We start from the raw sequence: 285,583 nt of genomic DNA on the forward strand, positions 1-285,583 counted from the left end.
TCCTCTAGGAGTTTTATGATTTCCGATTTTACATTTAGATCTTTAATCCATTTTGAGTTTATTTTTGTGCATGGTATTAGAGAATGTTCTAATTTCATTTTTTTATGCATAGCCGTCCAGTTTTCCCAACAGCACTTATTGAAGAGACCGTCTTTTCTTCATTGTATAGTCTTGCCTCCTTTGAAAAGATATTTGTTTTTAATTGCTCTAAAAGATAACTATCTAAAGCAAAAATAGTAGCAATGAATTGTAGAATTTTAGTATTATGGTATATATAAAGAAAAAATATATGCCAACAACAGCACAAAAGGTAGAAGCAGGGAATTGGAAATATACTCTCATAACATTCTTGTATTATATGAGAAGCAGTATATTATTTGAAGATAGCCTGTGATTAACTAAAGATTAGAGCAACCTGAAGTAAGTCAGACAAAGACAAGTACTATATGATATCACTTATATGTGGAATCTAAAAAATAACACAAATGAATCTATATACAAAATAGAAGCAGACTCATAGGCATAGAGAACAAACTTATGGTTACCAAAGGGGAGAGGGAGGGAGGGAGGGACAAATTAGGAGTATGGGATTAACAGATGCAAACTAGTATACATAAAACAGATAAGTAACAAGGATTTACTATATAGCACAGGGACTTATATTCAATATCTTGTAATAACCGATAATGGAATATAATTTTTTTCAAGATAACTGGATATCATTATGCTGTACACCTGAAACTAACACAGTACTGAAAATCAACTATACTTCAACAACAACAAAAAAAAAAATTAGGGAAACCTAAGTATATAAAAGATCTAACTTGCCTTAGCTGACACTGAGTGAAACCAACATTCTACCCAACAACAGAATGCACATCCTTTTTAAGCACACATGGAAATTTACCAAGATAGGACATAATCTGGGCTCAATGAATAGATTCATATTATGAAATGCTTCCACAAATTTAAATGAATTGAAACCATACAAAGCGTGTTTTCAAACTTTAACGGAATTAAACTATAAATCCATAACAAAGGGATATCTGGAAAAACCCCAAATCTTTGGAAATAAAAAATTACTAAATAACACATGGGTAAAAGAGGAAATCATGGGGAGAGTAGAAAATATTTTGAATTGAATAAAAGTGAAATCACAACATATCAAGTTATGTGGGATGTAGTTAAAGCAATGCTTAGAGGAAAAATTACAGCATTATATGTTTACATGAGAGAAGAAGAAAATCTTAAGTCAATAATCTAAGTTTGGGACTTCCCTGGTGGTGCAGTGGTTAAGAATCTGCCTGCCAAGGCAGGGGACATGGGTTCGATCCCTGGTCCAGGAAGATCCCACATGCCATGGAGCAACTAAGCCCGGGCGCCACAACTACTGAGCCTGCACTCTAGAGCCCGCAAGCCACAACTACTGAGCCGATGAGTCACAACTAACAAAGCCTGTGCACCTAGAGCCCGTGCTGCACAACAAGAGAAGCCACCACAATGATAAGCCCACGCACTGCAACGAAGAGTAGCGCCCACTCACTGCAACTAGAGAAAGCCCGTGCACAGCAACGAAGACCCAACGCAGCCAAAAGTAAATAAATAAAATAAATAAATTAAAAAAAAATAATCTAAGTTTCTACCTTAAGAAATTGGAGAAAGGAAAGTAAACTGACCCAAAACAAGTGAAGAAGGGAGATAACAAAGGAAGAGCAGGAATCAATGGAACTGAAAACCGAAAAACAAACAATGAAACCAAAGCTGATTCTTTGAAAAGGGCAGTAAAACTGATAAACCTCCATCCAGGCTGACCATGGATATAAGAGAGGACTCAAATTACCAATATTAGGAATGAAAGAGGGAACATCACTATAGATCCTGCAGGCATTTAAAGTACAATAAGGAAATAGGACGTACAAGGTTATGCCACAGATTTGACAATTTACACAAAATGGACCAGTTCTTTGAAAGAAAAAAATTACCAAAGCTCACTCAAGATGAAATTTATAACCTGAATGATCTTACATCTATTAAAGAAATTGAATTCATATTTTAAATTTTTCTAAGAAAGAAAGCTTCTGGTTCAGAAGAGTTCAATGGTATGTACTACAAAACATTTTAAAGAATAAATGGTACCAGCTCTACACAAACTTCTCCATTATACAGAAGAGGAGGGAGGACTTCCTAACTCATGTATTGAGGCCTGCTTTGTCCTGATGCCAAAAGCAGACAAAGACATTATAAGAAAACAGAACAATAACTCTCAAGATCACAGAAGCAAAAAAAAAAAAAAAGAATGATAATATATCATGACCAAGTGAGCTTTATACAGGAAATGAAATGTTAATTCAACATTCAAAGCTAAGTCAATGAAATTTACCATATCAATGGACTAAAGAAGAAAAAACATATGATTAGCTCAGTAAATATGGCAAAAACATCTTACCAAATTTAACATTTTATTTGTTTATTAAAAATAAAAACTCACAGCAAATTAGGAAAAGAGAAAATTCGCTCAACCTGATAAAGGACATCTACCAAAAAACTCTACAACAATCATCGTACTTAATAGTGAAAGACTGAAAGTTTTACCCCTGATTTCAGGAACAAGGAACAGATGTCTGCTCTCATACCCCTATTCAATATCATATTGGAGATCCTGGTCAGTATAATGAATACAAAAAAGAAAATAAAAGGCACACCGATGCGAAAGGAAGAAATACAACTGTCCCTATTCACAGATGACATGATAATATACATAGAAAATCTCAAAGAATGTACAAAAGAAGCTTCTAGAATGAATAAATAAGTTTGGCAAGGTCACAAGATATAATGTCAATGTACACAAATCAATGATAATTCTATATACTAGCAACAAACAACCATAAACTGAAATTTTAAAAAAATCATTTACAATCACACCAAAAACATTAAATACTTAGGTATAAATCTAATGAAATCTATACAAGATGTACTTAAGACTACAAAACAGTGATGAAAGAAGTCAAAGAAGATCTAAACACATGGAAAGGAATAGTAGTTTATGGATTGGAAAACTCAATATCATTAAGATGCCAATTCTCAAATTTTTTTTTTGGCTGTGTTGGGTCTTTGTTGCTGCACGCGGACTTGCTCTAGTTGTGGTGAGTGGCGGCTACTCTTTGTTGCGGTGCGCGGGCTTCTCCTTGCGGTGGCTTCTCTTGTTGCGGAGCACGGGCTTCAGCTGTTGCAGCGTGCAGTCTCAGTAGTTGTAGCTCGTGGGCTCTAGAGCACAGGCTCAGTAGTTGTGGCGCATGGGCTTAGTTGCTCTGTGGCATGTGGGATCTTCCCAGGCCAAGGATCGAACCCGTGTCCGTTGCGTTGGCAGGAGGATTCTCAACCACTGCACCACCAGGGAAGCCCCTCCCAAAATTGATCTATAGATTCAACACAATCCCAATCAAACTTTCTGCAAGAATTTTTTTTGTGGAACGTTGATAAGCTAATCCTAAAATTTATATGGGAAAGCAAAGGATCTGGAATAGTGAAAACAATTTTGAAAAAGAGAATGGAAAACTTATAAAACCTGATTTCAAGACTTACTCTAAAGAATCGGTATTCAAGACAGCCTGGTATTGCTGAAAAGATAGGCACATACGTCAATGGAACAGAATAGAAAGCCCAGAAATAGATCCACACATATATGGTCAGTTGATTTTTGACAAAGGTGCAAAGGCAATTCAAAAGAAAAGAGTATTTTCAACAAATGGTGCTGGAACAATTGGACATCTATATGCCAAAAAAAAAAAAAAAAAGGAATTTTGACTCATCCCTTACACCAAATACAAAAACTAACTGAAAATCACATAGACCTAAATGCAAAACATAACACTACAAAATTTCTAGAAGAAAACATAGGGAGAAATCTTTGTGATCTTAGAAAGACAACGTTTCTTAGATACAACACCAAAAGCACAATTCATTAAAAAAAAAAAAAAAAGGAAAAGGAAAACTTGGACTTCATTAAAATTAAGACCTCTTTGAAAGGCATTGTTAAGAAAAAAAAAAGCCATAGACTACAAGAAAATATTTGCACCATGCACATCTGATAAAGGACTTACAGTATATCCAGAATATATGAAGAACTCTCAAAACTTGATAATAAGAAAACAAACAACCCAATAAAAGAAAATGGGTAGACTCTTTACCCAAGAAGGCATACTGGTGGCAAATGCACATGAGAAGTGCTCAGAAAAACCTGTTGAATGGATGAATGAATGAGTGAATGAGGTTTGGCCTTCCCAAAGTTATCTGCTACTTGATTAACTCTTTCGAATTTATTATGATGATTATTCTAGCAACTAGAACCCTTGAAAGTTATTCTAGTACAAACATCCATACTAAAGCCAGAGAAAAATAAGTTTTAAGTATCTCTATCTCAGGTCCCTTCTAGCAGGGAGAATAATATTTTTAAAAGTTAGCTACGTTGAGATAAACACAAAATATTTCATAGGGCTGCTTCTCACAGTATTTAATAAAATGATGGTATCGTGCAGAGTTCATTTGAGTCAAACAATTTAGTGGGGGCCAATTGGATTCAGTCCACGTCCTCAGCTTTCTAAAGATCTAGCTTAATGCAGGGGTGGATTTAGACTATTCAGATAACACTACAAAAATGAAAAATTCCCGTAAAAATTTCCTCTCTCAGTTAGGCTTTGGATAGATACTCAGTGTCAGTAAATTCAAGATATACCACTAGATAAAAAGAGTGCAGATAGACATCCACCAATGATGCTAACAAGGCCACGTGTCTGAGACGACCGCCCCCCCCACCACAGCTGGGCTGCAGCAAGAGTTTCTGCTTTGTTTCAAAGCTAACAGTTTATTTCCTCAGCTCTCCTCATTTGCAGACAGTAGAATTCAAAGTTGCTATTGCCTTCTTTTCTTGAAGACTTTATTCGATGGTTAAGAGGCCTCTGAGATTATGTCTTCTCCCTTGGTCTCTATTTCACACTTAAAATTTTGATTCACAACCTATCTTCTGGCAGAGTAAAGTATCTTAGTCTCGTGAAAACATGTGTTTGTGTGTGCTTTCTATTTGTTTTTTCTCTGTTCCAGAAATGGAGTAAAGGTTATTGACCTATTCCCCAGACATCAGTTTGTTTTAAATTGTTTAAGGGATTCGAAAGGTGGTCAGGCCTTTGTACTTATTAGTATGCTCTGAGGACTGTCACAAGACAGCATGCTAAGGTTCTAAGAGACAGTCTGGCTGCTGGATGCAGCTGAGTCTGGATGATAAAATTGTGTACAGTCAACAGCAGCAATTTATTTAGCAAGGTCCAAACTATGCACTATTTGCTAGAGAGTTTGGAGGTGAGGCAAGGATTGGGGCAGCAGGGTGAGTCCAAAGTTGCACGATGAAAGAGGCCATCCACCATGACCACTACGTATTAAAGTGCTGGCGCAGTGTAGGCTTTGAAATGGTAATGGCCACATCTTTTCACAATATTGTTTCTATAAATGATATCATTAAATTAGTGTTTGTTCAGGGACTACACTTCCATTAGCCAATGATAATATACTTTCCAAAGACCTTTGAATCTAATGAGATACTCATTAGAATGTCACAGAAACCTTAGGTGGCATGGGGTTAAAAAAAAAGATGGGGGGCAAGTCTGCCTTAAATATTGATTGAATGTCTACTATGTGACACAAGCTGTAAAGATAGTCTGAATTAACATTTTTAAAATAAATTTATTTGTTTTATTTATTTATTTTTGGCTGCATTGGGTCTTCATTGCTGTGTACGGGCTTTCTCTAGTTGTGGTGAGCGGGGGCTACTCTGTTCTGGTGCGCGGGCTTCTCATTGCAGCAGCTTCTCTTGTTGTGGAGCACGGGCTCTAGGCATGCAGGCTTCAGTAGTTGTGGCACACAGGCTCAGTAGTTGTGGCACATGGGTTTAGTTGCTCCGTGGCATGTGGGATCTTCCCGGACCAGGGCTCGAACCCATGTCCCCTGCATTGGCAGGCGGATTCTTAACCACTGTACCACCAGGGAAGTCCATGAATTAACATGTTAAGTCAAATTCTGACATAAGCTGAAGTAGTTGTAGAACTAAATTAATTACAAATTACCTTTAATGGAACTAGTTATGGAGTGGTGGACAGACTATAACAAGATTACTGTCATGTACTATTCTATCTAGTTTAGTGAAAGAACCAAAATATTTCATTCAAAAAATTCTTCATGATCCATTCTCCTTCTGAGTTCTGACCTATTTCCTTGAAAAGGACCAATCACATTAAAGCCTTCTGTTAATTTTTTTTTCCTTTTCAGTGCTTAGATAAATACAGTCAAATGGCTGTAAGAGTACAAAGTAATGACCCCAGTAGGGTTTCTTGAACTGACCAGTACACATCACTTGAGACCATTCTGCCAGGGCCAGGATCCCTAGGGACCTAGGTCCTCAAAGGTAGGGCCCAAGTTTTCCTGTCTCAGAGCATTTTCATTTGCTGTTTTCCTCATCTAGAAGGATTTCCCCTAGATTTTCTCACGGCTTCATAACTGGCTTGTTCTGCCACTGAGATCTCAACTCAGACATCATTGGCTTAGAGGTACCTTTCCTACCATCCAATCTAAAGTGTCTCCTCCTCCACGTCACACTCTCATAATAATGTTTCTTCACAGCACTTCTCTAAAATTATTTTATTGTCTTCTTCCTTCCCATTAAAATAGAAGCTTCATGAAAGAAAAGGACCTATCATGTTCAAGGCCTTATTTATAACATCTAGAGTCAACAGGAATTGGCACACTTTTTTTTGTTAAGGGCCACATAGTAGATACTTGAGGATTTGTAGGCCATGGTCTTCCTGTCACAACTACTCAACTCTGCCATTGTAGCATGAAAGCCACCACAGACAATATGTACATGTATGGACATAGTTGTGTTCTAATAAAACTTTATTTACAAAGAACAGTCAGCTAGCCAGATTTGGCCTGTGGCTGTAGTTTGCCAACCCTTGCTCTAGAATATTGTACTGGAACACAGTACTCAGTAAATATTTTTAAATGAATGAACATAAATCTCTTTTTACCTGGATTGATATGAAGAAATGACTGTCCACTTGTTACTCTACAACAACCAAACGAGCAGTATATACATATATCGTTGTCATAAATCCTTAGCCCTGATAATACTGAGTAAAAGATGTCCTAAATTTGTTGGAGGTAATTGAATTGCACCAGTGTGGCTTCGTCTGGCGTTACTCTTCTTATTTTTCATTTCTAAATTGGTAGTGTTGGGCTGCACCCCGCAGGCCTGCATGCCTCGTAGTTGCCCAGCCTGGAGACCAAAGAAAGAGCCCAGAAACAGCAACAGAGACATCAAGGTCTTAACAGATAGGGGATCTTACAAATCTGAAACAAAAGGTCCTGGAGAAACTGTACCCTACCATGTACAGCAGATGGCAGGCAGGACACAGCAACAACCTTCACTACCCAGGGGAGAAAGAGGCTACCATTTATAGGGGGAATTGATATCAGGTTGCCTCATCAGTTACCAGGGAAATGGGCAACTGGGGCAGGGGGCAAGCATGTAGGCAGTTACTGATTAAGTTTTATAATTAAGAGGACTGGTTAGTCATGTGAGTGAAGCTGGACTGGTGGAGCAGGGGATGTACAGAGAGCAAGGGAACAGCCATCTTGAATGGCCTGACCATACACATAGGTACAGAGCTTTCTTTACACAAAGGCAGAGTATATGGCCAGGGAAAGAATGTGATTTCCAGAGGCTGTTTCTATCATTAGTCTAAAAATACAAATCCTCTGAAGAAAAGCATTGATTTAAAGTCACAATAAATTATAAGTGAGTAATCCACATAAGAGAATAATAAAAGGAAGAAAAATCTTGTAAAAGCATCTTGAAGGCACATTAAGATATTTTTATTGATAAATAAGTGGGGATTAATTTTATTTCTGGTCATAATATTAAGGTATGATCCCAGTTCTGTGTTTATAGAGGTAGAACCACTTCGTTTTTCTATTTAATGAATTAATTGGTGGGAAAAAATACCCTCTGGCATTTGCATCTCCTATGTTCCTTTATTGTAGTGACAAGAAAAGCCATAAAATAATATTTTAAGTAATAGATAATATATTGGTGACTTTTTAGACCTCCTTCTGGACCTGTGGGTTGATATGTGTTTTTAAATAATAAACGTAAAATAATGATTATCAAGCTACATGGTAGTGGGAAGTACAGGAATAATTCAAAATTTAAGGGTTCCTTCCATATGTGAACCTGGTGATCTTTGCCAGGTATAGATGGCATCAGTAGTATAATTCCTACAAGCAAACAGCAGAATGCTTAGAGGCTGGTTATCACACTTTTTGCCTCTTAATGTTGTTAGAAAAATAGACTAAAGCCTTTCCTAGATGATGGACTTGTGTTCTCAAAACGTGGTCCATGGCCTACCTGCCTGCATCAGCATCATTTGTGATGCTTGTTAAAAATTTGTATTCCTGGTCTTCACCTGAGACCACCTTAATGCTTCCAGGTCTCTGTAGTTGATTAAGTCCTCAGGTGCAATTTATACACAATAATGTCTGAGGGTACTTTGAGAATTCACATTCTACTACATCAGATTAATCACACAGTGAAATTGAGATCCAGTATTTTTCTAGTTCAGTATCCAAAGAATGTGGAAGCTACTTTTGTGGATTTAAAAAATAAAATAATGCATGTAAAAGACCTGGTAAATGAGGAGAAAAATATAAAGAAAAATCATTTCATAATATGGCTACAGGGTGGGGGGGAAACACTTAATATCAATATTTGGTACCTGGGTGAATTTCCTTCCAGCACACATTCTTAATGCTTAAAATAGGAAAGTCTACCTTTTCACATCTTTCACTTGGGCGAGAAAAATATTTTTTTAAATTAAAAGCCTAGTATCTAAGATAAGATCCCTTACTTTCTGTTCACAATTAAGTGTTGAGTTAACCATTAGTGGCCTCAGCTGAGAAGCCCATAGACTAAGATCATCCTCTGTAGGTAGATTCACGTGAGACAAGGAATCTCCTGCTGAGACTGATCCGCCACTGACCTCATCCCAAAAAGAACCCGATTGACCCCTACATCTGAAACACCACATCCTGCAAACCTACGTGAGTAGCAGCTAGTCTCTCTTTAACCTATGCTTGAAAACCACGGAGCCAGCTAAGAGAAGGACGATGCCCTGGCCCTCTGCAGCCCCACTCCCCCAGCTCCGCGGCCGTCACAGCCTCCGGGGGCGGGGGACAGTGGCGGGGGACGAATGGGTCCTCGCCCAGGCTCCGCGAACGTTCAGCGGCCGAGCGCCGCGGGCGCCAGCTGGGCCTGCAAATCGCCGCCCGGCCGGCAGAGGGCGCGCGAAGCGGCGCTGGAGAACCCGGGCTCTCGGGGGCCGCGTGCGAAGCCGTTCGGGGCCGCCGTCTCGTCTGCCCGCCCCTCTCCCGCCGCCCTGCTAGCGCAGCGGCCGGCGGAGCCCGTGCGAGGGGAGGGGGCAGGGAGCGGCGGGCTCCCAAAACGGCCCTGCGGCTCGGAGCGCCGAGCGGGAGTGGCGCGAGCCCGAAGGGGCGGGGAAGCGCGGGCTGGCGTGCGCGCGCCGGGCGTGGGTTGGGGTAAGAAGAGCGGGCGCGGCGGCAGCGCGAGGCAGAGGGACGCCGGCTACCCTGGACAGCGCATCGCCAGACGCTGGGGTCGCCGCGCCGCGGATCATGGTGAGTGGGGGCAGTGCGCCGCCGCCTGCCTCTTTCTTTCTTTCTTTCTTTCCGCGACCGGGCGGGAAGGGGCCGAGGAAGCGGCGGTGCGGGAGCTGCGGGTTCGACCGCTGGAACCCGTCGCTGTCTGCGGGCCGGGCCGGGCCTGTGGAGGGGGCGGTGAACGTTTGGGTGCGGTGGGGGGAAGGGGGACCGCGGGTCTCGGGCGCTTGGTCCGGGTCCGCGGCCCCGACCGGCCCCTCAGCCGCCCGCCGCGTCCAGCCCCCTGTTGCATGCATGCGGCCGGCTGGAGCTGGGATGCCCGCCAAACCGCCCCCTCCTTCCGCGGCGGCTGTTCTCGCGCGGCCCCGGCCGCCCCCTGCTCCCGGCGCGGGGAATGGCGTCCCCCACGCGCGGGACCGATCCCTCCGCGGGAAGTTCAGGCTTTGGGGCGCTAACGGTTGAATTTCTGCCCGCGCGGTGCCTACAGTCCCTGGAGTGTGTCTGTGCGCCGGCCCGTACCTCCCCGGGTTTGCACGGTGGGGTCGGGGGATGGGTTTCCACGTGTGAACCGGGATGGAGGGACCGCTACTGTGTTCTTTACGATAGTTCGTCTCTCCCCCAGCTTGCCAGGCTCCGACTCCACCCCGAATTCATAACGCTTTCTGATGGGCATTAAGGTCTGTTCCTGGAGAGAGGGGGTGGGGTGTCCCCGAGTGCCCGTGCCCCAGGAACTGCCCGAGAGTGTTGGCGGCAGAGCCTGGTTGTGCGACTGCAAAAAAGGAAAGTGTGTGCCAGGCTCTAAGTCCGAGCAAAATGTGAAGCCTCGTTTGTCCTCAGTGGTCCCTATTCTATCTTTGCTTTCTCTGCTCCTTCCCATATGGTCTCCTCTCCACTTCAGGGCTTGTTCGTATGCGAATCTCCTTCTCCCCCCCCCCCCCCCACCGCTTCAGCGGACACCAATCAACCCTAGATTTTGTCTTTTCTGCGGTTTCAGGTACACGCTATTTTCCCTGATTACAGGGGAAGCGTTCTCTGACTACTCTTAAAATTCCGGTCTTTCCCATCCAACCCACCACAGTTCATATTACCCTGGTCTGCTTCGTTTTGTTTTCTTTAGCAACTATTATTTAACATACTATCTATTTAGTCTGTGGGGTTTATTGAACACGTTCCCCACCAGAATGTGAGTTTCAGTAGGGCAGAGATTTTTGGGTCATGTTGTTCACGGCTCTGTTACTAGTACCTACAACAGTGCCTGACACATAGCAGGTGTTCAGTAAATTAAAAGAATTAGCCCAGTAAAGCAGCATGCTGATGCTAACGTTATAATGTACAAATGAGAAACAGTAGTGCCACTACGGGATTATCTATCCAGTGAACAGTTGTAATGATGAGAATCACAGGTGAAGTTGAGAGGAGGGATGCTCTTGGAGAAGACGGACTCAGTTTGGTGGCCCTCAGTGATAAGAGTATAGCTGACCATGCTCTTGACACCTTGGCATCTGGGTGGACAAAGCATTTTTAGGGCTAACTGGCTGTGTTCTTCAGATCCTGCACCTTTGTTCCAAATTATTATGAATTGTAACGAGTGAGGGAACAAGTCCAAGAATATCTCCTTAACTGTATGGAAGAGTCATGGGAATTAACCTAAAAGAGCCAAAATAAAGGGCAAGCTCTTATAAACTGCTCTATGCAGTCATGATACTACCTTCAGAAAAGGCATTTTTCAGAAACTTCAGGTCTTCAGAGGAGATTTTTTTTTTTAATGTCCAAATCCAAGGCTTCTCACTTAAAAAAAAAATGACGGAGAGAGTGTGATGTAGGGGTTATAATCCATAAATAAAGTAGTGGTTCAGTTCAGAGCCACCCCTCAGGGTCCTAGTGCAACATGAACAGCCTCTCACGATGTTTCTGCTAGTCCTATTCCAAAACATATTTTTCAAATTCCCTTTTGTTTTTCCACTTCCAGAGTGTAAATTTATGGCAGTCCTTTGTTTTAAGCCTGGGGAAGTGTGCTTTTATAATCTGAGCCAAACTGCTTAATAAAATCTACCTGGGAAAGTTTCTGAAAATGATGTAATTGTAGCCATCGCTGTACAAGTTCTGCGGTTCTATGATTACTGTCTTGTCCAGATAGGTAGTGAAATTAAAGGTAAAAAGGAAAGAAAAGTAAGTTTGTCTTTGAAATTAAAACCAACCAACCACACACAAATGAAAGACACCTCATTCTTAACCAAGTTTATATTTGTAGGAGGTTTTGCTGTGTTATGACTCCAGTCAAAATGTCAAGCCGTTTTTTTCCCTTCAAAAGCAAAGCATTATCAAGGAGTACAAAATCCATTTTTAACGTACCCAGCTGGGTAAGCTTACCTTTTGGTTCTTCAACAAAAGGCTGCAATTTAATCTAGCTGCCTTCAAGACATGTTTTTTTAGTTGAGGTATAATTGATTCCTTCAAAATATTTCAATCACAGTTGGGGAGGTCCAGGTGCTTTCATAGTCTGAGAGTGTTGACAATTAGTTAACTGGATAAACGATGTGATTCACTTATCTTCAGGAGGCGGGGCCCTGCTGGTCAGGGTTGCACCCAGGATCACCTCGCTTCGGCAATCGGATGTGTACCGTCCAACTTGTCGGGTTTGGGTATTAGGAGTAGATGGTGACCGAAGGCAAGAAGTTGCCCTGGAAGCTCTTACTTAGGCTCAACATGGCCAAAGTATGTCAACATCAGTAGTTCGTGATAATTCTGAAGTTACAAATTTGCTCACTTGTGCTTTTTCTTAATCGAATTAGGACATGGCTAGTGTTTCACTGACTCTGACAATGAACCATTAAAATAAATTGCTAGTTTAAATGTAGCCATTTAAAATTTAACAATTTCATAATTGCGGAGTGTAAATTGTTCTGGGGTTGATGTGGCAATTTGGAGTTTGGAGTTCCAGGTGTGGAGTCAACCCTGGGTTTGAATCCCAGCACCAGCACTTAACTATGACCTTGGGCAGCTTAACTTCTTTAGGCCTCAGTTTTTTCTTCTGTGAAAGGAATCAGTATTGTTATTTCATAAGATGGTTTGAGGAACAAATAAGATACTGCACTTAATGTGGCTAGTTTAGTGCTGCGAGTGTTCAGTAAATATTAACTATTGTAATGACATGTGTTGTTCTGTCTCCCGTATCTGTTTGCAGTCGAGACACCTCTAAATGATGTCTGTGATTCTGCTCAGAATTCTCTTCCCCATATGTGATACTAACACATACCTAGCATTGCTCTGTATCAGCACTTATCCAGGATAAATATAATGCGAGCCACATAATGTAGTTTAAAATTTTCTAGTACTTACATGAAAAAGGACAGGGACAGGTGAAATTAATTTTAACATTTTTAACCCAGTTCATGCAAATATTATTTCAACATGTAATAAATGTTAAAAATTAGGTATTTTATATATTTTTTTCCGTATGAAATCTTCAAAATCTGGTGTGTGTTATGCTTACGGCATGTTCAATTCAGGCTAGCCACAGTTTCTCAACAGCCACTTGATTTGAGGCTACTGTATTGAGACAAAACAGCTCTAGATGTACACGTCTTCCAAATGTACCTCTTATCTGCTAGACCCTTTCCACTCGTGACAACCTCACTGCCACCTTAAACCCAGCACGACTGAAAGAAAGCTACTCACCTTTCAGACTCGCCCCTGTTCCCTCTTGCTGTTAGTAATTCCACCAGCTCTGGAGGCTACTGTGTCAGAAATCTGATTCTTACTCTCTTTTTTCTTTATATTGTTTATTGTCTAATATTCTTATATTTTTACTTGAAAATATCTTTCAATCTCTTCTCTCCAGCCCCTTTTCCATTATTGCTTTTTCTACAGGTTTCCTCTTTTGCGGTCTGTTTGTTTTTTTACTTGAAGCTTGTTATTTCATCATCATTTTCACTTCGTAGCTTATTGCTGGGACTCTGGTCCTCTGGTGTTCGGAGGTCTCACCCCTCCCTTTGCTCCTGCCCGCTTCTCTCCTCCGGGTCACTGGCCTCCACATTCTCTCCATTCTTTCATCAGCTCTTTTTCATGTTAAGTCACAAAAGCTTTCTATTTTATCGCTTATTTCCATGTTGAACACCTTTCCTTTATCAAATGTCCAAAGAAATAACACTTACTTTCACTGATACTCTGCTATTAAGATGACTCACCCAAGGGGTGGGGGATGACCCTCCCTTTACCTGAAAAACTTAGGTAAATGGAGGAGAAAAATAAACCATAGGAAGGGAAGATGAAATTATTTTTGAGCTTTATCTACCTTTCAAGAAATATCTACGGACCTGATTAATGAGAGTAACAGCAACCTCCTAAACAGTGATGACACCCTACGTTACTCAGTGCCTTAGAGGAACAGGGTGCTTTCCTTTGTGCCTGGTGAGCAAAGCTACAAAACAGAAGAAAGGCACTGGACCAAGGGCAAGAAACCTGGCTTCCTGTCCTGGCTTTATTGTGGACCAGCTCTGTGCCCTTGATCAAGCCACTCTGGGGCACTGTTTACTCATCAGCAAAATGTGTTACTCTCTGTTTCAAAAGACTGTTTTGTCAGTATCAAATTCTGGGGCCTTTACACTGGCTGTTCCCTGAGGCTGAGTCTTTCTCCTGAGAGCTGTGTGGCGGCTTCCTGCTACGTTTTTAATTAGACTTACCCTAACCTCTCTACTTAAAACTGGAAACTGCCGGGTTGTGTTCACGCCCTTCTCCTTACGCTGCCCTCTTTTTTCATAACACTGTGAGCTTAGAATTTCCTCGTTTACATAAAGCTCAGAACTTTCTAATAATTTACTTATTACGTTGTGTGATTTGTCGTCCTTCCTACCTCAATCCAAGCTTCACGAGGGCAGATTTTTGTTTGCGTTGCTCAGTGATGTATCTCAGGCACCGAGACTAATCCCTGTGATGTACAGTAAATGCTAAATGATTGTGGATAGAGTGAAGGCCAGATCTGCTGCTTCCCAGGGCGGTGCTCCTTTCTCTTCACGTCCTGTTTCCCACATGCCAAGGATGAATTGGGAAATGAACATTTGCTTTGCAGACATATCCACAGCACAATCCCTTCAAAGAACAATCTCTCTTAATGCATTTAAAGTCGTTTATCACAATTCAGTTTAGGTGTGTTTCAGTAACACAGATGTTTCACCAATGCATATACGCCCAAGTAACCTCTTAGTAAATGATAATGTGTGTGTATTCCTACAACTATATTTACACTGCACAATCGTTATGTTTGTGGAAGGGGCCAGGTTAGGTCATTATTTCTAAATAATGAAACGTATGGTTTCGTAAGTTCTTAGTGAAATCAAAACGTGTATGCATTTCTATTTGCATTTCGTAATTTGTAGACTGGGCCAGGTTATATTGTTTTTACATAATGAAATCTATAATTATAGCATTAAGTTCTTACTGAAATGAAAAATGAATATTTCTTTTAATAGTAATATAAACAAAGCTATGATTCATGAATTTACTGAATAATTATTTTTACTTTACATATGGTGCATTCTTTGGCTTTGAGTTACCACTTCAGTACAGGGATAGTAGTATTTGACATTAATCAGTAAAATGTTTTTTAATGCATTTTTACACACATTATCTCTTGAAGCCTCACAAAAGACTTGGGAGAGACTAAGTCCTGTGTCACTATACTAGTTCACGGGTGAGAAAATTGAGTTTCAAAGAAGATAAATGATTTTACCCAAGGTCACATACTAGAGGTAACAAAACCAGGTATAAACCTTCTGACTCCAAAAATATCACCTCTTCTGCTAATCCATATAGCCTTATCCTAGAACCAGTGCAAATGTGTCTTCTCATACAAATACGATGAAAGAAGAGCACTTTCTCATTCCTATAGATAAGAATGGAAAAATCAGAATGATTTCCCCATGTAATTTCTTTCTCATGAATTATAAGAATAGGGATAGAGGTGTATATACACACAGATACATTCAAAAGTATTAAATATATATAAAACCTAAAGATCTGTTTCGTATACATGGAAAATGGAGCATATGAGGGAAAGTGTTATTTTTTTTTTAGATATTTATTTGGTTGTGCCGGGTCTTACTTGCAGTACGAGAGCTCCTTAGTCTTGGCATGCAAACTCTTAGTTGCAGCCTGCATGTGGGATCTAGTTCTCTGACCAGGGATGGAACCCGGCCCCCATGCATTGGGAGTGTGGAGTCTTCTTAACCCTAACCCTAACCACTGCGCCACCAGGGAAGTCCCAGGAAAGTGTTATTTTAAATGGGGTGATATGAACAACATGTGTACATATCAAACTTTATCTACTTACCAGTATAATGAGTAGGGGAACACCCATACAGTAGACAATTAAGTAATTTACAAAGGAAGTAAAGTTAGTCTGTTTTTTGAGTAGAATGACTGCAGTATTAAGACATTGATCAGAGAGACCAGTGTTAGCTTTGCACATAAATTTTTGTTTCATAATGAGAGTTCATCATTTGGGTTTATTTCCAGTACTTTAAAAATTTAAAGTATTGATTTTTCTGTAAGGCTAAGTAGGATTTGGTTTACTAGAAACTTTGAGTTTAACAGGTACTGTGGCAACTTGGGAGACGCTTTTTTTTTTTTGGAAGGGTCAAAAAGTTTATTGACCATCACACTGAACAGTTGGATTAAAAATTAACTCAAGCCTTTAAAGAAATCGGAAGGTATCCATAATGCAAAAATCAATTAGGCCATTTTCAGTTTCCAGAGGGATCAGACCTGATCAGCTGACTTTCTTCTTGGCCTCTGGGAGGTCTCTGCAGAGTTCTCCAAGGCACAGTGGGAAGAAAGGACGGCTATTCTTTGACCTTCTCTGCTCCCATGCCAGAGGCTTTCCTTAAATTCTTACAGGGAAGAGCAGCTTCCTTGGCTTTTGGAAATGCAGATTTCATGACTGTTTTAATGTCTGTGGTGAAGTTATTCCTAAGAGGAAGGGTGTTTTGGGTTGTCAGAAAAATATTCAGTTGTCAGAAATGCACTTGGAGGCTGTTTCACATCCCTTTTCTCCATAGGCTGGGGAGTTGTTAGTTCTTTGTATTTTTAAGGAAAGCATTACCTTTCCTTTGGCCTCTTATCTATTCAGATTCCTAAAAAGAAAAGGCACGTGTCACAAGTTGTTTTGGGATTTACTACCTGAAGTCTGCTACAAACTCAAAGCACACTAGCTTCACTGTTATGTAAGCCGTGTTTCTTCACTCAGCAATAATGTGATTATTACATTGACCCCTTAAAGGTCCTGCCGCTACTACTAAGATGCTGCCGTGTTTTCTTTTTTTTTTGTAAATTAGGTTTACTATACTGTAAATCTTTTTCTTTTCACAATTTAAAAAGTAAGTGGAAACATCCCTGTTGTAACAGATTTCTGAAAAGAACATTAATCTTTTTTGGGGGGGTGGAGTATAGAATTACAAAAGCGTGACATGAATGCAACTTTTCACAAATGCATAACTTATAAAACAGGGTGCATGATGTTTTTCTCTGTGTCGTGGGGCTTTTAGAGGAAAGGTTTCTAAGGACCAGAGTGGTGGTTGGAGGGTGGACCCGGAGAGGGTTGGTTAGAATCAATTTAGGAGCTGGAAGGGATGGGGGATGATAAAGATTTCCTAGTTCAAATCTGTCCTCAACCCATGAAGGGACTGACATGAAGAAAGTAGGATGCACTGGGGTGGGGAATGGAGGGCAGGCTCCAGCCCCTGACCCCACCCTGAGGGGAGGAAGCACAGTCACAAATGTTCCCATTTTAGAAGTAAGAAAACTGAGGCAGGGACTTGTCCAGGGTCACACAGCTGAGAAGTGGCCGACTAATCTGAGTTCACACAGCTGCTTGTTGGTAGAACTTCAGTCATTTCCTTTTCTTGGGAAAAATGAGCTATTTCCTTTGGAATCTGGGTTCCCATTACTCTCTCTGTCACTCATAGTAGTATATTTATTAAACGTGGTAATAACATCTTGCATTTGTGAGGTGCTTATGATTTTCAAAGCACTTTGGTATCAATGATCACATTCAATCTCACAGCCACTCCTCAGAGTAGATGTGACAGGGGGATGGAAACCTCAACAGCAGCAGTGCCAGGAGTTACAGTTGAACCAGGGGCCCATGATAGCACATCAAACTACACCTGCGCACAGAATTTTCCAAAAGAGACTGCCTTGTCCCCAGCCCTGGCAGAAGAGTCAGACCTTGGGCAGCCATATTTCATACCATGTGACCTCCCTCCCTGACGCCTGATTTGTCTAAGGATGGACACTGGATCCCAGGGCAACCAGCCACAGGCAGGCCTGTAGCCGATCACAGCAGGTAGAGTGCTGCCTGAGGGGCAGTGCTCATGAGTTGGGCCACAAGATCCTGAAGAACGCTAACCTTGTCGGTGTTTGCTTTATGTAAGATAGAACAAGTGTCTGTAATAGTCTTAAGTCCTTGGTGTAAACTGTGGAATTGATAGTTTACATTAATCCTTTTTTTGAAGGAAAGAGAAACGTTCTCTACGTTGAGTACCGTGTTGTTTAAAAGCCGATACTAAGGGGACATGGAAATTCATTGCCTTAGTAAACTTTTGATTAAGTATACCCATTGGTTCCTTCATTCAGCCACATGATCAGTAATAGGCAGTGTGCTCGGCACTGTCAACCTAAATGGAAAAGACAGTTACTGCTTCAAGAAGTCAGCAGTGCAGGGGAGAACCTTGTGTCCTCTAGTGTGAGCATATGAACAGGTCAGTAGCTGAGGTTTCGAGTCACTCAGGCCAGTAAATGTGCTTTATGCCTGTGTTACATTTTTATCCATTAAGAAGATTTAGTATAATAAGGTGACTAGTTGTGTTATTACTTAAAAAAAAAGAAATCTAAACCCTGCATCATGGGTAGCTTTTGCCTCTTTATCAGGCCAAAAATGTGGTCAAGACCAGGAGGTGTGACTGGTCATTGAAGAGGCAAAATCGTCAGGATTGATAAAGCTGAGATCGAGGTTGAGTCTGTGACACCAGAGTACTCAGAGGACGAGGCAATTCCGTGACAGGAGAAAACATCAAACCAGCTGTCTGAGAGCGAGGGTGGGTAGAAGGAGCATGAACTTAGGAATCAGACGTGTATTTAAATGTACATTCCCAGACTCAGTGAAGCCACATGTACTGACTCAGAATCTGAGTGAGGGGCTTTGGAATCTGTACGCCAGGAATCGGGTGCACACGAATTTGGAATCCAGTGCTCTAGGGGCTCAAAGGAATGAGTGACCACTTTCTAGCAAAAATGTTTAGTGTATGATCATGAAGGAGTTGGGATCAATGCTGGATCTTGAACAGGTTGGATTTTGATGTGTAGGAAAAAGGAGAAAGGTAGAATCGAGCAGAACATTCCATTTAGGGAAATAGGTTGGTAAGGAACCAGAAAGCAATAACATATTTGAGAAGAAGCTATACTATGAGCAGCTTATGGACAAGGCCACGTCTGCAGAGGCTAGCACAGAATAAAGAGGTGCTCAATAAAGAGTTGAGTTTGAAGCTTAGGGACAAATGAGATTATGGGACAGATCAAGTCAGATTTTGAAGAGTCTTGAATCTGAGGCTGGGAAGTTTCTTCTAGATTTTGTGAACCAGGTTTTGAAATGCAGAGTCAAATGATGAAAGCATTATTTAGGAAGATTTAATCTGGTTTCCATAATATCTGGGGCTGGGAGAGCCTGGATAAGGAGGTTATAAAGGGGCTGAACTAATATGTTAATTCTCTTATTTTCATGTTGTCAACTTTTGAAAACTTATCTCTGGGTTTTCACCACACATTCCTGGGTTCAATTTATCTCATCTATAAAATATGTATAATAACACATGGTGAAGATTGGGTCAAATAAGCTAGTATATAAAGCCCCTCATGATATACAAGCTAGCTGAGAGTAGGTGCTCAAAACTGGTGGCTGTTACCCATAGAAACTTAATCATATTATCTTTACAAACCTAACTTTTCTCTCTATGCCTGGAATAGAGATCTTTAAAAATCTAACTTGATTAATCTACATATATTTACATTAAAAGGTTTTTCATATTCCTGAGATTTTAGGGGTTTTTTTTGTTTGTTTGTTTTTGCGGTACGCGGACCTCTCACTGCTGTGGCCTCTCTCATTGCGGAGCACAGGCTCCGGACGCGCAGGCTCAGTGGCCGTGGCTCACGGGCCCAGCCGCTCCGCGGCATGTGGGATCTTCCCAGACCGGGGCACGAACCCATGTCCCCCGCATCGGCAGGCAGAATCTCAACCACTGTGCCACCAGGGAAGCCCCTGAGATTTTAGTTTTAACATTCAGGACTTTTTCTGGAGAGAATGAAAACGTGATAAAAACTTAATTCTCTGATTTTTGGGTCCTTTTCTTTAGGCTGCATGAGTTCTGTTAATTAATGAAAAATGAAAAGCTAAACTGTGTGCTCGTTTCAGAACAGTTTTTCTTTTTGAAAAGTTCTCACCTATAGATGCAATCACAAAACAGTGTATTTTGAAAACTGGTTCATGGATTTGAATCACAACTTTAGAAAATCCTAAGAGCTCCACATAATCAGATTAAACTTTAGCTGTTTGCCCAACCGCCCACATCAAATTGCCTATGTCTTGAGCTTCTTAATTGTGCTTAATCGAATGCTTTAACCCCGAAAAATGTACAAGAAAACAGATCTTCCAGGCTCTGCCTTTGCCACTGGATCATCATTACTTCAGGTACTAAAACCCTAAAAATAGCAGATTTTTGGATTTGTGTGTTGTATTGGAAATAATGAGGAAAGAGAATATATATGTACACTGCTTCTTTTCCGAATTTTTCCCTGTCCGTTTGGAAGTAGTGGAAATTGATTAGAAATTTAAGCGTTATGTGTAAAACCGGAATAGGTGGACAATATGGGGCTTACTTTTCATGACCTAGGAGAAGACAGTGTTAGAAGAGGCAAAGATTAGGTGGGAAAAGTGGAAGACTCGTTGGACGTGTTGCGGGCAGTGAATAGACCCGCCTGGCTGGCGTGAAGCTGTTGCTAAGAGGACTGGTCCAGTCAAGGGTGGAGGAGGGCTTTGAACCAGATGGAACGAAGTCCCCAGGTTTCTGGTCAAAGTCCATGATGCCCTCCAGTGTAAAACCCTTTCCTCCCTGGTAGAGTTATTTTGTATGGCTTGATTCCCTATCAGTTCATTTTCCCCCCAAAATAGGATAATTACACCTTCAATTTGCTACCAACTTCAGAAGAACTTTCCACAATGTTCCTCATGGTAATGACGATTATACCATATGTTTGTATAATGCTTTTCAATTTATAGAACACTTTCACAGCATCTCATTTTTTTTTTTTTTTCTGTGGTACGCGGGCCTCTCACTGTTGTGGCCTCTCCTGTTGCGGAGCACAGGCTCCAGACGCGCAGGCCCAGTGGCCATGGCTCACAGGCCCACCCGCTCCGCGGCATGTGGGATCTTCCCGGACTGGGGCACAAACCCTTGTCCCCTGCATCAGCAGGCGGACTCTCAGCCACTGCGCCACCAGGGAAGCCCAGTTGTATGTTTTTTAGTTAATTATTTAGTTCATTATCTATCTCCCCCACTGCAGTATAAGGCTGTAAGGGCAAGAACTTGGTATGTCTTGTTTACCACTGCAATTTCCACACTAGAATGGTGGCAGCGTGTAATAGACACCCAAAGAACACTTGTTGGATAAATGGACAGATGTGTAAATTAAGAAGAAACGGAGGGCTTCCCTGGTGGCACAGTGGTTAAGAATCTGCCTGCCAAATGCAAGGGACATGGGTTTGAGCCCTGGCCCGGGAAGATCCTACATGCTGCTGAGCAACAAAGCCCGTGCACCACAATTACTGAGCCTGAGCTCTAGAGCCTGTGAGCCACAACTACTGAGCCCACGTGCCACAACTACTGAAGCCTGCGCACCTAGAGCCCGTGCTCCGCAACAAGAGAAGCCATGACAATGAGAAGCTCGCACACCGCAACGAAGAGTAGCCCCTGCTCGCCGCAATTAAAAGCCCGTGCGCAGCAACAAAGACCCAACACAGCCAAAAATAAACAAATTAATTAAAAAAAGAAGAAGAAACGGAGACTCAGATTGTTCCGAGTCCAATAGCTAGTAAATGGTGCATTGGGGATTCAAACCCACTTTATACCTGTGTCTCATATTTTCTACCCCACTGCTTGTTTCATTATAGTAATTGACTTTCCTGATACCCATGTTAATTTCAGCAAGACTGAGAAAACACAAACCATAAAAAGTGACAGGTTTGACTGTATCAAAATGTTAAATTTTGAGATGACAGAAGACACCATAGGCAGAGATTAAAAAAACAAGCAACAGACTAGAAGGTATTTGCCATCTATATAACAATATAGATTGTTATATATACAAATGACTTTTTATAAGTCAATAAACAGACAAGCAACCCATTAGAAACATGGATGAGGCTTATTAAATGACAGCTCACTGCAGAGGAAACCACAGTCAATAAACATTGAGAGACATGCACAACCTCAGTAGTAATAAGGAAATGCAAATTAGAACCATGCAACATCCACGAACTTGGCAAAAATTTAAAATGCTGACAGTAGCAAGTCCTATAACTTCTTAGAGCATATGGTAGTTTTTACTAAAATTATAAATGTTAATAAGCAACATAGCAATTCCACAACTAGATTTATTCCCAGAGAAATTTTTAGTTATTAACACAAGGAAATTTGTATAAAGCATCATTGTTTGTAAAAGCAGAAAACTGGAAACAACCTAAAATATCCATTAGTAAAGAAATGGATAAATAACACTATAGAATATTCATATGATGGGATACTATACAGCAGTTACGGTGAATGAACTAGATCTTCATGTATCAACATGAATAGATCAAGCTGCCGAAATCAAGTATGATATAATTTATATACATCCTTAAAGTCGTATTGTTACATTTTTGTTTGAATATCTGTATATAAATGTATAAAAACAGGAACAAGAAGGCTTGACCTCAAATTTATTGCAGTAGTTATATCTGAGGAAGGAACAAGGGACACGAGATTAGAGAGAGATACAAGGGAAGGACAGCTTTAGCAATTTTATTTCTCAGTTCCCAGCACCTGCTAGGTATATTCAGTAAATATTTATCAAATTAATAAATTTTAAAAGATTTGAAACAAATGATAGTTTTAACATGTGATATATTTATTTTACTGTTCTTTACATTTTTATGCTTTTTCCTAAGTTAAAAGTGGATTTGGATTTGGGATCTGTGTTAGAGATCTGGTATGAATAGCACACGTGGGACAGATTAGCCACAAGGCAGGAGGATGGGCTGTTGTTTTCTTAGACCCTAGTCCGTCCTTCTTGGCTGACTGAACCAACTCTGAAAGACCATTCAAGGTCAGGCTCGGCAGCCATGCACTTTTAGAGAACTAAAGGACAAATTGTAGAAGGGCATGTTTGTCATTCTCAATGTTAATTAAAGGAATAAGTGTATCTTCCCATGTGCGAAAGAGAGGAATAGCCAAATACAACAATAGCAACTGATCACATTTACTGAGTTCTTGATAGTAAGACAGAGTTCCAGGTACTGTTACAGGAACCTTTCCTGTATTTCCTCATCCTCACAGCAAACCTGGGAGTTGGTGCTGTCGCTTCCCTTCTGCAGATAGGGAAACTGAGACAGTCTGGGGAAAGAAGCGTAAAGAGAGCATTTTTACTCAGATTATACTCTGTACTTGTGTGTCCTAATAGGAAGGCAGTTGTGGAGGGCGTTGAACCACCGACATAGCATCCTTTCACTTTCCCTTCTCTAACAGCTGACTTACCCAGTGTTGTCTTTGAGAGTATTTACCTTGAATATCCCTCGGGTCTTTTTCCAGTGTTAAAACTCAAACTGGAGTTTTGTTACTCTCCTTTTTAGACTACTGCATTTCTTCGAACTTTTAAAAAAGATATTAAGAAATTTTTGTAAAGATATCACTGTTTAGACAAGCCCTAATTAAAGAAGGTACATTTCTCCTATGTGATGTCACTCCCTCTAGATTATCCAAGGGTGATGGCAGTAGGAGATAGAAGGATGTGACAGTGTGCAGCTCAATCGGGATCTGAAAGTGCAGGACAATGAATGAAGGTCTGTCAAGCGACTACATAGTGTACAGGCCCATCTCAGATGCTTTTACAAATATGAAGTCATCTAAGCTTCACTGTGAAGTTAGAATGACTTTTCTCATTTTATAAATAACGAAGATGATACTCAGACAATATTTTGCCCAAGGTTATGCAGCTACTTAGTGTCAGAACCAAGACTAGACTGGTAAGACTCTCATTCTTTGCAAGGAACCACCCTGACTGCCATGCTACCTCTTGTAACCCTAACCCCACACACACCAGACCCAGGATTGGCTACAAATGATCACCGCGTGAGTGAGTGGCAAGAAGACACAGCATTCCTCTAAGCGGTGGTGGGTCATCGCTCGCTAGCTCTAGTTAGGCAAGTTGCTGTACTTCTCTAAGCCTCACTTTCCTGATGTGTCAAGGGAGGTGAAAAAACCTATTTTATAGACTAGCTGAGAGAATTAAGATAATAATATGTAATATGCCTAATAAATACAATGGCTGATACCTAATAAACACATTCTGTTTTCATTTATTCTTGCTATTATTATCACCTGTAATTTCTATAATGAAGAAATAAGTGACATTGGGGGTAATTCTGAAATTAGGAATTCCTTGACATATTGTTTTAAAACAAAAAAAAACATTAAAAGCATGCTTCATGACAGCTGTAGGTAACTAATGAAGGGAGAGTGTAATGCTTTTCTTTATGAACCAATCAGTAAGTAAAAAAGAAAGGAAAAGGGAGCCTACAACCATTATTACAATTTGTAGGCATCCTCTGCTGGTGGAAATAGTTACTCTGGACTGAAGCCATCCACAGATCAGCCTGTTTGTCCCTACCTGCTTCTAGCCAAGAATAAAATCTCTTTATAAAAGGTGGCCAAACTGAAGAGTCAGATAAGCTACTGCTTGATTTAACTTTATATTTATCAGGGCAGCCACAACAAGGGAGGCATACAGTGTTCTAGGACAAGGACCTGTTTTAAGCTATTATGGAGTTTAAATGCCACATCCAAATTTAAAGCAGAACCAAATCCCCAAAGAGAAAAAGACATGCTATCAACAAAGCAACTTACGCATTGCCATAAAGAAGCTCTGTAAGCTATCATTTGGTTGATAGAGAAATCTATGTGTCTGTAGATTCCCCACAACAAAAGTCCAAATTAGGCCCGTTTGGAGGAATGGTATTGGAGACACTTCTAAACTAGGCACAGGCAGAAGGAATCGGTTATATCAATGGAAATATGGCTTTCACAGTAAGAGAGGTAATAAGTTCTACCACATTCTGACATTGTTCACATCTGAAGGCTCTGTTTGTTTTTTTTTAAATATTGACTAACTAGAATAAATGCAGAAGAGAATGCTGAAGAAGGTGAGGGTCTAGAGTGCATGTCACGTATGTGGACATGTGTGTAATGGTATATTCAATTAACACTTGTGGAAGGAGGAAGAAAGGGAAGCAGGAAAGGCCAGATGACAAAGTTGGGGAGGGAGAGGAGAGTGGGAGGAGGTGAATTTACTGAGGCTGTTTAGGAAAAGTGAAGGCTTGGTGTGAAATGTCAAATATCTAAAGGGCTCTCAGGACTTCCCTGGTGGCAGAGTGGTTAAGAATCCGCCTGCCAATGCAGGGGACACTGGTTCCACCCCTGGTTCGGGAAAATCCCACATGCCGCAGAGCAGCTAAGCCCATGCGCCACAACTGATGAGCCTCTGCGCTCCACAACTACTGAGCCCGTGCACCTAGAGTCCGTGCTCCACAACAAGAGAAGCCACTGCAATGAAAAGCCTGTGTACCGCAACGAAGAGTAACCCCTGCTCGCCCCAACTAGAGAAAGCCTGCACACAGCAATGAAGACCCAACGCAGCCAAAAATAAATAAAATAAATTTATTTTTTAAAATGTTAATTTCTATAAAAGGCCCTCATGCAAAAAAAAAAAAATGGTACTACTTGTATGTGATTTTAGAGGAAAGAACTAGGATTGATGGGTAACCACTGAATGGAGAAAGATTTTTAGCCCCAAATAAGGACTGGTTTCCTAAAAATGAGAAACATTTAAAAAATAGACTGTGCTACCTTGCAAATAGTGAGAAGTCTTTCTCTAGAGTTTTTCCAGTAAGGTGTGTGGATTTCTATCAGAGTTATTGTGGGAAGCAATTATTTCCAGCTTTGGGTGGGAAGCTGAATTAGATGTCTGTGACTCTCTGATACTATGAGAGCCAATAAAGTGCTCCTTGATTCATCTGAGGTTTAAAAAAATCATTCTGTGTGTTTCCTTTCTGTGTTTCTGTTCATAAAGTCTGGACCATGCAGAGCTAATTATAGTGCTAATTATAGTGCTGTGTGGTAGGAAAGGAATCCTTACAAAGAAACGTGTTAACCTTTAATATGTTTTTAAAGTTATTTTTCATAAAACATAGAAGGCTAAGCTTAAGAAATGGAGAAGTACTTACATCAAAACTTTTCAAATATTTTCAAATATTATTTAACCTAAAGATATTGCATCTCTGTATAAGGAAAGATGGTTACTCCGTAGAGTCAGATAGTTACTCTGTTAGATATAATAATACTAATATTCCATATAGTTATGTTAGAGTTCCTATGAAGAAATCAGGCTACAGTTTATGAACTGGCAGTAAATCCTGTTATTTCTGGGTTGCGTGTAGCCAAAGACAAAATTTCGTATCATTCACCCAGTGATCATATTGGACTTACTGCAAAGGTATATGTACTTTACTGATTCTGAAATGTAATTGGACGTTTTAGGCTTATTCATGTTCCGTGACTCCTTGTCTTATAAAATCTTTGTTTCCGGGTGGATGATACTCAACAGCAGCTAGTTCAGTCATCATAAGAAGGGATTTTTTTCCCTGTGTTATGTAAGTGAGGTTCAAGGCCACAATACCTGTTGGTGCCAGAGTCAAAGCAAGAGCCTGGGTCTCTTAATTCGTCTTTAGTGTTTTCTGCCTCATTATGACAATTACTGACTTTAGAGTGAAGCAATAATGTTTACTACGTGAGTAAATGTATGGGCATCTCCTTTAGGAGATTCCATGGAATAGGGAAAGCCCATTTTTGTTAAATAGGACCTTTAATTAATACATATATAACATTGGGTTCATCCTACGTTCTGGCATCCTGCTAAGTGCATGCAAGTTACCCACATGGGTTTAACATGAGTATGTTTTATTCGAAAAGATTTTATCCTAAGCTAAAATAACCGTTGCTGTCATGGAGTTAAATAGCTTTCTCTGTGAACATATTTAGGTGACTCTTCTATTAGGAAATTCTAGAGATTGAAGGAATAGCAAACTAGAATGAACAATTAGGTGAAAATCAGACTACTCCTCGCTTGAGTCCTTCAAAGGGAAGAGAGAAAGTGGCGAATGAATGTGTGTGTGTGTGTGTGTTGTAAGGTTTTCCCTTCGATTGTTATCAGCTGCTACTTCATGATAGTGTCTTGGTGGACTTGGGTTCTATAGCAATGAGACAGTGGACATGAAGAAAATAAACGGCTTCCATTTCCCCACCATTTCTAGTTTGTCTGGTGAAACCAAGGAGACTCGTTATTTAAGAATCAGCTTCTTGGACTTCCCTGGTGGTCCAGTGGTACAACTCCACGCTCCCAATGCAGGGGGCTGGGGTTCGATCCCTGGTCAGGGGACTAGATCCCACATGCATGCCACAACTAAGACCCGGCACAGCCTAAATAAATATTTTTTTAAAAATCAGCTTCTTGGTGGCTGTCCCAGAGATCTGTAATATAACACTTAACCCAAGTCCAGGATTAATGTAGAAGAGTTGGCTGGTCCCTCCAGTCACAGCTGAGAAGGATCACAAAAGATTTCCTACCATGTGCTGCCCAGCCGAGCCGGCATTATCCGACCTCTTTGCCCTGCTTGCTACTGGCTACATTTTCAGTCCTTGGGCTTTTTAAAAGTACGCAAGCTAGTTGGCCAGACTTTCTTTTTTAAAAAAACAAACAAAATTCATAGTCTAACATCTCCTTCTTTAACTTTTCTAATTTATCTAAATCCAACACACATTTTCACACAATCAGACCTAACGGTCTCTAGAGACTAACTTGGGCCACAACTTGAGAAACAACTAGAACTACTAATCAAGTGAGGTCACTAGTGAAGTGCAAGTGCTCACATAATCTTCCTGAAAACAGCGTTGCATCAAATACCTTCCTAAATAAAACTCCGGAATGTTTCTGACCCACCCTTTCCACTGCCCAGAGGTACTACCCATTGGTGTTACTGAATTTATCTTTTCTCGTTTAGAGACTGGGAGGGAAAAACACTGTAAACCTTCTATAGCTGCATTAGCTGTAGTAGTTAACGTTCTCTATAATGATACAAGCCTAGCTGTATCTAAAAAGAAAAATCAAATAACCTTTGAGTGCTGAAAGGCAAAAACTAGGTGAAGACTTCTGCCAAGAAAATACTTTTAAAATCATAAGATCATGAAGATAACCATTAGTATGCTTTGTGTGTGTTGCTTTATCTTGTAGAAGTCAACCAGTTTCTAATAGACAAAGGAATAGATTGGTGCACTCACTTTTAAAAGAAAATTTGGTAACATTCTCATTATTCATGACTTAAATGGTTGTGCTTCTTTGACTCATTTTCATGATACATTTATAATTGTTTCAAATAGGCATTTATTCACTTTAAAACATTTCTTCTACCCTATTAAAAGTTACACTGCAGATAAGCATTCGAAAGACCTTGCTTGCGTGAAGTTAAACTAAAAAATTGTTGAATGAAAATGAGTGAAGTAACCCAACTTACCAAACTATTCAGTGTTAATATGAAAGGCTGCAAATTTCACCTTCACTGATTTCAGTCCCATCTGTCCAGTTCATTCCCAAATTACCCATTGGACCGACATACTTCAGACACTGGCACCATATATGAAGCTAAAAATATATTAATTTAGTTATATAATAAAGTAAATTAGTATGTTTTATGTTTATCTCCAGTAGTAGCTTCAAAATTCTTATATAGGCAAAGAATGGGATGGGATGACTGTCTGGTTGGGAGCAGATGGAGGGTAGGGACCTCGGGGGAGGGCTTGAAGCATCTGTCATTTAGAAAATTGAGAAAACACGCTACATAATGCTCTCTATTCTCTGTCGAATAGAAATTGATTCATCAATAAAATTAAGGATAGTAATATATCATAAAAGTGCTCATCTAGCAGTATTCAAGACAGTAGCTCAGGAAGAACTAGGTGAGAAGATGTGTGATGCAATGCTAATTTTCAAAAAATGGGGGTCAGAGGCTTAGATATACATAACTTTCTTTATTTTGACACAGTATCTTGGCAAAAGCAGTGGGCTTTGCCACACACGGGGTATAATTGTAACAAATCATTTTGTCTTCTGCTTTATATCACCTGTCAAATAGCTAATACTTGTCACAGCTCTCTTTTTTCCACCCCCCCCCATAGAGTTGTCTGTCTTTATCATCAGCCCAGTGTTTTGGGACACGGTGTTGGGCTGATGACTGAATGTTGATTAATTAATTGAGGTGAGACCCCAGAAGGTGCTCAAAATAACATGAGATATCTAAAATTATTTGTAAAACTCCCTAACCATCATAGATGTCAGGTAGCCGTTAAAAAGGCCTTTTTTTTTTTTTCACACAGTGTTCAGGCTGCATTTTGCCTTCCTGTGACTTGTTTTCCTCTTAGAGCCTCTGCTAACGATGCTCAGTTTGATTTGACATCTGGATTAAAATGTTAAGGAAAAGGTATGATTTTCCTTTACTTCTTAGAAAAGGCTTTATACAGTGAAGTGTGGAGCAACTAACTGTCACGATAATATACTTCAACCAAAGAAGGATGTGATAAGGATTTCATTCAGCAGGGAAAGAGTCTGGATGGCTCAGTAACTCCCAGTATCGGCTGGTTCCATAGCTTGAAAGAAGGAAAATATAACACAGTCTATCCGTGTGACACAGATTGTCTCTTAGTATTTAGCAGTAAAAGAACACATCTTTTGACATTACCATGAATATCCGGAAATACTGTAGATATTTTTAGAACATATAGAAATAGATTAGAATATAGATATATAAATAGGTAGAATAGGTAGGTATGATTATTGCTTAAAATTTAGAAATAAAATCTGGCCCATGTCTTTTCCAAGAAACCATTAAAAGCTTTCCTTTGTTTTCACATTCAAAAGGATAGCACTTGTACATGCAGAAAAGCCAAGCTGCTTCCCCTCTGCTCAGTACTTGATAACCAGAGCACATACAAACAAAATCTCCTTTCACTGCTGCTGGTAATTGTGAAAGAGCTGTATTCTTCCCCATGTCCCCAAATTCAGAAGCTGGTACAGTTCCAAGGTGTCCTGAATACAACTATCTGGCCTGGGGTTAAATCTCCAAGGAGTTTGGTATTCACTCACAACTTCACGGGGAAATAGAAGTTGTAATAATCACTACAAATATCTTGCGTCGCCATCGTAGCAGCTTTTTTGGTTCCTCACATATCCAGTATTGAACCACCGAATTTTCTAACTGTGAAATTGCCTCTGTTTTTCTGTATGGCAGATTTCATTTTATTCCCTTGAAATTAAGGCAAGTTATTTAATATCTTTTAATGAGGCCAGAATATTATAAAAGAAATAATGTGTTTGGATTTTGTGTCCATTTTCTTGGAGAGAAGGCCATAACTTGCAAAATGACTGGCAGCAGGGTAACTAATACAATTATATTCATGATTAAAAATTTGTATTTGTTTAGTCAGATTTCAGTTTCCTTAAACTTGGTGAACTTCTGTGTAACCAACAAATTAATTCACAAATTAAGCTTTGTGAATTTATTTTTAAAGTGTTTAAAATCTATTTTCATGACTTAACAAATCCGGTATACTTACGTCATGTCTGTTAACCAGGGACTGTTCTGCGCTCGCGAGATACATCTGTGAGCGGTAGCTCACAGTACTTCGTGTTTACACACTTACGTCTCACCCGTTCTTTCCCCAACTCCCCGCAGTTCCCCGCACTTCGTCTGCCCTCGCCATACGCCCATAACCAAGTGTTGTTTTCTGTCTCTTCTTTTCTGTTCCTTTGGGAGAGATCACAAAGCGTTCCTCTCTTGCGACCCCAGTACTGTATGTAGATTTAAGTACATCCTGTACCTTTTTCATCACTGCGTTCTCTCTCCCTGGGTCCCACAGGGAACTGAGCCATGAAGAATCCCAAGTAACAGATTCTTTACTCAGCATTACTCCTCATGTCCAGAGCTTTGTTATTGAGATGCCTTGTCTGTATCTGACCATTTCCCGATGCACCTCATAGGGGTGAGTGCCCTCCCATGATACGCTGCCCAGGCTCTTGTGCAAAGAGGACTGACTGCCCCACCCGTCCGCAGAGAGTTCTGAGCCAAGAGGTGAGCCGGCAGCACCGCCTTACAGTGTATCAGCATAGCAGGTGACTAAACGCGTATACGCCCTAGAGATACTAGAAGACTATTTAAGATGTGTTACAGGCAGACCTGGATTTATTGTACTTCACAGATCCTGCATTTTTACTTATTGAGGGTTTGTAGCAATGCTGCATCGAGCAAGTCTATCCGCACCATTTTTTCCAACAGTATTTGCTCATTTCGTGTCTCTGTGTCACATTTTGGCAATTCTCACAATATTTCAGACTTTTTCATTATTCATTATGGTGATGTGTGATCAGTGATCTTTGATATTACTACTATGACTTGCTGAAGTCTCAGATGATGGTTAGCATTTTTTACCATAGAATATTTTATAATTAAGGAATATACATTATTTAGGCATAATGCTGTTGCGTACTTAATAAACTACAGTATAGCATAAATACCTTTTTTTTTTTTTTTTTTTTGCGGTACGCGGGCCTCTCACTGTTGTGGCCTCGCCCGTTGCGGAGCACAGGCTCCGGACGCGCAGGCTCAACGGCCATGGCTCACGGGCCCAGCCGCTCCGCGGCATGTAGGATCTTCCCAGACAAGGGCACGAACCCGCGTCCCCTGCATCGGCAGGTGGACTTTCAACCACTACACCACCAGGGAGGCCTCAGCATAAACAACTTTCATGTGCACTGGGAAACCAAAAAATTCACATGACTTGCTTTGTTGTGATACTCCCTTTATTGCGGTGGTCTGGAGCTGAACCCACAATGTCTCCAAGGTATGCCTGCACTGAAATTAGTAATTTTTAAACATTGGTATTTATCTCTTAAAAATCTAGAACGAAGAAGATATTTAAGAGTCCTTCTAGGTGGTTTTCACTGAGTCATGGGTCTGTACAATTTTGGAGTTACTGCTGTCTCAGTATCCTTCTGCTTTAAAATACAGGGATACGTTGTCAAATGTCTTTCAGTCTCTCTTCTCTCTTCCTAATCCCTAAAGCTCTTTTTTTTTTTTTAAACGTAGATTTTATTTATTTTTGGCTGTATTGGGTCTTTGTTGCTGTGCGCGGGGGCTACTCTTCGTTGCCGTGCGCGGGCTTCTCGTTGTGGTGGCTTTTCTTGTTGCAGAGCACGGGCTCTAGGCACGCGGGCTTCCGTAGTTGTGGCTCGAGGGCTTCAGTAGTTGTGGCTCGTGGGCTCTAGAGCGCAGGCTCAGTAGTTGTGGCACACAGGCTTAGTTGCTCCATGGCATGTGGGATCTTCCTGGACCAGGGCTCGAACCCACATCCCCTTCATTGGCAGGTGGATTCTTAACCACTGCGCCACCAGGGAAGTCCAACACTGTTTTTTTAATTATTATTTATTTTTTGGCTGCGTTGGGTCTTCCTTGCTGCACGCGGACTTTCTGTTTAGTTGCAGTGAGCGGGGGCTACTCTTCATTGCGGCGTACGGGCATCTCATTGCGGTGGCTTCTCTTGTTGCAGAGCACAGGCTCTAGGCACGCAGGCTTCGGTAGTTGTGGCACGTGGGCTCTAGAGTGCAGGCTCAGTAGTTGCGGCGCACAGGCTTAGTTGCTCTGCGGTATGTGAGATCTTCCCGGACCAGGGGTCGAACCCATGTCCCCTGCAGTGGCAGGCAGATTCTTAACCACTGCACCACCAGGGAAGTCCAGTCCCCAACACTCTTTACTTGCCATGTACATATTCACACATAATAATCCTGATAACTCTCTAAACCTGTCAAAGAAGAATGTTGCCAAAGGAAAAAGAGGTCAGAAGTGGACCCCTGAAGTTTGCAAGCCCATTTCTGGTATGATACTGGCAAACTCATTCATTTTTATATATATATATACATATATATATATATACACACACACACACATATATATATATATGATAAATACATTCCACAAATGCTTATTGAGTGCCTAGTGTATGCCAGACATAGGATCTTGACCAGTTTGGGAGAAGGTGAGTGGTCAGGAAAAACCAAAAGACAATTAGGCGTCATCCAGGCAAAAGGAAGAACACCTACGTGCAGGGAGGTGAGGACGGGGAAGGATGGATGGAGAGATACTCATTGGGGGAACTTCAGATAATTAAATGTGCCTGGGGCGGAGAGTGCACATAGGCATCTGGAAGGAGAGGAAGCTTAGGTGAATTTTGGCCAAGTTGGCTAAAGAACTTTATAACAGTTATTTGATTTTTTAAAAAATTCCTCACATTTTGCCCCTATGCAGAACAGTATGGAGGTTCCTTAAAAAACTGAAAATAGAATTACCATATGACCCAGCAATCCCACTACTGGGCATATACACAGAGAAAACCATAATTCAAAAAGACACATGCACCCCAATGTTCATTGCAGCTCTATTTACAATAGCCAGGTCATGGAAGCAACCTAAATGCCCATTGACAGACGAATGGATAAAGAAGATGTGGTGCATATATACAATGGAATGTTACTCAGCAATAAAAAGGAATGAAATTGGGTCATTTGTTGAGACGTGGATGGATCTAGAGACTGTCATACAGAGTGAAGTTAAGTCAGAAAAAGAAAAATATCGTATATTAACGCATATATGTGGAACCTAGAAAAGTGGTACAGATGAACCGGTTTGCAAGGCAGAAATAGACACACAGATGTAGAGAAGAAATGTATGGACACCAAGGTGGGGAAGCGGCGGGAGGTGGGGGTGGTGGGGGGGGGTGGTGGTGTGATGAACTGGGCGATTGGGATTGACATGTATACACTGATGTGTATAAAATGGATGACTAATAAGAACCTGCTGTATAAAAAAAGATTAAATTTTAAAAAAATCCTCAGATTTTATGGCAAACAATGCAGATTCTTCCTGTAACATCCAATTGGATGTCAAGGAATCAGGGTTAAAATGCAGGTGTATATGTCTGGGCTATCTTAGTGCAGATCACTAATAGAGTGGACTTTCCTTCCTGAGTTCTGTACTGTGTTATTTGCACTGTATTGAAATAATAATAACACTGGTAATGATAAAAAATAATGAGGTTAGGGCTTCCCTGGTGGAGCAGTGGTTGAGAGTCCGCCTGCCGATGCAGGGGACACGGGTTCGTGCCCCGGTCCGGGAAGATCCCACATGCCGCGGAGCGGCTAGGCCCGTGAGCCATGGCCGCTGAGCCTGCGCGTCCGGAGCCTGCGCTCCGCAACGGGAGGGGCCGCAGCGGTGAGGGGCCCGCTTACCGCAAAAAAAAAAAAAAAAATGAGGTTGTCACTGGACTTCGCTTGGTTTGGGGCTTTGATTTTTTTTGTATAATTTTAACCTACTAGGGAAAAAGAAATTCTGTTTTTACTTCTAACAAAATGGTAAACCGACCGGTGTTTTGAGAACAGACGGCTACAAACGCATTAAAGAAAGCCCTAAATGGGTTTCTTTTGATCAAAGAAAAATTCTTCTCTTAGCGTGGGAATCGGCCACTCTTCACGCAGACACCTCTTGCTGTGGTGTATGTTAGGGGATGAAGCGGAGGGGAGTAACTGAAGAGTTGAAGGACCCTCTGGTACCCTTCTCTGAAGGCATCTCTGAAAGACCTGTCGCAAAATACTGAACAGCTACCGATCTTTTGAAGATAGTTGAGTTTTGTTAGCTTAGAGTATGTAATATAAGACTCAAAGATTTAACCAAACACTGCCAATTACTCTTGAGAGTTGTGCTGATTACTATTTTTTCCAGCTTTATTGAGATATAACTGACATGTAACATTGTGTAAGTTTAAGGTGTATAATATGATTTGACACATTTATTGCAAAAACAAATTATCACTGTAGCATTAGCTAACACTATCTCATCACATAATTACCATTTCTTTTCTGTGGTGAAAACATTTAAGATCCACACTCTTAGCAACTTTCAGGGACTATAAAATACAGTATTGTTAACAGTATTCACGATGCTGTGTATTAGATCCTCAGAACTTAATAATCTTATAACCGGAAGTTTGTACCCTTTAATCAGTGTCTCCCAATTTCCCCCACCTCCCAGCCCCTGGTGCTACCACTCTGCTCTGTTTCTATGATTCAGCTTTTTTATATTCAATGTATTTGTCTTTCTCTGCCTATTTCACTTAGCTTAACATCCTCAAGGTTCATCTGAGTTGCTGTAACAGTAGGATTTTCTTTTCTCTCACGGCTGATATTCATGTGTGTGTGTGTGTGTGTGTGTGTGTTGTTACATCTTTATCTGTTCACCCATTGATGAATGCTTAGATTGTTTCCATATATTGGCCTTTGTAAATAATGCTGCAGTGAACATGGGGGCACAGATTTCTTTGAGATCTTGTTTTCATTTCCTTTGGATATATATCTAGAAGTAGGATTCCGGGATCATATGGTAGTTCTATTTTGAATATTTTGAGGACCCTCCATACTCTTTTCCACAGTGGCTGCACCAATTTACATTCCCACCAACAGTGAACAAGGGTGTTCTTTCTTCATATCTTTGTCAACACTTTCAACTCTTGTCTTGTTGACAACAGCCATTCTAACAGGTGTGAGATGATAGTTCATTATGGTTTCACATTTCTGATTAGTGATGTTGATCATCTTTTCATATACATGTTGGCCATGTGTATGTTGTCTTTGGAAAAATGCCTGTTCAGTTCCTCTGCCCATTTTTTTATCAGGTTGTTGTTTTTGGGGGTTTTTTTAGGTTTTTTTTTACTATTGAGTTGTATGAGTTCTTTTTAATATTTGTTTATGGCTGCATCCAGTCTTAGTTGTGGCATGTAGGATCTTTCATTGCAGTGCGCGGGTTTCTCTCTAGTTGCGGTGCATGGGCTCTGTAGTTGCTGTGGTGCATGGGCTTAGCTGCCCGGTAGCATGTGGGATCTTCGTTCCCCGACCAGGGATCAAACCCACGTCCCCTGCATTGGAAGGCGGATTCTTAACCTCTGGACCACCAGGGAAGTCCCTGAGTTGTATGAGTTCTTTATATATTTTGGATATTAACCCCTTACCAGATATATGATTTGCAAATATTTTCTTCCTTTCTGTAAGTTGCCTTTTTATTTTGTTGATTGTTTCTTTTGTGGTGCAGAAGCTTTTTAGTTTGATGTAGTCCCACTTATTTTTGCTTTTCTTGCTTGTGCTTTTGGCATCATATCCAAAAAATCACTGCTAAGATAAATGTCAAGGAGCTTTTTCCCTGTGTTTTCTTTCAGGAATTTTGTGGTTTTGGGTCTTATATTTAAATCTTTATTCCATTTTGAGTTAATTTTTGTGATTTGTGTAAGAAAGGGGTCCAATTTCACTCTCCTGCATGTGGTTATTCAGTTTTCCCAACACCATTTATTGAAGAGACTGTCTTTTCCCCATTGAGTATTCTTGGCTCCCTTGTCAGATGTTGGTTGACCACATATCTGAAAGTTTATTTCTGGGTTCTCAGTTCTGCTCCATTGGTCTATGTGTCTGTTTCTGTGCTGGTATCTTACTGTTTTGATTACTATAGCTTTGTAGCTATATTTTTGTTTGAAATCAGGACATGTGATGCCTCTAGTTTTCATCTTCTTTCTCAGGATTGCTGTAGCCATTGAGGATCTTTTGTCATTCTATACAAATTGTAGGCTTTTTTTCTACTTCTGTGAAAAAAATGTCATTGGAATTTTGATATGGATTGCATTGGATCTGTAAATGGCTTTGGGGGAAGCATGGACATTTTAACAATATTAATTCTTATCCATGAACGTGGGGTATCTTTATTTGTGTCTTCAGTTTCTCTCATCAGAGTCTTGTGGTTTTCAGTGTACAGATCTTTCATCTCTTTGGTTAAATTTATTCATAGGTATGTTATTGTTTTTGATGCTAAAATGAATGGAATTATTTTATTTCTTTTTCAGATGTTTAGATGTTAATGTAGAGAAAGGCAGCTGTTTTCCATATGTTGATTTTTCTATTCCGCAACTTTACTGAATTCATCAGTTCTAGAGTTTTTTGGTGGGTCTTTAGGATTTTCTATATATAAGATCAGATCATCTGAAAACAAAGACTTCTTCCTTTTCAATTTGGATGCCTTTTTATTTCATTTTTCTTGCCTTACTGCTCTTATGCTCAATAAGAGTGGTGAGTGTGGGTACCCTTGTCGTGTTCCTGATTTTAGAGGAAAAGCTTTCAACCCTTCACCATTGAGTATGATGTTGGCTGTGGGTTTGTCATATATAGCCTTTAAATTATGTTGAGGTATGTTTCTCCTATACCCAATTTGTTGAGTGTTTTTATTATAAAAGTATGTTGTATTTTGTCAAATGCTTTTTGTGCATCTATTGGGATGGTTATATGATTTTTTTTTTTTTTTTTTTTGCTGTATGCGGACCTCTCACTGTTGGGACCTCTCCCGTTACGGAGCAGAGGCTCCGGACGCGCAGGCTCAGCGGCCATGGCTCACAGGCCCAGCCACTCCGCAGCATGTGGGATCTTCCCAGACTGGGGCACGAACCCGTGTCCCCTGCATTGGCAGGCAGACTCTCAACCACTGCGCCACTAGGGAAGCCCCTGGTTATATGATTTTTATCTTTCATTCTAATGTTAATGTGGTGTACCACATTTATTGACTTGCATATGTTGAATCATCCTTGCATCTCAGGGACAATTCCCACTTGATCGTGATGTATGATTATTTTGTGCTGTTGTGTTCGGTTTGCTAACATTTTATAGAGAATTTTTACATCTATATTCATCATGGGTATTGGTCTGTGATCTTCTTTTAGTGTCTTTATCTGGCTTTGGTATCAGGACAATGCTGGCCTCATAAAATGAGCTTGGAAGTATTTTCTCCATTTTTTGGAAAAGTTTGAGAGCAATTGGCCTTAATTATTCTCTAAATGTTTGGCAGTATTCACCGGTGAAACCATCTGGTCCTGGGCTTCTCTGTATTTTGGGGGTTTTGATTACTGATTCAAGCTCTTCACTCATAACTAGTCTGTTCAGATTTCTGTTATTCAGTATTGGTTGTTTCTAGGAATGTGTCCATTTCTTTCAGGTTATTCAGTTTCTTGGTGTAAATTGTTCATAGTAGTCTTGCATGATTCTTTGTTATTTCTGTGATAGCAGTTGTAATGTCTGTCTTTCATTTCTGATTTTGAGTTCTCTTTTTTTTTTTTTTCCTGAGTTAGCCTAGCTAAAGGTTTGTCAATTTTTTCTTTTCAAAAACTGGCCTTGAGCTGATTACAGTAATGACTAATCTGTTTGTATCAATACAAAATAATAAAATACATATTTGATGAAAATTTAAGTTACTTGTCATGTACTTAGACAAGAATTTCACAGAGTAACATTTCTAGTCATTTAATGTCATGATATCATCTATTTCATCTTTTGTTTCAGATGAATAGGAAGAGAACGACCTATTAAGAATTTTGATTGTTTTTTTGTTAGTTTGTTTAGACTTACGGAGGAACTTATACAACTTTCCTCTGTAATCATTCCGTTAACGTTTCCCTTAGTTTTTAATTGTAATATTTTAATTACACAACTAATATACTGTTAATGATTCCTTATTAAAAACTAAGACATAAGACATATACAGAGTAAAGACAGTCTGTCCTGGCCTTCTCCCACTACCCTTGTCATTCTCCTTTCCTCCCCAGCGATAATCATTCTTAAGTTTGTGTGCCCTTCCAAAATTTTTCCTATATTTACATTATATATACTTGTACCTATACATGCATAGGCAGATTGCTGTTTGTTAAAGTATTTATTTATCTAAACCAAATCAGCTAATGTGAAGCTCATACTTTACATTAGATGATTTCAAGCCATGATTTTTTTTCTTGTAAAAAGTCATTCTTTAAGGCTTACAGAAAGGCATTCTTCAAGGCTATTGGACTGGGTGGCTTCAACAGTAGAAATTTATTTTCTCAGTTCTGTCACCTGAAGTTGGAAGTCAGGTGCCAGTGTGGCTGGTTTCTGGTGAAGGCCCTCTTCCTGGCTTGCAGACAGCCACCTTCTCCTTGTGCCCTCACCGGGCTGGGGGAGAGAAAGAAGAAATTCTCTGGGGTCTCTTTCTCATAAGGGCACTAATCCTATCATAAAGACCCACCTTCATGAGGTCATCAAAATCTAATTATCTCTCAAAGGCCCTGTCGACAAATACCATCACATTGGGGGTAAAGGCTTTAACATATAAATATGAGAGACACAAACATTCAGTCCATAACACCCAGACTATGCCACTTCTTTTAATTAGTAATGTGAATAAAGGTGCCGACTCTTTTTTTTTTAAACATCTTTATTGGTAGGTGCCGACATTTTAAAAATGACTAAACCAAAGGGAAAATAAATATTTAGGAGTTTAGATAATCTTATCAGTACAAAGGTGGGGATGAAAATGAAGATAAATTCAAAAGGGATAAAGGTCTAAAATTCCATTAAGTAAAAAAAAAAAAATTCAGTTGTATGAATATAGGATGGGTAAAGCTTGAATTTGACAGCAATTAACATGAGAAGTGTCTGGTGATGTTGACAGTGACTAACTGATGTGATGTGTGAATGCAGTTTTCTGATACTTTAATAGAAATACAATATCCTGATCAAGAGAGGTCATCAGTCTCTCTGCATTCTTCCCTTAGTAGGCTACTTTCAGAATACTGTATTCAGATATAGCAGATATAAGGAAGAATACAACCAAACCAGTGATTGTTTCTGTTTGTGCAATGTGGATACTGTCTAATGGGCTTGTGGAGACAGTTAATTACTAAGGTACCTGTGAAATGCATAGTGACATAACTAGTATACAGCAAGTTTGAATTTCACAGAGTAGAATATGCAATAAAATACTTGGTACCTTTGTAGAAAGTAAGCAAGAACTTGGTTTTTTTATAAGGTATTTTTTATGTGCCTTTGCTTATAATTGAAACAAATTTCAAGAGACAGTGGTCTAGATCATTCCAATCCAAGCGTGGTCGCATGCACACCTGGGAGCTTAGTAGGAATGCAGACTCTCAGGCCCCATCCTGGGCCAGCTGAATGAAAACCAGCACCTTCACAAGATCCCCAGGTGATCCACGTGATCGTTAGAGCTTAAGAGCATGAAAACTTTCAGTTGTGTCCAATGAAAGCTTTAAAAAGCTGTGAAAATGTCTCCAAACTTCTTTTTATACCCTCTTAAAGAGTGATGCAATACTTCAGGTAGAGTGAAAATGAAGGATGATATAATAGTGATGGCTTATGTGACTGTTGCATTGTCCTTCTAGGCAATTCTATCATTCTTACATTTTCATATTTTTTTTAGCACAGATTGAAATGGTTGCGTATTTGTGAGCTAATTCCTAGGATGATTAAATAGCAAATGTTTTAAGATACAGAAAAAATAAGATCACTAAGATCTCACAGTGTACATTAGATTTATAGGAGTCCATTGAACTCGTATTTTAATTGCAAAATAGAATGAGTTTTATTCTACTTTAAAAATATACAAATTTTTTGGTTTGTATAAAAAAAAAACCTCAGAGAATAAAATTCGGTCCAGTAGACCCTGATGATATACCAAGTGTTAAGGATCTTTCAAAATATACTGGAAACCAGATTGTATATACAAAAATGTAGCTAAGAATGCGAAGTGATATGAAATAAGTATCAGGTGAGTACTGTGACGGTTTAGAAGAATGAGAGTTTTGCCAACACATTCATTAAGCATTAAGTGCCCATGAGGTGCCAGACATTGTTCTTGGAATTGGGATAAAATGGCCTGTTGGAGCTTATGTTTTGGTGGAGGGCCCAGACAGTAACCAGCCAGTGAATGTTTGTGTAATGCTAAGTGTCATAAAGAAAACACAGAGCCGGTGAGGGGATGGAGACAGATCAGGACGCCACAAAGCAGGGGCTTTCCTCCTCTTCAGTAATTAGGGGAACATGGAAGGAGTCGCCATTCGACCGGACACTGAATGAAATGAGAGAGCCGTGTGGGGTGAAATGGCCCAGAAACAAAACTGCAGCAAGATTTTCTGCTCTAAAGCCCTTTCATCTCCTTAATTGAGTGAAACTGCCTACAGCCTCAGGGTTATTACCTAGGATGCAAATACTATCAAGCCCTGCTTTCTTCATCAGCTTGGTGTCCTGAAATATGTCCCAGCACAAGAAGCAGCGTGAGCTCCACAAGGAGCCCATCGGTCCCAGTTCGGACACCTTTCCCCACAATGGTGTGAAAACACTGATCAGTTGTTACCAAACTTACTTCAAGTTAAACACAACAGATCCACTTTTTTTTTAATATTTTATTTATTTAGGCTGCGTTGGGTCTTGGTTGCTGCGCGCGGGCTTTCTCTAGTCGCGGCGAGCGGGGGCTACTCTTCGTTGCGGTGTGCGGGCTTCTCATTGAGGTGGCTTCTTCTCTTGTTGCGGAGCACGGGCTCTAGGTGTGTGGGTTTCAGTAGCTGTGGCTCTCAGGCTCTAGAGCGCAGGCTCAGTAGTTGTGGTACACGGGCTTAGTTGCTCTGCAGCATGTGGGATCTTCCCGGACCAGGCCTCGAACCCGTGTCCCCTGCATTGGCAGGCGGAGTGGAGCCTTAACCACTGTGCCACCAGGGAAGTCCCCAGGTCCACTCTTGAGCTCAGTCTGTTTTCACCTCTGTAAATGGGGGGAAATACCTAACTTGCATGGCTATTGTGAAAATTTTAGCTAATATGCATCAAATACCTGGCATATATTAAGTGTTTGAAAAACAGGAGCTACTATTATTACTCACCATTGTGGTTATTAGTTCATTTATATCTACCTTTATATGTGGCAATCAAATTACAAATGTTCCCCCAGATTCCTCATCACCTGACTTAGTTTCAGTCTCATTATTTGTTCTATGGAGTAATTTTTTTTTTTTGGATCATCAGGTCTTTATTCAAAATTAGCTGTCCAAAATGATTTGACCTTTACCGAATAAACAAATTTAAGTTTATGCAGCAGCCGCCTTTTCCTCTGTGGTGGGTTTCTTTTCTGTGGGCTTCTTTTTAGCAGGCTTCTTTTTAGCTGCTGGTTTCTTGGTCACTGCAGCCTATTTTCCCACCAAAGCCTTCTTTGGCTTCTTCGGCGTCTTCAGCTTCTTAACGCAAACAGCCTCCTTTCCCTTCTTTCCCATCACAGCCTTCTTGCCTGGAATCCCCTTCTCATCTGATTTGGCTTCTAGTGCTGCTACTGCTCTATCCATCCGGATTTTGTGAGAATCCCAGTTGCCCAAGGTAATGTGAGAAAGCATTCCTGGCCTGGCGAAGAATGGTGTTCTGGCGCATGGTCTTTGCATATGGGTTTAGCTTCAACATGATTCTCAGGTTTTTCAGTGGATTCTTCTTCAAGACTCTGCAATGAATCTTCTTGCGTGGTGCTCGGAGGGCTCTTTGGATCTCTGGGCTTTTCAAGATTCTGCTAAGGTCTGTATTGAGCATCTTGTGCGTGGGGAGGTTGTAGTTACTCTTGAGGGAGGCAGATTTACGCCAAGTGCCATGCAGCTCCTCTAACTTGTGGAAAAGCACTTTCAGTCCAAATGCAGGAACGTCCCACATGCCCCACCAGGAGCCAGTTTCAAAATGTTCAGTTTGCTTACATTAAGCAGAGTAATTCCAGGGATGTTTCTGAAGGCCTTGATGATACCATTGTCCTCATTATAAATGATGCAGGGTCCTCTGCGCTGGATACGGCAACGATTTCTTATTTTGCCTTTGCCAGCTCTCATCCGCTGCGAGGCGTAGACCTTTTTGATATCATTCCAAGCCTTAAATTTCTTCAGGAGCAAAACAGCCTCCTTGGTCTTCTTGTAGCCTTCAACTTTATCTTCAACCACCAAAGGAGGTTCAGGAACTTCCTCTGTACGATGACCTTTAGACATGACTGGCGCTGGTAACGCCGAGGCAGCCAACGCAGAGCAGATGGCATGTCGCTTCTGCGTTGTATTCACTCTGCGGTGCCAGTGTCGCCAGGTCTTGGTTGGTGCAAGCATGCAGCCCCCACGACACATATTTCCAAAAGCACCCTGGCCAGAACGGTGAGTGCCGCCACCTCGAACCCTGGGAGTTCGAGCCACAGCTCTGCCGGTTCCCCAAGACTCAGCACTGGTTTGGTGACCTGCTAATTCACTGACAGCATAGGGCTGTCTGTTGTTTTTGCGCAAGTTGGTGTGAACAAAGTTCACAATATCTGGTCGAATGGGAGCCTTGAACACAGCAGGCAAAGTGACATTTTTGCCAGATGACTCCCCCTTTTCAGAGTACACTAATATCAGTGGACGAGCACACGCCATGGCGGGGAGAGGAGAAGGCCACACTCCTCCCAACCCGGCGGCTCCCACAGGAAAAGCTATGGAGTAATTTTTATAACGATTTAGAGTTCCCATAAGCGAATTAGAGTTCCCTACCTCGTGCCTCCCCTCAGCCTACCATAGTCAGCTGCTCCCTCCAGGGTATGGTAGTGGAAAGTAGGTGTTGAGTGGGTGGACCTCTGCAGGGCAGTTTGGGGGGATCAGTGTAAAATGCGTGAGTGACATCGTGGGAACTCAGCTGCATGAAAGGCGAAGATTTTATCACATCTGCTTTTAGCCGTCCTCCAAACCTCCCAGAATCGTTCACAAATGTGAACGCGTTTCCATTCTTCAAACACATGGGCAGCTGGCTGGGAGCAATCCCTCAGGGGCCTGCAAGAGGGGTTTCAGTGTTTGACAGCCATCCCGAGCCTGGGGAACAGGAGAGAGGCCTCACTGTGGGATGGGGCTCTCGTCTGTCCCTTGCCCCTGAGATTTTCAGAGTCATGTCTGGTTAACCTGAGCTGTCAGATCCCATTTCCTCACCTGCTGTCATCGAACACTTCAGATTTAGTTTTCTCTGAAATATTAAAAAAAAACAATGTAAAGGTTTGGATACTGTGTCTTCTTCCAACTTAAGAGTCTGTTTCATAATCTTAATGGCTTTTGCTCATTTTAAAAAGCAGTGAGGAAGGGGGTTGGTCATGGAAAAATAGGTAACTATTCTGACTGAATAAGTTTTCTTAAAATGTCATGTAAAACTACATCAACAGGGCTTCCCTGGTGGTGCAGTGGTTGAGAGTCCACCTGCCGATGCAGGGGACATGGGTTCGTGCCCCGGTCCGGGAAGATCCCACATGCCGCGGAGCGGCTGGGCCCGTGAGCCATGGCCACTGAGCCTGTGTGTCCGGAAAAAAACTACATCAACAAAATAGGACCAATCCAAGAGCTAGAATCATTGGATTTTTATACAACATAATGCCCGTGATAAATACTAAAAACCGTAACTGCCTAAAACAACACTGAAGGAATGTGAAGAAGGAATGAGTGAAGGAGGGAGGAAAGAGGAAGAAGGGGAGGGGATGTGAGAAGAGGAACAAGGAACATGATGAAGGAAAGGACGGGGGAGAAGGAAAGGAAGAGAGAAACCGGCATCTGGTTTAGAGAGCGCTTAGAGACCAGAGGACGCACCAGCGGAGCTCTGGTGGCAGGTTTATTTCTGCCTTGCTTCCTGGCTCGGCTTCCGTAGAACGGCCCTGCTTCATGGTGATAGCTATTCTCATCCGATCGCAAGACGGCCTTTGCAGAGGAAAGTCTGAGCCGTCCAGGTGTTGAGGCTGAGGCAGTCCCCGCAGCAATCAGAGTTCACACCTTCAAGAACAGACCAGGAAGTGGCCTCCTGTTTGAGATGCCCCTGATTTATGTTGAGTCTCAGTCATCACCGTGGTGGCCAAAACTTAGGTGTGCCCCTCACGGCTCTCCTGTGTCCCAGGTACTCTCAGAACATGGGAGCAGAGGCAGGAGTGCATGGTGATCCAGTCCACCTGTGCTGAGAGATGCATGTCACGTGGCCGGGAAGACCATCTCACCTTTCCATAAGAAGTCAGCCCGGTGGGTCTGCCTCTGATGGGTCCCCGCTACCTCCAAGTGGTGTTCCTTCTGGCAGTAGAACAAGGGGCAGATGCAGGGCAGCACTGGGTGGTGCACAGCACTGCTCCTGGGGTGGGATACGCAGGGTGTGGGGGGTGATGATGGCCGTTGCAGTGGACGTGATGAGGTAGGTGGAGGTTAGCTTGCTCTGGTCTAGGGCTCTTTGATCAGAAAGATACATTTCTTTTTTTTTTTTCTAATTTATTTATTTTTGGCTGCGTTGGGTCTTTGTTGCTGTGTGTGGGCTTTCTCTAGTTGTGGCGAGCAGGGGCTACTCTTCGTTGCGGTGCACGGGCTCTAGGCGCCTGGGGCTTCAGTAGTTGTGGCACGTGGGCTCAGTAGTTGTGGCTCGCGGGCTCTAGAGTGCAGGCTCAGTAGCTGTGGCGCACGGGCTTAGTTGCTTCGTGGCATGTGGGATCTTCCCGGACCAGGGCTCGAACCTGTGTCCCCTGCATTGGCAGGCACATTCCTAACCACTGTGCCACCAGGGAAGCCTGGAAAGATACATTTCTGATGCTCTTTATGCCTTTCCATAAATGCTACTTTCCATATGGAACCATTTCCCTCTAGATTGTTCCTTAAAGAACATCTTGAGCATACATTGCGGTGCAGTTCTGATGCTACAAATTCTCTCACCTACGTGTGTATGAAAATGTCCTTATTTCACCCACATATTTGAAGGATATTCTGCTCCTCTCCTTTGCAGTCCCCAGGCAACCACTGATTTTCTATCACATAGATAACTTTTTACATGAAAGGCCAGAAAATAAATGGAAACAGAGAGTGTGTATTCTTTTTTTTTGGTCTAGTTTTAATGCAACATCATAATTTTGAGATTCATCCATGTTGTGTGTGCATCAGTAGTTCATGCCTTTATGTCGCTGAGTAGTGTTTCATTGTGTGGTTATATCACAGTTTGTTTACCCATTCACCTGCCCTGAGTACTTGTATATGAGTCTCTGCACGGATATGTGCTTTATTTTCTTTTGGGTGGCCTAGAAGTGGCATGCTGGATCATATGGTAGGTGAATATTTGTGTTTTTGCCAAACTGCTAAACCGTTTTCCAGTGTGGTTGTACCATCTTACATTCTCATCATCTGTGGTCGGCAGTCAGGGATACACCTTTAAATAAGGCCCTACCTGCTCCCAGCCTTCCCATGCTTCAGCTGTAGCTATACACAGGCACAAACTGAATTCAAAGTCATGGAACGTGGGCTTTATTACACGGGCAAGGGGATACAGCTAAAGTTGTTTTGGATGTGAGCTCAGAATTATTCTTTGGCAGAGAATTCTGTGGCCTGGGGAACTTGGAACGCAGTCCGGAGGGGGAAGCTATGGCCACGGACAGGCGTTTCCCCGGCTGAGAGGATTCTTTTCCTGTGTGGAGGGGAATAGCCAAAAGATGCCCAGAGTGGTGCCCTCTGAAGTGTGGGGTGCAGGGCGGCAGCCGTCTTGCCCAGGTCTAAGGGCGGAACTATTCCCCTCTCCTAATCCAAGCTCTCACCATCTTTAAAAACCCACGTTAGGTCTTCACTCGCGTGGCGTCTTCGTCAGTGTGGCCGCTCTGTGTATCTCCGCCTCCTCAGCTGCTGGGTGTCTGCCCTTCTCCGCGTCTCACTTACCAGTTTGTCTGTAAGCTCTTGAGGCAAGCACTCTATCCCTTTTCTCTTCATGTGTCTGAAAAGTATTATGTACATAATAGCTGTTCAGAAATGTGGGTTGAATGAACGAAGTGCTGCTGGTAGTCGGTTTTTCTCAGCTCCTAGGGGTCACCTGAGAGAGTGTCCAGCACACTTCAGCGTTTACCATACGTAGGACCCAGGGTACAGCTGGGAGCTCGTTACCCACGCTCTGATCTCATCCCTTGCTAACAGTTCGTCCTTAGTTGGCTGACGCTACCCCTTCTCTGTACTTTCTCTTACCTTATACTGACCCAGGGTGAACTCTGATTTGTTCTTCTGATGTCCTCTCATCATTGTCTTTTTGGACTACATCCTCACTAACTGTATTAAATAACCCAGAACCAAAGAGGTGATTGTTTTCAGGTTTCTGACTTTCCCAGCCTTGGCTTTATTTCTGTCAGATAGGTCCCTAGAGACCCTGGCCATAAGCATTTCCCAGGTGAGTCATGTCTCCGTGTGTTTGCTGATCTCTTCCCTCCTTCTCCATCTAGACGACATCCTGGAGTCTTTCAAAACTCAGCAAAGCAGCAGCTCTTCCTGGAAGGCTTCTCTTTTTATAAGAGATTTGCATGAAATCTCCTGGCTTTTCTTTTGTTTCAGGTGTACAGTATAATTATTTGGTATTTGTATATGTTGCAAAATGAGCACCGCAGTAAGTCTAGTTAGTATCCGTCACCTCACAGTTACAGTTTGTTTCTTGTGATGAGAACTTTTAAGATCTACTCTCTTAGCAACTTTCAAATATGCGATACAGTGTTGTCATTTCTAGTCACCATGCTGCACACTGCACCCCCTGACTTAATTTTTTTCATAACTGAATTTGTACCTTTTGACCCCCTTCACCCGTTTCTCCTATCCCCCAGCCCCTACCTCTGGCAACCACCAATCTGTTCTCTGTATCTGTGAGTTTGGTTTTTTTGTTTTGTTTCTTTTAAAGTCCGTACATAAGTGAGACCATACAGTATTTGTTTTTCTCTTACTTATTTATTCACTTAGCGTAATGCCCTCAAGGTCCATCCGCATTGTCGCAAATAGCAGGATTTCCTTCTTTTTATGGCTGAATAATACTTCCTTTCTCTCCCTTCTTACAGCACGTCGCGTAAACCCCTCTCATCCTCCTTAAAAAACTGGTCCGTAATTACTGATTACTTGCTTGTTACCCTATCTGAAGATAAGGACCATGCCTCGTTTGACTTCATGTTTCAGCATCTAACACGGTGCTGGTGCATAGTAATGTCCAGAAAATCAGTTAATGAATCAGTAAATTAATGACTGAAAGAATTCGCTCGTATTCATCTTTCATTCTCTTATTTTCTGTTCATGTCTTCCCCTCTTTTGTTTCTGTTTTTCTCCACTGTGACTAAATTTCTGCAAGATAATAGAAATAATACGAGCTTTGTGACCTTTAGAGTTTTCTTAGCTCGACAGATGGAAGATGGATTTTGAACCCAGCAAACAAATTGGAAAAGTTTAAATGTTGTGGGTAGATGTGGCAATGAAGATTTTATTGGTGTCTGTCATGAGGGTGGGAACATCATTGAGGTTAACATTCTTTGCTCAGGAATGAGAGGCCTCTGGACAGATCTGCCCTATTCTAACGGCAACACAAAGTTCTGTCACACTGAGATGTTAGATAGTTGACCTTTCTCCAATCTGGAGGTCTCCCAAGATGACCATTATGGAAACCAAAAGTAAAGACACTGTTTAAAACCTTCCAAAGTTGGTTTAGCCCAGATACTTTTCATAGAGATATGATAAAATAATAAAGGTCCTAATACACTGGTCAGCAAGTCGCGGGTGCTAATAAGTGCTAGGCTTTCATCGTTACCCTTCTTCCCAAGCTTCCTAAGGTTCCCAGAGACCTAAGTTTCCTTGACATTTCTCTTCGGATCAATGACACGAATAAGGGACAGATGCAAACTGTACGTGCCAGTCACCAACGTGCACGTCTTCTTTACAGATGGCAGGAACTTAATTCTCCTCTTCTGCACCTATGTTTTCTTTGAGAATAAGATGCTTTTGACTGCACTCCAGCTATTGATTATGGAGAACGTTCTGTACAAACTTCCTGAGGGCCGTCCAGGAAACTCACGCAGTCAGGGACCGGTCCACTCGCCCAAAATCCCCCTCACAGATCCCTTTCCTAGGAGCACTGTTCAGTGATCCAGCTTTTCCTACCTTCGCTTGAGGGAGGTGCTCTAGACCTTAGCAGCAGGGGTAGGGAACACCTGAGCAGGTATTTTGAGAGGTATAATGTCAGAGCAGCGTGAAGGGAGCCAAGTCAAGAGCCAGCAACCGGTTCATCAACATTAAGATTCTTAGCAGAAACTCTCCAATCTCAACCTGAATCCAGTTAAAGTGGTGGTAGTTAATCTGGGATACCCTAGTGATGCTGTCTACTGTACTGTTAAATAGATGCTAATGTACTGAAAATGTTTTGAAAACAAACAAAACATAAAGGTAGTGGGGAAAATAGCTATAGTGCTTCATTTCCTTACTTGAAAAACGTCGTCTTTATGGCTTTACATTCAGCTTTGTGAAATACAATTCAGCTGAATTTTCATTTAATAATTATGTAATGCAGGTGTAGACTTCCCCCGTTGCTTGCACACAACCCCTGTTAATTGCAGCAATAGAAGTTGCTTCTGGAAAAGTACGCCTCTAAAAGCATTGTCCGGGGAAATGGGATGGTCAGTAACCCTTCAGTGTCTAAAGGTACCAAACCTGTCTTCCAGGACTCCTCTTGCCTAAGAAAATGAAAGAGGAATTGTTTCCTTCCAAATCCTTACAGGCTTGTGAAGGTGAGGCTGCATTCACTGGTTCACTTTCCTTAAGTCTCTGCAGTCAAAGTCCTCAAGGCCAGGACCCTTGGAGAGTCTGTCAGCCTCATGTTGTTGGCAGTGGTTCATTTTGAGAGATTCCAAAAACACCCACTTAAATCATTTTTTCTTTGTCTTTTCAGGAGCATCTAAAGGCCTTTGATGGTGAAATCAATGCCTTTTTGGACAATATGTTTGGACCTCGGGGTGAGTGAGCTGCTTGAGAACTCAATGTGGAAGGCACATGGTTTAGTTAGAGGGGAGGATGGTGTCCCTTCTGGTGTCTTGACAGTGGTACTTGGCATGGAGGGACTTACCCGCCCTCACCTTCGATGTCCTTCTCCCAGAACGTGCGGAGGCGCCCCTCCCTCCTGCTCAGCCTCTCCCGGGATTCTGGCTCCGGCAGCGGGAACAGCGCGCGGTGCGCTCCTTGCCTCCGGCCGCCAGGTGGCGGTGCCTTTCCTTCCAGGTCTGCTGCATCCTCTCCGCCGCGCCGCCCACCCTCCTCCCACTTCCTCACCCGCACAGTCACACGCAGCCCTTCTGCCCTTACCTGCCCTGGGCAACTCCCTCTAAGGCAGTGTGGGCTTCATCGGCCCAGGGCCGCGAGGTCGGGCTCCGCAGCTCAGCCGTCTGAGTGTCCCGATGTTTCCTCCACCACCGGTCACTCGGACCGCTGCGGGGCATCCAGATGCGTCTGCCCCTTTCTCATCATCTGTTAAGTGTCAGCTGCAATAATACTTAAGAAGCCTAAATCACAGAATGTGGTACTCTGGCTTAACACTCACCAGCATCTTCCGGCGTCCTCAGGATGAAAACCCAGTTCCTCACCGCGGACCACGCAGTCGTGTACTGTGCAGCCGCAGCTGCCTCTCCGACGCCACTGCTGCTCTAGACATCTTACTTCCTCGACATGTAGCAGTCGTTCATTTGCTGTTCCTCCCGCTAAGACCTCCGGCTCCCCAGTGTAGTCAGCTCCTCCTCATAGGTCAGGTGCCGGCCTGTGAACGTTACCTTCCCCGACAGGCTTTCCCTGACCAGGATGGCAGAGATTTGCCCTCGAGAGTGGCAAATCGAAAGCCTCTCATCACGCTGTATTTCAGCCTCTGTTTATTTCCTTCATACGCTTTATTAATAGCTCTTTCTCCCACGAGGGCAGGATCCGTGACTGTTATCTCCAGGGTGTATTACAGTCCTAGGAACCTGTGAGACACTGTATTTTGCAAATCAGTGAATAAGTTTTCCACAGCACGTTTTGTTTCCCTTGAGCCTTGCTGGTTCACAAAGCTGGAAAATCTACAAGTTCTGTCCTCAGCATTATTGGGTGGGAGGGGGAGGGAAATGAGGTTCTCCTGTTTCTCAAAATCTTTAAACAGAATCACACCGAGATGATTTAGACCACTCTCCAGTTTCCATACAGGCTCCATAAATTATCCTGTGTGAATGACTATTTATATAGTTTTAGTGAAATGGTACTGATTGTACAGAGCTTTAACATATATGTATATTTTTTCACATTGCCTTTGGTTTTCGTTTTGTCTCGTTTTCCGTTTTATCCTTGTGATGATCCTACAGGCAGGGTGGGACCTGTAGCTCGTAACCTGCTTTATGTGATGTGTTCTCTGCTGTACCGCTGTAGCAGGCAGCGTGATACTCTAACAGGCATGCGGGGCTTCTGGGTGACCGGCTTTCTACGTGACATTTGCACTAGAGCCATCAGTGTCTCTGAGCCAAGGTCATGCTGAACTTTGCCACTGGTAAGGTCACTGTGACCTGGGATGATTTCTTATTACTGTGGATGGGGATTAATTAAGGCTAGGATTGCAGTTGTCTGCTCAGCAGTGGTCATTTTTGTGGGAGTTTCCTTTGTAGCAAGGAGGTTGTGAGATTGACAGTTGACAGCTGGATCAGGTGACCTCCACAGTGACAGGGAGTCTAGCCTCCAGGCCATCTAGTGCCCACTTCCCCTTTGAGGGGTGGCCCAAACTTAAATTGTCTGGCAGGCCCCCTGCTAAACCCACAGGTGTCCCCAAGCCTTTTCTGACTTTACCTACGCCACGTTGGTACCATCAAGGGAGATGGTTCTAGGCAAATACGTGACCCAGATGCAGAGCTAACATCTCAAGCCCCAAAGATAATAAATGATATAAGTATCTGGTCCCATCTTTTGGTCGGAACAGTTATGGTCTTCCCCAACAACGGCGGCAAACATTCACAGGGCTGGGACAAAAGAAAACGCCAGCCTCGGGCGCTGTATTAGCTAAACGCGCTTGACTCAGTGTGTCGATCGATACGCATTTGATGACTGTTCCCGTCAACTCTGCACTGAGTGGCGATAAGTTACGAGAGAGACAGAGTAGAAATATAAGACGTAGTCGGGTCTCACGGAGCGTGCACTGTGGCTGGGAGGTAGAACTGTCACCTCTGAGGCAGTCGAAAAGCAAGGAAGTAAACCACGTGTGCTCGTTTCTGGGGCTGTCGTAGCAAAACCCCACAGACTGTATGGCTGGAAACACAGCAGTTTATTCTCCCACGGCTCTGGAAGTCGGGGTGTCGGCAGGGCCCTGCTCCCTCCGCGCTTCAGGGAAGCCTGTTCCTGCCTCGGCCCTCGCTGCTTTCTACTGTTGCCTTGCAGCTGCGTGGCTCCGTCTCTACCTCTGTCTCCATGGGGCCTTCTCCTCCTTGAGAGCCAGTCTGCCCTCCTTGTCAGGACGGACACTGGTCACTGAGCAGCGCCCACCATAATCCAGTACGACCTCATCTTAACCGGTTTACGTCTGCAAAGACCCTATTTCCAAATAAGGTTATATTCACAGATACCAGGAGTTAGGACTTGAACACAGCTTTCTGGGGGACACAGTTCAACCCATAATACCATTAACAAGAGGCAGGGTAGCAGTTTAGCTCAAGTTAGTTAACTTCTTTTACCCAATTTTTCTCAATCATAAAGTGGAGATCGTACCACCTGTGTGATGGATTTATCTGTCACCTCGCCTGTGGTGATGGCATCACAGGGGTTGGCAGATGTCCAGACTCCGCAAATTGTCCACAGTAGATATGTGCAGGACTTTATCAACCACACCTCCATGAAGCTGTTAAAAATGTCACCTGTATCGTTAGCTTGTCCTGAGGATTTTCAGGAAGTTAATGTATATCCAAGGCTTTAGGACTGTGTGGGGCACAGAATCAGTGCTCCGTAAATGTTAATTATAGTAACAGCGTTATAGCCATGATAACTTGTAAATTGTAAAATAACTATTTTGTCATGCAGATGAGTAGCTGTAGTTATGGAAGAGCAGTGGGGAATGGCTTCCTTCAGAGGCCAGGACCTTGATCCTGGGGGTCGAAGGACACGTAGGCTTTAGGCCGCGTGGCACGTAGGATGTGGAGGTGGATGTTAGGAAGTGGCCCAGTGCGCGAAATTTATGACGGATTATTGTGAGCCAGTTGTGCCGAAGGTAATATCTGTTAGTTGCGTGAATGCTCCTCTCTCACCTTTTTATCTCTGTCAGAATAAGGAGAAGTCTTTACAGAGTAAGCGGTGGGACAGAGCTTGAGAAGGCACTTTGCTCACAGAAATGGTGCTCTGTAGGATGGGGGGTGTAGAGAAGCTGGGGGTAGATGGGGTGGCAGGGAGCAGAAAGGGGAACTGGGACCGCGGGGACCAGAGGAATCAGGAAAAGGGAGAAACCAGTTCCTACAGCTCTATTTACAGAGATCAAAAACAGCACACAGGGGCTTCCCTGGTGGCGCAGTGGTTGAGAGTCCGCCTGCCGTTGCAGGGGACACGGGTTCGTGCCCCGGTCCGGGAAGATCCCACATGCCGTGGAGCGGCTGGGCCCGTGAGCCGTGGCCGCTGAGCCTGCGCGTCCAGAGCCTGTGCTCCGCAGCGGGAGAGGCCACAACAGTGAGAGGCCCGCATACCACAGGAAAAAAAAAAAAAAAAAACAGCATGCGGTTTTCATAATTCTGGGCCAAATCATTTTCTCTGTTTAAGCAACAGAAAGGAGCAGAGAACAAAAATCGTTTTGTGCCTACAGTTATTTTCTAATTACTATGTTATAGATCTACAATGTGTGTTTTACTTAGGTTTTAAAATTTTAAAGCTAAATAAACAGAGGGACACCTCTGTCCAGGTTCTTGCCTCCTGGCTGCTTGTACTTTTGGTCCACGATCAGGTTTGGGTCCCCGGTTTGATTTTCTGCTCTCGCCTCTGAATCCGAGGCTCCGCCTTTGCCGTCTGCAGCTCCTCGTGCTTGCCCTTCTGTAATCCCACTGCTCTATTTGGATCAGCTGAACGCTCAGCCGTTCCTGGTTTATGCACAGTGATCCTAAGCAAATTCCAGGGAGTGTGGGTTCCAGGAATTAGGACACGCTATCATTGTGTCTGCTCTCCTGTCGACCCAAAGCTTCTCCACGGGAGGCAGCAGAAAGGTGAAATGGACGGGAGGCGGGCGTGAATTCCCAGCCACCGGAGCGCCTTCTGCAAATGCTGACGCTTTCGGAGCTGTTTTTACATCCATAAAATGGCATAATACTTCATATTTACTGAGAGTAACTACGGTAACTGTTCCAAAGTTAGACATTCAAGAACTGTGACTTCCCACCTTTATTACTTGTCCTTGTCACTCAGCGTTCAGCTGAAGCCCTGTTTGCTCCACGGGCCCCTCCTTAACTATTCCAGCCCCCACTCGTTTCTTCTTCCGAACTATAACTCAGACCCAGCTTGCTCACGCTGTGGCCTGCAGTTCCCTGTCGAACTTGGGTGAGCAAATACAGCACACGTGACCGTGTCTCCCAACTGAGCGCGTGGGGTGCCCGCGGGATTCTCACTGTGTGTTTCTTTGCAGATTCTCGAGTCAGAGGGTGGTTCCTGTTGGACTCCTACCTTCCCACCTTTTCTCTCACTGTCTTATACCTGCTTTCCATATGGCTGGGCAACAGATACATGAGGAGCAGACCTGCTCTTTCCCTCAGGGGCGTCCTCACCTTGTACAATCTTGGAATCACACTTCTCTCCGCGTACATGCTGGCAGAGGTAAGTATTTGTGTAGCCGACGCTGGGGAACAGTGACCGAGTGATTTTTAGAAGCAGTTACATCTGGCGTTCTAGAACTATCCACGGTTGCTATCAGTACTGTTCTTTAACATCTCAAGGTTCCGGTATCTGATGTTATTCCTTCCAAAAGTCCTAGAAGTCTTTGTTTCTAACTTGAATGTTTTTTAGCCCAATTTAGACCTATTTCTTTAGTCCTTAGTCTTTCATTGTAATTTAAAATCACAATTTAGGTCTGAATGGGCCTTTAAAGATCATATATAGTTTTCTTCTTTTATAGATTATGATACGGACGCTTAGAAAAGTTAACCTGATTTGCCTGAGAACAGACAGCTGTTGAGTAACTTTTTTAAGTTAAATATCAAATGCAGTTAGCTTGACCGAAATGCAAATATACGTTCCCTTAAAGGATACTCCTCCCATCTCTGGGTCACTGTGTATCCTCAGGACTGGCTTCCAGAGGCCTGGGGTGACATTCCAGCTCGGCTGTGGCTCCCCACATTACATCATGTCTTCCCTGCTCCTTTATAACGTGCCAAACCTAAGTAATTTCACAAGAAAAAGAACAAGTAATGATTGCCCTGCCTATTACAACCAAAGGTTATTTTACTATAATACAAGAGAAAATCGAAAAGTGTTAAATAAATGTGCTTGAGAGAGAGAACTAAAACAGAACAGACTTTTTGGGGAAAAGTTAGGATAAACTCATTCATATAAGTTATAAATGGCTGACAGTGGCACAGGTATAGCTGGCTTCCTGGTGTCCTTGGCTTCTAAACGAAAATAAACTCTTGCCTAGAATACAGGCCATCTCACCCATAGAGTTTAATCTGCACATTAGTCTAATATGCACCATTCTAATAATGCTTAATAACCAGTATCTACAAATGACTGTCATGAAACTCTAATTATGGAATTTGAGGCATCAGAGTGCAGGAGACAGAATTTGGGGTCAGGAAAGCCATGCTGATAGCTCTAAGGTTATGTCACATAGGTGCTCCCTGATTTCCCTGACTCTAAAAGGGGAATTTCTATTTTAGGTTTCTCTGGGTAGGCTTTTTAGTTCACTAGATGAGCTTGCAAGATAGTAATTTACGGAGTTAGTTTCTCCCTGTATGACAGAGGGAGAGTTACTCTTCCTTGGGTGGTTCCCAGAAGTGGCAGCTGCATCAGGGGAGCCGGCCTGACCATCTATCTGCGCTGGAAGCTCTAATCCCTGCTGGAAGCAACGGTGCAGTGGAGGCAGAAGATCCGAATTCAAGTGTCAGCCTTTCGCTTTCTCTGCAACTTTGGAGGAGTTACTTAGGCTCCCTGAACCTCAGGCAGCTTAGCTTTCAAATGGAGATACGATGTCTGTCCTACTTCACTCCCTCACGAGTGTAAGGACGAATCCGTTCTGTTCAGCCTGCATTCAACGAGCACCTGCTCGGTGCAGCCCAAGGGCCACAAAGATGTTTAGACGTGGTTTCTGTGCTTGAAGAGTTCACAGGCTAGTGCAAGTAGCAGTTAGTCACTGCGGAAGGGCCTCGTTGGTCTTCAGGTGAGCCTCAGGCACCGTCAGCAGGCACAGCAGTGCAGCGTTTGGACAGCCAGGTACATGGTTTGTATTTTTTAGGGAGAAGGTCTGCGTGGAGCTCATTCTCCACCACAGGTTTCAGCTCTGGCTTGTCCAGTGGTTCTCTTTTCACACTCTTCCATCTCTGCTGTTGGTTGATTGCCTCCTAGTCCCCCAACGGCAACCTCTTTTAGGGCACAAGGTCTTCTCTTTGACGCTATGGGGAATGTTTGGTTAGACTCTGGTCAAAGGATAGCTTACCTTAACCTTGCTCACTTGTTACGTCCAGGCCAGATGTCTGCTTAGGCCAGAAAGCTGCACTAAAATTACTAACACTCTTGCAGCAAATGTGTCGAGTCCCTGCACTGTGTCAGATTGTGTTCTAGGCTCTGGAGCACAGCCTCTGCGTGTGCGAGGGAGCGATGGCCGGGGCGGGGCAGGGCAGGGCGCGGCGGCCTCTCTGAGGAGGTGATGTTTGAGCTGAGGCTGGGTGATGAGAGCAAGCCGGGCGTGCGGAGCTCTGGGGAGGCGCCGGCACAGGAGGATCGGCAAGTGTGGAGGCCTTGAGGTGCTCGAGGACCGTGGGTAGGGGCCGTGCGGCTAGGAGCTAGGACAGCGGACGGAGGGCCGCTTCAAGGCGGTAGGTTGGGGGCAGGTTACATCCGGCCTTGTCAGGAGTTTGGCCGTTGTTCTAAGCGTGATGAAAAGCCCCTGGAGGACTTTAACGGGGGAGTGACAGGATCTCCCTTTTTAAACAGGTTATTCTGGCTGCTACGTGGAAAGTGGACTCAGTGAGTTGGGGGCAGAGGGTCCGTTTAGGAGATGACTGCAGGGCTACAGTCAGCGGGCGCCAGTGGCGTGGATTCAGGTGGTGGACGTGGGGAGCGGACCCTCATCCTGTTTCGGAGCGAGTCAGTCCACACCTCCTGAAGGCTAACCCTGCTTGCCAGCCTGCTTCCCTTCTCTTCAACACGTAGGCTGGGTGGTTTCTGCCAGCCCACCCAGCTAGGGCGTTGGGAAGGGTCCAAGGTGAGCAGATAGAGCCTCGCGCAGCCTGATGCTGACTTCTGCCGTTTAGTTTGTCAGATAGTCCTGCAGAGGTGCCGTGGGGATGGGGACGGCCTGGATAGAGCTGGCTAAAGCAGAGTACAGCCTGTCCTTCCCCGCCTCTGTATCGTTACTACACAGAGTTGATACTAGAGCCCCTGACTGCAAAACGACAGCCTGACCATAGAGGTTTTTAATCTTTCTACAAAGTTAGGAAACTTTATTTTTGAAAAAGACACACAAAAACTTACATGCACTTCTAGGTATTCCCAGATTCCCTGTGGCCCGTCACGGGTTCCCCTTTGAGAACCAGCATGTAAAGTTGTGGGGTACCTGGGGGGTGACTTGATCTGTAATAGACCCCATCAGGAAAGGTCAGTCTCCTTCACTTTCACCAGATTCACTTACCCTGATAGTCTGTACTTGTCATGACATTAACTGAAAGGTGTTTTTGTTAGAAGGATAGAGAAGTCGATAAGGATAGTAGAGCAAAGACTTGCACAGGTTCTAGAACATTCCCAGTGTTCTTAGTAGTTCCTCTCTTCTTACTGTTCAGTTCATGAACATCTGTCCCTCCCTGCTCTGTTTGTGTATTGTAACAGTGCTGTACCTTTACACAGTTCTGATAAAGCAACAGAAAACTGTAGGCTTTCACGTATAATATCTCATGTAAATCAAAGCCAAAGGCCTTATATTATATTCTAGAATTTTAAGTTTCTTAGTAATAGTGGGAAAGAATGGAGAAAACTTCTTCTGTAGAATTTTCCACAAAGTTCATTTTCTTATGATGTTGTAAAAAGAATACTAGACAAGGAATTAGAAGACCTGAATCCAGTCATTTTTCTACCACTACCTAGCCATGTGATTGTGAGCAAATAATCCATTCATCATATAGCGGTTGAGCACCTTCTCCGTGCCAGTCACTGGGCAAGGAACTGTAGATGCGGAGATGAGCAAAGAAGGAGGCGTGGACTTTGTGGAGCTCTTTGTTTCTTGAGCGTAATGGGGAAAACAGACATTAATCAGTCATAATCGCACAAATGTCTGGTTACCGCATCGCATCGATAAAACGGAGAAAGTGATTTAAGAACATTTCTGAGCCCTGGTTTTCACATCTGTAAAATGGTAATAAATACATAACTCATAAAATTACTGAGATGATCAAGTAACTATTTCTATATAAGCCAATGTAACGTTTTAACATGTTAGTGTAGTTTCCTCACATTTGCTTACATTTTACTTCTACATTTTATTTGTAGAACATATGATTAGATAAATTCCTTACATAAAATAGTTTGGTGCTCAAAATGATAGCTAAATTCTGTTTTTGATGGATGTGGAGGTTAGAAGTAAATTACATTAACTAAGGATTGTAACCACTGATACATCAGTTCAACAGCAGGAATTAGATCCTTTGATATCATGTGTTTGGGGACAGGATCGAGTCAAACTCGTTCTGGGAAGAACTCAGTCTTGAATAGATGCCAATCAGAAACATGAATGGGAAATTCAGTTTTCGTCCAAATTCTCACACTGACTTTTTTTTCTCCTCTTGTTTCTTTGACAGCTTATTCTCTCCAGTTGGGAAGGAGGCTACAACTTACAGTGTCAGGATCTTACCAGTGCAGGGGAAGCCGACATCCGGGTGAGTCAACCATCTGTAACCGTTTCTCCTTCGAGATACGACGATGGAAGCTGGAGTTAGATAAGAAACGGTCTCCCGTCCTAATAGAAATGCTTACTTGGGGGACAGACTGAATGAACCATGGTGCATCCGTGCAATGGGTCCCTTTGCAAAGTGGAATGAGGATGACCGCTGTCCTGTTACAACATAATCTCCAGGATGTAGCTCAGTGGTAAAGAGCAACCTGCAGACCGTGCTTACAGTACAGTGCCTTGTGTGCAAGAAATGATAGGAATATGTGTATATTTGCTTATGTTTTTAAAAAGAAACAATGGCAGAATAAACCAAAAGCTAACAAAATGGTTTCCTTTTGGGGGAGGGAACAGGTCAGAGGGGATAGGGATGGAAGCTAGACTTCTCTGAATGTACCTTGTCTTATATTTCAGAACCAGTTGGTGTTTTTACATAATTATAAAACAAATTTTAAAAGATTACAAGGCAGCCTCCCCCCAGATATCTCGGAAATAAACTAAATTAATATACCCATATATTGAGTTGTTGACATAACCACCCAAAGAAGAATTATTTCAGGCGCCTTTAAGACAGTGTTTTGACTGCATATCCCAAGTGAGATGCATCTTAACAGCATTCAGTAACGTGGGGGGCTGCTATTACTAATAAAAATATTGGTATTGCTTGTTGTTATAGGTACACTTAGGGTAAGCTATATAATAATGCTATTGTTACAACTAGTATTTGAAACATAGAAGAAAAGAAACTAAAACTCACTAATTACAGATTCAAATTGGAAATAGCAGAATTAACTTTATTCTTTCTAAAAACAAATGTGTTTTTTAGCTCTGTGTACAGGAAAGGCCTAGTTAGTCTCTGACAACCCAGCAATGATACCAAGATTGTGCTCTCTAAATGTAGTCCACCAAAAGGGTTTAGGATTCTTAGAGAGTTGGCCAGTTCCTGATTGGGGTGGGAAATGTAGATGAGAAGAATCCAGGACATCTTGTGACAGAGCAAGGAAGCTACCCAAGACCACTAGGGTCATGACAAGAAGATGTAGGAGCCACCTTGAAGGGACTCCCACGGCTAAAGGTGGGACAGTTGGAGTGTCAAAAGGAATACTGACATACTAAATTTATGAAAAACCGAGTTTAAAATGATACTAAAAAAAACCCTCATTGTTACCTTTTGAAGGTTGCTAGAACACCAAGAAGTTCTAGACGAAAAAATTAAAGGACGATAATCAAACATTTATCTTGCCTTTCATATGTAAGTCTCCAAATAGCTAAAGAGGAAGAGCTCTTCTCTATAAAGAGAAAAATGCATAAGTAGGAAGAGAATTTGAAAATCACCATTTTGCAACTTCTAGTGAAGTAATGGATCCTAGACAGTGGTCATCTGTAAGTGATGAAAGTAATGGGCCAAAGTTGAATGGAAACTTCATAATTATTAGATTAGGCTGTTAACACCCAAACTCACTGTTGATTTTAATATCAGAAGTTAGGTACCTCTTGATGTGATTCCATAGGAAGTACCCAGAACCACGTCTGAAGTACGGTTGACCATTGAACTACGTGGGTTTGAATCACGCTGGTCCACTTATACGCAGACTTTTTTCAGTACTAAATACTACAGTACTGTACAGCCCGCAGACGCGGAGGAACCACGCTACAGACGGCTGGCTGTAAGTTGTACACAGATTTTCGATGTGCAGAGGGTCAGCGCCCTAACCCCTGTGTTGTTCAAGGGTCAACTGTATTCTTGCCCAAACCTTAAACCTGAATCCAGTTAAGCTTCTAACCCTTATTGCTGTTTACAGAAAATGGCGGGGGGGGGGGTGCTGCGGGTAGAGAAACAAGTTAAACCACACGAGGAAGAAACAGTCATCCAAATCCATATTAGGAGTTCTGTACAACTGATCTAGTTTAAGAAAGAAAAGACACGAAACGAAACGAGGGAGCAGGGAAAGGGAACTGTTACTGATTAGAAGAAACTTAAGAACCACGTCAAATAAATGCAAGCTGGACCCTGATCCTGATTTAAACAAACCAATAAAAAGACACTTTTGAGAAAATCAGGTGGATTTGAAGGTGGACGGACTATTAGAAGATATTAAAGATTCATTAATTTTATTAAATATTAGATAAGATAGTGTCTCACCTAATGAAACTTAAAAGCTTTTGCACAGCAAAGGAAACTGTAAACAAGAGGAAAAGACACCCCTCAGAATGGGCGAACATATTTGCAAAGGAATCAATGGACGAAGGATTAATCTTCAAAATATATAAACAGCTCATGCAGCTCAATATTAAAGAAACAACCCAATCCAAAAATGGGCAGAAGACCTAAACAGACGTCTCTCCAAAGAAGACATACAGATGGCCAAGAAGCACATGAAAGGATGCTCAACATCACTAATCATTAGAGAAATGCAAATCAAAACTACAGTGAGGTATCGCCTCACACCAGTCAGAATGGGCATCATCAGAAAATCTACAGACAACAAATGCTGGAGAGGGTGTGGAGAAAAGGGAACTCTCTTGCACTGTTGGTGGGAATGTAAATTGATACAGCTACTATGGAGAACAGTATGGAGGGTCCTTAAAAAACTAAAAATAGAATTACCATATGACCCAGCAATCCCACTACTGGGCATATACCCAGAGAAAACCATAATTCAAAAAGACACATGCACCCCAGTGTTCATTGCAGCACTATTTACAATAGCCAGGTCATGGAAGCAACCTAAATGCCCATCGACAGACGAATGGATAAAGAAGATGTGGTGCATATATACAATGGAATATTACTCAGCCATAAAAAGGAATGAAATAGGGTCATTTGTTGAGACGTGGATGGATCTAGAGACTGTAATACAGAGTGAAGTTAAGTCAGAAAAAAAAATATCATATATTGACACATATATGTGGAACCTAGAAAAATGGTACAGATGAACAGGTTTGCAGGGCAGAACTAGACACAGATGTAGAGAATGAACGTATGGACACCAAGTGGGGGGGAAGGGGGTGGTAGTGGTGGTGGGATGAATTGGGAGACTGGGATTGACATATATACACTAATATGTATAAAATAGAAAACTAATAAGAACCTGCTGTATAAAAAAATAATAAAAATTTTTTAAAAAGATAGTGTCTCAGTGGTTATATTCAAGTCTCCCCATCTATTAGAAGGTGTTATAGATAAACTGATACACTTTATATTTGCTTATGTTACATTCCCCTCTGCCCAAAAAAAAGTGGTAGGAAACAAAATTAATTCCACAAATTGGAATCATACTGAAAATTTTGAAGTTCAGGGATAGATACCAGAGGGTTTGCATTCCTTACTCTTCCTGCATTTGTGAATATTTGAAAATTTCCATAATACAAACATAGGTTATTAATAAGAGGTGGTAGAAACCTTTTAATTAAAATTTTATGAGCATTTTTAAACATCTTCAAAAGCTATAATACAAAAAGTAAGATGTGTAGATTTCTCTGCACCCGTTTCATCTGTTATCACAGACTAGTACACTTTGGGGTACCATACAGTTCTCTAAAAGCCACTGTTGTATGTATGTGTTTACTTATGATTTATTTTTTTTTTTTTTTTCGCGGTACGCGGGCCTCTCACTGTTGTGGCCTCTCCCGTTGCGGAGCACAGGCTCCGGACGTGCAGGCTCGGCGGCCATGGCTCACGGGCCCAGCCGCTCCGCGGCATGTGGGATATTCCCGGACCGGGGCACGAACCCGTGTCCCCTGCATCGGCAGGCGGACTCTCAACCACTGCGCCACCAGGGAAGCCCTGGTTTAATATTTTTGAAGGTTAATGATTCCCTCAAACATTTACAATGGTGCCAGCACACCTTATGAGTGTCTTCATGGGAAGTAAATAGTAGAGCATTAAATTCTAATTTCGAAGCTCCTCTTACAGTGTCTCCTCTTCTGTTTAACCGTGAGTGCTGAGAGCCCAGTGCCTTTAATGAAAGCGCCTCCCTGCGATGGGGACTGTGTGAGGGACTTGGGAGGGAAGCAAGCCCTCGCTGTGACCTGCTGGGGGTTGAAGGGCAGAGAAGCACCTGGAGTTTTCATCTTCTGAGGAAAAGACATGAAAGGCTTCGTCCTAGACTGCTCTCGGGGAGCATGATGTTTAAGGGACAAAATATGAACAATAAAGGAGCAGAGAAGAATCAAAATCAGTGGAACAACGGTAGTGACCTGCCAAGCCCTGAGCGGAGGTGAAGGAGACCATCTCCGCCTCGGAGTGACTTAGAGCCTAGTGGGAAGGAGACTTGTTCGTGACTGTGGTTATTGATAATAGAGGCATAAAGTAATTTGGGACCACAGATGAAGAAGGGGATGATTCAGCCTGAGACAGGAGGCTGCGGTCACGTTCCAGAGCAAGGTGGCATTTGAGAGGAGTGCTAATAGGATGACAGGACCACGCCAGACGTGGGGTAGGGGAGGCGTGCTGGACGCATGAGAATGGGGCGTATGGGGGCAGCAGGGCTCCAGGGAGAGGAAACGACCACTTGAACAGCACACAGGATGCCCGGGGTGTGTGCTCGGAGGAGGACAGTGGACACAGCAGCCCCGCGGGCCCGCGGAGAAACTGTATGAACCGAAGAATCACAGACTTGGTTCTGTAGGTGCAGAGGAGCCGCTTGATCAGTTAATGTATTTTGGAAAGAGAATTCCTTTCACCAGAGGGGCTGGATTGTTGGGAATAAGGAAAAGCTGGAGGCAAAGACGCCAGCTGAGATGCTTTCTCGATAGTCTGGGAGCCGGGCGCGCTGGTGAAGCTCAAACGGGGGCAATGCAGAGGCGGGCAGCACTGCGGCGGCAGCACGCCTCACCTTGTCTTTTCCCCGTTTTACATTTCGTACAGGTAGCCGAAGTGTTATGGTGGTACTACTTCTCCAAATTAATAGAGTTCCTGGACACGATCTTTTTTGTGTTGCGGAAAAAAACCAGTCAGATTACCTTTCTTCACGTATACCATCATGCCTCTATGTTTAACATCTGGTGGTGCGTTTTGAACTGGATACCTTGTGGGCAAAGTAAGTGACGTCAGTTTTTCAGTTCTGTGTGATGGGTCTCCTATACTGAGCATCGCACACCTTCAGGAGAGAGAACTGGGCCCGGCCCAGCCTGCTTGTCACACGGGGAAGCACACCTTTGCCAGTGGCCGTTTCGTTTCTTGTCTTTTTTTTTTTTTTTCTTGCGGTACGTGGGCCTCTCACTGTTGTGACCTCTCCCGTTGGGGAGCGCAGGCTCCGGACGCGCAGGCTTAGCGGCCATGGCTCACGGGCCCAGCCGCTCCGCGGCATGTGGGATCTTCCCGGACCGGGGCACGAACCCGTGTCCCCTGCATCAGCAGGCGGACTCTCAACCACTGCGCCACCAGGGAAGCCCCGTTTCTTGTCTTTGATCCTGGCAAAATCTTTGAGTATTACGATAAATTTTAAAAATGTTTCCTTTTCCATGCACCAAATGCCCGATGGCCGGAAACCCATACCCCAGCTGGAGCAGTTTTACTTCATTAACTGCAGCTGTAAATAAATACAGCACCTTCCACAGTCACTACTTAGCTGTGGTACAGGTTGAGTCACGTCAACTTTGGGGGCTTGTTTTTTCCGTTCTGAAAAATTAAAGTCACGTCACTGTGACCCACCAGAACAGTGGCTTTCAATTTTTTTTTTAACTGAGAGCTCAATAATTAATACGTTTTATATCACAACCCAATGCCCTCATTCATATGTATACATTTTGTATGAAACAAATTTCATGAAACAGTATTTAGCCCAGCTCTGTGTGATGCACTTTATTTCTCACTGTGTTGGGTCTTCGCTGCTGCGCACAGGCTTTCTCTAGTTGTGGCGAGCGGGGGCTGCTCTTCATTGTGGTGTGTGTGCTTCTCATTGTGGTGGCTTCTCTCGCAGAGCATGGGCTCTAGGCGCGCGGGCTTCAGTAGTTGTGGCTCTCGGGCTCTAGAGCGCAGGCTCAGTAGTTGTGGTGCACGGGCTTCATTGCTCCGTGGCATGTGGGGTCTTCCCGGACCAGGGCTCGAACCCGTGTCCCCTGTGTTGGCAGGCCACCAGGGAAGGCCTGTGATGCACTTAAAAAAAAAAATTGATCCCACTTTTTCAGAAAGCTAATGACAACTCTCACTATATTGATTTCACAATTGACTGATGTGTCGGTTATATGACCTGCAGTTTGAGAAACACTGAGCTCGAGAGAACAGTACTTTTCTATTTGATATTTATTGTCTTGTACCCAAGAATTTAAAAGTATTCTGTGAAAAATCAGAACACGTAAAACTTAAAATAATTTTGTCCTAGGATTTAGAAGCTTGTGGAGATGGTATTTTTAAAAACCCCAAGGGTATTTGCAATACATCATTGACTGTGAAGATGCAAATTTAAACTCCAGTGTGAAGAAAAATTGTTGGGGGTGCAGCAGAGAGAAAAGAGACGCTTTCACATGCCTCCTAGACCGACACACTCCAGTCTTGGTTATTAGGATTACAACAGACTTGCACTGTAATCAAAATATAGGCTGAAATCAATACCGCAGGACTGTTGTCAAGGTTAAGTATGTTTTACGATGATCAAGTTTCATTTATAACTAACTAAAGCATCTAAAAGTTGGTCGTGAATAATCACTTTGTAAAGACATCGTATTTCATTCACAGGAATTCTGTGTGATGATTTCTATTCAAGCTAGAATATTATAAAAATTAGCAACTACTCTTTTATTAATTGATGGAAATGAAAACTCAGGTTGGTAAAGAAACATCACTAATATTGTGCCGCCTGGTACTCTGAAACTATATTTATGTTTTCATATAAATTCACTGCCCTGACAAGCTATTCCAGCCCGTGTATGAGGACCTGGTAGATTCCTGGTGTTCCTCTTGTTTCTTATTCATTGACTTGATCTGTCTAGATCGCTAATCCAGGATTGGGAAAGCAGGCAGGAGAATTTAAATTGATTAGTTAACCACCAACATATGTGCACTGCCTTTTAGTTTATATAGTATTATCTCATTTAACCACATCTCACTCTTAAGAGATAATTACTCTATACCTATTTTCCAGATGAGAAACAAAATTTACAAACTAGTATGTCCAAGGGGACAGAACTATTAGGAGGTCCCCTGGCTCCACAGCCTGTCTCCTCTCCCACAGGGTTGACAGCTCATAGAGGCATAGCACTCATTTTGTGCTGGGCACCATTCCAAGCCCTTTGCCTGCATTGACTGATGTCATCCTTACAACGAGTTCCCTGTTTCCGTCTCCGGCACCTTACCTCTTGCAGCTCAGTCCTTTTGACCCTTGGTTGACCCAACCTAGAACTTAGCCCTCGCTCCTTGGTTTCCTGAAACACGATTCACCCACGTTGATGTCAGATTTCATGAAGGTGATGGCAGGGGAAGGGGAGTTCCACGGCACAGCTCAGCACAGGCGATATCCTAAAACTGGATTTTAGACATTCTTTGTTCCAGAAGTCCAGGAGGTGGCTTGGCTACTGGGAAAGTCCCATAGGCCCGCCTCTCCCCTGCCCCAGCCTCTCATCCTGCTGGGCCTTTTCTCTCCCCTGTATTCTCTTACCTTCTGCAGCATCTTCTGGTTCTAGGTTCCTGCCAGGTAGATCTTATTTACTGAACTACGAAGAGCAATACATTTTCCTGACGCTTTAGCACCCTGTCCAGCCATGAACGAAGAAGGCTCTTTCTACAATCAAAATGGCTCATCAAAGGTTTAGCTAAAGCAAAGACACTTCCTCAGATTCTGCCACCTGATTGGATGGTGGTAATGACAGAAGCAGCAAAGCCTTTGCAAATCAGGCGTTACCTGTTTGGTTGGCACTGACTGAAAACCTACCCCAGGTTAGTCCCTCTGTCTAGGTGACCTTGGGTGAATCCCCGGATAATGGCACAGGAATCAGGGTGAATTTTGTTAGTGCCATATTGTTATTTGTCTTCAATTGTGATGCACAGGAAGAGTATTACTTGACAACGAACGATCGTACTTTCTAGAAGAACAGTAATTTATACTGTACTTTTCTAGGTTTCTTTGGACCCACCCTGAACAGCTTCATCCACATCCTCATGTACACTTACTATGGCCTTTCCGTGTTTCCATCTATGCGCAAGTATCTTTGGTGGAAGAAGTATCTCACGCAGGCTCAGCTGGTATGTCATCCCTCTGTCGGCTTTTCTCCATGTGAAGCATCTGCATGTCCTCAGTCCCAGCCCTGGAGGTCAGAGGCTTTTCTGTGTGCGATGAGGCTGCCTATTTTCCTCTAAAAATGGACTTCTAAGAGCGAAACCTTGTGTGTTAAAACGTCTGTGTGAATATTTTTGAAATTAATGTCTGTTAAAGCATTTTTACCTAAATGATTTCAACTGTGATTTTTCCAGGAGAAAATTAATCATGGCCAATTTTATACACTTCCTAATTTCAAACAAGATTTCTGGATAGGACGGTGGGCTGCTTCAGCGTTGTCTTGTTTGTTTTACCCCTGCACGAGGTAGGGAGTACGAGTAGTCGATTGCTAACTGCCTGAATGCAGAGTGGTTCCACCCTTGCCGCCCCTGCAGGTGCAGTTCGTGCTCACCGTCACCCACACCATGAGCGCTGTCGTGAGGCCCTGCGGCTTCCCCTTCGGCTGTCTCATCTTCCAGTCTTCTTATATGCTGACGCTGGTCATCCTGTTCTTAAACTTCTATGTTCAGGTAAGTTAAATATAAATATTCAACTGTAAAACACTAGACTGTGCACTTTTGCATTATGTATTTAATTTTACCGATTATTATGGTAGCACAGGCTTGTTGATAAATTCAAATAACAGAGGTGCACACAGTACAGAGTGAGACCTGCATTCTCAACTCCTCTCCCTGTGTCCTCCTCACAGGATAACCACTGTTCGTGGTCTGGTGGGCATTTTTGTTAGACCTTTTTCAATGCATGCATGTAGTTTTATCAAAAATGTGCATTCGAGGGCTTCCCTGGTGGCGCAGTGGTTGAGAGTCCGCCTGCCGATGCAGGGGACACGGGTTCGTGCCCCGGTCCGGGAAGATCCCACATGCCGCAGAGCGGCTGGGCCCATGAGCCATGGCCACTGAGCCTGCACGTCCGGAGCCTGTGCTCCGCAACGGGAGAGGCCGCGACAGTGAGAGGCCTGCGTACCGCAAAAAAAAAAATGCATTCGAATCATGTATTTGCACCATGCTACCGAAGTCTGCCCTCTGAAAGTTAAACACTGTGTACAGTAACACAGATCCAGGAATTCTGTATGAACGGAGGAACACATGGACTAAATGAACTTAATATTAAAAAACTGTTTCCGTGTCATCTACTGTTACACTGTAGACTCAGTTTATTTGGGGGGAAAAAATTATTTTAAGGCGAACCAGTATGGAAAGGTCACACTGACTTTTTCTCGTGTCATTTTCTTTTTAACTAACAGTTTCAGTGGAAGAGATTTTCAAAATGCAATTTCAAAGAGACTGTTTTAAGAGAACCGATGGCAGTGATAACAGCACAGGCCTCACGTGGCTGTAGATTTTAAATTGCTCTCCTTTGTGGGCTGCGGAAATAGAAAGCTTCATAAGAAAAATGAGAACATACAGTTTATTCAAAACAGTACTTTTGAAATTGTATTCAACTGTGTTTTCTCTTGCTTTGCTGATTTTTCAGTCTGGGTTGACCTTCAGCAAATGCATAGTGGTTTTACACAGAGGACAACTGTGGGAACTGAACTTTTGACAGCTTTTCAGCTCTTGTGTTTCTGAAACTGGACTGGCAATGCTTTGTCTTTTGTAAGAGATAAAAGTTTCCTTTGAGAATATCCAAAGAAATAACCATTGAGAGAACCAAACAAAGCCACCACCCAGCCCTGCTGCCCCCCATCCCCCCCAAAAAATGGCTCAATGTTGCAGGAAGGCTAAGGGAATCAGGCATCTTGGTGTTGAAACGTGAAGGGAATCCATAGCCCGGCAGGGGGCAGTGGCGCTTGGAGCTGTGGCTCCATCTGCTGGTTGACACGGAGTCATAGTCCTTTAAAATTGAGTGTATGCTTTTCAGTGTTGACCCTTGTTGATGCCATTGCTTTAAAAAAAAAAGTGGGAGGAATATGAGAGAACGCACATCAAGGCAAAATCCCAGGTTCTAGTACTTTTATTTTTTTTTATTTTTTTTTCATTTTAACATCTTTATTGGAGTATAATTGCTTTACAATGGTATGTTAGTTTCAGCTTCACAACAAAATGAATCAGTTATATATATACATATGTTCCCATATCTCTTCCCGCTTGCGTCTCCCTCCCTCCCCCCCCCATCCTACCCCTCCAGGTGGTCACAAAGCACCGAGCTGATCTCCCTGTGCTATGCGGCTGCTTCCCACTAGCTATCTACCTTACGTTTGGTAGTGTATATATGTCCATGCCTCTCTCTCGCTTTGTCACCGTTTACCCTTCCCCCTCCCCATAGCCTCAAGTCCATTCTCTAGTAAGTCTGTGTCTTTATTCCTGTTTCACCCCTAGGTTTTTCATGACATTTTTTTCCTTAAATTCCATATATATGTGTTAGCATACGGTATTTGTCTCTCTCTTTCTGACTTACTTCACTCTGTATGACAGACTCTAGGTCTATCCACCTCATTACAAATAGCTCAATTTCATTTCTTTTTATGGCTGAGTAATATTGCATTGTATATATGTGCCACATCTTCTTTATCCATTCATCTGATGATGGACACTTAGGTTGTTTCCATCTCTGGGCTATTGTAAATAGAGCTGCAATGAACATTTTGGTACATGACTCTTTTTGAATTATGGTTTTCTCAGGGTATATGCCCAGTAGTGGGATTGCTGGGTCATATGGTAGTTCTATTTGTAGTTTTTTAAGGAACCTCCATACTGTTCTCCACAGTGGCTGTATCAATTTACATTCCCACCAACAGTGTAAGAGGGTTCCATTTTCTCCACACCCTCTCCAGCATTTATTGTTTCTAGATTTTTTGATGATGGCCATTCTGACTGGTGTGAGATGATATCTCATTGTAGTTTTGATTTGCATTTCTCTAATGATTAGTGATGTTGAGCATTCTTTCATGTGTTTGTTGGCACTCTGTATATCTTCTTTGGAGAAATGTCTATTTAGGTCTTCAACCCATTTTTGGATTGGGTTGTTTGTTTTTTTTGTTATTAAGCTGCATGAGCTGCTTATAAATTTTGGAGATTAATCCTTTGTCAGTTGCTTCATTTGCAAATACTTTCTCCCATTCTGAGGGTTGTCTTTTGGTCTTGTTTATGTTTTCCTTTGCTGCGCAAAAGCTTTTAAGTTTCATTAGGTCCCATTTGTTTACTTTTGTTTTTATTTCCATTTCTCTAGGAGGTGGGTCAAAAAGGACCTTGCTGTGATTTATGTCATAGAGTGTCCTGCCTATGTTTTCCTCTAAGAGTTTGATAGTTTCTGGCCTTACATTTAGGTCTTTAATCCATTTTGAGCTTATTTTTGTGTATGGTGTTAGGGAGTGATCTAATCTCATACTTTTACATGTAGCTGTCCAGTTTTCCCAGCACCACTTACGGAAGAGGCTGTCCTTTCTCCACTCTACATTCCTGCCTCCTTTGTCAAAGATAAGGTGACCATATGTGCGTGGGTTTATCTCTGGGCTTTCTATCCTGTTCCATTGATCTATATTTCTGTTTTTGTGCCAGTACCATACTGTCTTGATTACTGTAGCTTTGTAGTATAGTCTGAAGTCAGGAAGCCTGATTCCTCCAGCTCCGTTTTTCGTTCTCAAGATTGCTTTGGCTATTCGGGGTCTTTTGTGTTTCCATACAAATTGCAAAATTTTTTGTTCTAGTTCTGTGAAAAATCCCAGTGGTAGTTTGATAGGGATTGCATTGAATCTGTAGATTGCTTTGGGTAGTAGAGTCATTTTCACAATGTTGATTCTGCCAATCCAAGAACATGGTATCTCTCTCCATCTATTTGTATCATCTTTAATTTCTTTCATCAGTGTCTTATAATTTTCTGCATACAGATCTTTTGTCTCCTTAGGTAGGTTTATTCCTAGATATTTTATTCTTTTTGTTGCAATGGTAAATGGGAGTGTTTTCTTGATTTCACTTTCAGATTTTTCATCCTTAGTGTATAGGAATGCCAGAGATTTCTGTGCATTAATTTTGTATCCTGCTACTTTACCAAATTCATTGATTAGCTCTAGTAGTTTTCTGGTAGCATCTTTAGGATTCTCTATGTAGAGTATCATGTCATCTGCAAAGAGTGACAGCTTTACTTCTTCTTTTCCGATTTGGATTCCTTTTATTTCCTTTTATTCTCTGATTGCTGTGGCTAAAACTTCCAAAACTATGTTGAATAAGAGTGGTGAGAGTGGGCAACCTTGTCTTGTTCCTGATCTTAGTGGAAATGCTTTCAGTTTTTCACCATTGAGGATGATGTTGGCTGTGGGTTTGTCATATATGGCCTTTATTATGTTGAGGAAAGTTCCCTCTATGCCTACTTCCTGCAGGGTTTTTATCATAAATGGGTGTTGAATTTTGTCAAAAGCTTTCTCTGCATCTATTGAGATGATCATATGGTTTTTCTCCTTCAATTTGTTAATATGGTGTATCACGTTGATTGATTTGCGTATATTGAAGAATCCTTGCATTCCTGGAATAAACCCCACTTGATCGTGGTGTGTGATCCGTTTAATGTGCTGTTGGATTCTGTTTGCTAGTATTTTGTTGAGGATGTTTGCATCTAGGTTCATCAGTGATATTGGCCTGTAGTTTTCTTTCTTTGTGACATCCTTGTCTGGTTTTGGTATCAGGGTGATGGTGGCCTCGTAGAATGAGTTGGGGAGTGTTCCTCCCTCTGCTATATTTTGGAAGAGTCTGAGAAGGATAGGTGATAGCTCTTCTCTAAATGTTTGATAGAATTCGCCTGTGAAGCCATCTGGTCCTGGGCTTTTGCTTGTTGGAAGATTTTTAATCACAGTTTCAATTTCAGTGCTTGTGATTGGTCTGTTCATATTTTCTATTTCTTCCTGATTCATTCTTGGCAGGTTGTGCCTTTCTAAGAATTTGTCCATTTCTTCAGGTTGTCCATTTTATTGGCACAGAGTTGCTTGTAGTAATCTCTCAATATCTTTTGTATTTCTGCAGTGTCAGTTGTTACTTCTCCTTTTTCATTTCTAATTCTATTGATTTGAGTCTTCTCCCTTATTTTCTTGATGAGTATGGCCAATGGTTTATCAATTTTGTTTATCCTTTCAAAGAACCAGCTTTTAGTTTTATTGATCTTTGCTATCGTTTCCTTCATTTCTTTTTCATTTATTTCTGGTCTGATTTTTATGATTTCTTTCCTTCTGCTAATTTTGGGGTTTTTTTGTTCTTCTTTCTCTAATTGCTTTAGGTGCAAGGTTAGGTTGTTTATTCGAGATGTTTTCTGTTTCTTAAGGTAGGATTGTATTGCTATAAACTTCCCTCTTAGAACTGCTTTTGCTGCATCCCATAGATTTTTGAGTCGTCGTGTCTCCATTGTCATTTGTTTCTAGGTATTTTTTGATTTCCTCTTTGATTTCTTCAGTGATCACTTCGTTATTAAGTAGTGTATTGTTTAGCCTCCATGTGTTTGTATTTTTTACAGATCTTTTCCTGTAATTGATATCTAGTCTCATAGCGTTGTGGTCGGAAAAGTTACTTGATACCATTTCAGTTTTCTTAAATTTACCAAGGCTTGATTTGTGACCCAAGATATGATCTATCCTGGAGAATGTTCCATGAGCACTTGAGAAAAATGTGTATTCTGTTGTTTTTGGATGGAGTGTCCTATAAATATCAATTAAGTCCATCTTGTTTAATATATCATTTAAAGCTTGTGTTTCCTTATTTATTTTCACTTTGGATGATCTGTCCATTGGTGAAAGTGGGGTGTTCAAGTCCCCTACTATGAATGTGTTACTGTCGATTTCCCCTTTTATGGCTGTCAGTATTTGCCTTATGTATTGAGGTGCTCCTATGTTGGGTGCATAAATATTTACAATTGTTATATCTTCTAATTGGATCGATCCCTTGATCATTATGTAGTGTCCTTCTTTGTCTCTTCTAATAGTCTTTATTTTAAAGTCTATTTTGTCTGATATGAGAATTGCTACTCCAGCTTTCTTTTGGTTTCCATTTGCATGGAATCCCTTTTTCCATCCCCTTACTTTCAGTCTGTATGTGTCTCTAGGTCTGAAGTGGGTCTCTTGTAGACAGCATATATATGGGTCTTGTTTTTGTATCCATTCAGCCAATCTGTGTCTTTTGGTGGGAGCATTTAGTCCATTTACATTTAAGGTAATTATCGATATGTGTGTTCCCATTCCCATTTTCTTAATTGTTTTGGGTTCGTTATTATAGGTCTTTTCCTTCTTTTGTGTTTCTTGCCTAGAGAAGTTCCTTTAGCAGTTGTTGTAGAGCCACTCCCTTCTGGCTTGCAGAGTTTCTGCTGAAAGATCAGCTGTTAACCTTATGGGGATTCCGTTGTGTGTTATTTGTTGCCTTTCCCTTGCTGCTTTTAATATGTTTTCTTTGTATTTAGTTTTTGACAGTTTGATTAATATGTGTCTTGGCGTATTTCTCCTTGGATTTATCCTGTATGGGACTCTCTGTGCTTCCTGGACTTGATTAACTATTTCCTTTCCCATATTAGGGAAGTTTTCAACTATAATCTGTTCAAATATTTTCTCAGTCCCTTTCTTTTTCTCCTCTTCTTCTGGAACCCCTATAATTTGAATGTTGGTGCGTTTAATGTTGTCCCAGAGGTCTCTGAGACTGTCCTCAGTTCTTTTCATTCTTTTTTCTTTATTCTGCTCTGCAGTAGTTATTTCCACTATTTTATCTTCCAGGTCACTTATCCGTTCTTCTGCCTCAGTTATTCTGCTATTGATCCCATCTAGAGTACTTTTAATTTCATTTATTGTGGTGTTCATCATTGTTTCATCTTTAGTTCTTCTAGGTCCTTGTTAACTGATTCTTGCATTTTGTCTATTCTATTTCCAAGATTTTGGATCATCTTTACTATCATTATCCTGAATTCTTTTTCAGGTAGACTGCCTATCTCCTCTTCATTTGTTAGGTCTGGTGGGTTTTTATCTTGCTCCTTCATCTGCTGTGTGTTTTTCTGTCTTTTCATTTTGCTTATCTTACTGTGTTAGGGGTCTCCTTTTTGCAGGCTGAAGGTTCGTAGTTCCTGTTGTTTTTTGTGTCTGTCCCCAGTGGCTAAGGTTGGTTCAGTGGGTTGTGTAGGCTTCCTGGTGGAGGGGACTAGTGCCTGTGTTCTGGTGGATGAGGCTGGATCTTGTCTCTCTGGTGGGCAGGTCCACGTCTGGTGGTGTGTTTTGGTGTGTCTGTAGACTTATGATTTTGGGCTGCCTCCCTGCTAATGGGTGGGGTTGTGTTCCTGTTTTGCTAGTTGTTTGGCATAGGATGTCCAGCACTGTAGCTTGCTGGTCGTTGAGTGAAGCTGGGTGCTGGTGTTGAGATGGAGATCTCTGGGAGATTTTCGCCGTTTGATATTATGTGCAGCTGGGAGGCCTCTTGTGGACCAGTGTCCTGAAGTTGGCTCTCCCACCTCAGAGGCACAGCACTAACTCCTGGCTGCAGCACCAAGAGCCTTTCATCCACACGGCTCCTTCATTTGGGATGATTCGTTGTCTATTCATGTATTCCACAGATGCAGGTACATCAAGTTGATTGTGGAGCTTTAATCCGCTGCTCCTGAGGCTGCTGGGAGAGATTTCCCTTTCTCTTCTTTGTTCTCACAGCTCCCAGGGGCTCGGCTTTGGATTTGGCCCCGCCTGTGCGTGTAGGTTGCTGGAGGGCGTCTGTTCTTTGCTCAGACAGGACGGGGTTAAAGGAGCTGCTGATTCGGAGGCTCTGGCTCACTCAGGCCGGGGGGGGGGGGGGGGGGGGGAGTATCACAGAGTGCGGGGGCGGGCCTGCGGCGGCAGAGGCCGGCGTGACGTTGCTCGCCTGAAGTGTGCTGTGCGTTCTCCCGGGGGAGTTACTGTCCCTGGATCCCGGGACCCTGGCAGTGGCGGGCTGCCCAGGCTCCCCGGAAGGGGGTGTGGTAGTGACCTGTGTTCGCACACAGGCTTCGTGGTGGCGGCAGTAGCGGCCTTAGCGTCTCATGTCTGTCTCTGGGCTCCGCACTTTTAGCCGTGGCTCGCGCCCGTCTCTGGAGCGCTCTTAAGCAGCGTTCTTAAGCCACTCTCCTCGCGCACTTGGAAACAAAGAGGGAAGAAAAAGTCTCTTGCCTCTTCGGCAGGTCCAGACTTTTCCCTGTACTCCCTCCCGGCTAGCCGCGGTGAACTAACGCCCTGCAGTCTGTGTTCACGCTGCCAACCTCAGTCCTCTCCCGGTGCCGCGACCGAAGCCCGAGCCTCAGCTCCCAGCCCCTCCTGCCCCGTCGGGCGAGCAGACAAGCCTCTCGGCTGGTGAGTGCCGGTCGGCCCCGATCCTCTGTGCTGGAATCTCTCCGCTTTGCCCTCCGCACCCCTGTTGCTGTGCTCTCCTCTGCAGCTCCGAAGCTCCCCCACTTCGCCACCCGCCGTCTCCGCCCGCGAAGGGGCTTCCTAGTGTGTGGACACTTTTCCTCCTTCACAGCTCCCTCCCGCTGGTGCAGGACCCGTCCCTATCCTTTTGTCTCTGTTTATTTTTTTCTTTTGCCCTACCCAGGTACGTGGGGGGTTCCTTGCCTTTTGGGAGGTCTGAGGTCTTCTGCCAGCGTTCAGTAGGTGTTCTGTAGGAGTTGTTCCACGCGAAAGTTCTCATCTCAAACAAAAGTTCTGTACCTATATGTGGTGATGGTAAACTAGACTTTGTGATCATTTCACAACATATACTGTGATCATTTCACAACATATACAAATCAAATCATGTTGTACACCTGAACTAACAATGTTGTATGTCACCTGTACCTTGATTTTTTAAAAAGTTCAAGAAAATCATATTCTTTCCAAGTAAGCAACTAATGCAAAATAATTTGAATGCTAATCCCATAAAACTTAATACATAAATACTAACCTGAGGTGGATAAGGCGAAAGAAACAACTTTTCATTGTTGGAATTCATGCATCCCTCTTGTTTTTTACCCTATTATTTTTAACCCAAAGCTTAAATGTCATGTTACAAACAAGAATTCTTACTAGAAAGTTCAGTACCCAGTGAAGATCATGCACTGTTTTAGACCATATGTCACATTATAGACAAGGTCTTATTAAAAGATCCTTTTCTCTTTCTCTCTTCACCATGGACACAACCAACAGACATACCGGAAAAAGCCAATGAAGAAAGATGGGGAAGACCCACATGCAGGGCAAGAAGTTAAGAATGGCTTTTCCAAAGCCTACTTCACTGCGACAAATGGAATAACAAACAAGAAAGCACAATAAATGCTGAGTAAGACAAAGCATATATAATAGCCTAACAGATTCGCTTGTTTTAAAGCAGAGACTGAATTGAAAGTTATATATGTTTTAGCATAAACTAATTTCTTTTGAGTTTATAAATCATTTGTACCGGGAATGTATTAATATATTGCTAATAGGTTAATCTGTTGAAATGCTTCCATCAGCAGTGAGGTGACAACTCTGCAGACCTCAGAACTGGTGCGACTTCTCTCCTTCCCGCACTGACCTAACCCCTCACCAGACACTGTCTTGATAAAGCCTTCTGCACCTACAAAGCCAGGACCCAGGGAGCACTGTTTCTCACAGCAAGTCTGCAAATAAGAAGTTAGAGTTTTGTTCAGATTTAAAATGTTTAAAACAAAGTGTTAATTGTCTTCTAAATACAGGGTATGCTCTAATATATCTTCAGCAATAACTCTCAGTACATAAAGTAATCAGGTCCATTTGTTCCTTTACGAATCAACCCCAGAAAATACTCAAATGGTCACATAAATGGAAAACCCAGCAAAACTTTTCTCTCTCGTCGGTCTCTGGAGTGTCAAATTCCCACAACTACTCCTAATTCTCAACTTAGTGACATGGTAATAAAGTTTGTATTTTTTTTTTTTTTTTTTTTACTTTGAAGAAAAATCTTCTACCAAACCTTCACAGCTCAGGGGCTTGGGTAGGAGTAGTTCCTCAGTTTTAATTGGGTTTCCTTAATTATTCATATATTCACATCTACCTCCGATGTTAAGGTGCCCCAGGTTAGGATACAGATGCAATACTCAGTTTTAAAAGCAGGAACTGACTTGCCCATTTCCTTTCTGACAAGGACTCGAGTCCAGTGGGCCCTTTTTCTTAGAATATGTCACTGGACTATCAACAAGTCAGAATTAATGAGCATTGGGGGCAAAATAGACATTGAACTTGCCGATGATTTCTTATGCGCCTCCTTGTGAGTATTATCCCCAAATACTTTGCTGTCACTCTTTGCAGGTTACGTTATTGAAAATAGGAAAAGAGGGCTATGGGAAGGTTCTGGCACCGAGCCACGGGCTGGGAACGAGCCACAACGGAAAGCACCAGTTTGGCAAGCTCGGCGCTTCCTTTCCCTGCTCCAAGTAACACGAGCTCCACTGGGAAGCACGGGAGCAGAGGAAGGTCAGCAGGACCCTCTCCCTTCTCCCAGCGGTGGGGCTATTACTTACTATTAAATTGTCCCAAGAATGGAAACTGAGGATGTTTTCTGAAGATCTGATGAAGATTGATATACTGTAACATTTTTATACCCTATAAAAAAGATTTGCCAACTTTGACACTTTATCTTCTTTCCTACCTTATTTTAAGAAGTTTTTAGGTCATAACGTGGATATCAGAGGCTTAAGTGCCAGAAAGGCATTTTCACCATTGCCCCCAACACATTACAGTCTGTTTGGGAACGACTTTGTCCTTTGTCCTTTTGGGGGCATTTCTTTTTTTTTATGAGTATTTGGGAAAAAAAAATTTTTTAAACTACAGGAAAACAAAACAACACACTTCGGTACTGACACACACACTGAGGAAACCAACTCTTCTGTTTCCTGTAAAAGCCCCTTGGGATTCTGCTGCACTGAAAGGTGACTGACCTTAGTCCAGTCTTCACGGTGAGGGCGTCGTGCCCTGTAGCCCCTTCTCTGCCAGTTGACCCATTTCTACCGAACAGACATCTTCTGTCTGATGCCCCCTTACTCTTGGATCTTTCGAAATAGCTTTTTAAAACTGACTTGCTTTAGGGTGCTTAATCTCCTCTTCCATCACATCATACCTGCACGGTTATACGTCTCGTTCTCTCCCAGAAACTCCCTTTAAAACAAGGGCTCGCTTCGAGCATGGCTCAGCACTCCTCTGTGACAGAACCCGCGACAGACTGAGGACGAAGCACCCTGGAGCAGCTGGGCTCTAGTTCAGTTTTACGTCTCAGACATGAGCTAAAATCTGTTACCAAAGTGCACTCACCGCAGGTAAAAATGAGACTCAGAAGACAGACATCACTGGTCAGTCACTGGCTCCAGCGTATGTTTAATCGTCAGTGAGGCCCTGGGCTCACCACTTGGCCTCATGCCTGCAGTTCTGGATGCTTTGATGGGCTTCATATCTGCACAACACGGAGGGCAGCATCCTTCAGCCGAAGGAGAAAGCGCAGGAAACCTCTCTGATCAAAGGAAAAAACTTGGTTTACACTTTCAAGCTCAAATTTGGCTAGAGGTTTCAGGATGCTTATTTCCAACTTGGTCTTTAATTCTAGAGAAGCTTAATGAAACACTTATTGCCTTAAACCATTCAAGGGCTGGTAAAAAAAAAAATACAGAGCTATATAAAGTCGTAGTCACAAAAATTGAGTCAGGTAAATGTCTTCACCTGTTTCGAAGTGTTACAATTTTAAACGTTTACTTTTAATATGATTTTCCTAAAGCACAGCTTTAAAAAAAATCTGTATAATTTGTTAAAAAAAGAAATGTTTTTTCCCCAAATGTCCTCTTACTCATAGGTATGAAAACATTTAAATGAATATTGTAAGCATATATGTTGCTAATTCCAATTTTTTTAAGTAACAAAATGGAATGTTATTTAATGGAGTTAAATATAGAAATTTCAACCCATTGAAATTATATACTGAACTATTTAGGCACACTGTGCAGCGGGGAAGTCCTCCCCATTAGAGAAGTATTTTTAAGGCAAAATGCTGTTTCCTGTGATGGAGAACTAGCTCTTTGTGTAAGAGACCAGTCTAGTTCTTTCTAGTATTTCCATATCATTTTATGTTTCTGGGGACTTCCTTATTTGGAAAATAAGGATATCACTTTTTTGGTTTTCCTTTGAAAATACTTATATGTTAAGAACGTATCATGATTGGGGCAGCCGAGGAGGCAAGAGAAGCCATTTTTCTTTGTAGATAAAAAGCATTCTGTATAATTGTTGTATAATAAATTGATTTGTACACTAAAGTATGTTCTGATTCTTTTTGTTTGGTTCACAGAAGTTTAAAATGTGTTCTACGTGCTGTTGCAAGTGACCTATTACTCAGGAATTTTTTAAAGTGACATTTTAGCAGTTAATTTTAGATGTTGAATTCAGTAAGCAGTGGGCTTTTATTGTAACATTGTTACCTTTACATAGTATTCATACACCAAGTTAAACTGTTTCAGAAAATGGTCATTCATAAGGAAAAGTTAAGACCAGTTAGCTAAGCAGAGGATATAAGGGTTACCACAAAAACCGCTTTACAGGGTAACCCAGGCAGGAAAACTGGATTGGCTGGAGAGAGAAGATTAGGCACAAACAGCATGGTACCATGCTCTGCAGCCCTGGCCTCTCCCGTCGCAGAGACGGGCAGACGGGAGGCCACCGCAGCTCAGGAGTAGAGGCATGTGAGCTGAGGCTTGACCTTGGTGAAGCCTGGCAGAGACTTAAGGGCGTGGAGCCCTCTCTGCATGGGGCTAAAGAGCCTCCCCTTAATCTGCTGGGATTTCATTATTTTAAACAACGGGTGGAACCAATTCATTAAAGCACAGTAACTGTCGTTGCAAACTAGCAGCTGCTTATACATGATAAAGGTTCACCTAAGTTTTAGTGTCTCCGAATAAGGGAAAGTTAAGTGTGTTTTTATTATTAAATTTATTATTACTACTTAAGTTCATTATTTAGGTTTTCTTCAAAATCAAATTACATTCACATTAAAGAAGAGTTCTACTCCAGGGCAGGTAAAGAAATAATCACTCTCATGACACCTAAACTACACTCCACCTAAAATATCCCTTGACCTTCAGTAAGTAACACATGACTTTCAGTCATGGGGGGGGGGGGAAAGCTACTGATTTGTAGGTCATTTTTCTGTCTTGAGAAGCTGCGTTGAGGGAACCCTGGGATGACACTAAGGACACGTAAGTCTGAAAGTCCTACCCTCATTGAGCGCTCTGTAAATGCAGTCAGTATGGCTCTTACGGGCAACCCACTGGGAGCCCATTATGACGCCATCTGAGGCCAAATCCCCTGTGGCAGCCCAGCTGGGGTGAGACAGCACAGCCCTCGTGGGCGCTCTCCAAGCTCCGGCACGTACCATGGCATTTGCACGCACCAGTCTGTTCCCTTGAGATGGGGCGGTACTCTTGGGCTTGCCAATTACCACCACGCAGCCTTTTACACTTGGCCTGTGAACCTAGCTGACCCCGGGAGGCACCTCAATTCGTGAGATCTGAGCACTGAAAAAAAATTCTGCACAGTTTTGCCTGGACTGATGTCATGTACTTCGAGGGAAATGAACTCTCCTGTTGACTGTGACCCCAATGATAAATATTACAAGTGGCAAATTTCTCTGAAAGATTTAAGCCGTCTACCAAAGACAGTCCATGTAGAACTAGGCTTTTTTTTTTTTTTTTAAGGCTAGTTTAATCCTATGGGCTTTGATAGACTCTACTAGAAATAGTAATGTTCAATTGCAAAGCTCATCAACCCTTACCTTCCCGTGCTGTATATTACACTCGGGATACAGAAGTGACCCAGATGAAATACGTGCCCTTAGAGCTCGTAGTCTGGGAATGTAGATGGAGAAACGTTTAATTATACAATAACGGAAGTACTGAAAACAGCTTACCTCGAAAACTTTCCCAAAGGAGACAGTGCCTGAGCTGTCTTGATGGGTGAGGAATTCTCCAAACAGACAAGGAGGAAACTTTGTCCAAGGAAACTCCAGAGGTTAAACACCCAGGACTCTAATGGGAGTCACGATCCCCTCCGCAATGCTGAGGCACTTCCTCCAGTGCCCCCCACGTGCCAGGCATCGCACTAGGGTTTGGAATAAAATGGTGAAGAGATCAGACAAGGTCTCTGCTCAAAGAGCTCTCGTCCAGTGGGCACCCCCTAGAGGGAAAACGGGGCTTATCACAAAATGGTAAGAATGTGCTGTTTATGCTGTTAAACATGTCAGGATTCAGTCTCCCCTCATTCACGTGGGGAACCAAAGATGAATGCCGAGGCCACTGTTTATTCCGGATTCAGCTCACAACACCGTGCTACGACTCCTGGCTCGAGAAAAATGACCAAGACAACTGAGACACCACCACCGAGTGAGAATAATCACGCTTTTGAAGTCTATTTGAAGTTGTTTCTTCTTTTGATAACCAAAAAAGACAAACGATTGCACTGTTTATTAGTGTCCAAGCTGAGAAGCAGAACCACTAGGTGATACCCACATATGTCCCTACAGAACTTGACCTTACACAGCTGTGCGAGTGATTAAGCAGCCTCTGTAAGGCTGTTGTCGTCAGGTCTGATGTTGGAGCTTGAAGTCTACACAGCAGACAGGAAGAGGGGATAGATATGGAGTGGGGAAGACCCGAGAGCAAGCCCAGAGCTGGAGCTCCCGAGGACAGACTGCCAGCCCAGCTGCCTCTGACCTTGGGGATGAGGGTGACCTGCAAAAGCCAGGGCCTGTGTCACAGAGCTATGCACACACCTGGCCCAGAGGAGGAGCTGACAGAGGATCATGGGAAGGCGGAGTAGCTGCAGGCCCAGCATCTGCCTCAGGGCACTGAGGGGAGTCAGCAGACAGGCCACAGGGCATGTGCACACAAAATGGCAAACCTGCTACTCTGCCCTGCAAGCTTCCCACTGGACTCTCTCTGTGGTCCACTCTCACCAGAAAGGTACAAGAGCAGGGATTCTGGGAAATTCAGGTCAGCCTAGCCGACACATTACACAGCCACCATGTCCCGTTATAAACAATTAAAAATGCCTGTGCCACATAAAGAAATCCAGTGACCCAATGGAAAAGGCAAGCACCTAGCTTACCTGAATTCCCGGTAAGAGGAGTTCAGCCAGTAGTGACCAGTGCTCTGGAACGCAGATGGCATTTGTTTCTCTGTTATCAGGTCAGTAATAATGACCATATCATAAATGGGAGAATCAAACGGTTAAATGACCAGAAACATAAGAACCTGACCAGGTACAGCGGGGCCTCCGCTCAACAGATCCTAACCCACGTGGCAACAAGTTTTTCCAGCTCTCCTTGACCAAAGGCAAAGCTGGGTTTTTTTTCCTGTTGGAGTTTTATTGCTTTACTTAACATACTAGTTTTCTAGCACCAAGATTCCGAACTGACACTGTCCACATATTCTAACCACTCCGACCCCTGCCCACCTTGCTCACACACACACACACACACACACACACTTCATTCCTTAGGCTCCTTGGAGAGGTCTCAGCTACACTGGTTTTGAGACACCCTGTATCAGTCAGGATTCTCCAGAGAAAGAGAACCAATAGGATATACATGTAGATATCCTGACTTACAAAATATATGTATAAGTAACTTACAGATGGGGGAGAGATATTTTCCAGCAATTGGCTCCCAAAATTGTGGGAGTTGGCACGTGTGAAATCTGCAGGGCTGGCCAATAGGCTGGAACTCAGGCAGAATTTCTATGCTGCAATCTTGAAACAGAAACTGCTTCTTCCAGCAACCTCAGGCTTTGCTCTTAAGGCCTTCAACTGATTGAACGAGGCCCACCCACTTTAATGGAGGGTAATCTGCTTTACTCAAAGTCCACTGAGTTAAATGTTAATCACATCTAAAAATGAAGTTAATTAAACACTTTTATACTCTATAAAGCTTAAAACAATATACTATAACATAGCTCATTAAAAAATTTCAAGAAAGATGATGACAAATTGGGGTTGTAAAGATTGCTTTAGGCTGATTAAACTATAAATAAGCTATATTATGTAACTTAATTATATAAGGTATAAGCTGGTTTTCAGTCTACAGTCTTTAATTGTACTTATCCAATCATGAGCAAAGTTACTTTGCAGATGGCCTGAACTTATGTAGGTTTCATTTTCCTAAAATAAATTCACTCAACTGTATATACAACTTCATGCACCAGACTTTATTAGAGCATTTAGTAATTACTGAAAGATGAATATTTCTCCTCTTCTAAAGCTGGCAGTTTTGTTAAAGTTCTACAGAAACTAGAACATTTGCAGATCAAATGAAAGAGTAACTATTTCAAAATACAACACCATTTTCATCTGAGCTATGAAAATAAAAGTAAACCCTCCCTTAAAGAGATATACTAAGTAGTATATATACAGATGCTGAGGTTTCCCTGCCCCCAAATAACTTGAAGACACTTCTCAAAAATCAATTTTCCTTTAAAAAATCATTAAAAAAAAAAAAAAAAAAAGCAAATCACTCCAAGTTGCTAAACATCCTGAATTTCCTATTTTCTGACGAAATTTTAATACAAAAGCTTAACCTTTGTAAACAAATGGACAAACTACCAACATATTACAGACTATTCCAACTTGACTGGTCTCAGGAATTCCGTTTGGAGTGAATGAGCACAGAGCATTAAGGCACCGCTTCTGTGGCTTGAGGTAGATTTATCTCCTTCCCATGGCTCAGACTGGTGGAAAAGGAACAGGAGAACAGTAGTTAGTGGAGCCTGAACTAGCCCCTTCCTGGTCTCTAGAACTCAGCACGCCAAAATGAATGTCACTCCTTTTCATCCACTCCATCCCTAACTCAGATATTCACTGAAGTTGCATCTTACACGGCCACTGGAAGCTAAGGTCAGTCAGTGCAATGGGGGAAACTGCCCGCGGTCAAAATTGCTCTCAAAATTCTCTTAAACGTGTGCTGCTTTCAAAACACACATGCCATCTCCTGACAGTCTAATGCACTAGGTTATTTTTCCCTCTGGTGTTGGGGAAAAGACAGCTATTTCTTGGGTGAAGGACCAGATAAAGTGACTGGGCTGGCTTTCGGGGCCACCTTGTATGAAAAAAAATGCATGTTGTTAATAACCAGGTTGTCATTGAGCCCAGCTGGATGCTCACACAAGAGGTAGGTAGGAGCTGATGTCAACTGAGGCAACACAGTCTCCCATCCTCATGCAAACACTAGGGCGCATGCTCGTTGAGAAGAATGGCAGACAGAATCACCTGTGCAATTTATTTCTCCATTGTTTCCTGTGTTCAGCACATATAATTTAATTTAGGCATGACTGACATTACTGGTTCCCTATCCAACATCTGTTCTCCCCTTCTTCCTTATTAACAGAACCCCACTTTGCGGGAGGACAGTAATATGCTCAGTTAGATTCTTGCCACTCCAGATTCCCTTGTGACTAGGGAGGTTTACATGACTCAACAAGATGGAGACAAAAGTCTATTGGTTTGGCTTCCGTGAAAACTGTTTCCCTAATTTTAAAAATAAGGGGAGGGCTTCCCTGGTGGTGCAGTGGTTGAGAGTCCGCCTGCCGATGCAGGGGACGCGGGTTCGTGCCCCGGTCCGGGAAGATCCCACATGCCGCGGAGCGGCTGGGCCCGTGAGCCATGGCCACTAAGCCTGCGCGTCCGGAGCCTGTGCTCCGCAACGGGAGAGGCCGCAACAGTGAGAGGCCCGCGTACCGCAAAAAAAAAAAAAAAAAGGGAGAAGGACTTCCCTGGCGGTCCAGTGGTTAAGACTCCACACTTCCACTGCAGGGGGCATGGCTTTGATCCCTTCTTGGGGAACGAGGATCCCACGTGCCACGTGGCATAGCCAAAAAAAAAGGGGGGGGAGAATAGATTCTAGTGGCACACATCTTTTACCAAATCCTTCACCCATCGCCATCCCCTTCTCCCTGCCTGGAGTATAGGAAGACATGCTTAGAAGCAGAGCTGCCATCCTGTGACCAAGAAGCCCAAAGCCACACGAAGGATGGCAAAGCAGAAAGCTAAAAGAACCTGGGTCCCTAACGACCACTTAGAGCTGCTGTTTCAGCCCTCCGGGCTGCTGCTTACAGGGCTAAAATTAAATCCCCATTTGGTTTAGCCGCTGGAGTCTGAGTTCTCTTACATATGACCAACTGTAACACGTACATTTAATTCGCATTTGATCCAATTCCCTGCTAGGGCTGGGAATTCTAACATTCTTAGCCCGGATTAGTCTTTACCCAGATCCTCTTTTAGTACTATTCTGATTTGAAGATTTGTTATTTTTGTTTCCCCCAAATAAAATAGTAATGTCTTCCTGATAATGAAAGTCATTCAAGATATAGGTACAAGGGTATTCACTACAGATTTATTTGAAATAATAATTTAAAATAATCTAAATGTTCATCGATAGGAAATCACATGTGTAAGTTATAGTAGGCCCATAAGCTAGAATACTTTACAGTTATTTTAAAAATGAGCAGATCCTTACTACTGACTTGGAAAGGAATCCTACTTCTGTTACTGAGAGAACAAACAAAGAACAATACTCATAATATTTAGTATATCATTTGTCACTTAAAATATACATAATTAAACTTATAAAGAGATTTGTATATATACTTACATAAACATAAAGAAAATATCTAGAAGAACATATACTAAACAGTAAGGAGATAGTTCTCTCTGGATCATAGAGAAGAGGGAGGGTTAGGGAGAGGGGAAAAAGTTCACTCTTACTTTATAAATGTTATGCTGTTTGAGTTTATTACACAAAAGTAACTTGTATCTTGCACTAAATTCTAAAAATATAGAACAGCCTATATAGAAAGTAAAGTCACCTAAAATGTCACCACACAGAAATAACCACAGATGACATTTTGATGAATATCTTCGAGAATCTAGACCTCTTATTACATATGCATGTACTCACACGCTCTCATCTTCTGCAACACCACCCCATCCTTGGAAAATTCTTTCTCGCCCTCTTCTTTTTTTTTCCTTTTTATAAATTTATTTATTTTATTTATTTATTTTTGGCTGAGTTGTGTCTTCGTTGCTGCACACGGGCTTTCTCTAGTTGCGGTGCGTGGGCTTCTCATTGCGGTGGCTTCTCTTGTTGTGGAGCACACGCTCTTGGCACACGAGCTTCAGTAGTTGTGGCTCATGGGCTCTAGAGAGCAGGCTCAGTAGTTGTGGCACACCGTCTCAGTAGTTGTGGCCCGCAGGCTCAGTAGCTGTGGCGCACGGGCTTCGTTGCTCCGCGGCACATGGGATCTTCCCGGACCAGGGCTCAAACCCATGTCCCCTGCACTGACAGGTGGATTCGTAACCACTGCGCCACCGGGGAAGCCCTCTCGCCCTCTTCTGCTGGCTTCCTCTCCCTTATCAAACTTCAACACACTGGAGCAGCCCGAGAATTCTGTCCTGGAACAACTGCTCTCTATCACTGGTCCCTAAGTCAACTCATCCAGTCTCGTGCTCAAGCCCCTCTGCCGTGAGTTTCAGTCCTGAACATCCAGTTGCCCACCCAACAACTCCATCCAGACATTGAAGTCACAAATCAGATGTATGTGTCAAATCAAGTCTTCAATATCTATCCATATCCTACTCCCCCTACCCATAAAACCAGACCTTTCCTAGTCTTCACTATTTCCTCACACGACACCGATTGCCACCTCGCTGCTCAAGACCCGAGCTGGAAGTTGTCCTTAATCCTGCTGTTTCCCCACCCACCACATCAAACCCACCAGCAACCCTTCCAGCTCCATGTGCCCCGGCACCTTGATCTGACTCCCCACACCAACACACACACGCCCTTGAGAACAGACAGTCCTTTACTTTTATCCCTTTCATTGCAATTAGAATCGAATCCGGTGTCCTTACTGTGGCCTGCAGGGCCCTAGGTGACCACCAGCACCACACACCCGCCTTCTGACCTCATCTTATACCGCTATACCCTCACTCCTTTTGTTTGGCCCTCACTGAATTCCTAGAACATACGAAGCTGCTTACGGCCTCAGACGTCCTGTCCATTTCCTCCCAATTGCCCTTGCCTCGCTCTCCCACCATCTCACCCATCAAGTTTGAACTCAAATTTCACTTCCTTCGGAAGGTTTGACTTGACTCTCCTCTTTCCATAGTATCAGATTCTCTCACCTCACACTTTTTTCCTTCTTAGCTTTACCACTATCGTGAATGCTTATCTGTTTAATTGTTTACCATCTACCTTCCTACTAGAATGTACTCCCTATGAGGTCGAGGACCTCTTGCCTACTGTTCTACCCCCAGGATCTAAGACAGTACCTGGTACCTAAAAGACTCAACAGTTCACTGAGTGAGTGAACATATGAACATATGCACCCCCATCTAACATTAAAAACAGATGGGGGGCTTCCCTGGTGGCACAGTGGTTAAGAATCTGCCCGCCAATGCGAGGGACATGGGTTCGAGCCCTGGTCTGGGAAGATCCCATGTGCTGTGGAGCAACTAAGCCTGTGCGCCACAGCTACTGAGCCTGCTCTCTGGAGCCCGTGAGCCACAACTACTGAGCCCACGCACCACAAGTACTGAAGCCTGCACGCCTAGAGCCTGTGGTCCACAACAAGAAAAGCCACCACAATGAGAAGCCCGCGCACCGCAGTGATGAGTAGCCCCCGCTCACCACAACTAGAGAAAGCCCACACGCAGCAACAAAGACCCAATGCAGCCAAAAATAAAATAAATTTATTTTTAAAAAGTGTAAATTGGTACAACCTTTAAAAGAAAAAGTGGGCTTTTGTTATAGAAGCTGCTTTGCAACAAGCTTTTACTTTTTACTCATGTTGAACACCTTTCAAGTCAATATAATCTAAGTCATTCTTTTTGATGGCAACATGGTATATCACATGAATGTATCAATCTACTTAACCAAACACTAGCTGGGCATCTAGATACCTTCCAATATCTCCCTATTAGAGTAGTTTGTAATACATGTTGGTCTACATGTCTTTGCACAGTCCGATTTCATCTTTAAGGTCATTTCCTAGAAGTGGAATGACTGCTGTGTCAGAAATCTCAAATCACAACTTTGGACACTGAAGGAGTTTTTAGAAAACCACCCACTTCATTTACTCTCAAATAAAATGAAACGGAACACGCGTTTTCAAAAGAGAAATACTAAATTCTTTAAGATAAATGAAATTGCATTCTTATTAAAATGTATTTGGATATGGTCCACTTAGGGAATCTAATTCCAACCTCTAGCTTGAAGAAAATCTCAAAGTTGATATCTGCTCAACAAGCCCCGTTATTAAATGCTGTAGGAATGAACAAGATAGTATTCGAAGAATCTAGCTGGGTGGGAGGGTGGCTGTCCTTAAAGTGACTGTGTCCAAAAACAGAAGAGGTGGCAGTTGCTCTACACAGTCCATATTTATTTACTCGGTGGGCCTGACAACACTGCCAGAAAGCTCTTGGAGTGGTAGCCCCATGAGCTACTGGCCGATCTGGGAAGCATTAGGGATCACAGTGGCAATTCTATAAACTCTCTCCTTTAAAAGTCTCTCAGAGTCAATCCTGTCTGGTTTCAAATCCCTCTTTCCCTTCGTAACTGCCAAAAGACAGCCGTTGTCACCCACACTGTCATCCGTTCTCACCAGCTGCTGGTTGTACATCTCCTCCTTTGTCCCAATCTACCCTTCTCCACCCTCCTGAGCTCTTCCTCTCTAGCCCCTACAACTCAATCTCTTGGCAACAAATTCCCCCAAATCCTCAGCCTCTTCCTGGAAGAAAATATCTCCTTGCCTCCTTCTTTTAACTAAAATGTGACTGACTTCTGATGGTACCACCCGTGATCATAAGTGAGGTTATTCCATGGGTCTCTCTGCAATTTTTCTTGTTTCGGTATTGCAATGCAAGACTCATTTTTTAAAAATTGAGAATTTTTATTCTCCTAGGTGCTAGAATACTTTCCGCAGCACTAAAGTGATCCCTCTTTAAAGGGCCAGTAGAATTCCTCTGTGATGCAATCTGGACCATATACATGTTTGTAGGGAAGTTCTTTAACAACTTTATTTCTTCTATGAATATTTGCCTATGTTTTCACATCTGTTTAGAAGTCTGTTTTATTAAATTGTATTTTTCTGGAAAACTGTCCATTTTTCCAGGTTCTCATCAAAACTTGGAGGTGTGTGGACAACTGAAAGTTAAAATGTTAGCAAATGAACTCTAGGTTCTGCTCCAACCACACAACCCTCCCCAGTCTTCCTTCTCTAAGTGGCAGCACGATCTGGTTGCTAGAAGACAGCAACCTAGGAGGCATATCCCTAACTCTCCTTCCTTTACCTACTGCTTCCATCTGTCAGTAATTTACTAATTCCAGCTCCCAAACGTATCTGGAATCTCTCCATTTCTCACCCTCTCCAAAGGCCTCCAGTCAAGCTTTCCTCCTTTACTCTTCCCTCTTCCAATCGATTTCCAACATAGCAACTAGAAAGATTTTCTTAAAATATAAATCAGATTATATCACCATCACACCCAATGCCTTTGCTCAAACCCATCCATATTTTCCTCCACCCTTAGTATAAAGTTCAAACTCCTCAGCATGGTCACAGAGGGCTTCCCTGGTGGCCCAGTGGTTAAGACTCCACTCCGCCTGCCAATGCAGGGGACACGGGTTCGAGCCCTGGTCCGGAAAGATCCCACATGCCGCAGAGCAACGAAGCCCATGTGCCACAACTACCAAGCCTGCGCTCTAGAGCCCGCGAGCCACAACTACTGAAATCTGCATGCCTAGAGCCCGTGAGCCACAACTGCTGAGCCCATGTGCCTAGAGCCCGTGCTCTGCAACAAGAGAAGTCACCACAATACGAAGCCTGCGCACCACAACGAAGACCCAATACAGCCATAAACAAACAAACAAACAAACAAACATGGTCACAGAGAGTCGGTCATGCTCCCAGCTTCATTTCAAGTAACTGTCCCCCTTATACTACTATGATCCAAGAACTTTCAGTTTCTCAAAGATGTCAAAGTTCTAGTGTGAACCTTTGGGACCCCGAAGGAGACTATGTTTCCAAAGATTCTGTGAGGTCAAAACTATTTTGGTAATAATGTTACTAGTACTAAGACATTATTTGCTTTCTTCATTCTTCCCCCCTCACAAATGTTCAGTGGTGTTTTCTAGGGGCCACGTGTTGTGTGGTGTCACAACGGATTGAATCCAGAGCATATATAAAGTCTTCTATTAAGCCAGACATTAAAGAGATTGCAAAAACATAAAACAATGCTACTCTTCTCAAATTTCTTGTTTTGAAAAGTCTGATTATTTTTCATAAAACTCTGTTATTTACATCAGTATGTAATGATTTATTACTGTTATTTTTAAATAAATACATTAAAAAACTCAGTCTCAATTTTTAATGTGGAAAATATTCACAGATATAACCCACAAAGCAAAAGCTCTCTGGGGATCCTCAATAAATTTTAAAAGTGTTAGGAGATCTTATTCCAACGAGTTTGAGAACCATTCATAACCAACCAAGGGCATTCAGTGAAGAGATTTTAAATGGATATCCACTTTCATCATGTATAATGGTACATGGAAGACGATGTGTGTATGAAAGAACTTTGAAAATCTATAGACTATGCTGCCATTATTATTCATTATGTTAACTGGAGTAAATAGCAGAATGGATAACTCAAATTTTGACAGTTTTTGTTGTTCTGGTTTGAAATACATGATGTGATCAGAATTATACCCTTTTGGGGACTTCCCTGGCGGACCAGTGATTAAGACTCTGAGCTTCCAATGCAGAGGGCGAGGGTTCGATCCCTGGTCATATATAATAAATATATGAATATAAATAAATAAATATAAATTTATCAAATATAAATAAATATTTTAAAAGGAAAAAAATAATATCCTTTTTAAAACCACGTGACTTACATTTCTGTGATAAAAGCGGATGCTCAACTGGTAGAGAAAGCTTTACCCATTATAACTTTATATAGGGATCCCTTTTGATTCAAGCAGGAAGAAAACACTAGAATTTCTCCCAGGGCACAGGCAGTGGAGTGAAGGGCTCCACTCTCCATTCCCCGACTCCCTACACTCTAGAAAGAGGAACAGTGGTCCAAACGGATAGAAACAGCAGCCTCAGATTATAACTGACTAATCACAGTGAAAACATGCAGCAAGATAAACCCATGTGTTGTTTGAAAATACATATATATGTTTAAAATATTTACATACATATAAGGTGTATAGAATATGTTCTTTCAAGAACACAATTCAGTTTAAATGAAAATCAACTGTTCACACAGAAACCTCTATATTTTTCTTAAAATCTATTTTAATTTTTTAAAATATTGCTTAAAAAGAAAACACTTTGTATCAAAAAACACTGAAATTCGGATGGTCCTGTTTATGCTTTTCAAAATGTATACTTCCTGAGCGACATCCCAGGGCACGCCCTGTGCCCAGAGAGAACCACGGAAGTGGCTGGTTAGTATCAACTAAGATACTTCTAGAAAGAATGCTTGTTAAAAAAATAAATAAATAAATACCTCAGCAGCTGCAGTTCACAGAATGATTTCAGATCATCAGACTGTTTCCCCCAAAATTCCTAAAATTGAACAAAAGGTTGGTTGGTTGAAGCGGTTGACAGTTACCCTACCCGGGAACAGACCCTCTTAAGTCAAAGAGAATGTTCCAAACGAAAAGAACTTACCAGAACATCCTCCTCAAGGCGTTGCAGACCCCCAATATCCTTCTCAAGATTGCTCAGCTCTTGAAGAACTAAAGTGTGAAACTGTTCTAGTTTATTCAGTCTGAAAAAAACAAAAGCAACGAATTTCACTGGGACCACTTGGATGTGACACAAGACCTTTTTACTCTTATTGCAAAGATAACTTCATATTTTTCTCTAGACGGTTCTTGTCTTAAAAATATACGTCTCCTTTCTCTTCTTTCCCCTTGGAAATATTGTTTGTGAGGGATCCCAAATCCATAAATTTGTTTTGAACCCAACACTTACCTGCACAGATGTATCTGGTTTAAAAGTTTTGTTAGGCAGTCTGGTGCTTGCTTTGCAGTTTCTGAATAAAGTGGGCTCCTTCTGTACCTAAGCTAAACCACACAATAACAAAATGAGCATGTTTGGCTTAAACATAACTACCCAAATTGGGTGTGGGCTTTGTATTAAAAAGATGTTGCCTGCACATAACATTCACAGCAAACATTATCACTGAAGAACTGTAATAAGACACCATGCCACACGCTTCGTGCATTACCTCAGGTTTGATACCCATAAAGGACAATAAGCTAAAAATAGTAAAATTTATATTCAAGCTACTGATACACATATTGAATATCATGAACCAATTTCCATGATAAATTAGCTTACACTGGTACCGCAGAGAATAAGATTGGAGATCTTCCAAGTTAGTTCAATGAATCTATGTTAGGGTAAGATACTCTTCTCAAATGTGCTAATAAATAACTCAGTAGGGATTTATAAATAGTAGGACAAAATGGAGGGGATGGAAGTGGTTTCAAAGTTCACCTTGCAGGCAAGGTTTTGTGACAGCCTGTATGTGCGGTGTCTCAACTGGCCACCACTCAGCTGACCACCTGCCCACGGTCACCTCCTTCTTTCTCCCAGACACCTCTCTCATCCACATGGCCCCCCCGCCTTGCCTTCTCTTGTCTATCACTGTGACCAAATCACTGCTTCCTGGTTGTCCAGTTTTCTGAGAATGCAATCAACAAAACCAAACCTTTCCATATCGGTCCATCTGGTCCCATGGCAGCAAATGGACATGGAATAGCTGTCTTATTTCCACAATTCACAAAGGCACTAAAGTCAGTGACCACAGCTAAGACAAACCTACCTCCCCAGAGACTCAGGGACACCTTCACACAGGAAGGACAACAATGGTATTAATGAATATGAACCTGTTACTTTAAACACATAGCGAGCTAGCTTTTCATTTTTAGTGGACCGTTACCTCGTATTTTCTTTTCAGTTCTCTAGTGAAGTTTTCAAAGGTGGTGATCATTGCAGAACCTTTCAAGTTCTCTGGAATAACTTTTAAGGATGAGGTAGAAATGCCTTCTGAACAAGAAGAATAGAACATGAAATAAAACTAACACAGGTCTCACAATAGGTGTGCTCGGTCCCCCCGCTGCCCAGAGTGTGGACAGTCATCTGGAAGCACAGATGCGATCCACAGCCGCCCCACTGGCTGCCCGGCTGTGACTGCAGCGGGGCTGACTCTGGCCGTGACCCACCAGCCCAGCTTGAGGCAAGAGTCCTCAGAGGATGCTTCCTGCTGCTCCCACGAAAACTCACTCTCTGGCAAGTGCTCATTTCATCCAAACTTTCCCAGCACTTTAAATCAGAGCAACTGAGAGTACGGCTAAGAAGCAGGCTGAGGTGTGGTAAGAGGATTTTAGGAGGATGTGACGGGTAGGGCATTTCTAGGGGCAATGCTGGCATAACAGCTTCTGGGAGCCAAGGAGTTTTACGAGGGCTCATGAGGGGTCTGGCACTGTTCTAAGGGATTTGTATGTATCAACTCATTTAATTCTCACAAAATCCAAGTGAGACAGGCACTGTTAATGCCCACTTTTAACACGGATATCACGTAGCCGGTGCAAGCTCACACCGACAGCGCCAGGATTGGAACCCGGGCTGCCTGGCTCTAAGCCACAGCCCTCTAGTACCTTAGGGCTTCCAAATCTGCCTTCTCGGAGCCTTTTGTTTCAAAGTATCATAGTGTCACTCATCCTGAAGGCCACCGCCACATATGCAGCCTTTTCAGATCAGTCTCCTTCATTTGTACAGAGTGCATATTTTTAACTCAAAAATTTAGCTAATAATCATCACCTAAAGCAGAGACCTAGGCCCTGAAAATCGCCACTAAGAATTAAGAGGCAGAAATCAAATTGCCAGGAGGAGATAGTGCTTGCTTTTATCTACAATTTGTGCAGCAATGCACTTGTCTCTGAAAGGACAAAGTGCTTAGTTTTCAGGGTCCTGCAGCTACTACGATCTTAAAACTGGAACTGCCTCGTAATTCACGTTGGGACATTCAGGGCTTACACATTTGCCACATTCTTTCTTGACCGGCTGGCTGGGTGCACAACGTTACCTGCCAAGTCCGTTTCTTCTGCCACTGAGGAAAGGCATCCTGGAGCATCACCTTCTTCCAATCGCGACTGTTTCCCCTTAGCGAAATGACCATCTGTTCTGTCTGAAGGCAAGCGCAGTTCACTGATAACCACACACACACGTGTCTTGGGTCCTAAATTTATCTCGCTCTCTTTCTGCCAGTTAGTATCTAGCCTTGATGAGCAGCAAGCGAAACTCATTCCCTGCTTGTTACAAATTGCTTATCATGTGGCATGTTGACTAAGAACAACGCAAGTATCAAAGCACTCAGTCTACCGGTGCCTGAAAGAGGACCCACGGGAACGTGCCTCCCTTTGACGAGCTCAGTAACGTTCAGGAACACTCCCCTGAGCAGGATACAGCCTGCGTCAAACAAAAAGCAGTAATGGTTGGCATCAAACCCACTTCCAGGGCTCTGGGCTAAAGAGCAAGGGGGCAAGGTTTCCAGGCCGACTGGCCCTTGGAAGCTCATCGGATCACCCCGCGGAGGGCGCCACCTGCTGGTGACACAGGAGCTTCGGCACCGAACTGACAGCTGCCTCATAAGGAGCTCATCTTGGGTCCTCGCGAGCTCAAGTGACTGAGAGCCTCCGCGGATGAGATTTAAATACAGATTCTGTTTTCAGTTCAGCATTTACTAAACATTTTCTTTTTTAAAAAAATTGAAGTATAGCTGCTGTACAAGGTGAGATAAGCTACAGGTGTACAATACAATGATTCACAATTTTTAAACGTTATCCTCCATTTATAGTTATTATAAAATATTGGCTATATCCCCATGTTGTACAATATATCCTTGTAGCTTATTTTATACCTCATAGTTTGTACGTCTTACAGACTCACAGATGTGGAGAAGAAACTGGTTCCAGTGGGGAGAGGGGGGCAAGGAGGGGAAAGATAGGGGTAGGGAAATAAAAAGTACAATATCTTTTATTTTGATGTTCAGTTCACACCAAACATGTCCTCACCCCATCCGGGCCCTCTGTCTCATCAGTGGCATCTTATCCCTGTCAATAGTGCACTAGCACCAGGCCCGACTGCTGCTTTTTACCATCCTCTTCTCTCCCACCGTCAAGGCCTGAGGCTCTGCCTACAGAAAGCATCCATACCTCTCTGCATCCCCACACCGAGACTGTCCAAGGCCAGCTCCCGGGAGGAGCTCGTCAGTCCCATCCCTTCAACTGGCATCCCCCAAATGCCTCTCTTGCCCGAGCTCTCTCGAGCAGCAAACCTGTGTTTCCAACTGCCCACCCAACATCTCCGCTCAAAACCCACTCTTGGGGCTTCCCTGGTGGCGCAGTGGTTGAGAGTCCACCTGCCGATGCAGGGGACACGGGTTCGTGCCCCGGTCCGGGAGGATCCCACATGCCGCGGAGCGGCTGGGCCCGTGAGCCATGGCCGCTGAGCCTGCGCGTCCGGAGGCTGTGCTCCGCAACGGGAGAGGCCACAACAGTGAGAGGCCTGCGTACCGCAAAAAAAAAAAAAAAAAAAAAAAAACCACTCTTTTCCATTCCTCCCCACCCCAGCTGCTCTTTCTTCCCCACCATACACTCAGCCCCGCCACACACACTTAACTGGGAAGACATCTGCTCTCCCTCTCTCCTCCCACATCTAGCTAGTCACTACAGATTTCCCCCCTGAAAGTTCTGGAATTTAATTTCATGAATTTGCTCAATGAATATTTGAGTGTTACTATGTGCAGGGAGCTGGGCAAAATGGTGGGCAGATGGTAGGAAAGCAAAGAGGCAAGTTTCCCCTTCTGCATTCCACTGCTCTACCCTGGTCTCCTTCCAGCTCCTCAGACCCTGGGCCACTCTCACGTCAGGGCCTTTGCACCTGCCGATCTTCTGACTTGCATCCTCCCCCCACCCCCCCATAACTACACTAAGGTTTCCCCCTGGCCATCCAAACTAAAATTTCAACCCAACCCTCTAGCTCTTAAATCCCCTTCCCTGCTTAATTTTGACTTAGCCTCTATCACAATATAATATACTACATATTTCACTTTTCTTGGGTATTATGTCTCCCCCACTAGAAGGTAAGGTCCAGTGAGGGCCCGTATGCTGTCTGTTTTGTTCACTAGAATATCTAACACGTAGGAAAGCGGCTGGTGCATAGCAGACATCAGTAGACATTCACTGAATGAAAGAATGAATAAGTGAGTAAATGCTGCAGAAATCCAAGATTCTACAAAATAAGATGTATCTTATATCCTAAAAAAGGATCTTAGTAAAACAAGAATGTATTCTAATTATCTTATACTAGCAGTGAGGGTAGAGATACAGGAATATCAAAAACCTTAGAGACCCAAATACCTGCTACATAAATAACAAACTGAAATTAATAAAATTTAGTATTTTAAGATCTGCTAAAACTACCTTTTGGGAGGAACTGTAAAATACTAATTTTTAGAAATAGCACCATAGTAGGAAATACCAGTCATAAACATCAAAGTGACAGAAGGAAAAGAAAAAGAAATTTGCTATTAAAATTATGCAAAACAGAGAATAGTCAATGTTAAAATAGTTCATGCCCTGTGGTAAAACAGAAGATACATTTTTAAGAAAAATGAGTAACTTAGGTTTAAATGTCAACTTAGATTATTTTCTATTAAAGAAACAAAAAGGAAATAGCAAAATGAGAGGTAAAACAAGAGAGATAATAAATATCTAATTGAGAGAAAAGGATGACCAAATGCAGAAAGAACTAAATTAATAATACCAGATATATAGATAAAATGATCATACATGAATGATGACCTTCATGGGACACCTTAGTTGCTTTGCTATAATAGAGTTTTCATAAACTGAAAACTTCGGTAGAGGTCACATTCTCACTTGGAAAAGAAAGAGCCCACAATCAGCCCCTCTAATAAAAAGTAAAATAAAATAAAATGAAAAGCATAAGAAAAGCTCTCAGCTTTGAGAGGTGCCACTCTCTCTTCTCACTGCTCTTAGATTAGGTGTGTTATTTGTTTGAAAGTATGGGTGGATATTTTCTAGAGAGTTGCACTGTGTCAAGGCTAAATGATTTTTAAAAATCAAAGAAAGAATCCAGACACAGCACTGTCCTCTTCCAGCCTCAAAATAAATGGAGCTCATGCTTGAATCTCACATGGTGTCCATATCCCAGTCAGGGCCCAAAGAAACCACTTAGAAAAGATCCCAGCCAGGCCCCAACGAAGCACCGATGAACAACTACTACGTTTTACATTTCTTTCCTTGCTGCCTGTTCTGTCCCTTCCGGATTTTTTTTTTTTTTTTTCTCTTCTGACAACATATTTGTAGCAAGCGCTCAAAGCATGGCCTTGAATTTCGATGTATCATGCTAATGCACCACCCGTGGAAAAGCAGGGCATCTGCTGGAACAGACAATGTTTACCTTCAATGGAGAGACGAATCCAGGAACACTGTGTAAATAAGCTGGTTGCCCCCTGAATGAGCTGCTTGGAATCTGTGAACCTACTAAACAGGGATCATCCCTATGGACCACTTCAGGGACATGGAAATAATTTGGCATAGAAAACCCTTTCTGAAGAGGCAATCTTGTTAAGTACTTTACCTGAAACAAAGGAATGGCTCTCCAGAGAGAACAGGCTCCCCTAGGGAAATCAGTGCACTCGTTAAAGGATGCAGGTCCTAAGTGATGCAGTTGGCTCAGCTTTGTTTCCATGGTAACGGCATGCCTCTTATAACCAGGACTTTTTGACATTCTCATAAAGGGGTTAAAACTATGTACACACAGCACTTCAGAAATGAACACAAGCAGTAAACACACCGTGGCTGAAACTAGAGTGATCTCAAATGAATGCTAACTCGTTTGTGGGTGGCTGGTAGAAGGAGTGCGTGCTTGCTTTTGAACACAGCTGTCTTCATTGCCAGGAGAATTGAAGACTTTTGCCATCTGAGGAGCTTCTGAACTTATTTTGGGCACAGGCTGTAGAGAATAATGTGGTGTCTATATTACATTTATTTACTCATACTTCTGATAAAACGGTTTTTAGCGCTACACAGAATCAACCCTAGGATTAATACCCAAGCTCTCCTAAATTACGGCATTTAAAAAAATCTTACTCTGAGGTGACACCCTGTGGCTTAAAATGATAAAAGGCCAACAACCTTCACCGGAGCGAGAATAGTCTTCTTTACCAAAATATCCTTCCTGTGGAGGCACTTTCCTAGCGCCAATTCCTTTGTTTTTTCTACCAATGCGTACTATGCCGAGAATATGAAAAATTAAAGACAATCTTTATCGCTGAATTCCTCAGTCTGACGGGGAGTACTGAAATAACTTCTGCCTGGATTAATGCATTTTAAAAATCAGTAAATCAATTCATAATACTTAGTTGTGACTATGTATAAATGATTATTCAATATGGAATTATGCAGAGGTTCGTCACTAAATGACAGCATTTTCTAAGTTTCTTATTCTGGTTCCTTGGCAAATATTCACTGAATGCCTCTATGTGCCAGGCACCAAACTAGGCAATCATAGCACCATTGGAACAAAGAAGCCATCCTCCTGACTCCTTCCCAACTCTGGAGGCCTCTCCAAGAAGGTACATGAGGGCAAAATGCAAAATCATGAGTAATCATCCCGTTTGCTTGCAGTTCTGGGAGCACGGCATATCCAAAGTTCCAGGGTAAACATTAAAACAACAGTCTATGAGCAAAATAGCAGAATAGGAGTTTTCTACTGTTTTCCCCCAAAGGACACCAATTTTGAAAATCACCTACTGACAGAGTGGCCTTTGTGGAAGTCTGAGAGTCCAGTGGGGAAGATGTAGCACACTCTCTGAGGAAGAAAAAAATGCAAGATTGGCTGCACTGAAGAGGGTAACAAGGACACTTTCGCTTGAGCCACATCACCACTTGCTCAAAGGCAGCACAGCTCAGGGCCAAGAGAGACCCTCTTAGCTCATGACTTCTCCACTGGGGAAGGTGAGAGGGTTTGAGGGAGCGCTCGTTTTCCCCAGCTGTGAGGGACCCTGCCAAAGAAGACCGTTTCTTGCTTGCCCCATCCAGAATACTGAGGGACACTACATGGCTCGGGGGTGGAGAGTGGCTGGGAGAACAGAATCCAGGGTTCTCACGGAGCATCAAACGGATGCAGATCCTACTGTTTCAGGGACTCCATTAGGAAGCCTACTCATGAGCTGCTGGGGAGGCCTCAGCTACGGATGCCCCCGCAACTGGACCATGGACAGCGCAACCAATCCATGTGCCTCACCCATACACAGCCCCAGCCTGTGCTTGGCTCACTTTGCACACACACCCCAGGGGCAATGACTGTGAGTGTTTGTAGACAGCCAGCCCTATTCAGCAGGATGGGGATTAAGCACACATGCTTGAGCGTCCACCACTGCCCTAGGGAAAGCAGCAGGAGGCTGGGAGCACCTGGCCTGGCCATGCAGATTCCTGAGAAAGCGAGAGGTCTGCAGAGGTACCCCGGAGAAAGCAAAGTGTGGAGCAGGCAGAGCCATAGGAAAGGTCTGAGAAAGCTTCAGAATCCGTAGTAGACAAAAGGTATTTCTCTCCTGAAGCCAGTCAGCAAAGACTAAAGGAGGTGACTGCTTCTTCAAATATGAAGACAGCAATGCAAAGCTTCAAGGAACGTGAGAACTCAAGGAAACGTGACACCTCCCCCAAACCACAATAATTATATCGTCATGGACCGCCACAGAAAATGGAGCTCTGCAATTTGCCTAGTAAAGACTGCAAAATAGTTGCTTTCAGGAAGCTCAGTTGGCTACAAGAACACACACAGACAATTCAATAAAATCAGGTAAACAATAAGCAAACAAAATGAAAAGTTTAGGGGCTTCCCTGGTGGCGCAGTGGTTGAGAGTCCGCCTGCCGATGCAGGGGACACGGGTTCGTGCCCCGGTCCGGGAAGATCCCACATGCCGCGGAGCGGCTGGGCCCGTGAGCCATGGCCGCTGAGCCTGCACGTCGGGAGGCTGTGCTCCGCAACAGGAGAGGCCACAACAGTGAGAGGCCCACATACCGAAAAAAAAAAAAAAAAAAGAAAAGTGTAATAGAGAAATAGAAATAATAGAAAAAGAACCAAACAGAAACTCTGGAGCGAAAGAATACAAAAGTGAAATGAAAAATGCAATAATAGAGAATATGAGCAGCAGACCTGATCCAGAAGAAGAAGAATCTGTGTCAAAGGCAGATCATTTATCCAAATTATCCAGTCAGAGGAGAACAAAGGAAAAAGAATAAAAGAGAGTAAGAAAGCCTATATGGACTATGTGATAGCACTAATATAAACAAACTATACCATTAATAGAAACAATTCACAGAAACACAACAAACAATCCTAAAATTTCTATGGAACAACAAAAGACCTCGAATAGCCAAAGCAATCTTGAGAGAGAAGAACAAAGCTGGAGGCATCATGTTTCCTGATGTCAAACTACGTTACAAAGATGTAATAAAACAGTAGGGTACTGGCATAAAAAAGAGACCGGGAAATCAATGGAATAGAATAGACAGCCAAGAAATAAACCCAGGCATATACAATCAAATTAATTGACAACAAAGAAGCCAAGAGTATACAATGGAAAAAAAGAACTCTCTTCAATAGATGGTGTTAGGAAAACATGACAGGCACGTGTAAAAGAATGAAACTGGACCACGATCTCACACCATACACAAAAGTTAACTCAAAATCGATTAAAGACTTATATGTAAGACTTGAAATCGTAAAATTCCTAGAAGAAAATACAGGCTGTAAGCTCCTTGACATACATCTTGATGATCATTTTTTGGATTTGACACCAAAAGCAAAGGCAACAAAAATGAAAATAAACAAGTGGGACTACATCAAACTAAAAAGCTTCTGTATAGAAAAGAAAACCATTAACAAAATGAAAAATCAAACTACAAAAGGGAAGAAAATGTTTTCAAATCGTACATCTGACAAGGGGTTACTATCCAAAATATATAAAGAACTCATATAATTCAATAGCCAAAAAAACAAATAATCGATTAAAATGAGAGCAGAGAATCTGAACAGACATTTTTCCAAAGACATACAGACAGCCAACAGGTGCACCGATGACTGGAGCAAACCAAAACCACAACGAGATAAACTCACACCTATTAGAATTCCTATTATCAAAAAGACAAGAGATAACAAGTGTTGGTGAAAATGTGGAGAAAAGAGAACCCTTGTGCACTGTTAGTTGGAATGTAAATTGGTGCAGCTACTCTGGAAAACAGTATGGAGGTTCTTCCAAAAATTAAAAATGAAACTACCATATAATCTAGCAATTCCACTTCTTTGTATTTAACAGAAGAAAATGAAAACACTAACTTGAAAATATATATGTACCCACCATGTTCACTGCAGTATTATTTATAGTAGCCAAGACATGGAAGGAATATGTGTCCAATGATGGATAAAGAAAATGTGGTATATACACAACAGGATAATATTCAGTCGTAAAAAAGAATAAAATCTTGCCATTTGTGTCAACATGGATGGACCTTGAGGGCAAAATGCTAAGTGAAATAAATCAGACAGAAAGACAAATACTGTATGACCTCACTTATATGTGGAATCGAAAAGGAAAACAAAATACAAAACCAAACTCATAGGTACAGAGAACAGACTGGTGGTTGCCAGAGGTGGGTGAAGGGGTGCAAATGGGTGAAGGGGGTGAAAAGGTACAAACCTCCAATTACAAAATAAGTCCTAGGGCTGTAATGTACAGACAGGATGGCGACTGTAGTTAATACTTTATTGTGTATTTGAAAGTTTCTGAGACAGTGGATCTTAAAAGCTATCATCTCAAGAAAAAAAAAATGTAACTACCTGTGGGGATAGATGTTACTCGACTTATTGTTGTAATCATTTTACAATATGTACAAATATCAAATCATTGTTATACACCTGAAATTAATATGCTACCTGAAATTAATATGCTACATGTCAATGATATCCCAATTTTAATAAAAGGAAACAATCTACACATTATTGGAGTCCCAGAAGGATAAAAGAGGGAAAGGGGGCAGAAAGCTATTTTAAAAAATAATGGCCGATGGGGGAGAATGGATGCATGTATACGTATGGCTGAGTGGCTTTGCTGTGCACCTGAAATTATCACAACACTGTTAATCGGCTATACCCCAATATAAAATTTAAAAATTAAAAAAAATAGGGACTTCTCTCATGGCGCAGTGGTTAAGAAACTGCCTGCCAATGCAGGGGGACATGGGTTCGAGCCCTGGTCCGGGAAGATCCCACATGCCGTGGAGCAACTAAGCCCGTGAGCCACAACTACTGAGCCTGCGCTGTACAGCCCGTGAGCCACAAATACTGAGCCTGCGCTCTAGAGCCCACGAGCCACAGCTACTGAGTGAGCCCTTGTGCCTAGAGCCCATGCTCCGCAACAAGAGAAGCCACCGCAATGAGAAGCCCGCACACAGCAACGAAGAGTAGCCCCCGCTCGCCGCAGCTAGAGAAAGCCCACGCGCAGCAGTGAAGACCCATCGCAGCCAAAAATTAATCAATTAGTTATTTTTTTAATAATAATAATGGCTGAAAACTTCCAAAATCTGGGGAGAAATTTGGACATCCAAGTTCATGAAGCTCTCAAACCCCCAAAAGATTCACCCACAAAGATCTTTTGCAAGACACATTATAACGAAACTGTGTAAAATCAAACACACAGAGAGAATTTTAAAAGGAGCAAAAGAAAAAAATTTTCTCACATACAAGGGGACACCCATAACGCTATTAGCAGATTTCTCTGCAGAAACCTTACAGGCAAAAAAAGAGTGGGATAATGTATACATGTAAAGTGCTGAAAGAAAAAACTGCCAACCAACAATACTTTACCTAGAAAAGCTGTCCTTCATAAATGAAGGAAAGATTAAAACTTTCCCAGAAAAATAAAAGCTTAGGGAGTCATCACCACTAGATCTGCCTTACAAATAGTGTGGAAAGCAGTTTATCAAAAGAAATGAAAAAACACTAATTAGTAATATGAAAATATATTAAAAAATATAAAACACACTGGTAAAGTATATATTCAAATTTGGAATACTGTAATATTGTAATACAGTGGTGTGTTAATGAACTCTAGAATAAAGGTCAAAGGGTGAAAATATTTAAAATAATTATAGCTATAATTTCTAATAGATACACAATATAAAAAGAGATAAATTATAACATCTAAAACATAAAATGTGGGTGGGGAGAGAAAAACGGTAGAGTTTTGTATGCAATAGAAGTTATCAGCTTAAACTGTATCTCGAAAATGTTTTATGTGAGCCTCATGGTAAACACAAAGCAGAAATCTATAGTAGATACATAAAAAATAAAGAAAAGGGAATCAAGGCATACCACTATAGAAAATCATCAACCACAAAAGAAAACAGCAAGAGAGGAAGAAATTAAAAGAAACAACAAAACAGCCAGAAAACAATTAATACAAAGGCATTAGTAAGTCCTTACAAATCAATGATTACTTTAAATGTAAATGGAGAGTGGAAGCTAACGCAACATTATAAAGCAACCATACTCCAATAAAAATTCATTTAAAAAAAGAAAAGAAATGTAAATGGATTAAATTCTCCAATCAAATGGCACAGAGTGGCTATATGGATAAACTATGACCCAACTATATGCTGCCTACTGGAGACTCAACTCAGCTTTAAGGATGCACACAGGCTCATAGTGAAAGAATGGAAAAAGATATTCCATGCAAGTGGAAATCAAAAGAAAGCAGGAATAGCTATGCTTATATCATTCAAAACAGACTTTAAAGTCAAAAAATTTAACAAGAGACAAAGAAGTTCATTACATAATGATAAAGGGGTCACCCCCCATCAAGAGAACGTAACAACTGTAAATATAGGCACCCAATGTCACAGCACCTAAGCATTTTAAGCAAACGCTAACAGATCTAAAGGGAGAAAGCGACAACACTATAATAGTAGGCGACTGCCTTCTGTGGGGTGGGAGAGGAGGCATGCCGGTTGATGGGACTTGTGTCCCAGGCTATATGCTTCTTGACACAGACGTTCTTGTTCCTGAGTGAAAACCTCTGCTCCTCCCCTTGACCTTCAGGCACATTTGGAGCTGGTTAAGCAGATGGCACTGCCCTCTCCAAGGCCTGGCAACTGTCACTCTGTATAGTGATTGTATCTGCCTCAATTTGAATAACAGCCCAGTCTGCCAAAATCAGATTAATTTTGCTTTATTCTGCAGAAAGAAGTTCAGAATTCTCTCACCTCTGTCTTCCAAGTTTTGCAGTTTATGTTTGAAGCCAGTACTTTTCACCAATGACTCTTGGGTCACAGTCTTTAAAAAAAAAAAAAAAAAAAAAAGGCCACAAATACATGTATTCATGTCGAAATAAGAAAGACATGGTGCTACATTATCCCTTAAGAAGGAATAAGCTAGTACATTAAGCAAATATAATATTAATTCTGGAAAACCCGATGAATAACCAACAATTAAATAGTACAATACCTCAGATACATTTTCCTCAACATCTGAGTGCTCCAAGGAAGAGAGATCGCTCGGTGCGGGGGGACTTTGAAGTTCTGAGCATTAGAGAGAATGAATAGTTTTAAGGGAATAAACACACTGAGAGGCAATAACATTTCACTATCAGTCTATAAATTAAATTTCAACATCCACTGCCCTACCTCCCGCAAAAGGACACAGTTCTAAAAAAAAAAAAAAAAAAAAAAACCCAAACCAAAAACCACTTTGTATCTTGCAGGGCATGCCTGGGTATTAGGGGTTACAGGTCTGTAGATAAAATGAATAGCCAGTTACCTACTAGGGCAGCACCTTTAGTACCTGCCCATCTGGCCCCAAACACACAGCAAGGACTCTGCCACCTCAACGTGGTCCTTCTCTTTCCTCTCTTAGATGCACTCCCTTACTCCTCTTCCTCTCTGTTATATTTCCCTCTCTCCTGCTATATTTCCCTCTCTCCTGTTTTCCTTTCCCCACTTCTTTTCTTCCAGTGGCAGCCAAATTAAGAGGCTGGCAGTCACGTGCTTGCTAATGCCATCATGTGCCTGCCAACGTGCAATGCTCTAAAATGATAGGTGAAGAAAACAAAATCCCTACTCTTACCAACTTAAAAAAGATGTGAATTGTTTTCATAAAATACAGCGGGGGCTGAGATAAACCTTACAGGTCAAGGGTTGGCACACTCTGGCCCCTCAGGCCATATCCAGTCTGCCACCTGGTTTTATAAATAAAGTTTTATGGAAACACAGCCATGCCCATTGGTTTACATCTTGTCTGTGGCTCATTTGGAGGTACAAATGCAGAGCTTAATAGATGCAACAGAAACTCTAGGGGCCAAAAAGCAAAAAGCAATTACTCTGGTCCTCTACAGAAAAAGTTTACCAACCCTTGCAATAAATCATCATTTGAGCTTCTTGTTATTTTTAAAGTGGAAGAATACCAGCAATTCTTATGCACAAGCTGATCTCAAATGTTAAAACAGAATTAAAACAATGTCCTCTGTCTTTTGTTAATGAGGGCATAAAAGAGAAGATCAATCATACTTTCACACTTTCTTCAACAGATATTAAAATACATTTTTCTTTTTCAAACTACCTTTCCCAAAATATAATTTTTTCTACGTAGATTGACAGAAAATCACATACCTATCTTCTGGGCAGAATCTTCAGGAGTTAAAAAGGCAGAACTACTCTGAAATTCCGTTCCAGAAATTTTTGGAGGTGTGACATTATTTTGCCTAGAGGTATCTTTCCGTAATGGTGTTAGAATTTTAGCCTGAAATATAGTATTTTTTATAAAGTGTTAACTTGTTTTGAGTGGTTGTGAATGTTATCGAAACATTCCAAGACATTTCCAACATCCTTTTTAAATGATTAAGTATTGGATATGCTCCATTTGAAAAAACCAGTAAGACCATAAGATCGCAGGGTTGGAAGCACATTAGGTCAGGCATCAACTGATGACTGCAAGTCAAAGTTCTCAAAGTGTGCTCCCAAACCACAGGCTCGGCAACACCTGAGAACTTGACAGAAGGGCAAATTCTCAAGCCCCAGTGACAATGTGCTCAATCAAAACCTCTGGGGACAGGACCCAGCAATCTGCATTTCCGCAAGCCATCCCGGTCATTCTGAACACTAAAGTCTGAGAACCACTGCTCTAATTCAGGAGTCAGCAAACTACAGCTCACTGTAAATAAAGTTCTTGTAAATATAAGTGTTACTGGAACACAACACATCCTCTCATCTGAGTATCGTCCATGGCTGCCTTCACGCTACAATGGCAGAGTTGAATGGCTGCTACAGGAACCATATGCCCGAAAAGACTGAAATATTTAGTATCTGGCCCTTCACAGAAAACGTTTGCCAAGCCCTGCTTCTAAGTTATTCTCTTAAACTCCAGCACAGAGAAGTGAGTTCTAGATACCAATGTCTGTATAAAGTCAGCAGTGCCCTCACTGAAAATCAGCACAGACTTCTTGTCAGTTGCACACCTTAAATTGATGGATTCTCAAAGCTTTCCTGTTTCTTCTTTGGTACCTATTTTTCTAAAAAGCTGTATATCGCTAAAAACTGTTCTTTTGGCCTATTTCTAACTGATAACTCCTTGTCTCAGGTTGAACTATTCAACAAATATTTAGGTAGTTGCTCTGGCTCACAGGTTTGAGCTATAAACTCTCTCGGTCACCTCAGAACATGAGTGTCCCTTAGCCTCACAGAAGGCGGCACCCCGCGCCCCCAGGTTGATGGCAGAAGGCAGGTCGGGCAGGGAGGGCAGATGACGAGCTACTGTTAGGGCACTAACAACATTCTATTTCTGTACACGCAAGCAGGGCGCTGCTCATGCCCTGAGAATCCCAGCAGCTGCCCTTCGAAAACTCTTAAAGACTTCGCACTATATTCTGCAGTTTGTGTGTATGTGTGTGTGTGTGTGTAGATACATATATATAAAATATATGTACATACATGTATGTACATATATTAGATATGTAATATGTACATATATGTATTTTTAATATAAGTATATAGTTTGTACATATAAAGTATATGTGCACAATTATATATAATACATATCATACATACATGATTATATGTTACATGTTTTATATAAAATATCATATATACAGTATATATATACACACACTATACTATATATACTATCTATCTAATTTCATTTGACAAAGGACAAAAGCCAACTGCTTAGAGAGGTAATTCAGCTAAAAGCATGATAAATTAAGCTCTGAATTGGCCCGGAGGACACTCGTGTCCATGTTCTTAACTACTTTGATATAAAACAAGGATAAGTGAGAGGAATTAAGAAACTTTCAAGGCTTATTCAGTATTTGAAATGGCTGAAGGCATTTCAACTGCTTGCAAAATAAAGACTTAAATGTTTAAATCATTAAAATCTTTGGGAGTAACATGTCAACAAACTGAGAACTAATGGAAGAATTAAACCAGGAAGTTTATTTTAAAATATAAATTCAAAAAAGCATACATTTGCAGGAAGTCAGAAGAGCCCAGATTTCAAGCTTAGTTCATAATAAACATCTTGCAACAAATTTGCAACCGATGAAAAAAGATCCTAAATTTTTACCCAAGATTCATATAAAATGTTTAGAAGTCCTTGAAATTTTTATTGAAAGTGGTTCACATACTAGTAAACCACTGGTTTATTCTTCTCATATTTCAGAAAGGAGTTTTTTGAGAAATAAAGGCGGTTGAAAGAGATCAGCTTGTTTCAAGCTTACACCATGAGGGCACACGGCAGCCCAGACAAAATTTACTTACTTCATCTTTCTCAAGGTCACTGCCACTACTGAGGGGGAAAAGTGGCAAGGCTAGAATGGAAGGGAATAAGAGTACAGTGGGTAAGTTTGCTTATAAGAAATACCCAAATACACACTAGAAGCAATTCCCACTTCCCACAGCTTGCTGAAATGTCTAGCTCTTATGATCTAATTACCCACCTTTGTTCCTTACTACCCAGCATGAGTTCTCTGCTCCAGATCCTGTTCTGAATGCTGTTCTCACGTCTTTCTAGTTTTACCTAATTAGAATGCTTCCCCTTCTCCACACCTCTTCAAATCCTACTCTTCTCCCAAGGATTAGCTGAGGTCCCACCCAGCTCTTCCTTGAAGCTTTTCCTGATTTCAGCTTACGCCAGATTCCTCTTATCTGAACTCCTTACTCCATTTATCCACGGCTCAAATTTAACAATTATTGGTCAATTCCATATTCTTTCATACCGTTTTACATATGTACATTTTCCCTTTCCCATCTACAAGGGAAGGAGGACCACATGATCACATCTCTTTGGCACCCACTGCTCCCATCACGTATTGAAAAATTAATACCTGATAATTTATTTGAAAAGTGACTAGAAAGAAAACACACACCAAACTTACTTTTTTTTTTTTTTTTTTGTGGTACGCGGGCCTCCCACTGCCGTGGCCTCTTCTGTTGCGGACCACAGGCTCCGGACGCGCAGGCTCAGCGGCCATGGCTCACGGGCCCAGCCGCTCCGCGGCATGTGGGATCCTCCCTCCTGGGCAGGGGCACGAACCCGTGTTCCCCGCATCGGCAGGCGGACTCCCAACCACTGTGCCATCAGGGAAGCCCCAAACTTACTTTTTATGTTACTTCTGGTTCTTATCTTTTTTCTATTAGTATATGACTTTAGGGATTTCCTTTTTTGGTTACTGGTCCAAGACAGTTCACTGGCACTAGTACTTGAGTCTTCGTTACTCTCCGAGAAGAGGTGTTTCCTATAATTAGACTTTTACAAACACAGTGATAAATGAGAACTATTAAAAGGACGTTAGTACCATTTATGTGCAATTAAACATATGACTATGAAGTTAGACAAAAGAGAAATAACTCCTTCTTCTAGAAGACTGGGCTTTCTTCCATAATGAAAGGGCACAGAAGTAAGGAGAAGGGAGAAAAAGAGGATGATTATTTCATTAGTTCTCCACCAAGCGGCTATAGTAAAAGAGACACAATCCTCTCTAATCAAATACTTGTAGCTGTAGAGATGGTAGATAACTTTCCAAAAGCTGATGCACCTGACTACTGGGCCAACACTAACTTCAAAACACTAACCCATAGGACTGAGAACCACCGCTAAAAGAAAGTCAGAAAGAGCTTTAATTTGTTTGAAGCCCATGATCTCTTATTTTAGAAAAATTAATTTCATTTACTGTCTATACATTTTTTTTTTAACGTACTGACAATAGACTTAAACTCTGCTTCCCAAAGCAAGAACAACAACGGAGAGATGGAAACAGGCACACACAGGAACAAAACCACGTCACTGACTCAGAGCAAAAAATTTCTTTTCAATTCATTAACACTTCTGATTCTATTCAGAGTAAATCTCAGCTGCTAGTAGGTCTTTAATATTTCTCTTCTACTTCATAATCTTTTTTTTTTGTTTAACGAAGCAAGAACAGACTTTTGGCTCAAGGCCTAATACAAGGAAAAGTACGATTCAATATGACTTTGTTATTCTCCGTCATATTTATTTGGGGGCTTACCAACGATTTGTTGCAACTAATGCTGACTTTCCATTTCAAAGTGAAATGCTTTATGCATGTGGCTGATTCACTTTGGTGTACAACAGAAACTAACACAGTACTGTGAAGCAATTATACTCCAATAAAGATCTATTAAAAAATAAAAATAGAAGTGAGGAAAGAAAAATAAATAAATAAAACAAGCTTAAGATCAATTTAACTGAGAAACAAAGAGCAGAGTAATGGTAAAGTTTGAAGACGGTATGAAAATAACTAAAACATGGGAAGGACTGCCCCAAAACAATGAAAGTGATTCCATTACCGACATCCTTGTTTCTTGCTTTCTGTCACCCTCCAAAGCAGACTCTTCCCTAAAAGCAAAATACATTGAATTAATGGAACTGTTTCACCAACATCTTCTCCTTTCCCAACTTCACAGCACTTTTTCTTTCCCTTTACACGTCCTTTGATTGTGAGCCCAACTCATGGGAAGTACCCCATTCTGAGACAAACTTTCTACTTTGCAATCCATCTCCATACATCTTCTGCCTGCCAACAACTGGCTATTTAACACAAAACAAAACTTTATTGAGCCCTTCTCTGTCAGGCATCCAAAGAAGAGGCTGGCAGGGTAACGTCAGCAAGTAAGCAGTGAGTGTGACGATGATACAGAGCCGTGTTTCCCGCCTGGCTCTGCCTTAGAATCAGCTGGGTGCTAAAAAGGCAAGCTTTTCTTGATGATTAGTGATGTTGAGCATCTTTTCATATACTTATTGGCCATTTGTATATCTTCTTTGGAGAAATGTCTATTCAAGTCCTTTCCCCATTTTTTTAATCAGGTGGTTTTTTTTTGCTACTGAATTGTAGGAGTTCCTTATATATTATACTTCAGATATTTACCCCTTATCAAATACAGTTTGCTATTGTCATAAAACCAAAAGACAAGTCTTTCTATTTGCTACCATATAGAAAGAAACTTGATTTTTTTACGTTAATCTTATATCCTTTGATTTTGTTAAAGGGGAGTTGTTTAATGGGGACCAAGTTTCAGAAAGATGAAGATGAAAAAGCTCAGGAGATGGATGGTGGTGATGGCTGCACAACAACGTGAAGGTACTTAATGCCACTGAACGGTACACTTGAAAACGGTTAAGATGGTAAATTTTACATTATGCCTATTTTATCACAATTTTTTAAAAGTTATGCTAACACATATATATGGAATTTAAGAAAAAAAAATGTCATGAAGAACCTAGGGGTAAGACAGGAATAAAGACACAGACCTACTAGAGAACGGACTTGAGGATATGGGGAGGGGGAAGGGTGAGCTGTGACGAAGCGAGAGAGAGGCATGGACATATATACACTACCAAACGTAAGGTAGATAGCTAGTGGGAAGCAGCCGCATAGCACAGGGAGATCAGCTCGGTGCTTTGTGACCGCCTGGAGGGGTGGGATAGGGAGGGTGGGAGGGAGGGAGACGCAAGAGGGAAGAGATATGGGAACATATGTATATGTATAACTGATTCACTTTGTTATAAAGCAGAAACCAACATGCCATTGTAAAGCAATTATACTCCAACAAAGATGTAAAAAAATAAAATGCCTATAAAAAAAAAGTTAGTCTTACACTGTTAGTTTGTGTGTGTTTAGTCTTGATAGAGATACAGTAGGAAAATCAAATAGCTAGTTAAAAATCCCACTAGGGGATTATAGATAGACAGGGAACTTCAGGGAGCTTTGGGAAACCATTGTAAGTTAATGATCACTCAAGAAAGCAATGGAAAATCATGAAACAAAGCAGGCTTGCTTAACAACGAAACTAACAACAAAAATATACATCAAGTCAATGATGTCTGCATCCTGCTGGTTGAGGTAAGTTAATGATCCCTAGGACATGCTCCTCTGCACATGCTAAAAACAAAAATATAAGGGAAAGGTGACATTCCAAAGTAGAAGACCCTCATTACACTGAAACCTGAGATGACTTACCATATTTTAGCATACATTATCATCCTTCTGCTGATTTCAATAGCGCCATGACCGTCCTGGTTTGACCACTAGGGACAAGAAAACTCCCCTGTCCGACATGGAGGAGGAGGTGATGAGGGAAGCTTGATGTCTACTCAAGAATGAGGAAGAAAGTGGATTTCTCCCCCCTCCCCACTTTTCCTTTGTTTATAAAAATGTAACCCATTAAGTGCTAGGAGCAGAGCCCTCTCGCACCTCTTGTACCCCTCACAAGCCTCCTATACTAATAAACTCTTTCTTTACCTGTCACTCTGCCTCTTGCTGCATTCTTTCTGTGCTGAGACAGAAGAACCTGTGCTCTACTGAGTCCCGAAATGCGTTCTGCGGTTTCAGTCTGAATTTATAAGCAGCTACAGGTGCTGTTTTATTCCAACATGAAAGAGCTAAAAAGCTCTGAGCAGTACCCAAGATTTCTTTGCAATACTGGCATCTGAACGTCCCTTTTAATTGAAGTACTCATTTGCAGAACAAAAAAACAGAGACCCGGAGATGAACAGATTACTCCAGTCAGGAATCTTTAACTCAGAGTCTGTGGTGTTACTGTTAGACGCTCTAGGGGAATTATGTACCCTCCATAAGTCCAAGACCTACCCTTCTGCTCTATGTGGAAATATTCCGTAGGACCAAGCATGCAGCCCCTTCCCAAAGCCGAATCTGGACCTCCAGGAGCAAGAGCAACAATGTTCCATGCCTCTCAGAATGAGAAAAAGGATTCTCAGATTCAAGTGGGGCTGAAGAATTCTCTCACTGCCGAACGGAGGATCAGACAGGCACAGAGAGTGGCAGCAGGTTACTGGGAAGGCACAGCCCCGGCAGGGTTGCTTTACACAGCACACTTCCAAACCATGCTGGAAGCCCCTGCCAGCGCCCCACTCCTCCTGAGGCAGATGTGAGAGGAAGAGGTGAAGTCGGAAGAAACCTGGATTGCTCCAAGGATCTTAAAGAATGAGACACTGGGGCTTCCCTGGTGGCGCAGTGGTTGAGAGTCCGCCTGCCAATGCAGGGGACACGGGTTCGTGCCCCGGTCTGGGAGGATCCCACATGCCATGAAGCGGCTGAGCCCGTGAGCCACGGCCGCTGAGCCTGTGTGTCCGGAGCCTGTGCTCCCCAACGGGAGAGGCCACAACAGCGAGAGGCCTGCATACTGCAAAAAAAAAAAAAAAAGCCTGGACAAGAAAGTGTGATGGGAAGGAAGTGTAGGGGTAGGGCAGGTTTCTACCCTCTTCTCGTTGAAAGAGATCCTTGAACAATGAATGGCTAGCTATAGAGATGGTATAAAAACACTACTTTTTCTTTCCTGGCTCATGGCCTGACAGAAATGTAGGCTCTATTCCTGGCTTAGAACTCTCTCTTCTTTTTTTTTTTTTTTAGAAGGACATCAGCTCAGCTTTTATTTATTTATTTATTTCTGGCTCTGTTGGGTCTTCGTTTCTGTGCGAGGGCTTTCTCTAGTTTTGGCAAGCGGTGGCCACTCTTCATCGCGGTGCACGGGCCTCTCACTGTCACGGCCTCTCCTGTTGCAGAGCACAGGCTCCAGACGCACAGGCTCAGTAGTTGTGGCTCACGGGCCCAGTCGCTCTGCATCATGTGGGATCCCCCCAGACCAGGGCTCGAACCCGTGTCCCCCGCACCGGCAGGCAGACCCTCAACCACTGCGCCACCAGGGAAGCCCCAGAACTCTCATTTTTTAAGGTCAAGAAAGAACAAATTTCACAGTATGACAGAGTGCTTTAAACTAACATCATAAAAGGAGAAACAGCACTGTTCATATATAAATTGTAAACCCTTAAAGCCCAAAACCAATATAGGCTGACACAGAAAAACAATAGGAGAGATATCTAGTAACTCACAGAAGAAGAATGGTATTGGGGAGGTGGAGCCACAATAATATATAAAAATTAATGAAGTAAATAAAGGAAATTATAACACACTGAGGACCCTCTGGGGGACTGTGTGGTTCTGGAAGAGGAATGCAGAAATAGCCCACATCAGTATTGGATCTGTTCATTCATTCATCAGTCCATCCATCAGTGAAATTGTATTACTGAACCTATTGACAAGAATGTCTAGCAACTAGAACCCTCAAAGATTGGGACTTGGCTGCAGTCCAGTGGTTAAGACTCTGCACTTCCAATGCAGGGGAGTGTGGGTTCGATCCCTCGTTGGGGAACCAAGATCCCACATGCTGCATGGCACAGCCAAAAAGAAAAATAAATCAAATAGAACCCTCAGAGACTGCTGGGAGGAATGTAAAATGCTGCAAAGACTTTGGAAAACATTTTGGCACTTTTTAAAAAAGTTAAACATATACCAATCATGATCCAGCTATCCCATTCCTATATATTTACCCAAGAGAAAAGAAAACACATCTCCATACAAAGACTTACACATGAATCCTCAGGGCTTTACTTGTAACAACAAAAACCTGGAAACTCAAATGTCCATCAGCAGGAGAATGGATAAACAAAATGTGGTACATCCATACAGTGGATACACTATTCTCCATACTACTCAATAATATAAAAGGATAAACTGTTGATACATGATGAATCTCAAAATAATTACACTGAATGAAAGAAGCTAGAAAAAAAGTACTTATTGTTTGGTTCCATTTAAATAGATTTTTAAAACTACAAACTCATCTATAGTGACAGAAAGCAGACCAGTGATTGCTAAGGGTCGGGGTGGGAATGCAGAAAGACAGGAGGGAGGGGTTTCAAAGGGGCAGGAAGAAACTCTCGGAGATGACGGATACGGTCCTTATCTTGATTGTGGTGATGGTTCCTGGGTGTAGACATATGTCAAAAACTGTATGTCACAGATGGAAAAATCTTCAACAAAATACTAGCAAACAGAATCCAACAGCACATTAACAGGATCATACACCATGATCAAGTGGGGTTTATCCCAGGGATGCAAGGATTCTTCAATATACACAAATCAATCAATGTGATAAACCATATTAACAAACTGAAGGAGAGAAACCATATGATCATCTCTACAGATGCAGAAACAGCTTTTGACAAAATCCAACACCCATTTAGTAGGCATAGTGGGAACGTACCTTAAGATAATAAAGGCCATATATGAAAAACCCACAGCTAACATTGTTCTCAGTGGTGAAAAACTGAAACCATTTCCTCTAAGATCAGGAACAAGACAAGGCTGTCCACTTTCACCACTATTATTCACATAGTTTTGGAAGTTTTAGCCACAGCAATCAGAGACAAAAAAGAAATAAAAGGAATCCAAATCAGAAAAGAGGAAGTAAAGCTGTCACTGTTTGCAGATGACATGATACTATACATAGAGAATCCTAAAGATGCTACCAGAAAACTACTATAGCTAATCAATGAATCTGGTAAAGTAGCAGGATACAAAATTAATGCGCAGAAATCTCTGGCATTCCTATACACTAAGGATGAAAAATCTGAAAGAGAAATTAAGGAAACACTCCCATTTACCATTGCAACAAAAAGAATAAAATACCTAGGAACAGACCTACCTAAGGAAACAAAAGACCTGTATGCAGAAAACTATAAGACACTGATGAAAGAAATTAAAGATGATAAAAACAGATGGAGAGCTATACCATGTTCTTGGATTGGAAGAATCAACACTGTGAAAATGACTATACTACCCAAAGCAATCGACAGATTCAATGCAATCCCTATCAAACTACCAATGGCATTTTTCACAGAACTAGAACAAAAAATTTCACAACTTGTATGGAAACACAAAAGACCCTGAATAGCCAAAACATTCTTGAGAAAGAAAAATGGAGCTGGAGGAATAAGGCTCCCTGACTTCAGACTATACTACAAAGCTACAGTAATCAAGACAGTATGGCACTGGCACAAGAACAGAAATATAAATCAATGGAACAAGATAGAAAGCCCAGAGATAAACCCACGCACATATGGTCACCTTATTTTTAATAAAGGAGGCAAGAGTATACAGTGGAGAGAAGAGAGCCTCTTCAATAAGTGGTGCTGGGAAAACTGGACAGCTACATGTAAAAGAATGAAATTAGAACACTCCCTAACACCATACACAAAAATAAACTCAAAATGGATTAAAGACCTAAATGTAAGGCCGGATACTATAAAACCCTTAGAGGAAAACATAGGCAGAACACTCTATGGCATAAATCACAGCAAGATCCTTTTTGACCCACCTCCTAGATTAAGGGAAATAAAAATAAACAAATGGGACCTAATGAAACTTCAAAGCTTTTACACAGCAAAGGAAACCATAAATAAGACGAAAAGACAACCCTCAGAATGGGAGAAAATATTTGCAAATGATGCAACTGACAAAGGATTAATCTCAAAATATACAAGCAGCTCATGCAGCTCAACATCACAAAAACAAACAACCCAATCCAAAAATGGGCAGAAGACCTAAACAGACAGTCCTCCAAAGAAGATATACAGATTGCCAACAAACACAGGAAAGGATGCTCAACATCACTAATCATTAAAGAAATGCAAATCAAAACTACAATGAGGTATCACCTCACACTGTTCAGAATGGCCATCATCAAAAAATCTACAAACAATAAATGTGGGAGAGGGTGTGGAGAAAAGGGAACACTCTTGCACTGCTGGTGGGAATGTACATTGATACAGCCACTACGGAGAACAGTATGGAGGTTCCTTAAAAAACTAAAAATAGAACTACCATACAACCCAGAAATCCCACTACTGGGCATATACCCTGAGAAAACCATTATTAAAAAAAAGTCATGTACCACAATGTTCATTGCAGCACTATTTACAATAGCCAGGACATGGAAGCAACCTAAGTGTCCATCGACAGATGAATGGATAAAGAAGATGTGGTGCATATATACAATGGAATATTACTCAGCCATAAAAAGAAACGAAATTGAGTTATTTGTAGTGAGGTGGATGGACCTAGAGTCTGTCATACAGAGTTAAGTAAGTCAGAAAGAGAAAAACAAACACAGTATGCTAACACATATATATGGAATCTAAAAAAAAAAAATGGTTATGACGAACCTAGGGGCAGGACAGGAATAAAGATGCAGATGTAGAGAATGGACTTGAGGACACTGGGAGGGGGAAGGGTAAGCTGGGATGAAGTGAGAGAGTGGCATGGACATATATATACTACCAAAGGTAAAATAGATAGCTAGTGGGAAGCAGCCACACAGCACAGGGAGACCAGCTCGGTGCTTTGGGACCACCTAGAGGGGTGGGATAGGGAGGGTGGGAGGGAGACACAAGAGGGAGGCGATATGGGGATATATGTATATGTATAGCTGATTCACTTTGTTATAAAGCAGAACCTACACACCATTGTAAAGCAATTATACTCCAATAAAGATGTTAAAAAAAAACTGTGTCAAAAATTTGATGTTAAAGTATACATCCAATTGTACACTTTAAATATGTACACTTTATTTTATTTCAGTTATATCTCAATAAAGCTGTAAAAAAAAAATCACAGGTATGACCCATTCTTCAGAGGCCTACATGGAAAGTGGCAATAAAACAATGCCAAGTAATACATGTTTTCTGGCGAGGGATATTCAGTGTTCTGCTACAGAAAACTACATCACCAAAGATAACATTGGGACTATAATGGTAGAGACGCATAGGTCAAGAGAACTTTCCAGCCCTGCTCAAATCGTTCTGCAGAAAACTGCACACAATGTTCTCTCCTTGTGTGGAGCACAACCAGATGCAAAAAAGGGGGAAAAACCTAGACAGTTGAATTGTAATTAATGAGTCACATTAACAGCAATCTACACGCTTTATGAGTTTTGAAAATCACGTACCTAGATGTATCATTTAATTCAGGAACCTGCATTTTTGCTGGTGGTTCTTGTAAATCTAAAGAATATTCGAGTTTTGAAGTAACTTCCAAGAGTGAAAATGAAAAACAAAAATTATTAAGCATCTCAAGTAAACATTTAAATATACCATTCAAGTCTTATGACAGAAAAAAAATCTGACCTTTTTGTGTATCATCCAGTTTCGATTTTTCAGGTGAGTTATCAGCTGTATTTGTTTGCTGCAGGAAAAACATATATACCTAAGTTTAACTATGTTGTCTTTGAAATTTTTTACAATTCCAAAGAAAAGCATTTAAAGAGTAGGGTATCAGGCTCTTTGTTCATTAGATTTAGCTCCAAATGACTGTTGGCTGTTCCAGAAACGTCAATATCTACCCTCAGAAGATTTGCCACCATCAAAGACAATCACAGAGTGTCTCAGAGTTACTAAGGGAAACATCAAAGGAAGACTTACAAAAATGTCTTCAACAGCATCATAACTGTCGAGATATGTACGAGTTCCCAAAAAGACAATCTATCTGGAGGAATAATCTTTGGTGTATTTGTTTTTAAAAAAAATCATAACACTGTCACATTTCTGTATAATGTGTGCATGTAATCAAACATAAGAAAATGGACTGAACACCAATACAGGCCAAGCAGTGTGTTAGGTGCTTTATGTATTTATGCTTTTAATCCTAAGACGGCCACACTGTAAACCAGCTATTACCTTTGCTTTACAGATGAGAAACCTCAGGCTCAATGATGTTAAGTAATTTTCCCAAGTTCCCATAATCAGTAAGTGAAAACCAGGTCTGATTCCAAACATTAAGCTGCTTTTCCCAAACTCAGTCTCCAGATCCCAAATGAAGGAATGAGGCAAAGCCAGCCAAGTGACACATTCCGCGGGAGAGCCAAGATGAGTGAAAGTCGAGAAAAAACAAACACGGCAGGCAAAAGTAATTTAAAGGAGGGGATAGTGAAAAAAGAGAGAGATGGTTGACCAGGAGAAAATGGACAACAAGCCAGAGAGTCAGCCTCCACCTGCCAGCATCCTGGTGGATACAGTTCAGAATCTTGTCCCCAGTTCCCTGTACTCACAGTAGGCTCAGACGGGTTATTTAAGGGGAGAGTTGTTGGGCAATTGTTATCTTCAGCACTGGTTAACTCTGCCAGCTCGGTAGATTCCTTTGCTTGGTCTATACACATTAAGAAAAGAGCAATAAAGAATGGTAACAATAACCATACACAATGCTGCGTACACCCTCCAAATGCTCTTCATGAGATTCATACTGCAAGTACATCACCATCTTTTGGTAAGAGCTGGTAATTAGGACCTGCTATGGGCACCTTGGAAAACTGCTTTTGGGTCTAAATCATAAGAGATATGTAACCTGTGCAGGGCCAGCTTCATGGGTAGACAGGGCCCTACACACTTGCCTCCTGCCACCCCATCATAATTTCTCTTTTGTCATTTCCAATTGACCCAAGACAAACTGTATCAGGTGGAGAAAATAATTCAAGGTTTAATCAGCAACTTTTCTTTCTCCAAAGGTATAATAACACATTAATTACTCCTATATGACCAAAGGTTTTCAGTGACCTCTTTCAAGTAATATATATATTTTATCATTGCTTCTCTATGCAATCTAGGTAAGAAATTTTGTTATTTCCCAATATACCTGTCTCTCTTTCGTGGCTGCTAGGAATCTCAGTGTCTTCTTTCTCAAACTCACCAGAACGGTCTGAGGAGATTTTCGTCTGGTCAGGCCTCACCTGAAATGAAAACCAAAAATCACATGATTTTTAAAAGCAGTAATCCTTTTAAAAATTTATTATTAACAGACCTAAAGAGACATAGACAGCAATACAATAACAGGAAGGGACTTTAATACCCCACTTACATCAATGGATACATCACTCAGATGGAAAATCAATATGGAAACATCAGCCTTAAATGACATGTTAGATCCAATGGACTTGACATATACATAACATTCTACCCGAAAGCAACAGATTACACATTCTTCTCAAGCACATATGGAATCCAGGATAGATCATATATTAGGTCACGAAACAAGTCTTAATAAATTTAAGAAGACTGAAATCATATCAAGCATCTTTACCAACTACAGTGGTATGAAACCAGAAATCAATTACAAGAAGAAAAGTGGAAAACTCATGAATACATGGAGATTAAATAACACGCTTCTGAAAAACCAACAAGTCAATGAAGAAATCAAAAGAGATTAAAAAAAACTTTTGGCAAATGAAAATGGAAATGCAACATACCAAAACTTATGAGGTGCAGCAAAAGCATTTCTAAGAGGGAAGTTCATAGTGATAAATGCCCACATCAGAAAAGAAAAGAAGGACTTCCCTGGTGGTCCAGTGGTTAAGATTCTGTGCTTCCAATACAGGGGGCACAAGTTCGATCCCTGGTTGGGGAACTAAGATCCCGCATGCTGTGCAGAGTGACCAAAATAATAATAATAATAAAGAAAAGAAATAACTCAAATAAACAACATATCTTTACACCTCAAGGAACTAGAAAGAAAAATAAATGAACCCAAAGTTAGTAGAAGGAAGCAAATGAAGAACAGAACGGAAATAAACAAAAGACACTGAAAAAACAATAGAAAAGATCAATGAAACTAAGAGCTGGTTCTTTGAAAATATAAACAAAATTGACAAACATTTAGCTGGATTCACATATATATGTGTGTGTATCTATCCATCTATATTTAAAACAGCATATTATTCAGCCATAAAAAAGAAGCAAATCCTGCCATTTGCAACAACATGGGTGGACCTTGGGGGCATTATGAAAAGTGAAATAAGTCAGACAGAGACAGACAAATACCGTATGATCTCACTTGTATGTGGAATCTCAAAACCAACAACAAAAACAAGCTCATAGATACAGAGAGCAGATTGGTGGTTCCAGAGGAAGGGGTTGAGGGTAGGCGAAATGGGTGAAGGGGGTCAAAAGGTACAAACTTCCTGTTATAAAATGAATATGTCACGGGGATGTAAGGTACAACATGGTGACTATAGTTAATACTATATTGCATTTTTGAAAGTTGCTCAGAGACTAAATTCTCTAAATTTTTTTGGTTCAAAAAAAGACTTCTAACAATGATGATAGTTGTCAACTAGTCTCATTGTGGCGATTTTTTCACAATATATACAAAAATGGAATCATCATGATTTACACCTGAAACTAATATGTTTTAGGTCAATTATATCTCAATTTTTAAAACCCCAACATGGAAATGTAAGAGACAGGAAATCATACTAAAACATATTTACTGATAAATAATCAAGAAGAATTAAACATGCCACCTGTTTGTCATCTCCTAAAGCTTTAATGGAAGCTTGTGCTATGTTGAATTGCAATTCAAAATGAATTTCTATTTTCATCACTTCTTTGTTTCTGATATTAATAGGCTTCTTCAGGTAAATTTTGAGCATCTTCATCTCAGTTTCTAGCAAAAATAAAGTATACCAATATAGATCAACATACTGAAAGGTTATATTTTTAAATTTTATAATTTTAAATAACTGCACTGGGATATTTGTTCACTGTCCAGATTCTTCCACAATGAGAAGTTGAAAAGAAATTATTTGAATAAAGTTACTCTGAAATTATTTTTATTAGATGCACATGTGTGTTTTTACACACACACACACACACAAAAATATGTTTAAGCAGTTAATCTAGCAGAGATAGAAGTAACTTAGTAGCATAGCAAATGAGATATTTTGTCTTCTAAAATTCAATCCATTTTTTAAAGAACATTTGTGAATACAAAGCTATCATCTGTAACAGGTATTTTACTTCTCAATATATTAAGCACAACACTCATTCTCATTCTATCTGTCTCTCTCAGATCCCACTCCTTTCTAAAATTCAAAATAAAATCCACTGTTCTCAATATACAAACTGGAATAATCCACACTCATCTCAACAGATTCCACTTAAAGAAGAGAAATGGAAACATTCTCCAGAGAGGCCTAATTCTCAGACAACAGTCTCCTTGAGGGCCTCCTACCAGGACATCAGCCCTTTACTGACAAATAGTAATTGGTTTTAGAAGAGAAAATAGTTTAGACCACAGTTCATAGCGAGCCCAAGAATAAGCCACAGGAAGTACAAGCTGTGTTGGAAGCAGCAGGGGTGAAAAGAGTAAAACCCATGAAAGAGCAGGCAAAGCTCAGGGTCCCAAACTGATGAGCATGAAAAGAGGAAAAAAGAGACACACCTGGGTCTAGATCTGTGGCCAGTGGTACTCGAAATGTGGCTAGTACAACCTGAATTGCATTATAAGCATAAAATACACACTAGTTTGTGAAGACACAGTACCAAAACAGAGAAGGTAAAACATCTCATTAATTGTTCATATTGATTACATGTTAAACTGTTAATATTTTGGACATACTGAGTGAAATAAATATATATTATTAAAATTAGTCCACTTGAAAAAAACTTTTTAATGAGGCCACTAGAAATTTTTTTATATATGGTTCAGATCCTATTTCTATACAACAGTGCTGGCCTCTAGTAAAGTTCAACAATCCCCCAAATGCTGATCTTACTGGACGTTCAGTCACTGCAGAGAAAGTCTCTAAATCCCTGTAGCAAAAGTAATTCTAAACAAGGTCTGAAAATGTAAATAGCTAGTTGGGCTGTGGGGCTTGGTACAAGGGCAGGAAGAAATAGCCCGAGGGCTGCCCTCAACAGGCTCCTAAAACACTGTCAACCCCTTAGCAGGAAGGGCTCGGCACGCAAAAGGCAAGTCTTGCTTGTAGTGTTTGCTACACAAGCTTCAGTTGCCTCGGCTATAAAACTAAAACATCACACCTACTTCCTCCTGCTACTGTGAGGCACTTTATGAATTTTAAAGTCTCCCCAAAATGTGATATATTTATGAAGTGTAGAATATTAAGTTTGGCAAGTTGGTTGCTGAAAATCACCTCAACAGCAAAGTTCAGGTTCAGAAACTTAAAATATGTAATGTTAGGGGTACCACAGTCAGAAAATCCATGGAAGTCTATAAAAATATTAACTTCAGAATAAACACCAATGATATTTTGCATACCTTAAGTGAACAGTAACAGGTAATGACTATATAAACTAAGTTACTCTTAACTTATGATTATATTGAATTTACATTTCTAGTAAGATGTTTATAAATCCCTTTCCTTTACTACAGATAGGAGACACCTCCAACTCAACGTATACTATCTTTCCAATGTTGTGACTGTAAAACTGCTCGTTTGTGCTTCTTCCCATCTGTGACACCATAAGAAATATATATTTGATCTTGGCCTTTGTACCTGACACAGAGCTTCTGAAACTCATTTTAAGTGATGGGGTGCTGGGAGCATCTTTTGTTCTAATATTTGGTCTTTGACCCTGGTTCCTGACACCAGAGCTTCTAAGACCCTTGGAATGCCCGGGGTGATGAGTATTTTATAAGTTAATGAGGTGACTGGGGGTTAGAGGACTGGGGGTTGGAGGAGTTAAGGATGGGGACTGGTCAAAAACTTGCACAAACCTCTTAGATAGCCTCATCCACCAGAGGGCAGACAGCAGAAGCAAGGAGAACTACAATCCTGCACCCTGTGGAACAATAACCACATTCACAGAAAGACAGACAAGATGAAAAGGCAGAGGGCTATGTACCAGATGAAGGAACGAACTAAAACAGAAAAACAACTAAATGAAGTGGAGAAGGGCAACCTTCCAGAAAAAGAATTCAGAATAATGATAGTGAAGATGATCCAGGACCTCAAAAAAAGAATGGAGGCAAAGATCGAGAAGATGCAAGAAATGTTTAACAAAGACCTAGAAGAATTAAAGAACAAACAGAGATGAACAATACAATAAATGAAATGAAAAATATACTAGAAGGAATCAATAGCAGAATAACTGAGGCAGAAGAACGGATAAGTGACCTTGAAGACAGAATGGTGGAATTCACTGCTGCGGAACAGAATAAAGAAAAAGAATGAAATGAAGTCAGCCTAAGAGACCTCTGGGACAACATTAAATGCAACAACATTCGCATTATAGGGGTCCTAGAAGGAGACGAGAGAGAAAGGACCCGAGAAAATATTTGAAGAGATTATAGTCAAAAACTTCCCTAACATGGGAAAGGAAATAGCCACCCAAGTCCAGCAAGCGCAGCGAGTCCCATACAGGATAAACCTAAGGAGAAACACTCCGAGACACATAGTAATCAAATTGGCAAAAATTAAAGACAAAGAAAAATGATTGAAAGCAGCAAGGGAAAAATGAAAAATAACATACAAGGGAACTCCCATAAGGTTAACAGCTGATTTCTCAGCAGAAACTCTACAAGCCAGAAGGGAGTGACATGATATACTTAAATTGCTGAAAGGGAAGAACCTACAACCAAGATTACTCTACCCAGCAAGGATCTCATTCATATTCGATGGAGAAATCAAAAGCTTTACAGACAAGCAAAAGCTAAGAGAATTCAGCACCACCAAACCAGCTCTAAAACAAATGCTAAAGGAACTTCTCTAAGTGGGAAACACAAGAGAAGAAAAGGATGTACAAAAACAAACCCAAAACAATTAAGAAAATGGTAATAGGAACATACATATCGATAATTACTTAAACATGAATGGATTAAATGCTCCTACCAAAAGACACAGGCTTGCTGAATGGATACAAAAACAAGACTCATATATATGCTGTCTACAAGAGACCCACTTCAGACCTAGGGACACTTACAGACTGAAAGTGAGGGGATGGAAAAAGATATTCCATGCAAATGGAAATTAAAAGAAAGCTGGAGTAGCAATACTCATATCAGATAAAATAGACTTTAAAATAAAGAATGTTACATGAGACAAGGAAGGACACTACAAAATGATCAAGGGATCAATCCAAGAAGAAGATATAACAATTATAAATATATATGCACCCAACAAAGGAGCACCTCAATGCATAAGGCAACTGCTAAGAGCTATAAAAGAGGAAATCGACAGTAACACAATAACACTGGGGGACTTTAACACCTCACACCAATGGACAGATCATCCAAACAGAAAATTAATAAGGAAACACAAGCTTTAAATGACATAATAGACCAGATAGATTTAATTGATATTTATAGGACATTCCATCCCAAAACAGATTACACTTTCTTCTCAAGTGCACACGGAACATTCTCCAGGATAGATCACATCTTGGGTCACAAATCAAGCCTCAGTAAATTTAAGAAGACTGAAATCATATCAAGCATCTTTTCTGACCACAACGCTATGAGATTAGAAATCAATTACAGGGAAAAAAACGTAAAAAACACAAACACATGGAGGCTAAACAATACGTTACTAAGTAACCAAGAGATCACTAACAAACTCAAAGAGAAAATCAAAAAATACCTAGAGACAAATGACAACAAAAACACGACGATCCAAAACCTATGGGATGCAGCAAAAGCAGTTCTAAGAGGGAAGTTTATACAAGCCTACCTCAAGAAACAAGAAAAAATCTCAAATAAACAATCTAACCTTACACCTAAAGGAACTAGAAAAGAACAAAAAAACCCCAAAGTTTGCAGAAGGAAAGAAATCATAAAGATCAGAGCAGAAATAAATGATATAGAAACAAAGAAAACAATAGCAAACATCAATAAAACTAAAAACTGGTTCTTTGAGAAGACAAACAAATTGAGAAACCTTTAGCCAGACTCAGCAAGAGGGAGAGGACCCAAATCAATAAAATTAGAAATGAAAAAGGAGAAGTAACAACTGACACTGCAGAAATACAAAGCATCCTAAGAGACTACTACAAGCAACTCTATGCCAATAAAATGGACAACCTGGAAGAAATGGACAAATTCTTAGAAAGGTATAACCTTCCAAGACTGAACCAGGGAGAAATAGAAAATATGAACAGACCAATCACAAGTAATGAAATTGAAACTGTGACTAAAAATCTTCCAACAAACAAAAGCCCAGGACCAGACGGCTTCACAGATGAATTCTACCGAACATTTAGAGAAGAGCTAACAGCCATCCTTCTCAAATGCTTCCAAAAAGTTGCAGAGGAAGGAACACTCCCAAACTCATTCTATGAGGCCACCATCACCCTGATACCAAAACCAGACAAAGATACTACAAAAAAAGAAAATTACAGACCAATATCACTGACGAATATAGATGCAAAAATCCTCAACAGGGCTTCCCTGGTGGCACAGTGGTTGGGAGTCCGCCTGCCAATGCAGGGGACATAGGTTCATGCCCCGGTCTGGGAAGATCCCACATGCCGCGGAGCGGCTGGGCTCGTGAGCCATGGCCGCTGAGCCTGCGCGTCTGGAGCCTGTGCTCCGCAACGGGAGAGGCCACAACAGTGAGAAGCCCACGTACCGCAAAAAAAAAAAAAAAAAAAAAAATCCTCAACAAATTACTAGCACATAGAATCCAACAACACATTAAAAGGATCATACACCATAATCAAGTGGGATTTATCCCAGGGCAAGGATTCCTCAATATATGCACATCAATCAATGTGATACACCATATTAACAAACTGAAAAAGAAAAACCATATGATCATCTCAATAGATGCAGAAAAAGCTTTTGACAAAATTCAACACCCATTTATGATTAAAAAAACTCTCCAGAAAGTGGGCATAGAGGGAACCTACCTCAACATAATAAAGGCCATATATGACAAACCCACAGCAAACATCATTCTCAATAGTGAAAAACTGAAAGCATTTCCTCTAAGATCAGGAACAAGACAAGGATGTCCACTCTCACCACTATTATTCAACATAGCTTTGGAAGTCCTAGCCACGGCAATCAGAGAAGGAAAAGAAATAAAAGGAATACAAATTGGAAAAGAAGAAGTAAAATTGTCACTGTTCGCAGATGACATGATACTATACATAGAGAATCCTAAAGATGCTACCAGAAAACTACTAGAGCTAATCAATGAATTTGGTAAAGTAGCAGGATACAAAATTAATGAACAGAAATCTCTGGCATTCCTATACACTAATGATGAAAAATGTGAAGCGAAATTAAGGAAACACTCCCATTTACCAGTGTAACAAAAAGAATAAAATACCTAGGAATAAACCTACCAAGGGAGACAAAAGACCTGTATGCAGAAAACTATAAGACACTGATGAAAGAAATTAAAGATGATACCAACAGATGGAGAGATATGCCATGTTCTTGGATTGGAAGAATCAATATTGTGAAAATGACTATACTACCCAAAGCAATCTACAGATTCAACGCAATCCCTTTCAAATTACCAATGGCATTTTTTACAGAACTAGAACAAAACATCTTAAAATTTGTATGGAGACAAAAAAGACCCCAAATAGCCAAAGCAGTCTTGAGAGAAAAAATCGGAGCTGGAGGAATCAGACTCCCTGACTTCAGACTATACTACAAAGCTACAGTAATCAAGACAACACAGTACTGGCACAAAAACAGAAATACAGAACAAGTCAGAAAGCCCAGAGATAAACCCACACACCTATGGTCAACTAATCTATGACAAAGGAGGCAAGGATATACAATGGAGAAAAGACAGTCTCTTCAATAAGTGGTGCTGGGAAAACTGGACAGCTACATGTAAAAAATGAAATTAGAACATTCCCTAACACCATACACAAAAATAAACTCAAAATGGATAAGAGACCTAAATGTAAGACTGGATACTATAAAACTCTTAGAGGAAAACATAAGAACACTCATTGACATAAATCACAGCAAGATCTTTCTTGATCCACATCCTAGAGTAATGGAAATAAAAACAAATATAAACAAATGGGACCTAAACAAACTTAAAAGCTTTTGCATAGCAAAGGAAACCATGAACAAGACGAAAAGACAACCCTCAAAATGGGAGAAAATATTTGCAAACGAATCAACGGACAAAGGATTAATCTCTAAAATATATAAATAGCTCATGCAACTCAATATTAAAAAAATAAACAACCCAATCCAAAAAATGGGCAGAAGACCTAAATATTTCTCCAAAGAAGATATACAGATTGCCAACAAACACATGAAAGAATGCTCTATATCACTAATCATTAGAGAAATGCAAATCAAAACTACAATGAGGTATCACCTCACACCAGTTAGAATGGGCATCATCAGAAAATCTACAAACAACAAATGCTGGCGAGGGTGTGGAGAAAAGGGAACACTCTTACACTGTTGGTGGGAATGTAAATTGATACAGCCACTATGGAAAACAGTATGGAAGTTCCTTAAAAAAGTAAAAATAGAATTACCATATGACCCAGCAATCCCACTACTGGGAATATACCCAGAGAAAACCATAATTCAAAAAGACACATGCACCCCAGTGTTCACTGCAGCACTATTTACAATAGCCAGTTCATGGAAGCAACCTGAATGCCCATCAACAGACTAATGGATAAAGAAGATGTGGTACATATATACAAGGGAATAATACTCAGCCATAAAAAAGAATGAAATTGGGTCATCTGTAGAGTTGTGGATGGATCTAGAGACTGTCATACAGAGTGAAGTTAAGTCAGAAAAAGAAAAACAAATATCGTATATTAACGCATATATGTGGAACCTAGAAAAGTGGTACAGATGAACCGGTTTGTAGGGCAGAAATCAAGACACAGATGTAGAGAACACACACATGGACACCAAGGGGGGAAAGTGGCGGGGGGGTGGGGGTGGGATGAATTGGGTGATTGGGATTGACATGTACACACTGATGTGCATAAAACTGATTACTGATAAGAACCTATTGTATAAAAAATAAATTAAATTAAATTTTAAAAAAAGGTTTTGCTTACATATCAATGATATTTCTTGAAAAGAAAAAAAAAAGGATGGGGACTGGTCGCCAGAAAGACCAAGGTATGGTTAGAGGGTTGGAACTTCCAGCTCCCCAACCTTCAGGGAGGGCAGAAGGGCCAGCGATTGAGTTAATATTCCATAATGCCTACGTGATAAAGCTTCCGTAAAAACCCCCAAGCTACGGGGTTCAGAGAGCTTCTGGGTTGGTGAACACAAACGTTCCAGGAGGGCGATGCACCCCAACTCCTCAGAAACAAAAGCCCTTGCACTTGGGATCCTTCTGGATCTTGCCCTGGGTATTCTCTTCATCTAGCTGTTCATCTGTATCCTTTATTATATCCTTTATAATAAAATGGTAAATGTAAATGCATGCTTCCCAGAGTTCTGTGAACCATTATAGCAAGTTTCAAACCCGAGAAGGAGCTTGTAAAACCTCTGATTGGTAGCCAGTTGGTCAGAAGTACAGGGGTCAACCTGAGACTTGCAATTAGCATCTGAAGTGTGGGCAGTCTTCACTGTCCCTTCATTCTCCCAGTTTCACGGTGAAAGGCTCTCCTCCTCTTCTGCCACTTCCTTTACTGCCTAATCTAGCCCAAACTTCCCTTTCTCTAGTATGTAACAGGGGAAATTAAAAATAATAACGCAAGTGATTCTTGTTCATATAAATTCAAATTAATTGTGTCTGCGAAATGCAACAGTCTAGTCGTACATCTGTTTGTAAATTAATTTCAGCATTGCTTGTATCTGTGATTCTTTGGATTCTCCTGGTTATTACATCTTATTAATTTGCTCACTAATTAATGAAATCTTTTACCCACATTTATTTTATATTTGTAGGCGGGTCATGATTTTACCTTTTCAAAAATTACCCTTTAACAAAACACCAAAGTTAACTTACGTACACAGGAAATTCCAGCAAGGAACGCTCAGGGCTGAGGAAGGATTACCTTATCCTAAGTAGTCCCATGGGAGAACCTTCAAGTTAAGAGTTCAAGGCCAGGAAAGATGGATTTGTTCTTTCCAGGACTTGTATGATGAGAATCATGTTATCCATTATACTTTTCACCCTGGCTTTCAGGAAGCTAAGCACCAAATTTGTTTTTTTTTAATTGTACAACTTTATTTTATTTAAATTTATTTATTTTCTTCTTGGCTGCATGCGCCTTCATTGCTACACACGGGCTTTCTCTAGTTGCGGAGAGGGGAGCTACTCTTCGTTGCAGTGGGTGGGCTTCTCATTGTGGAGCACAGGCTCTAGGTGTGTGGGCTTCAGTAGTTGTGGCAGGTGGGCTCAGCAGTTGTGGCTCGCGGGCTCCAGAGTGCAGGCTCAGTAGTTGTGGCACACGGGCTTAGTTGCTCTGTGGCATGTGGGATCTTCCCGGACCAGGGCACAAACCCATGTCCCCTGCACTGGCAGGCGGATTCTTAACCACTGAGCCACCAGGGAAGCGCTAAGCACCAAATTTGAATCTCCATGGTGGCCAGATCAACCTTCTTGACAGACATTTTTATTCTTGTTTGTGGTTCCAATTTTCTATTTCTATTATTTTGTTATAAATATGCAAGCTGCCCTAAATCCTTTGTGAAAAGAACTATAAAATCCACATAATTGCATAGTATTTAGTTTTAACTCTTTAGTAAAGCAAATTACTTAAAAAATGATTATGTGTATTGAGTTACTTTCAAAACATCCATTTTTTAAGAGACCCAATTCAGGAATCCTGGTCAAGTGTGACTATATCTGAAATACTGAACTGGACCAATACCTTTCTTCTACCCACCCAGAAAAAGATCACTCCTGACTCCATGCCCCTCAACTCTACCTACCGAGAGGAGAAGAAAGGTGACGGAGATTTAAGAAGGGGGAGTCAGGGTTTCCCTGGTGGTGCAGTGGTTAAGAATCCGCCTGCCAATGCAGGCGACACAGATTCGATCCCTTGTCCGGGAAGATCCCACATGCCGCGGAGCAACTAAGCCCATGCACCAAAACTACTGAGCCTGTGCTCTAGAGCCCACGAGCCACAATTACTGAAGCCAGTGAGCCACAACTACTGAAGTCCGCGTGCCTAGAGCCCATGCTCTGCAACGAGAAGCCACCATGAGAAGCCTGCGTGCAGCAACGAAGACCCAATACAGCCAAAAATAAAAATTAATTGATTTTTAAAAAAAGAACGGGGAGTCAGGGCTGATATTTAAATAGTTTGTACATACCCAATTATTAGTATAAATATGTGGGAAAGGGAGGGCAGGTACTATAACCATTTTTAAAAATGGTGGTACAGGACTTCCCTGGTGGCACAGTGGTTAAAAATCCTCCTGCCAGGGCTTCCCTGGTGGTGCAGTGGTTGAGAGTCCGCCTGCCGATGCAGAGGACAAGGGTTCGTGCCCCGGTCCGGGAAGATCCCACATGCCGCAGAGCGGCTGGCCCGTGAGCCGTGGCCGCTGAGCCTGCGCATCCAGAGTCTGTGCTCCGCAACGGGAGAGGCCACAACAGTGAGAGGCCCGTGTACGGCAAAAAAAAAAAAAAAAAAAGAATACTCCTGCCAATGCAGGGGACACGGGTATGAGCCCTGGTCCAGGCCACAACTACTGAAGCCCTCGTGCCTAGAGCCCGTGCTCCGCAACAAGAGAAGCTACCACAATGAGAAGCCCGCTCACCGCAACGAAGAGCAGCCCCTGCTTGCCAAAACTAGAGAAAGCCGGCACACAGCAACAAAGACCCAATGCAGCCAAAAATAAATAAATTAATAATTTTAAATAAAATAAAAAAATAAAATTACAAAAAATAAAAAATTGTGGTACAAAACATAAAAATGGTTGACAAGGTAAATGTTAAGTGTGCGGTTCAGTAGTGCTAAGTATATTCACATTGCTGTAGAAGAGATCTCCAGAACCTTTTCATCTTGCAAATCTGAGACTCTGTACCCATTAAACAACTCCCCATTCCCCCTTCCCTGCAGCCCCTGGTAACTAACCACCATTCTACTTTCTGTCTCTATCAATTTGACTGCTTTAGATACCTCATGTAAGTGGAATCATACAGTATTTGTCTTTTTGTGATTAGCTTTTTCCACTTAGCGTGATGTCCTCAAAGTTCATCTATGTTGTAGCAAGTGTCAGAATGCCCTTCCTTTTTAAAGCTAAATAATAGTCCATTGTAGGTACAGATCACATTTGCTTTATCCATTCAACCGCCGATGGACACTTGGGGTGCTTCTACCCTTTTTTTTTTTTTTTGGTTGCACCGGGTCTTAGTTGCAGCAGGCAGGCTCCTTAGTTGCAGCATGCGAACTCTTAGTTGTGGCATGCATGTGGGATCTAGTTCCCTGACCAGACATGGAACCCAGGCCCCCTCCACTGGGAGTGCGGAGTCTTAACCACCGTGCCACCAGGCAAGTCCCTGCTTCTACCTCTTGACTCTTGTGAATAGGCTGCAATGAACGTTCATATGCAAATCTCTTCGAGTCCTGCTTTCGATTCTTCTGGATATATATCCAGAAGTGAAACTGCTGGATCACATGGTGATGCTATTTTCAGTTTGTTGAGGAACCATAATCATTTTTACAACGAGAAAACCAGGCAAGTCATGGAACCTCAAAGTTACAGAGTGGAGGACTCACTAATCTTTTGCCCTGAGCACAGCCTTCTGTCCACAGCACTCACCACCTCCCCTCCACGTCAAGTGCAAGCAAAGTCTGCTCAGGAATTAACTAAACATACACTGCAAGTGTAAACAGAAACAATACTCAGGACTAAATGCGGGGTAGTTTAGAATTAACATCTTACCTATTATGCTGAAATTAATCGCTGCTTCCTTCAAAAGTCTTACTGAGTCCCATAAAGCGCTCTTGGAAAAAATAAGTGAAATTCATGAACACATAACACATACTTGGATATGAACACTCTCTACGCACTTAGGTCTAAACCGGAATCGAACATGATTACCTCAGGATTGTTTATATAAAAAGTTACACTCTGAGTTCCTAGGTTGAAATCAATCCAAAATTTCTCTAATTTTTCATCTGCAGGTTTTCTCATCTGTAAGATATAATTTCAGTATTAATATCATAGGAAAGGGTCAAGTGAAAATTACTCCATTAAAAACAGAACTGCTTTTCTGAGAACAGCCCTACTTTAAGATTATAGGGTCACCGTTTATTGCCTTACTCATTTCTGCAAAATAGGAGGAAGGTTTCAATTTTATATAACCAATCTATTTCTGGAAAAACCCTACTATACTTAGCAATTTAATAGATGTTTAAATGTGTCAGATAACTCTAACCACACAAATTTTTTCTGGTGCCAATCACAGAGAAAACTCTTCTATGTTAAAGCAGTAACAATCCACACTGCCTATGGATAGAAACTTCTAGCAAAGGAGGTACTGTGATCAAACATAAATGGTGACTTGCCATCTAACTTACCATGTGTTAGAATAAGGCTAAGACCTGAAGATTTCAAATTATCTTTATTTTAATTGATTAGTCAGCCCTCTGTATCCACGGGTTCCAAATCCAAAGATTCAACCAAATGTGGATTGAAAATATTTAGGAAAAAGAATTCCAGAAAGTTCTAAAAAGCAAATCTTGATTTTGCCATGTACTGACAACTATTTGCACAGCATTTACACTGTGTTAGGTATCAGATGTAACCTAGAGACGATTTAAAGTACACGGGAGGATGTGTGTACATGCTATGCAAATACTAAGCCGTTTTATATATGGGACTTGAATATACACAGATTTTGGTATCCACGAGGGGTCCTGGAACCAGTCCCCCATGGGTACCAACAAATGACTGCATTATAAAATAAACATATTCTCTTAAAGAAAGAAAGAAGGAAAGAAAGAAAGACGGAAAGAAAAAAAGGAAAGACAGATTCAAACAATATGATGCTAATAGAATAAATATCTCCTCCTCTGTCCCTCAAATTCCCGTAGGTACTTTTCCATGGGAACCATTAACAATGCCTTTGCTTCCTCCCAGATGTGTTCTAGACATACTCAGGAAGTATATACCAAGTTTTTATTCCTCAACAATAGAACAAACACTAGACTTAACTATTCTTCCACTTGTTTTCCAGTAAATAGCATTTCTTGGCCATTGTTCCAGCATACATGTCTACTCTTTAACAGCTATAGAGTTGAACAAAGGGTTTTTTAAATTTTATTATATTTTTTATACAGCAGGTTCTTATCAGTTATCTGTTTTATCCATATTAGTGTATACATGTCAATCCCAATCGCCCTATTCATCACACCACCACCACCCACCCCCTTCTCCCCTTGGCGTCTATAGGAACAAAGGTTTTAACACAAGTCTATATCACGGGAAGCCACTGTAAGGACCCCTACTGAAGCTGATGGAAATTTAAATTCCAAGCAGAGATTGGAATCCTCAGACAACCAGAAAGAAAAACAGACTCGAAATATAGGAATCAGCCTTCCAAAATTAGTTCTAGAGAGAAAGAATGTACAATGTAGTTGTGAGCTAACGGCTCAGCTCACAGAGGCCAAGAAGGAGGCCCTCAACCCAAAACAATGAAATGGCTAACTAGAACATTCTAGAGACATGATCCAGGAAACGTCAGCACAGTCCACGTTCAGAGACCTATGAAAAGTTTACCCAGAAACCGAGATGCTGCACGTTGGGGCACTTTTACAGGAAGGACCTTGTGCCTCTAGAAACCAAAGAAGGGGGTGAAAAGAGACTGTTCCATTTTGGACTATAAAGTACAAGGCAGAATGATCTAGAGAAAGGAGAGTGACCCTAATTGCTGGGGATAGAGTGGGAAGCGTCTACCGGGTGGAAAGAAGCAATGGACTTGCCCTATTCCCTCCAATCCAGGCGTGAATAATGCTGCTCGTCAAGAGGATAAAATAAGGCAAGGTTCCTGTAACCGACCTCATGAACGCAGTATAAACCTAAAATTCCTTTACGTAGAAGTAACACTAGGGCTCTTCAACAATAAGCTTCAGAGTTGAGGCCTAAGAGGAGAGGCAAGTTTCCTTTTTTAAAAAAGCCCTTCTGTGTCGCAAGAGCCGTTTGGCCTGATGTAAACCTACCTATGGGTTTCACTATACACCCCCCACCCTCACAGCCCCTGAAAGAGAGACAAACATACCTCAAAATCATCAGCAAAAGCAGCAATGCATGGAAATGAATAGACCCTGCAAAACACCTCACAATTAAAAAGTAAAATAAAATATGGACCGCACACACGACCTACGGATGTCCTATAAACAAGCACGTATAACTAGGTACGCCATTATGTCCCTTGGTACGAAGTATGAAAGGGGCTCTCAAACCTACAAATGGAGATCTACCATGGGCAGAATTCAAATCTCCGTCTGGCAGTCCACAAGCCAGGTTTTCCGGTACCATATATACCTCAGCCCAGCGGCTTGGCAAGAGTCCTAATGAAAGGAGTGAATTCAGCCAATATTTTCTCATCAAGGACTTAACTGTCCATAATACGGCTTTCCCTAGTAACCTCAGATCTATAGGAAATCATTCTTCATAAAATCTCCCTGGAGGATATAAAGTTACAACTGTTCCAAATCACAAATAAGTATGTTAAAGACTGATAGAAATCACTTTTAAACACACACGAATGAATCACTAGGCAGAATGTGTCTAATCTTCTGAGGTTTCTACTCAATGGATAACTTAGTAATGCTCAGTAAATTCTGTATCCTACATTCTCTCCTAAAACAGATCCTAGATTTCTTTTTTTTTTCTTTTTTTTTTGCAGTATGCTGGCCTCTCACCGCTGTGGCCCCTCCCGCTGCGGAGCACAGGCTCAGGACGCGCAGGCTCAGCAGCCATGGCTCACGGGCCCAGCCGCTCCGCTGCATGTGGAATCTTCCCGGACCGGGGCACAAACCCGTGTCCCCTGCATCGGCAGGCAGACTCCCAACCACTGCGCCACCAGGGAAGCCGCCTAGATTTTTTTTTTTTACTATTAGACATTTTCAGAATAGAATTAGTCAATAAAGTAAAGCTCAGAGAAACGTCTTACCTTCTTTGGTCACCAAGTCTGTCATTTAGGTGATTGAGAAACCGTCTACAATCCTTCAAAGTAAATAATGCAAACTTTTTTGTTAAAAAAAAAAAATCAAGATATTTAATTTAAATACTACCCTTTGCAGCATGTAGAGGCCAGTGTTTGCTACTACATTTCCAGGATCCAGTAACATCACAAGGCTTCACAGGATTCATTATTAATCACGATAACTAAAATAATACTTTGTGTCACAAAGGGGAGGTTCCAGACTCATGTTCTGAACCCCCAGCCATGAGACTTGCAGCTGAGGAATGCTTAGGTCTCCAACAGTTTTTTTTTTGTTTTTTTTTTTTTTGCGGTACACGGGCCTCTCACTGTTGTGGCCTCTCCCGTTGCAGAGCACAGGCTCTGGACGCACAGGCTCAACGGCCATGGCTCATGGGCTCTCCAACAGTTTTACGTACAGGAACAAGCAAGAGAAATACCTCTTACTGATGACCTGGATTGTAATATTCGACTAACCCACAGGGCATCCATCTCCCTACCATCTCCCCAGCACAGGCCAACCACAAACCCATGAAACTTATCAATTTGGGGTTTATCCTGGTGTACTTAACCACTGTAGGTTTTCCTTATCAGGAGTTCTCTAACCTGCTCCTTCCTGGAATCTCTCTCCCGCTAAAGGTTCTAAGAATAAAGAATACATTTATAGTTCTCCCAACCAACAGCGACCAGGGAGGCAGACTGTTACCCCCAAATTTCTAAAACCAAAGAGATACCGATCCAGACTTTTATCCCTTTTGTTAGCAAGGACTGTCTGTTGTAGTCAAACAGTCCTCACACTCCGTGTCTAGATTCAGCACTAAATGGACATTAATGTGAACTTCCATCTAAAAGTAGTTCTACTAAGAAGCTGATGGCTCTAGGGGGAAAGTGATTTGAGAAAGGGGATAATTACTTTTGTCTTATGTTCCCCTCATTTCCCTGCAGATGAGAGAATCACACAGAGGGGAAAGGAAACTAATACTGGAGTGTCTACAACATCTCAGGCACTTTTAGTTTCTCTCATTTAATTCCCACAATTCTGAAGTTGGTCTTATTCCCATTTTACAGATAAGAACACTCAGGCTTCATGAGTCAACTATCAGCTCCAAGGACATATTGCACAACACAGGGAATATATACCCAGTATTTTATAATAACTATAAATGGAGCTGTAACCTCTAAAAATTGTGAATCACTATAACATATAACATTGTACATGAACTATATTTCAATTAAATTTTTTTAAAAAAAAAAAAGTCAACTACTTTGCCAAAATGTATACATCACATCAGTCGGGGAGGTGGGACCCAAACCCAGCTCATGGTATTCCCACTTAGATCAAACTGCATCCTGGCTAAACAACTACTGCAGATCTGGCAACGGGCTTAAAGTCAAATTTAACGTATTTCATAATATATTTGAAGGTTCGGATTTAATAAAATCCCAAGTGCTCAGCAGTTTTGACCAGAAAGGCTTTGTTCAACATGAGCACTGTTACTAATAATTTTAGCTTTTCCTACAGAATCACCCTCACCTTAAGAACTTTTTTTAAAGGAGAGGGAAAACATTTTAGTTATTTTAGGATAAAGGTGAGTATATGGCAAAGCCATAAACTACGTCTTGCTACCTGAGGACACAATCACAGTGAGGCCGGGTTGCATGGAAGACACCGAAAATTATTGTTCTTCCAAACTGTGAAGGCTGGAGGGCTCACAACACAAGCACCCCATAATACTCCTCTGCTACCAGAGCACCCATTGCAGTTTCAGCCTCCTGTCATCATGCCAGCTACTCTCTGCAAGGCCCAAATGCACATTCTTTTCTTCTCCAACTCTCCCTACCCTTCAAGGTTTGTTGAAAACCACTTCCCGCTCCATGACCACTGTCTCTGACTGGATCCATCAAACTCACACAGCTCTGGCTCCAGGCTAAGTTTCCTGTAAAGATGTCCTAATTGTATGCTGGTATCTGGTCCACAAATATTCTGTTTCTATTACCCTCAAGTTATTTCACATAAGTGGGAAACAGGAAGTTTAAGAATGGCGACCTAATCACATTTAAGAAAAAAATCCTCCCCTGAGCCCAACATACAGGAAGGCGCTGAAAGGATGCTTCATAAATATTGATTAAATGGAATTTTCATGACCAAGAATCTCACCGTCTCAAATTCTCGATCTTTAATTTCTTTGAAAGCCTCAGCAATGGTATCATCTTCAAACCACTGATGGACAAAGTCTTCCCTTGATTTTTTCATGGTCAGTCTACACAATGCTTCACAAAGAGCCACCTGCTGGTCATAATCTAGAGATTAAACATACGGCAGACATGAATAATTCTGGGCACAGAGCAAAAGAAAAACTGAGTTCCACAGGTCAGCATTTGCTCTAAGAAGGTCCATCTTAGAAGACTAGATTGTGTCTTATAGTTATAAGCAGAAAGACATATCCTGGAGCAATTACAAACATTTAAATTCATCTGTAAGAAATAGTAGGGGGAAATCCAAATGATAGGTCAGTATACAACAAATTTTTAAAAAATGATATTTCTGCAATTTATATTTTAGATATATTAAAACATTCATCAAAAGCAACTTTGTCCAAGACTCACTGATAGAACAAACTAGTGGTTACCCCTAGCGGGGAGGGGCAAGATAGAAGTAGGGGAGTAAGAGGCACAAAGTATTAGGCATAAAATAAGCTACAAGGATATATTGTACAACATGGGGAATACAGCAAACATTTTATAATAACTGTAAACTGAGTATAACCTTTAAAAATTGTGAATCACTATATTGTACACCTGTAACTTATATAACAGTATACATCAACTATACCTCAATTGTTTAAAAAGCAGCTTTATCCAGCCTTAAATACATCTATAAAAATAAAATCCTAAGAAACTGTAGTATTTCACAGCAGATAAACAAAACTACACATATCGACATGTTTAGATTTCAAACAATTTTAAAGGTAAAAAGCAGGTTGCAGCTGGATACACAAACTTAAATTTGCAAAAACAATAACGTATGTTGCTTGTGAATACACAGCATAAAAGTACAAAAATATTCTTGGAAATGAAAAACAAATCCAAGTCAAAGGATCACCTCTACGAATGGCGAGGGGAATTGGATGGGGATCTGGACACAGGGGCTTTACCTGTAACTCTGATTTATTTAAAAAAGGATTTGAAGCAAATGTGGAAAAAGGATCAAATTTGACTACGCTCATTGGTGAGTAAAGGAATATTCATTAATTATTCTTTATGGAGTTAGCATGCTTAACTCTTTCATCATAAATTAAATATAAAAATCCTAACTTCTATTTTTAATTTGACCGAAACTTATTCCCCATAGTTCCAAGATGCCCATAAAACCCCCAATGTCCAATATTTAACATTCTAACATTTAAAATTTTTAATACTTCTTACCACCCACAGTCAAGATTGTCCTTGCAAGGTCTTTCCTGAAACATTTAGATAAATTTCATTTTACTGAGATGAACATAAGTAAAACTCTACTATATTGGCATTAAAATTTTAATCCAAGATGTACACCTTTGAAAGTATTTCAAATTCATTGTCAAAATTTCCTCAATGTCACAAATATATTTTTTGGAAAAACTGTCAAGTTTATATATTAATGACTTACATATACTTTTTACAAAGAAGCTAGAGCTACTATACATTCTGAGGTTCTATTTCTCCCTCTGTAAAGTGAATTATAATTTGATGATCTCTGAGGCTTCATCAAATGCTAAGATCCTGGAATTTTACAGTCACCTCACCAGCCTGTGAGGATGCATACCCTCTTTTTCTTTTTCTTTTCTTTTTTATACATAGTTTGACACCTGGAAGAAATGATACAGTAGGTGCTGTAGGTCTTTCCTATAAGCTTTTGGAACTTACTTTAAAAACTGATAAATTTAAGTTAGAGATGTAATGGGATTAAGTTATCACATTATTGTAATTAACACAGACTCCCATATTGCATATTCACTTAAGAATTTCAGTTAAGTGCTAACAAGTGATGTTGATTTTTTAATATCTGAAATAACTCTCACGCTAAAGAATGGATTTAAGAAATCTTGTAGTAGTTCAGTTTCTCATAATGAATGGATTGATTTGTCACAATTAAATAGAAGCCTTAGAACAGCACCACTGAGAGTTCTGCTTACTTTTATGTTTGCAGATTTTACATTTGACTTGAAGTGCAGAACACTCAAGAACTAGACTAGAACACTCAAACAGTAAGGCAGGACCATTGCATTAGTTTGAAGACTTAGGAGCAAACATCAGGTCGGCTTCTCTCCAGATCTAAGTACACCACTAAGGGTAATGATTAACTAATCTATTCAATGAATATTTTGTAGGAAAAATTACGAGAAAACACTGCATCCTGCAAAGACAAATTAAATGGACAAACAGGATGAGCTCCATGCTCACCAATCACGTCTTTCAGGTCGACACTATGATAAACTGGGTCACCCTGCCTCTTGCTAGTCATGGCTGCATGTCCCTCGAATGACGGTGTGCCACAGGGATGTCACCAATGCTGGTTGGTGGTCAGCACACGGTCACAGGTTTAGGTTCAGATTTCAAAACAGGGTGCTGGTGTTGTGCTTCCCATGGTCACACACTACAACCTTCTCTCCAAATTTCTATGTCCCAGGAACTACATAATTGTGAGTGGGTCACCAAAAACCCCCAAATCCATCCCTTGAAAAGCAATACATGCCCTATTGATATAGGTAAGAGCTGGTAACCTTTGAGCATTCGCTCTCTACCAGGTAATGTGCTAATGGCTTTCAATGGATCGCCTGATTCGACCTGTGCAATAACTCTATTGATCAGCGTTAACGTTGACTCCATTTTACAGATGAGTAGACTGAGGTGTAGTGAGCTAAGACTGTGCTCTAGAGGAGCAACCAGCATAAGTGGCCAAACTAGGATTTGAAGCCTGAGGTCTGGCACCACAGTCTGTACTCTTAACATTCTCCCATGAGTCACTAATCCGGTTCACATTCACAATGAAAAATAATCTATAGCCTGAGAAAGCATTTCACCGCACAAATTTGATGGGGGAAAAAAAAACAACCCAACAACCCCAAACACCCAAGGAGAACGAAGACTGAGGTGCCACAACCCGGAAAGATTTTGCCCTTACATCACCACCTAATCAGGCCAAGGTCACGTACATAAGACGACACGAGCCTTCCGACAAGACAAGTTGTTTTCTCTCCTCCCGAGGTACACCTTGCAGAAGGAAGTTCAAGGTCCTCAGTGCCTGTTGGGAGTTGGGGAAGGTTTTCACAAGGAAGAAAGAAAACGGAGACCTGGGCACGAGCTTCTCCACGGGGTCCAGGGCAACTGCTACCAGCACTATTTGCAACTCACCTCCTGCTGGATCAAATGATTTACACTCTCTTCTGTCACCAGAAATCCTAAGGTAAATATGAAGGAACCCAACATCTGACTTTTCCCTGAAAGCAGAATTTTCAAAGAATCAAACTGATGCTAAAAAAGAATAAGGAAAGGACTCCTACATAGCAGGAAGAACAGCCATGGTCAGTAAACATTTCAGAAATGATGTAGTCTGAGCAAGGGACAAATCACAGCCTGCTTCAAGATCTACAGACCCCCAGGCCACAATCGATTTGCACGGCATAGACACCCACTGAGCTAAACAGCAGCAGTGCGTGCAAAGTATGACTGTCTGTGATCACTGCATCTCAGGCAAAGCTACTTTTTTGTCCAGAATGAACGATGTGCAAGGGCAGCTCCTGCACACACTTTCCCACTGTTTCTGTGCATTTCTTACATTTGTGTATTTTATAGAAAGAAAAATTTTATAACGGTCTTATGCTAACGGAAGCAAGAATTTTCAAGTAAAGCGTTGGTCTTTGTTAAATAGCTTAATCATAGAAACTTCAATGGCTACTTACATCAGAACGTAGTAACAAAACAAGGTATGTGGTAATGCTTTATGCTTATTAAACAATAAACTATCATTTCATTTATGCATATTGTGTTTAGATATGACAGTGGTAGTGTACACTGCAAAAACTCATGGTAAAGTCCTAACATTACTTTGATAGGTTCAGAGGTGCCATTTGGATATGTGAATTTTTTTTCTTTTAACCACACACTGCATACTTTTTAATCCCCATAAAACTCATGAAATTGTGGGAATCCAAATCAGAGAGTAGAAATTTTAAAAATATCCCTCTTCAGTCCAAAAAAGCCACACTGATACTGCTGAATGATTTCTGAAAACAAGAAACATGGCCAGGGGCTGAGCCCAAAACTTGCCTGCCAGCTTAGAACTTGAGAGAGAGATTGTAACAGAGCCCAGGTGACCCAGGTGGACAGCAGGGGACCCTAGAGACATTTATGCACTCTGTTAACCAGCAAGTATCAGATGTCATTCGACCCTTTCACTTAAAGAGTAGTAAAGAGAAACTAACAAACATAGCCCTATGCAAAAGGAAGGAGCATAATAAGTTAAGAGGTAACAAAAAAGTGACTTTGAAAAATGCTTACTTCAGGAAATAAAAGATGATAGAAAAGCTGGGAAGCCAAATCAAAAGCATCTGGTTTATCATCTCAAAACTCAAAAGAATGTGAATTCTATGAAATAAAAAATTAGATTTGTAAGAGAAGGCAACAGTATAAGATGAACACAGAAGTGAGAAAGAAATAAGTAATAGGAAAATCTAAGCCATTCTAGATATTTCAATCTGAGAGAATTTAATACAGGGAATTAGTTACAAAAACATAGGTAGCCACTACCACCCCCTATACATCCCTGGAAAGCCACGGGGAGGAAGTGGTATTACCAGACCCCGGGAATGAAGGTCACCTAGCAAATGCTGTAGCCACAAATAAGCCAGAGTCCCAGGAACTATGCAGTCACTTCCAGAGATAGCACCTCAGCAGAAGGGAGCGGGAGAAATGGCCTTCCTACCTCCAATTTCCTGTCATTCGCTAAACCTGGCAGGCAACCAGTTGGTTAAAAAGCCCAGGAAACTGTTCTATGCAAAGTAGAGAGGAAGGCAGAGAGGAATGAATCTGAGAGCAGAGGTAGATCACCACCACCCACGGGTTTCAAGGAAGCAAAGATGTGAGAGCAGAACTGAAGTCCATAGTGGAAGCAACGAGAGCAGAATTAAAGCATCGGCTTCCAAGAAAAAAGTAGCAATTGCTCTCAAAATACACAGGAAAAAAAGAGTGGGAAAAGGATGTGAAGACAAAAAAAAAGATGCAATGGATGAATAACAGATAATCTTAGAAAGAGAAGAGAATAGAAAGAGTAACTGTCATCATCCTTTCCCACCTCCTCTCTGATGTAACAGTTATGCTCTTGGGTGGGACTAACTAGCTCCAGGGGTGGATCCTCATTGGCTTAAACGATGCAGGGGCATCCCATTCATCTTTTCACAGTGATCGGTTCATTAAGGGGGTGGAGGTGGGGGGACACAAGCAGAGCCAAGCTAGGGCTTTCTTCTGCCGCTTCAGGAAAGTGAACGTTTCTCCCCCAGATGTGAACCAGGAAGCACGGCTCTGGTTGCTGGCCGCCATCTTGTAACCACCAAGGGAGACCAACTTGAGCTCAAAGGCAAGACTCAGAGGAGGCAAAATAGAAAGAACTGCAGGAAACAGAGCCTCGCTACAGCCAAACTGCTCCTGAAGCTTCCTGTCTCTGACTTTTTAGTTCCTTCAGCAAATTAAGTCATCTTTAGCACTTAAGACTGTTTGAACTAGATATCCTGTTACATACACTGAAAGCACTTTAACTCAGCAGTTTTCAACTAGAGGTGATTTCTGCTCCCCTATGGCACTCTTGCAATATTTGGAGATGTTGTCACAACTGGGGGAGTAGTAGGGACTGCTATTGACGTCTAGTGGGTCAAGGCCAGGGATGCTGCTAAACATTCTATAATGTATAGGACAGTCCCCCCAAACAAAGAATCATCCAACCCGACCAAAATGCCAATATTGCCAAAGTTGAGAAGCCCTGCTCTAACTGATAAAATTATCAAAGAATAAAATTTCCCAAGCTAAAGTAAGATCTGATTTCAAAACAACTCATGAAGAACCACATAAAACAACACGTGTGCACATGTGCTCACAACACTCAATGTAAGACAGTGAAACAGTTTTGAGGGGAGACTCTGGACTCTGCAAAGCAAGAGTTATATTGGATAAAAGCCACAGGAACACTCTTAAATGATAAAAAGCACTGACCATGTTCCACCCACATACCCTAATAACCTCTTCAAAATGTATTACAGCAGATGGAGACAAAGCAGAATAAAGAACCCAAGAATGAGAACATCAGGCCATAAACAAGCTGGTAGTGAGCCCTAAATAACTACTGTAAATAAGGTTGCAATACGAGGCAAAGAGCAAATACTATTTACAAAGACATATATATATAAAATACAGGACTAAAACCCTGGATTAAATTAAATAAATCTGGGTAGAAAATGGAGGAGGAATGAAAACATGTTGAATTCCTTGCCATACATAAAGAAGAAACAGGTGCTATCATTTTGGCACTCTCATGTTGATGTTGATAATTAAATTAAGAGTAACAACCAGAAGAATAAAACTAGGACATAAGCCATTCAAATCACTAGAGAGGAGCAAATAGTGAAAGAAAACATAATCCATACAGCAAAGCACAAAACAAAGGAATCATAAAAATGAAACACATACAGTAAGGTGAGGTCATGAGGGTGGAGCCCTCATAATGAGATTAGTGCCTTTACAGGATGCCAGAGAGCAGCCTACTCTCTACCCATGTGAAGACACAGCAAGAAGGTGGCTTTCTGCAAGCCAGGAACTGTGAGAAAATAAGTTTGTTGTTTAAGCCACTCAGCCCATAGTATTTTGTTATGGCAGCATGAGCTGACTAATACAGTCACCTAGAGCCGTGTTTCCTCCATTTGGGACATTGAAGTGATTGCAGGGACTATATGAACCTATTAAGTGGTCCAAGCAACAGCTATAGGCTCAACAGATCTCTCTCATATGTATTTTTTTTCAAATATGCAGTGTACACACACTGTTGTAAACCGATCAAAGTTTATTTTTAAAAATTACAAAATTCAAAGTAGTTTTTGCCACTGGGTATTTTATCAACCAACTTTAGAGACAGGAACTATCACTTACGAAGTCCAGAAAAAACTGACTTGCAAGTATTTGGATCTGCTGACTTAGATTATGGAGACCTCTTTTTAAAAATCAACCAAGCGCCATCACACTTAAGCTTCTAGTACTAAATGTCCTCAATTTACAAGATACCATCCACTGTAGAATGTAGTGTCAATTTAATAACAGCTTTTCAAAAGAAAAATAAAAAGATGGACAATAGGGAGCAGACATATGCATTTTAAGATGGCCCCGATTTCTGTGCCTCTTTGAATCCACAGTTTCATAATTCAAAGTGTTTGTTGGGTTACCTTTAACAGGAGCCACATTGAACAACATCATCACCCTAACCTCCAAATTGTCTGTTTTGAGCTCTTGAAAAAGACAGAGAAAGGCATGAAAATCGGCTCCAAGTTAAATCAGTAATAGCTAACTTTTGCTGTTTTGGAATGACGGAAGTGGCTCTCCATCCCTGATTGGAGCTAAATGGCCAAACGGTGGCAGGAGCAGCTAAATAAAGACTCACCGCAGGCAAATGAGACACACTTTCCAACAAAATTCATTTCAGCATCACAATCTGAATACCATAAGATGGCCAATTAATGCAAATATAATAGTTAAACCCACTTCACTTTTATATATCATTTAGATAAATATTCTTTTCTCTAAACAGGAATATTCTATTAATGAAAGGTATTAATATTCTATTAATAACAGCCAATTAGTAGTAAATAATACACTTACCTTTACTACTAGTTCTGGAAATAATCTAATAAAAAGAAAGAAAAAAGTGAAGCTCGTATTATTTTTAAAAAGCATTATAATCTATAACATTAATGTGCTATGCTGATAATTCTCTAACAGGCAGGAGTTGACTAACTACAGCAGAAAAAAAATTTAGAGAAATCCTATTTGACTTTCAATTACTTGATTAAAATCAGTCTATCACCTCCAATCAGGTGAACAATATATTTGAAAATAAATCACCTCATTTTTCTATAACATTGGTTATATACATTTGTTACTATTTCATATAATATTTCTATTAATAAAATATGAGTCTTTTAGTAAAACCCACATCTTAGAAAAACACAAGTTTTATGAACAACTTGAAGATTCCTACAAATTACCAATGGTATCTGCTCAGTAAAGCATCCAACCTCATCCTTACCAAGGCTGTGTCAAAAAAGTCTTCCGTCACATTAATCAGATATATGTCCGAGGCTAGGTCTGGCATGGTCAGAAATCCTGTTGTTCTTTCAAACCAGGAAACCATGTACACAAGAGAAGAAACACTGATGCAACCTCTATGACTGAATAGCTACTGCTCATTCGATAAAATTTCACAACAGAGTTCTATAATTTATATAATTCACAACAGAGTTCTATAATTTTAAAGCCTTTTCCATTTCACTTAGGCCTGGTTCTGAGGCCCCCATCTAGAACACTCCAGAATGGAATCAGACTGCTACAGAGTTGCAACAAGTTCTCAGATACCAGCAAGAACTGGAGACTTTGCCAGGATCATCAACACTAGAAAGGCTTGTAAAGGGGGCAGTGAGTGGTTAAGAGATAAATGAGCCTTGTCTACACAGGAGAAATTCCTGTTACCTGGGAGGCTGTAGAAAACAAGTCATCCAATACCAAAGGACGTGCAGATTCTAGAAAGTGCTCCGGAAGTATGCTAGTACAGTACACATGCCGCAGGCCTGGCCACCTTCCTTTTGTCAAAAGCTTCCAGCTAACTGGAGATTTTTTCCCCATAGGAACATATATCCAAGTTCATATTACATTGCTAGAACTGGTGTGATTTAAAATTAACTTACATAAACCTTCCTAGAACATACTTATTCAATAAAGCGAAGGCCATCTTTGGACCGTCTTTTTTGAGGTTAGTCACTCTTAACAATAACAAAAAAAATCCTAGTTAGAAGTCATCAGTTGACCAAGAAGTTAGTGACATGAGTTTGTGATGAGCAACTCCTATAGGAGTGGGGCCTTGGAAACTTTGTCCATTTTATAGCCAGGAACCCAAGGTACCAGCTGAAGACCATGGACAAACCCATCGGCTCTCCATCTTGGCTGCACGTTAGGAAAACGTGGGAGCTTTGAAATGCCCTGATGCGTGGGACCTGTCATGGATCCAGAAAATCAGAATCTCTGGTGATGGGACCCACGCAGCGCGTCTCCAGGTGATTCTAAGGTACAGCAAGGTTTGGAAGTCACTAGGCAATGTTTCTTTTATCTCAAATCAGACAAATATTTACATTTGATTGAATCATCCACCTCCTGAAGCAAACCTTTCTCCAACAGCCCGAGGGAAGAAATGTCCCTCTACACAGCAAAACTCACCGCTAAGGTGACATTTCCTCCCTCCCCATGTTCATACTCAAAATTCTATGCTTTTAAATACATTTCTGTCACTATTCTATTTATGCCCCCAAATCCTGACCCCCTCCTAGCCCACCAAAGTACACTGGCTGAGTATAGATTCAGAGAAGTGAGGAAAATGCCACATTACTTGATCAAGACTTGTACTAGGAAGTCACTCTGAAGCCATTTATGTGCCGTGATCATACATGGTAACCCATATACCAGCTGCCCTCACAGCTGCGTCACTGCCAGAAGCCAGATGGTTACTGACAGATGCAATAGCTGTTACTCATTAAGCATATGGTAAAGGACAAGTTAATCCTTCTGGATCTTCAAGTACAGGGCCAAATATGTTCCTTTCTGTAGGAAATTCTTATTCTATGGAGAATAACTTCCCAGCACACTTCATGTTGAGCCTGCAAACACAGTGGGCTTTTGAAGTGTAAAATCTTGTATCCCATCCACTTTGATAATATCAATCTACTCTCCTTGGCCAAAACCTACATGAATTAATAGTACGTGCTTTAGAATGTGTTTAATGTATGTGTTTAAATTATGGCTATGGCGTTTCCATCACCAGCTAGAATTCCAGTGGGATGTGGAAATTCCTGTTTGGTTTCAAAATTCCAGTGGAGACTTGATCTGACACTTTCAACCTTGGGATGGCATTCTTAAGCCTCAAAAGGAATTTCAGTTTGGAGCAGATCCCAATTCATCCCCCCAAATCAGCTTAAGCCTCCAAAGTACCCCTGGGACATCCCTGCCCCATTTCCTTTGGAGTTTTTGCTCTTTTTCCCTGCTTCCTGTTATCTGCCTAAGTGTATCAGGGAGTTAGACGGGGCTAAATGAAATATATAATTCAAAATGAAATAGACACGGCTTGCATAAATACAGCCCTGAGATTTACACTCCCATCCACCCCCTACCCTAGCCGCAAACACTTTTAAAGTTCCTGAGAGAAGTTAGGAAAGCCTGGAGTTTACTCTCTCTCCCCCATGGAGGGGCAGCCCCATAATCAGAGGCATTTTAAAGTGAAAAAGGACAGAGACATTTCCTTTGCCCAACCTGATCTTGATAAACTTCAGGTACTAAAGTCCAGGGGGTAAATCAGAGATTTAATGGCAGCTAGCTCACCCTTCTGCCCTCATGTTCTCACCAATAATCAATCACAGGGCTGCAAATCTTATCATGAAAAAACAGAGAAATGCAGCAAGAGACTTTGCAAACTCTGCTTTGCTTCCAGATGCCATTATTAAGGCACGCATGATGTTACCTCCTGATTCATTAAGAACAGGTCAGAATTGCGCAACTGGGGTGACTTAGAATAAGTAAAAAGTATTTTGGCATTTTTTTCAGACTCAGCTAGCATTTTAGAAAGTTGGAAAGTGGGCTGTGGCTAGGGGAAGTATTTGATCATTTATCCAGGTCCAATCTTCCTGTATCTCCAAGTTAAATTCACTAATAATAAACATACTATTACTGCACTGGCTTGTCGAAGGGAGGAAGAGGGCTGTGTCCGACTTATTCCCGTCCACTCCCCAAAGTGCCCTGCCCAGCCCATACATCAAGAAACATATGTGGAACTTAATTTTTGATTGGATGTAGGCAACAAGCACTGGTGCCGATTCCTTTTCAAATTTGATTTCAAAGGAACATAAAATACCAAACTAGGCAACTGAATCCTCTCTAGTTCTTTAATCCATACGAAATGAAAAGATGACACTTATCTTTGGGATCAGTCCCTGCTGAATGAGCAAAGGCTCATCTTCTCTGAGGCCATCGATGAAGAATCGCTGAACACATTTCAGCAACAGCGAAGCACACAGAAATTCATTTTTATCCAGCTCCTTGGGATTAGACCACACTAAGTTAAAAACCTTACATATAGTTACACATTGGCATTCTGGTTACAGACCAAAAAAACAACTCACTTGCCTTATTTATTGATCTGTCAAGATGGTGTAACAAAAGATTATTATATTTTTGAGGAACGTGGCGCTCTCTCTGTCGAAAATATTCTTTTATTTTCTGAAATCCTTCATCATGCAATGCATTAGTAATAAGTGACTGAAGCTGGAAAGTTGATAGTATGAAAATTACCATTTTTCCCCAAGAACATTTATTTCACAGTACTATTTCTATCATTATTAATAATAATTCAGTGCAGAAATAGAAGGTAAATATAGAGAGTTATATCTTGAACAGTAATCACGTAGACAATGATTTTGTTGTCTTAAGACAGTAGTTGGCAAAATGCGGCTCCTGGACCACCAGCAGCATGGGCATCACCTGGGGACTTGGTAGGAGTCAAACTCTGGGAGCAGGGCCGTCAGGTGATTCTCATCATGCTAAACTTCGAGAACCGCTGACTTAAGGAAAACTACACCTGAATTACAGGTATCTGTGGGTAAAGACTTTATCCTCAGTAATGTTAGAAATTCTAAACACTATAAAATTCAAAATTCACTATTATCACTTATTAAGTTACATAAATGATCATAATAGAAGAAAATGGATTCATCAGTAATAATTAGTTAAAGGCAATTAATATGCAAATTGCCATGATGAAATTGAACTTTTCTGCCTGAAAGCTTGTTAAGACCTATTTCTAAGTGTGTATGTGTATATATATATTTGAATAACAAATACATTCTTAAACATCTGTGCTACAAAAGATATTTTTAAAATGCAGTCCAGTTCTACAGGCTAAATTACAATATTCTTTTCATAAGGAGTCATTTTACTACATACAGCCTGAAATTCCACTTTTTCTTAGTATTGATTTAAATAATGAGACAGCATTTGAAACTAAACATTTAAACAGGTTTTTTAAGTTACCATACAGTAAGCTTTTTTGAGCCAAGTGGGTTAAGTGTTCTGCAGGTGTTAATCCTCACCACCAATCTAGCGGTTAGACTCTTTATCTGGGGATAATAATAGCAAGGCTGTATGAGATCACACAGCTGAGATTCACACTCAGATTCTCTGACTCAGCAGTTCAGGCTTCTTCCTACTTAAAACTCTGCCTGGCTTCTCTATACTCAGAACAAATCCAAACGCTTTGCCTTGGTCTGCAAGGCTCTGCACGATTTGATCTCTGTCAGCTTCTCCTGCCTGACTGCCCTGCTGAGTCCTAGAATAAGTCAAGCTCTTCCGTGCCTCAGGGCCTTTGCACTGGCTGTTCTAGGCCTCGACTGCTTCTCCCCACCACTTACCATTCTGGCTCCTTGTCACCCCTCAGATCTCAGCTTCAGTATCATCTTTTCAAGTAGGTCTTCCAGGACCTAAAGTTAGTCAACTGCCTCCCTCCCCCAGCAATTATTCTCCATCACAACACCCCGTTCCTTTCCTTCCTACTACCTTACTTTTGTTCCTAATCTGTCTCTGACTCTCTGCCAGGCTGAAAGCTCTATGAAAGCAAGCATTGTGTCTGTTTTGTTCAATACTGTCTACCTCCACCTAGAACAGTGCTAGGTACAAAATAGATTAGGATATTAGTAGGGTAATCAAAGGCAAAATTGACAAGACGTGGTGATAAACTGGATGTGAGAGATTAGGGAAGTAGGAGAAGAGGATTCTTCTGCCTCTTGTTGAGCAACTGGAGGAAAAAGTATGCTGACAGCCCAGGAAACACAGAATGAGAGAGAGCACACAAAGAATACAAACTTGATCTTTACATAGAAAGCATCCTGTGCCGTGCCGCTCCCATCCTTTTCCTGAACAGACTGCAAAGGAACTTCCTTCTCCTGTGTACAAAAATAGATTTTTTTAAAAATTTTATTTCAAAGAAATGCATTAAGTTTTAATATAAAGGTTCATATTGTTTTCCTGAACAAAGCTTTTTGTTCATTCATGCCAGTGATTATAGATCTAAGACACTACCTTAAAAAAAACCCCCCCAAAAAAAATAATAAAAACACCAAAAGCTTTATCCAACCTTCTTTAACACTGCCTCTGACAAATACAAACTATTACAAGAAGCAAACATCACTGTAATAAATGATCACAAAAAAATAAATTTAAACTCTATAATGGCAACTATAAAAAAGACTTTGAATTAATGAGCGGTTTTTAGAATGAGAGCTTGGAAAATAAAGTTTTTCAGAGTGCGTTTCAAGCCCAGTCATGAGTTTAAGCTTTATGTTCCTGACTTATATGAATTTTAAATGTGACTCTAGGGCTTCCCTGGTGGCTCAGTGGTTGAGAGTCCGCCTGCCGATGCGGGGGACAGGGGTTCGTGCCCCGGTCTGGGAGGATCCCACATGCCGCGGAGCGGCTGGGCCCGTGAGCCATGGCCGCTGAGCCTGCGCGTCCGGAGCCTGTGCTCCGCAGCGGGAGAGGCCACAACAGTGAGAGGCCCGCGTACCGCAAAAAAAAAAAAAAAAAAAGTGACTCTAGGACTTAAAACTGAAACTTCAAGGATTGAACAGCAACAACAAGAAAATTTACAAAACATTGAGTAAGGGGTTGTTACACGTTTTCTTCAAGAAGTAATCCATGGATCTACCAACCTCGTTTTCACAAACATGCTAAATAACAGCATCTCATCTGCTCACTTCATCCCCAAAATCAAAGAATAATTTTAAAAAATTTTATTAACCTCTTCCAAAGAGGTTTAAAAAAAAATCTAGCTTGGGCTAACGGTCCTATATGTACTTGACCACAGTCCTTAAATGTCAGCATATTTTACAATATCATTATAAATATGAAAAACAGGATGAATTCAAACACCAAAATCCATACTTGTTTTTTTTTCCCACCAGCAGTGTATTCAGTAAAGTGAACGCTGAAAAGTAGAATCACTAACGGTACCAATCCACCTCCCAGCCCGCGACCCCAATCCCTGGGCGGCGGGTCCCAGCACTTGGGGTAGATCTGGGGCCCCGAGTGGGTTAACGTCATTGCACTTTCTACTCAGCGAGGGAGAAAAGCGGCTGGGAAAACATCCCATCCCGAGCAACTTAAAAAAGAATCATCTCGTCGCCTTCAAACATCAATATTTCAGTTCCCCCTTCTCCGAACGCTTTACTAGCGAGGGACCACACGTTTCTACCCTGCTTCATGCACCCACAGAAAGCTGCCAATAAACTCCAAGCAAACGTGAGGACGTGAAACGCCCCAAGGGCCCCCGAAGAGCTCTTCCCACGGCGGCGGCCGGGGATTGTAGCCGGCGCCGGGTCTCTGGGCGAGCAAGCGAGGCTCCGAGCCCAGAGGCCGACGGACGCGCTCCCTGGCGCCCGCCTAGAACGGCGGAGAGGAGGCCGGGGCTCGACGGGTGCCCGGCTCCGCTCGAGGTCACTCACCTCCTGCATCCCGAGGCTCCCGACAGGCCGCCGCGCACCCGCCCCGGGGCGCACACCCGGACCAGGACGCGCCCCGCCGCTGCGCCGCTCTCAGCCCCCGCGCTTCCGCCGTCCGAGGCCCGAGCGGGCGAGGATACGCTGCGGCGAGAGCACGGGGAGCCCACGGCTCCCGGACGCCAAGCTTCCCCGGAACTCTAATTAATAAACCCGCCCCTGAAAATCTACCAGAGTCCTGTGTTTGAGAAGCGAGAAAAGCTCGCGAGTTAACTGGCAATCAAGGTCAGGCCACCTGGGCGCACGCACAAGCACCTTAGGAAAAGCGATTACTTAAAGGACATAAACCTGTCGGAGAAATTCTACGCTGATAGGCGTCCCCTGTGCGGAAGCCGGCTGTTTTCTCTCCACCTTTAACGGCTGGTAGAGCTGGTTGTGATCCATTGTTACTGCTATAGACTGAAATCGAACTTTCCCCCATAGGAACCAGATTAGTCTCCGAAATTGTGAGTTTATTCCTAATATCACAAAAGAAGTGTTTTGTTGTTTTGTTTTAATACATACCCCGGTGTGCTCAGTCAAAATAAAATAAAAACAAACATTTCCATCCAGTCTGCTTGTTTTCTGCCCACTTCCTTTAATCCAACAAGAATGTGTACTTACGGCCCGGTTTAGGCTGATAGGTTGGTTCTGTTATGTGAACAGGGTGGCAAAAATAAGTTGGACTGGAGTTTTCTTTTAAAAAGCAAGGAAGCAGACAAGACCCCTCAAATCCAAACATTCCTTGTAAAAAATCAACTTGTGTTATAAGTAGATGCTATGGGTATTTCGTGTCATGAGGTTTACAGAAGATATTTGTTTACATCAAACCAAAACAAAATATAACCAGAATCTCTGCATTGTACCTCCAGTCCATTCAAAACAATACATACTTATTTCAAAACTCATCATATCCATTTCCTGGCAAATATGACGTAAATATACTTACATTAATGTACCTATTTTAATCTAAACCAAGGAAATTCAAAGCCCTTTTCCTTTGCTTTTGTATTAATGGACTTTTACTATTTCAAAATACTAGCCAAGGAAGAGCCAGCTGTGAATATAAAGTGTTCTGAATCAAGGCAAATATTAGTGCAGGAAAAACTGAAGGATAACAACAAATAAATAAAATACAGTTTAAAAGCACACTATTTTAGAGAATAAAACAGGTAATACAATAAGAATATAATATAAAACAAAATTAAAGTTTTCTTAATATTAGTTTAAAAGTTTTAATTATTTTCAGACTTTGGGGAAAACATACATCCTTTCAAACTATATGGTTGTTAACACAGTCAAAAATTCAGGAGAAATTAAAGATAACACCACAGACAACACCATTTATTTATTATATTTTGTTATATTTTCACTTTGATTAGCTTCTTTTACTAACATGTTTTCCCCAGACATAATTTTAGGGCAACTTGGAATACGTATTCTAATTCTGCTCAAACTAAATATAGTGGAGACAATGACATTTCTTTGGCCACCGGAATCTAATTAGGAAAAAAAGTATTTGATTAATTGATTTAGCTTTAACTTTTAAAAAAATTGTACTTATTTATATTTTTGAAGGGTAAGGACTCTCTAGAAATATTCCAAAGTTACAGAGACAAGAAATAGTCTTAACAATGTTTACAGTAAGACCAGAAATTAGTTTCTATGAATTCTCAGAAATAATTTTAAGCTAGTTTTTGAAGTTATGTAAAGAACATTTTAAAGAGTACATTATCTTAAACTTCACAAAGAAATGTCAATTTGTAAATAAATAAATAGAGAAGTGTCAGTAATTTTAACCTTTGAAAAACAAAACAACGCAAAAAAGCAACTGAATAACAGGGGCTGCCGGGCCGGTAGGCGGTTAATATGATGAAAGTTTGTGGACGCAACTAGTAGGTAAAGAGTGAACGCGTTTCCTCCTTTCCTCCCAGACCTCCGCGGCAACTCTGTGAGAGTGATTTTAACCAGAAACGCTGACCGACACTACCAAAGAGAACTTTGGGGACGAGGGGGTGGGAAGAGGCTGGGGGATGAACTAGTCACTTTCTTGTTTGAGAACTTTGCGCCTCTGCTTGGGGGTGGGGGAAGGGTGGGGAGAAATCCCAGCTTGAAACCAGAGAAAGAAGAAAATTCGTGTAATTACCCAAATCTGGCCTTTCCCGTCTCGGGAGTTCTCTGCCGGTCGGCGGCTCGGAGTCGAACTTCACTATCGGGTTGACTTTTCTAACAAGCCTGACTATGCCCCCGACCAGGCAGGTTAAGAGGACCGGAGCGTGGACGAGGTTCGCTTCCTGGGGTTGTAAGGGCGCATCTGCTTTTCCCGCCTTTCGCCAGAAGAAGAGGCTGTAATCCTGCGACGGGCGCTGGCCTGGGTGCCCTCCAGGCCGGCTCCCAAGAAGCATCAGTCCGCGCCCCTGGTGCGCGCTCGGCGCTCAGTCTAGGGCCCGCAGGTCTCGGGATTTGCCGGGATGTAGGTTGCGAGCATCCTCCTCTAACAATGATCCGCCTTTAGAGGCCGGCTTCTCCCTGGCTACGGCTGGGAACTGGAGCGTGTAGCCCGCAGAACAAGGGCGCAAGGAATAAGCTCCGGAAACCCACCTTCCCTTGCTGCCCGGAGCGGCTAAAGAGCGACTTAAGTCACTTCAATCGGTTTCTTGTATTGGGCGCTTCCAATCACCCTAATGAAACGGAGGCACAGGTGAAGAAGGCCTGGGCTCAGCCCTGGTGAGCCCACGGCGCTCCACGCTCTCACCTGGTTCCTCCAGTCTCCAGAAAGCCTCCGCAGACGGAAGGGGTGTAAATAGAATTTTGTCGTGGTATTTTCACGACAATACCGATGAAGACTATTTTTTTTAAGGGTCGTTTCAGGTGGATGGCGATTGAGAACTCACTGAGCCCCAAAGCCTCTTTCAAACAGATAAGAAAACAGGCTCAGAAGTAGCCGAGGCGGCAGAGAGAACTACGGGTTTGGGGGCAGAACTCAGCCCCTTCCTCCCCCTCCGCCTCCCCCTAGCTCATCTCCCCAACCTTCTCCGGGTTCGCTTTCCAGGACTCTCTTCCCACAGGGTCAGGTCTCTCCGCAGCCCCCGGGAGCAGGCGGCCTCCTGGGCCGACGACCACACGGGGACCTTCGGCACTCCCTCGAACGTCCCTCCTCCCCCCACCTCCCCCCGAGGATGAGCACAGATTCCAGACCACGCGCACCAGCTACAACAAAATCTCCGAAAAGGGTCGGCCCAAAGCCAGCTGGCTTGCGCTCATCTACTCAGGCTAGGGCGCGCGGCCGCCGAGGCTCTTACAGGCGGTCCCCGGGCTGCCAGGCAATGGAGTATTGTCTCTCGGGACTTTGCTGGAAAGGCTCTATCTGGAAAGCCTCCCTCTAGATCCAATCCGAAACCCCAGAGGCGGGGCGCGGTTAGGGAAACAAAACTGATTTTCAACTTACATGAGACACTCCAACCTCCCCCCCGCCCTGGCCCGCCTTGGCTTCAGTCTCCCGTCACCCCAAGGGCTCAGGTCAACCTCCCCCTCCGGTCCCAGTTCTGCCCGGGAGGGGATGACAGGCCCTGCTAGTGCCCGGAGCGTGGGAGCTGGCGGGTGAGCGAGGAAAGGCGGAGCGGGGCGGGACGGGGAGGGACGGGGTGTATCCGTATAAACGTGTGGGCAGCTGCCTGGCGCCCGCGCTGCGCTCCGACGGGAGACCTTTCAGCACCGCGGCCAAGGATATGGCTCCGCCCGAGTCCTTAACCCTTGTTCGCCGCTTCTGGATTTCGAAATCAGTCTCTCTGTCTCTGTCTCTCTCCACTTTCCCCTAAGACAGGGGGAGAATCACCTTGGGCACCTCTGGGTTGGTTTGTTTTTCTTCTGTCTTTCAGGATCCTGGGCGGAGAGCGCCAGCGAGGAGGGCCAGATGCCGGCGGAGGCGGGGCAGCAGGCGGACGGTGCGTGTTCCCACGGGATGAAGCTCAGCTGGGACATCAACGACCCGCAGATGCCTCGGGTGCGTGAAACCCCCGCGCGCGCGGCGCTGTCCATCCAAAGAGGAGGGATGTCCTTGCAGAGACTGTGGACAGACCTCACCTCCACCCCCAAACACACACCCCTGAGAGTCCTCCAGTGTACAAGGACTCCACAAATGGCAGAGCTGGGTTCAGAGATGTGTCTTCTCCCAGCTCTTACCTCGCGCTTGTTAGAAAACACGCCGAAAGCAACAGGAACTGTCAATCAGGCTCCAAGCTCCAGGTCATCTGGCGGGAACCGGACACCTTGTCCTTCACTTTTTTTTTTTTTTAACATCTTTATTGGGGTATAATTGCTTTACAACGGTGTGTTAGTTTCTGCTTTATAACAAAGTGAATCAGCTATACATATACATATATCCCCAGATCTCCTCCCTCTTGAGTCTCCTTCCCCTGCTCCCTATCCCACCCCTCTAGGTGGTCACAGAGCACCGAGCTGATCTCCCTTGTGCTATGTGGCTGCTTCCCACTAGCTATCTACCTTACGTTTGGTAGTGTATATATGTCCATGCCTCTCTCTCGCTTTGTCACAGCTCACCCTTCCCCCTCCCCATATCCTCAAGTCCGTTCTCCAGTAGGTCTGTGTCTTTATTCCTGTCTTACCCCTAGGTTCTTCATGACATTTTTTTCTTAAATTCCATATATATGTGTTATATATATATATATGTGTGTGTGTGTGTGTGTTAGCATACGGTATTTGTCTTTCTCTTTCTGACTTACTTCACTCTGTATGACAGACTCTAGGTCTATCCACCTCATTACAAATAGCTCAATTTCGTTTCTTTTTATGGCTGAGTAATATTCCACTGTATATATGTTCCACATCATCTTTATCCATTCATCCGATGATGGGCACTTAGGTTGTTTCCATCTCCAGGCTATTGTTAAATAGAGCTGCAATGAACATTTTGCTACATGACTCTTTTTGAATTTTGTTTTTCTCAGGGTATATGCCCAGTAGTGGGATTGCTGGGTCATATGGTAGTTCTATTTGTAGTTTTTTAAGGAACCTCCATACTGTTCTCCATAATCCGCTGAGTCTCTCCTTATCCATTCTTTGCCATCCACGAGAAAGGTAGGGGAGAATCTTGGCTAATGTAGACATCAGTGCTTCTCACGCAGCAAAACTGTGAGATAGGACCGTAAATCTCGGTGACCCGACTCTTATTAAACAGCAGGACTTGGGCCATTAGACGCCTGCCCCGGCTGCCTGGATGAAGCGCGGCTCCTGGGGGGCCTCTCTAGTCATGCCAACCAGGGCACAGGCGCCCGGAAGCCCCTGGAATCCGGCTTTTGGACGCAACTTCTGAGATTACTTCTCTAATGACAAGGAAATCACCATCATCCGTTTAGGGTGAATTTGTTTTATTTTGTTTTGTTTTAACCGAACGAAGGGGTTTGGAGTCTAGTACAGGGAATGAGCTGGGCAGTTACAATTGGCCATACTGGTTTGGGGAAAAACTGCAAAGTGACTTTAAAGTCCTGGGTGTATAGGTGGAGGGAGAGTTAGGAGCGACCTGGGAAGCATTCGCAAAGGCGGATTCCTGGCAATGCTGTGGTATAGGGGTAAGAGACTTGGCCTTTATTGAGCATCTACTATGTGCCGCATATAACAGTTCATTAGCAAGGTTGTCTAGCCTCTCAAAGAGATCAGTACTTTTGGGGATGTACGTATTTGCAGTAAGTTTATTTTCAAGTCTGCCTACTTTAGAGCCACACTGTGCCATTTTTGTGAAAGTGGACCACAGTACAGCAAGGGCATCTCATTCTCACTGACTTCTGTCCGCATACATCTTCATAGGAAAAAAAAATCTAATCTTGCATTTTAGAAATGAGCCACATCCAAATAAGGGAAGGATGGTTCCTCTCATGAGTATTATTCTGGACTTCCCATGTAAATGTGAATAATTTTTCCTCTGGGAGATTGGTCCTTAAACAGAGAGAAAGTGTGTGTGTGTGTGCGCGGGCGTGACATCTCAAAAGAGGCAGGTGCACTGGGCTATGGAAAGAGAACTGGAGAAAGAGGATCCTAGCCCTGCTCTGACAAACCAAAGGAGGAAGAGCTAAACTAGCTGTATGACCTTGAGACAGTTCCTGAATTTGCCTTAGTCTCAGGTTGCTCACCTGTCATCAAGCCGTGGAATTAGATAACAATCTTAAATTGTCGTCCAGATCTACTGTCATGTTCGGTGTGTGCACGCTTGTCTGTATGTGACCACATGTGCCCCCCTGCACCAAGACATTAGAGCAAATGAAACCCAATCTAGGAGTCCTCCATTCTTGTTTTGATTTTAAAATGCAGTCTCTGTGTCTTCATTTTCAGTGGCACTACTTTGGTAGTGGGGGTCTAGTCTGTACCCTTGCAGGGGAGTGCGAACAAAATATTCTCTTCTGGAAAACTGTCTATTTGTTACTAAGGTCCTTAAATTGAAATATTCACTTTAAACACAAAGATATAGCATTTAGCGTAAACTTAGAGTTGCTAGCACATCATTATATATTTCATTTGTGATGTACCTTAAGTTAATGTATTGACTTATGTCAATTATATTTCTGAGAAAAGATAAATAATGCCTATTAGTAATAATAACGATTTCAACAATATCTCTGCGGTTTTGGAAACAAAATTGCCCATTTACCTATTACTGTTAGAATGTACAATACTAACGTGGTACACAAGTCTGAATTGTCCAGCTAAGAATACTTTTGCTTTGCAGATGTTGGATCTAATTATCCTGGGCTGGGGGAAGGGAGAGAAGGTGTACATGGCTTATTACTATAATAATAGTTTTCTGAGCCTCTATCATACCAGGAAGGTCAGTGGGGCCCGGCTGCCACAGATCTTCTTTTTAAATCCCAGCTATGCCACTGGAGAAGGTTATCCATCTAACTTCCACTTCCTTATCTATTAAATAAGAGGAAGGATGCCTAAGAGGCAAAGTTGTTGTGAGGATTGTAGATACTGCATCATGTGGTTTTATGGGCCATACTGTCTCTGTCCCAAATACTCAGCTCTGCACTGTAGTGAGAAAACAGCCACAGACCCTACATAGACGAATGTACATGGCCATGTCCCATTACAACTTTATTTATGGATACCGAAGTTTGAATTTCATATGCTTTTCGTGTGTCACAAAATGTAGTTCTTTTGATTTTCCGCCCAACCATTAAAAAATATAAAAATCATTCTTAGTTTGTGGGCTGTACTAAAACAAGTGGCAGGCTGGGTTCAGCCCATGGTCCCTAGTTTGTACAAGAACCATATTGCAGTATAAATAATGCATAATGTGGACAAAGGACCACCAAATGTGAATAGTAAAGCAGTGCTCAGTATTTTACATATACCATTATTTTAGCCATGCAGTTCTTTGTGTAGTAGAATGACAGTCCATATTGCTCTGGGAAGAGGTTAGCTTAGCAGGCTCCACCAAATGCTCGGGTTTACCTTATGGTTAGGCTATCATCATAACACCCTTGTACACCTGGAGGGCTAATTTGGGAAACTGTTCATGTCTCTCTGATGTTGTGCTGGGTATCAAGCCAAGAGCTTTTGAAGAAAAAGCACTGGATGGAAGTAAAGGTATTTACAGGCTCAACTGTATGTCAGCGATAGAACTTTCCAATCACTTTTTGCCCTGGTGCTTTACTGATTAACTAGAAAATATCTGTAACATTTAAATACACCGAGAAGTGGTATAACATAGTGGTAAGGAGAATAGGCTCTGGGGTCAAACTGTGAGGGCTCAAATCCTAGAGCCAAGTCTTACTAGCTGTGTGACCTTGGGCAAGTCAATGAAGCTCTCTGGTCTCCATTTACTATTCTATTAAATGGGGATAATAATAGTACCTATTGTCTGTATGCAGTATGAAGGCTAGATGAACGAATACATGTACAGCTTTTAGAATATAAGCACTATGTAAGCATCAAATTATAGCCAGTTGTCAGAAGGGCATACACAGGATGAGTGACATTTTGTAAGAGCACAGTTTCTGGAATTAAAAAGACCCAGTTTTATCCTAATGTGCTTGGGGAAGATTAAAGCCGTGCTGTCTCCGGTTTGGGCTTGATGAACTTGACTACCCGTCCTTCTGGGCGCCTTCCCAGGAGCCAGACCACTTCGACCGCTTCTGCGAGTGGCCGGACGGCTACGTGCGCCTCATCTACCGCAGTGGCGAGAAGAAGGCGCAACGCCATCTGAGCGGCTGGGCCATGCGGAACACCAACAACCACAACGGCCACATCCTCAAGAAGTCGTGCCTGGGCGTGGTGGTGTGTGCGCGGGACTGCACCCTGCCCGACGGCTCCCGTCTGCAGCTGCGGCCTGCCATCTGCGACAAAGCCAGGCTGAAGCAGCAGAGTGAGCTATGGGACTAGGAACGGGGTGGCCTTGCGGTCTTGAGTTCCCTATTCCCAGCGAATTTCCCCTTCCTTCCTTCCGGAGGCTCTGGGGTCAGGTTGTTATTACTATTTCTCGCCTCTGGCTTTGCAGAGAAGGCATGCCCCAACTGTCATGCTGCTTTGGAGTTGATCCCCTGTCGAGGGCACAGCGGGTACCCTGTAACCAACTTTTGGCGGCTTGATGGCAATGCAATATTTTTTCAGGTAGGTGGGGGGACACCACAATTTGTGATGGACATTCTCATCATGTCACAGGGACCAAATCTCCTGCCATGTATCTCAGGAGCCCTGGACCAAACCAGATACAGCTCTGGTGGCCAGAAATAGGTGCTGGGGTTCCCAGGGCCTTACCAGGCTCCTAGGAATTAGTTCAGCTACTGTGTGCTCTCTAAGGGGAAGAGGGTGAACCTACTTATAGTTGTTTTCATATGGCAAAAGGACTGTTAGGTCATCTTTTAAGATGTCTATTATTGGTGCAGTTTTATTTGTTCAAGAATTTTTTTCCGGGCTTCCCTGGTGGCGCAGTGGTTGAGAGTCCGCCTGCCGATGCAGGGGATGCGGGTTCGTGCCCCAGTCCGGGAAGATCCCACATGCCGCAGGGCGGCTGGGCCCGTGAGCCATGGCTGCTGAGCCTGCGCGTCCAGAGCCTGTGCTCCGCAACAGGAGAGGCCACAGCAGTGAGAGGCCCGCGTACCGCAAAAAAAAAAAAAAAAAAAATCTTTTTCCCTGTCTCTTGGAAAAAACAAACAACTTGGGGCACTGGGAAAGGCACACTCAATTTTTGACCAGTGTTGCCAGCTCCCCTCAGAGGAATAATGTGATTCATCTCCTTATCAATGCAGGCCAAGGGAGTTCATGATCACCCAAGACCAGAGAGTAAATCAGAGACAGAAGCTCGAAGAAGTGCTATCAAGAGACAAATGGCTTCTTTTTACCAACCCCAGAAAAAGAGAATTCGAGAACCCGAGGTAATAGGGAGCTGACATTACACTTGTGGTCTGTGTTCACCGTCATCACAAAATGCACTGAGAATTATGTAAAATAATTTAAAAGGTTTCATTTTATGTGAAAATTATATACCTCTAACAATGTCATTGAATCAACATTTTGAATAGGGTTTCTAATTCCTTCTTCTTCTTGATAAAAAAGCAGAATATCTCTACAGTTAATGATAGAGTGAGCATGTGAGCTGACATCCTAATACAAGGGCAATTATCGAATGGTCATACAGAAAGAAACAGGTGCATACCAATGACTGAACGGTGCATCTTTGAGAGGGTCCTTTTCATTATTTACATAGAACAGATAAAATTTCTTTGGGCAACTTGATCCAGTTTGGCTGTTCAACCACAGTATGCCAAGGAGGCAGAATATTAGTTGGAGGATAAGAGACACTGGCCTTGTTTGAGCACTTTCTATGTGCCACGCACATAGGGTTTAAGTCTTACACGTGAATTGGTCACAAAAGCCTTAAGAAGAAATTACTGTTATTAAGCCCCATTTTTTAACACCTTTATGGGAGTATAACTGCTTTACAATGGTGTGTTAGTATACATATAGCCCCATATCTCCTCCCTCTTTAAGCCCCATTTTTAAGTGAGGAATCTGAGGCTCAGAGAGGTTAAGTAACTTGTTCAGTGCGTGAGGGACAGTCAGGATTTGAACCCAGGTCTGCGTCAGGCTCCTGAGCCTCTGCTGTTATGCACATAGTATAGGGAGAACAGACCATCTGCCACTCAGACCCACCCTGCCTGGCTACCACGGGCCCTCCTAATTCAGCAGCGTGGAATCCAAGCCTGAGCTCAAGCTGTGAAGTTCCCGGACCATGCGCTCAGATCATGTTTCTGAGCTCCTAACACACAGCCCACCAACCGAAAGCTTGTTATTTGGTCGGTTGACGACCGTTACAGGTGAGGGTGTCCACGCAATTTACATCTTTATTTACAAATAAAAATTTGTGTCATTTCTTTAGGCAGGAGAGAATCAAGATAACGGTGGCCATTTCAGCAACATACCTTCCCTGGAGAACCCAGAGGAGTTTGATATAATTCCTGACACTGGCTTCCCTGTTCCAGGGCAGCCTTGCTTTTCCTTTCCAAACTCGGATGCTTACAAAGCTACCTGTGACCTAGCTGCCTTTCAAGGAGATATAGTACCACCCTTTCAGAAATATCCAAACCCAAGAATCTTTTTGCCTAGGCCACCCTGCAGCTATGAATTGGCAGGCCCTGGTTACACAAATTCAGGCCCGTATTATCCCACCCTTTATAAAGATGCCAGCAGTATTCCTGATGACACGGACTGGGTTCATCTGAATGCACTGCAATACAATATCAACTCCTACGGCAGCTTTGAGAGAAGCTTTGATTTCACCAGTAAACAGCCTGGCTGGAAACCAGCTCTTGGAAAAGCTGACCTTGGGGAGAGCACTGACCATGGACAGTTCCAGGCCGCGGCCGCTCGCCCTTATTACAACCCAGAGCTTCCCTCCAGGTACCTCACGACGGCCCCGCCATCTGCTCCAGCCCTGCAGACAGTAATCACCACCACCACCAAAGTGTCCTACCAGGCCTACCAGCCCCCTGCTCTGAAATGCTGTGACAATGTGCGGGAAGTTACGAGCCTTTCTGGCTGTAACTATGATTCTGAAAACACCCAAATGTCCATCTATCTGGAAGACTTGGACCTTCCAGCTACAGTCGCCATGGCAGCCTCTCCAACAGCATCACTTCCTTTGAAAATTCCTGGAGATTGCCGGACCATCAGACACACTTTGCCTTTTCCTCAAGACTCAGCACCCTCCTGGACAGACGGAGCAGAGACGTGGGATGTGTGTCCATCTGGACCGGGGTCTACAATTAGTTATTCAGAGAGAATCAGTCCGTTCTTTAGCTATGACCATGAGGACTTTTGAACAACAGTCCTGGGGCACAGCATAATATTGGTCTCCATGCAGGCGGTAGAACATGACATGGCAACTCTCTCTTAAGTTGGGAGATTCATTTAGCATGCAAAGAAATATATATATTATATATGTATATAGATAATAGTAAAACCAATTATCAGCGGAGTAAATTATAGGTTGGAAATGTTTAGATAATCTAGAGAAATCTTGCACGGTATTTTACTTTTTTTTTTTTTTTTTTTGCCATGCCACTCGGCTTGTGGGACCTTAGTTCCCAGACCAGGGATCGAACCCGGGCCCCCTGCAGTGGAAGCGCGGAGTCCTAACCACTGGACCACCAGGGAAGTCCCTGCATGGCATTTTCAAACCCACTACAGTACATAGAATTAGGTCTGCAATGAGACTGTTCCAAATGAACAAATAAGCATGAAAGTTAATGAGCTAAGTAAGTCCATTTAGTTTGTTAGCTGGAGTAGAAGTCAAGAATCCTGGCTCTCACCCCAAGCCCTTCCCCACTGGATCATATTAAGGAATTTCACAAATCTCTCTTCGGCCCTTAGGGGTTGTCAAAATAGCCTCGGGAAGAAATCTTTACAATCTTATCTCCTGAGTCATTTCCTAAGATTTTACTTAGCATTTAAAACCTGTTAAAATAACTTCAGGAAGTAATTTTGATCATTTTACCTGCAAAGTATATATCTATAGCTTTTTAAGAAATCTACCGTGTTGCAATGATAAAGTGCAGTTGTTTTTAAGAGAATTTTGTTTTCCAGTATCAGCTGAATACCTTTTCTTAACACTGATGAATGTTTTCCTAACAGAGACAGCCTAACACTGATGATATGTATTTGATTCATTTTTATTGTACTATAATATACATTTTTTCCAGTTAGGTTTCAAAATTAGAATAGATATGTTTTATTCAAATTTAGCTTTACTGTTCCTTTGTTACTCCTCATAAATGTAATTGATAATGTTATTCAATTAAACATAATGAAGACATTTAAAAATAATGTAGCTGATGCTTGAGTTATTTCAAAACAAAAATAGGAAAAAAATGTTCATATTATAACCTGGGAAACAGCTGTTATAATAGATTAAACATATTAGTTTATTTAAGTTTTGTACTTTTAGAAAAAACTATTTGCTATGCCGAAAACGGAAATCCTCTCCGAAACAGTGCGCATACGTGCACACACACACACACACACACACACCTTTTGCACTGCTCTCAGTGCTTAGTGAAAATATTCAGTTTTCAAATAAAAACAAACTATGTAAATAAATTTTTGAGAATGGAGTGGGGGAAGGATTATCCTCAAATTTGCATAGAATACCCAATTTGCACAACTAAATTGCAGTAAATCAGATGCCATTTTAAATCTTTGAGACTTACATACTGCTCACCTGATTCAGAAAGCCCTCATACACTGATGTAGTAAATACATGCAGTACTGGCCACAAGATTAAATAAATATCATCACACGCCTATTCCCTAGCCAACTTTTTCTCAAAGGAAAGGACGCCTAGTACACTCAGGGACTACTTTTTTCTTTAGACTTCCATTGCCAAAACTCGCAGCTTCTAATCATACCTACCATTTATACAGCACTTACGTGGGCCAGACACTGTTCTAAGCCCTGAACATGTATTAATTTATTTAATCTTCATAACAGTCCTCTGAGCTACCTGAGAGAGGCCAAATGATTTTCACAGTAAGTGGCAGAGCTGGAATTTGAATTCATCTCCAGAGACCCTGCTTTTAAGCACCACATTACATGAGCTTTGATTAGTTATTTATCAATGAAATCCCATTCGTACTTCGCAAGTATTGTACTTGGCATGAAGTAGAGAGTCTTATTACTTCTAAGTATTTATGTCCTAACACTGGATGCAAAGGATCCCCGCAGTGTGGGTAGAAAGGGCAGGGATGGGAGTAAGCAGACTCTAGGCAAAGCCCTGAGGTAAGCATTTCCCAAAGTGTGGTACAAGTGTGCTCCAGGTTACAGGGTGATTCTAGACGGTCCACCAATGTTTTATGTTAATAGTTATGGATTTATGTTAATGTGTAATAGGGAAAGATATAAATAACACATCAAACCTATGATTTCAGGATATTTTTGCCTAGACAAAGCAAAACAATGTTTGTTTTTGTTTTAAGGCAAGGTAACGTAAGGAAAAGTATTAAGCAAATAATAGCACAGATGTTACAAGAAAAAGCAAAAAAAAAAATCATGCAAATGGTTGAGAGCTTGTGCTCTGCTGCCTGTGCTTAGTCATGCTGGCTCTGCACCTTTGTAAAAGAAGGTTGCCTAGAGCCTGAAATATATGGGATAGCCCATTCTCAAGGCTCTGTCTCCCAGGCTTGACCTTTAAAGGTATGACATTTTTCATTCACACAAAGATAAAAAGTTGCAGAACAGAGAATAACATTTGTCATGTTGGAGGTTTATGGTTGGACCTACCTGGACAACTGCTAGAACAAAGGACTATCACATCCTTTCTGGGGTCTGGCCGACCCCAAGAAGTTTGCAGCTATCGGCTATACTCCCTCCTCTTTTAGTATAAAAGAAGCCTGGATTCTAACTTGGGTAAGATTCTTTAGGACACTAGCCTGCCACCTTCTCTGTCTGCTGGCTTTCCGAATAAAGTCGCTATTCCTTGCCCTAACACCTTGATTTATTGGCCTGTCACTCAGCCAGCAGTATGAGCTTGGACTCAGTAACAATAGTTTCCTAGAGCAAGGGGTCAGGGGGCGGAAAATAACTGACTCAGCTGAAAATGGGAAATGGTGATGACAACAAGATTGTATAAAGCTGGAGCCTATGGGGCAAACAAGCCCAGGTGTGACGCTGGACATCTGCAAGTGTAACCCCAGTATTGAGGAGTCCAGACAGTGGGCAACACTCAGAAGCCAGGCTGTGGGACTTGATCCCAGGGGAGGGGGTGAAGACAGAACATACCTCAAGTGTTGGCTGGGGGCCCCAGCTATGCCATCCTCCAAGGAGCCAGGTTCCAGGGCAGAGTGTCTGTGTAGCACAGATGAGTTCTTGCAAACTGAGCCACCTGAAGAAGGCGCAGGAAGATTTAGACTGGGTCATATGTGTTGCTCTAAAAAGCTGATCTTATTAGGGGGCAGAAGAGTTTTGTGGAGAATGAAAGGAAGTAGGGAACTTACAAGGGCCTAATCGTTATATTACTAATATGAAATATTAATTATGACTATGAGTTATGAGTAATAACTATTTGATTCCTAATTTACAGCCTTCAAATGCGGCCGGTGTAAATTAGAGCAGCCAAAGCTTCTGACATACTTGGTTCTGATCAGCTCATGACTGGGCTGAGCCCAAGCCTTCAGTCAGACACCTACTGTATCAGCTATTGAGAGCAGAGGATAATGCAAAGGAGGTGAGGCCAGGCTGAGAGGTGACCCCTGTGATCAACTGTCCCCCGTTAGACTCAACCAGTGCCACGGGGCACTGAACAGAAACACAAGGTATTCACCTGCTAACCATTCTTTCCTCTCCATGAATAGTGCATAGTCTTGGAGTAGACTTGATATACTTACCTGGAAGAACTTCAAAGTACTGAACCTAACCTCTGACAAATTGTTTCATGGAACATCTGTTGGAGAAGATAACAGAATTCTTTTCAAATTTTAGGATCTTTTTTTTTTTTTTAATTTATTTTTGGCTGTGTTGGGTCTTTGTTTCTGTGCGGGGGCTTTCTCTAGTTGTGGCAAGTGGGGGCCACTCTTCGTTGTGGTGCGTGGGCCTCTCACTGTCGCGGCCTCTCTTGTTAAGGAGCACAGGCTTTGGATGCGCAGGCTCAGTGGTCATGGCTCACGGGCCCAGTTGCTCCGTGGCACGTGGGATCTTCCCAGACTGGGGCTCCAACCCGTGTCCCCTGCATCGGCAGGCAGACTCTCAACCACTGAGCCACCAGGGAAGCCCCAAAATTTTCGGATCTTATGAAATGATTTTAACTAATATTCTGTGAGACGTTGTGCTAAGAAAACCACTGGAAATAGAATTTACAAACGAAAAGAAAGTGATAAATGGTCTCTCACTGCCTCTTTCTATGGTTCACAACATTCCTCTACACATTAGAATCACCTGGGGAGCCTTAACAATCCTAGTATCAAGGATGCACCTCAGGGACTTCCATGGTGGCACAGTGGTTAAGGATCCTCCTGCCAATGCAGAGAACACGGGTTCGATCCCTGGTCTGGGAACTAGGATCCCGCATGCCTCGCGGTGCAGGAAAAAAAATAATAATAATAAGGTCTATTTAAAGTAAAAAATAGGGACTTTGCTGGTGGTCCAGTGGTAAAGAATCCACCTTCCAATGCAGGGGACGTGGGTTTGATCCCTGACAGGGGAACTAAGATCCCGCATACCGCGGGGCAACTAAGCCCGCACACAACAACTACTGAGCTCGTGCACCTCAAATAGAGAACTCCGAGTCGCAAACTACAGAGCCCACGTGCCCTGGAACCTGCGCCACAACTGGAGAGAAGCCCACGTGCCCAACGAAGATCTCATGTGCTGCAACTAAGACCTGACGCACCCGAAAAATAAATTAAAAAGAAAAAAGTAAAAAATAAATATTCCTCCTCCTGGGTCCCACCTTTGACAGCAAAATCCCAGGCACAAAGGAATGACAGAGCAGAGCCTTTCACTAGGACAAAAATGTCCTTATCTATGTATCAAAAACATTATGGCCCGCTTGTGTCCTATTTAAAGGCATTTTTTTCTTGTATAGGATTTTGATCAGACTGGTGGTGCTTGGACCAAATTTAGCAAGAACCAATAGGATATATCTCTAGATGTATATATACATACATATATATATACATATATATATGTGTGTATATATATATATATATATAGAGAGAGAGAGAGAGAGATTTTAAGAAATTGGCTCACAATTGTGGGGTCTGACGAGTCAGAAATCTGTAAGGCAGGCCCACAGGCTGGCAATTCTGGCAAGAGGTGATGTTACAGGTCTTGAGTTCAAATTCTGCAGGACAGCAGGCTGGAAACTCAGGCAGGGTTTCTAGTTCCAGTCTTGAGGCAAAATTGCTTCTTCTTCAGGCAACCTCTGTCTTTCCTCTTAAGACCTTCAACCGACTGGATGAGGTCCAGGCACATGATGGAGGGCAATCTGCTTTTATTCGAAGTCAACCAATTTAAGTGTGAATCACATCTGTGAACACCTTCACAGAAACATCTAGAATAATGTTTGACCGAACAACTTAGCCTAGCCAGTAACCTCATAAAATTAACCCTCCCACTTGATAAAGGTGGATTAAAGGGACCAGGGATATTTAGCTTAGAAGAAAAGACTCAGATGGGACATGATAATATCTAGAAATATTTGCAGTCACCTCCAGCAGAGATGGGACTGTAGTATAGTGTGGCATTTAGGGTCATGGGCTTCAGACATAACTGAAAATAGTAAGCCGAGAAAGGATTCTGCCAGGGCTCCCACAGCTGTTTAGAGGGAGCTGGGATTTGGACCCAGCCCTTCCATGCACCTCAGTGAACATGGGGAAGGCAGTTCCTTTCTGGGAAGAATTGAGGGCTGTAGTTGCATCCTCTCAGGGAAACTGAAATCTCTCCTTCTTATTCAGGGGCAGAGGTTCTAAATTATATTTGGAGGATTTGTACAGAAATATGGGAAACGTACTTTACAATCTAAAATAAAGAGTGAATGTGGGCCAGAAAAAAGGATGTGGTCTAGAAGTTTGCTTAGAAGCAACCCACCTAAGACACGCAGGAAAAGACTGGAGAAAAACGCATCAGATTAAGCAAAAGCGGTTTGTTATCATAGAATCTTTTCCATGGATCTTGGAATCCATGAATTCTTGAGACTGCGACTCAGGACATCCTTAGAAGGAAGATACATGGTAAGACTCCAACATTTCAAATATCGATTCCATCACACATCTCCTGTTTTGTATTCTTCCATGATTCCCTGTGCACAAAAGTTCAGGCCAGACTTACAAACTGCCTAAACATAAAACGGGGCTTAGAATACTTAGACTTTAAAGGCTTGGTTTGTTTTGACAAAATTTAATTAGCATAATTTAAGATTAGACCAGATTATGCATTAAAAACTAAAATATATTTTATGTGGAGAAGAAAAGAGAACTAATAATACGCAAAGTTAATATATGTAAGACTTTGTCTACTCATTAGCATGGTAACCTCACCATAGTAATCTGTAACTCTTCCTTCGCTACTATTTGGTAGCAAATGATATTCTTCTACAGTCTGCACTGCTGGTGGAAAACATTGAAGAGATACGCATGATTGTCATGAGACCCCGGAGATTCATTTCTTTAATGAGGACAAGTTGCCTTGAGTCTGGGAAATGTTATACCAAGCATTTGCTGAACTTGAAGGGCGGAGCAAGTGGTGACAGAATAACAAATGTTATCAGCGACCTGTATCAGTTGTGCGAATGCCAGGAAAATAATTTCAAGGTGATTTCTCAGGTATTTGTAATAGATTGTAAATCAAAAATGGCTGCTGGCTAGTAACATCAGGCATTCCAAAACCTTGAGTTTCTAGAGTATTCCTTGGACTGTAAATGTAAAAGTTGTTCTCAAAAATATAAATATACCTACTTTAAATAATCTAGCAAAGAATGGATAAATACAATCTGAACTCCCACAGTTACCTCTTACTCTTCAAGTGTTCTCCAAGGGAAATTCTAAACTAAGTCAGAAATCAATTCTAAAATGTAGAAATGGGGAATTCCCTGGCGATCTGGTGGTTAGGACTCCGTGCTTCCACCTCAGGGAGCACGGGTTTGATCTCTGGTTGGGGAACTAAGATCCCACAAGCCATGTGGCACACACACCCCCCTCTAGAAAAAGCAGAAATGGAGTAAGGGATGAATTCTTCTTTTTTTAATTGGACATTTGCAGTGGTGATATATCTATATCAACTGAGTTGGGGACAGCTGAAGGGGGAGTACTTTGGGGAAGTGGGGCAAGGAGAGAGCGGGGCAAGGAGCTGCATTTGAACATGTTAAGTTCAAACTCTTAGATTTCTAAGTGAAGTGTTGAGTAGGCTGTTGGCATCTGAGTCTAGAGTACAGGATGGAGGCACAGATTTGGAGATACAAGTTTGGGAATCGTCAGCATACAATCAAACTTGTAATTGGTTGGTTGTAAAATGCTATTCACATGTAAAGTATCATTACCTAGTAATTACTCATGAATATAACACAGTAGCAGTCATTGACCCGCTAACCCTTCTGTTTGGAACATCAAAGATACTTTTTGAAGAATGAAATAATGCCATTTGCAGCAACATGGATGGACCTAGAGAAGTAAGTCCAACAGAGAAAGGCAAATATCGTATGATATCACTTATATGCGGAATCTAAAAAAAATGATAAAAATGGACTTATTTACAGAACAGAAACAGACTCACAGACACAGAAAACAAACTTAAGGTTACCAAAAAGGAAAGGGGGGGAGGGATAAATTAGGAGTTTGGGATTAGCAGACACACACTACTATATATAAAATAGATAAGCAACAAGGTCCTACTGTATAGCACAGGCAACTGTATTCAATATCTTATAATAAACTCTAATGGAAAAGAATCTGAAAAAGAATATATATATCTGAATCACTTTGCTGTATAACAGAAACTAAGAGAACATTGTAAATCAACTATACTTCAATTTTTATTTTTTATTTTTTATTTATTTATTTTTTTTTTGCGTTACGCGGGCCTCTCATTGTTGTGGCCTCTCCCTTTGCAGAGCACAGGCTCCGGACACGCAGGCTCAGCGGCCATGGCTCATGGGCCCAGCCGCTCCGCGGCATGTGGGATCTTCCCGGACCGGGGCACGAACCCGTGTCCCCCGCATCAGCAGGCGGACTCTCAACCACTGCGCCACCAGGGAAGCCCTTGAAAGATATTTTTAATAGAACTCTTTTTTTTGGAAAATAGGATATATACAAGTGTTAAGTTTTTCTTGTTCTGTCTTTCAAGTATTTTATTGCTGATCTTAAGTACTAAGAAGTTCAGAGATTCTCTATTGATTTTAGGCTTACAAAATATTATCAGTTGGAAGTTCTGAGAAGGCTATGTAATGACATCTTCAAGAATGCTTATCTTCCTAAGAAAGGAAAAGCTCAAATGTGAAATGCAGTCTTAAAGAACCGTGAAGCTGCTAGGTCAGCCCTTGTCTTGACAGGAATCAAGTACTGAAGGATATGCTGCCAATCTTTGATAAGGAATATGCTGGTAGTTTAAAAATATACACACTTCTTTTCAACACTCCATCCTGTAAGGAGAATTGGAAGAAACATCAATTAAGGGTTTTTTAAAAAAGGATTTTATTTATTTTTTGGCTGCGTTGGGTCTTCATTGCTGCGCGCGGGCTACTCTTTCGTTGCAGTGTGCGGGCTTGTCATTGCGGTGGCTTCTCTTGCTGTGGAGCACAGGCTCTAGGCACGCAGGCTTCAGTAGTTGTGGCACGTGGGCTCAGTAGTTGTGGCTCACGGGCTCTAGAGTGCAGCCTCAGTAGTTGTGGCGCACGGGCTTAGTTGCTCCGCGGCATGTGGGATCTTCCCGGACCAGGGCTTGAACCTGTGTCCCCTGCATTGGCAGGTGGATTCTTAACCACTGTGCCACCAGGGAAGTCCTCAATTAAGGTTTAACCACTGAAAAATTTATTATTTGAGGATGAAACAATTTATGGAAAGCACAAGGATGAGGATGTATAGGAGGGACTCCCCCAAATAATGATTACATTAAGCCACCGCCAATCCTGATGTTATGCTGAGACTCAGAATACATATTTTGCCATTTTGCTGTTACACATCTACACATCAGTCCTTCAAAATACAAATAGGAATATTAAGGTCACAGAATACAATATTGCTCTGGAATATTTGAAGTATCAACACTCAAAAGTAAATTGTTGAATTTCTAGTTCTGGAAATGGTGGAGTGAATTGTATTGGACTAACTCTCCTTCAGGTAACAGTTATAAACTCTGGACAAATATAAAGCATAACTATGTGAAGGCCTTAGAAAAATCACCAAAGTCAAGTAGAAATTGGAGGGAATTTGGAGGGAAGGGAACCACGATGGCTGTGGTCCACGTATACACAGCTTCTCTCCTCAGGACACATCCCAGTCCACAGGACACGGGGCAGCTAGAACTGGAGCAGAACCCAGCGTTTCTGGCTTGTCAGAGGATGGAGTCTGGGGCTGCCAGAGCAGCTGGAAATTGAGGGAGGAACCTTGGAAAAGAGAAGCCACAGAGAGGAAGCCCCCTAAATCTAGGTACAAACTCACTTTAAATTGACCCCTGACCTGTGCGTGCGTAGACGAGATTCCAAGGGGACTGTTAAAGCAACAGCTGAAAAAGCTGCAGAAACACAGCAACCGTCTCATCTGCCGGCTGCAAGGGAGGCAGGATGAGGAGTTAAGTCTCCCCAAGCTGGGCCTGGCAAACACCATGGGCTTTCCATCGAAACCCTAGAAGGGCCGTAGGGAGTAAAGTTTATATCCTAGGTCCAAAGAATGTACCCTAAAACTAATGGCAAAACTAAAACAAATCCATCTTCAAAAGTGCAATACCAGGGAACTCCCTGGTGGTCCAGCGGTTAGGACTCAGTGCTTTTACTGCAGGGGCCTGGGTTCAATCCTGGTCAGGAAACTAAGATCCCACAAGCCGAGCAGCCAAAAAAAAAAAAAAGAAGTGCAATACCAAGCATCCACAAATGAGTCAGGGGACACGGGTTCGTGTCCCGGTCCGGGAAGATCCCACATGCCGCGGAACAACTGGGCCCGTGAGCCATGGCCGCTGAGCCTGCGCGTCCGGAGCCTGTGCTCCGCAACGGGAGAGGCCGCGACAGTGAGAGGCCTGCGCATCACGATGAAGAGTGGCCCCCGCTCGCCGCAACTGGAGAAAGCCCTCGCACAGAAAAGAAGACCCAACACAGCCAAAAATAAATAAATAAATAAAATTAAAAAAAAAAAAGTGAAGGCAGAATAAAGACACATCCTATAGGCATCCAGAGGATATAAGGAAAGATTATGACAACTGGAAGGCAACACATTAGACAAGTGCGATGAAATGAGGAAAATTCCTTGAAAGAAACTTACCAAAACGGATGCAAAATGAAATAAAAATTATGAATAAGCCTATAATTATTTTAGAAGATGAATTTGTAATTAAAAACCTTCCTACAAAGAAAACTCTAGGCCTAGATAATTAAACTGTTGAAGGCTATCAGACATTTAAAGAAAAACTAGTATCAGTCTACCCAAATTCTCTCAGGAAATAAGAGGAAGGAACACTTCCTAACTGTTTTCCCAAGTTTAGCACAGCCGTAATATGAAAATTTGACAAAACACTACAAGAAAAAAAATTCAGATCAATATCCCTCATGAACATAATTGAAAAATTCTTATGGAAATATTATTAAACTGAACCCAGCAACATATAAAAAGGATAATACATCATTTTCAAGTGGGGTTTATAACTTTGACTTAACATTTTAAAAATTAATGTAATCCTGGATGGACCTAGAGTTTATCATGCTAAGTGAAATAAGACAGAGAAAGAGAAATATCATATGATATAATTTATATGTGGAATCTAAGAAAAATGATACAAATGAACTTACTTACAAAACAGAAATAGACCCACAGACATAGAAAACAAACTTATGGTTACCAAAGGGGAAAGGCAGGGAAGAGATAAATTAGGAGTTTGGGATTAACAGATACACACATATATAAAATAGATATAACTGAATCACTTTGCTGTACACCTAAAACTAACAGAACTTTGTAAATCAACTATACTTCAATTTAAAAAATAATTTAAAAAAAGAAAATAACCTTTCAAACTCATAAAAATATGATCCACTTACCTAGATGAGTGACTAGAATGTAATATGTTAAATATTTGTTGTATATAATCTGTTATATTAACATAGTAGCGTATGTTAATAATGAACATTAAATATTAATACTGATCATTATAATTGTGCTAATAAATATTAATATATTTTTAAAAATAATGTAATTCATTACATATCCACCTGGGGGGAAAATAAACTGCAACTCCCACATATACAGAAAAAAATTAATCTGTGTTGGTTAATAGACCTACATGTAAAAGCTAAACGTATAAATATGCTTCAAGAAGAAAACATAGGAGACTATCTTTGTGACCTTGTGGTAGGCAAAGATTTCTTAGAACATGAAAAGCACTAGCTGTTAAAGAAAAAACATAAATAGGACACTATCAGAATCTAAAACCTCTGCTCATCAAATGACATAGTTAAGAATATGAGAAGGCAAGCCACAAAGAGAAAATATTTGCAAAACATATATCTGACAAAGAACTTGTATGCAGAATATATAAAGAACTCAAGCTAATCAGTAACAAGAAGACAAACAACCCAATAAAAAATTGCCAAAAATCTTGAATAGTCACTTTACAAAAGAAAACGTATGCATGGCTAATATATACATGAAAAGAGTCTCAAAATTATTAGTCATCAGAGAAATGTAAATTAAAACTAAATGAGAAATTTTGCAATCAGTGGAATGGCTAATTGTTTTTTAATGTACAGTGCCAAATGTTAGCAAGGATGTGGGGCAAAGTTGAATTCTCCTACGTTGCTGGTAAAATTGTTAAATTGTACAATTACTTTGGAAAACCGTTTGGTAGTTCGTTTAAAGTTTAACATACACCTCCTTTATGATCCAGCCTTTTCACTCCTGCATATTTACTCAAAAGAAAAGACAACATATTTTCATTTAAAAGATTTGAACAGGAATTATCATAGCAGCTTTATTTATATTAATTAATGTCAATTGACAGGAAGATGAACAAATAAATGATGGTAAATTCAAATGATGGACTCCTATTCCGTAATTTCAAAAATGAACTACAGATAAACACAACAACACAGATGAGTTTCAAAACACTATGTTGAGCAAAAGCATCAGGGCACAAAAGACTAAATCCTCCAGATTCCAATTACATGAAGTTCAAGAACAGGTAAAACTAATACATGATAATAGAAATCAGTTGAAGTTTGTGGAGAAAGGAGTAGGGATTGGCTGTTGAGGGACACAAGAGCGCTTTCTGGGATGATGGGAATGTTCTGTATCTTGATCCAGGCGGTAATAACACAGGTGTGCACACTTATAAACACCTGATTAATTGTACACTTAAGGTCTGGCATTTCAATGTATGTAAAATTTGCCTCGAATTTTTAGAAACTCAATTCTTTGCATTTCCTCGAATAAAATAGTAGCCTCTGTATGAACATTTCTCTAGAAATGAAATAACTTTGGAGAGAGGCAAATAGTCGAAAAAGAAATCCTTTAATCCTACTGAAGAGTGTTTGGTGAGAAACTGCTATATTCTTGAAGATGGATATCCATTTTGGGATTATGTCAAGGCACTTAAAGAAAAATAAAAAATCTCTTTAGGTTGATGGAAGGAGTATGAACTAAGGTCAACATTGCGGATCACCTAATGTCCCACCCCTTCTTGGTAATGCAAAGAGCAGAGAAATACGTAGCGATCCTGCACATTTTGAGGTTACAGCTTTCTCCTAAAATGACCCAGCAAGAGTGATACCCACTGATCAAATCCAATGATAACCCTCCTCCAGCATATATCATTTGGTACAAAGTGAATGTGAAAATTGAGGAAACTGTCAATATGATTCAGGTTGCTCCGAAGTTAGAAATCTGGAATTGCGTTTGTTGAGGTGTGGAAACGGGCAGCTATCGAATTTATGGTCTCTTCATTGCTAAGAGTTTTTTGTTTGCTTGGATATATTCCCAGTTTTCAGCATCATTTACCACTGTGATTCCTAATCACATGTGTGTGACCTGTTTTTTCTTTTTGGAAGCTTATAGAATCTTCTATTTATCACCAAGTTTTTGAAATTTCACAGTGATGTGTCTTTGTGTGGGTTTTCCCCCTATTGTTTTACTGGGTGTTTGGTGGGCTCTTTGAATCTGGAAACAAGTGTCCTTCAATTCTGTGCTATTCTTGTGTTAGTTTTTTGATTTTTGATTCCACTTCCTCTTTCTTTTCTTCTGCACATTCATTAGTTAGAGGAAATACTTGATCCTCTTATTTTCTAATCTTTTCTCTTGTTTTTTTTTAAAAAACTATATGTTGTTTTGTCCTAATTTCTGGGAGTTTTCCTTAAATTTATCTTCAACTATTTTATTAATTTATTCTAGATTTCTGCTACCTAGTTTTATTTTCTAAGAGCTCTTTATTATTCCCTGAATATTAATTCCTATTATAGGATCCTTTTCCTGTTACATTCACAGACACAGTATTTTCTCTTTATGGCTTGGAGAATATGAATTATAGTTTGGGTTTGTATTGCCTTTTAAGAAGATGTTCCCTGTACTGTTTCTGTTTCCTCTGAGTCACAGAATCTCCTTAAGAGTCTCACAGTCCTTATTTGGCCTAGTTTGTTTGTTTAAATATTTTTTATTGTTCTAAAATATACATAACATAAAATTTACCATTTTAGCCATTTTTAAGTGTACAATTCAGCGGCATTAAGAACATTCATAATGTTGTACAACCACCACTACTATCCATTTCCAGGCATTTTTCATCTCCAAACTGAAGCTCTACACCCATTAAACAGTAACTCCCCATGCATCCTTCTCTCAGTCTCTGGTAAGCTCTATTCCCCTTTCCATCTCTGCGAATTTGACTATTCTAGGAATTTCATATAAGTGAAATCATGACATATCCGGCTTATTTCACTCAACATGATGCTTTCAGGGTCCATGCATATTGTAGCATCTATCAGAATTTCATTCCTTTTTAAGTTGAATAATATTCCATTGTGTAATATGTATAGACCACATTTTGTTTATCCAGTCACATCCATCAGTGGGTATTGGGTTGTTTCCATCTTTTGGCTCTTGCGAATAATGCTGCCATGAACACTGCGGCATATTTTACTAGTAGGTTATACAAAGCTATTTAACCAGAATTTGGGCAAGGTGAAAAATAGGTTTAATATCTTCCCTAAACTAATGGTTCTAAAACTTGGCCATGCATGAGAATCACCTGGGGTGTTTTTAAAACCTTCCAAAGCCCATGCTGCAACCCAGACCAATGACATCAGATTACCTTGGGAGTGGGACACAGGCCATGAGTATTTTTTGTAAATCTTACCAGTTGATTCCAATGTGCAGCCCAGTTTGAGAACCAGTGCCCTAAGCAATGGCCACAGTCCTTATTTGGATGGGGCTTGTCAACCCGGAGGGCTCAACTCTCAGGACCTGCAGGATTTTTTCTTATTCGAATCCACTTGCCCAGAAAGTACTGTTCTAATCTATGACCTGCGGCATGAGCCAGCTGCCATCTTTCCGGAAGCCAAGCAGAGAAAGTGGTCCAGGGTCTCACCATTCAAAATGCACTCTCTTTCTTAACCTGCCTATTTTCAGCAGCTGCCTCATCCAGGCTTCTGCTGTGCTAGCGAGGGGCATCGCCCATTCGGACAGGCTTGAGGATAAGACCTGGGGTCTGCCTCTTTCACAGACTTTCAGCCAAGCCTCTTTTCTTCAGCTCCACCTCAGCCACTCTCTGGAGTCCCGCAAAAACATTCAACTGCTGAACTTCATCTGAGTTTGGAGTGTGAATCAGCTTCCTTCTCCTTTGCCACTTAGTCTTTGCAGTTATGTTTTTACATTTATCCTCAGGAAAAAGTACTTTACTTGTCCTAATTCACCCAAGACTTAGGCTTTGTGAGACTGTTCACAAGTAAACAAAAAATGAGCATGAACTGAATAGTGAATTGGACGAATTTTTAATTAATAACTGGTAAACTTAAGAGAACAAACTCTTTTCTGTTAAAAAAAACCCCATAAATCTTGACATTTAAATTAAAACATATCTGAAATTCCCTGGCACTCCAGTGGTTAGGACTCCACACTTCCATTGCCAGGGGCCCAGGTTCAATCCCTGGTCGGGGAACTAGGATCCTGCCAGCCACGGGAGATGCAGCCAATAAATAAATAAATAAATAAATAAATAAATAAAATACAAACATATCTAAAGAAATACCTCTAAAGTCTCCATCCATATGAAGCCAATTAAAAATTATACTTATCGGGCTTCCCTGGTGGCGCAGTGGTTGAGAGTCCGCCTGCCGATGCAGGGCACGCGGGTTCGTGCCCTGGTCCGGGAAGATCCCACATGCCGCGGAGCGGCTGGGCGCGTGAGCCGTGGCCGCTGAGCCTGCGCGTCCGGAGCCTGTGCTCCGCAACGGGAGAGGCCGCAGCAGTGAGAGGCCCGCGTACCGAAAAAAGAAAAAAAAAAAAATTATACTTATCAAAGACTTGTGTGGTGTTTTAAAAATGTGAAGCTTACATTTACCTCCTGTACTTTAAAAAGCTGCATTGATTTCCTGAGTTTTTAAACTTAACCTCCCCCAAATGTCCCATCATAACCCAAATCAAAAAGTATGCATTTTAAGAAATGAAAAAAGCTGGGAATGAAAATTTTAATTTCAATAGTCACTTGTCTTTATGATGTCCCTCTAGTATTTAAAAATTTTTATTTCAGAGCTTTCAAACTTCATTTTGGGCAGGAATTTGATGATATATCATATTACAGTAGAATCTTCTAAGTCAGTGAATAAAACATATAAACAAAGTTGCTGGACCTAGAAACATATTGATAAAGATCAGCTCCTCAAATTCATTTGACAGAAGCAAACACACTTGAGAGGATATAATTTATGACTTCCTCTGAAGCAAGACAGACTCTAGACTTATTTGCAAAAGGAACGAAGTGAACTGAATAATCTGTTTAAACATAACACAGTGAAGTACCTGTTTCTTGACAGACAGGCCAGATCTCAGGTTCCCAACCCTGTCCTGTGGCCCTTCAAGATGGTCAAAGTCATCCATAGGGATGTTTTGTGGCTGAATTTCCAATTGAGTGTTTTGGGTTCAATGTCTTTTGATCTCCTAGGTATGAGCCCTCCCTGGCTTCTTCCTGAAACTTCTGGGATCACCCTGAGGCAGGTGCAGAGGATCCTAGCACTGGAATGACACCACTCATCTAAGCCACATGGTCCTGTCACTTTTAACTCCTAAATAACCCTTGGATTCTCTCCCTCTCTGTCCTATTCCCAGCCTCGCTGCTATAGTTGGATCCTCATCGTTTCTTCCTGATCGATTGCCATAGCCTCCTTTTTATTCTGTTGCCTTTACAATCACTGCTGAAATCCACCTTACCCACTGCTGCTTTTGTGATCTTTCTGAAATGCAAACGTGAACATATCACTCCTCTGTAGAAAATTCTTCACTGGTTCCCCAGTTACTGCCTGATAAGGCTTAGGCTTCATAACTGGGCATATAAGACTTCCATGATCTATTTATGCTTCTTACTTCCCCTGTCTTTTTAGCTTTAAGCTGTGAGAGGACCATGAACATGTCTGTCCTGCTACCCTGGCATTATTCTCAGTGCCAGGTCCAGAGCCTGACACCTAATGGATAATTACTAATAGGTACATCACTACCCCATGTCTCATGCTTTTGATTTATGGGCTTTTTTTTTTGCTAGCCAATTGAGTTTTGTTGTTGTTGTTGTTTGTTTTTTGGTAATAACACAAGTGTGCCCTTCTTTCACAACTCATTTATTCACACATTCACTCATTTACCTTGGGATCACTACGATCTAACACTGTGACTGCTACGAGTAAGTACTCTGAACGAATAAGTGAAGATGGAGATGACACATACCTGAGGAGTTGACTGCTCTGGATTGCAACTGGACTTGCAACCCAGTGCAGTTTTTCCCCAGGCAGTTCATGTATAGACAAATACAAGGACCAGGAGGCAAACGTAGCCTTCCACTTGCTCTTCACAAGTCTGGGAACAAGAGTCAATGAATCAAGACTTTGTAGAATGAATCGGAGCAAACAAAATAAAGAGCAAACAAACCAACTTCCAATAAATAACTACAAATGTAATCAGGACTCTCCCAAGCCCCCAATTAAACGGCACAGAGCGCTAACTCCATTGACACCCAGGTGTCCCCGGAAGCCCCGCCCCCTAGGAGGCGGGGCGTGCGCGTAGCGGGCGGGGCCTTCCGGCTCGATCACGCCCCGTGGGCGGGGCGTAAGCGGGCGGGCTGAGCTGGAGCATCCCCGCAGTTTCCTAGGAGATGAAACACACAGCTCGCCAGAGCTTGACAAGGGAGTGAACAAGGTAAGCGGCCGGCGCTGGCAGGTAATCCCGAGCGGGCAGCTAGGCCGCCACCCTCCGTCCGATCCAGCCCGAGCCTGTCCTGCGAGGCGGCCCGGCATGTCCCCTCGGCTCCCTGTCCTACCAGCGCCAACCTCCGCCGAGAGAAGGGGCCTGGACACTGGTAGTGGGAGGGACTGGAGGGAGGAGAATTCGGGGAGGGGCGGGACGGGCAGGAGGCGGTCAACCTGCTCCTATAGCTGTCGGTTCGCTCCGAGACCCCCTCGACCATTTTCCTGCGCTCCTAGACGGCGCGGTCAGTCCTGGGTTGGAGGATGACGGCGGGAATCCACCAGTCTGAGGGACCCGCACCCCCGAACCTCTACCCCAGGGTCTCCCAATGCACCCCCCTGCTCTCCCCCGCTCCCTTTAGTGCTTAGGCTGGAGGGGACGCTACTTTTAGGAGTGAGGGGCGGGATCAGGTCTGGAGAAGGCAGTGGAATTGAGTTCAAAACTGTTACAAAATTGAAAAGGAGAAAGAAGAAAGAGAAACTGGGTCCAAATTCAGTCCTCATTCGTGCATTCCCAAATGACTCCCAGGTAAAAGCGGAATCCCGGCACAGGGTGGACCAGCGGGCGCCCCCAGTCCTCACGCCGAGCCAACCGCGGGGGGGGGGTTCAGGGGATCACCTGCCCGCTGCGGCCGGACACGCAGGGCCTCGGGGACGAGCCCTGCCCGCAGACGGGAGTCTTTTAAAAGTCCCGGTTTGCGAGAAAAGATCAGAGCGTCTGGGAACGAAAACTGCTTCTTAACTACAAATAAGACTGAGACATGGTCAGTTTAAGGACAGGGCTGGAGTCGGGGGAGGGGGGGCAATAAAACTGGTTTTTTAGTGGTTTGTAATCTCAATTCTAAAAGGAAAGAAATGTATGTGATTGTGTTTAGATAATCTTTTAAAATGATCAGGCATTTGTTCTAATTGTAACGGAATTCTCATAAAGAGAGTCAAAGTTATCGGAGTGATTTTAATCAGAAAAACGACCCGTTCAGTCGAAATAGTGGCGAAGGCAAACGTTACTTTCCAGCCTTTTGGCTTTCCTTTATCGGCCCCGCGCCCTGTTCACCGCCGAGTGACCGGGAAGGGACAAACCCTCCCCTCCCTCCCAGGGCGGCCACCTTCTGCCTACGCAAAGCTGGCTGTACCATCTCTTCGTTGGGGTGGGTTACTTTGGTTTGGTTTTGCTTCGTTTTAAACGTTTGTGAATATTAGCACAGAGCACCATGCTTTTATTTATTTTTTAACACAGAATCCTGTTTTCCCATTGTAAAATCTCCCCTTTTAATTTCTGTAAACGTATGATTTGGTTAGTTTGAAATCTGTTTTCTCTTTTGCTTTTGAAACGACTTAATGGTTTTTATGGCGTTACTTTTTTTTTTTTTTTAAACAAACGTTAATGCCAGCCTTAGAGTAATAACGTTACAGCAGATTCTACAAAGACAAGTTGAAGACATGGAAACATTATCTGCTCAGTGATTGGGCAGACACGAATTTTACCCTCCATTTGCCCTCTCTGTTAATCTTCTTTAATCCTATCTAAATCCCTTATTAGCTGGCAGAAGCTGTTGAGAATAAAGCTCAAGTTTACAGTAATTGCGCACTTCGATAAAAGTAAGACAACTAGAATGGGAGAGAAATGATAAGGGCATTTATCTAATGCAGGCCTATAATTGAGCCTCTAAATAAATGTCTTTTTCCTTAAACCAGAATATAAGGTTTGTATAACTCATAAGGAAGTCAGTAAGTACTGGAGCTGGACTGCAGAAAATTCCAAGTTCCTAACAGTTCTATTAAATTAATTGAGGATCATAGTTACATTACATTTACTTGTTTTGCTTTGTTGCATATATATGGAAATATGTGCATAAGAAATCATGTCAATACATCCCTGTTTTGCAGAGTTATCTTTCCAAAGGTCCACAGAGAAGAATATATGTAACTTGCAGAGAAATATTATTGGGTGTGAACTGGGGACCCATAGGCAGTCTGTCTTTTAAGTTACATATACTGTTTTTGACTAGTAATCTGTTTAGGACCTTCCTATTCTACACTGATAAAAATAGTTGTTTATATGCTATCAGTGAGTAGGTACATGGGAGTAATGATTTAAAAAAAAATCCTTTACCTTTATATATCTATGCCATTAGGCCATTATCCTTATATTTTTAGGGGGATAAGGGGACAGTTGAAATGGTCAGCTTCTCACCCTGGAGAGCTGTTTATTTTGTATTTAACATGACTCAAAAGAGGCCTTTTTAAAGTTTTGTTTGGGAGCATAGTATGTAAACTTGTGTTACTTAAAGGTTAGTAAACTGGCCCAGTTCTCTGAGAGCCACAAATCAGAGCTTTTTAAAATCTATGTCATATCCATAATCTTTACCCCTCAAACGAAAGAAACTGGGAAATGGCTGTGTCCCTTACTTATTTTTCCCTGAATATAAGTATCCTATGCTATAGCACTTGAAACAAACTTTGCGTTTCCAGTGTTTATTTGGAAGATGATTGGTTAGGCTTGGAGTGCAGTTTCTACAATAGCCACTCCAAAACCGGTTGGGCTTCCAGGGCAATGCAGAAAGGAGCCAATGACTGAATGGTCTGTTGTGCTAACAGTACTGATGATGGTGGGCTGATGGTCTTAATAGTGGACGGGAAAGAGGCAGTTAATCCCACTTTTGCAGGTTGTTGAGCCGCTGCAAGGGGAAGTTTCAATGTTTCTGGCATCTCTTACTCTGAACTTCTCTCCCCATCTGTGCCGCTCCCTCTTTCACTCCCTTCTCAAGCCATTTGTCCTTTTCCAGAAGTGCCTACATAACTGCCTACCTCTCAGACCCTCAATACCTGTCCTCAGTGAGGTATGAACAAGAAAACAATTTGTTACATGTGCAGCAGATTTGCAAAGAAAAGAAGATGCTATTTATCCCATTAAAATTCTTAATTAAATACTTTTGGGGGGTTGGGTAAAAATAATAATTTTCTTAAGGAACTCCAGGAAGACTCCCTTCTCCCCCACTCACACTCTTTCCCTTCACTGTTTCTGGCCTATAATTTTTCACTAAGTCCTTCCAGGTATCAGGACGAGACAGATGTAGCCCCATGGTGTAGCCAGGGTGGGGCTCACCCTGTGCACTTTCCCGGTTGTTTATAGCATCTTGGCGTTTTAGGGTGAGGAGTTAGGAATCTTTAGGGGGTGGAGGGGGTGGGCAGCTTTCATTGCGGGGTAGTTTCTATATGGTTTGGCAGCAGAGAGGGGTGGTTCCTTTAGGTGCACCAGTGATTGTAAAAGCTGACAGGAGTGGGTTGTTTAGCAGCTGGGGACTGCACTAAAAACCCAAACAGCTTCAGGCTAATGCAAGTATTCCACTGACTCCATCACTGATTCTCTGACTGCTCATAGGTCATTTGATCCCTCTGTGTTTTTACTGTATAATTTTACTGATATGATAAACACCATGGCCTTTTGGACAAATTTATTCTCTGTATTGTTACTTAACCAGAAAGAATCAGTAAACCTCTAGAAAGCACATTTCCTTGAAAGAGATAAGTGTATGTCACCTTAAACAGAAAAGCTAGAAAAGAATGTCAAGCAATTTAGGGATTCCCTGGCGGTTCAGTGGTCAGGACTCGACGCTTTCACTGCGGTGAATGGGGTTCAATCCCTGACTGATGAACTAAGGTCCCACAAGCTGCCCGGTGCAGCAAAAAAAAAAAAAAGAAAAGAAAGAAAAACAATTTAACATGCTGATAATAAAATGCAAAATACTGATTTAATAAGAGTCTAAGTGATCAGAAGAAATACACTTCAGAGTCCATGTTTTGTTTAATCATAGTACAGGGTACAAAACAACCCCCCAAAGAGCTTTCAAACTTCTATTTCCTTATCCAGATAAAGGAAAAATGAAGAAAAGCAAATACACGTTTTGGTCAGGAAATATGTGAGGAGGCGGGGATGTTACCTTTCTCTATATTAATGCCTTAATATTTAGAATCTGTGTCTGTGTATAATGTAATGACCACTTACAAAAGAACTTCATTTTCAGGCAAATGGGGAACCATTTGCTGGCATGTGTTAAGACCATTTGCTCAGATTTAAGCTGAGAAAAATGAAGGAACCACTAAACAGAACTGGAATTTACTATTGTGATCTCTTTTTCAAGATCCTGGCCACAGAGTTAGCATGGCCTAAACTACCTCTCATGTGCCTTTGAAGTGATTATTCTCTATATGAAGTAAAATAAATGACAAATTAACACACACTCCCTGTTATTTAAAAGCCCCACGGTTTCTTCCAAAGTTTCCTGTGGACAAATGTGTTCCTGTATAAAGGAAACAACACAGCTGTAGCGCACTTCTCTGCCATGTTTCCTCAGAAAGCCTATTTTTGGAAGCCTTAGGTACTTTGACAACTAAAACATATTCTTGTCGCTCCTAAATTTCTGCATCTAATAGAGAAGCAATTTTTATGATTTTATGTCGTGGAGATCATGCTACAGTGAAAAAAAAAAAATCTTTGGGCTTCCCTGGTGGTGCAGTGGTTGAGTCCGCCTGCCGATGCAGGGGACAAGGGTTCGTGCCCCGGTCCGGGAGGATCCCACATGGCGCAGAGCGGCTGGGTCCGTGAGCCATGGCCGCTGAGCCTGCGTGTCCAGAGCCTGTGCTCCGCAACGGGAGAGGCCACAACAGTGAGAGGCCTGCGTACCGCAAAAAAAAAAAAAAAAAAAATCTTTGAGTTAAGCACCAGATTATAAAAGGCATTTTATTTTTTGGCCACACCGCACGGCTTGTGGGATCTTAGTCCCCAACCGGGGATCAAACTCGGGCCCTCGGCAGTGAAAGCATGTAGTCCTAACCACTGGACCACCAGGGAATTCCCTGTAAAAGGTATTTTATTTTTTTTCAAATTTATTATTTATTTATTTTTGGCTGAATTGGGTTTTCGTTGCTGTGCACGGGCTTTCTCAAGTTGCAGCGAGCAGGAGCTGCTCTTTGTTGCAGTGCACAGGCTTCTCATTGCGGTGGCTTCTCTTGTTGCAGAGCACAGGCTCTAGGCACACGGGCTTCAGTAGTTGTGGCTCACAGGCTCAGTAGTTGTGGCACACAGGCTCAGTAGTTGTGGCTTGCGGGCTCTAGAGCGCAAGCTCAGTAGTTGTGGCACACGGGCTTAGTTGCTCCACAGCATGTGGGATCTTCCTGGACCAGGGCTCAAACCTGTGTCCCCTGCATTGGCAGGCGGATTCTTAACCACTGAGCCACCAGGTAAGTCCCTGTAAAAGGCATTTTAAAACAAACTATTTGATAGTGCCAAACATGTTGTTGCACTTTGTAACTAAGCATACAGCCTTGTAACAGAATGATAGAGATTTTTTAAAGCAACATAAGAATGATAAACAAGTATGAAATGCGAAATTGTTCCTTGAATGCAGAACTAAGACAGAATAATGGGAGGAAGTTACTGAACGCTGTTTTAATGAGGTAGACACTAAAGCTTTATGTGCTTTGTGTGTTTTCTTTAATAATAGTTACAAAATCAGAACCTAGAGAAACTTGTACCTTTCAAATATATACAGATCCACAATCCCTTTTCTGTAGTTTTGAAACCCTCAAAGCTCTGAAAGATGAATTTTTAAAAATTAATCTGGGGCTTCCCTGGTGGCACGGGGACATGGATTCACTCCCTGGCCCGGGAAGATCCCACATGCCGCGCAACTAAGCCTGTGCGCCACAACTACTGAGCCTGCACTCTAGAGCCTGTGAGCCACAACTACTGAGCCCACATGCCACAACTACTGAAGCCTGCGCACCTAGAGCCCATGCTCCGCAACAAGAGAAGCCACGACAATGAGAAGCCTGCGCACCGCAACGAAGAGTAGCCCACACTCACCACAACCAGAGGAAGCCCAGCACGGCAACGAAGACCCAATGCAGCCAAAAATAAAAACAAACAAACAAAAAAATAAATTTATAAAAAATAAAAAGTTAATCTGTGCAAATTCATCTGCAACAAAACATGACCCGAATGACGCGAGGTCATTTATGGTCTTCATTTATTTTACTTAGTGTACTTTTCAAACATTTTTCTACGGGCACATTAAGATGCGGCTTAGGAGGTGTTACGTACCATATTACTTTTCTAAAATATGCAAATTCCTGGATTCCAAACACGTCTGGCCCAGGAGTTTCAAATAAGGGATTATGGTCCAAATTAAATATGATGCAAACATTGATTCAAGGAATGGACATAGTAGAGCGTCTGACTTCCCAAAATCTGATTTGGACTAATATAGATTACATTATATAGTCAGTAAAAAAGCAATCATGCAAATCATTAAGCCAGTATTTATTGAACGTTCATGCGATAAGTAACATGGCACCGTGTAAATGAAGCATTCACCAGTGAGTACCGTCAGTCTTTTATAGGTGAACATCGTTCGCATCGCACAATTGATTTAATGACACATGCTTAACACGTTGGTATTTATAATTTTCCTAGGTTACCAGTAAATTTTTGGAAGAGGTTCTTTAATGAAAATCCCTTTTATTCTTGTTTTGCTTTTTTTACAGGGTGTTCATAAGAATGGAAGCACTGTTTCCTTGCCAGATTCCTTATTGCTATATCTTATGAACCTACATAATCTTGGGGAAGAGCCTGTGCTTAATGATGACAAGCCTGTCACCAGTGTAGCAACAACAGTCTAAGGGCAAAAACGAACAAAAATAAAGAAGCATTTATATTCAACAAGGAAGTCATTTCAGTCAACAACTTGTGCTGCATTATTTTTCCAAGATGAACCGATACACAACCATGAGACAGCTGGGGGACGGCACTTATGGGAGTGTGCTGATGGGCAAGAGTATCGAATCAGGGGAGCTGGTGGCCATCAAAAGGTACCATGGGCAACATTGCCAAGTTTGCCAATCTTTCTTTTCCTTTGCTTGCTTGAGACTGTATACAAGTACAGAGAGAAGTCTGGTTTAGACCCCACGCTGGTTAGGCTAATATCGAACGCCATTCTGGAGAAAACACTGCCAAAAAGGAGTTCAGCTGATCCCCACATATGTTAATTTTCCGATTTGTCCAGCTACATGGACAAATCAAAAAATATAAGGCCTCTGCTTTTCATGCATGATACATTTGAACTGAAACTGAAGGTAATTTTGGAACTTAAAGCTGAGTACAGAGTAGAGCTTATTGTTTCTTTGAAACAATAGGTCTCAAAATCAGATGGTATTCATAGTATCAAACTGAGTTCTGAGTGGCATATGGAATTTTCCGGACCTTACCAATTAAATAGAGTTAATTATCTTATTTCTTTAATCCACTGTATCTGTTATCTATCATATGTAAAAAAAAATTACCCCAAAGCTTAATGATTTAAGACAAGAACAAACATTGATTAATTCAAAGTTTCTGTGAGTCAGGAATTTAGGAGTAGCTCAGCTGTGGTTCGGGCTACAGGTCTCTCGTGAGGTGGCAGTAAGAGGTGGGCCAAGGTCACAGTCATCTGCAGGCTGAACCAGGGCTGGAGCACCCATGCCCAAGGTGGTTCACTGTATCAGTCTGCTGGGGGTGCTACAACGAAGTACCACAGACTGGGTGATTTAAACAATGTATTTATTTCCTCACAGTTCTGGAGGCTAGAAGTCAGAGATCAAGGTGTCAGCTAACATGGTTGGTTCACGTAAGACCTCTCTCCCTGGCTTGTAGATGGCTCTCTTCTCCCCATGTCTTCACACGATCGTCTCTCTGTGCATGTCGTGTCCTCATCTCTTCTTATAAGGACATCAGTCGTATCGGATTAGGACCTACCCTAAAGACCTCACTTAACCTGAATCACCTCTTTAAGGTCTACCTCCAAATACACTCTGAGGTACTGGGAGGTCAGGACTTCAACGTAGGAATTTAGAGCAACATTTGGCTCATACTTGGCTTCTGTCGCAAAGTTTAAGCCACAGACTGGGTGGCTTAAACAGCAGAGATTTATTGAGACAGTTTTGGAGGCTAGGAGTCTAAAATCAAGGTGTCAGCAGCGTTGGTTTCTGCTGGGGGCCCGGAGGACAGGATCTATTGTAGGCCTTTCTCCTTGACTTATTCATGGTGTTTTCTCTCTGTATCCCTCCCACATCAGCTTCCCTCGATGCCTATCTCTGTGTCCAAATTTCCTTTTTTTATAAGGACAAAAAGAGGCCTCAATTTCTCTCTATATGGGGCTCCACAGACAGTCACTTGAGTGTCCTCATGACATGGCAATTGGCTTCCCCAGAACGAGTCTTGGAAACTGATTACAACATCAACTAAATGATGATCTAAAATTTAAATGCTTTAACAAATGTTTATCAAATGTTAAAAACTTTACACTATCATGATCTAAAACTTTACATATATAAGAAAATACTTTTATAAAATATTGTTAAATAGCCATTATTATCAAATAAGTAAATGTACAATATACAATAACTGAAATGAAAAATAGGAAAAAGAAGAAACTTCCCTGACTTGAAAGGTGAAATATTACAGGTACTTCTTATAAAGTTGGTTTTAAGACCAGAGTGCCTGCTATATCCCCTACTGATCAAGATTGAACTGGAGACCCTAACTAAGGCAACAAGAGAAAAAAATAATAAATGAGGTGTAAGTATCAGACAAAATGAGATGAAATCATCCTTATTTGTGGGTTAAGCAATTATGTAAATTCACACAGATGAATACTTCATTACACATAAATAAGGTTATACGTAAAAATATCTTTAAAAGGACTGTAAAGATTTACATAAACTTCGTGAAAGCTGTGGCTTCCGAGGAGAGGGGGTAAGAAAATGAGAATGAGGGTTGGGTCTCGCGGTATCATTTAAGGTTATTACCGTTGGTTTGTTTTCTATAACAAAATGTTCATTATTGCTTCTGTGTGGCAAGATCATGTGTTTGTTTCAGTCTTCAGTTTCATAAAATGGGGAATTGGGCCTCACTTGCATAGAGCTGGGTAAGACCTTGAGAGAAGTGAGAGGTCAAATCCTTTAAGAAGTCAAATAGATTGAATGCTGAGAAGAAGTCATACGTGTATAATTTAGGAATGCTTTCGGTGTATGAAATTAAAAAAACGAACCAAAAGTAAATTAAATAGGGATTTATTTGTTTCACATTGTAAAATGTTTTGAGGTAGGCAGCCCAGGGCTCATACCTTGTCTCAATGCTGTTATCACAGACTTAGGTTCTTTTGTCTTCAAAAAATAGCTGCAGTAGGAGAGGGTGTGGAGAACAGGGAACCCGCCTACATTGTTGGTGGGAATGTAAATTGGTGCAGCCACTATGGAGAACAGTATGGAGGTTCCTCAAAAAACTAAAAATAGACCTACCATATGAGCCAGCAATCCCACTCCTGGGCATATACCCAGAAAAACCTATAATTCAAAAAGATACATGCACCCCTGCATTCACAGCAGCACTATTTACAATAGCCAAGACATGGAAGCAACCTAAATGCCCATCGACAGATGAATGGATAAAGAAGATGTGGCACATATATACAATGGAATATTACTCAGCCATAAAAAGGAATGAAATAATGCCATTTGCAGCAACATGGATGGACCTAGAGATTATCATACTAAGTGAAATGAGTCAGAAAGAGAAAGACAAATATCGTATGATATCACTTATATGTGGAACCTAAAATATGACACCAATGAACTTATCTGTGAAACAGAAACAGACTCACAGACATAGAGAACAGACTTGTGGTTGCCAAGGGGGAGGGGGTCGGGAGACGGATGAACTTGGAGTTTGAGATTAGCAGATAGATGAAAACTCATATATAGAATGGATAAACAAGGTCCTACTATACAGCATAAGGAACTATATTCAATATCCTGTAATAAACCATAATGGAAAAGATATGGAAAAGAATATATAGAGACATATAACTGAGTCACTTGGCTGTGCAGCAGAAATTAACACAACATTGTAAATCAACCATACTTGAATAAAAAAATTTAAAAACATAGCTGTAGCAGTCTAGGCCTTGAGTGAGTTCCGAGTAAGAAGAAATAAGGAAGAGCTGAAACAGTTACTGTTACTGTCGGTCAGTTGCTGTACTTTCTTCTCTTTAGGAAAGCGAAAGCTTCCCCCCACCCCTCTCCAGAAGACTTCTGGTTTCTCCTCAGTGGCCAGGAGTGTGTCACGTGGCACACGTAGCAATAAGGGAAGCTGGGAAACTGAGTACTTCGGTGGCCATTTTGTATCCCTGGGTTAAAGCTGATCTATGTTAATAAAGAAGAGAAGAAAAGTGGCTCTTGGATAGACAAGTCATAGTGTCTGCCACATTCAGTATCTACTATGTGCCAGACAGTGTTCCTACCCTAATTAAAGACAGAGTAAAAATGAATGGGAAGAGGATGAGTCATTTGGAAGGCTTGCAAAAAGTTTAAAAATTCATTCAACACGTAATTGTTAAGCTACGATTACACTTGGTGCTCGGGACAAATGGGGATGGGACAGATGAGTTATAAATAGACCAACAAATTAGAAAAGTGACAACACAAAATATGATCAGTCCTATGATGGGGGGATACCGGGGCCTATGGGAGCACAGAGGAGCAGTGCTGCAGAGGTATCTTGGAAGGCTTCCCCCATAAAATGAGATCTCGAGAATGACAAAAATTCTCAAGAGGAGGGGAAGAATATTCCAAGCTGTAAGAATAATATGTATGAAGGCCTAGAAGCAAGAGAGTTTTTCCCTTGGGAAATTTAATTTAGGTCACTGGTAAGAAAGCTTGTGGTATCTGTTGCCACCTCCAAAAAAAATCTGTAACAGAATTCATTCTAGGGGGTGTCGGTAAGATCCCCGCACCTCATTAAATTAACAAATATTCCTAAGCTCTCTGCCCTTTAAGGACCTGAGAGGCTATTCCATTCCTGAGGGTCTCCTGTTTGTGGGACAGCTCCTCAGGACCCCAGCTGTGGGTCTCGAAATCCATCCATCCATTTAGTAAACACTGATTGAGCACTTCCTATGTGCCAGAAACTGAGCAGGAATGTGGAGGTGTCCTCAAGGAGCTTGCGTGTGAGGAGGGGGAGAAGGACTAAACATAAAAGTAAACTATATGGTATGCAAGAAGGTGGGTAAAGTGCTACGGGAGAAAAAGCAGAGCAGGAACGGTGACCTCACAGCCATGAAAATCAGCTCCGGGCATTAAAGGAACAAGAATCGACGTGAGGTGGTCTCTCATTTCCGCTAACCAGCCCAGCTCTTTCTAGCTGTTTCTGTCTGGCTGAATCTTTTCTTCAGCCTTCACATGCTGGCACCTTCTGTCTTTCAGGTCTCATCTGAAATACTGCCTCATCAAAAAGGCCTGGGGCCTGGCCAATTCATCTCATGATCCTGAAAGCTCATTTGTATGTCTGTTTTGTGTTAACTAAAGTCTATCTCCTGTGAGATGGGAAGCATCAGGGTAACCATCTCTGATTTCATCACCCTGGCATGTCGGTGTTGGATGAATCAATAAATGAAAGAGAAGATGGCAGGGAATCTAAAAGGAATTCTAACAAATTGGTTTAATTTTTTATAATTAATTCCTTTAGAAATCGGGATAATTGTTTTGCAAGGAAACTTCTGTATTTGCTGCATATAGATACGTGCGTTACCTTAGGGTAGTATTGATAACTAGTAACTGCTGAAAAGAAAGCAGCATATTAGTATATGTGGATGCAGCTAGTACAGATTTTTAAGAAGAATAAAAGTTTCAATTTGTACTAAATTTTGAAAAGGAACTTGGATATATTAACTAGCCTCTAAAACACTGGATTAAAAATTCTATAATTACTTTTTAAGAATCAGAGATTATATGTATAGTTTTGCATGGATTTGATCAATTTACTAAAATACTTTTATACTATATTTGAATTGACTTCTATTTTATTTCAAATTAAGCACTGTGCTAGATTTACTTTTATCATTTTAGCAAGACATTTATAAGTCTATAGTACTGAAACGTATCTTTTGGTAAGTTGGTAAGCCCTCAATTTCTTCAAGCTCCTTCATAAATTTCTAGCGCCTGAATGAGTATAACTGAAATTCTGATTCACTAAGGATATTTTAGAGATAATAGTAGTGATGCCCTTCATACCTTATTGTAGCTGACCACAGAAAGCAGTAAAAATAAGGAGATCTACAATAGCATGTACTGAGTGCTGAACTAAGCAGTTTACAATAGGATTTTCTTATGCAGTAGTTCCTACTTTATAGCTAAGCAGTTTGCAGCACAGAGAAGTCATTAGGCAATTTGCCCAAGAAGTGACACAGTCATGAACCTGCACCAAATGGCCTTGAGATACACAGAAGGGAGATGATCTCCTTTTAAGGAGGAAGGAAAAGAGATATCACAGCTTTTTGCCCAAAGTGAACTAATTATAGAGTAAGAAAGCCAATGGTGTAAATTGTGTCTTCAAATCCCTGGTCCCCACACACTAAACTTTTCTTTTTTTATTGCAGAATGAAGAGAAAGTTCTATTCTTGGGATGAATGTATGAACTTGAGAGAAGTTAAGGTAAAATCCCAGAGATGAAAAGAACCCCAGAAGGCCTTAGCTCTACCTCACATGTGTCTCATTTCTGAGGATGGTAGCTAAGAAGATGGTTCTGTTCTCTGAGGGAAGCAGACCAAAGATAATTATATTTCTTATGTTTTTATGTTCCTAATTTCTCATTTCTCATCAGAATGTCAGTGGAGAACAGAAAGTAACTACCCTCATATTTAAAAGTATACTCTCAATTTTAAAAGAGCATTTTAATCCATATTATCAAAGGAAAGATAATTTTTTTAATTAACACATACCATTTCTTTATATTTTATGTTGTATAACTTGGATAAATTTTTGGAGACTTTTGCATGGCTTTCCACATAGTTAAGTCAGAAAAAGTTAAACCTATTTAATGACCAAGAAAAAAAAAAGTGACAAATGTTTTGCAGCTATTGTTGACCTCGTTTATTTTTGCACTTATATTCATTACTTAGACAATTACTGATTACTTTATATTTTTTTAATTTTTTAAAAAATTATTTATTTATTTATTTTTGGCTGTATTGGGTCTTCGTTGCTGTGCTTGGGCTTTCTCTAGTTGCGGTGAGTGGGGGCTACGTTTCGTTGCGGTGCGAGGGCTTCTCTCATTGCGGTGGCTTCTCTTGTTGCAGAGCACGGGCTCTAGGCACGTGGGCTTCAGTAGTTGTGGCTCACAGGCTTAGCTGCTCTGCAGCATGTGGGATCTTCCCGGACCAGGGCTTGAACCCATGTCCCCTGCATTGGCAGGTAGGTTCTTAACCACTGCGCCACCAGGGAAGCCCACTGCTTACTTAAATAGATGTTCTAGATGTTTTTAGACATGGAAATTTTTATAGATATTAAAAATTCATTAATGAATTTAGAAGAAATGGAAAACTACTTAAGGTACTTATCATCCTAGCATTGATGAGATTGTGCCAACTTCTATAACTTTGCTTTAAGAATTTTTATTTTTTTTTTTTTTGCTTTTAGAATTTTAATGCTCATTTGCTCTATTGCAGTCTCTGAAGAAACTTAATCATGCCAATGTGATTAAACTGAAAGAAGTTATCAGAGAAAATGACCATCTTTATTTTATATTTGAATATATGAAAGAAAACCTCTATCAATTAATGAAAGACAGGTATGTCTTTATGAAAACTTTTTCCTTATTGTCTCCTCCATGAGTCCCTTGGATCCCTTCATTATGTCACACTTGGTAATGTACAGATCTATCAGTCCATGAGGTAGCTTTAAATTAGTTATCTTTATCAAAGGATAATATCTAACGTTGAAGAACCATCATTTTTCCATGGTAATAACTTAAAAGTCAAGGTAAATATTTCATATAAACACACTATCTATCTATACTTTTTGAAACAAAAATCTATCTATAGTTTAATACTCAATAATAAAGCTGGCCTTGGGCAAAATCGAGAAAATTTTCTTTCTTACTCTCCCAAGCATCTTGCAAAAGGTTAATGAAGGAATGGAGGAAAGAATGAAGTTGCTTTTAAGAAAGGATCTAATACACTTGTTTATTAGAATGCTTAAGTGAATCATAAAAATGTGTTACCAGTCCCAAGGAAATTCTCATTTTAATTTTTAAACAAACAAACAGAATCTCTAAAGAAGGAGAGTTTCAGTCGCCTGCCATGAGCTTGGAGAGGATAACATTTTGGTGGTAGCTGCTGGTCACATCTGGGAGCTTAATGTCCATTTTGTCTGTTTTTAAAGCCAGAGTTGTTCAGCAAAAGGGCCTAAAATATGAAATGAATTTCCCAGTAGAATGATGTTGATTTCTCTCTATATATTTCTTACACACACACACACTCTCTCTCTCTCTCAAGGTCTAAGGATGGTCAGTGAATTTTTCTTTAATCATATCATTCCTTCTTTCAAAAAATACTGTATTGAATGCCTGTTATGTTTCAGGCTGATATCATTATGACATTAATAGCAGTTAAAATAAAAGTAAAGGATATTCTACCTCTCAAATCAGTGTTTATTTTTCTAGAGTTCTTTCTAGCTCCTGTATACAGACATGCATATTTTCTATGTAGTTGTAATTTTAGTGGTGATGCATTTTTCTGTTTGATTTATTCACTTATAGGCACTTTTTAAAATTAATTAATGTATTTATTTATTTATTTTTTGGCTTTGTTGGGTCTTCGTTTCTGTGCCAGGGCTTTCTCTAGCTGTGGCAAGTGGGGGCCACTCTTCATTGCGATGCGTGGGCCTCTCACTATCGCGGCCTCTCCCGTTGCGGAGCACAGGCTCCAGACGCGCAGGCTCAGCAGCTGTGGCTCACAGGCCTAGTTGCTCCATGGCATGTGGGATCTTCCCAGACCAGGGCTCGAACCCGCGTCCCCTGCATTAGCAGGCAGATTCTCAACCACTGCGCCACCAGGGAAGCCCTATATGCATTTTTTAATGCTGACACATAATCTTCATAGTTACCATAGCTAGTGTGTTCTGTTAAATGACTATACCAAGCTTCACTTACCTCTTTGAACTATTTAAAATAAATAACTATCAATGGGAGAATAGGTTGGTAATTACAGTGTATAATACTGATGTCATTATTTTGTAGCCATTAAAAGTGATAATTATGAAGATTATAAGAGTGCTTATAAGTGAATAAAAAACAGAAACCAAAGTTGTATTTATGTAACATTGACACCTAATATAAAAGTTATACACACAGATGGATTAGGGCTGGATTAGAATGCTGAAAAATCAAAATAGTTTCCTTATCAGGTGGTGGGATTATGGGTAATCTTCTGGGCTTCTAATAATAATTTATGCTCTTCAAAATATATGAAATGATAAACATATCCATGGTATACTGAGATATAATTTTGAAGAAAAAATTAAGTACATGAAATATTATACTTTCATATGATTTTAAATATATATATAAGTGGAAGTGGTGAATGCAATTGCAAATGAACATTAAAAAGACTCAACTTTGGAATTTCATGATTCAATTCTGGATTTCTAAATTAAAAGGAAATTAAAGTGATATTGTTTAGAACACTATTCAATGTCAAAAGTATAAATTAAACCATTAACAACTGTACATGGTAAAGGGCTATTTGAGGTTAGTGGTATTTTTACACTTTGTTTTTGGTAGCTTAACTTCCTGAAATATTGTTTTTGAGGATTAATTTACAAGCCTTTTTTATTCAAGTAAACTTCTTTTCCATGTCAGCTGAAGACCAATATACAAAAGCTCTGCTCTGATACTATAACTGAACCTTTAGTGTACAGCATTCTTTTTACAAATTGAATTACATCACTGTTTATTTGTTCATTTCTTCACAGAAACAAGTTGTTCCCTGAGTCGGTCATCAGAAATATTATGTATCAAATATTGCAAGGGCTGGCATTTATCCATAAACATGGTAGGTTTCATTGCCCTGCCCCTTTAGATTACTGTCACAGTCATGCATAGGAATTGTATACAAACTGTTAAATAATATTATATTGGATAACTACAAGTTTGGAGTATGTGCCTACTAACTGACAGTTTTATTTTAAAAATTTAGAATTTCTATAATTCTATAGAAAATAGAATTTCTATAATCTGTAACTATCTTCCTCTACAGCAGAATTTTTTTACAGTTTGATCATCAGCCTTTAGTCTCAGTTAACCCCATCCTGCTACCTCATTCCACCTAATTTTACCATGGAAATGAAAAAAAAAAAAAAACAGGTCCCTCTTTTGGAAAAGATTGGAATGCTCTGATCTATCATGATCAATAATTAACACTTAAACAGTTTAAAGCACCTGTGCTATGGTATTTTCTAGTCTTCCTTAGTATTTACATTTAGTTATTTCTATATTTGGAGAAATTATTTTTATGCATTTCTTATTTATGTAATCTTAATTTATAGTTTTTTGCGTATCTATCAAACCAAAATAAAGTTAATATTATTACGAAAAATTTTAGTGATTTAATGATCATTAATTTTTAATGATTCTAGTTTAGCATCACTAGATGTTTAGATATTAAATTAGGCTAGTTTATATCATACCATTGCTGCACTGTGAGCACAGGCATTCAGAAATCACCATTATTAGCCTCCTTTCATGTCTCATCCTATATTTTATATTTTCTTTTCTCCTTTCTCTTTTAACTGCTACAGGAAATAATTTATTTTCTAGAAATGCTATGCAGAATTCCATATACACATTGTAAGAACATTCCTGAATCCCCAGGGGTTTTTTGTCTTATGTAAACTATTAAGGTCTTTAAAAGCCTAAAACCCATGAAAATATATTACAATCCATTGATAAAAGTCAGTCATTTATTAATTACATGGAATGTAAAGGATATATGCTATTTTAATTGTTCATATTGGATTCCTGGTCTTCAACTCATTTTTAAACTCTGGTCAGCATGGTTAACTCTCGATATTTGCCTGCGTTAATTTATGCTAATGGAAGCAAGTGTGATGTGGAAAACCAAAAGCCTCAGGAATTCTCTGCTTTTTGGAAAGAGTTTTGTGTTTTGCTGGTATTTTTTAGGCTAGTAATAAAATTGGCTTAGATTCCTTGGATATTTATCAACTATCAGCAACTTCAGAGCATAAGGGATTGAAGGAGGAAACCAGCTTGGAATTTAAAAATTGTTGATGAAAGTAAATAACATATGAGTAATCTAGAGTTGGCTTTATAAGTGCCTACATAGTGATCTGGGAAACCAGACTCCAGGAACAATAGACATTTTTACAAAAGCTAAATTATTCTTGCCATAGTTCGTAAACATCTCAGATGTAATCCTTTGAGAAAATAGATATTTTAAAAACAGTAGCTGTCAAAAGAAATGGACTAATATTTTAGTTAAAGTTAGGACCAAGTTACCAATATATTTATATTAGTGAGGATGGGGAAAACCTCAACTGTGGTTTAATTAAGATTTTATGGATTAATGTCACTTCACCATCACACGTGCTCCCATTCCTGTCTTCATATTATGAAATTACGATGTGTTTCTCTTGGAAGTTAGCGAAATGGATGGATCTCAGTAGCTATTTTGAGTAAGGAGTACCAGGTAAGCAGAGTACAGAACTGTTGTAGATGTCACGGAGAGCCCACGCTGGCTTTGAAGGGGTTAAAAAAGTTTAGGTTTAGAAAAGACTTCCTAGCTCAAATCTGCATGAAAACCCTCTGGTGATGATGATGGTCACCTACAATTGATGACCAGGCCCGTTCTTAATTCTCCACCCTGCAAAGTCATTAGGATACAAGTCATCTGTGTACAACCAGTGTGCTTTACCTATTCCTTAGACATTTGCAAGGAGGGCTTTCTGCCCTCATTTTCATTGGGCTGCCATGCAGCTTTGGTAACTAACCATTTATTTTATACATTAAATTGGTAAATAAGCATTATAATTATTGGGGTTGTTTCAACAACGCAGCTACCAGGGGAGAACTGAGCTGTTAAATAATTTTAAAGGAAGGAGTTGATTCAAATGTGTGGCGTTCTATTTGTGTTTAATGGACTTCTCAAAGTGATTATACTCAAGGAATCGCAGGTTAAACTACAACGTGGTAGAGCAGTGATAAGACCAGCTTCACTGACTGAAGCCTGATATGCAGCGCTCCTTCAGCTTTCACTAGACTGCTTCTCTCCAAGCTTCAACCTCCTCATCTGCTACCCACTGGTGATCATAATACCTCCTTAAGGGTGTTGTTCAAATTAGCGGAGATAATCATAGTGTGGCAGTTTCTAACCCAGTGCCTGAACTCACCGCATCCACAAACAGAAATACATGTGGATATTTATTTTTAATGGCCACATATACTGTATGAACTTCCTCGCCAAATTATTTTGAAAGCAGGGTCCCCACCTCCCATCACTGTGTAGACAATAAATATGGTTTATTTTTTTCCTAAGCTCACCTTCCTAATTAGAACAGAGAGGCTCAGCTATCTTGTTAGTAAATCAAATATGTCTAGATACGATGATTTATTATTGTTTTTCCTCTCTGTATTACCAAGGCTTTTTTCATAGGGATATGAAACCAGAAAACTTGCTTTGTATGGGCCCAGAACTTGTGAAAATTGCCGACTTTGGACTGGCAAGAGAATTAAGGTCACAGCCACCGTATACTGATTATGTATCCACCAGATGGTGAGTAGTTTTTAGCAACGGTCCAGAGGCATATGTCTCTGTTGACGCTTTCCTACAGTAAGTAGATCGTTACACATCTTTCTGGAGGTTCCATATCAAGTATTTAAAGCAAAATGTAGAACTGAATTTTTTTTGTATTCTTTGGAGAGAGAGAAGGATTGCCTCATGACTCTTGTGATAAATGAAAAGGGAAGGAAAAAGGATTTCACGCATCCATTCATTCATTCAACAAACATTTATTGAACCCGTTATGTGCTGGATACTATTTTAGGCGCTGGGAACACAGACGTGAACGAAACAGAAAAGAATCTCTGCCTCATGCTGCTTACATGACAGCCAATACATAAACAAACAAAGAATGTCCTGAGTTACCAACAGAGAGACATACACACGTTCATCACAAGCACGTAACAGTCCCATCTTGCACACTACCCAAATGTCCATCACCAGAGGCATATATATTCACCCAGTGGACTACTTCACAGCAAAGAGAATGAAGGCCTACAACTACGTAAACAATATGATGAATCTCACAGACACAATGTTGTGAGCAAGAGGCCAAACAGAAAAAGAGCACACATTATGTGCTTCCATTTATATAAAGTACAAAAATAGAACGAACCTGTTAAAAGTCAGGATAGCGGTTACGTGGTCGGGGTAGGGGCAGTAGTGACTGGAAGAGCGCAGAGGAGGGGCCCTCTGCGGAGCTGGTAACACGCAGTTCCTTGGTCTGGGTGCTGGGCCCATGGGTATGTTCTAACTGTGAAAATTCAGCAAGCTGTACTCTTAGGACGTGTGCATTTTTCTGTACGTATATTGTATTCCAATAAAAACAATTAAGAATATCTGAGTATCAGATAGTGATACATGTACATCTCTACATATTATTATACAGAAAAATAAAGTCTGGAAAGGGACAGGGGATTGGAAGAGACAGGGGAGGGAAGGGGTATGTTGCTGTTTTCAACAGGCGGTCTCACTGATGCCGGGCTGGGGAGATGCTGGGAGGCAAGAGGCTTTCAGGCAGAGAAAATGCTGAGCGTAAAGGCCTACGGACAGGAGTGCCACCGTGGACTCTGCAAAGAGCAGAGTGAATAAGGAGGGTGGGAGCGGGAAATGAGGTCAGAGCGTTTGTGGGGTGGCCGGATGTAAGGACTGGGATGTCATGCTCATCGGAGAGAACCAGGGGGCCCCTGGAGGGCTCTGAGCTGCCGTCCTGAAAAGGGTCTAGAGGAGCAGAGGCAGAAGCAGGGAGACCAAGGAGGAGGCTGTTGCACTATCTTGGGCAGAAAATGACAGTGACTTGGATCTGGTGGCCATGGAGGTGGTGACAGGTGTAAGATGCTGGGTGTGTTTTAAAACAGAGCAGATGTGATTTCCTGGTGAAGCAGATGTGGGGAATAAGATGAAGGAGTCAGAGACTTCAGGGTCTTTTCCATGAGCAGCCAGAGGGCTGGAGTCAGCCCTGATGGAGACGGGGCTGCTGTGGAGCTCGTGGGGGAAGGCGCAGTTGTGTTTCGGGTTGAGGGGTGCCTCTGAGACAACCACGGGGAGATGTCACGGTAGGCGGTGGGACCTATAACCTGGGGTTCAGGGAGCAGGGCTGGGCTGGAGATGTAAACTTGGGACACCCCAGTGTTAAAAATTACAGGGTTGGGTGAGGTCACTAAGGGACTGAGTGTGGTTAGAGAAGAAAAGAAGTCTGAGGACAGAGCCTGGAAAGAGTGACAATATGTCCCGGTTTGCTGCGGACAGTCTCGGTTATCAACAGTTTCGTTAAAACAAGCTGGGACACGTCTGATCGACCTCCGCTGTATGCTTCCCGATTCCTCCCTGGTCCGATCTGGTGACATGAGAGACCCATAAACCAAGTTCACACTTCAACACATGGCTAATTAACCATGTCAGTTTTAAATGAGTGCCTTCCAACTGGCTTCGAAGAGAAAAATCAGTTACCTGATTTCTAATAATCATTTGATTTTTTTCATCACAATTCGGAGAATCAAAGTGAAGCTTTTGGAAGGTCATTCCTTGAAAAGTGAAATGTCTGACATTGCTATGAATGCTATTTAACTTCAGTTAAAATCTTTGAAAATAAACTTATTTTTGCCGTGGTAATACAAGTTTTAGTGAAGCCTAGCATCACAAAAACAGTATTCTTACTAAATTAAGAAACCCAGAAAGCAGACATTTATTTGGATTGGTTAAGATGCATATCTATTTTGTAACTGCATCCAAATAAGCTGCTAAATTTGCATTCTACCGAGCAAAATAAGCTGCAGTTGTCAGAATTTACACATTACACATACACGCAGAGGGTAACTGCACTGCAGGATTTCTGTGACGCTCCTGATGCCGACTACAGAAACGGCGGCAGCACGGCTGCGTGTGCGTTCTCTCTTTGCCGTCTGTCATTCGAAGTTTAGAATTGTTTGAGCCTTTGAAAAACTACTTTGTAAGTCAATTTAAATGATTTACAGTGGTATCTAGCTTTTCTTGTAAATAATCCCTTCATATCTTGGCATTTTGCTTCAAATCACTTGGAAATCTTCATTCAGAATTTTTGATAAATGGACGCCAAAACCCCAAAGCTTTTGAAGTTTACGGGAAACTGCAATTATTGAAAATGAAGTTTGCAAACAGGAAGATAATGATATTTATCCCTACAAAAGCAAAGGAGGAACTGAACAAATTAAATAAGAGCTCAAAGTGTGCTAGTTTTATCTTTTTTGTTTGTTTGTTTGTTTTTTTGTGGTACGCGGGCCTCTCACTGTTGTGGCCTCTCCTGCTGCGGAGCACAGGCTCCGGACGCGCAGGCTCAGCGGCCATGGCCCACGGGCCCAGCCGCTCCGCGGCATGTGGGATCCTCCCGGACCGGGGCACGAACCCGTGTCCGCTGCATCGGCAGGCGGACTCTCAACCACTGCGCCACCAGGGAAGCCCTAGTTTTATCTTTTTTAAATGTATAATTAGAATTGGAAAATCTCCTCTTGCAGGGAAGAATCTTTTTAAGGAGCTTCTATTTTCAACTGGGTAAATTTAGATTCTATACTGAAATGGAATGAAATTGAGAATACTTGTTTTCAGTATCTAAATTTGGCAAAACATTCAAAACAATTTCGTCTCCTAAAAATATCAAAACATAATAAAAAGTGTTGGCAAGGATGTGGAGGAACTAGAACCCTCCTTTGCTGGTGGGAGTGAAAAATGGTACAAAACAGCCTGGCAGCTCCTCAGTGGTTAAACATATAGTTACCATGTGATCCAGCAAAATCCCACACCTAGGTACATACCCAAGAGAAATGAAAACGTACGTCCACACAAAAACTTGTATACGAATGTTCACAGCAACATTACTCATAATAACCAAAAAGTGGGAAAACCCCAAATGTCCATCAGCTGATGAATGGATAAACAAAATGTGGTCTAGCCATACCGTGGAATATTATTCGGCAATAAACAGGAAGAAGTACTGATATATGCTACAACATGGATAAACCTTGGAAACATGTTCAGTGAAAGAAGCCAGTCACAAAGGACCAGACAGTGTATGGTTCCATTGATGTGAAGTGACAGAACAGGTAAATCCACAGACAGACAGTAGATTAGAGAAATGAGAGTGCAGGGCTGTTGGAGAGGTGTGGGGGTTCTTTTGGGGGTGATGAAAATGTTCTAAAGTTGATTGTGATGACGGATGCACAACTCTTGTGAATATACTTAAAGCCACTGAACTGTATGCTTTTAAATGGATGTACTGTATGTTATGTGAATTATATCTCAAAGCTGTCCAAGACAGCTACTCTGAGTGGAAGCCAAAGGACAACACTGCAAAGCATTTAGGCTGAAACGTTTATGCATTTCAACATGGAAAAAAAATTGAGAATATCCTCCACCAGCTACCTTTGCCTTATAAATAGAGTATTTTTCTAATTAGAAATATTATCAATTAAGGAAATTGAGTCAATTGAGGAATCAGCACTTTCAAACAGATAAGCCAAAAGAAGGACGGATAAACAAGCACAGGGAACTATATGCAATATCCTGTGATAAACCATAACGGAAAAGTCTACAAAAAAGAATGTATATATATGTATAACTGAATCGCTTTGCTGTACGGCAGAAATTAACACAACATTGTAAATCAACTATACTTCAATAAAATAATTTTTTTAAAAAAAGACGGGAGAAAGCCCACTACTCAGGGATAATCTTTGTCAGTCTTTTGTTTTCGATCCTTCATGTGAATATATCAGGATTTAATGTGTTGTAAAATTATACGACTGCTCCCATTCAGAACGTATCTGCTTCCATTCAGAGCTTCTCCGCCTTTTCTTAATGTATTATATAGCATTTCCACAGTTATTTGTTGGAGTCCCTGTCTTAGGCCACTTGGACATTTCGTTTATAGTTGTCTTGAGCTCCACTACTTGCTTGTGGTCAGGAAAAATGTGTGCTAGTCAATATAAACCCAACACATTGTGCAGAGAGATGCCTGACACAGAGAAGGCAGTTAATACCTGGTTCTCGATTGAAATGCCTGACCAAACAACATACTACTGCCATTCCACCTCTGAAACTACAAGCACAATGGCCTGTTTTGTTTTGTTTTCCATTTTCATAGGTATCGTGCTCCTGAAGTTTTATTAAGATCTTCAGTTTATAGCTCTCCCATTGACATGTGGGCTGTTGGGAGTATAATGGCTGAACTATACACGTTAAGACCACTTTTCCCAGGGACAAGTGAGGTCGATGAAATCTTTAAGATTTGCCAAGTTTTAGGGACTCCCAAAAAAGTAAGTACTTTTGTCCGTAAGTTGTTGTCACTTTTGATTATTTGTAACTTTGGGGCAGCTAGCTGATATTTTCATTTTCAAAAAGGCTGACGCTTTAAGGGTTAATTTTCTTATCATCAGTCTTTTTTTGTATTGGGATGGGATGAGGGCTGCAAGAAGCCAGAATCCCACCAGACTGTAGAAAAAAGGGGCTTACCTTTCTGTAAGAACTTAAGGGAAATTTCTCTATATTTAGAATTCTATGTATTTAACTTTGGTCTGATGACCAGCCGATGACTACATGCTTAGCCTCTTTCCTACCTGTTCTGTGAATGTCCATTGGGATCAACGCATTAATGCCAGGTGTCCTGGATTTTATTTTCTCTTAACCTTTTCTTGTTTACATTTATATACCTCTGCCATGGATATTTAATTTCTTGAACTGAGTACTTTTCAATTAACTATTGCACTCAGCTAGACTTCACTTTCTGAGATGCACTTATTTAATAAGTTTAAGTTTGTATAATTACACCTGAATTAAATGAGTGTGTGCCTCGTAGTTAACATTAGTCAAGTTAACGCAGCTATTAAAGCTTCAACGTAACTCATTTCCCAGCTATGTGCAGTTTTTGACATTGGATGCAATGTATAACATATAATGAGGATCTTTGTAATAATCAGTGTCTTTGTACATCGCTTGTCCTTACTTGTTCAGAGCCACCTGGGTACCATCATCACCATCGAGATCCAAAAGACCAGAGTTTAACATTTTGAAATTTATGAAAGTGCTTTCTCATTTTTTCCCTAATTCTCAACTCACTGTTCTTTCTATACTGTTTATAGCACTGAATTGTGTATGTGGTCTGGTATTTCATTTTCACATTTATTTATATGAGTCAACATTAAAATTTTCATACACAAGTGATTTTTATATTATTACTCTGTTTTAAATTGATCATTAAAAACAAATTACTTATTGCCTCCCCTCCCCCACTTATATATTCCTTAAACAGAGTGACTGGCCGGAAGGGTACCAGCTTGCATCCTCTATGAATTTCCGCTTTCCCCAGTGTGTTCCTATAAACTTAAAAACTCTTATTCCCAATGCCAGTAGTGAAGCTATTCAGCTTATGACTGAAATGTTGAGTTGGAATCCCAAGAAACGACCAACAGCAAGCCAGGTAAGACAGATCTCCCTGGTATAGTTGTGTGTGGGGGTTTGTTTGTTTTTTTAATTTGAGGTTTTACAATATCGGGGATATTTTTCTTTACAAAGACAAGTCTATTTTCAACCAGAGTTTTACCAAGAGAATTAAGCCCTAAAGCTTAAGGCATCCAGTGTATGTTATGATTTAACTTCTAGGCATATAAGATTCTTGGGAGAATTGCAAAAATAGCCACTCCAATGATTTTCTGTTTTGTGGTTCAAATGAGGAACCCTGTGGAGGTTGAGGTTGAAAGGAATTAATCTCTAATGATAAAAATTCAGGCACGTCGACACTTTGATCTCTGACTTCTAGCCTCCAGGATGGTGACAAAATACATTTCTGTTGTTTAAGCCACAAGAGCCTTAGAAAACTAAACGGTGAGGATAACTGTCTGGGGGAAAAAGGCTGTACTTCTCTGGCTTTTGAGGTGGGGGTAGAGGCATTTGGATTTACTATTCCACTTAGATGACGTACACTAGGAGAAAAACGATCCCTCCACCACCACCAAACGAAGTAAGTGGTTGGCTATGAAGGCACAATGGCTTCTGGACAGAGAATGGATGTCCACTTCAATAACCTTTCAAGGAAGTTTTGAAATCACTATTCCTTCAATATTTATTGAGCACAAACTAAGAAACTAAGTGCCTGGTAGTATGTGAGGTGGTTGGAATTTCAGATATGAATATACGACCCCTTTCCTGGCCTGGTGGAACATCCTGCAAGTACTCAATTTTCTACCACACTTTTTTGGGGGACAGAGGGCTTTGATAATTTAGAGACAGTTAACAGACAGATGTACAGGGATGATCCTTCCACCCAGAGGAAGGATGGTGGTAAATTTAAGGAAGAATTTGCAAGGAAATGACATTTACACTAGGCATTAAAAATGTTGGAATTTGCTCACACTTTTTTTCCATCTAGCATCTTCCTTTCCCTTCATTCTCTGGCAAAGTGATAGAGCTCTAAACATGGAGGCAGTGGCAGAACTGGAGGATGAATGGGAATGGGGCAATGGTGGGAAATGGGCTAGAAAGACAACTACGAAATAACAAAAAATCAGATTTAGAATTAGAAAAATGTCGACCTGATTTGCACAGGATAGTTTGTATTCTGTGTATGACTCCAAATGTTTATGATGAGCTTGTGTTCATTTCATAGTTTAAAAGAATAAAGAAGAAAGTAAAAGTCAAAAAAAAAATTCAGGCACGTGACAAGCTAATTAGGAAGAAACTTGTCACAGGTAATAAAAGAGCATCTCTTCAGTTAGACAACCTCGTAGACTTTCCGACGCCCTCCTACCGTGTAGAGGACTCGGGTTCCCTCGACACGGCAGCATCATCCCTCCACAGGACTGGAGTAATGCTCCGTCTCCGGCTCCCACAAGAGGGCAGCGTGTGATACCCATGCTTGGCTCCTGTGTGACTATACCCTCAACACCTACAGATGAACCCTGTCTCATGGTCTTAAAAACGCCATGGTTTTATCTGCAAAGGGCTTAACTTAAAAAGTCCTGGGGCTTCCCTGGTGGTGCAGTGGTTGAGAGTCTGCCTGCCGATGCAGGGGACGTGGGTTCGTGCCCCGGTCCGGGAAGATCCCACATGCCGCGGAGCGGCTGGGCCCATGAGCCATGGCCTCTGAGCCTGCACTTCCGGAGCCTGTGCTCCGCAACGGGAGAGGCCACAGCGGTGAGAGGCCCGTGTTCCGCATAAATAAATAAATAAAATTAAAAAAAAAAAAAAAAAAAGTCCTAACAGGCTTTATGGTATTCTTATTGTTATTTAAATTGAGGATTGAAATAAACCAAATAATTATTTGGCTTTTAAAAAATTTAACTTGAGACGATATTTTCTAAAGGTCAACTGGAAGAACAAATAGGAAAGAATAGCCAAGACAGGTTTGAACAGTAATAAGTAATCAGAGCACAGTGGTAGGGTTAGACAGCTTGCCCTATCAGACGTTAAAATAATCTGTAAAGTGATAGTAATTACAACAGTGGGGTACTGGCATGAGGTACTTACAGTTGCAGAAGCTGCAAGTCTGTGTAAGGTAAAATCTATATATATATGTGTGTATGTGCCTGAAAGACTAGAAAGAAGTTCTGAAAAGAGAAACATCAAAATGTGAGCAGTACTTTTCTCCTGGTGTTGGCTTTCGAGATGATTTTAATTTCTTCTTGAGAACTTTCTATACATTCCTTATTCTATTCAATCAATATTCCCTTAACAAACAGGAAAAAAGAAGTTATTATTTTTTAAAGATCCTCTGTTTCTTTAAGGATGGTAGCTGGTATCTTAAAGAGGAAAAGTTACAGATGAAGCCCTGGAATTACAAAACATTCATAAAGCTTCTAGCTCCAAAATGTATATTATTGACTTAGGAACAGTGACATACTAATTAATGGGGCTACTTAATCCAGAACCTGAGTCCTTCTATGTGTCAGGTACTGATGTATTTAAATCGTCTACAGTTGCTGAGTTCCACTTAGCAATGTCCACGTAGTTAACACACACATCAGGTGTGGTAGGGGACACAACGAAGTTTCTAAGGGGAAACTTAGAAGAAACACTTTTTCTACCTCTGCCAAAATATACACCTCCCTGCCCTTCACCTCTTCCTTGTTTACTATTTCACTGCCCTGCTTTTTAGTGGAAGCAGGGAGACAGGGAGAGGTTAAGTTACAGGAGTTGCCTCTGTCCATCTAAAATCTGCCCCTGCACGCCCGAGAAGTTAACTGTGGGTCAGGGCTACGCCTCCACGTAGGCGGGTACTGGCTTAGGGCAGGCAGCGCAGGGGAACAGGGCTTCATTATCTTAAGGGGCAGCCCCTTCCCCGATACACACACACACAAAACAGCAGAACTGGGAACTTCCCTCCCCACCCAGACATGCAGTACTGATAAGGGGACCTGTATCCACAGCTGAGCTGCACAGAGAGCTTCAGACACTCTCCAGACCAGTTTTCACCAACCTCGGTACTTCTGACATTTTTGACCCGCTAATTCTTTGCTGTGGGGAGGCTGTCCTGTTCGTTGTAGGATGTTAAGCAGCATCTCTGACAGCGTGCCTAGATGCCCGGAGCGCCTCCCAGCCCCCGAGTTGTGACAGTAAGAAAAACGTCTCCGAAGGGGCAAAATACCCCCAGTTGAGAACCACTGCTCTAGCCTGTGTCACCCAGATGGTCACCAGCTCTGTCCCCTACCCCCCACTTCCATGCAGTAACAGTGATTTGATGACTGATCTAGTGAAAACTCAGTGACCATTTTTACTAGTACTTGTACAGTTTATTCCCATAAGTACTTTCTCTTTGCTGTTATAGTGTTAAAGCTTATTTCAATTTCTTAGAATTTTTTTTTATTGCTAGTAGACACATACTTATAGTTAGGCTAAAAATAACCCTGAATTTTATATGATGTTAGAGTTAATCATTTAAAATAAACTACAAGGAAGGTTTTCTTAACTCATTTCTTAATGCCTTTATGGAGTCTAAAACATTATCAGTATCTAGTGTTTTAGTTTGAGTTAATCCCTCAAATTCAGCCACTGCTTATAAGCTAGACTTTGTGTTCTATACGGAGTCTTTACAAGAACAGTTGCCTTGACTGGATGTTAAAATTACAAGTGAGTTATACATTCTTTCTACTAATATGTACTTTTTCATTTTTTTTAATGAAATTTTCTTCTCAAATCATTTTTTTTTCTGGGTATCTTTTTAAAGTCATCACATAAGGGGAAAACTGGATGCTTTCTAAATCTCTGAAACTTACCTAGACTAGTGGTGGACTAGTCCAGCCCAGCGCTGGACAAGAGTTTATATGCAATAAATTTAGGTGAAACCTTTTTCCATTTGTTATTTCCATGCTTCTTTAGGCATTGAAACACCCATATTTTCAAGTCGGTCAAGTATTAGGCCCTTCCTCACATCATCTGGAACCGAAACAGACTTTAAATAAGCATGTGCAACCACTAGAGTCAAAGCCACCTGTAGTTGATCTAGAACCTAAGCCTCTGCCAGACATAAGTGACCAGACTGCCGGACAGCCCCAGCCGAAAAACAGCCACCAGCCACTGCAGTCCATCCAGCCGCCACAGAACACGGGTGTCCAGCAACCGCCCAAGCAGCAGAATCAACAGAAACAGCCGCCAACGCTATTTCCAAGTATCGTCAAAAACATGCCAACCGTAAGTAGCCCATAATGACACTTTAGATGCGATGGTTTGGTTCCATTAGGATTTTGTTTCTAGGCATTCTAAACACATTGGGGAAGATATAAAAGATGTCCGTCTGTTTTCGTTTCTCAATACAGACCCAGAACCCAAAACAGTGTCTGGCACATGGTAAATTCTCAACAAATATCTGTTGAATGAATGAATGAATAATTGTCCACACTGTTTTTGAACCGCCTCCAGGGTCTTGAGGAGTCCACATTATCTTTGGGGCAATTCTGACTACTAGAAAGTTCTTCCTCATACTGAGCTCAAATCTGGTTTCTGTAGCTTTTAATAAAAGTTAATCACTCTTCCAGAAAGGCAGCCTTTCAGATATTTGAAAATCGCCCTTACATTATCTGCCCCTTTCTCTAAGAGAAACACCCTCAGTTCCTTCACGTACTCCACAGGGATGTCATTCACCGATGACTGAGTGACCCTCGGTTCCTGTGTCTGAAGGAGCCTTTGAGTCCCCTCACCCTCCTGTTTCCCCTGCCAGAACCAGAGGCAGACAGTAGGTAGGAAACACGAAACAGGGTGAACCACCGCCAACATTCCAGGACCTGTGTTCACTCATGCCATCAAGGACTACTTTTTTTTTTTTCTTGGAAGGCCCATAAAATGCTGACTCGCACTGGGAGGGAAGGAAAGGAAGTTAACCTTACTAAATAGCTACTAAGTGCCATGCACTATGCAACACCCTCCCGCCCTCTCGTATGCATTCACCAAGTTAAAGTACCCAATAAACTAGCCCGCAATTTTTAGATGGCTAATGAGCTGTGGAGTTGGGATTGAGCATTCTGTTAACTAAAATTCCCAAGTCTGTTTTGTACAAGTGCTTCTGTTCAATCACATATTCTATACCTCTCATTGTGTATTTGATCTCTAGGATTCAAAAATTGGAAGACCTTATTTTTACCTCTCACATTTCTAATAAGTATTTTTGAACCCTTATTTTGTCTTCTCAGTTTAACCATTCTGCCCAGCTTGTCACCAGCTATGGAATGGTTGTTCATTTTTTTCCTCCTGTACCTTCACGATGAACAGAATAGCAATGTGCCCTTGGGACAGCAAGCCACTAGAACCTTCTTCTAGACGGATACTGACCCATTAATCAGTACTCTTGGTCAGATTATTGAACTATGTACTTGTCTCAGTCTGCTCAGGCTGCCATAAGAAAATACCACAGACTGGGTGGCTTAAATAACCAAAATTTACTTTCTCACACTTCTGGAGGTTGGGAAATCCAAGATCAAGGTGCCAGCCAACTTGATTCCTGGTGGGGCCCTCCTCCTGATTTGCAGACAGCACCTTTTCTTGCTTTGTCCACATGGCAGAGAGAGAAAGCAGCTCCCTGGATTCTCTTCTTCTGAGGGCACTAATCCCACCATGAGGGTCCCACCCTCATGACCTCATCTCATCCCCAGTTACCTCCCAAAGCCCCATCTCCAAATACCAACCCATTGGAGTTGGGGTATAAATTTTGGTGGGACATAAACATTCAGCCCATGACAGTACTGATGCTCCTCTGTTGTCCTTTCATTACTTCATTTCTTTGATAGCATGAAAGAAGAGCCTGTCACCTCCTTTGCTGAAGGCCATATAGAGTACATGCATTCGCTGTCTGCTTTTTATGAAAAATGGTGGCCTGTGTGATCTACCACCTTTTTTCATTAGTGCTCAAAAGCTTTCTCTTCAATAACTGATGTTAGAATCTTTGCCCTCATCTGGTACCAAACTTATTAATGTGGAGTTTGCAAAAATCCACCTTCTACTTTATAAAAATTATTAATATTTATCCCTTTCCAATCTTCTTAGACATGAGACAACTTGATGTTACTGGCATTGTTCAGCAGGACCCTAACATACAGTTCAAATGAAATAATAAGAGTCTCGGCCTCAGCCCAGTATGACTTTTCATTAACTCCACTCACCTGGGGCTTTAGACCTTCTTATTCTCCTTAGTCTGGAGCTCATTCTCTCTGACCAAGAAACAAGAGTATAAGAGAAGTTGGCAAATACCACTTTTTGTTCATCATCCATCACTGTGGCACCATCAGCTTCAAGCAATGGCATATCCATTCTTTAAGCATCTTCTTACTTCAAACACAGCTGTATTTGATGACCTTGCTTCCAAATTCCCCAATTTCCCATTGCATTTTGGATTTTTCAGTTTATATGCCCCCAAACCACCCCATGGTCTGCCCCAGACCAGGTCTTCTTCCTCATTCCTTATTTTTGTTAACAGAGCTACCATTCTGAGACAGTCAGGCTCACATTTTTAAAGCCATCCCTGCCTTTCCTTCTCTGTGTCCAACAGGATTACATTCAGGGACTTACGACAGAACCTGACCACTGTGGCTTAAACCACGAGGGGCTGTTTTCCTCTCATAGCGAGAAGGTGGGTGGTGGGTAAGCCAGGGCTGGTGCAGCTCATAAAAGGAACCAGACTGCTCTGTCTTCCTGCTCTACCACCCTCCTCAGCAGGTGGCTCTCGGTCCTGTGGCCACAGCTGGCTGCTGCTCCTCTGGGGTTGCATCTGCCTTCCAGAAGGGGGAAGAGCGGAAGACACTGGCACAGGCCGGCAGAGCCTGAACTGTCTCTCGTGGAAGCCCCTCCCAACAGACTTGCACTTACAACTCACCGGCTAGGCCGTGTCCATGGCTACACAGAGCTGCAGGGGAGGCTGGCATTGCAGATCCTTTACGTGGGCATACTGCTGCCCTGAGCAAGATCTTAGTGAGGAAGCAGCGTCTGCTATACTCTCCTTGACCTCAGTTCGGAGAGAGAGAAAAAAGTCCAGACCTTTCATTTCTTGTTAACAGCAAATGTATTCTTTCCTGAGCATTCCAACCACTATGAATCCGTGGCTCTTGTTACCGCGTGCCACTGTTAACTGCAAAGGCCTCCTATCTGAGGAGCAGGACCTTTCTCGAATGCTGCCTTTATCACATCACTTCTTAATCTCAAAAACATCCAGTGTTCTCCACTGCCCATAGGACAGCTGCGATGTCCCAGGCATACAATGAAGGCCCTTCATCATATAGCATCGGCCTGTCTTTACAACCCTGTCCTCCCTCCAGCACGAACCATCTGCTTCAGTAAACGCAGTCCGCCCTTTCCCCGCGGAACACACTCTGGCACTCTCCTATTAAAAAGCCGCACTCCACGCATCTCCTCTTCCAAACTCTAGAATAACAACCACAACAATAATACCTAACCTACAGTAACGCTTATGTGCCAGGCCCTATCCTAAAAACTTTCGATGCATTTTACTATCAAATCCGAAAACACTAAATTACATAAATACTGTATGTCGCCATTTAAGGAGAAGGAAACTAAGGCTTTGAAAAGTTAAGTCATTTGCCCAAAGAGACACAGCCACACGTGGCAGGTTTCCAGATTACACTTCAACGAAGAGTCAATTCTGATCCTACGTATTCAAGTCTCCCCCAACCCAAGTTCACAGAGATCTGTCCTCTCTCAATTTCCTATCATATTTTTAGCATGCGCTACCTATTTTCCTTAATACTTTTAAATGTGTATATATGTTATCTCCTTCACTGTATGGAAAGCTCCTTGAGGATGGGGACTCTTAGCCTCAAATATAACAGCTTGCACATAAAAGGCATTCAGCACCCGATTAAAGATGACACCGGTTTCCCACCACAGAAGCCAAATGGCACTCTGGGCCATAAAGGTGCCAGGAGGCGTTGGGGTCAGCCTGTGTTCAAGGTTGAAGACGGCTGGGAAGAGTTTGAGGAATGTGACTTCGGGGTCTCCCATTCCAAGAAGCCAAGCATGCGCGTTTTCAAAGAAACGAGGAAAACAGATTCTCCATCTTGGTAAGATTTCACATTTCTCGGGAAAATATGTTTTCATCAGGCATCAACTTGACTCATTACGTATAAATGAGTGTACATGTTAAAAGACAAGAAGCAACTTAATGTTGTTTCTCCTGTCAAATCCAGACCTCTGTGCTCACCTCTGAAAAAGTAAGACTCCGAGTCCCTCACAGTGACAACGCCCGGCACCAGTGGCTGAGCGTGTGTAGAGGGAGTTCTAGTTCAGTTTTTCGTGTCCCCTGTTCAATTATGATCCCCATAATTCCCATTTGGAATCCACATGCCTCTTCTCAGACAGCAAAGCACAGTCTACAAAGGTAATGGCCTCCTCTGGTGGTGGTGTTCAGAGTTAATCATTTACTTGCTTGCTCTTCTCAACTTTTTTGATCATTTTCTGAACTTTCCCTGGAAGCTTGGTATCTCTAGCAATCCCTTTGCAGTTGGCATCATCATGAGTGCATTATTCAACTTTGAGGTGAAGATGGGTGAAATTTTGGTGAACATTTTGGGAAAATATTTTCCTTGTCCCTGCCCCGCCTTGGAACAGAAGAGGAACAGGGAGAAAAGATGAGGCAGGAGTCAGGGAAATTTCTCTCATAGCTGTTTGGCACTGTCCAGCGCAGAAGCCTTCACTTTGGAGAACACATATCTCTGAAGGTAGATGAAGACTTTCCGTGGGGAGATAATTCCCAGTCAGTCAATTTCCAGATCCCCAAGTTCCACAGCTACTCCTCCCTAAAATCCCCAAACTTGAGAAGAAACAGAATAAACCTGCTTAATCCCCTTCCACTTTTAAGTCAGAAAGTCACACCTCTCAGCCACTTCCAGTCTTGCCGGGCACGAGGGTGTAACAAGCGCTGAGGTGCTAACCAAAGGGACAGACCAGAGGACTGGCTCTGCACCCTTCCTGGTCCATATGTGTTTCTCTTAAGGGGAAAACCTGGCATTTAGAAGTAGGGTATTTTAGCCTGTGTTGGAAAGCAGGGTGTAAACACAGTGGCCGGAAATGCGTAGGGCTGTTTCTAATGAAGGGGGCTCCCTGTGCCCAGGGCCACCCCAAAGTGGCGGCCAGCAGTCCAAAGGGCCAATCACAGCAGTGTCCATCCCTCAGAGGGTTGACGTGGTAAGCAGGACTTTCCCAGGGGGAACCGCGGAGGCCTGGGGTCAGACAGGTGACGAGAGCTGGCCAGGGGGGCCAGGCCTCTGCACGGGAAGAGGCCCGGTCACAGGTGGGAGAGAAGGTCGTGGTGCAGGGCTGCACACAGAGCGACAGGCAGCAAAACCAATCGCAGCCCCATCCTCTGGCAGCGAAGGCTGCCACTCGGACAGATGGCCTCGGGAACTAGACAGAGCTACGCCTGGATGCCGGAAGGCCTCCGTTCCTACACAGAACTGGGGCCGTAGGAGGCCGGGCACTGGGGGACAGAGGCACCCCGCCAGGCACCCCGCCAGGCGCTCGCCACCGCCCAAGTCAATTCTGCCTTCTGGGGAACAGGCACATCTCAACAAATGCATGATGTCTCTGTATGTCATTAGGCTCTTTGGAAATTGTTTGGGGACTTTCCTAACACTTCCCCACTTCAGTTCTCTTAGCCCAGCCCAAACCGTGTTCTAACAACCTTAGTGGTTACACACTGCTGGAGTAGCCAGCTGGAGATGGCTGTGATTCTCTTCCCTTCCAACATGCCGTCTTCCCACATCACAAATCCACAGCTGCGGCAGTCGCAGGAAAAATGGAAACATACTGCACACAGGCAACCTGCTGCTTAGTTACAAAGCTTTCTGCCTCCTACTGTCCAGTATTAGGAAGGATTCTATGCACTGCCCGATATCTACTCGGGGAGAGGGGCTGTCATTTAACGCTCCTATCAGCAGAAGGTCTCTGATGGAAACCACTGACTGGCTTGGAAAGATGGGCGGCGGGTGGGCGAGAGCATAGCAGCCGTCATCTTCCCGTTCTTCACCCGGTGATGCTACTTTATGTTGACTTTCAAGGCTTCCAGAGTCAGTACCTGCAGGCCCCAACCACTCAACAGAGGAAAACAAGAACTTACCCTCTGCTATTCCCCTAAAATCTGATTCTGAATTGTCAACTGCTTCAACAGCTAAACAGTACTATTTGAAACAATCAAGATACCTTCCAGGTAAGCAGAGAAAATAAAATGTTTCCTGGTAACTAGAATAGTTAATAGGTCACGCTCCAGGGTCTTTGAATCTCTGAAGAAAGGGCACCAGTGAAATACAATCATAGCGCTCTCTGCGGGCTCAGCCTGTCGCCGGGACGTTTCTGGACCTCCTGCCTCTGTGAAGTCCGCTCAGGAAATGGCTGCCAGCCACCAATCAAGATGGTGAGGATGCTTCAGAAAATACCACCCTCCCCCACCAAAGCTATGCCTTCTGTAAACTGTATGCAGACAATTCTGCACTCCCACTACCAGTTCTTACAAGAGGCAGAATTTTAGTAATACTGTTTCCTAAATGATCTGATTTGTGTTTTTAACAGATCCTTCTGGCTGCTAGGTAGACCACGCTAGGGGCTCAAAAAGGGTAGGGGACTGGGCGAGGGGCCCAAGGAGACTGGTCAAGAGGCCACTGCACACGTCTGGATAGAGAGGGTGATGCCTTGTTCCGTAGGACGGTGAGAGGAGTGGGAATTAAGACCGTAAGAGAGGGTGCACTTTTGAAAGGTGCAAAGACACCAGTTGGTTAGTAAGTTTCGGTGCTGAAACCATGAGGAAGTTCTGATCTGACTGCAAAAGTGGGGGTGTAAATAAAGCTTCCAGAACACAGATTCATGGGGGACACTTTTCCCTGTTTAAAAAAGAAAGAAAATTGAATTCATTTCACTAAAATAAAATCAGCGCTTCATCTTCGCTGTAGAAGTGCGCCCTCTGGTGGTGGGAGAGGGTATTGTAAAATTTTTAGCAGACACCTGTTTTCCCAGCTCTGCTCCCCTCATGCGGTTTTCAGGAACGCATTTCAGGGCACCTGAGACCCATCTGATCATTTCCTTTTTCACCAGAAAGATCTAACAAATTCTACTAATTACTCTGGGTCAGAAGCATGGCTGTAATTGAAGCCTAAGAAACAGACTCAAAATTAGAACGAACTGTTTGAAATCTAAACCTGAGCCTGACTGTACCCTATTTTGGCGTGTTTGGTCTCAAAGATGTGGCCCCTCTAGAGCTGGGTGAGATCTGAAACGAGAACTGAGCTCAGCTCAGTCACTTGACAAACATTTACTGAGCACCTATCGTGATCCAGCAAGTGCAGAGGACAGAAAAGCAAAGAAGAAGTGATCCTTGACATTTACTTATGGTCTGTAGTTAATTCACTGAATATCCTCAGGAATAACAAAGAGTATTATCTTTGGGGGGGGGCCTTCCTCTTTTTTTTTTTTTTTTTACCATAAAGCCAAGTATTAAGGTCTTATTAAGCATCAACTTTTAGGATCATGGGAGCTCTAGAAATGTACCATATAATTTCAGGGCAGCCTGACATTACACTACAAGGATTGGCAGATCTGTGACACTGGCCTTCAGGGAGAGGGACGCAAGAGTCATAGTTATTGACCTGCTACTGACCGGCTGTGTACTGGAGCACGACTCTGAGATTCTGTTTTCTGTTACTTAACGATGGGACTGCAGTCATCCATCAGCTCGCCCCGTAAGCCTTGGGTACTTAATTATCACAAGGTAGTTGTTGCAAATAGAGTATACAGTGGAGGTGCTAACGATCTCGGCGGTGCCCTCTGCTCTCCCTCCCGGCCCCAGCACTTTTGAAACCCTGTTCTGTGGATCCTTCTCGAGTCCCGTTATCACTTACGGTCCTTCCTTCCACCCAGTGTATCCAACGTCCTGTGTCATTTGTACATGTGCCTCGCCTACTGCGTTTTAAGTTTCTTAGCGAGACCCACGAACTCCCCTGTGATCGGCTGCCTGCTCCCCTCTCCAGCCTCACTCTGGGCCACGCCCTGTCCCTGCTCCATCCTTGCCGAGGACTCTGAGTTCTTCCCCTTCCCAGGTCCACTGCCCACACTGATGCCTCTCCCAGGAACACACCTCTCCAACTCCTACCCAGTCCTTATCATGAGTCACATTCCAGCTTAAAATTACCTTTTTAGAAGACTGGCTTTGTGGCTTCTGTTTTCTGCAGCCTCAGCACCAGATTCTTCTGCATAATTTGCACACTGCTAATTACTCACCTAATTATAACTGTTCGTCTCCCTTCTCACTAGAGTAGATTATAAGAGCCACAAGGGCAGAAACTGGTCTACTTTGTTCACCACTTTTTCTCCAGTGCCACACACACTGCCTGGCACGTGGCAGGTGCTCAGTAAATATTTGCTGACTGACTTTTTAATATCCTTTGAGGGGACAGGATGATAGTGTATTAATTTTTGCTTCTCTTTAACGGTGTTTGGTTATAGAAGGTACCCCAGAAAAGCTTGTAAACTAATACATGTTTTAAAATTCCAGATATTGTCTATTTCCAAGAAAATTGAAATCTTTTAACAAAGAGTTAAAGCAATTATTTTCGACAGTGTAGTATGTATTTACTGAAAAACAAAAAAGACTAGGGATATCGCAAGGCTAATCGTATTAAAATAATTTAAGCATTCAGGGCCCATTCTTTGTTGAACTGTATTTATAAAAAATATTCACCTAAAGAGATTTGTAGTTTTCTCCCCTGACCTTGCACCTTCTTTGGGGGTAAATATCGTGTGTGTGTGTGTGTGTGTGTGTGTGTGTGTGTGTTAAGATGTTTTTAACCTGAGTAACTGCTACCTAGTGCATCTTCTTTATTGTCAGGGAATTGTCTATTATAGTTCTATTTGTAGGTATTTTATTAGAAACCAAAATCCATAAAGAGCAATATCCTATAATAAAGGGAAATGATCTACCTGATGGAGTGTTTCGTTAGAGAACTGACGACAGGTAACTTTGCGGCTTGGTTCGGAACCACCAGGCTTGTTTCTGGCTTTAGAACAAGGAATATTATTATATGTCTCATAAATGTGAAACCTTGCCAAGGAGTTCACTTTGGGAAAAGTCAAAGCTCCCTTGAAACAGGGACTGACCCTCTCTCTACATTACTAGCAGTCCTCGGTAAGGATGTTTTCTACACTAAAGAGAACTCCACATGTATGACCCAGAGGCTTAGACAGTGTGATGTCTCTGGCGTCTGCTAAGCTGAACCCAATTTAATTATCAGTCAAAAGAAAGCAAGTTCAGGAAGTTCTCAAATCTCTTAAAACTAGGTTAAAACAACACCCTTTGACCACTGGGACCAAAGTCCAAGGCCGAGTCCACATTTCACAGATTTCAGAAAATCATGAACAACTGTTTATATTTTACTATATCCGATATGCAGATAAGCGTCACACATGGATCTCTACATGTACTTCCGAACTTCTCAGTCCCCCTGGGTTCTTGGCCGCATGTCTGTTTTCCCCAGCTACCCCAATTGTTCCTCAAGGGTCTGGCCCAGAGCAAACACTCAAAATAAGTGTATGACATAGAAATATCTTTTGGAAGAAAATTTTTGTGCCACCTCAAATTTTAAGAGACATTTAGGGCTTCCCTGGTGGCGCAGTGGTTGAGAGTCCGCCTGCCTTTGCAGGCGACACGGGTTCGTGCCCCGGTCCGGGAAGATCCCACATGCCGCGGAGCGGCTGGGCCCGTGAGCCATGGCCGCTGAGCCTGCGCATCCGGAGCCTGTGCTCCGCAGCGGGAGAGGCCACAACAGTGAGAGGCCCGCGTACCGCAAAAAAAAAAAAAAAAAAAGACATTTAGCAAGAAATGTCCAATGTTTATCATTACTTGTATTACAGAAAATAACTTACGTTTCTAAAAGACACCGTGAGGATTCCAGGTTATTGTATTTAGGGCTGAGGATCATGTGAGGGTCCATCAAAAAGCAAGTATTTGCTACAGTGTAACCAAAATTTATTTCCATTCCCTCGCGTTCTTTCTAGTCTAGTTTGAACGTATATTTTTCCTTCAAGTGTATGATCGCACTCTAACCTTTGAAATGGCTGTTTTGTTCTTCTAAGGTGTAAACCCCAAGAACGTGTCCTTGACAGCCAGTGGGAAGGATACGAACCCATACACCTGGGATAGCCAGCTACTTCCTAAGTCACTGGGACCCACGGGGGCAGAACTTGCTTTCAAAGGGAGTAATGCAGGTAAGGCAAGACTACATTTAAAGTATGAACTTACCCTGTTTTCCTTCTGCGGATTTTTACTTTTAAATGTTTCCCTTTTCCCCAAAGTATAAAAATAGGTGGGGTGCCAGTCAAAGGACTAGTTTGATATACTGGTGCCAGTGTTGAGAAAGTGAGTAACTCTGATGATTGGGGAACAAATAAATCCTTTTTAAGTCAAGTGGTTTCCAGTTCTTAGCTTTTAAAAAACTGAAGGAGCACCTAATTGAGTTATAGCTAATAGATAATTAAAAATCATTTGTGAAAATAACACAATACTGTAAATCAACTGTACTCCAATATAAAATGAAAATTTTTTTGAAAATCATTTTTTATGAGATCACTGTGATATTTGACCTGTAACTCTGAATAGTGTTCAAAGACTATAGTAACAGAGCTGTAACAAAACACCTTTCATTCCCTACTAAGCATTTACAAGATTTCTCCTTGCTTCCCATCTTTAAAAAAATGAAGCTGAGGCTTCCCTGGTGGCGCAGTGGTTGAGAGTCCGCCTGCCGATGCAGGGGACGCGGGTTCGTGCCCCGGTCCGGGAGGATCCCACGTGCCGCGGAGCGGCTGGGCCAGCGAGCCATGGCCGCTGAGCCTGCGCGTCCGGAGCCTGTGCTCCGTAACGGGAGAGGCCACAGCAGGGAGAGGCCCGCGTACCGCAAAAAAAAAAAAAAAAAATGAAGCTGAATCCTGTCTGATTTTAGCAATAAGTAATATTTATTGATGGATACATGAACCACTTGAAAAAGGTCCCATCTTTCTCATTAAGAGATGAATTTCCAAAAAAAATATGACTTTTCACTTTTAATAATCAAATTATATAATATTCATCTTTTTTGATAAATTATATACAACGAATCATTCTAACTATAATTAACTTAATCCAGAGAAAAGTATTTTAATATACTTATGGTTGGTTATAAGAAATTTTTTTAAAGGTTTCAATCTATACACATTTTTTGACTGTTAAAGACTTTAAAATTATACTCAGATAAAATCTGGGAGCTGACATGTGAATGAAAATAAAATTTTAGAGAGAAAAGGGATTCATGTGAAATTTCTGTTAAAAAGGACTGTGGTCATGTATTTCTTTTTTTTTTTTTTTTGGCCTTACCACGCGGCATGTGCGATCTTAGTTCCCGAACCAGGGATCAAATGGTGCCCCCTGCAGTAGGAGGGCAGAGTCTTAACCACTGGACCACCAGGGAAGTCCCATGTGGTCATGTATTTCTTAAGTCAGTACTGGTGAGCATAAAATCACTATGGTATTTAGATTCCACTGATTATATTTAAAAGAGAGATGTAATAGTTTTATTTTTAAATGTCTCTAATTACAGTATGCCAGAAGTTAAATCCTTTGCAACTGTAAAACTTACGAGGAAACATTTTAGATATCAGCTTAAAGTGTCTGAAGAGGTAGAGAGTTCTTTCTTAAAAAAGATGTAGGTGGTATTGGATCAGAAGAGTTTGAGGGTCACTGTGTAGCAACTGAGGAGTCTCCTGAGGTGTTCTGATGGGACATCAAACGCTCCGGGTATTGTATCCATCTAACAGTGCTGTGGCACTGCAATTTGCTAATTTTTTCTGTTATTTAAAAATAATATTCACTGAACCAAGTGGTTAAATACAATCAGGTGAAATGACAGCCGCACAACTTTGAGTCTCGGGGAAATATACGACTGACATCAAATGAAAGCTGAGACAGCACCGAGAACATTGTCTCGGAGAAACATTTAAGGTTTCTTTCTGCATCTTTTCATTGATCATGGAATCCATTTTTTCTCTGCTTTTCCTATAACATCCTCCTTATTGTTCATTCTTTCCTTCCATCTGCCTTCTCTTTAGAAGAAAGCATAATTAAACCAATTGAAAAACTATCATGCAATGAAAGTTTTCCTGAAAAATTACAGGACTCACAAGGTAATTTCTGGGCCTTGTAGATGAGTACAATTAGTTCTTTGAATCTCCTGTCCAATTTTCTTCTCAACATCGACCCCAAATCTTGTCATAAAAGGCTACTACGAAGGCCAAGGTCACCTGCTTTTAGGGGTCAGATCAGGACTCGGGCAGACAGAAGTGTCCACACCACCAAGAACCTCTTTCTTCGGTAGTTGGAATTCTAAGAGTAATTAGCTCTCAAAAGGCTCTATGCTTGTCTTCTTAAATTAATTATGACAAGTTAAAGAAATCAAGCAAATCTACTAAAAATAATTAAAAGAATATTTTCTAATTTTATAATCAATATTCCTGGAAATTTTTTTTGTAAGTTCTGAGACTCATTTCTGAGCATGAACCATCATTTAAAAGAAAAAGTTAACCAAATTCACAGAGATGATGGATTTCCTAGAATTTTGCTGTCAGTGGTTTAAACAGTGCTAACTATTGGCTCCAACCTAAAAATTTGCAGCTCACAAGGTACTTCAAATGAAAAGCCAAAATAATTTAAGAAGACTTAATTTTCTATACATTTTCCCTTAGCAACTTCTTCCTCCAATAGGAAGAAGCATCCTGTAACCGATCAGTGCATGGGTTTTAGAGCCTGACGTGTCCCTGTTCACTCACTAGCCTTGTGATCTTGGACAAGTTACTTGGGTCCTCTAAGTCAGTTTCCCCGCCTGTAAGACAGAGGAAATAATACTGACCGAGGCAGTATTATACGACCACCCCTAGGATTTTTGTCACACAATAAGCATTTAATAAGTGTTTGCTCTGATGATGGGGATGAGGGTGGGAGAGATCTTTTTTATTTTGGCCATGCCACGTGGCACGTGGGATCTTAGTTCCCTGACCACGGATCGAACCCGCTCGCCCTGCATTGGAAGTGCAGAGTCTTAACCATTGGATTGCCATGGATGTCCTGGGAGATATGTTCTCAGGCTGCTACTGAATGGGATTACTGCCTTGAACTTTCAAAAAGTCTTCTGAAGTCTTCTGATTCGTGAATTAGAACGAGTACCTCAAGGCGAAAAGAAAGGACAAATGAGGCAGCAATGCCTACGCAAAATTCAGCAGTGTTAAAAATCGTAGGAACTGATAACGTGTTTACTGCGTGGCGACCTTTAGGGTCTGATAAATAACACTGCCGTTTGACATGTGTTGGTCCAGGAGCAAACACTTATTGAGCGCCTGCTATGCATAGCACCGTGACAGACGTCAGGGACACAGGAAGGCAGAGTCCAGCCTGTGGTCAAATGACACCATGTGAAAATAAGCTTCAGTCGTAGCTGCCAGATGAACGGTTCTTTGAAACCACCAAGGCGGTCAGAGCCCTGATTCACCTTCTCACTGACAAACCTGTCCCTTTTCTGGTGTAGCCAGGCTCCTTAAAAGAGAAGTTACATTCATTTTTCCTCTGATTTCCACTTTACCCCTCAGCTCACTGCAGTCTGTCCTCAGCTTGCCTCGGGCCGCTGAAACAGCTCCTGCCGCGGCCTGTCCTGCTAGCGGCCAAATCCCAGGGCGGTGCCAACCCCACCAGACCTCTGCCTTATTTGCTGCTCCTTCCTCGTCACACGCTGTCTTCTCTGGAGCTTCCAGACCCTATTCCTACCGTCTACCTCTCCACCCTCTCCCCAGCTGGGTCCTTTTCTTTTCTCCCCCTTAGTGCTCTGTTCCCCAGGTTCTGTTCTGTTCTGGGTCTTTGCACATCCCACAGTCCCTCTGGGCTGGCTCCTCCAAGCCCATGGCATCATCACCGCCATGCCCCGATCATTCCAGATCTCCAGGCCTGCTGGACCTCTGTGACTTGAATCTCCCACGGGCACCAGGTCTTTACCCCACACCTGACTCTTCCCCTGTATCCTGTTCTCAGTCACCCACGCTACAGACTTAGGGGTTTATGTTGCTCTCTTTCCCACCCCTCCCACCCCATACACCTGCTGGTTCCCTCCTCCATCCCTCCATGACGGTCTAAGTTCAGACTCTCTTACTTCCTCTCTCACTTCAGCTACAGCAGTGCCCGCCTGACTGGTCTCCTGCCTTTACTTTTTCCCCCAGATTGATCATTCACTAATAGCGATGAGGATGGTGACAGCTGACACGTGTTGGACAGCAGAGCCTATGCTAAGTGCTTTGCATTCATCTCATTCAATCCCTACAACAACCCCTATGAGAATAGGTGCACTTTATCAGGGTGACTTTACAAGATGAAGAAGTGCTCAGAGAGCACCGCAGGGATGGGGGCTTCCTGGCAGGAAATATACTTTCAGGTTAAGAAGTGGAGTCATAAAAACCTGGGTACATTCAGGGGGACACCTTGGGTTCACATTCTAATTTGGTCACTTACTAACTGCGAGAAGTTAGCCAAGTCAGGTGTGGATAGTAACATGCATCTAAGAGGGTTGTTATATGGACTGAACGGGAACATCTGTAAAACCGTAGTGCCGCGCATGAAATACAGACGATGCCCCCAAAACAGAATTTAGAATTAGTAGTGGTTGTAATCAAAGTTACTCTCCGGTGCTTTAAAATATTAACCTTCTGACTCTGCAACTTTATGATACGTCACTAGGAAATCTTGGAAGTTATGCTACTTACAATCAGTCAGGATATATTCCTTCCTTTCTCAAAAAAGAAGTGGGGTCAGCTGGCCAGAGGATACACTTAGCACCACTCGGTGCGACAGCTTCAGGTAAGAACAAGTTCAGATACAGTTTTTGAGAATTCTGATCAGAAAGGAGCTTTTTCAAGTTTATAGTCACCTTTCCTGAGTGAAGACTTTTAAATTAGTCTCAGCTATCAACTGAAGTTCTGTTTTTGGCAAAATGTCCCATCTTTCTCCCAAAGATGTGGTTTGCGAGTCTAATAAGAGGAGCTGCCTCTGATTCAGTGGTTCTTCTCGGTCCGACACACAGATTGTGCCACCGAATCCTCCCAATGACCTGATGAGGTAGATCTTTTACAGGTGAGGAAACTGACATTGAGTAATCTACCTAGGGTCACACAGCCTGTAAACAGCGGAGCTGGGATAGACAGCGTCTAATTCCGAAGAGTGTGCTATGCTACACGACGAGATGTGCGAGGATGCACTTTTCAGAGCTTCCCGCCTGGTACCTGGCACGGAGCGGAAAGCGCAGCAGATGCTGAGACTCTGTTATCTATCAGTTAATGGGTAGTCCTTCTGCAGCTCCACCTTAGGGCTTAGAACTAAACTGCGGCAGAACTTTGACTGGCTTTTGCTCTGTCATATATTAGGTGGTGAAGTTTTATTCCCCACCCTCCGACGCTATGACTGATTAGGTCACCTGCTCTGCAGTGGCGTGGCGTGTGACAGCCACATTCAGGGGGACGCTCTTGAAACTGATGTGAGGATTCTGTACTTGAGTTGACCAGATCTGACTATGAATGTTCTCTAAGTTATTTCAGTCTAAAATAGATACCCTTCTTAAAGCACCTAAAATAAACATTGAGGCAGATAATTACAAGTTTGATAAGGTATCTAGTTACAGTTTAATTTAAAAGCTGACTTCAAAAGTCTTCTCCTAGTCTGTCCCAGCCAGGATCTTATATTATAGATCTCCTGATTAGAGTTACCAGTCTTTAAAGTTCATGCTCTTGGAGCTAAAATTGTAGAAAGCACTGGACTTCCGTAATTTTTTATTTCTTACCATGGCAGAACTGCTTAAGCAGTACTCAGTTACCTTATCTGCGAAAAGAACTGCTTCATTATCTCTCTGCTGAAACAAAATATATAAATAAACATTTTATATACAGCAGTAATTTTTATAAAGCCTTAAATACTTTAGGGCAGCCTTATCATGAGTCATTAGCCACAGCTTGGTAGCAATTTTTAATATGAAGGCAGAAAATCATAACGTCTCAAATTATTTTGAGTACCTGCTCTTAGAAAGTGCAAGTGGGTATTTTTGAACATATTTTTATAAGGGATTGGAGGCCTTTATATATTAATTATTCTGTCAGATTAGCATGCATATTCCTGTTTTCATTTTTTTAAGTAAAATGCTTTCTCATAACTTTTCATCTCTTCATTTTACTCTGCTTATCAGATTTTCCTACAGATCGTGATAGGAGGAAAGGTAAAAAAAAAAAGAAGTAAATATTAATCATTCTCAAGTGGTCAATGCAAATCCTTAGGAAAACACTGTTCTGTAAGAGATGTGTCTTCCAGCCCTCCCACTGGTGTGACAGTTTCCCACAAGAGAATACAACCAGGTCATTACCGTATTTACTCGACTATCTCTCCTTCTCTCAGCCTCCCTCTCTACTCTTCTTCCTCATCCTCAAGTCTGGAGAAGAAAAATCACATTAATTTCTTCCTCCCTCCCCATGTCATCTATCAACCCAAACCCCCTCATACCTCCTTGTCCCCTGCTAGAGGAGTGACTTCTTTCAGACACAGCCGCCCTCTAGAAGCACGGGGCCCTGTTCTACGTGCTGTACATGCATTAACTCACTGAACTTTCTAAGACAGAAGGTACCATCATTATCTCCATTTTACAGAAGTTTTCTATCTTGCCATAAGTTATATAGCAGTGACACAGATTACATTCTTAACTAGAGGCAAACACCCTTTCCTGCAGCAACATTTCCTACAAGAAGTTAAATGCCCTTGGACACATGCAGGTTTTAAGATAAATGCACAGCAAATGTTCGAGGGCTGCCAGCTCCGTTCTGGGGAGTGGGGAGGTGTGGGCACAGCCAGCTGCTGAACAAAGTGTTTCTTTGCCCCACGTGAGACCTGGGCTCCGTTGTCAGCTACTAAGTTCTTCACCAAGGGTGCTGGAGTCCTAAAACGCTGTAATTCTCAGAAAGGAATCCTAAATGTCAACACTACCGCCTTACTGGCAAAATGATTCCCTTTTCAAAGAAGGTTTTACAAATGTTGGCCTGGACACAGTTTCCTTCAAATGCATTTAGGACTTGACTTAGACTATGTCATCATCTGGAAAAAAAGCTTCTCTGGATGTTACTCCCCAAACGCCTCACTTCTCACCTACTGTTAGCTTAAGGATGGGTTTTCCCTTCTCCGTTCTCTCAGTCACGGGGACTTATTGTCTCCTCCCTCCTGCCCTCCCCTCCCATGTGCTCTCCTCTGCCCATGGCACCATTTTGGTGTGAGTGCACTAATTTATCAGACTGATGCTGGTCTACATTCCAGCGGGTTATGACTAAAGGGCTATTCCTAGAAAATATGGTGCACTTAACTGGCCCTTCTAGACACTGTCCCTGTCTTTCTTAAGGAGCTTTTTATTGGCTTTGAGAACTTTAAACCCAGTAAGAGTGGGATGAAATGACCCGTCAAACCAAGGAAGAACTCTTGGCCTCCTTGTCCCAACTGAACCACAAAGCAGTTGGGGTGACTGTCACCAGGGCAGCTCCTCACGTAAGGATTTGTCCCCTTTAAGCTGAGGTTAGCAACACATCAGGACCCACGTGTTCCCGTAAGTTCCTCCTATACTTCCAATTCTACAGTAAAACTATAAGAAAAAACTGGGAAAACCATGCCAATAAATATAGTATAGCTAGTGTTGGGTGTACAGAATGGTTAGAGGGTCATTTCAAAGTTGACGCCTACAGAGTATAATACAAGAATGGCAGCTACCACATAGTGTGAAAAGATATTTAAATCCCAAACAGAAAGACGGAACATCAGAGAGAATAGCTCTGAGACCTAGCTCCCAGCCTGAAGTGAGGAAGGGGTGAAGGAGGGACTGAGGATATTAAAGTTTTCTCTGAAATGATTTACTGCTTTGTCATCTGACATGTTCAAGTAATCCGAGCTTATAAATTGTTCAGGTAACAAATGTCTAACACATTAAAATTTTCACAAAATTTTCATCAGCCAATACATGTATGAATAAAACAAACCTTGTGATGAAAGGTTTGGGATCCTAAGAATGGCTCACTTTTCAAAGGGATTCTGTTATCATCCATCGGTTTCCCAATAAAACATGAAGTTTCTTGACTCCAAAACCCACATTTTCATGTTTAAAGAGAACCCTGCTATGTGACCCCATCTGTGTGGCTCCATGAAGCCAGAGCTTTACAGGATTCACAATTCTGAACACATTTTCTGTAGTGATACTGTGCTCAGATATTATTTAGATGTAACCACAGTGTGATTGTCAACAGTCACTGACACTGTGGGTACTGCCCATTGAACTTAAACCAAGGAGTTGTTCTTGGTCATCCAAGTTGGCATTGCCTACCAAAATATGATGGGCACTTCAGTGAGCCCAAATAAGAAACAGGAGCAGTGTCAGAACTATAAACCAGAAATTATGGCGCTTAAGCTGCTGAAAACACTAACTGGGGTCAGCATAATACTACAATAGAATTTTTGGCTTATATATATAATTAAAAACAAACTTAGAGAGCACTGAATTAATCTTTTAAAGACAAATTCAGATTTTTGGACTTCCCTGGTGGCGCAGTGGTTAAGAATCTGCCTGCCAACGCAGGGGACATGGGTTCGAGCCCTGGTCTGGGAAGATCCCACATGCCGCAGAGCAACTAAGCCCGTGCGCCACAGCTACTGAGCCTGCGCTCTAGAGCCGGTGAGCCACAACTACTGAGCCTGTGCTCTAGAGCCCGTGAGCCACAACTACTGAGCCTGTGCTCTAGAGCCCACGAGCCACAGCTACTGAGCCCATGCACTGCCACTACTGAAGCCCGCACGCCTAGAGCCCATGCTCCGCAACAAGAGAAGCCACCACAGTGAGAAGCCCGGGCACTGCAACGAAGAGCAGCCCCTGCTCGCCGCAACTAGAGAAAGCCCGCACGCAGCAATGAAGACCCAACACAGCCAAAAATAATTTTTTTAAAAAAAGATAAATTCAGATTTTCCCCCGTAAAATGAACTGCTTTATTTTGAATTTAATAATCATCTGAATAAAATTCTAATTTCTGATTCTGCTTTCTTTCAGAATATCCCTGGAACACAAAAACTGGTCAGGGGCAGTTTTCAGGACCTACTTATAATCCTACAGCCAAGAATCTAAATATTGTGAACCGCGCACAGCCAGTCTCCTCCGTGCACGGGAGGACAGACTGGGTGGCCAAGTACGGAGGCCACCGATAGGGGTCTGGTGTGAAGTCCCACAGCATCGCTCCAGAGTCTGTGCAAGTCCCCTGACCCCGGGAAATGTCTACAGATGTCTACTTCTACTGGGTTCTGGAAGAAATATGTAATAGTGGGTACTCTGAAGAGCAAAACTCATCTCCTATTTTCCTTCTTTCCTAGAAATGAAATGCATTTTCTGAGCGTCATTGCCCACAGCGCTGATATATGGGTAGGACTTTACTAAGTACTGAATAAACTATTTGCCAAAGTGTCAAGTATTTGATATACAAATAGATACTAAGTACAATAAGCAGCTTTTTTAAAAAAAATGCCTCCAGAAGTAAGTGTTTAGAGTGTTTTATATTTGCCCAAACTATTTAATATTTCATTGTTTAGCCTCAGAGGTTTGTTTTGTTTTGGCTTTTATAGCAATTACATAGATGTCTGTGGACCGTCAGTTACGGTTCTTATTTGGCCAAGGTTCTACTCTACCATTTTGGCAATGGCAGAAAGATGGTAATTTATCATTTTTCTACTTTGGAATTATGGAAGCAATGATAATTCTAATCTAAAGCAGGACATCTTTCTTAGAAATAAGTATTTCTTTAACATAGAGATGTCAAAATCACATCACCTGATTTTAGTGAAGAAAGAGTCGATTGTTCGATTTTGAAAAATACAACTGCTATGAATTCGTGGTGACTATCAAACCCAATGGCTTGATGACTGCAAATTAACCAAGTCAAGGTTCTGTCATCTTCACATCAAGTGTGTTCATCAGACTTTCAAAATACATTTGTTTCCATATTCCCACGAGGCACAAAGATGAAGTATACCAGCTCGTTCCCCAAAGCAAACTCTTGCTGCTGCTGCAGACAGATCAGACTCAGCTCTGACCTTCACACTTGCTCTGAAGAGCAAATGCATTCAGTTGCTATCGCAGTGATTTCACTTACTACATGTTTTCTTAGTTTTATTTCTAAATTGGTAGTTAAAATAGACATTTTGAACTTAGGACTACTCTATTCAAGCCTGTCATTTTACGAACTCAATATTCTTTTTAAAGAATAATGTTATCAAACTGCTCACTTTTTATGTATTTTATAACTTTGTAACAAATGCTAATGTAATTGGTATCATCTTGTGGACATTATACAAAGGCATAGTAAGAACATGGTGTTTTTGTACAGAAGATTCAGCTCACCTTCTTGAAAAATGTTAAAATCTAAAGAGTAATTTATGTTAGTGGTAATGGTTATATATATATTTGTACAGTTTTAATTAATGTCTCAAAGCAAAAATATTATTTTGTGTTGCTGGGAAACTTTTAAACTCCAAATAGATATTAAAATTAATATGGTTAACTAGTGTGTTTTCCTTACATTGTTAAACTTTATACTTATACTCTGAGGCCTTTTTTTGTTGTTAATTAGTCAACTTTTTTTTTTTCTTAGCAGTTTTAAGTTTACGGAAAATCTGATTGGAAAGTACAGGGTTTCCACATACTCCCTAATCCCCCCGCTCCTCAATTTTCCCTATTATAAATATCTTGCATTAGTGTGGTACATTTGTCACAACTGATGAACCAGTATTGATTCATTGTTATTAATTAAAGGCCATAGATTACATTAGGGTTCACGCTCTGTGTTGTACATTCTGTGGGTTTTGACAACATGTATCCACCAATACAGTATCATACAAAATAGTTTCACTGCCCTAAAGATCCTCTGTGCTCTACCCATTCATCCCTCCCTCCCTCCCTGCAAACCTCTGGCAACCACTGATCTTTTCTTTTTATTATCTCCATAGTTTTTCCTTTTCCACAATGTCATATAGTTGGAATTAAGAAGTATACAGCCTTTTCAGTTTGGCTTCTTTCACTTAGTAATGTGCATTTAAAATTCCTCCCTGTCTTTTCTTGGCTTGATAGCTCATTTCTGTTTATCACTGAAGAGTATTCCATTGCCTATGTGTATCCTAGTTTATTTATCCATTCACCAGCTGAAGGACATTTTGGTTGTTTCCAAGTACGGGCAATTATGAATAAAGCTGCTATAAACATTCATGTACATGTTTTTGTGTGGACATCGGTTTTCACTTCACTTGATTAATTGCTGGACCGTATGGTAGGAGTATGTTTTGTAAGAAAGCACCACACTGCCTTCCAAAGTGCCTGCGCCATTTCTCATTCCCACCAGCAGTGATGAGAGTTCCCGTTGCTCCACATTCTCACCAGCATTTGGTGTTGTCAGTGTTTTGGATTTTGGCTGTTCTAGTGTGTAGCAGTATCTTGTTATTTTAATTTGCAATTCCCTAATGACATAGGATGTGAAGCATCTATTCACATGCTTATCTGCCATCTGTATATCTCCTTGCTGTCTATTCAGATCTTTTGCCCATTTTTAAATTAGTCTGTTTTCTTATTGTTGACCTTAAACAGTTCCTTGTATATTTTGAATAACAGACCTTTATCAGGTTGTCTTTTGCAAATCTTACCTCCAGTCCGTGACTTGTCTTTTCATTCTCTTAAGGTCTTCTGCAGAGGAGAAGTTTTTAATTTGAATGAGGTCCAGCTTACCAATTTTTTATTTCGTGGATCATGCTTCTGGGGTTGTATCTAAAAAGCCATCACCAAACCCAAGGTCACCTATGATTTTCTCCTACATTCTAGGAGTATTACAGTTTTGCATTTTACATTTAGATCTATGATCCATTTTGAGTCAATTTCTCTGAAAGGTATATCATCTGCTGCAGATTCTTCTTCATGCTGATGTCTATTGTCCAGCGTCGTTTGTTGAAAGGACTTTTCTCCACTGAACTGCCTTTGCTAATTTGTCAAAGATCAGTTGACTGTATTTGTGTGCATCTATTTCTGGGCTCCCTATTCTGTTCCACTGATCTATGTGTCTATTCTCTCACCAATACCACACTGTCTTGATTACTGTAGCTTTATAGAAGTCACCTAAGTCAGTTCCTCAACTTTGTTTCTTCTCCTTCAATATTGTGTTGGCTACTTTGGGTCTTTTACTGCTCCATATAAACTCTAGAATCAGTGTCAATATCCACAAAATAACTGGGATTTTTGACTCGGATTGCAGTGAACAAGCAAAAATACAGATCAAGTTGGGAAGAACTGACATCTTGACACTCCTGGGTCTTCCCACCCATGTACAAGGACTATCGCTCTATTTTTTTTACATCTTCTTGGACTTCTTTCATCAGTGTCTTGTCATTTTCCCCATATAGATCTTACACAGATTTGTTGGATTTATACCTGTTTATTTTAGTGTTAATGCAATTTTTAATTTCAAATTTGAATTGTTCACTGCTTATAAATAAGAAAGCAAATGACTTTTCTATATTAAAGTTGTATCCTAATTCCTGTTATAATCACTTATTAAATCCAGGAGTTTCTTTGTTGATTCTTTGAAATTTTCTACATAGACAATCATGTCATCTGCAAACAAAACCAGTTTTATTCTTCATTCCCAATCAGCGTACTTTTTATTTCCTTTTCTTTCTTATTGAACTAGCCAGGACTTCCAGTACAATCCTGAACAGAAGTGGTGGGAGTGAACATCCTTGCCTTGTTCCTGATCTTAGCAGGAAAACATCTAGTTTCTCCCCATTAAGAAAGATGTTAGCTGTAGGGTTTTGGGGTTTTTTTTAATAGATTTTCTTTATCAAGTTGAAGACACTCCTCCCTATTTTGCTGAGAGTTTTTATTATGAATGGTGTTAGATTCTGTCAAATACTTTTCATGCATCTACTGATAATCACTGATCATACAATTTTTGTTTCTTTAGCTTGTTGATGTGATGGACTATATTAATTGATTTTCAAATGCTGAATCAGCTTTGTATACCTAGAATAAATCCCACTTGATCATATTATGTAATTCTCTGTATACATTGTTGGATTGGATTTGCTAATATCTTGCCGAGGATTTCTGCATCTATGTTCATATGTTTATATATATATATAGAGAGAGAGAGAGAAAGAGAGAGAGGGAGAGAGAGAGAGAAAGAGAAAGACAAACTTTTCTCTAAATTTGAAAATTTTCAAAATCATATGTTAAAACAACATAAATATGTGAAGCAAAGATTAACCACAAATACAAGAAGAAATTGACATAACCACAGAGTGGGAGGTTTTTCTTAGAAAACAGATCTAGAGGCCTTAAAATAAGTACATGAGTAACACAGTAAACAAAATTTACCCACCATACATACTATATAGAACTTTGACCAATAAGGCAAAATACTATACATGTAACATGCACAAAAAATTGACCTTATCTTAGGCCAAAAAGAAAATCTCAAATTCTCAAATGTTGAAATATGTAAGCTACAACTTTTTTCCACAGTTTAATAAAAGTAGAATAAAAAAGCATGCCTCCAAAATCATCCACTTAAAAATTCAAAAACAGGGCTTCCCTGGTGGCGCAGTGGTTGAGAGTCCGCCTGCTGATGCAGGGGACACAGGTTCGTGCCCCGGTCTGGGAAGATCCCACATGCTGCGGAGCGGCTGGGCCCATGGGCCATGGCCGCTGAGCCTGCGTGTCCGGAGCCTGTGCTGCTCAACGGGAGAGGCCACAACAGTGAGAGGTCCACGTACCACAAAAAAAAAAAAAAAAAAAAAAATTCAATAACATTGTTCTAACCACTACAAAGTCAAAAGGGAAAATCAAAAATGAAATAAACATCCTTTAGAAATGGACACTGACAGATCTCTGTATTAAAACCTATAAAACTCAGTCAAAACAGATCTCAAAGAAAAAAAATTATACACTTGTTCCATTTATGAGAAAAACAAAAACACTGAAGACATGGTGAATTTGAGCATTTAGCTTAAGAAACTAGAAAAAGGAATAACAGCTTTAAAAAGTGAAAAGGAATGAAAAATATAAAATAATGTCCTAGTAGTAACAAACATTATCCAGCACCAGGTCTCGGTTTCTAATATCACTGTCCAATAAAAGAAACCAGGGCTACTTGGAGAAATGGCTGATTCTAGTATGGGAGCATGAAATATACAAGATGAGCCTGGAGCCTCTTACAGTGCCAGAAAGTAGGGAAGTTCTATAAAAACAAAAAACAAGGGAAAAAAAAAAAGCCTACACTGATTGGCTATGTCAAAGGACCCATGGGCCAACTGAAAGAGCTCCCAATGGTCAAAACTGCAACAATTTGAGCAAGAAAATTAATGGAGAAGTATTGGATTATAACCCAAACCAGGAAATATATATACATGATTCCACAGTGAAGGAGTGGATGGTTGGATGGATAGACAGGGAAGAAGAGGCATCTTCCATGCAGCAGAATTCCAAATAATTTATGTAGATACTCTGCCCTCAAGGAGGCAGAGCACAACTCCCCATTTTTTAAGTGTGGGATATGCATAGTGACTTTCTTTTAAAGAGTACAGTATGGGAAAGGGGGAAAAAAGGAATAGCTTCACAATGGAGAAGCCTGAGGAACACTACCTCAGCCAGATGATCAAGGTCAACATCAACAGTAATATCATGTTCGTATATGTAACTTTAATATGATGTGATGAAAATGACACTTCACCCCTGTGGTCTTCCTCCTAAAAACCGATAATCCCAGTCTGACCATGAGGAAAACACTAGACAAGTTCCAATGGAAGTGCATTCTACAAAATACCTGATCAGTACTCCTCAAAACTCAGTCACCAAAAACAAGAAAAGTCTAATGAAGAGTCACAGCCAAGAGGAGCCTAAGAAGACATGACAACTGAATGTAATATGGTATCCTGGGTAAAATCCTGAAACAGAAGGATATTAGTTAAAAGATAAGAAAAACTGTATGAAGTATGGACTTTAGTTAGTGATAATGTATCAGTATTGATTCATTAGTTGTAACAAATGTATCATGTTAATGTAAGATGTTACTAATAGGGAAAACTGGGTGTAAGGTGTGTGGGAACTCTCTGTACTGTCTCTTAAAACTGTTCCACAAAATAAAGTCTATTTTTAAGAAATAAATTTGATCAATCTATCCATTCAGCAAATATTTACTAAGTAACCACTATGTACTAAGTGTAGTATATATGGTACACATGGTAGAAAAGAAAAGGTCATTTCCTCCAATCTCATAGAACGTACATTCCGCAGACATTAAATAAACACACACACAAAAAAACCTGTATATTTGCAAATTATTATAAGTGCTATTAAGAAAAAAGAAAAAAAAACCCAGGATGTTATAGAGACTAAAGAAGGGATATGAATGTAGTGAGAGATGACGTAATAATTTTAAGACTAGGAGTCTAATTATACTTGATATATGCCTCTGCCTGCTGGGTAAAGAATGAATTGTTGGGCCAAAGCATGAAAACAGAGAGTCCTGTTAGAAGATTAAAAGACAGTGAGGCTTGGACTTGGGTATTAGCAATAGTATGGAAGAGAACTGATGATGGCTGCTGATAGAAAGCTACTGGGTTTTGGTGCTGATCTTGTTTCTTGCAGCTTTATAGAACTTCCTCATTAGTTATAATAGGATTTTAGTTGCTTGTCTTGGATCTTCTAGATAGACAATTATATTAGCTACTTCAAATCTTTGATTTCTTTCTTTTCCACTATTACTTTATACATCATTTATTTCTCTTATTTTATTACTTTGTCTAGTGTCTCTAGGAATCATCAGTGATAGCAAATATCCTATTGTTTCTAACTTCAACGTAAAGCCATAGCACTAGATAAAGGGTAGTTGACAAAAATCTAAGGCAAGCAATGTGCTTGAGTCGACTGAAGCATATACATTAATATCAGAAATTCATTGCTCAGATTAATATCTAATTAGAAAATATATATGAAGAAGTTCCATGCATAATAATAACAAAACTATAAAATATCATGCAATAATCTTAATAGAAATGCAAAGAACTAAGTGAATAAAACTCTAAAATGTTTTAAGACATTAAAAAAAGAAAAACTGAATTAAATGAAGGGATATACAATGTCCTGGATTGAAGAGTAAATATTTTATATACAAACGGCTCATATAGCTCAAAATAAAAAAAAACAAACAACCCAAGCAAAAACTGGGCACAAGATCTAAATATACATTTCTCCACAGACATGCAGATGGCCAACAGGTACATGAAAAGATGCTCATCATCATTAATTATTACAGAAATGCAAATCAAAACTACAATGAGGTATCACCACACACCACTCAGAATGGCCATCATCTAGAAGTCTACAAATAATAAATGCTGGAGAGGATGTGGAGAAAAGGGAACTCTCCTACACTGTTGGTGGGAATATACATTGCTGCAGCCACTATGGAGAACAGTATGGCGTTTCCTTAAAAAACTAAAAATAGAACTAGCATATCATCCAATGCTCCCACTCTCGGACATATATCTGGAGAAAACTGTAATTCGAAAAGATACATGCATCCCAATGTTCACAGCAGCACTATTTATAATAGTCAAGACATGGAAGCAACCTAAGTGTCCATTGACAGATCAATGGATAAAGATATGGTACATATACACAATGGAATACTACTCAGCCATAAAAAAGAATGAAATAATACCATTTGCAGCAACAGGAATGGACCTAGAGATTATACCAAGTGAAGTGAGTAAAAGACAAATATCATACCATATTGCTTATATGTGGAATCTAAAAAAAATTATACAGATGAACTTATTTAGAAAATAGAAACAGAGTCACAGACACAGAAAACAAACTTACGGTTACCAAAGGGGAAAGGGGGGTGGAGGGATAAATCAGGAGTTTGGGATTAAAATATAAACACTATTATATATAAAACAGATAACCAACAAGGACCTACTGTATAGCACAGGGAACTATATACTCAATATCTTGTACTAACCTGTAAAAATCTAAATAAGTATATATATATATATATATACATACATGTATAACTGAATCACTCTGTTGTACACCTGAAACTAATATAACATTGTAAATCAATATTTCAAAAAAACTTTTTGAAGAGTAAATGTTTTAAAGCTCCCAAATCTTCCTAAATTTACCTATAATTCAATGCAATCATAATCAAAACCCCTAGTAAAATTTAAAGCTGAAAGGCTAAGTCTAGATTTATCTGGAAAAGTATGCAAAGAAGAATCAGAAAAGTAACAATGACAGACTTGCCTTACCAAATATCAAAACATAGTACAATCTACACTGATTATAGAGTCACAGACCAATTAGAAAAACAAAAAAGGGCAGTTTACAGAAAAAATATACATCACTGGTCAATAAATACATGAAAAGATGCTTAATAAGTCATACTAAAGATATAAAACAATGGCTTCGATCAGGGGTTGGAACCATGGTCAGTGAACCAAATTCAGTTCACTGTCTGTTTCTGTGCAGCTGGCAAGCTAAGAATGTTTTTTATAAAAAAAAAAAAATCAAAATAAACATGGTCGAAAGAATATCAAAATAAGATTATTTTGTACTATGTGAAAACGATATGAAATTCAAGTTTCAGGGTCCATAAATACAGCTTTGTTGGAAGGTAGCCATGCTCACCTGTTTATGTACTGTTTATGGTGGCTTTTGCATTACGAGGCAAAACTGAATAGCTGGAGAGAGACGGTATGGCCCACAAAGCCTAAAATGTTTACTATCTGGCCATTTACAGAAAAAGTTTGCAGACCCCTAGCTTAATGTGTCAAAGATAAAAAGTCTGATAATACGCAATGTTAAGCAAAGATGAGGAAACAAAATCTCTCAACCGCTATCGGAGGGAGTGTAAATCCGTACAACTCCTTTTGCGGACAATTGAAATTGTAAACGCTCATCTGCTCTGAGTCAGCTTCTACGGATGTAACCTGAAGATTCATCTGCACATGTGCACCGGGACTTAGTGATGTTCCTTGGTACAGCATTTTTTTAATAGCGAAAAGCTTGAAACAAGGTACCTTTCTGTCAGTAGGGGAATGGTAAACTAGACAGCCACATCATATAATTAAAAAGCCACTAAAAAGAATGAGGTAGTCTCCATGTCCAGATAAAGAAAAGGTGTTAAGCGTGATACAGTGTAGCAAAGCGTAACTCAGTGTTAATTCTGTGCCCTCACTTGTCTTCACAATAACCAAAAAAGGATACATTTCTATGTTTTATACTCACAGAAAGCTTCTGGGACAATAAATAAATAATGGCTACCTCTTAAGTTGAGAGACTAAGGGTCTGGGATCAGAAGGAAACAATTTTGCTGTATACCCTTCTGTCTTACATGCATTCTTTATCATAAGCATATTTTATCTCAATTTTAAACGACCTTGTGAACTAGGTATTTTTTTGTTTTTGTTTTGTCTTGTTTTGTTTTGTTTTGTTTTGCGGTACGTGGGCCTCTCACTGCTACGGCCTCCCCCGCTGCAGAGCACAAGCTCCAGACGCACAGGCTCAGCGGCCATGGCTCACGGGCCCAGCCGCTCTGCGGCATGTGGGATCTTCCCGGACCAGGGCACAAACCCGTGTCCCCTGCATCGGCAGGCAGACTCTCAACCACTGCGCCACCAGGGAAGCCCAAGGTGAGTATTTTTATAATTTGGAATAAGAAAGAACTTTGTAAAGCAATGAAGTAATAGATCTGACTATGTAAAGACGTACAGAAACTATAAACAAAGTTAAAAGACACAATAGGTTGGGAGAAAATGTAATATGTAATAAAGGACCTGTGCCCATTATATACAGAGAACTTCCACAAATCTTTATGAAACAAAAACCAACAAAAATGAGGGGGGAAATGGATTACATTCAAACCTTTAGCTGGGGATGTCAAGGTCATCTAGATTCGACCTTGCCTTTCAGTCTCATCTCCTGCTGTTGCCAACCTCACCCGCTCTATGCTATTCACACCAACTTGTAGGTACTCAACTGTGCCAGGCAGTGTCATGCCTCAGAGGCACTGCGCATACCTTCCCTCTACCTGCAACATTTGTCTGTCCTTGTTTATGAATTCCTCATCCTTCAAGGCTCAGCTCAACCACCATCTCCTCTGTGAAGCCCTCCTAGACTCCCTGAAGAGAACTGACCAGTTTTTTGTGCCCCTGGGGTAATGTCTACCTACCTCTATTAGCTATGTATTTCTATGTTGCCTTTGTTTGTCTAGATGTCAGTGTTCTCCACTAGACTCCACGATGGCAAGCCATGGTTTGTTTTTCTTTTCCTTCTGGGACCCAGCACAATCTTAGGACAGTAAGTACTTGGGAAACTTGGCCAGGGAGAGGAAGGGGTTCTTAGCAAGGACACTGTCAAGGCTGCTGGCCAATGAAGACACCCCATCCCACCCCCGCCCCTTGGAACTGTAGGCAGCCTTAGAAGTCTCAGAGGTAACCACAGGAGCAGTCACACAGGGGTCTACCTTGGACCTGAACTGATTCCCACCTCCAGGGAATCGTTGTCATTCAGAGTCTAAGGCTAGCACCCCAACCCTAGAACTGAAGGTGGCCAAAACTGGTGTCCTTAGGAAACACTTCATGACAGAAGAAAATCCAGGGCCTCGGGCTTCCCTGGTGGCACAGTGGTTAAGAGTCTGCTTGCCGATGCAGGGGACACGGGTTCGTGCCCCGGTCCGGGAAGATCCCATGTGCCGCGGAGCGGCTGGGCCCGTGAGCCATGGCCGCTGAGCCTGAGCGTCCGGAGCCTGTGCTCCGCAGTGGGAGAGGCCACAACAGTGAGAGGCCCGCGTACCACAAAAAAAAAAAAAAAAAAAAAATACCTGCAAGTATGTGACATCAAGCATCAACCCTTTCTTATCTATGAGTAGTTATTATTAACAGCAGCATGTGAGAAAAAGAACTGGGGTGTCAGTGGACCAAAAGCTTAATGAGTCACTGCTGTGATGGGGCTGTCCAAAAATCTTATTTTGATTCTGGTTGTACTAACAGAAATGTGTGGTCTAGAATCCAGTATCCTGGTCACACCCCATCTGTGTAGAGCTATGGGCATTATGCTTTAAGAAGGGGCCCTGTTCATTTCCAAAATATACAAACAGCTCATACAACTCAATAATAAAAAAACAAACCCAATCGAAAAATGTGCAGAAGACCTAAATAGACATTTCTCCAAAGAAGACATACGGATGGCCAATAGGCACATGAAAAGGATGCTCAACATTGCTAATTATTACAGAACTACAAGTCGAAACTATAATGAGGTATCACCTCACACTACTCAGAATGGCCATAATTAAAAAGTCTACAAACAACACATGCTGGAGAGGGTGTGGAGAAAAGGGAACTCTGCTACACTGTTGTGGGAATGTAAATTGGTGCAGTCACTGTGAAAAACAGTATGGAGGTTCCTCAAAAAACTAAAAGTAGAGTTGCCATAAGATCCTACAATCCCACTCCTGGGCATATATCTGGAGAAAACTGCAATTCAAAAAGACACATGCACCCCAATGTTCACTGCAGCACTATTTACTATAGCCAAGACTTAGAAACAATCTAAATGTCCATCAACAGATAAATGGATAAAGAACATGTGGTACATATTTACAATGGAATACTACTCAGCCATAAAAAAGAACGAAAGAAGGCCATTTGCAGCAACCTGGATGGACCTAGAGATTGTCATACTAAATGAAGTCAGAAAGAGAAAGACAAATATGATATCACTTCTATGTGGAATCTAAAATATGACACAAATGAACTTATCTATGAAATAGACTCACAGACACACATAACAGACTTGTGGTTGCCAAGTGGGAGGGCAGGTGGGAGACGGATGGATTGGGAGTTTGGGATGAGCAGATGCAAACTATTATATATAGAATGGATAAACAACAAGGTCCTACTGTAGAGCACAGGGAACTATATTCAACATTCTGTGTAAACCCTAATGGAAAAGAAAATAAAAAAGAATGTATACACGTATGTATAACTGAATCACTTTGCTGTACAGTAGAAATTAACACACTGTAAATCAACTAAACTTCAATAAAATAAATTTCAAAAAAAAAAGAGGGCCCTGGCAGACACGTCAAACCATGGCACACACAACAAAGATGAGAAAACTAGGACTCCTTTCAAGGAGCTTAAGCCAATCCACAAAATTGTATATGCCTGAATTACATATCCTAAATCCAATCAATACCAGCTCGGATTGAGCTAAGTAGCAAATACCCCTTTTCTTTAAAGAGGGGGAAACTAAGGTAAGGGGTACCAGAACGAGTTAGCTCAGGGCTGGTTAACAACAATTTCATTTTTTTCTCTTTTTTTCTCTTTTTTTGGTTACACAGTCCTACTAATCTTAGAAATCCAAGGCTCAATGCAATGCCTAATCAAATAATAACTAACTTTCCTTCTTTGGTCTTTAAGTTATCCAGGATGGGTAATTCCTAAATAAAATGTTAACAGAAACACCTTCATGCTCTTTTATCTTCTTGCTATTCACATCTCATTCTATGTTCTAGACAGCTCTGGCAACAAAGACACCGAAGAAAATATTATTTACAGTAAACTTTATTTTCATTGATTTCACTTAACATAATTTCAAAGTAGGTCTGTGCTCTAAGATAAGCAGAACAACAGATATCCTAAATCTCATTAACAGATCTTTTTCACACTGTTCCTCTGAGTAGGGTACAGGGTTTCAGGGGCCCCAATGGCGACACCCTACATTTTATCCCTGGAGATTTTACCTATAGATTCAGAAAGAACAGTTAATATCAACATACAAGAATCAAACTGTATGCTTCTACTATAGGAAGAAGCTCTTGTGTTACACTCTACCCACCTCTTTAGGGTTGTAATGATAATAACTGACTTTCTTCTCTGCAAAGTTGGGTTTTTTTGGTTTGTTTTTGTTTTAAGTAAAATGTCAGAATATGTGAAAATGCTGTACTTATTTATCTTAATATGCTAAAAATAGTGAAAATTTTAAAATTCTTCATGAGTCCAAGCTGGGCCATGACTACTACGGATGGGATTGACCCAACGCACTAATTCCAAGTTTGGCGACCATCAGCAAACTGTTCAAAGGAAACACATAAAAAAAACAAAAAATCAGATAAAGAACAGCACAGGCACTTGACTATTTTTAAGGGACTGGGACTCAGCAGGTCCCTCACAACTACATGGCGAGGAGGGGCCAAGGCAGAGCAAGCAGGGATGAACTCCCACCCCTGGAGGTGCCAAAGGAAGAACTCGTGAAAGGCAGTCCTGCACTGGGGCTTTGAAATCATACACGTGAGCTGAAGTTCCTAATCTAACAGCCAATAATTCAAAGATGAGAAAATAAGGCTGGAGAGACCAAGGCCTCCCCAGTCAGGCAGGTCATCAGTGGTAGGTCTCCAGCCTCCCAGTTTACAGCTCTTGACCTTGGTCTATGCTAGTTACAAAACATGATTCTTGACAGCATCATAACTATGATCAAAGTTGGGTAAGTAATCTTTTTCCAAAGCAGATTTTTAAAAATTCTATTTTGGGGGTATCTTTATTATACTTAAAGACTACATTTTTAAGAACAATCTGGTTTGGATTTTATAATTAAAGTTAATCACGATTGACGTTAAATAGGATTCAATCAGAATTCCCTTTCAGCAAAATTTTCAATAATAAAGGACACCTTACAACTAAGAAACATGGACCCCACGCTGAAAGTCACACAAATGGCTGCAGTCGTGGAGCTTCCTCCACTGCAGAAAGGGGCCAGGATGGACCAGAGAGCAAATGTGAAAGCAAAATCCATTTCCAAAGTGAACGAATATACTTATTTCATTTTGACATTAAATCTGCTGTTTTTGCAGCCTTTCCTATTTGTATATGAATTGAAATCATTTCAGTCGATGCTCAGCATCAGATATACTGAAACAAGTAAAATTTTGAACGTCTAAAGTGTTTGGGGCATTAAACTAGAACTAGCAATAGAGCAGAGGGTACCTGGCACCTGCAATTAAGCCTGCAGGCATAAATTTTCCAGAGTGGTAGAATCTCATTCCCATAATGCCAGCCAAGGTTCCAGATGTAACTGATGAAAAGATAAAGAGAGTCAAAGATCACTACATCTTGTATGTTGGAGGATGAAAATACGGCCAAACTCCCACCCATCTTTCAAGGGCCCAGACCTCATACCTCCTCCTTTCCCGAGTCGGGGAGCTCCACAGCCACCCACAGTCAATGGGACCAAGTACAAATACTGGAGTCAAAGGCTCTCAGTGTCTGAGCCCAGCCTGCCTTTCCAGCCTCACCTCCTACCACTCTTCAGCCATAAATTTCTTAGTCTTCTCCTAAATTGCTGTAGGAGAAAACTACATTTTTCCTATGCCGATGCTATTTACCCTGTGTGCTCTTAGGCTCTTCCCACTTGACATCTATTCAAATACCTACCACCTGCCATGCACTGCACCAGGTGCTGGGAACACAACTGTCATCAAAAAGATCTCTGCCTTAACGGCGTTTGGAGTTTGATAGGACTAACTTGAAAGAATCACACAAATAAAAACTCAGAAGTATAATCTGTGCTACAGGCGCCAATTAATGCAATACAAATAACGTGATGAACAGGGGATCCAGCCCATTGAGGGAGAAGGACTTGCTGAGAAAGTGAAGACTGAGCCGCGATGTGAAGAGTCGCGATTAACGAGCTCAAGGGGAGGAAAGCACATTCCAGGCAGAGGGCGTAATACACGCAGGGCCCTGCGGTGAGAGGGGGCTGCTAGACGTGGTGTGGCACAGAAACTGAGACTGAGGGAGAAAGAGGGCCACAGCCTACAGAGCCTCGAGGGCCACGGGACGGACTGTGGTCTTCTTCCGAAGACAATGGAAAGCCATTAAAATATATTACGCAGAGGAATACATACAAAGAGCTGCATTCTGAAAATATAATTGTGGCTGTACCATAGGGAGCAAACTTCAGGGAAAACAGAGAGGAGGTAGGGTACCAACTGAGAAACTTCCTCGGGAATGCAGGCAAGAGGGGGGCTAACTGGGGCATGGACGGTGGCTGTGGAGGTAGGGAAGGGGACAGCCTGGGATACGAGTTGCAGGTAGTGTTGACAGGACTTGCTGATGAACCAGACAGAGATGGAGGGGAGGAGAGCAATGGAGACCCAAATGGAGGGAGGACACCAGGAGACCAAGCGTGTGTGAAGATAGGAAGCCAGGTGTGGGCAGATGCCATGACATAGCTGAAAGCTTTCAAGCAGGCAACTGGATACACGAGAGTAAAGCTCGGAGGAGAGAGAAATTTGTGAGTCATTTGTGTATCAGTGGTAATTTAAGACCTGGGCTTCAACCATATTGCCAAGTGAGAGAGTATAAAGAACATTAAAAGTGCCAGGTTTTAAGAACCTTGATATCTAATGGTTGAAATGGAAGACAGGTCGACAAAACAGACAAAAGGGAATCAGAAGATAAAAAGGAAAAACAAGAGAATGGAAAATGGACTGGTGTACTGTGCTGAGAACAGCTAAAAGGCCAAATAAAATGAGGACTAAGAAGTGTATGCTGAATTTTGAAACACACAGGTTCCTGGCAGCCTCAGGGAGAGCTATTCCCGTGGACTAAGGGGACAGAAGTGGAGGCCGAGGTGGGTTGAGAATGTGAGGTGAGGAAGTGAAGATGGGAGTGTAATGGATGTTTTTTAAGAGAAGTTCCTGAAGAGGAAGCAGAAGGGCAGCAACTGAAGAGAGCAGTGGGGTCACGAGAGGTCCTTTTTTTTTTTTTTTTTTAAATGGGTGAGAGATGAGCACATCGGAGCATCACTGGGTGGGATCCACCTGAGAGGCAGGATACGAGGAAGGGCTGGCATCAGTGACGGTGTAAAGCTCTGGGGAAGGTGAAGCAGTAGAGACCCAAAGCCTGGTGGAGGGACCAGCCTTGGAGACAAGAACCAGGACAGGGGAAGGCTTAGAGGCGATGGCATGAGGGAGTCTCCACGTGACGGCTGCTGTTTTGTCTTCAAGTAGATGGTGAGGTTGTTCGCTGGGGTGTCAGAAAGGGGACAAAGGGGCCTGAGAGTAACTCCGGGGCTGCAAGAGAGCCACCGAGCAGAGCAGAGAGCTGGGCGCTTCCTCCTTCCCAGCCCAGGCCGACTTGGACAAACCGCTGTGACACGCCCGCTCCCCGTGAGGGCCAGAACCGCGTGTTTTCTCATCCTGTGGGTTTGTGGGGGCAGCGAGGGGCCCACACACCCAGCAGGGTGTCTGACACAGGGTGGGGCTCAGGAAAAATGCACCAAAGCCACCCTGATAAGTAATCTTCCCCTCCCTGCGCCCCTCACCGTCTGTGCTGCCCAGAGGACACGGCAGCAGCCCCAGTCACGTTTTATGTCCCCGGCGAAGGTAAAGCCTCCCTGAAGGCAGGGCCTACATCTTACACACTTAGTTTACATCTAAAAGGCTAACAAATGATTTTCAAATGGGAAAAATGCAATACCGATGCAAACCTAACCCAGACACGTGGTCCTTCAGTGACGCTCAAGTAGACGGTCTTCAGCAGGGAATCACAATGGTTAAGAGACACATGCCTGCCTTACACAAGTTTAACACTTATTTCACTGGGTAAATCTACATTCATGAGGTATGAAAACCTTTCCATATTCTGTACATAAAAGATAAGTAGAAACCAGCACAAGACGCACCACCCCCCCGGCCGCCCTCATTTCAAAACTTGCTTAGGACTTGGCAGAAGCAGTAAAACCGTCGCAATGTGAAGAACCTGTCACATCCCACCAACCCAGGGATGCGTCAGGGAGACGCTGAAACCGACATACCTAAGAAAAGCCAAATGTTCCTTGGATCCTGAGACAGCTGATAGGCCCCGAGGCCCGCTAATCCACCGAAGAGGAGCCCGGCAGCCAGGGACGGGACACTGCCTGCAGGGAAGCAAACACACAGCTGCACTGCAATGGCAGACACTCATCTCACTGACAGAATCCACCAGACCGCCCTCCCCTACAGAGGAAAACAGCAAAGAGAACATCTCTCAACGCGGTCCAGGACCAAGGCATTCTCAACGAGGAAAATGTGTGGGGGAGTTTGCCATTTTACCAGAGAGGTCAGGGTCGTACCACACGGGTCCTCTCTCCTCTAACAGGCAGGACACTTCCTCCCAGGGAGAAAGGGAGGGCTCCGAGCCAGGCCTGATTAACCCTGCAAGGACTGGAACTCTCCATGGGCAGGACCTTGGGCTCATCCCCAAAGGAAAGGGAAAGAGGGTCAGTGAGTTAAAAAATGACCTGGAGAGCAAGAATTCTAATGTGTGTGATGGCAGGGGGGATGCAGGCAAGGAGTGGGGTGGAAACAAGCGTGTTCGCTGACACACCTGTGCCTGATTTAATGCGGAGCCCTCAAAACTGCTTCTGCGAAGACTAGAGGTTTCCTTCTACTTGAAGAGCAGAGATGGCCCTCTGGGGTCAAGGCTGATGTATGGCAGGTGATGATAATAACAATCTACTACCATCCCTAACCGGTATCTTTATCTAAAGAGGCAAAAACCAAGTGACTGGACAAGAAGCCTGGTGTAGGTCGGCCGGATAACCGCAAAGGCAAGTGCAGCTGCAGGGCTGATAATTCGCCTGCACTCCAGCGAGAGGGCCTAAAGCAAACCTGACTCCAGTAAGACTGCAGTCTGAGGACCCTGGGGACTCACTCTTCACCGGGAATAAGATTTTAAGCGGTTTAATAACTACAAACCGTACCTGCTCTTGCATAGCCAATGATCCCGCCGGAAGCAACCAGTGCTGCGTAGCCAAAGCCGATCCAATGTATAGGCACTCTGAAAACGGAGCAGTGAGAAATCGGTGCTAAGCGTGTTGAAAACACAAAAAACAAACGAAACAGCATGGGACCATAGAATGGGATCAAAAAGGTCACCATTCCAGAACCATCCTATCACTGTATAAACGCAAATAAATCCCAGAGAGGTTAGATGGCTTGCCTAGAGTCAGTGGCAGAGCTGGGACTCGAACACAAGTCCCTGGCCTACACGTCCGTATCCTCCCACAGCCCAAGCTGTCCAGCAGTCTTGGCTCAGCGCCCTTTTCAGATGATGAAAGAAACTCTGGTTTTGAAAAGCTCCTGACTATTCCACCCCCATTTCACGGGGCACTTACAGTGGGCCAGAGTCCTTCTCCATTGTTCTCTTTCACTCTGTCCAAATGGAAGATCACACGAGGCCTGCACCTGCAGAGGAGGGGCTGGATCAGAGGCAGTTAACAGCACAGCTCGCTAGCAGCCAGGAAGCAGTGCGTCCAAGTTCCAGCTCCAGCCCCTTGGGAGCTAAGAAGAATGGGCAAGCCACCCAACGTCTCTAAGCCTCAGTTTCCTTCACCATACCTATGCTGAAGATAGCAACGGTACAAATTTCCTAGGGCTACTATGGGCATTAAATGGGATAATATGTAAAGGGGCTTTGCACAAAGTAATTGCTGAACAGATACCAGGCGTTCTAGTAATAACCTAAATTCTAATATAACATAGGCCCACAGGACACTTCACTGACCAGCTCTGTACAGTGAATGAGCTAATCTCCTCAACACCTAACCAAATTATAACTAAACTGGAAAGTAAACACACCTCCTGTGCCCTTAATTCAAGTATTTTAGTCGCCCTTTCTGGGGGGAAAGGGTGCTGCTTTTCACCCCTGCCCAAAGAATTGATTTCAATACTCAACATTTGTAAAGTTTTCAGATGGTTATTTAACTTTGCATCACTCATAGTTATCGTTAGATGGGGAGCGAGGAGGAAGGATGAAACATACAAAGCCCAAGTCATAATTACGCAGAACCCTACACCCTTGGCAAAGCAGGGTGTAACTCCTAATTTCTTAAAGAAATGCATCTGGTATCCAACGAGGCTAAGCTTGAAAATACATAACCTCTTCTGTTTAAATTATTGTCTATAAGGGGGGGGGGCTTGGAATTGTACCACCGTCATTAATTCGACGTAACACTGAGCCACCGAGATTTTTAAGGAGATGGCCCAATAAAACTTCCAGGAAACTAACGACCTCGACGCTACCTCGGTAAGCATCTGCCTCAGGAGCTCAGGGTCTCCGCAGGATTCACAACCCACTTTAAGGAAAGCAGGAAACGAGGGACTACACAAGCACCTACCACGCAGCCTAAAGCCGCCGCCTGGATCCGGAGGACGAAGAGCAGGCGGCAGCAAAGCCTCTCAACTCATTTCTAAAAGTCAAAACAGGTGTAAAATAATAGTAATAATAATTCCAAAGTACACGAACCTCCTTCCCAAAGGTCTGCACTCGCGAACGAGGGTGCACACGCCTACGAGCCAGGAGTCGCTCTCCTGCCGGAAATGTCGCAGCGCTTTCTCCGAGTCCGAGGGCGGGGCTTGGCACGGGGTGGGGCTAGAGGTAGAGGTCGCGGCGCTCCGGGCGTCCCGGGGGCAGGGCATGGGGCGGGGCTTGCGCCGGATAGGCCGGCGCGTGCTCTTTGTCCCCGGGTCAGGGAGTCGCCGAGCGCTCCGTGTATCCGGGGAGCTGGGCGTGGTGCCGGCCGTCCAGCACTCGTCCCAGATCCAAGCCAGCCTGGCCTAAATCCGGAAGCACAGGCTTGGAGTCTAGTTTTGCAAGAGGCCTTTGCGAGCTGGGCCAGGTCTGCGGTGAGGGGGTGGGGCTGCCACCGATGGGAGTGAAGGGCATCCGAGGCTGGATTTTGAAGGACTGCATCAACAGAGGGCCCTATTACCGGGTGTCAACCAGATGCAGGCCATCGGGGAGGACTGTCACTCTAGCCCGATCACGTTATTTGCTACCATGGGAAGGGACTACTTTCTATCTGCAGAAGATAGGGTGGCCACTAGACAGGCTAGACAGTGTGGCTCACTTCCCTGTTTGTTTCAAAGAGTGAGGCTACTCGAAAAGCATCTTAAAAGGGAACAGTGGGGGGCTTCCCTGGTGGCCCAGTGGTTGAGAGTCCGCCTGCCGATGCAGGGGACACGGGTTCGTGCCCCGGTCTGGGAAGATCCCACATGCCGTGGAGCGGCTGGGCCCGTGAGCCATGGCCGCTGAGCGTGCGCGTCCGGAGCCTGTGCCCCGCAACGGGAGAGGCCACAACAGCGAGAGGCCCGCGTACCGCATTAAAAAAAAAAAAAAAGAGGGGACAGTGGGTGAGTTATATTTGCAAGTACCTCTGTGATGCCCCCGTGGCCACACGTTATCCCCATTCCCACTGCATATCTGCTTCTCTTCTCTGCGTTTCCTGCACCACCATTCACTCAGTTGCTGTAACACCAAAATGTGGGTGGGTGTCACGTTTGGCATCTCTCTCTTTCATCCCCTACAAGTATCAACAAGAATAGATCTTATATATACAATCTTGAGTGAAAAAGCAAATTGCAGTGCATTGGCAACTGAAAAAAAATGCACAAGGAGACAGTTGTGAGCTAAGTTTTATTGGGGGCAAAATGGGGACTATAGCCCCGGAGACAGCCTCTCAGGTAGCTCTGAGGAATTGCTCCGAAGAGGTGGTGGCTGGGGGGTGAGTCAGTATATGTGCTTTTGGTAAAGGGGGTTGGGTGCCCTCAAGCACACATTTTGACAGAAGGTTGGTGCTAGTCACGAGGAGCAGGTGTCTCTGTTAATGATTTTAGTGCTTTTCTAGATGTGAGAAGATGCAAGAAATTGGGCTCATAAAACCTTCCCCTGAAAATATCTAACTCTCTGAAGGCCTGTTCTGCCAGTTTTTCCCGGAGCACGGGATGCCTCATTCCTGATCTGCAGCCAGAACTCCTTTCATGGTGTGTGGAAGGTCAGTGAGTGCAGTGGCTAGGGACCTAATCCTTGTAGAGGCAGATGGCGAGTGACAATTTTCTGTTGGCAGCATACATACTCTGAAAGAAGACCTTCCACTTGCAGCAACTCCTACTTTTCAGATATCAAAAGTGAAGTCTGTTTACCACAGCTGATTCTAACCAACCGAAGCTGATAGTGACTAAGAACTCTGAGCAATTCCACTTAGGCCAGACCCTCAACAACTTAATGGAAGACTCTCCTGAAAAAACAGGGACAGGGGCTTCCCTGGTGGCACAGTGGTTGGGAATCCGCCTGCTAGTGCAGGGGACACAGGTTCGAGTCCTGGTCCGGGAGGATCCCACATGCCGCGGACCAACTGGGCCTGTGTGCCACAACTACTAAGCCTGTGGTCTAGAGCCCGCAGCCACAACTGCTGAGCCTGCGTGCCACAACTATTGAAGACCGCGCGCCTACAGCCTGTGCTCAGCAACAAGGGAGGCCACCGCAGTGAAAGGCCCGTGCACCGCAACGAAGAGTAGCCCCCACTCGCCGCAACTAGAGGGAGCCTGTGTGCAGCAACGAAGACCCAACGCGGCCAAAATAAATAAATAAATAAATTTTATTTTTTTAAAAAAATGACAGGACTTGCCTTAACCAGCTGGGATGATTTAGGGATTCATTTCTCCCTATGCAGATGCAAGCTTCAAACCTTAGTTAAGCCCACCATGATCCTCCCCCTGCCTTTTAGACTTAAAGAAATTGAACCACAGAGAATTAGTTACCTATAGTCCTAGCCCTTGGTTGAGCTGTTATTTGAAATAAGTTGTCCTACACCCTTAACTCTACTATAATGCATAGTTTCATGTGCAGTCCATCATAAAATATAAAAGAAATGAAAGGAACCGGTTTCTGCTCTGTTTCAGTTGGTTCCACACAAGGATTTGTGTTTAGTAATGTTTCTAGTTGACATTAGCATATTTTAGGAGATAGCTCAGCTCTTAACTAGGAGCCCACTGAATAGTACTGGAACACTGAACCACAAGTGTGTCATGGGGCGTGACGAAGATTGTGTGAGGGACTAAGTTTTTAGTCTCTGGCCACTGGGGCCTATCAATGGGATGTTTTTCTGTTAGTTTTCTGTTTTTGTTTTTTTTTCACAGAGGCCTCAAGTCACGATTGTCTGCTAGACACACATGTACACCCACCCATAACCAGAGCAATAAAGACCATCTGCCGCAACAGAAGAGCTCACGAGGAAGGAATAGCGCTTCACTCTGAGCATTATTTTATCATTTTTGGAGCTTTGTATGTGTTGAATTTACACTGAAACAGAGCTCAAGCAAAAATGGTCAAAATCAAATGCCAGTTGCAGTGTTGCAAGTCAACATCTGCTGAGTATCCACAATACTAATTACTAGGTCTTCAGGAGTATTTTATAGCTTTAAGATTGACATCATTCAATAAAATTTTCTCCAAGAAATTAATAAATGAGATTATGAAAAAAAACTGCCTATTTTTTTCAACCTACCCTATCTGCCACGTGCTTCTAGGATCTCATATATTAGAGCCATAATAATATGAGCAAAGCATACAGTGAGCTTATTACACGCAGGACACTGAAGTGCTTGACATCGACGAACTCATTTAATCTTCATAGCAACCCTAGGCAGTACAGACTATTACTTTCTTCTGCTTTTATACATGGAGGAAATTAAGGCAGAAAGGGGTTCTCTAGCTGGTATAAGGTCACACAGTAAAGGGTAGGGCTGCCTAACTCCCTTAGTCTGTTCTCAGTACCGTGACCAGGACAATCCTGTTACAAATTGGACTGCAGTCATTCCTCAGCTCCAAACCCTCCAGTGGCTCCCTTACCTCCCGCAAAGCCCTGCACACCTCCCTCCCGGACCTCAGCTCCTATTCCTTTCCCCTTTGCTGATGCTGCTCCAGCCTCCCTGCTTGCACCTCCGAGCACTTGCACGTGCAGCTGTTTCATCTGCCCGGAACCCTCTTCCCAGATAATCTCTCGCTCACTCCCTCATCTCCTTTAAATCTTCATTCGAATGTCACCTTCTCAGTGAGGCCTTCCAGGATCATCTTATTTAAGACTACGACCATCTGCATTTTCTTCCGTAGCTTATTTTTCTCCACGGCACTTACCTCCTAAGTGGTATATAACTTACGAGTTGCAATCACCTCCCCTCTCTAGCATGCAAGTTCTCGAGAGTGAGGACTGTTGCCTGGCACAGCACGGCCCCACAAGCATGCGTTGAAAGGCCGAGGACATGTAGTGAGAAGTCAGCAGCTGCTTCAGAAAGAGGGCAACCGGCAGAGTCAGAGACAGGAGGGAGAGATTGCCCTGGCTGCACCCTGCCTCTTTCTGAGGTCTGGCTCTCTCCCGGCCCCGGCCTGTCAGACACCTGTGTCCTTGTCATAAACCCATCCCCGTGCCTTCTGAAGTTTGGGATAGCCAAAGCTGCTTTTTGTTTCTTGCAGCTGAGTCTTTCTTAACAGAGGTAGCATCCCGTTCCCTCTGCCAGAAATGCCTTTTTCTCCTTGTTCAAAACTCAGTCTCATCTCTTACTGAAGTCAAGCTGCCACCAGCCACCACAGGCTGTAATACATTTCTTACCAAAGCTTTTGTCCTTTGTGTAGGGATCTTTTTTTTTTTTTTCCCTTTTCGGCCCCTAGAATCTAGGATAGTGCCGGGTACATGGTGAGCGTTGTTCATCGCAGGCCCAGTGAATAAACAAATGGAGAGTGGAGATAGAGGTGGCCTTCAGAGATTTCAAAATACTGAGGAGTGAATTTGCGATAAGGAGCTGCTCATACTAATATCAAACGAAGTAGACAATCCAGCACAGAGATGGCTGAGATTATGAACAGACTATACATTCCTAGGAGGAAAAGGAAATGAACCTGACTCCCCCCAAATAGATATTTTTTGATACAAACTGGTTTGTGCAATGGCCTCCAAGTACACTACCAGGCAAGCTCTGCCAGAGGTCACTGAGCAGACAAGCGCACAGACCAAAATAAAATGCTCCAATCACATGGTTTATAGCAATATTTTATGTAATTGCCAAAACTTGGAAGCAACCAAGATGTCCTCCAGTAGTGAACGGTAAACTGTGGTACATCCAAAGGAGTATTATTTATTACTAAAAAGAAATGAACTATCAAGAAATGAACTATCAAACCATGAAAAGACACAGAGAAAGCTTAAATGCATGTTACTAAGTGGAAGAAGCCAATCTGAAAAGGCTACAATACTGTATGATTCTAACTATATGATACTGTGGGAAAGGCAGAACTTCGGAGATGGGAAAAAGCTCAGTGATCATCAGTGGTGGAGATGGGGAGAGATGAACAGAACAGAGTGGCAAATCTGTCCCTTCTCTCAATATTGTTATAAACCCAAAACAGCTATAAAAAAGTAAAGTCTCAAAAACAAAATAACCAAACCTATATTCATCTTTGTTTACAGGCCTGAAGTAAGATAACAAAGAGGTGGATGGAAATGTCAGACACATGGTTTGGTTCGTTTCCTAGATGATTTCCTCTCATGAAGTGAGCGGCACTTCAGTGTCCAAGTGTTAAGATCCTCATTTTGCCTAATCAGGGGGCAGTCCACTGGTGGCCTCAGGGATTTAACATCTTCCCAGCTAAGTCAGACCTATGAATCCTCTACTACTGTGTCTCTTCAAAACGTCCAGTAATCCATTAAGGAAAATGCTTTAATTTTCTAGGTAAGAAAAGAGTATCATCAACGGCTAGTTTTAAGACCACCTTTGTCAGAAGATTAGCTAAGCGAGTTTTTTGGATGCCCTGAAACAGATGGGAAAATAAAAAAAGGAAACGTCATTTTCCTGTCCTTAAGTTACCTCTTAAACAAACCACTGCTTGGAAACAGAATAGTTACATGAAGTTTGGAAGCCTCTCTTTAACCTTCTTATGTACGTAGCCCTAAACTTAAGCATATGCTTTACGCATACATATTTTATTTTATATATCTAATTTTTAAGCTTGTCTTAACATACTTCCTGGTATGAAAATCTTTTTATATCTTTTGTTACCAAAACAAACAAAATCCGCATTAAAATTACTAGAACCACGTGAAAAAGCCAAAGTAATGCAGGTTTTTCATTCTTCCCTCACTTAGGAGAAAAATCTGAAAAACAATTCCTTTATCTACTTCTGGTAAAGAAATGCGTTCAAGATTTTGTATTATTTTAAGCTATAATATTTTGAGAAAGATCTTTATTTGCCTTACACAACAGTAAAAATTATATATTACACATTAACTTACTATATATTGCCATGATATATAATTAATAAAATAGTGCCTATCAAAAAGTTTTACCACTGTTTAAAAAAACAAAATCCTGAAAGTGATTTTTAAGCTGTACATTTTTTTCAAAAGAAGAAATTCCTAGCTTTTACTCAGAAAAAAAAAAAAGTACATTTGCAAGTTTTTCTCTTAGGAGAAATCTGGGGTTCACTGCATCACTCATATTTTCTTCCTTTTGCTCTTCTTTTTTCCTAACATTTCTACTGTTTTCCTCTTGCTTGACACCAGGCTGCTTCCTTTTGTTGGCTTATTACTGTCACCAGTTAAACCGCATTTCTTCGTGTCAGGTTTTAGCTGCCTTTCTTCCTCCTGGACTTCACGGCCAGATTCCTTTTTTTTCCTTTTGGACTGTTCTTGTTTACTTACTAAAATACAAGAGACATTGCATTTAAAGAGTGTTTTTCCCTTTGAAATAAACACAAGCCCACAATAAAGTCAAGTCATCTGGATCTCCTCCACTTTAATGATTCAAAGAGATAGCAAATTATTTAGTTTCTGTAAACGATCAATTTCATTTACCAGGAGATGGTTCTACAGCTGGAAGCAGGCTTCCTTTCGTGTCTGTCACTCTGTCCAGCCACACTCCAAGACATGTCAGCCTGGCGTTAGTGTTTACTTCACACAGCAAAGACGGGGAAACCCCCTGAAACAGGACCGGCAATTCGTGATAACTAACACAGAGGGATTTTAAATAATTACTTTCATTTTTCCATAAACATGTTACCTTAATTTAAAACTTACACTGTATTTTGAGTATAACATATACTGCCTAGAAGAAATGTATTATCTTGATTCATGATTGGTTTGACTAAGTCCTTCACGAGAGCCAATTTCTAAGAAGGGCTCCACTAAAGAAAGCGACCATTTTATCGTGGTCATTTCTGGGTTTAACAAAGAACCATGCACAAAGTAGGTACTCAACAAACCACATTCACAGAGAATGAAGAATAATAAACCAAGAATCTGTAAGAGGGAGACTACCAAAGGGAATTTAAATTTCCAATTATCTGTTTCAAAACTATTGTTAGTTCTACAACTGATCAAAAATTCCCCATTTTTTTTCCTTAGTAATGGCACTATGTTTATTTAACAAAATCTTACAGAGAACATCAATATACAAAAGAGAAGAAAGTCGTGCTTCTCTGATTTAAACAGCAGGAGTTCTGGAATCCTGCCAGCTCAGACTCACCAATACCAACTCCTGAGGCAGTGCTACAGAGCCCTAACTTTAAAACCATGAATGTCAATCATGCCTGGAAGAGATTTTAAAAGTTTAAAGATCTATGCCTTATGACCTTTAAAAAAAATTCCACCTCACTTAACTCAAAATTAATATTGACAGTAAGACTCCCATTCAGTGTATTTACATTGTGCTGAGACACTGACCTTGTTCTCTTTGAGCTTCCACATTTTGATGAAACCATCACTCGATGCTGTAACAATAATATGATGCTCTGGAGTTTCAAAACTGAACATGTCTTTTACCCTAGGATAGAAATAGTAACACCATAAAAGACCCTTTCTTCCAGATAGTATGATACTACTAGAAAGCTTCTATGCACAGTCTCTTGACTTCTCAATGCTTCAAGTATTTCCGAACTGCTCAATGAACGGTGCCTAAAATTTAACATGCTTCACGCTCCCATGAGTTGGTGAGTCATTTTCAGGGTCTAAATTCCAAGATAAAATTGACTGTCAATGATACCTTAAGAAAAAGTTGAAAAGATGGTGACAGATAACTATAAATCATCAGATTATCATAAAGGAAATAAAGATACTTAAAGCTCCTCACCTCAGGAAACTACAAGGTCAGTACCGAGAGAAAAGACAACAGAGATGACCCGAGGCCTCCTCCTCTGCATCTGTTTTTCTTGTCCTCAGTGCCGCCACCCATAGTCTAAGCTACTATCATTTTCCTTCTGGACTACGGAGTAAACTAATCGGCCTCGCTGCTTCCATTTTTGCCCCCTAACAATTTTTTAAAAATCAAACCATGTTACTCCCAGTCTTAAAATTCTACAAAGCTTGGATCTGCTTTAAAATAACACGGGAGAGGGAGGAAGTGGTGGGACATAGATAAACCAATATCTACAAAGGCACTTAGTATAAAATTCAAACTCCTCACCATGACTTGCAAGGCCATGCACTATTTGGCTCACTCTGACCCAGTCACATGGGTCTTCTAGCTGTTCCTAAAATACACCAAGTTCTTTCCTCCCTCAGGACCACTGTGCCTACAGTTCTCTCCTCTTTTTAGAAATAGCTCCTTTATCCCTAAGGTCTCTCTTAACTCCCCCTTCCCTGATCAACCTATCTAAATAAGTTACCCATGTTATTCCCAAATCGTAATACCCATGTCCTTCCTGTTACAATTACCTGCTTGTTTATCGTCTCTCTGTTGCCCCACTATACGAGCCAGGAGAGTGCAAGCTCTTGTTGCAGTATTTCATTATGGATGCTCAGCGAATACTTGTTAAATGAATGAATGGCCAAATTTCGTGAGCGCTATACGGCCTTGAAGCATATGTTCATTTCTCAATACAGGGGAAAACTAGGGCCTGTCTAATTATTGCAGTATTCTGAGTATTTACAAAGAGAGATTTCTTAAAGCTGAACTATTATTTAGAAAATAAAAACTAAGAGTTGTCTGAAACATAAAAGAATATGCAAATAAAACACATTAACGTATAACCATCCATAATCGACTTTTTCAAAATTACAGATGGAAACCGCAGAGGCAGGGTCAGACAGAACTGGGTTGACTCCCAGCTCCAACACCTAACAGGGGGGTAATCTTGGTCCAGTTACTTAACCGTTTACTCTGAGACTCACATTTACCCCCAGAGACACAGTGAGCAAGAGATAACAAACTGGCACAAGACAGAGGTCAATATGTCATTTATTTCTCCTGCAGGAAAAAAAATAGCATAGAAAGGCGCTAGAAGTGGACAAGGAGAATAAAGTGAAAGGACAAGAGTGGTCAGGGGCAGAGCTCAAGATGGTTTAATTGTTTTTCCCTGCTGAAGCATGGATTGAGGATTTCAGGCCTCAAGTCTAATGAAATTATAGGGAAAATAAATTCCTTGTGCAAGTGACTAGTCCTGATGACAACTTCACCACTTCTGTATCACTCAGGCCAAGACAACAACATGCCCACTATCCTCTTAGGTTCCAGAAATCATATATATGTAGATATGTCTATGTCTGCGGTCGTTCATAAAAAACATACACCCTGCTTTATGAAGCTACTGCATTTATAAGAGATTCTACACGTACATGCACACAGAGATTAGTGAAAAAAATACCTGTTTTCATGAGCTTTGAATTCAGAGAGGCACATTAGTGAATCACAGTCAAAAAATCTTACGACCTCCTCATCTCCAGCCACTGCAAGGACAGATTCCTAGGAGAGGAAAAACAGAATACTATCCAGAATGTCATCAACAGATTCCTAGGAGAGCAAAAACAGAATACCATCCAGAATGTCATCGACATACTATCCAGAATGTCATCAACAATGACATCAACAATGTCATCAACAATATCACCACACATACTAAACTCCCATCACTGATTTCCGATCACTTACTGAAAGAAACGTAACAGAAGATACTCTCTTTTCATTTGTGATGGTGCCACTGACGGATGCAGTGTCAAGCTGATAGACATCTATTTTGTTCAGAATGACAACTACGTATTTCTCTCCTCTTGGGGACCATTCCACTATGTGAGCATCTGTAAGTTAAAAGCACAAAGCTGTTGTATTTCGTGAATAAAAAAAGAAATTGATCAGGGTCATAATAAAAATAGCAAATATTTACACTGCATTTTCACATCCACTATCCCATTCAATCTTCACAACAAACTTATAACACGTATTTTGTGAGTTAAATTGTAGACAATGAACTGGTTCCAAGACTCATTAAGGTCATACAGCTGGAAGGCGGCAGAGCCACACCAAGAATCCCCATCTAAAGTGGGAAAAGAAATTAACCTAACGCATTTGCTCTCAGAGGGAACCACCACCACGCACAAAGATAAATGTATATGTACATGCTCACAAGAATGTGTGTATATACATTCACGTCCCATCAAATTTTCAAATACATTTCAAACAAAAATACTCACTTTGTTTTATGTTTTTTATGAATGCCGATCTTCCTTCCACAAGATTCCATGTTCTGCAAAACAGGAAGCTCATTTACGGCATGATCACCAACTCTGACCAGGTATAAAGGTAAGTTTAAGGAAGACTCAAATGAAAATTTACTAACTACTTGGCTATTCAGAAGAACTGCCTTCTTTCTTACAGCACCACGTGAAGTATTATCAAGCAAGATTAAAACTCGCTCTGTTCCCACAGCCCTTTCCTATGTATGCTGAGTCCACTGTATTTTCAAAAGGTTTCACCCCCTAAAACTCTTCTTTTTAGGATCACCCTCTACTTCACAGCTTACAACTGCAATGTAACTTGCATGTTTGAATATAGAGCTTGTCGTTTTTTTTCCATTATGAAAAGGTTCACTAGCTTTCAACCTCTCCCTTGTGTCAAAATATCATCAAATGGCTGACAACGTGAGACAATACAGAAACAGAATCTAATTACTATAGTAAAAGATGTCCCAGGGGTGGGTTCTTGTTATACTTGGAGAACGAAGACCACAGCTTAGTAAAGGTGCTCTTGGGCCTTAATGACTTACCTTAATGTCTTATCTGTACCCACAGACAGGGCCAACTTGCCAGACGGGTGAATGGAAAGGAAGGTCACATGTCCTCTAAAAGGAAACTGACAGTTAGTCCCCAACCTGACTGGCACCTGGAGACCGATGGGGAAGTCTGGACTCACTTGTGAGCTTTAATCGACTTCAGGCACTCCCATTTCTTTGCATCCCAGACACAAATGAGGCCGTCCTCTGCCCCGCTGATTAAGTGCCTGTTGCCGTGGAATTTCAGGCAAGTTATTGTGCCTGTGGAAAAACCAAGACAGGCAGAACTAATGTTCATTTTGAGTGCAAACTCCATTGCTGGCTTGAAGGCTATGCTGCAGTAAGAAAACATCCAATATCTTATATTACTGAAACATGCCTTGAAGTGTTGGGTGAAGAAATTAATTTGTTTTTCATCTAAGATCATACAGTCTCAAGCCTATGTAAATATTTTCAGCAAAGCGTTTCTCTAGTTGTAGATACAGGTTTGAACTAATCAGTTCACCTTCTTGCTTTACATCCCCATAATCATAAATTTTGGAGATGGCTGGCTAGGATAGTTTGAGCAGAAGTCAAACAAAACTAACCAGCTAATCTGGGGATCAAACCAAGACGCACAGCCATACGACTTCTACTTTCCAAACAGTGAATTCGCTACCCAACCACCCATAATGCAGTTATTATGCCTCAGAGCTGCTTTTGATTTGACTTCTACACAGTTCTTATTCACTGTCATAAGAATTTATTACAATTTCATAAAACAATACACTAATTATGTCTTCTGTATTCTCCTTCCATGGTTAACAAATCTTCCTACATCTTTTTAACTTCTTTACAAAACACTGCACTCCCTTCCACTCAAACTGAAGCCTGGATCGCCCATGAATTTCCCCTACAGCGCTCCTCAAATATTAAAAGGCTGGAGCGAGGTGAGGTGATGGAAGAACCCAGTACTCAATCCCTCAAATCAGTCCTCAAGTAAGATTCCTTATCCTTTAAAGTCTGTGTCACCCAGCTTAATTGCCCTAGAGTTGAGGAGTCAGCAAACCACTGCCTGCCGGCCAGATCTGGCTGGCGGCCTGGTTTTGTAAATGCAGCTTTACTGGAATACAGCCAGGCTCACTCAGTCACAAAATGTCTACGGGTGCTTTGGCACGGCCAAAGTGAGCAGTCGTAACAGAGACTGTACAGCCGCAAGGCCTAAGTATTTACTATTTTGTCCTTCTCAGAATAAGAGTGTGAACCCCTGTGTCGTTACTGTCCATCTGCACACCTCCTGGTCAATCCTTTACACTGCCCTTTATATTGAAAGAGCCAGAGATCTGTGAGGAATAATTCTGCACTCCCAAAAAGCACTAATAGTATGTGGGCTTATGGACTCCCTTCTCCTCAAAGTGGGAAACTTCAGCCACTTTGCCCATGTTTTCCTCCTTCCCTACTTCTCATTTTGGGAATTTTGCTTTCCCACATCTCCTACTCCTTCTTTCCACGACTCCATTTGTTCCCTGGAAAAGAGCTTATCTATTACCAACTGTTAGAAAAACAGGATTTGTACCAGGAATGAAGGAAATCAGGAACCCTATTTCATTCATCCCCTATCCAAACTCTAAGTCCCTTCTTGTTGAACACCTGTACCAATGGGTTTGGACAGACTAGACTTGTTTAACTTATTTCCTCCAAGCCTAAGGGAGAGAGGAGCCTTCCTTGTATGAACTGGGATTAGGAGACAGACAGGAAAAGGAACGTACGTTGAAATCACTCAGAGCCGAGCTTCTGAAAACGAGACACCTGTCAAAGTAGCTAAGGACCATCTAATATGAGAAAGACGTTGATCACTCTAAATTTACTGCTAGAAGCCAATGCTTGGTGTGGAACTTCTGTAATATATGAAAGATAGTGTAAGAAAAAGGGTACCTGTCTTTATCTGCCTTTCACTGCAGGAAGCTAACTTGCTTGGCTGAGTTTCCTCAAACTAAGTATGTATTTAAGTGATTCTCCTGCCTTAAGTTCTTTCTTCCTTTCCCTTTTCCTTCTGGAACACATGTGAAACCCCTCCTTCTCTGTCCCCTGGGAAAATGCAGTGAAAACAGCACATGATGTTCAATACCAGGGAAAAAAATTACCTGTTCAGTCTTTCTGTCCCTCGGTCCTCCCATTACCCCGGTCAACTGCACCATTGGCGTGGAACACACAACTGTGGCTTGCAGATCAGCCCCCCGACCTCCTCGATGCCAGTAACCTTTGCCTCCTCTGTATTTCGTCCCTCACCCCTACAGCCCGGACACTGTTACCACCGAGAGCTTTTCCACATTAACTCTACTCTCCGACCACAGCCTCACATCGTCCCAGCCCTTCTTCCACTCACAATCCACCTGCTTTTTTTTACTCTGGAGATCTGCAGACCCTTGACACCCTATCTTCTCTAGGCTGACAACCTATTCTTTCTCCGAAACCCTCAATTCCCTTGTAAATCGATCCTTCTCTTGCACGCGTCAAGTAACCGTCCTCTCTCTCCAGAAATGTCTGTGGCTTACTGCAAACACATGCTAGTCCATCCACAGCCTCCAACTTCAGTCAGGCAGGCCCTCGTCAGGCCTCTACTTGTTCCTGGCACCTCTCCAGGAGAGGCATCCAAACCACGAACACCCTCCTCAGCGCTGCTGCCTCCTTCTCATTCAACCCCCAACCTCCTCCACGCAAGGGCCCCCGAGATCTGGCCCCAACTACTTCTCCAGCCACTCCCACCTCCATTCCAATCCTCTCATAATAGCGAGCCCCTTACAGCTCCCCAGACACAGCAGTGGTTAAAAATACAGGCTCTACGGGCTTCCCTGGTGGTTCCGTGGTTAAGAATCTGCCTTCCAATGCAGGGGACGCAAGTTTGATCCCTGGTCGGGGAACTAAGATCCCACGTGCCACAGGGCAACTAAGGTCACACGCTGCAACACAACTAGAGAGCCCGCGGGCTGCAACTACAGAATCTATGCACCCTGGCGTCTGTGCACCACAACTAGACAGAAGCCCACGCGCCGCAATGAAAGGTCCCACATGCCGCAACAAAGATCCCGTGTGCCGCAACTAAGACCCGACGCAGCCAAATAATAAATAAATAAATAAATAAATATTTTTTAAAAAAACAAAAAACAAAAAACGGGCTCTAGACCTAGGGTTAAGTTCCAGTTCCAGTGTTTTGTGACCCTGGGCGAGCCATGGAACATCTCTGAGCCTAGGCTTTCTCTTCTGCGAACTGACAATACAACTATACCTTCCTGGCATACCGCTGGGTACCTGATGGCCCTCAATAAAGTCGGCTCTTCACATGATGCTACCACTTGTGCTCGTCACACTGCCTACTCTGCCTGGAATGTCCTTTTCTCTACCTTGCAAGTTTCACCTAGCCAACAACTGATACTTTTCTTATAAAATTATGCAGGTGTCACTTTAAGGAAGTTTTCAATGAAAACTCGCTTCCTCCTCCTTGCCCTCTAGACTGGGTTAAGTGCCTCCCTTCTGTCCCAATACAGACTGTGAGTAACTTAAGGACAAAGAACCACATTTTTTCCATTTCTATATTTCCTAGCACAGAATCTGCTACGTATCAGACACTTAATGAATTGTTCATCTGAAGTCAAACTGTAAAGTAATAATACCTCAACATTATTGTCTTGAAGAATACAATGTTCTTACCATTGTGATGCACTAGAGCCCCATGGTCTATCTTCTTTTTCATGTCATAAATGTGAATGGTTTCATCTTTGCTCCCAGTGACTACAAAACGGCTACTGACAGCCACTGCTGACAAGGAGGCAGTGTGGGCGTGGTGAGTGAAGTCGGCCACAGGAGTCCATTTCTGCTAAAGAGTGATACATACAGTCAGTGCCATGCCACGATCGTATCGTAGTTCTCTACAAAGAGATAAGTGGTTTCGCGATCTATGAAAACTCTCAACAGATCCTACAAATGGAGAAAAGACTATGCAATGAAAGGGAGATTCACACAAACAATCTGAGAATTGAATAAGGAAGGTAAAGCACGAGATGGGAAGGCATCGCTGAGTATCAAAACAATTATGAAGACTGGGCTACAGGGACTTTAAGGTCCCATCCAAATCCTTAACTCCTTAATATATTTACTTAGATGTGACACTTTCATACCATTCATTCACTCAAATGTCCAAATCTTGATTTGAATTTATTCACTCAAATACTGAATAACTACTATGTGCTTGGCACCGTTTTAGGCAGTGGATACAGAGCAGTGAACAAAAGAAACAAAAGTCCTTATCCTAAGGGAGTTGCCATTCCTGTGGGAAGGACAGACAAGACACAATATGATGTCACAGAGATAAGTATCAATATAACAACGCCTACAGAGAAAAATGAACAGGATTTGCATTAATACCAACATAAGCCCTAGAGAATGACCAATGATGAGGTCTTGAGAACTCTATGCTTGCTGCCATGAAACTTCTGGATTGGGTAAGTGTGACTGGTTGAGTGTGAAGGATGACGGCTGAATACACACACACATACCCCACAAATTAAGGGAGGTGCATCAAGAAGTATTAGCAAAACAAGTAAACCAACAAAGAAAAAAAAATCACCAAACATGTTTGAACACACTTAGGATGTGTTATTGCAAATTAATTCCTAAAAACGACAACAGGATAGCCCTTCCATCAATCAGGACCCAGGGGGCCTCTCTTGAGTAAAGGTACAACATTCCTGAAGAGCTGCTATGGCCATAAATCAAAGAACAACCTTTGCTTGTGCATATTACAGAAGGAAGGCTGGTTATCCGGAATATTGCCTGACTAGGTTTAGAAGCAGTACCGGGTAATGGTTAAGTGCTTCAAGCATCAGAGACACCTGGGAATTTGAGTCCGAGGTCTGCCACTTATTAGCTCTGTGGCCTTGAACAAGTCGCTTAACCTATCTCAACTTCTGGTTCCTCATCTGTAAAATGGGAATAACTGTATCTGCCTCAGAGGGGTGCTGTGAGGACTACTCTGTGTCTGGAACATGGAACGCAACGTAATTACAGAAAGAACACAATCAGTAGCATCATCTTTGAGTATTCAAAACACGTACCTTTCAGCCAAAGGCAGATTAACCACCAGAGTAGAAAACAAAATAAACAAAAACAATCAGTCAAGTCATATACTTCCAACTTTCTAGTTAATTCAAGACTGACACTTTGACTTGTTCATAAACAAGTACTCAATGAAACAGGTTTCTGGGAAATACCTAGGACTGCTTAGGGGAAAAAAAACAGCACAGGACTAAAAGTTAAGGGATCTTGCTTCTAGTCCTGGGTATGTCCTATCTGCTTCACTACTGCTAATTTACTTAACCTTTTAACGCACACACCCAGTAAAATTCTTACATTTTGTTGTAATTTTTCTGCACGTGTTTGCCTCCCTCATCCTCTCCTCCTTATGTCGGGAAGATCTCCAGTGCAGGATCCATGCCTTTGGCTTCTTTGCACCTTCACTGCAGGTACTGGCCTCACCGTAAGGGCCCAATAATGAACTGGTGTCACTTTATCTGTGAGGAGTTTTTCCGGATTTAGCTCAAATATTTTGTAAAATACCGGAACATAAATTCAGTGAAAGAGCGAACTGTTCTTTCATTAAACCCTGAACACCTCACGGGTTGTCAACTTGGATTCATAATCTACGGCCCACTGGCCCGTTTGCAGAAATGCCAGCTTCCTTCGTGCACAGTAGTCGGAATGTTTACTACGAAAGACAGGCATCGTCTCGTCGTATGAAATGCCTTTTCCGTGTTTTAAAAGGCTAACGTGTATTTTAAGTCTCCTGAGCTTCGTCACCGAATCCCTAAGAAATCAGACGGCGCGCTCCCTTGCTGCGCTGTGGGAACCAGACCCGACGGTGCCCGCCCCACCCGCGGCGGCCCCTCCCCGCGCGGGCTCTCACCTCCTGGTCGCCGCTCGCCTTGGGCTCCACGTGTACAGCGAACCCAAAAAGTACCTGCTCGTAGCATCCAGCTACCAGCTCCATGCAGCACGGCACGCGGCTCCTCCCGGAGGCAGGCTCAGCGCAGACCGGTAGTGACGAAAGCGGATGCAAGGGGGAGGAAGGGGTCCTTCCTGCGTCGGCGCTCAAGTTTACGTCAAGACCGCGGGGCTGCCTTTTAGGCGCCTGCATCCGTGGGAGGGATTTCAGGGCTAGAAGATCACGCGGAATTTCCAAGAAGGGAATAATGAAGGACGCCCCATGACGAGATTCTCATTTCAAGGAGAAAAACAAACAAACAAACCTGGGGACTAGAGGGCATATTCTAGGGAGCCTTGAGCTAGGCGCTTCTGAGGCGAGTGGGCGGGACATCCTCTGCGGAAGCCCCTCGTTTCCGGTACGTCTACGGAAGGGGCGGGGCAGCCTCCGGCCTGGGCGGAAGGCGTAGAGAAGGCTCGGTGTTTCCGCGCTGTTGGTCAACGTGGACCCGTGTCTGTAGTGGGCGGTGATAGCGGGACAGGAGTTAGGTCTCCTTGTTGTGCAGGAAGTCGAGGAATAAACTTTTTTCGCTCACATTCTCTGTAACGGAGCAAGGAGGGGTGGCATTTAGGGTTCGCCGTTATCAGAGGAGTCCGATTCCCTCGTTCCCGCGCGGGCCCGATAATCTCGTCCTGTACACCTTTCCTTGCAGCTCGGTTATGGATTGTCGAACTCTGGGGGCAAATTGGCCAACGTTGTGGCACATACTGGGGACGGAGGAGGACCCTTTACTTGAGGGGAGTAAAGACATTACTTGAGGACGAACGGTATATAGTCATCCTTGGTCAGGTTCTACAAAGAAATCTCATTTATTTCCGTTTCACCACCTCCCCCAGGTTAGGTGCAGAGTCAAACGTGAATAAAAGCAAAGCCCTAATTGGGTTTGAGATTTTCACGAGATAATGGAGATTCAGAGATGTGTTAGGACAGCTTCGCACAGACTTAACAATAGAGTAAATCTTGGAGCGTAAAAATAGTCTCGTGAACGCCCTAGCGGGTGGATATGACGGATGGGAGGTTGACACACAGGTTGGTGTCGACCCTTAAACCCCCATATGGATTGTAACACATCCTATAGCTCTTAGACCCTCTTGTCTTTGAGGACATTTGTTCACCGGTGTTCTGAATCGCCAGTCCGTGTTTTACTCAGGGTTGTTTTGATTGATGCTGGTTTGGATACCGTAGAAATGATTTCATTTTGGTTGCTTTGGTTGTCACTGCAGCACAAGGGAAGCCTTGTCTTCTGTGTGCTTTGGCGACTCCATGTGTAAGGACTCCTCAGGCACTGAAATGCTGAAGTCCAGTTCATTCTCAGCCTCTTGAAAACCAGTTTCACTGTTTGACAATAGAGGCACCCATGAGGGAGAGTGCGGGCTGGGTCCCAGACCACCGCAATGACGTGTCACACGAGTTCTTTGTTTTCCCAGTGTATATAAAACTTAGGTTTGTATTATACTGGGGTCTATTAAGTGTGCAATACCATTATGTCTTAAAAATGCACATTCCTTAATTTAAAAACACTTTATTGCTGAAAAGTGCTAACCATCATTTGAGGCTCCGGCAAGTCCTAGTAGTAATAGCAAAGATCACTGATTACCGCACAAAATAGAATAATAATGAACAAGTTTGAAATATTGTGAGAATTACCAAAATGTGACACAGAGAAACGAAGGAATCAAATGCTGTTGGGAAAATGGTGCTGATAGACTTGCTCCATGCAGGCTTGCCACAAACCTCGATTTGTTTGTTTTTTTTTTAAAAAGCAATATCTGTAAAGAACAATAAAGCGAAGTGCAAAAAACGAAGTATGCCTGTAATTCCTTCCCTTTGGGCTAGTTATCTCATTACGTTACCAAAACACACAAGTTGTTTTACTATTTATTTTCCTATTTACTGCTTGTTAGTTCTTCTGGTGGTTCTTCCACCAGAGAACCACTAAGGTCAGAGGAATGTGAATTGCTGGAGTGGTTGTCCCCTGGGCATGGGACAAAGAATGAGTAAGCAGGGGCTTCCCTGGCGCAGTGGTTAAGAATCCGCCTGCCAATACAGGAGACACGGGTTCGAGCCCTGGTCCGGGAAGATCCCACATGCCGCGGAGCAACTAACCCCGTGCACCACAACTACTGAAGCCCATGCACCTAGAGCCTGCAAGCCACAACTACTGAAGCCTATGTGCCTAGAGCCCGTGCTCCACAAGAAGAGAAGCCACCGCAATGAGAAGGCCACGCACCGCAATGAAGAGTAGCCCCCGGGCTTGCCGGTGGCGCAGTGGTTGAGGGTCCGCCTGCCGATGCAGGGGACGCGGGTTCGTGCCCCGGTTCGGGAGGATCCCACATGCCGCGGGGCAGCTGGGCCCGTGAGCCATGGCCTCTGGGCCTGTGCGTCCGGAGCCTGGGCTCAATTTTTTTTTTTAAAGGAGTAAGCAGGACATTTCTTGAAGTCTCGTATTTTGTCTTTAAATGTGTGACTTTTTACATATCTTTATTTTAATAGGAAGTCAGTCTCTCATTGAAAAGGAAAAAAAAACCCAACTTTTTTCTGAAACTGTGTTTCAAAATCATGTGCTTTATGTATTTTGTTGCTTCTGAAATCCCCTTGGTGCCCTGCCTCATTACCCCAGCGAAGTCTCAACTGCTGTTTGAGAAGAATTAGTTCTCATTTGAAATTAATTTTAATGTATCACGATAACAGGATAATTGCTACGGTCAGCATCTTTTGCCAGATTGTCACATTTTATTTTTTTTTAATTAATTTTTATTGGAGTATAGTTGAGTATCTGTCACATTTTAGAGAAGAAACTTGTGGGTTTTGCTCCAACTAGGATTCTTTTAGAATCTAGTTGGTTCTAGAATGAAAACCATAATGCAAGCGACATAAACATAACTCAAAATGGTTTACTCCTTTTCTTTCTTTGTTTACTGTTAAAAATTAGTGAAACCAATCATAGAGCTTAGAAGACCTTAGAGCATCTAGTCAAGGGGTTCCTAATCTGGGGGAATTCATGGATAAATTTTTGGGCCTCTGAATGCCCTGAAATTATATGCAAAATTATGTATGTACATTTATGGAGGAGAGCATTGATAAAATTTTATTACATTTTCAGAAAGATTAGTGCCTCTAAAGCTAAAATACTCTAATCCAATCTGAGGTTATAAATGCTGAAGTAGGTCCAGGACTCTTTCCACACACCTAGGTAACAGTAGACCCTGGTGTTGCTGCTGCCTTTTACATTTCCTTGGGCTCGAACGTTCTCTTTAACAGAGAAGAAAAGTGGTTTTTCATTGTCTAAAGAGAAGCACACAATACAATATCATATATCTGCTCAACTGGATTCAAACTGAGCATACTTCCTGCCAAACCTCCTGTTCTCTTTCCAAACTCAGGACGTAAAAAGCCATTCAATCTCATTCTTGTGAAAACAGCCGTTGCCAAGAAACAACCAACACTCCAGGGATCATTAACTCTAAAGTGCAACAGGATTTCTAGTTTTGCATTTAAATTATTGATAGAAAAGCTTCTTACACTTGAGCCATGCATTGATTTATTCATTCACTCAAGAAATATTTATTGAGTACCTGGCTTTGGTTCGCTAAAGAAAAAAGAGCCAGTTTTCCTTTGGGGGTGAGGGGGTGAGGGTGGTGATAAAGTGGATATACTGAGCTAAAAGCAAGATACAGTGCAGAGAACTCGGCCCTGTTAGAAATATCATGTGCGTCTAACATTCCCTCTTAGTTACCTTCTCTTCACAGTGTGACAGGTAGCAAGTCTGTTAAATTTGGGGACTCTACCGAGCTTGCCTGTGCTTGTATTCTCAGAAGATTTTGGTCTCCTCTGCGCGTGGAGCAGAGTAGGCTGCTTCCCCTGGACACCAGCCTGATAGAAATTTGCTTCACCTGCTTCATGGGAATAATCCCCGTGAGCTTTGAGAGGTTTGCACTTGTGGCTGAGATCAAGGAAAGATTTGTGAACTCTTCCTTGTCACCATCACCTAAAAATCACCTGAATGTCCATCTTCATCTCTGGAGCCTTGCTCATGGCCTTCGGTGCCCCGGCTCCTGCCGCCTTCCTGGGTGGGTTCAACATGCCCTGTTGACGTCCCCTACAACCCCAGCCTCCTTACCACCTTGTCTGAAGGTTCAACTCCCACATTCCTTTCCAACTACAACCCCACCCCTCTCACTCATTCATAGCCAAAATTCCGATTTTCTTTCCAAAAAACCTAAAGTCAGTCCTAAAATAAGAGGACCAGAAAAAGATATTCACGTTTTTATGAAAGAATCTTAACTGATATGTTGAATTTGATTTCTAAGCTGCTCCAGTATTTAAGAATTTGTCTTTTTCTAAAAAATACAACAAACTGATGAATATAACAAAAAAAAGAAGCAGACTCACAGATAGAGAGAACAAACCAGTGGTTACTAGTTGGGGGGGGGAGGGTACAAACTATGGGGTGTAAGACAGGCTCAAGAATGTATTGTACAACACAGGGAATCATCTAGCCAATATTGTGTAATAACTGTAAATGGAAAATAACCTTTAAAAGTTGGATAAAAAATTTTGAAAGAAAACAGAAACAAAATAGTTTTTTAAAAAAGGAATTGTTTTTAACCTTATATAACTTAACAACAATAGTGGCTTAAACAAGACATTTATTTAGTTTTTTGGCCACGCCGTGCAGCATGCAAGACCTTAGGTCCTGTAACCAGGGATGGAACCTGTGCCCCCTGCATTGGGACGGCAGAGTCTTAACCACTGGGCCGCCAGGGAAGTCCCAAGATACTTGTTTCTTAAGTGAAAGGCATCTGGAGGTAGGTTGGTCTAGTGCTGGTGCAGGGACCCCAGTCATCAGGGACCCAGATCTGTTCTCTCTTTAAGATCCTGTGTTTTGGGAATTCCCTGCGGTCCAGTTGTTAGGACTCAGCGCTTTCACTGCCAAGCACCCGGTTTCAATCCCAGGCTGGGGAACTAAGATCCTGAAAGCCGTGCAGCCAATTGAAAAAAAAAAAGATCCTGTGTTTGGTTGTGTGACTTCTTCCTTCGTATCACCTCATAGGCCAAGAGAGGTGCAGTTATTTTGTCTTCAGCCATCACATCCGTAATCTCAACACTAGGCCTGGGGGAAGGGTGGAGGACAGAAAGGCCTCCTTCCAGCTAAGCAAACTCCCTCTGCCTATGCTGTCCTCAATCCCCTTGTGATAGTTCGATTTACATTTTATTAGCCAGACTTTGGCCACCTGGACACGAGGCCTGTTGCTACCTCCAAATAAAATCAGGGTTCTGTTATTTTTTTTTAATTAATTTATTTATTTTTGGCCGCATTGGGTCTTTGTTGCTGTGCATGGGCTTTCTCTAGTTGCAGCGAGCTGGGGGCTACTCTTCATTGCAGTGCGTGGGCTTCTCATTGCGGTGGCTTCTCTTGTTGCGGAGCATGGGCTCTGGGCACGTGGGCTTCAGTAGTTGCGGCTCGCGGGCTCTAGAGCACAGGCTCAGTAGTTGTGGCGCACGGCCTTAGTTGCTCCATGGCATGTGGGATCTTCCCGGACCAGGGCTCGAACTCATGTCCCCTGCACTGGCAGGTGGGTTCTTAACCACTGTGCTACCAGGGAAGTCCCAGGGTTCTGTTATTAAGGAAGAAAAGGAAACCAGATATCGGGTGACCCCTAGCGATGTGTGCACAGCTGCTAATGAATAACATCTCCCTTGAACACGGGGAAATTCACTAGAGTATAAGCTCCACTGTATGCCAGGCACCCACCTTGTATATAGGAGGAGCTCAGTAAATGATGGGTGAATGATTGAATGGTTTGAATTCAACATGATGATTATTTTTCACATTACAGGTAAATATAGACTACATTAAGAATTTCAATAGTGGAATCAACAAGCTACAAGGAAATGGCCAGACCCTGTGTCCTTGTTTAGACTCAAAAGTTATCTTCTCACATGTTGACATTTTGTGTAGCCTTGCTACTTAAAGTGCCTGCGAGCTGGCTGGAAGGGCAGAATCTGAGGCTTCACTCCAAATCTATGGACTCCGAACCCACATTTTAAACATGCTCAGGTAATCTGAACCCGCACTAAAGTTTAGGAAGCACTGCTTTGTCATGCTTTAAAAAAACAAAACAAAACACACAGCATCACAGAAATATGTCTTTAAAATTTTTTCCTGCACTTGCATTAAGGTAGGGTGTGTGTGTGTGTGTGTGTGTGTGTGTGTGTGTGTGTGTGTGTGTGTGTGTGTGTGTGTGTGTGTGTGTGTGTGTGTGTGATGTGTGATATATACCGCTTCTTCCCACCAGCTGGTTGGGGTAAAGATTACAACCTGCAGAGGATGTTTAAAAAAAAAAGTCCAGGGACTTACCTGGAGGTCCAGCGGTTAAGACTCCATGCTTCCAGTGCAGGGGGCATGGGTTCAATTCCTGGTGGAGGAACTGAGATACCACATGCCGCAGGGCGCAGCCAAAAAAAAAAAAAGTCCACTAGATGCTTGTTCTGATAGGTATTCTTTGCAGATAATGGAACTGAGGAGGGAAGCATCGAATTGTAGTCTTTGTCTTAAGGCTTTAGTGATTAAAAGTGACTCCCTTACATATTATCGTAGGGGGTAGGGTGGAGACTTCTGCGGCTTCACAGTTGCCCAACTCACGCTCTCTCTCTGGTCCCTCCCCGCCCCCAGCCTCCCCCTTCTGTCGGCCTTTCCGGGCCTGACACTCGCTGGTGCTGGCAGGCAGCTCAAAGCCCGCGGAAGTTTGCAGGAGTTCCCCCAGGTGACCCCAATACACTCCTTCCCAACCCCACCCACTCCTTCACCCACATGAAAGTCAAGGAATTAAGTACCTGGCCGAAATTGACACCGCAGGTAATTCCTATCCCTGAGGCAGCTGTAAGAGTTATTTGTGGGGCTGAGCGGGTTTAGACCAGGAGCTGGAATTGTGTATGCAGGAGTCAAAAGTGTGGATTTCCGATCGTTTTATCAAGGGTCTGGATAAATGGCTGAACAAGAGAGTTTTGCAGGTTTCGGCATAGCGCAACAAAATAATTATTACTGGTACTGGCAAAGGTGAGCTGATTTTTCCTACTCTGAACGAAAAGCGAGACCGGTAGTGTTCTGTTTCTTATACGACTTGGCAGTGTACAAACTGTTGCTTCGAAAATAGGTGTGCTTAAAACAGTGAAAGCGGAAATCATCCTTACGTGTAACGTCTGGGAAAGACGAGGGAGTCCTGGGTTTTTGAGTGATTCTGCCTTGATTGGTGATGTCATTCCTGTCCTTTCCCTTCTGCTCTTAGAGTGAAGCCAGACTTCCATTCCTGCCAGGGTTACCCCTTTGGCAACTGGTACGAGCAACAGCACAGCTATTATCCTCCTTCTGGCTACAGCTGTGGCTATGGAACGGATGGAAATGGACCCAACCTTTATTCTGTGTGTGAGACCTCCGGATACCCAGTTGAAACTTCGCTTACACCCAAGGTATCTCTCCCTGGCATTAATACTGGGTGGTTTGGGTGCCCCATATGGAAACATCTTTTTTCCTTTCCTCACGCTTCCAGATCCTCTCATTCAAATTCCCACAGCCCTGGCTTCTGCTCCCTAATTTAGTACCAGAGAGGAAAAGCTGATGACCTGAGACATTTTGACTTGCAAACAATTTCAGTCCTCACTGTTTTCCAAACATAATAGGTTGGTGAAGTCTGTGCGGGAATTCTTGCTACTAAATTGTAGCTTAGCATCATTCAATAGATTTTACCCTTAAACACTTAAAATTGGACAAGAGGTACTTTTTTTTTTTTTTTTTGCTGTAGCAGCAAACATTAACACATTGTAATTTTTTGATGACTAAAGTAACATATTTCTTTAAAAGAGGTATTGGAGTAAGAGAAAGTCTCCACCACCCCACTCTCTTCCCCGTTCCGTCCCCGCTTAGAAGAAAGCATTGTTCAAGTGGATGTATGGCCTCTAGATCTTCCCTTCTACTCTGACTAAGTCACTGTGAATGGGCTTACTTTCTGTTTGGGGAGCTCGAGGCGCCTTCACTAGAATGGACAGTGTCGGATAGTCTTAGTAGTTTGTTCCTTGCTTGCTGTTGTTATGTTGCACCAGGAGAGCTTTCTTTAAAAGTTGCCCATTGGGATGTGCTGTGATTTTAGCTCATCACTTATCGACTGACATTTTAAATGTTTTCGGTGCTTTAACAAACTTCCTTTTACCTCTTTTCAAGAATTTGAGTGTTTTTTGGCTAAGGGAAAAATTCTAGAAGGGGACGTTCTCGATTAAAGGATATGACATTTAACATCTTAAACAGCAAAAGTTTCTCTCCAAAGAGCCTGCCTGAGCTTACACTTTGCATTGATGGTATGACTTGCTTCTCCATGAGGTTCTGTGTGTGATTAGCCAGTCTGACAGGTGAGGAAGGCATTTGTCTTTCATTGGAGGCAAATAACTTTCAAGTGTTTATTGGTATCTGTGCTCTGTGACTTCATTGATGTCCTTTGTCTACCTTTTTCCTTGTGTCCCCCCCTTTTCTTGACTGTGTGAGATATTTACATAATAGGGAAATTAGCGCTTTGCAGTCAAAGTGTTACAAAATTTTTTCCCCAATTTGTGTGCACAGTAACACTTTGTGTGATAGCCTTGGCTTTAACACCTAAGCCTTCAGTTTTTAAAACGTGCGTTTGCTTGGTATTTTTTTGCCCAGACTTTCATTTCCAATTTTTCAAGCCTGTTTTTTTTTGGGGTTTTCTGGCTGTGCCTCGGTGCTTGCGGGATCTTAGTTCCCGGACCAAGGATTGAACCCAGGCCCTCGGCAGTGAAGGTGCCAAGTCCTAGCCACTAGACCAGCAGGGAATTCCCACCTGAGGTTTTATCGTATTTTTCTTCTTTCACTTCTCTCTTTTTTTGTGCTCTTTTGGGAGATGGTCTGACTTCCTGTGGTTAACTTTGTATCTTTAAATAGAGAGGTATAGGTTTGAGTGTATTATCAACTTCAGAAATTAACCAATTATGCAATGGGTGAACTGAGTCCATAGAAGAAAAGTCACAAAGGATTAGCATCAGACAAAGGTGTCTGGCTTCTCTGAAGTTTCGGGGAACTAACTGGCCTCCTGGGGCCTGGGCGAGGAACTAGACAGCAGGGACCCTGGAATCAGCTGTGTGTCCTTGACAAAGGCAGGTTCCCAGCCGGCGCCTGCAGAGAGGAGTTGTAAAAACTTGCATTGTCCCAGGAGAGCCCACAGAGTCTGGAGTAACTAACCAAGATTTATTTGGGGAGTGCTTCTGGAATTTACTTCATTCCTTACTGTAAGAAGATAATTGATTGGTTTGCTTTTCTGTAGCCTCTGCACTTCCTTAAGCATCTACTGTCCTGGTCCTTAGCTGAGACATGGGGTGCGGGGGGGGGGCTGTGATTAGAAGGCCACGAGGGGTATGTGCTCATGGAGACTTTGCAGATTGTCACCTGGAAGGAAGGGCAGAGCTCCAGGTGGAGAGTTGGGTACCTATTACAGTACCTGTGGAGTCTGATGCCAGGGTCCCTGCTGTCTGGTTCCTCGCCCAGGCCCCGGGATGTCAGTTAGTTCCCCGAAACTTCAGAGAAGCCAGACGCCTTTGTCTGATGCCTTTGTGACTTTCTTCTATGGACGCGGTTCACGCATTGCACTTATATCATTGAAAGGTTCTTTTAATCAAAATTCAAAGTAAAGTTGATCAAAAGGGAGTTTAGTGTATATTATTTTTGAGAGCTAAATTCTTCCAAGAGAGTGAGTAACCCTTGAAGTAAAATTAGTTTTTTCTTAAAATACTGATTTTCATTGTAGGAAACCACAGCTCTGGCTGAAAACCAAGATGAAGATTCACTAGAAGGTAACAGAAAACTTCTGTTGCCCTCGTTGAAAACAAAACTAACCCCTTTTCCAGGTTCCTCATTCACTCAGCTGGCTAGAAACTGAAAGATCCTACTGGAGAATTCTAGTGTAGGTCTCCCTCTGTTTCTGAATTAGTTGCTATAAACAATTTATTCACTTATAACAATCTGTTAACAGATAAAGCAGCATGATTATTTTTCAAAGCCCTGTCGTAGGGATTTAGTTCTGGTTCACTCTTTGGCATTGTATCTGCCCAAGTCCTCATGCTAGAAACTCAAGACTCATCCTCGACCCTTCCTTTCTCTTCTGCTCCAAGTTTAACGCATTTCCAAGTCCTGTCCGTTCATCTCCACGGGCGTTATCTCTCAATTCCATCCATTTTCTCCATCTTTTCCACCATCTAGACGCTCATTGAGTCTGGTAGCACTACTTTTTTAGCTTCAATTTCTATTTTTAGGTCTTATTGAAAGTAAACACACAATTTAAAAAAATTAACATTAAATGTCTGCAATATTTCCTGCTAATGTGTTTTTAAAAGCTCTAATTTTAAGCCATTTCTACTATGTGTCCTGTAAAACTATTTTTTTTTCATATGTGTTCTTGGCTTCTGCAGATCCAAATCTTCATTTGAATATTGAGGAGTTAAACAAAGAATTTATGGTGGAAAGTGAAGAACTCTATGACTCTCTCATGAATTGCCACTGGCAGCCTCTGGATACAGTTCACTCTGAAATCCCAGATGAGACCCCCCAAAAGCAAGATGTTCATTAAGCTACCCAACTATCACATTGATTGTATCTTGTTTTGTTTTTGTTAAAAAAAAAATTCTCCCAGGAATGTATCGGATTCTGTATGCAAATACAGATTTCCAAGACTTAGATGTGATTGAGATGAGAGAACATAATGTAAATAAATTTCACCAGCACATTCATTTCCAGAAGTGTGGTTACATTATGGTTTTGTTTGTTTTTTCATTTTTTGGCTGTGCCACGAAGCATGTGGGATCTTAGTTCCCCAGACAGGGATCGAACCCACGCCCCCTGCATTGGAAGCACAGAGTCTTAACCACTGGACTGCCAGGGAGGCCCCAAGTATGTTATATTATGTAAGTGCCAGAAGAGGTCGCAGAACTATCATGGTAGAACAGGCTGCGCTGTTAAGACATTTGAAAATAGGTTTCCTAACACAACATTGTAAATCAATTTAAAAAAAGAGATAATAGGTTTAATACGAGATGGGCCTAACCTGAACTGATGGTGGCATTAGCTACTCTGATATAATTTGCTGCCTTCCTCTGCTCACAGACAATACAAGGTTTCTCGCCTGCATCTAGTATAGAAAGATGTAGATTAGAACTAGATGTTTGATTTCCTTTTCCTGACCCTTAGGCTCTCTTATGAGAGAACTAGACAGCAGAAGTCAGTGGAAACTCACTTGTCACAGCTGAATCCTCAGCATGGAAAAAGTGTGCTTGACCAAAACAGATGATCAGCCTTCTTAGAGGAACTGGACTCCCATAAACACCAGCTGAAACTTCAATGCATGTGTTGACTGTGTCTCTTATAAAATATGAGTTCTTGGGCTTCCCTGGTGGCACAGTGGTTGAGAGTCCGCCTGCCGATGCAGGGGACACGGGTTCGTGCCCCGGTCCGGGAAGATCCCACATGCCGCGGAGCGGCTGGGCCCGTGAGCCATGGCCGCTGAGCCTACGCGTCTGGAGCCTGTGCCCCATAACGGGAGAGGCCACAACAGTGAGAGGCCCGCGTACCGCAAAAAAACAACAACAACAAAAAAACCAAAAGAAAGACCGGTTCTTTAAATTTTAGAAATCAAGCTTTATGAAAAACTTGCTCTTCCTTTCTTCTCATTTTGCCAAGCACCAGTGAGACTTTGTCACACAGTGGCATTCTCCGTGGACCAACCTTGGACAGTGGTTGGAAAACTGAATCATGAGAAATCTGATAAGTCAGTCCTATCTCTCATCCTCCACCTTCATGAAGCAACAGGAAGGAGTGTAGACTCAGAGCAAGTGTAGCCAATTAACCTGTGACCTACTTTGTATTTCCTGCAAGCTGACTATGGGTTTTACATTTCTACATTTAACGTGTTAAAAACAAAAACAAAAAAACCCCACAAAAACAAAGAATATATGGCAGAGTCCGTATGTGGCCGGCAAAGCCTAAAATATTTATCTTCAGGCCTTTCGTAGAAAACGGTTGCTGGTTCTTGGTGTAAGTGGCTGGGACACACCAATAAATATCAAAAACAATTGAAGAAAACTGAAACATGAAAGAGAACCCCCCAATTCAATAAAGAGAAGCACCACCACCTAAGAAAACAGTTAATAACCGAAAGAAAACTGAAGTAAAACTATAGAGACATGCAGTTTTGGGTCCTTAAACTTGCAAATTAGTACTAGGATCAGATTGTAAAATTCTGTTAAGAATTCTGCAGTGAAGACCTCTATAGTTTGTCTGAAGTTGTTTATGACCATATCACTATTTGCTATTATTCACCTCTAAGAATTTTTCATCCTTAACAAATGTGTACCCATAGTTTAGCAACAAGGCCACTACAGTAAACCTGTCAGTGCGAGGTACATTGTGTGTATGTAAGTTTCTGAGATGGTCTCTGTAGTAGATGGCTACTTCAAATTTATTTCTTGAATGATACAATTATATTAACTTTTTCTCTTATTATGTAACCTTTGGACATTCTAACTTGAAAGACTAAATATAGGTTATAAAATGAATGTGGAAATTTCAAAAAAAAAGAATTCTGCAGTGATTTTTATTGGAACTGCATGAAATTTATAAATTAATTGGGAGATAATTATTTAATTCAATTAAAATATTGAATCTTTCAATCCATGAAAATAGTATAGCACTCCATTTTAAAAAATAATTATTTCTTTTTAAAAATAAATTTATTTATTTATTTTTGGCTGCATTAGGTCTTCGTTGCTGCATGCGGGCTTTCTTAGTTGCAGCAAGCAGGGGCTACTCTTCGTTGCAGTGCGCAGGCTTCTCATTGTGGTGGCTTCTCTTGTTTTAGAGCGTGGGCTCTAGGCGCACAGGCTTCAATAGTTGTGGCACGCAGGCCCAGCAGTTGTTATAGCAGTCCATTTTTAAGTCTTTTATAAAATTTATAAATTTATATGTTAAAGTCTGTACATCTTTTGTTAGATTTACCCTTAGTAATTTATGGGTTTTTATTATTGCTTGAAATATTCTTTGCTGGTATATATAAACACCGTTCACTTATATATAATGATCTTATATTCAGCAACCAGCTGATCTTATTTACTAATTCTAGTAGCTTTCCTATAGGCTCTTAGCTTATCTACCTTCTAGACAATCACACTGTCTGAAAATAATGGCAAATTAATTTCTTTTCCAATTCTTACACAAGTTTTTTCTTTTTCTTACCTTATTCAGGTGACTACAATTTCACTGAAAATGTTGAATATAGGATTGGTAGTGGACATCCGTATTACAGACTTTAAAGGAAATCCTTCTGAGATTCCACCATTAAGAATAAAGTGTTTGCAAAAAAATTTAAAAATAAAAAGAATAATGTGACTAAAAATGGAACTACCACATGACCCAGCAATCCCACTGCTGGGCATATACCCTGAGAAAACCATAATTCACAAAGGTACATGTACCACAATGTTCACTGTAGCACTATTTACAATAGCCAGGACATGGAAGCAACCTAAATGTCCATTGACAGATGAATGGATAAAGAAGATGTGGCACATATATACAATGGAATATTACTCAGCCATAAAAAGGAACGAAACTGAGTTATTTGTAATGAGGTGGATGGACCTGGAGTCTGTCATACCGAGTGAAATAAGTCAGAGAGAGAAAAATACCATATGCTAATGCACATATATGGAATCTAAAAAAAACCGGTACTGATGAACCTAGTGGCAGGGCAGGAATAAAGATGCAGGGATAGAAAACAGACTTGAGGACTCAGTGGGGGAAGGGGAAGCTGGGATGAAGTGAGAGAGTGGTACTGACATATATACCCTACCAAATGTAAAATGGATGGCTAGTGGGAAGCAGCCGCATAGCTCAGGGAGATCAGCTGATGCTTTGTGACAATCTAGAGGGGTGGGATAGGGAGGGTGGGAGGGAGGCTCAAGAGGGAGAGGATATGGGGATATATGTACACTTATAGCTGATTCACTTTGTTGTACAGCAGAAACTAACACAACATTGTAAAGCAATTATACTCCAATAAAGATTAAAAAAAAAGAATAATGTGTTTGCAGTAGGTTTTTTGGTACGTAGTTATAATTTCAGCTTATCTGTGAGTTTTCTCATTTAGCCTCATCTCCTTTGTCTCTTTGGAACCAAACCAGGTTCATAGACATTCTTATTGCCTGTCTAGGCACCTTGGACTCATTAGTGTAAAAAAGAGAAGGCTTTTTGGGTTTATACCTCTGAGAATGTCCCCTCACCTTGGAGAAATCTTCTTTGCTGGTTTTTTTGGAGATTTGTAGAAATACACATCTCCTGTCTGCTTCCTCTCACATGCAACAGTATTCCATCTTTGCTGCTTTGGAAACCCTTCTGCATACTTTGTGGTTTAGAGTTTCAATTTCTTCTAGTTTCATCAAGTTAGAGTTTCTAGTTCTCATTCTCCTTGTGGCTTTTGCATATTTTCCATGAAAGGAGATTACTAAGCACTTTATTGATGTCTTCCAAAGAATCACAGCGGATTCTTATCAGAAATTTACAAGCTGAGGGACTTCCCTGGTAGCTCAGTGGTTAAGAATCTGCCTGCCAATGCAGGGGACATGAGTTTGAGCCCTGGTCTGGGAAGATCCCACATGCCACGGAGCAACTAAGCCCATGCGCCACAACTACTGAGCCTGCGTGCCACAACTACTGAAGCCCATGCGCCTAGAACCCATGCTCTGCAACAAGAGAAGCCACTGCAATGAGAAGCCCACGCACCGCAACGAAGAGTAGCCCCCGCTCACTGTAACTAGAGAAAGCCCACGCACAGCAATGAAGACCCAATGCAGCCAAAAACAATTAATTTATTAATTAATTAAAAATAAAGTTACCAATGATTAAGACTTTATTAAAAAAAGAGGCATACATTAAAAAAAAAGAAATTTACAAGCTGATCCTAGAAAGATCATGGTTTTGACTAGATTGATAAGTGTTGATTATGAAGGATAAATAAGGTTTCTGCTGTACTCAAAGGGCAGAGAGGATTATGCTTGGAACTTGGCTTGTGGTACCACCATGTCCAAGGGTACAAGTTAATAGGAGCTCAGTTCCACCTTATACACAGCTGTGCCATGAAGGTCAGAGTTTCTTCAGAAATGATGACTTCAGTCATATCACCAAGATGAAGCTTAAGCAAGTGAGGTTTGGGGTGTTTTTGTTTTGCTAGTTGGTTGGCTTTTTGGTAACTCTTCATGTTAATATATTTTCATACTTACAGAAAAGCTGAAGTAATAGTACAAGCTCCACCAATTGTTTGTATATGTTCCATTTGCTTTCCTATTCTGTGTGTACGTGTCGTGTACATATTTTGAATCATTTGAGAGTATGTTGGAGACGTCATGCTACCTCACACTCTAAACACCTTGGTACTTCCTAAGTAAAAAGAATTTTTTTGTATAATCAGGACAGTTAAAATTGACACAATAGTATTATCTAATCCATAATCTGTATACTATTTTTTTTCTATTTTCCCAATAATGTCCTTTATAGCTTTCCTTTATACCTCCAGTTTAGGATCTAATCCAGGATCATGTGTTGCATTGATTTTCATTTCTCAGTAGTCTCCTTTAATCTAGGACCATGCTGGTTATTTTCTACAATGTTGATCAATTTGGGTTTGTTTGATGTTTTCTCATGACTACAAATTCAGTTTATTCAGTTTAGGGACACCACTAAAGTGATGTTATGTCCTCAGCGCTTTCTATCAGATTGACTGTGAGTCAATCTGTCCCAGTGTTATGTAACTTTTTATGTAACTTATATCCCAATGTAACTTCCCCCCCTCACCCCGGCTGTGCAGCACCACTGGCAGGATCTTAGTTCCCTGACCAGGGATCAAACCCCTGTCCCCTGCAATGGAAGGGCAGAGTCCTAACCACTGGACCACCAGGGAATTCCCAGTGATATAACTTTGATCACTTGATTAGATGATGTGTTTAGGCTTTTTTTTCACTGTAAAGTTAAAATTGAATGCTTAAAATTAATAAGTAATCTATGGGGAGATATTTTGCAACTATGTAAGTGTTCTGCTCCTTGTCAAACTTTCACCCATTAGTTACAGCAACCATTCATGATTTCCTAACTCCATTATTCCTTCTGTATTTATTAGTTGGTCTTTTACTGTAAGAGCTTTCCCTTCTCCTCCATTTAGGTGTGTACATACGTATGTATATATGCATGTATGGATTTATGGACTCAGTTATTGAATTACAACCTATTACTATCATATTTATTTGGATGCTCAAAGTGTCCCAGATTAGCCAGCAGGAGCCTCTTCAAGGTGACTTCTGTGCCTTTTGATATGTTCTCATTATTCTCTGAGTACTACCCTAATTTCTGGTGCTACACTATGTTGCAGACTTATACTTTCCCTGCCCAAGCACGGGAACCAACTTTTTCTTCAAGGATCTCTTGACTCGCTGGATTTTCAACAAAGCCAAGAAATACATTGGTAAAGGCAAGTCTCAACGTCCAACTACAGTCTTTGAGATCAATTGCAGAGAGCAAAACTGTAGTCTCAAAATCTTCCCTCTATGGCAAGGTCTTGCCTAACAGCCTAATCTAGGAGAAACCCACTCTCTCCACATCTGTTGACCTCTGTCACTTCACCTGTTTTATTTTCTTCACAGTGACACTTAATCACTATCTAAAATTATCTTGTTTGTTGATATATTTTTGTAATTTTTCTATCCCTTCAACTACGATATAAAGGATCTGTCAGTCTTAATCCACGGCTGTATACCCAGAACCTGAAACTGGCCCAGTGCATTTGTTAAATATAGAGCGGAATGAGTGGAAGCTTTCTGCTCAAAAAAATCCTATGAAAACACAACAATATTTCTTTACCCCCATTTTATACTGTGGAAGTTTTTCAAATGGCATTTGCCCAGATTCCCACCATCCCTTAGAAAACTTTCTTGATCACATATCCAGGTAGGAAAATTTCCATGTATGGCAATGACTACAACATCAGTGTTTTAGTAAATTTCCTAGATTTTCAAATATTTCTCTACCAGCCTGTATTTAAGTCACTCTGTTGTTTTTTGTAGTTGTTATCCCCAAAGAATTTCATGTTATTACCGTGGTTATTTTTTAAACCATCATTCTTCCACTGGGTCATCTCTGATACACAGCCATGCAACTGGAAAGTCTAATTCGGGTACTTCCTGCTGAGTCCTCTGTGAAAGCCACCATGGAATGCTAATCATGGAGTTATCATGCCTCACCTGCTCACAGGTATGTGGCAGGGGATCACAAAAGGTGTTAAGCACCAGAGTTTCGATGTGCGGACCTGGCAGTAATCAGTGCCTTTCCTCCTTGCTCTTCACGACCCATTACACCTATCTAGTAAAATCCTAAGAAAATGAATCTAGAGTTTCCCAACCGGTGATCTGTAAGACGCAGGACACGTTTTCACTGCCCTACCCCTGCTTCCTTCCCCACCGTTTTCTTAGTGATGTGACTATGGCTTTTCTCTCCTCCCCCATCCTTTTCTTTTATCTCATTTCCATAGTCTAGAATAGAGAATGTACAGAATTTTCCTTTTCATAGTGCAATTTTCATCTGTAAATATCATTTGAGACCAGTCCCTTGCGGTCATTTAGTTTAATGTGATGGCACTACACGTTACTGGGACTCACCTTACCCATCTGGTCTGTCCTGTGCAAAGGTGAAAGTCACCTGGCTCTGACTCTCAACACACAGCCAGCATAGAATTAAAAAACCAAACCAAACTGGTTTTGATCATTGAACTTTGGTTTTGTAAGATGTTAACATTAGAAGTTGGGGGAAAGGTCTACGAGAATTCTCTGTACCATTTTTGTAACTTTTCTCTGCAGTCTAAAGTTATTTTTAAATAAAACCTTTTAGAAAGCCATCGAAAACCTTCCATTGTTGCCTTGTGTACAGCTGATGCCCTGAAGCTCACTAATAATTAATTCACTTTAATAGAAATAAATGGCTTGAAGTTCATAAATAATTCACTTTCACCTTGCACTAACTTTTTCAACCATTTCTCCTAACAGCCTCAGCTCTTGATCACACACCTGAGATTCACTTTTACAGTTTGACACATGATGCTGGCCAATGGTTTCTGAATTTTGCCTTCTTTTCATAAGAACCCTTTTGTTTGGGACCACTCAGCCCCCAGTATCCTTCCCAAGAGGGAGGTCAGGCTTCCTGGGCTGGCTCCCAAGGACTCACCAAAATTAATCTTCCCGACAGCCACCCCGGAAGCTCACCACTTTCAAAGCTTGTAGGCGTTCCTTGTGGAAAAGTGCGCATGGTCAGAGTCACCTCTTACCCACCTCCTTTCAGAGATATCACTGTTAGTCTTCTTTCCAAGGTCAGAACTTGGCCCTGGGAGGTTGACCTCCAGTGTCTTTCCATTGGCTTGATCTCTTAAGCCCTTAGCCATCCTGACCAGAAGAGGGAGTAGTCACAACAGGAAACGTCTAGTTCTGGCATTAGTCTTCCCAAACTCCAGTTATTTGCTTAGTCTGTTCAAGTGAATCTCTGCTCCCGTTTCCCACTTGGCATAGACTGCTATGCATAGACTGCGATCCTAAATTCTTTTTTTAAATTATTATTTATTTGGCTGCGCCGGGTCTTAGTTGTGGCACGAGGGACCTTCGTTACTGCATGTGGGATATTTAGTTGCGGCATGTGGGATCTAGTTCCCTGACCAGGGATCAAACCCAGGCCCCCTGCATTGAGAGCACGGAGTTTTAACCACTGGGCCACCAGGGAAGTTCCTGCTATCCTAAATTCTTACTGTGTAAAAAGATTAACAGTGGTGACCTTTCCCTCTTACCTTTTGAAGTAATATGTGTAAAGAAAAAAAAATTTTAAACCAAAGTCACTCATAATTCCATTAAGCAACAAAAAAGAGATAGCAACTGGGGTTTTAAAAAACATTAGAATCATAATATATTTTTATTTATACTTATTTTCTGGTATTCTGATTCTTAACTCAATAAAGGATCTCTACCAGAAATCTACTTCAAACCTCCAACATCATGTACCAGAGTCAAACATGCCCTTTAATGTTGGGAACAACTCAAGGACAGCTGCTATCACTGCTACCGTTTAAAACTGTATTGCAAATTTCTGCATGTCAGAAGACAAGAAAAAGAAGGAAAAGGTAAAACTGTTACTTATTTTAAGGAATTTTTTATTTTTTCAGATTCTTTTCCTTTATTGTTTATTACAAGGTATTGGATATAGTTCCCTGTGCTATACAGAAAATCTCGTTGTTTATCTATTTTATATATATTGTTATGTATTTGTTAATCCCTCCTAATTTATCCCTCTCCCCCTCTTTCCCCTCTGGTAACCATAAATTTGTTTTCTATGTCTGTGAGTCTGTTTCTGTTTTGTAAATAAACTCAGTTGTATTAATTTTTAGATTCCACAGATAAGTGATATCATATTTGTCTTTCTCTGTTGGACTTAGTATGATAATCTCAAGATTCATTCATGTTGCTGCAAATGGGAATATTTTGTTCTTTTTAATTGTTGAGTAATATTCCATCGTATACATATACCACATCTTTTTTATTCTTTCATCTGTTGATGGGCATTTAGGTTGCTTCCATGTCTTGGTTATTGTAAATTGTGCTACTATGAACATTGGAGCACATGTACCTTTTCAAATTAGAGTTTTCATCTTTTCTGGATATATGCCCAGGAGTGGGGTTGCTGGATCATATGGTAATTCTATTTTTATTTTATTTATTTATTTTAAAATTTTATTTATTTATTTATTGGCTGCGTTGGGTCTTCATTGCTGTGTGCAGGCTTTCTCTAGTTGCAGTGAGTGGGAGCTGCTCTTCGTTGCGGTGCGCGGGCTTCTCATTGCAGTGGCTTCTCTTGTTGCAGAAAACAGGCTCTAGGCACAGAGGCTTCAGTAGTTGTGGCACGCGGGCTTAGTAGTTGTGGCTCACAGGCTTCAGTAGTTGTGGCTCGCGGGCTATAGAGCACAGGCTCAGTAGCTGTGATGTACGGGCTTCATTGCTCCACGGCATGTGGGATCTTCTCGGACCAGGGCCAAACCCGTGTCCCCTGCATTGGCAGGAGGATTCTTAACCACTGCGCCACCAGGGAAGTCCCTATTTTTCGATTTTTTGTTGTTTTTTTTTTTGCAGTCGCGGGCCTCTCACTGTTGTGGCCTCTCCCATTGCGGAGCACAGGCTCCGGACGCGCAGGCTCAGCGGCCATGGTTCACGGACCCAGCCGCTCCGCGGCATGTGGGATCCTCCCGGACCGGGGCACGAACCTGTGTCCCCTGCATCGGCAGGAGGACTCTCAACCACTGCGCCACCAGGGAAGCCCAACTCCCCATTCTTTATGTATGGGCTCGGAAGAACGACTTCCTCCCAAAGAGTGTTGTATGGAAAAAGGGAAAAACCTCACTTTACGGTGGAGAATCCTGACAAACACTACTTAAGCCGGGTGACCAAGGCCAGCATCAGCTGTGATAAGCTAAGTCGATAGTGTGTACCCTTCATTTCATGTGATGAAAGTGGTACTTTACCTCTGTGGTCTTCCTCCTCCAAACCCCCAAATTCAATCTAACCATGAGAAAAACACCAGCCAAAACCAATGGGTGGGGGGCATTTTGCAAAACCTCCAACCAGCACCCTTCAAGATTGTCAAGGTCATCAAAACAAGAAAAGCCTGAGAAACAGTCACAGCCCAGAGGAGACTGGAGAAACAT

General features: G+C 41.8%; 8 protein-coding genes and 1 pseudogene across 20 annotated transcripts; 4 read left to right on the top strand and 5 right to left on the bottom strand.

Moving 5' to 3' along the window:
- Positions 1 to 9,550: 9,550 nt before the first annotated feature.
- ELOVL2 (ELOVL fatty acid elongase 2) lies at positions 9,551 to 79,379 on the top strand. Its single transcript, XM_060307672.1, has 8 exons — positions 9,551 to 9,738; positions 49,795 to 49,858; positions 54,502 to 54,689; positions 58,877 to 58,954; positions 63,836 to 64,007; positions 67,023 to 67,147; positions 67,556 to 67,690; positions 76,282 to 79,379. The coding sequence occupies exons 1-8, from the start codon at positions 9,736 to 9,738 to the stop codon at positions 76,405 to 76,407; spliced, it is 891 nt and encodes a 296-aa protein (XP_060163655.1). The 5' UTR covers positions 9,551 to 9,735; the 3' UTR covers positions 76,408 to 79,379.
- Positions 41,647 to 44,021, bottom strand: LOC115866153 (large ribosomal subunit protein uL4-like; annotated as a pseudogene).
- A 3,773-nt stretch (positions 79,380 to 83,152) lies between the features above and the next one.
- On the bottom strand, positions 83,153 to 147,121 carry SYCP2L (synaptonemal complex protein 2 like). Of its 7 annotated transcripts, none has more exons than XM_060307886.1 (27): positions 145,869 to 147,121; positions 145,442 to 145,466; positions 140,939 to 141,024; positions 140,740 to 140,828; positions 138,974 to 139,008; positions 137,706 to 137,848; positions 135,518 to 135,570; positions 134,621 to 134,666; positions 132,442 to 132,534; positions 132,283 to 132,343; positions 120,995 to 121,137; positions 119,332 to 119,425; positions 118,751 to 118,848; positions 117,831 to 117,888; positions 117,653 to 117,734; positions 110,138 to 110,186; positions 108,929 to 109,076; positions 108,089 to 108,138; positions 105,947 to 106,076; positions 104,787 to 104,860; positions 104,546 to 104,615; positions 94,279 to 94,380; positions 93,133 to 93,236; positions 92,160 to 92,251; positions 91,854 to 91,953; positions 91,690 to 91,748; positions 83,153 to 83,849 (listed from the first exon to the last, which is right to left on the bottom strand). In XM_060307886.1, the coding sequence occupies exons 1-27, from the start codon at positions 145,971 to 145,973 to the stop codon at positions 83,795 to 83,797; spliced, it is 2,244 nt and encodes a 747-aa protein (XP_060163869.1). In that variant the 5' UTR covers positions 145,974 to 147,121; the 3' UTR covers positions 83,153 to 83,794. The 7 variants fall into 7 exon arrangements, with proteins under 7 accessions (XP_060163869.1, XP_060163871.1, XP_060163870.1 ...); XM_060307888.1 differs by having other exon boundaries at positions 83,155 to 83,849; positions 93,133 to 93,239; positions 119,386 to 119,425; XM_060307887.1 differs by having other exon boundaries at positions 83,155 to 83,849; positions 93,133 to 93,239; positions 117,653 to 117,707.
- Positions 147,122 to 148,764: 1,643 nt separating this feature from the next.
- On the bottom strand, positions 148,765 to 168,824 carry LOC138842904 (synaptonemal complex protein 2-like; the record flags this gene model as incomplete). Its single annotated transcript, XM_070046810.1, has 5 exons — positions 148,765 to 148,917; positions 149,006 to 149,143; positions 150,748 to 150,816; positions 166,696 to 166,798; positions 168,661 to 168,824. Coding segments are annotated over 5 exons (627 nt in total), but the record flags the coding sequence as incomplete, so codon positions are not given.
- Positions 153,337 to 163,741, top strand: GCM2 (glial cells missing transcription factor 2). The gene is made up of 8 exons (XM_030881436.2): positions 153,337 to 153,341; positions 154,744 to 154,879; positions 155,459 to 155,678; positions 156,285 to 156,409; positions 160,534 to 160,786; positions 160,919 to 161,031; positions 161,670 to 161,795; positions 162,800 to 163,741. The coding sequence occupies exons 1-8, from the start codon at positions 153,337 to 153,339 to the stop codon at positions 163,739 to 163,741; spliced, it is 1,920 nt and encodes a 639-aa protein (XP_030737296.2).
- Positions 168,825 to 187,814: 18,990 nt separating the features above from the next.
- Positions 187,815 to 228,988, top strand: MAK (male germ cell associated kinase). 3 transcript variants are annotated; one of them, XM_030881435.2, is made up of 14 exons: positions 187,815 to 187,915; positions 193,516 to 193,570; positions 194,584 to 194,705; positions 196,889 to 196,968; positions 199,572 to 199,704; positions 204,326 to 204,497; positions 205,490 to 205,657; positions 209,551 to 209,862; positions 213,562 to 213,734; positions 215,730 to 215,878; positions 219,790 to 219,921; positions 221,794 to 221,868; positions 224,459 to 224,578; positions 228,834 to 228,988. In XM_030881435.2, exons 1-14 carry the CDS (start codon positions 187,815 to 187,817, stop codon positions 228,986 to 228,988), a joined length of 1,947 nt encoding a protein of 648 aa, XP_030737295.1. The 3 variants fall into 3 exon arrangements, with proteins under 3 accessions (XP_030737295.1, XP_060164228.1, XP_060164229.1); XM_060308245.1 differs by lacking the exon at positions 221,794 to 221,868; XM_060308246.1 differs by lacking the exons at positions 221,794 to 221,868; positions 224,459 to 224,578.
- A 12,441-nt stretch (positions 228,989 to 241,429) lies between these two features.
- On the bottom strand, positions 241,430 to 248,284 carry TMEM14C (transmembrane protein 14C). Of its 2 annotated transcripts, none has more exons than XM_060307582.1 (6): positions 248,171 to 248,284; positions 247,041 to 247,110; positions 246,627 to 246,703; positions 245,700 to 245,801; positions 242,874 to 242,954; positions 241,430 to 241,956 (listed from the first exon to the last, which is right to left on the bottom strand). In XM_060307582.1, the coding sequence occupies exons 2-6, from the start codon at positions 247,061 to 247,063 to the stop codon at positions 241,949 to 241,951; spliced, it is 291 nt and encodes a 96-aa protein (XP_060163565.1). In that variant the 5' UTR covers positions 247,064 to 247,110; positions 248,171 to 248,284; the 3' UTR covers positions 241,430 to 241,948. The 2 variants fall into 2 exon arrangements, with proteins under 2 accessions (XP_060163565.1, XP_030737293.1); XM_030881433.2 differs by having other exon boundaries at positions 242,867 to 242,954.
- A 4,449-nt stretch (positions 248,285 to 252,733) lies between these two features.
- PAK1IP1 (PAK1 interacting protein 1) lies at positions 252,734 to 264,815 on the bottom strand. 4 transcript variants are annotated; one of them, XM_030881438.2, is made up of 10 exons: positions 264,675 to 264,815; positions 262,424 to 262,586; positions 258,877 to 258,997; positions 258,731 to 258,805; positions 258,159 to 258,211; positions 257,620 to 257,765; positions 257,336 to 257,433; positions 255,417 to 255,516; positions 254,550 to 254,673; positions 252,734 to 254,395 (listed from the first exon to the last, which is right to left on the bottom strand). In XM_030881438.2, the coding sequence occupies exons 1-10, from the start codon at positions 264,756 to 264,758 to the stop codon at positions 254,190 to 254,192; spliced, it is 1,170 nt and encodes a 389-aa protein (XP_030737298.1). In that variant the 5' UTR covers positions 264,759 to 264,815; the 3' UTR covers positions 252,734 to 254,189. The 4 variants fall into 4 exon arrangements, with proteins under 4 accessions (XP_030737298.1, XP_030737297.2, XP_030737299.1 ...); XM_030881437.2 differs by having other exon boundaries at positions 262,424 to 262,589; XM_030881439.3 differs by having other exon boundaries at positions 262,424 to 262,589; positions 264,729 to 264,788.
- A 6,926-nt stretch (positions 264,816 to 271,741) lies between these two features.
- On the top strand, positions 271,742 to 275,383 carry C11H6orf52 (chromosome 11 C6orf52 homolog). The gene is made up of 4 exons (XM_030881158.2): positions 271,742 to 271,812; positions 272,042 to 272,222; positions 274,565 to 274,610; positions 275,226 to 275,383. Exons 1-4 carry the CDS (start codon positions 271,742 to 271,744, stop codon positions 275,381 to 275,383), a joined length of 456 nt encoding a protein of 151 aa, XP_030737018.2.
- The last annotated feature ends 10,200 nt before the right edge of the window (positions 275,384 to 285,583 follow it).

Source organism: Globicephala melas, chromosome 11 (assembly GCF_963455315.2).
Source record: "Globicephala melas chromosome 11, mGloMel1.2, whole genome shotgun sequence".
NCBI classification, from domain to species: domain Eukaryota; kingdom Metazoa; phylum Chordata; class Mammalia; order Artiodactyla; family Delphinidae; genus Globicephala; species Globicephala melas.

Bases quoted from the DNA above. Each gene is read 5' to 3' on its own strand.
- C11H6orf52 (XM_030881158.2), top strand. From the start codon at position 271,742: ATGGCTGAACAAGAGAGTTTTGCAGGTTTCGGCATAGCGCAACAAAAT. The intron at 271,813-272,041 runs GTGAGCTGATTT...TTCTGCTCTTAG, and splicing joins TATTACTGGTACTGGCAAAG to AGTGAAGCCAGACTTCCATT. The intron at 274,611-275,225 runs GTAACAGAAAAC...TGGCTTCTGCAG, and splicing joins AGATGAAGATTCACTAGAAG to ATCCAAATCTTCATTTGAAT.
- GCM2 (XM_030881436.2), top strand. The intron at 154,880-155,458 runs GTAGGTTGCGAG...TTCGCTTTCCAG, and splicing joins GTCTCGGGATTTGCCGGGAT to GACTCTCTTCCCACAGGGTC. The intron at 161,796-162,799 runs GTAATAGGGAGC...TCATTTCTTTAG, and splicing joins AGAGAATTCGAGAACCCGAG to GCAGGAGAGAATCAAGATAA.
- TMEM14C (XM_030881433.2), bottom strand. From the start codon at position 247,063: ATGGAGAAGGACTCTGGCCCACT. The intron at 246,704-247,040 runs GTAAGTGCCCCG...CTCCGTTTTCAG, and splicing joins GAGAAGGACTCTGGCCCACT to AGTGCCTATACATTGGATCG. The intron at 242,955-245,699 runs GTATGTCGGTTT...TCTTTTCATCAG, and splicing joins GAACATTTGGCTTTTCTTAG to TTACATCTGGAACCTTGGCT.
- PAK1IP1 (XM_030881437.2), bottom strand. From the start codon at position 264,758: ATGGAGCTGGTAGCTGGATGCTACGAGCAGGTACTTTTTGGGTTCGCT. The intron at 258,806-258,876 runs GTGAGTCCAGAC...GTTTCCTTTTAG, and splicing joins AAGTCGATTAAAGCTCACAA to AGGACATGTGACCTTCCTTT. The intron at 257,766-258,158 runs GTGAGTATTTTT...TTTAACTTACAG, and splicing joins CATAAAAAACATAAAACAAA to ATGCTCACATAGTGGAATGG.
- SYCP2L (XM_030881434.2), bottom strand. From the start codon at position 145,973: ATGGTTTCCTGGTTTGAAAGAACAACAGGATTTCTGACCATGCCAGAC. The intron at 135,571-137,705 runs GTGAGATTCTTG...TTTACTTTGAAG, and splicing joins AAGATCGAGAATTTGAGACG to GATTGTAGACGGTTTCTCAA. The intron at 91,954-92,159 runs GTAAGTGTTGGG...TGTTTTTTTCAG, and splicing joins AACCAGATACATCTGTGCAG to ACTGAATAAACTAGAACAGT.
- MAK (XM_030881435.2), top strand. From the start codon at position 187,815: ATGAACCGATACACAACCATGAGACAGCTGGGGGACGGCACTTATGGG. The intron at 204,498-205,489 runs GTAAGTACTTTT...TTCCTTAAACAG, and splicing joins TTTTAGGGACTCCCAAAAAA to AGTGACTGGCCGGAAGGGTA. The intron at 219,922-221,793 runs GTAAGGCAAGAC...CCTTCTCTTTAG, and splicing joins TTTCAAAGGGAGTAATGCAG to AAGAAAGCATAATTAAACCA.
- ELOVL2 (XM_060307672.1), top strand. The intron at 64,008-67,022 runs GTAAGTGACGTC...GTACTTTTCTAG, and splicing joins CTGGATACCTTGTGGGCAAA to GTTTCTTTGGACCCACCCTG. The intron at 67,691-76,281 runs GTAAGTTAAATA...CACAACCAACAG, and splicing joins TCTTAAACTTCTATGTTCAG to ACATACCGGAAAAAGCCAAT.